Consider the following 267,889-nt stretch of genomic DNA (forward strand, 5'->3'; position numbering starts at 1 on the left):
TCTTTCTCCCTCTGCCCCTCTCACAATAACTCCTTGCCTGCATCTTCCTCTGATGCTCCCCTCCACCTTTCTTTCTCCCTTGGCCTCCCGTCCCATGACTCTCTCCCTTCTCCAGCCTTGTATCCCTTTTGTCAATCACCTGTCCAGCTCTTGGCTCCATCCCTCCCCCTCCTGTCTTCTCCTATCATTTCGGATCTCCTCCTCCCCCTCCCACTTTCAAATCTCTTACTAACTCTTCTTTCAGTTAGTCCTGACGAAGGGTCTCGGCCCGAAACGTCGACTGTACCTCTTCCTATAGATGCTGCCTGGCCTGCTGTGTTCCACCAGCATTTTGTGTGTGTTGCTTGAATTTCCAGCATCTGTAGATTTCCTCGTGTTTGTGATTTATTGTTAAATGTTTTATTTTATGGTCTGCCATACATACAGAACCCTGGGCCAATGAAATCCTTTTTACACCCTTTTTTCTGAGTAGTCTAGACTCTTTCTAGAGTACAAATACTTTCTTCCTCTCTGAGGGAGGTTAGGATATGGATGACCAACACAACTTCATCACTGCGATCTGGCTTGGAAGCAGTCAGCTGATCTGCTGCAGTGCTGAAAGAGTCTGTGAAATCACTTTGGGATTTTCTTAAACAAATGCTTGTGATTGGAACACACGTAGCTCAAAGACATCTCCAATTCAGCTTTGGCACTAAATTGCAATCCCAGACAGGATGATCAGAGAGGACACGGCTGAGGTTTATCAAGTAACGAGAGCAGCTGATATGGCAGATGAAGGAATTCATTAGGGATAGTTGGTTGGATAATTATAAAGGACCTCTAGTGAAGTTGGAACAGATTGCCCAAAATTCTGAAAAAAAAATATTTATTTCTCTGTGCAATGTAGTGATTTTTCCTGCCTGGTCAAATGGGCAGGGAATCAGAAATGGCTGCCAGCAGCTCAGAGTCCAGCTCCCCTCTCAGTTCAAACAACTAAACAAACATCACTTTTTCTCATTTTCTATCCAATACTGGCTTCTGATATTTTTAGTTGGGAGCCTGGCTAGAATCATCTCAGTTTAAAGGTGGTTAAAAATGGAGAACTGAAAATCTGTGCTTCAGTGTTTCAAAGCAAGGAGCTACAGATCTTGACAGGCTTATATGTCGACAACCTTGAGCGCAGTTCAAACCTGGTGCTGAGGTAAATGATATTGGGGCCATTTTGCAAGGGTGAGGATCCTCACCAGCACAGGCGTAGTGCGTGCAAATCATTAATGCAAGAGATGCTGCAGATGCTGGAAATCTTGAGCAACAAATATCTTTCAAATATTGAAGGGTCTAGATAGAGTGGATGTGGAGAGGATGTTTCAAAAAGTGAGAGAGTCTAGGACCAGGGGCATGGCCTCAGAGTACATGGACATCCCTTTAGTACAGAGATGAGGAGGAATATCTTTAGCCAGCGGTTGGTGAATCTGTGAATTCATTGCCACAGACAGCTATGGAAGCCAAGCCATTGGGTATATTTGAAGTGCAGGTTAAAGAGTTCTTGATTAGTCAGGGCATCAAAGGTTACAGGGAGAAGGCAGGAGTAAGGGGTTGAAAGGAATAATAAATCAGCCATGATTGAATAGCAGAGCAGACTGGATGGGCTGAATGGCCTAATTCTGTTTTAATGTATTAAGGGCTTAAGGTCTTAAATGCTTGATGAACTTAGCTAGTCAGGCAGCATCTCTGCAGGGAAATAACCAATCCATGTTTTGGGTCGAGCTCCTTCATCAGGACTGGAAAGGAATGGGGCAGAAGATGGGGGAGGGGAGGGTGATGAAGTAAGAAGTTGGGAGGAACTAGGTGGGGAAGGTAAGGGGCTACAGAAGAAGGAATCTGATAGGAGAGGACAATGGACCACAGGAGACAGGGTAGGATGAGAGGAACCAGATGGAGGTGATGGGTAGGTGAGGAGAAGGGAAGGGGTGAGGGAGGAACCAGCAAAAATCAGTTCTATATTTAAGAAGCTAGTTAAGGGACCAAACCTTAGAATATGCCTACAAGAGGAGAGGCTGTACTTGATCTGGTATTGGGAAATGAACCTGGTCAGTTGTCAGGTCTCTCAGTGGGAGAGTATTTTGGAGATAGAGAACATAATTCTATCTCCTTTACCATAGCATTGGAGGGGGATAGGAAGAGACAAGTTAGGGAAATGTTTAATTGGAGTAAGGGGAAATATGAGGCTATCAGGCAGGAACTTGGAAGCATAAATCAGGAACAGATATTCTCAGGGAAATGTACAGCAGAAATGTGGCAAATATTCAGGGGATATTTGTGTGATGTTCTGCATAGGTACGATCCAATGAGACAGGGAAAGAATGGAAGGGTACCAGAACTGTAGTGTACAAAGGCTGTTGGAAATCTAGTCACAAAGAGAAGAAAAGCTTATGAAAGGTTCAAAAAACCGGGTAATGATAGAGACCTAGAAGATTATAAAGCTAGGAGGAAGGAACAAGAATGAAATTGGGAAAGCCAGAAGGGGCCATTAGGAGAGGCATAATATGATTAGGAATTTGGAGAGGCATAATATGATTAGGAATTTGGAGAGGCATAATATGATTAAGAATAGTCAGTATGGCTTTGTCAAAGGCAGGTCGTGCCTTACAAGCCTGATTGAATTTTTTGAGGCTGTGACTAAACACATTGATGAAGGTAGAGCAGTAGATGTAGTGTATATGGATTTCATCAAGGCACTTGATAAGGTACCCCATGAAAGGCTTATTGAGACAGTAAGGCGGCATGAGATCCAAGGAGACATTGTTTTGTGGATCCAGAACTGGCTTGCCCACAGAAGGCAAAGAGTGGTTGTAGACTGGTCATATTCTGCATAGAGGTGGGCGACCAGTGGAGTGCCTCAGGGATCTGTTCTGGGACCCCTCCTCTTCACGATTTTTATAAGTGACCTGGATGAGGAGGTGGAGGGATGGGTTAGTAAATTTGCAGATAACACAAAGGTTGGAGGTGTTGTGGATAGTGTGGAGGGCTGTCAGAGGTTACAACGGGACTTTGATAGGATGCAAAACTGGTCTGAGAAGTGGCAAATGGAGTTCAACCCAGATAAGTGTGAGGTGGTTCATTCTGGTAGGTCAAATATGATGGCAGAATGTTGTATTAATGGTAATATTCCTGGCAGTGTGGAGGATCAGAGGGATCTTGGGGTCTAAGTCCATAGGACATCCAAAGCTGCTACGCAGCTTGACTCTGTGGTTAAGAAGGCACACGGTGTATTGGCCTTCATCAATCGTGGGATTGAGTTTAAGAGCTGAGAGGTAATGTTGCAGCTATATAGGACCCTGGTCAGACCCCACTTGGAGTACTGTGCTCAATTCTGGTCGCCTCACTGTTGGAAGGATATGGAAACTATAGAAAGGGTGCAGAGGAGATTTACAAGGATGTTGCCTGGATTGGGGAGCATGCCTTATGAAAATAGGTTGAGTGAACTCGGCCTTTTCTCCTTGGAGAGATGGAGGATGAGAGGTGACCTGATAGAGGTGTATAAGATGATGAGAGGCATTGATCATGTGGATAGTCAGAGCTTTTCCCCAGGGCTGAAATGGTGAGCATGAGAGGGCACAGTTTTAAGGTGCTTGGAAGTAGGTATAGAGGAGATGTCAGGGGTACGTTTTTTACTCAGAGAGTGGTGAGTGCGTGGAATGGGCTGCCGGAAATGGTGGTGGAGGTGGATACGATAGGGTCTTTTAAGAGACTCCTGGATAGGTATATGGAGCTGAGAAAAATACAGGGCTATGGGTAACTCCAGGTAAGTACATGTTCAGCAAAACATTGTGGGCTGAAGGGCCTGTATTGTGCTGTAGGTTCTCCATGTTTCTAATATGGTTTAATGAAGAATAGCAGAGATTAAAACAAAGCGGTAATCCTAATCAACCCTCAGTTTCAAATATTTATTTATTGCCTCTATAAATACATCAATGACTCACACTCCACAACCCTCCAGTGTAGAGATTCCCAGTGACAACCCTCACACTCCACAACACTCAGGGTAGAAAATCCCAGTGACAATCCCAATATTCCACAATCCTGGAGAGTGGAGAATCCCAGTGACAACCCTCACACTCCACAACACTCAGGGTAGAGAATCTCAGAGACACTCCTCACACTCCACACACCCCTCCAGGGGTGAAAATTCCAGAGAGAACCCTTTCTGCGAAGCAACATTTCACAACCCAATAAGTATGGCCCCTTGTTCAAGACTCCTGATGGAAACTTCTCATCACCTACCATGTCGTGCTGCTTGAGGATCTGATTCAGATGGCAAACACTACCTACTGTATGCACAGACTAGACGGGCTGAGGGGTCTGCTTCTGTGCAGTAGTTTTCTATGACTGAGTACTGGCTGAAATTTATATTGAAGTATTAAAATAACAGCATGGCCTTGGATGATGCTTAAGGCAGGTAGTTTGGATAAAATAATCATCAAGACAAAGTGAATTCTTTTGGTTTTCAGCACAAGATTCAATGATCTAGTTGAGAATCATGGTTTAAAGCTCAGCTCTCCATAAATGAACAGCTGATGAATATTGATAGAACATTATTTAGGGGTCTCTCTGAATGACTAATATCTTTAGTCCGTCCATACATCTTATAGGATTCACACAAATATTTTCAACTGACAGCTATTTGTTAATTTAACAAGTTATTTAACTCATTTTGTTACGAAAATTCTTTGAAGGTAATTCAAAGAATTACCTGAACCCGAAGGGGACCAATATCCTGGTGGGAAGGTTTAATAGAGCTGTTAGGGAGGGTCTAAACTAATTTGGCAGGGGGATGGGAACCGGAATGATAGAGCGGAGGAATGGAAAAACAGAAATAAATCTAAGATAGTGAGCAGTAAAGATGTCAGGAAAGACAGGCAGGTGATGGGGCAAATTTGTAGCCATTGGGATGAGTTTCAGTGCAATAAAGTTGCAGTGAAATCAAAGCGGAAAGTATCAAATACTGGTCTTAAGGTGTTGTACTTAAATGCACGCAGCATAAGGAATAAAGTGGATGATCTTGTTGTACAGCTACAGATTGGCAGGTTTGATATTGTGGCCATCACTGAGACGTGGCTAAAGGATGCATGTCTCTGGGAACTGAACGTCCAAGGATACACGGTGTATAGGAAGGATAGGAAGGTAGGCAGAGGGGAGGCGTGGCTTTATTGGTAAGAAATGATATTAAATCATTAGATAGAGGTGACATAGGATCGGAAGGTGCAGAATCTTTATGGGTTGAGCTAAGAAATCACAGGGGTAAAAGGACCCTGATGGCAGTTATATACAGGCCTCCAAACAGCTGCAGCAATGTGGACTACAAGTTACAACAGGAAATACAAAAGGCTTGTTAGAAGGGCAGTGTTATGATAATTGTGGGGGATTTTAACATGCGAGTGGATTGGGAAAATCAGGTCGGCACTGGATCTCAAGAGAGAGAATTTGTAGAATGTCTGCGAGATGGCTTTTTAGAACAGCTTGTTGTTGAGCCCACTAGGGGATCGGCTGTACTGGATTGGGTATTGTGTAATGAACCGGAGGTGATTAGAGAGATTGAGGTGAAGGAACCCTTAGGAGACAGTGATCATAACATGATTGAGTTCACTGTGAAATTTGAAAAAGAGAAGCCGAAATCCGATGTGTCGGTATTTCAGTGGGGTAAAGGAAATTATAGTGGCATGAAAGAGAAACCGGCCAAAGTTGTCTGGAAAAGGACACTGGCGGGAAAGACAGCAGAGCAGCAGTGGCTGGAGTTTATGTGAGAAATGAGGAAGGTGCAAGACAGGTATATTCCAAAAAAGAAGAAATTTTTGAGTGGAAAAAGGATGCAACCGTGGCTGACAAGAGAAGTCAAAGCCAAAGTTAAAGCAAAGGAGAGGGCATACAAGGAAGCAAAAACTAGTGGGAAGTCAGAGGATTGGGAAGTTTTTAAAACCTTACAAAAGGAAACCAAGAAGGTCATTAAGAGGGAAAAGATTAACTATGAAAGGAAGCTAGCAAATAATATCATAGAGGATACTAAAAGCTTTTTCAAGTATATAAAGAGTAAAAGACAGGTGAGAGTAGATATAGGACCGATTGAAAATGATGCTGGAGAAATTATAATGGGAGATAAGGAGATGGCAGAGGAACTGAACGAGTATTTTGCATCAGTCTTCACTGAGGAAGACATCAGCAGTATACTGGACACTCAAGGGTGGCAGGGAAGAGAAGTGTGCGCAGTCACAATTACGACAGAGAAAGTACTCAGGAAGCTGAATAGTCTAAAGGTAGATAAATCTCCCGGACCAGATGGAATGCACCCGCGTGTTCTGAAGGAAGTAGCTGTGGAGATTGTGGAGGCATTAGCGATGATCTTTCAAAAGTCGATAGATTCTGGCATGGTTCCGGAGGACTGGAAGATTGCAAATGTCACTCCGCTATTTAAGAAGGGAGCAAGAAAGCAAAAAGGAAATTATAGACCTGTTAGCTTGACATCGGTGGTTGGGAAATTGTTGGAGTCGATTGTCAAGGATGAGGTTACAGAGTACCTGGAGGCATATGACAAGATAGGCACAACTCAGCATCGATTCCTTAAAGGAAAATCCTGCCTGACAAACCTATTACAATTTTTTGAGGAAATTACCAGTAGGCTATACAAGGGAGATGCAGTGGATGTTGTATATTTGGATTTTCAGAAGGCCTTTGACAAGGTGCCACACATGAGGCTACTTAACAAGATAAGAGCCCATGGAATTACAGGAAAGTTACATACGTGGATAGAGCATTGGCTGATTGGCAGGAAACAGAGAGTGGGAATAAAGGGATCCTATTCTGGTTGGCTGCCAGTTACCAGTGGTGTTCCACAGGAATCAGTGTTGGGGCCGCTTCTTTTTACATTGTACATCAACGATTTGGATAATGGAATAGATGGCTTTGTGGCTAAGTTTGCTGACGATACGAAGATAGGTGGAGGGGCCGGGAGTGCTGAGGAAACAGAGTCTGCAGAGAGACTTGGATAGATTGGAAGAATGGGCAGAGAAGTGGCAAATGAAGTACAATGTTGGAAAGTGTATGGTTATGCACTTTGGCAGAATAAATAAATGGGCAGACTATTATTTAAATTGGGAAAGAATTCAAAGTTCTGAGATGCAACGGGACTTGGGAGTCCTCGTACAGGATACCCTTAAAGTTAACCTCCAGGTTGAGTCAGTAGTGAAGAAGGCAAATGCAATGTTGGCATTCATTTCTAGAGTATAGGAACAGGTATGTGATGTTGAGGCTCTATAAGGCGCTGGTGAGACCTCACTTGGAGTACTATGGGCAGTTTTGGTCTCCTTATTTAAGAAAGGATGTGCTGACATTGGAGAGGGTACAGAGAAGATTCACGAGAATGATTCCGGGAATGAGAAAGTTGACATATGAGGAACGTTTGTCTGCTCTTGGACTGTATTCCTTGGAGTTTAGAAGAATGAGGGGAGACCTCATAGAAACATTTCGAATGTTGAAAGGCATGGACAGAGTGGATGTAGCAAAGTTGTTTCCCATGATGGGGGAGTCTAGTACGAGAGGGCATGACTTAAGGATTGAAGGGCACCCATTCAGAACAGAAATGCAAAGAAATTTTTTTAGTCAGAGGGTGGTGAATCTATGGAATTTGTTGCCACAGGCAGCAGTGGAGGCCAAGTCATTGGGTGTATTTAAGGCAGAGATTGATAGGTATCTGAGTAGCCAGGGCATCAAAGGTTATAGTGAGAAGGCGGGGGAGTGGGACTAAATGGGAGAATGGATCAGCTCATGATAAAATGGCGGAGCAGACTCGATGGGCCAATGGCCAACTTCTGCTCCTTTGTCTTATGGTCTTATGGTAATTCTTCCTTTTTCAATTCACTGAATATTTTTTGTTCACAAGAAGCGGGGCTGGAGAGCTTTATTAAGTTGAAAAGAAAGACAAACAACTATTAACCTCATGTCAGGTTAACTTGGCAGCTGCAGGCTAACATACTTTCCACTAGGTCAAGAGCTAACTTGTTTAACGAATATTATAAAATATGTTCTGACTGCTGATAATTCATTAATTGATAAATGTTTGTCTGGCAGCTAAATCTTGAAATAAATTCTCCAGTTCATCTCATCTGATTCCTTTTGAAAACCTGAAGAATATGTATTAGTAGAACAAAGCAGAATTATGGAGGGTAATTAAAATTAGGGAACAGGGAGAGTTGATTGAGATCAGGAAACAGGGAGAGTTGATTGAGATCAGTGAACAGGGAGAGTTGATTGAGATCAGTGAACGGAGAGTTGATTGAGATCAAGGAACTTGGGAGAGTTGATTGAGATCAGTGAACGGAGAGTTGATTGAGATCAAGGAACTTGGGAGAGTTGATTGAGATCAGGGAACTTGAGAGAGCTGATTGAGAACAGGGAACAGGGAGAGTTGATTGAGTTCAGGGAACAGGGAGAGTTGATTAAGATCAGGCAACAGGAAGAGTTAATTGAGGTCAGACAACAGGGAGAGTTGATTGAGATCAGACAACAGGGAGAGTTGATTGAGATCAGGGAACTTGGGAGAGCTGATGGAAATCAGGCAAGAGGGAGAGTTGATTGGGATCAGGCAACTTTGGAGAACTGACTGGGATCAGGGAACAAGGAGCTTTGATTGACATCAAGCAACAGGGAGAGTTGATTGAGATCATGAAACGGAGAGTTGACTGAGATCAGGGAACTTTGGAGAGCTGATTGAGATCAGGGAACAGGCTGCGTTGATTGACATTAGGCAACAGGGAGAGTTGATTGATATCAAGCAACAGGTAGAGTTGATTGAGACCAGAGAACAGGGAGAGTTGATTGACTTCAGGCAACATAGTGAGTTGATTGACATCAGGGAACTTTGGAGAGCTGATTGACATTAGGGAACTGGGAGAGTTGATTGAGATCAGGCAACAGGGTGAATTGATTGACATCCGGCAACAGGGAGAGCTTATTGTGATCAGGGAACTTTGGAGAGTTGATTGAGATCAGGCAACATTGAGAGTTGATTGAGATCAGGGAACAGGGGCAGTTGATTGGGATCGGATAACAGGGAGAATTTTTTGAGATCAGTCTGCTGGGAGAGTTGATTAAGATTATGATTATGAGTATGAGGACACGCAGTTCCCTTTTATTGTCATTTAGTAATGCATGCATTAAGAAATGATAAAATGTTTATCCAGAACGATATCATGAAAACACATGATACACCGACTTAAGAGCTAACACAAACCACATAATTATAACATATAGTTACAACAGTGCAAAGCAATACCGTAATTTGACAGGAACAGACCATGGCACAGTAAAAGTCTCAAAGTCTCTCGAAAGTCCCATCATCTCACGCAAACGGTGAACCTCCAGCGCTGCCAACTTGCCGATGCAGCATACTGGAAGCATCCGACCACAGTCTGACTCCGAGTCCATCCGAAAAACTCCGAGCCTCCGACCCACCTCTTCGACACCGAGCACCAAGCACCATCTCTGCCAAGCGCTTCGACACCGGCCCCGGCAACATGCGATACGCAAAGTCGAAGACTTCGGGCCTTCATCCCCGAAGATTCTGGATTGCACAGTAGCAGCGGCAGCCAAGCAGGCATTTCAGAAGTTACTCCAGATGTTCCTCTGCGCTTCTCATGGCTGCCCCCATCAAAGCCAGATTGTGCACGGCCCCCTAGTTAACACATATCAATATCAATTCGGAATGGACGCACGCGCTGCGTCGCGCTGCCATTTCCTCCTCCCTCCTTTTCAGGCAACAGGGAGAGTTGATTGAGATCAGGCAACAGGGAGAGTTGATTGAGATCCGGGAACAGGGTTAGTTGATTGAAATCAGGCAACTGGGAGAGTGTATTGAGATCAAGGAACTTTGGAGCATTGATTGAGTTCAGGCAACAGGGAGATTTGATTGAGATCAGGCAACAGGGAGTGTTGATTGAAGTCAGGGTACTTGGGAGAGCTGATTGAAATCAGGGAACAGGCTGAGTTGACTGAGATCAGGCAACAGGGAGAATTGATGGACATCAGTGAAAAGGGAGAGTTGATTTAGATCAGGCAACAGGGAGATTGACTGAGATCAGGGAACGGGGAGAGTTGATTGAGATCAGCAAACTTTGGAGAGCTGATTGAGATCAGGTAGCTTTGGAGGGTCAATTCAGATCGGGGAACAGGGAGAGTTGATGGAGATCAGGCAACTGGGAGAGTTGATTGACATCAGTCAGCTGGGAGAATTGATTGAGATCAGACAACAAGGAGAGTTGATTGAGATCAGGCAACAGGGAGAGTTGGTTGAGATCAAGGAACTTTGGAGAATTGATTGAAATCAGGGATCAGGGAGAGTTGATTGATATCAAGCAACAAGGAGAGTTGACTGAGACCAGGGAACAGGGAGAGTTGATTGAGATCAGGGAACAGGGTGAGTCGATTGAGATTAGTCAACAGGGAGAATTGATTGAGGACAGGGAACTTTGGAGAGTTGATTGAGATCAGGGAACTTGGAAGGATAATTGGAGGGAGTACAGGGAGTGTTCATTGGAATTATGGAATTAAAAAGGTTAATTCGGAACAGGGAGGATGAATTGGGATTTGGGAACAGGGAAGGTCAATTGGGATTTGGGATACGGAGGTCTAATTGGGATTTGGGAACTATGGAGGTCTAATTAGGATCGGCTGTTTTTGGGCCAGTCCACATCTGATGTGTGTCGGGTGTTTCATGACCAACTGCACAGAGTATGAGACAAGAAGGATGGACAAGGTAAGGAAGGGAACCTTGGATGTTTAGAGAGGTATTGACTGAGAGGATATGTCTTTGAGGCCGGTGTTGTGCACTGGATGTCAAATGTGGGAAGTCCGGGAGACTCCCAGCCTCCTGGACAGCCACATCAGCACCAGTTGCATCGACCTGCAGTTCCTTCAGGACCGCATTAGGAAACTGGAGATGCAGCTCGATGACCTTTGTCTGGTCAGGGAGAGTGAGGAGGTGATAGAGAAGAGCTATAAGCAAGTAGTCACACCAGGGCCTCAGGAGACAGATAAGTGGGTAACAGACAGGAGAGGGAAGTGCAAGATTCAGATACAGAGAGTACCCTGTGACTGTACCCCTTAACAATAAATACTCCTGTTTGAGTACTGTTGGGGCGACGACCTTCCTGGGGGAAGCAACAGTGGCCGTGTCTCTGGCACAGAGTCTGGCCCTCTGAATCATAAAGGCATGGAAAGGAAGAAAGTATCAATAATCGGGGACTCTGTGGATGCAGGAAAGAAACACGGATGGTAGTTTGCCTCCCAGATGCCAGGGTCCAGGATGTTTCTGATCGCGTCCAAGATATCCTGAAGTGGGAAGGTGAACAGCCAGAGGTCGTGGTACATATTAGTACCAACAACATAGGTAGGAAAAGGGAGGAGGTCCTGAAAACAGACTACAGGGAGTTAGGAAAGAAGTTGAGAAGCAGGACCTCAAAGGTAGTAATTTCGGGATTACTGCCTGTGCCACGTGACAGTGAGTATAGGAATAGAGTGAGCTGGAGGATAAATGCATGGCTGAGCAGTTGGAGCAGTGGACAGGGATTTAGGGATTCAGATTTCTGGATCATTGGGACCTCTTTTGGGGCAGGTATGACCTTTTCAAAAAGGATGGGTTGCACTTGAATCTGAGGGGGACCAATACCCTGGCGGGGAGATTTGCTAAGGCTATTGGGGAGAGTTTAAACTAGAATTCCTGGTGGTGGGAACTGAAATGAAGAGACAGAGGAAGGAGCAGTTTGCTCACAAATAGAGAAAGCTTGGAGACAGTACGAGAGTGAGGATAGGCAGATGATAGACAAGGGATAAGCTCATGTTGATGTTTTGAGATATGTCTATTTTAATGCAAGGAATATCATGGATCAGCACTTGGAGCTATGATGTTGTGGCTATTACAGAGACTTGGATTGCTCAGGAGCAGGAATGGCTACTTCGAATGCCCGGCTTTAGATGTTTCAGAAAGGACAGGGAGGGGGGCAAAAGAGGTGGGGGCATGGTACTGTTGATCAGAGATAGTGTCACGGCTGCAGAAAAGGAGGAAGTCATGGAGGGATTGTCTACTGAGTTTCTGTGGGTGGAAGTTAAAAACAGGAAGGGGTCAATAACTCTATTGGGTGTTTTTTTATAGACCACCCAACAGGGACATCGAGAAGCAGATAGGGAGATAGATTCTGGAAAAGTGTAATAATAACAGGGTTGTCGTGGTGGGAGATTTTAATTTCCCAAATACTGATTGGCATCTCCCTAGACCAAGAGGTTTAGATAGGGTGGAGTTTGTCAGGTGTGTTCAGGAAGGTTTCCTGACACAACATGTAGAATAAGCCTACAAGAGGAGAGGCTGTACTTGATCTGGTATTGGGAAATGAACCTGGTCAGGTGTTAGGTCTCTCAGTGGGAGAGCATTTTGGGGACAGTGATCACAATTCTATCTTCTTTACCATAGCATTGGAAAGGGATAGGAACAGACAAGTTAGGAAAGTGTTTAATTGGGGTAAGGGGAACTATGAGGCTATTAGACAGGAACTTGGAAGCGTAAATTGGGAACAGATGTTCTCAGGGATATGTATAGCAGAAACGTGGCAAATGTTCAGGGGATATTTGCATGGCGTTCTGCATAGGTACGTTCCAATGAGACAGGGAAAGGATGACAGGGTACAAGAACTGTGGTGTACAAAGGCTGTTGAAAATCTAGTCAAGAAGAAAAGGAAAGCTTACCAAAGGTTCAAAAAACTACGTAGTGATGAAGATCTAAAAGATCATAAGGCTAGCAGGAAGGAGCTTAAGAATTATATTAGGAGAGCCAAAAGGGGCCATGAGAAGGAATGGCAAGCAGGATTAAAGAAAACCCCAAGGCATTCTACCAGTATGTGAAGAGCAAGAGGATAAGATGTGAGAGAATAGGACCAATCAAGTGTGACAGTGGAAAAGTGTGTATGGAACCGGAGGAGATAGCAGAGGTACTTAATGAATACTTTGCTTCAGTGTTCACTACGAAAAAGGATCTTGGCAATTGTAGGGATGATTTACAGTGGATTGAAAAGCTTGAGCATATAGACATTAAGAAAGAGGATGTGCTGGAGCTTTTGGAAAGCATCAAGTTGGATAGGTCTCCAGGACCAGATGAGATGTACCCTAGGCTACTGTAGGTGGCAAGAGAGGAGATTGCTGAGCCTCTGGCGATGATCTTTGCATCATCAATGGGGATGGGAGAGGTTCCAGAGGATTGGAGGGTTGCAGATGTTGTTTCCTTATTCAAGAAAGGGAGTAGAGATAGCCCAAGAAATTATAGACCAGTGAGTCTTACTTCAATGGTTGGTAAGTTGATGGAGAAGATCCTGAGAGGCAGGATTTATGAACATTTGGAGAGGCATAATACGATTAGGAATAGTCAGCATGGCTTTGTCAAAGGTAGGTCATGCCTTACGAGCCTGATTGAATTTTTTGAGGATGTGACTAAACACATCGATGAAGGTTGAGCAGTAAATGTAGTGTATATGAATTTCAGCAAGGCATTTGATAAGGTACCCCATGCAAGGCTTATTGAGAAAGTAAAGAGGCGTGGGATCCAAAGGGACATTGCTTTGTGGATCCAGAATTGGCTTGCTCATAGAAGGCAAGGAGTGGTTGTAGACAGGTCATATTCTGCATAGAGATCGGTGACCTGTGGTGTGCCTCAGGGTTCTGTTCTGGGACCCCTTTCCTTTGTGATTTTTATAAATAATCTGGATGAGGAAGTGGAGGGATGAGTTAGGAAGTTTGCTGATGACACAAAGGTTGGAGGTGTTGTGGATAGTGTGGAGGGCTGTCAGAAATTACAGCAGTACATTGATAGGATGCAAAACTGGGCTGAGAAGTGGCAGGTGGAGTTCAACCCAGATAAGTGTGAGGTGGTTCATTTTGGTAGGTCAAAATGATGGCAGAATATAGTATTGATGGTAAGACTCTTGGCAGTGTGGAGGATCAGAGGGATCTTGGGGTCCAAATCTAGGACACTCAAAGCTGCTGTGCAGGTTGACTCTGTGGTTAAGAAGGCGTACGGTGTATTGGCCTTCATCAATCGTGGGATTGAGTTTAGGAGCCAAGAGGTAATGTTGCAGCTATATAGGACCCTGGTCAGACCCCACTTGGAGTACTGTGCTCAGTTGTGGTCGCCTCACTACAGGAAGGATGTCGAAACTATAGAAAGGGTGCAGAAGAGATTTACGAGGATGTTGCCTGGATTGGGGAGCATGCCTTATGAGAATAATTTGAGTGAACTCAGCCTTTTTTCCTTGGAACAACGGAGTATGGGAAGTGACCTGATAGAGGTGTATAAGATGATGAGAGACATTGATTGTGTGGATAGTCAGAGGCTTTTTCCTGGGGCTGAAATGGCTAGCACGCTAGGGCACAGTTTTAAGGTGCTTGGAAGCAAGTACAGAGGAGATGTCAGGGGTAAGTTTTTTACGCAGAGAGTGGTGAGTGCGTGGAATGGACTGCCGGTGATGGTGGAGGCGGATATGAGGTACATGGAGCTCAGAAAAATAGAGGGCTACGGGTAACCCTAGGTAATTTCTGAAGTAAATACTTGTTCAACACAGCATTGTTGGCTGAAGATCCTGTATTGTGTTGTAGGTTTTCTGTGTTTCTTTCGTCAGGGAGAGAACAAAACTGTCCAATATAGTGTTGGTTCTTATGACGGACATTAAAGTGAGCTGATCAGGTCTGCCAGTCACTGAGAGAGGCAGGAGATCAGATTGCTGGGACCAAGAGCTCTGCATCCTCACTCGCCACTGTCAAGGTCCTGAAAGTCTGAGTACAAATTTTAAAAGTAAGTTTATTACCAAAGTACATGTTTGTCACCATATACAACCCTGAGATTCATTTTCTTGCAGGCATGCACAGTAAATCCAAACCATAATAGAATCCATGAAAGACCGTACCCAATTGGATGACAAAAACCTGTGTGCAAAAGACAGCAAACTGTACAGATACAAAAAGAAAAAGTAAGAAATGATTGAGAACGTGAGTTGTAGAGTCCTTCGAAGTGAGTCCATGGGCTGTGGAATCAGGTCAGTGTTGGGTGGTAGCTAATGTTGTTCCATTATTTAAGGAGGGAAACGGGGATCATGGGCAACTTAGGAATGGTCAGCACAGCTTGGTGTCAAATAAGTCATGTCTTATTAACCTGGCTCAACTTTATGAGGAGGAGACAGGTGATCGATGAAGGTAGACCTGTGGATTTCAGTAAGGTGTTTAAAAAAGATTCTCCTGGTAGGCTCATCCAGAAGGTTAAGAGGTTCATGCCGATCTGGCCATTTCGACTGAGACCTTTGCTGTTTATGATATATATATATAAATAGTTTGACTGAGTGAGTTCACAGATGATATTAATATTGGTGGTGTTGTCACCAATGTTGATGAATACCAAAGGATACAGCAGGATATAGATCAGTCGCAGTTTTTGGATAGAAATCTGATAGAGTTTAGGCTTATATACAACATTTTGGACCAGTGGAAATGGTCCAGAAGGGTTATATGGAAACTATTATTACCATTTTTCTTAACAACTAATTCCATTACTTAGCCTAATAGGTTAGATTTACCACAGTACATAATTATCTATTTACATGTTTATTTTCCTTTTATATCATCTCAATGTGTACTTAAGAATGTATAAATAATTGTAGTTTTATACATATAAAAAAATGGAAAAGGTCGTATGTGTGAAAAAAGTACATGATATTTGCGAATTCCTTATCCAAATAAAAATAAAATTTAAAAAAAAAGAAATCTGATAGAGTTTAGCCTGACCAAGAGTGAGAACAAGACAGTTCTGTACATTAACAGTGCTGATGTACAGAGGAATCTCAGGCTCCAGGTCAATAGTCCTTTGAAAGTGAATGCACAGATTGACAGGATGATAAAGGTGTATGGAGTGCTTGCCTTTATTGGTTGAGGCACTGAGTTCAAGAGGAGGGAAGTTACGTTGCAGCTGTATAAAGATCTGGTTAGGCAGCGTCCAGAGTACTGCATTCAGTTTTGTTTGCCCAGTTTAGGAAGGGTGCCAAGGCTTTGAAGAGGGTGCAGAAGAGGTTTACCAGGATGCTGCCCGGATTAGAGGGTATGTGCTATAAGGAGAGGTTGGACAAAATTGGTTTGTTTTCTCTGGGGTGGGAGAGGCTGAAGGGGGACCTGGTAGAAGTGTGTAAGGTTACGAAAGGCAGAGTATATCTGATATCTTTCTTCCCAGAGTTGAAATGTCTAATACCAGAGAGCATACATTTAAGGTGAGAGGGGGTTATTTCAAAGGAGATGTACAGGGCAAAATCTCTTTTCAGTACTTCTAGTAGGATTATGGCGTGCTTGGATGTAGTGGTTTCCATGGGGCCAACCAAAGGTGTATTGTGTTTTTAAACATACTTTTTTTACAATCAAAGGACCCTGCTGTACGTTTAAAAACTTGGAGCACTGCAGGTCTGTCCCATCAATGAGTTGCTCATTGGCGAAGAACTTAAAGGAGCTGGACTTGGTGCTGTTCGTCTTGCTGCCTGCGTCAGACAGACATCGGAGTTGGTATGTGAAGCATCTTCAATAACTCCAAAAGACTGAGGTTTGGTAAAATACTGAAAGGCTTTTATTCGCTGTACAATACGACTTCCACAGTGAGTGTCTGCCCCCGGACTGAGGGGGAGGGGCAAGGCGAACACCTTTATACAGGACTCTGTGGGAGGAGCCACAGGGGCAGTCAGCAGAGGGGCGTGTCCAGTTAACCCAGTTACAACATATATACATGGTTTACCACATTATGTGAAGGAGGTACGCAGTCTAACTGTGAGTGATCATCTTAGTTGCATTTCTTGTCATTGCAAGACCTTATTGGACATTGTTAATGTGAAATGCTGCAAGCTTGATTCACTGACTTATTAGCGAATGGTGTGGAAGGATGGCGGGAGGTATGTGTGGCCTTCATTGTAGCAAGGACTAGGCCTCAAGCCGTGGTGTTGCCTGTTTCAAGCTGCCCAGGAGAGAGGGATCGGAATCGGTGCACTCCACTGGAGCGCCAGAGGTGGTGTGGTGTGACATCTCAGCTGGAGTCAGCGCCCTCCGGTGTTCACTTGGCAGAAGACAAGATATATTGTGTTTGACTGCAGACAGCTGCGACATTTGTGGACTTGGGGACTTGGACTATATTTTTTTTTGTGTGACCGCATTGTGCTATGTGTGACTGTTGGTCCTGCGTTTTTCCCCTTGGTCCTGGAGTAACGCAGTTTCATTTGGCTGTAGTCATGGGTTTTCATGTATGGTTGAATGACAATTAATCTTGGGCTTGAAGTATATACAGTGTGTGTGCCTGTAATGCACTGCTAGAGGTGTTAGTGGAGGCAAATATAATAGAGGATTTCAGAAAGGCACATGAATCTGCAGAAAATGGAGGGATGGATGTCTGATACTAGAGGGCGTGCATTTTAAGGTGAGGGGTAATTTCAAAGGAGATGTGAGGGCAAGTTTTTTTTACACAGAGTGGTGGGTGTCTGGAATGCACTGCCTGGGGTGGTGGTAGAGGCAGAAACATTTGGGACTCTTAAGAGCACATTTATATAGGCACATGAATGTGAGGAAAATGGAGGGTTATTGATATTGTGTAGGAAAACAGGGTTAGTTGAATTATCCATTTGGTTACTAATTTAATTGGTTTGGCAGATCATTGTGGACTGAAGGGCCTGTTCTGTGCTGTACTCTTCTATGTTATGGTAGAGCAGTTGTTAGCCCACTGATCAGGGTTCAATTCCTGCCACTGTCTGCAAGGAGTTTGTATGTTCTCCCCATGATTATGTGGGTTTCCTCTGGGTGCTCTGGTTTCCTCCCACATTTCAAAGCCGTACCAGTTGTAGGTTAATTCATTATTGTAAATTGTCCTGTGACTAAATTAGGATGAAATGGTGGGATTGCTGGGCGGCGTGGCTCGAAGGGCTGGAGTCAGTGCCCCCTGGTGTTCGCTCAGCTATTCTGTGCTGCATCTCAATAAAATAAAAATAAAATGTTGACTTTGTGTAGGCAGGAGAGATTAACTTAATTTGATCCAAGAGAAAGAAAGCCCAGTCTGTCCAGTCACCCTCATAAACTTGGACATGATATCTGTGAATCTCCTCTGCACCCTTCCAAAGCAATCATGTCCTTTCTACTGTGGGGTCCAAAGCTACAAAATTCCAGGTATCATCTCCCTGCTCTTATACTTAAAGCCCCAGCTAATGAAGGCCCAGGGCATCTCATAAATTTTTCCTCCCCAGATGCTGCCTGACCTGCTGAATTCCTCCAGCAGGTTGTTTACTTGGTCCAGATTCCAGTATCTGCCATCTCGAGTCTTGTGCCTTCTTCATCATATATACTTGTGCTACCACCTACAGGAAACCATGGACTTGTACACCCAGGTTTCCCTATTCCTCAGTATTCCCTACTGTTCATTGTGTACATCCTGTGCATACAAGTCCAATATTCCCTGGAGACTTTATTAAAACAGCTGTAGATGAGTGTATCCCCTTGAAATCATTCTGGGTCTTCCCTAATCAGAAGCCCAAGATTAACTGTGAAATCTGGAATTCGCTGAGGGCCAAATCAGCGGCATTCAAGTCTGGAGACCAAGAATGCTACAAGAGGTGCACGTATGATGTCTGGAAAACCATCTCATGGATGAAGTGGAGATTCCGGACTGGACTGGAATCAACGAGGGATGCTTGACAGCCATAACCTCCTACAAAGTTAAATCTAGTGACATAGGGGACGGCAGAGCTTTGCTTCCAGATGAGCTGAATGCCTTCTGTGCTCGCTTTGACCACCAGAACATGGAGGAACAATCGCACACCCCCATGTCTCCCGATGACCCTTTGGTCTCAGTAGCTGAAGATGACATGTGGGCTGCCTTTAGAGAGTGAATCCAAGGAAAGCATCCAGTCTGAATAGAGTACCTGGCCGAGTACTGAGGACCTGTGCTGACCAACTGGCTGGTGTGTTCACAGATATCTTCAACATCTTGCTTCAGCAGACTGAGGTACCCACCTGCTTCAACCAGACTTCAATTACACCAGTGCCTAAGAAGAACATGGTAACCTGCCTCAATGACTATCGTCCAGTAACACTTAGGTCCACTGCGATGAAGCACTTTGAGAGGTTGGTGATGAAACATATCAACTCCTGCCTGAGAGTGACTTAGATCAATTGCCTACCAGCAGAACAGGTCCATAATAGATGCCATCTAATTAGCTCTTCACTCGACCCCGGCACATCTGGACAGTGAAGGTACATGTATCAGGATGCTCTTTATCGACTACAGCTCGGCATTCAATGCCATCAAAACTAATAGTCATAGTCATAGTCATACTTTATTGATCCCCGGGGGAACTGGTTTTCGTTACAGTTGCACCATAAATAATAAATAGTAATAGAACCATAAATAGTTAAATAGTAATATGTAAATTATGCCAGTAAATTATGAAATAAGTTCAGGACCAGCCTATTGGCTCAGGGTGTCTGACCCTCCAAGGGAGGAGTTGTAAAGTTTGATGGCCACAGGCAGGAATGACTTCCTATGACGCTCTGTGCTGCATCTCGGTGGAATGAGTCTCTGGCTGAATGTACTCCTGTGCCCACCCAGTACATTATGTAGTGGATGGGAGACATTGACCAAGATGGCATGCAACTTAGACAGCATCCTCTTTTCAGACACCACCGTGAGAGAGTCCAGTTCCATCCCCACAACATCACTGGCTTTAGGAATGAGTTTGTTGATTCTGTTGGTGTCTGTTACCCTCAGCCTGCTGCCCCAGCAGACAACAGCAAACATGATAGCACTGGCCACCACAGACTCGTAGAACATCCTCAGCATCGTCCGGCAGATGTTAAAGGACCTCAGTCTCCTCAGGAAATAGAGACGGCTCTGTCCCTTCTTGTAGACAGCCTCAGTGTTCTTCAACCAGTCCAGTTTATTGTCAGTTCATATCCCCAGGTATTTGTAATCCTCCACCATGTCCACACTGACCCCCTGGATGGAAACAGGGGTCACCAGTACCCTAGTTCTCCTCAGGTCTACCACCAGCTCCTTAGTCTTTTTCACATTAAGCTGCAGATAATTCTGCTCACACCATGTGACAAAGTTTCCTACCGTAGACCTGTACTCAACCTCAACTCCCTTGCTGATGCTTCCAATTATGGCAGAGTCATCAGAAAACTTCTGAAGATGACAAGACTCTGTGCAGTAGTTGAAGTCCGAGGTGTAAATGGTGAAGAGAAAGGGAGACAAGACAGTCCCCTGTGGAGCCCCAGTGCTGCTGATCACTCTGTCAGACACACAGTGTTGCAAGCACATGTACTGTGGTTTGCCAGTCAGGTAATCAAGAATCCATGATACCAGGGAAGCATCCACCTGCATCGCTGTCAGCTTCTCCCCCAGCACAGCAGAGTGGATGGTGTTGAACGCACTGGAGAAGTCAAAAAACATGACCCTCACAGTGCTCGCTGGCTTGTCCAGGTGGGCGTAGACACGGTTCAGCAGGTAGACGATGGCATCCTCAACTCCTAGTCGGGGCTGGTAGACGAACTGGAGGGGATCTAAGTGTGGCCTGACCATAGGCCGGAGCAGCTCCAGAACAAGTCTCTCCAGGGTCTTCATGATGTGGGAGGTCAATGCCACCGGTCTGTAGTCATTGAGGCCGCTGGGGCGTGGCATCTTCGGCACAGGTGATTCGGCTTTGAATATGGCTTTGGAGCTGTACTCTCCTTGCTTTACCCTTCGGACTGTGTGGCTAAGCACAGCTCCAAAGCCATATTCAAGTTTGCTTTGTTGAGGGCCGAATCAAAGGTGGTGATGAATCAGCCTGTAGGAGGGAGATTGCTGGTGCCACAACAATAACCTCTCACTCAATGTCAGCAAAGCCAATGTCAGCAGAGCTGATCATTGATTTCAGGAAGACGGAACTGGAGGTCTATGAGGCAGTGCTCATCGGGGAATCAGAGCCAGCAACTTTAAATTACTTGGTGTTCTCGTTTTGGAGGATCTGTCCTGGGCCCAGCAGGTTAGTGCAATTACCAAGAAAGCACAACCGTGCTTCTACTTCCTTAGGAATCTGCGAGAATTCAGCATGACACCTAAAACTCTCACAAACTTCTATAGATGTGTGGTACAGAGTATACTAACTGGCTGCATCACAGCCTGGTATCGAAACACTAAAGCTCTTGATTGGAAAATTCTACAAAAAGTACAGATACAGCTCAGTCCATGATGAGTAATGCCCTCCCCACTACCGAGCATATCCACAGGGTACACTGTCACAGGAAAGCAGCATTCATCAACTGGGACACCCATCACCCAGCCCATGCTCTCTTCTCGCTGCTGCCATCAGGCAGGAGGTAAAGGAGCCTCAGGTCCCACACCACCAGGTTCAGGAACAGTTATTACCCTCAACCATCAGGGAGGAGGTACAGGAGCCCCAGGACCCACACCACCAGGGTCAGGAACAGTTATTACCCCTCAACCATCAGGGTCTTGAACCAAAGGGGATAACTTCACTCACCACATCACTGAACTGTTCCCGCAACCAATGGACTCACTTTCAAGGACTTTTCATCTCATGTTCTCGATATTTATTGCTTACTTATTTATTTTTCTCATTTGTATTTACCCAGTTTGTTATCTTTTGCACATTGGATTTTGTTGTCTGATTGGGTGTGGTCTTTCATTGATTCTATTATGGTTCTTGGAATTACTGAGTATGCCTGCAAGAAAATGAATCTCAGGGTTGTAGATGGTGACATTTATGTACTTTGATAATAAATTTACTTTGAACTTGTAGAGCCGATATGGGGGTAGAGCAATAAGAATTGGAGATGCTGATTTATAAAGGAAAAACTTTCTTTAATAGTTATTCATTGTCCAGTGGGACATCATTTATTTTTCCATCCTTAATTGTGCTGAACAAGACAGTGGATTTCTGCCCCGGACCAGATAGACATTTACATTCTGATAGTTTTATTGTCATCAATTTTAAATTACACACGTGTTGCACTCGGGTCTTTCAGGGCTTTTGGAATGTGGCAAAATGAGTAAACTTGAGTACAGCAGGCAGACAGGCGTTAACCTGCACCCTGAAACTCCACACACAGCGATATGATAATGACTACTGATTAAATGCAACTCCGACCCTCTTCACCAGAATCAGATTTGTTATCACAGTCGTGAAATGTGTTGCTTTGCAGCAGCAACCAAGTGCAGTGACTACAGATTCCTGAAATTTATAAACAGTGCAAAGAAACGGAACAATGGACCACGAGGAATTCTGTGGATGCTGGAAATTCAAGCAACACACATCAAAGTTGCTGGTGAACGCAGCAGGCCAGGCAGCATCTCTTGGAAGAGGTACAGTCGACGTTTCGGACCGAGACCCTTCGTCAGGACTAACTGAAGGAAGAGTGAGTAAGGGATTTGAAAGTGGGAGGGGGAGGGGGAGATCCAAAATTATAGGAGAAGACAGGAGGGGGAGGGATGGAACCAAGAGCTGGACAAGTGATTGGCAAAAGGGATATGAGAGGATCATGGAACAGGAGGCCCAGGGAGAAAGAAAAGGGGGAGGGGGGCAAAACCGAGGATGGGCAAGGAGTATAGTCAGAGGGACAGAGGGAGAAAAAGGAGAGAGAGAAAAAGAATGTGTGTATATAAATAAATAATGGCTGGGGTACGAGGGAGAAGTGGGGCATTAGCGGAAGTTAGAGAAGTCGATGTTCATGCCATCAGGTTGGAGGCTACCCAGATGGAATATAAGGTGTTGTTCCTCCAACCTGAGTGTGGCTTCATCTTTACAGTAGAGGAGGCCGTGGACCATTCAGATTTCTGATGGTGGACAGGAAAAAGCTGTTTCTGAATCATCGAGTGTGTGTCTTCAAGGCTCCTGTACCTCCTCTCTGATGGCAGTAATATGAGGGGAGGATGTCTGAGGTGGCGAGGGTCCTGAGTGATGGATGCTGCCTCCCAGGTGAACTGTCTCCTGAAGATGTCCTCAGTCGTGGGGAGGGACGTGCATGTGACAGAGCTGACTGACTTGGCGACCCTCCGCGACCTCTTGCAATGCAGTGACGTTGCAGCCGGTCTGAACTCTCTCTGCAAAATCTGTAAGTGACTTTTGTGACATAACCAAAAGACGTTGAGATGCTAGTGTACCGTCTTTGTGACCGCATCAATGTGTTGGGCCCAGGATAGATTAGAACTAACAGCTTGGGATCGTTCCCACGCTCTTGTGGAGGACCCCAGTTCAGCTTGGGATCGTTCCCATACTCCCGTGGAGGACCCCAGTTTAATGTCTGATCTGAGAGATCATGTTTTCCTCAGTATGCCACGGGAAACGAGTTTTATTTTATTATTTATCGTTTGTACTTAGAGATACAGCATGCAACAGGCCCTTCTGGCCCAAAGGGCTGTACCAGCAACCCACCTATTTCATCCCAGCCTGCTCACAGGACCATTTACAATGACCAACCTACCAACCAGTACGTCTTTGGTCTGTGGGAGGAAACTGGAGCTCAAGCACATCTTGAATCCACCATGCTAGAACTAGTGAAAGTGCCATCCACTGCAGAATTACTGATTTTTTTCCCCTAAAGAGGAGTCTGAATCAGAATCGGGTTTATTATCACCGGCTTATGTTGTGAAATTTGTTAACTTGGCAGCAGCTGTTCGATGCTGTACGTGATAATACTGGGGGAAAAAAGTAAATCAATTACAGTAAGTATATATGTATATTAAATAGTTAAATTAAAAATAGAGCAAAAAACAGAAACAATAAAAGTGAGGTAGTGTTCATGGGCTCAATGTCCATTTAGGAATCGGGTGGCAGAGGGGAAGAAGCTGTTCCTGAATAGGTGACTGGGTGCCCTGAGGCTTCTGTACCTCCTCCCTGAGGGCACATCCTGGGTGATGGGGTCCTTAATGATGGACGCCGCCTTTCTGAGGCACTGCTCCTTGAGGATGTCTTGGACACTACGGAGGCCTGTACCCAAGATAGAGCTGACTAATTTTACAACTTTCTTTCGGTCCTGTGCAGTAGCCCCTCCATACCAGCCAGTGATGCAGCCTGTCAGAATGATCTCCACTTTACATCTGTAGAAGTTTTCAAGTATTTTAGGTTACAAACCAAATCTCCTCAAACTCCTAATGAAATTTAGCTGCTGTCTTGCCTTCTTTATAACTGTATCAATGTATAGTGTCCAGGTTAGATCCTCAGAGATATTGACACTCAGGAGCTTCAAATTGCATTCGTTTACCCCAGGCCAATTACTGCCAAAACCATTCTCATCATAGGTACCATGTCGCCACCATGAGGCTATGTGTGGTTATAACACAACCATATCCAGACATCTAAAAATATTCTGTATTGTCATCTCATTAAGAAAGGGTATTTCAGATCTAAATGATTTTTTTTTCTTGTAACTCTATTTGGCACATTGGCCTTCATAAATCAAAAGTATTGGGTACCATGGTTTGAATGTTATCTTGAGTTGTATGAGACATTGGTGAGGCCTAATTTGGAGTATTGTGTGTAGTTCTGGTCATCTACCGGCAGGAAAGATATAAAAAATGTAGTGAAAATTTAGAAGGATGTTGCTGGGACTTGAGGACCAGAGTTATAGGGAAAGGTTGAATAGGTTTAGACTTCATTGAACTGAGCATTGAAGAGTAAGTGGAGATTTGATCAAGTTATACAAAATTATGAAGGGCATAATTTACAAGTAGTAAATACAAGTAGGCTTTTACCTCTGAGGTTAGGTGAGACGACAACCAGAGGTCATGGATTAATGATGAAATGTTTAAGAACATGAGGGGGAACTCCATTCAGAGGGTGGTGAGAATGTGGAACGAGCTGCCTGCATTTGCATTAATGGTGGATGTGGGGTTGATTTCAACATGTAAGAGATATTTGGATGGGTACATGGACGGGAAGGTTATAAGGGGCTATGGTCTGGGTGCAGGACGATGGGACTAGGCAGATTGATAGTTTGGCATGGACTAGATGGGTTGAAGGGCCTGTTTCTGTGCTGCAGTGTTCTATGATTCTACGTGAACCTTAAATGTATGAAGAGATGCCCATGTCCTGCTTTTGTGTATCTGGTCGGTTAAAGAATCTGCTCAGCATAATTTGCCACTGTCTCGGTAAAGTGGCCAACATCATCAAAGACTCCACCTGCTCCGGACCGTCCTTCATCTTCCATCATCTTCCACCACCATCACAGGCAGCGTGCAGTGAAACTGGGAGTGACTCTTGGGTTTCTCCCGCCATCACAAGACCCTGTTAGACACTGAATTTAAAAGCAGAGAGGTTATGATGCAACTGTACAGAGTCCTGTTGAGGCTGCACCTGGAGTACGTGTGTAGTTCTGGTCTCCCTACTTGAGGAAGGATTTACTGGCTTTGGAGGTGGTGCAGGGGAGGTTCACCAGGTTGATTCCAGAGATGTGGGGTTTAGACTATGAGGAGAGATTGAGTCGCCTGGGACTGTACTTGCTGGAATTCAGAAGAATGAGAGGAGATCTTATGGAAACATATAAAATTATGAAAGGGATAGATAAGATAGAGGCAGGAAAGTTGTTTCCATTGGTAGATGAGACTAGAACTAGGGGACATAGCCTCAAGATTTGGGGGAGTAGATTTAGGACGGAGATGAGGAGGAACTGCTTTTCCCAGGGAGTGGTGAATCTGTGGAATTCTCTGCCCAACGAAGCAGAGGAGGCTACCTCAGTAAATATATTTCAGAGACGTTTGGATGGATTTTTGCATAGTCGGGGAATTAAGGGTTATGGGGAAAAGTCAGGTAGGTGGAGATGAGTCCATGGCCAGATCAGCCATGATCTTATTGAATGGCGGAGCAGGCTCAACAGGCCAGATGGCCGACTCCTGCTCCTATTTCTTGAATTCTTGATTGCCGCAGGCCCATTTCCCTTGATTGGTGGTGAGATAGGCAGCAGAGTAGCCTTGGTTGTAGCGAGAGCTGGGCCCCAAGCTGCTGCAGTCCAGGTGAGGAAATGCCGGAGGCCGGAGTAGTGCGGCATCCGTGCTCGGTTGGGGTGGCTCTCCTGCTGGTGCTGCCCTCCAGTGTTCGAATGATGGAATGACAGGCTGGATCGCCCGGAACCATCAATTTGCAGGATGTCGCTCAGGGTCTCCGACTAAAAAAATGTGTTTTCTTGCATGACGATCTTTTCTTTCTCGCTATTTTGAATGCACGTGTATGTTTTTGTACCTTAGCCCAGAGGAATGCTGTTTTGTTTGGTTGTATCCCTGTCAGGTTTGAATGACAATTAAACTTGATTTGATTTTGATTTGGTATGCCTTCATTATCACCCTACCTGCAATGCTACCTTTTGGGAGAAGGCCATAGACATGTCAACTTCCCATTCTGACATGTCCATGGTCTATGGTCTATCGATGGCCTCCTTTATTGCTATGTTAACATCAAAGATGTACTTTATATCGAAAGGACGGGCAGGAAGGCAAAGGCAGTGATGTGGCTCTGTTGGTAAGAGGTGGAATTACATCTTTAGAAAGAGGTGACATCGGGTAGGAGAATGTTGAATCTTTGTGGGCGGAGTTAAGAAATTGCAAAGGTGAAAAAAAATATTATGGCCTCCAAATAGTAAGATGTGGGGTTGAGATTGCAAAAGGAGCTGGAGAAGGCATGTAATAAGGGTAATGACACAACGGTAATGGGGTCTCCAATATTCAAGGGGATTGGGGAAAATCAGGTTGGCGAAGGATTGCAAGAGAGGGAATTTGTTGAATGCCTACAAGATGGCTTTTTAGAGCAGCTTGTGCTTGAGCCTACTTGAAGAAATGCTTTTTAGATTGGGTATTGTATAATAACCTATACAGTATCTCATTAGGGAGCTTAATGTAAAGGAACCCTTAGGAGGCAGTGATCATGATAATGATGGAATTCGTACTGCAATTTGAGAGGGAGAAGCATAGCTCACATGTATTGTATTGCAATGGAATAAAGGGAATTACAGAGGCATGAGAGAGGAGCTTGCCCAGGGGTGGATTGAAGAATGATACTGGCAGGGATGACAGCAGAGCAGAGATGGCTGAAGTTTCTGGGAAGAGTTCACAATGTGCAGGGTAGATATGTCCCACAGAGGAAAATGTTCTCAAATGGCAGGGGGAGGCCACCGTGGCTGACAAAGGAATTTAAGGACTGCTTAAAAGCCAAGGCAAGGGTATACAAGGTAGAAAAAAAAATGAGTGAGAAGTTGGATTGAGAAGCTTTTAAAATCCAACAAAAGGCAACTTTTAAAAAAAACTATAAGAAGGGAAAAGATGAAATATCAGGGCAGGCTAACCAATAATATAAAGCAGGGAGACACTAGCACTGTGCCAGAGGTCCAAGAGTTTCTGGGAGCAGGAGTGAGTACAATTGGTATTACAAAGGAAAATGTGCAAGGCAAACTGAAAGGTCTTAAGGTGGATAAGTCACTGAAGAAATAACAGATTTATTGGTCATGATCTTCCAAGAATCACTTGATTCTGGCATAGTCCCTGAGGACTAGAAGATTGCAAATGTCCTCCACGAAGGAAAAAGAAAGGAAATTATAGGCCAGTTAGCCTAACCTCAGTGGTTGGGAAAGTGTTGGAGTTGATTATTAAGGATGAGGTTTTGGGTACTTGGAGACTAAAGATAAAATAAGTAAAAGTCAGCATGGTTTCTGTGAAGGGAAATCTTGCCTGACAAATCTGTTAGAGTTCTTCAAAGAAGTAACAAGCAGGGTGAACAAAGGAGAGGCAGTGGATGAAACTTTCTTGGATGTTCAGAAGGTGTTTGATAAGGTGCCATACATGACGTTGCTTAACAAGATAAAATCCTATGGTATTACAAGAAAGATACTGGCATGGATAGAGGAATAGCTGACAGACAGGAGGCAGCCAGTGGGAGTAAAAGGGGCCTTTTCTGCTCCTATGTTTTAATGTATGTACGACAAAAAAATCTAATCTCTATCCTCCCAAAATTACAAAACTCTGGAAAAACTGAAGAGTTGCTTCCCCCTTAATTCATTTTCGAGATATATTTTAGTGTAAATTTAAAGAGACGTTGATAAACCACATCGATACAGAAATTGTGCATCAGAAATTGAGGAGAAAAAAAACACCTTTTAATTACCTGGATTTGGGACGCTGCCCCACTTGTCATCCTGTACTTGGACACGGAGATGGGACACTGCCCCACCTGTCATCCCGTACTTGGACACGGAGATGGGACACTGCCCCACCTGTCATCCCGTACTTGGAGACAGAGATGGGACACTGCCCCACCTGTCATCCCATCCTGGACACAGACTCCACATTGTTATGTTTTGTAACTCCTGAAATTAATCACAAGTAAAGGTTGGGAACCCGGGGATATTCGTGCACTTGGCTTTACTTTAGTGAGGTTCTCACAGATGACGTGGTCGAGTAATGATGTATGCCATTCACATATTTCTTACACATAACTCGTAATGAACTGGGTAAACAAAGCATGTTTAATCAATGATATATTTACAATATTACTCAAGTATTACTGAGTATTAAAAACACTGCATCGGTGTTGATATGGGGTCACAGAAATGGCTGTGACCACAGACACTCAGCATGATGTCCCAGACACCACTGGTCTGATTTGGAGGGGTCACTGCACAGGATCAGAAAAGGCTGCAGAAGGTTGTAAACTCAGCCGGCTCCATCGTGGGCACCAGCCTCCCCACCATCGAGGACATCTTCAAAAGGCAGCATCCATCATGAAGGACCCCAGCACCCTGGACATGCCCTCTTCTCATTACTACCATCAGGGAGAGGTACAGGAGTCACACACTCAATGTTTCAGGAACCTCTTCTTACCCTCCAACGTCAGATTTCAGAATGGACATTGAACCCATGAACACTGACTATCTCGCCATTTTTTTTTGCTCTTTCTGCCCTACTTAGTTGATTTAAATATTTATATGTATGGTCCTTCTTGTAATTTATAGTTTTTAATGTATTGCACTGCACTGATGCTATTAAACAACAAATTTTACGACAAGAGTGTGAAACCATAGCTCTTAGTCCTAGATGCAGACTTCCTTAGTAAATTAGAAACAGTGCTTTAATTAGACAGTCTTAGAAAAAAATTACATAATTACTACATTTAAATATATTGGCACTTGTTGGTTTGACCGAGAATGGTCAGTATAGATGTGGCCAACAGCTTTTGAATGGAAAGAGAGTTGTTTTATGCAGAATTGTTGAGGAACATATTGAAGTTTACTCAAATGAGAGGTGACCTTGAAGTATACAACGTTCTGACGGGGTTGAAGAGGTAGGTGCTGAGGAGATGTTCTACCTACAGAGGAAACTCACAAGGATGATGCCAGGGATGGAGGACCTGAGTTATAAAGAGATTGAATAGGTTGGGACTTTATTACTGGGAACTTAGAAAGAAGATTGAGGGGAGATTTGATAGAGGTATATAAAATTATGAGGGGTGTTTGTAGGGTAAATGCAAGCGGGCTTTTTTCCCACTGAGGTTAGGTGGGACTACAACCAGAGGTCATGGGTTAAGGGTGAAAGGTGAAAAGTTTAAGGGGAACATGAGGGGAAACTTCTTCACTCAGAGGGTAGTGAGAGTGAGGAATGAGCTGCCAACGCAAGTGGTGGATGCAGTCTCGATTTCAATGTTTAAGAGAAGTTTGGATAGGTACATGGATGGGAGGGGTATGGAGGGCTATGGTCCCGGTGCAAGATGATGGGAGTAGGCAGCTTAAGTGGTTCAGCACAGACTAGATGGGCCAAAGGGCCTGTTTCGGTGCTGTACTTTTCTATGACTCTATGTGTCAGTGATATTAAACCTGATTGTGAGCTGGACATGGAGACAGGGACAATGTCACCATGGGGTCAGAGAAGTGAACACAGTGACTCTGTCCTTTGTGTCAGAGAGCCACAGGGACAAGGATGGACGGACTCTCCGCTTGATGTCCTAGGGTCACAGGTCTGGAGGTAATCATGGGGTCCCAGATCTCCACAAGACCTCAGGGACATGGATATGGAACATATAGTAACTTGTGGTGAAGGTCATGGTAATCTAGTGACTACGATTCATTGGTTAAATACAGGTGTTCATCTCCCCTTTTGTTCAATTGCTTTCCCATGACTAGAGAGATCAGGCATATTGCCACAATTCCATGGGAACGTATTATATCATATAATGAGTTGGTAGTGCTCATCACTAGTTGCAGCTGAAAGGAATAAATCCCAAAAGATGGGCAGTAAGGCAGTAACATCTCCACCCACTGACCCACCCATCCACCGCTACCTTATCATTTCCTGTCAAAGTCACCTCATGTACAGACACTCCTGTGGCTGGTGTCACTCTATAGACATAGAATCAATCTGTGTATATAACTATCTTAAGTATTTATATTTATAGTGTTTTTGTTATTATTGTGTTATTTATCTCATTGTGCTTTTTTGAGCTCCATCAGATCTGGAGTAACAATTATTTAATCCTCCTTTGCACTTGTGAATGACATTAACCTTTCTTGAAACTTGACCGAAATCCAGCCAGAGGTATTTATCAATGGTTATAAGCTAATACAACAGCATAGTGAGTCCACATACAGACTGATTTGTGATCAGTAGTATCTGTACCCACTTCCCTGGTACAGTGTCAACAGCAGTTTCTCCTGACGAGCTGGAGGAGAGATGAGATCCTGGATCTAACTCCATTCCTCATTACGGTCCAGCTGTCCCTCACAGAACTCACAGTATCCCAAGTTCCAGAAGAATCCATTCGATGCCCTCTAGAAATCCATCCAGCGTCTCTGCCTCGGAGTCCTGTGCCTAATGAAATAAATAACCAGACTGGAGAACAGAGTTGACTGTACTCTTTTGCATAGATGCTGCCTGGCCTGACCTGCTGAGCTCCTCCAGCATTTTGTGTGTGTTGATCAGACTGGAGGAAGCTGTGAGCTCACACTCAGTGATAACGCATCCCAAGTCACATCATGCTACATCTAACAGGCCTTCTCAACACCCAAGTACACAATCGACTGGTTCACCATTATCTTTTCCACAATTCAGATCTACATCGAAATACACAGTGAAATATGTTGTTTGTGTTCAGGCTGGAGCCAACATAGCATACTGACAATGTTCAACACAAACAACAACTGTAACAAAATAACAGCAAAACAAATCCCTTTCCACTCTCGCTCACACACAAACAGCCTCCGGCCACAGTACAGATCACATCCAGCCTCCAGTCCTTGGCCTTGTACTCTCAGAGTCAGGCCTCCAAGTTCCTGACACAATGACCCAGGGGCTTCGACCTTCCTGACATGCAAGACTAATTTGTGCGCGTTCACAGTAAGTACAAAGAAACACAACAGAATCAGTGAAAAACTGCACAGACGGACAAACAACCACTGTACAAAAGACAATAAACTTGGCAAACACAAAAAAAAAGATGATAATAATAAATAAATAAACAAGCAATAAATATTGAGAACATGAGATGAAGAGTCCTTCAAAGTGAGTCCTTTGGCTGTGGGGATAGGTCAGCGATGGGGTGAGAGTCTCTTTAATGTCCCTAATTACTGAATCTGCCTCCACCTCCATCCTTGGCAACACATTCCACGTGCCCACCACTCTGAAAAAAACCCTACCTCTAACACCCACACCTCCCCAATGCTTCCCTTCCTTACTTAAAATTATAAGACCATAACAGCAGAATTTGGCCATTTGGCCCATCAGGTCTACGTCATCATTCCATCATGGCTGATCCAATTTTCCCCTCAGACCCAGTCTCCTGCCTTCTCCCCGTATCCCTCATGCCCTGGCCAATCAAGAATCAATCAACAGCATTAACTAGACCATAAGACCATAGATATAGAAGCAGAAGTAGGCCATTCAGCCCATCGAGTCCGCTCCGCCATTCAATCATGGGCTGATCCAATTCTTCCAGTCTTCCCCACTCCCCTGCTTTCTCCCCATACCCTTTGATGCCCTGGCTAATCAAGAACCTATCTATCTTTGTCTTAAATACACCCAATAACTTGGCCTCCACAGCTGCTCGTGGCAACAAATTCCACAGATTTACCACCCACTGACTAAAGTAATTTCTCCACATCTCAGTTCTAAATGGACATCCTTCAATCCAGAAGTCATGCCCTCTTGTCCTGGATTCCCCTACCATAGGAAATAACTTTGCCATATTTAATCTGTTCAGGCCTTTTAACATTTGGAATGTTTCTATGCGATCTCCCCTCATTCTTCTGAACTCCAGGGAATACAGCCCAAGAGCTGCCAGGTGTTCCTCATACGGTAACCCTTTCATTCCTGGAATCATTCTTGTGAATCTTCTCTGAACCCTCTCCAATGTCAGTATATCCTTTCTAAAATAAGGAGCCCAAGACTGCACACAATCCAAGCGTGGTCTCACGAGTGCCTTATAGAACCTCAACATCACATCCCTGCTCTTATATTCTATACCTCTAGAAATGAATGCCAACATTGCATTTGCCTTCTTCACCCTCAACTCAACCTGGAGGTTAACCTATAGGTATCTTGCACAAGGACTCCCAAATCCCGTCACATCTCTGCATTTTGAATTCTCTCCCCATCTAAATAATTGTCTCCCCGTTTATTTCTTCCACCAAAGTGCATGACCATACACTTCCCAACATTGTATTTCATTTGCCCCTTCTTTGCCCATTCCCCTAAACTATCGTCAGGGACACATCCTGCAAGAGGAGGATTTCACTCTCCTAGCTGAGCAGATATAAAGAAGGGAAGGGAAAAGACTTAACCGTGAGCTTGTCTTTTCTTTGCTTTCTCTTCACTGAAGCCTCTCGATCACCACTGACGGTGCACTCAGACCACGGCCGCTGCGCTTGCCCCTGCCTTCCTTTAACTTGCTCTGTTGATCAATCACTAGTGCAGATTGGTCGCAGGTCAGAGCTCAATTACATTCCCAACATCCACTTGCTGCTGCCTTTTCCTACTCGGGCAAAGGACCTGAGTGAAATCCCCTCCTCTCAAACTTCCAATGTCCGGATTGGTCACTGCTCAAATCTCTTTTACACCCTCTTGCATTAGCCATTGCCACCCTGGGGAAAACATCCCTGACTATCCATTCAATGTCCCTTACCTTGTACACCTCGATCAAATCATCTCTCCTCCTCCTTCGTTCCAAAGAGAAAAGTCTGAGCTCACTCAACCTATCCTCATAAGATAATTGAATGTCTCTAGCTTCTCCCCTATGAAACTTCACCTTGTCAGTGTCTGGATCATCATTTGTTGAATTCTGAAATTTCCCAATCCTTAGACATACTGTGTTATTGAAACATTCAGTAATCTAATATTATCCTTAGCTTCTCTTGATAGGCCTGGACCCCAATTCCTGTTAGTTTTTGCCTTAAAGGGATATAAAGTAGATTTTAGTTCATGACTCCTTTGAAAGGAGACCATTGTTTTTCACTGTTATACAGTACATCTTCATGTAGATTTCCCAACTCACAGCGTTCTTACTTCCCTTTCCTCATATTTACGACCTGGCTTGAGTTGAACTAAATCACTTTAAATCTTTATATCAAATTCTGTCTTTCTACGATCACTGTTCCCTACAGGCCTATTTTCTTGGCCAGATAAACGCCTGGCCCAAAGAACTTTTTCTCATGACTACCTGCCCTTTCCGTTCATTGATTAGACACTGGCACCAGTATTGGAGGAAAATATTATCTCTCTCTCTCTCACACACTCTCTCAGTCTCCTTCTCTCTCTCTCACGCACACACATAAACTGTCTGTCCCAGTTTCCCTCTATCCATCCCTCTCCCTCACTCTCTCTCTCACACAGTCTCAGTCCCCCTCTCTCTACCCATCTCACTCTCTCTCACACATACACACAGTCTGTGTCAGTCCCCCTCTCTATCCATCTCTCTCTCTCACATGCTCACAAACTGTCTGTCCCAGCCTCCCTGTCTATCCATTTCCCTCTCACACACACATACTGTCTACACCCCTCTCTCTCACACACACAGAAATTGTCTGTCTGTCTCGTTTGCTCTTTTTTTGCTGTTGCCATCTTGTAAAAGGTACAAGAGCCTCAGGACTTGCCCACCAGGTTCAAGAACAGTTACAATCCTCAACCATCAGGCTCTTGTACAAAAGGGGATAACTGCACTCATTCTTTTTCTGGTGTTCCTACAACCAATAGTTTCACCTTAAGGATTCTTTATCTCATTATTTCATGTTCTCGTTATTTATTGCTATTTATTTATATTTGCATTTGCACAGTTTGTTGTCTTCTGCACTCTGATCTTTCATTGATCCTGTTTACAGTTACTATTCTATAGATTTGTTGAGTATACCCGCAGGAGAAAGAATTTCCGGGTTGTACATGATGGCGTACAGTATATGTACTCTGATAATAAATTTACTTTGGACTTTGAACTCTCCGTCTCTGATTGACAGTTTTAAAAGCAATTACTACTGTTGCAAGGCTTCCATCCTCTCCATGACAGATTCTCTTAGTCGTGGAGCTCATAGACAGACTGAGATGGTGTGTGCGTGAAGAAGAAGGTGCTTGGGAATCTGAAAGGTCTGAAGGTGGATAAGTCACCAGGACCAGACGGTCTACACCCCAGGATTCTGAAAGAGGTAGCTAAAGAGATCGTGCAGGCATTACTAATGATCTTTCAAGAATCACCAGATTCAGAGGACCAGAAAATTGCAGGTGTCACTCCACTCTTTAACAAAGGAAGGAGCAGAAAAAAAGGAAAGTTAGCCTGACTTTAAGGTTGGGAAGATGTTGGAATCCATTATTAAAAACGAGGTTTCAGGGTAGTTGGAAGCACATGATGAAGTAGTCTGAAGTCTGTGTGGTTTTCTGAAGGAGAAATCTTGCCTGATAAATCTGCTGGAATTCTTTGAGGAGATAACAGGCAAGATAGAGAACAGACTCAGTGGACATTATTTACTTGGGTTTTCAGAAGGCCTTTGACAAGGTGCCACACATGAGGCTGCTCAACAAGATAAGAGCCCATGGAATTACAGGAAAGCTACTAGCAAGGGTGGAAATTCGGCTGACTGGCAAGAGACAAAGGGACCGTTTTCTGGTTGGCAGCTGGAAACTAGTTGTGTTCTGCAGGGGTTGGTGTTGGGACCACTTCTTTTCACATTGTATGTCAATGATTTGGACGATGGGATTAACGGCTTCGTGGCCCAGCTTGACGATACAAGGACAGACAGAGGGGCAAGTACTGTTGAGAAAGCAGGGAGTCGGCAGAAGGACTGAGGCAGATTGGGCAAATGAGCAAAGAAGTGGCAGATGGAATATAATGTCAGAAAGTGTATGATCATACACTTAAAAATAAAAATCTGCACTTACCAGCCAAGGCACTTCAAGTTGGGATAACCGTAACTGGTGAGATACGTAGACACAGGGTATCCGTTGGACGTCAGGTCGCGAAACACAGCACAATACAAGGAGTGGGCGGCTTGGGGGACCAAGAGCTGGATTGATCATTGCCTGGAGCTGGAGGATTTCCTCTCCACGATTGTGCTCTGAGGAAAAGAAGACATGTTAAATTTCAGAACATTATGCCTTTTACATTCTTACACAAAGGAAGCTCAGGGAAAATCGGCAGGCCCAGACATATTCTAATTCCATCAGAGTGCCAAACTAATCTGCTCTCTGCCATCTTCAGCCACAATAGAGGGCTTTAACACTGCTGGGACCTCAGAATCACGTTCACTGTCACTGGCAAGAGAAAATCCACAGATGCTGGAAATCAAAGTAATGCACACAAAATGCTGGAGGAACTCAGCAGGACAGGCAGCAACTATGGAAGAGAGTAAACAGTCAATGTCTTGGGCCAAGACACTTCATCAGGACTCATTAGTCATTAGTCCTGATGAAGGGTCTTGGATGAAATGTCGACTGTTTAATCATTTCCACAGATGCTGCCTGGCCTGCAGAATGTCTCCAGCATTTTGTGTGCATTACTTTTTCACTGACCTAGGATGATGTGAAATTTATTGATTTCTACAGCAGCACAGTGCCAAGACATAATATTACCATAAAATACAAAAATATATCTTTTAACATTGTTTTTTTAGAGAGTCGTGGGTGCGTGGAATACATTGCCAGGAGAGGTGGTAGAGGCAGATGTGTTGGGGACATTGAAGAAACTCTGAAATAGGCAGATGGGTGATGGAAAGTGAAGGGCTCTGTGGGAGAGAAGGGTTAGATTGAAAGTTCAGCACAACATTGTGGGCCGAAGGGCCTGTACCCTGCTCTAATGTTCTATGCAATCCAGCATCTACAGAATCTCTTGTGTTTACGTAATGTTTGATATTCTATGTTAAGTAAATAGTGTAAAAAAAAAGCTGGATTCACAAGGTGGTGTTCATGGGCCGCTCAGAAATCTGAAGGTGAGGAGGAAGAAGCTGTTTCCCAATGTACATCTTCTAGGTTTCTGTACCTCCTCCCTGGTGGAAGAGGCCATGTCCTGGATAGTGAGGGTTGAGAGTGATGGATGTCACCTCCATGAGGCACTGCTTCTTGACGATGTCCTCAGTGGTGGGAGGGTGATGCCCGTGATGGAGCTACGAGTAACAGGGAGACTCTCCAGTGTGGCGTGTCATTGATACAAGGCTCAGAGTGGTGTGTGTGGCTTTCTGCAAAGTTCTGCTTGGAGCCACGACGTTGAAGGACTGACGAAATTGGCACAACTCCCCCTGATGTTTTGAAAATAAAGTCCAACAACGTTAACTGACTCAGATGGGCAATACCGTGCAAAGGTCTTAGGCACGTATACGTACCTAGGGTGCCGAAGACTTTTGTACAGAACTGTAATAATTTTATATATTGCATTGTCCTGCCACAAAAAAACCTAATTTCTGAACATATGTGAGTGACGATAAATCTGATTTTGATATGGGTCTCCATCATGGATTGAGAGTGGGAAGGGGGAGGGAGAGGGGAATCATGGTTGGGAAGGAGGAGGGAGAGAAGAGAGGGAGTGGAAAACACCAGAGAAACACTCTGCAATGATCAATAAACCAATTGTTTGGAATCAAATGACCTCGCCTGGTGTCTCAGGGCTGGGTGTGTCTGCAGCCCCTGCCCCGGAACTCCTTCTCTGCCACCTGTCCCACACCCCTCCCACAGAGCTCCACCCTCACCTGTCCAACACCCCTCCCAGAGCTCCACCTTCACCTGTCCGATACCCCTCCCACAGAGCTCCACCCTCACCTGTCTCACAGAGCTCCACCCTCACCTATCCGACACCCCTCCCACAGCACTCCACCCTCACCTGTCTCACAGAGCTCCACCCTCACCTGTCCAACACCCCTCCCAGAGCTCCACCCTCACCTGTCCGATACCCCTCCCACAGAGCTCCACCCTCACCTGTCTCACAGAGCTCCACCCTCACCTGTCCGATACCCCTCCCACAGCACTCCATCCTCACCATTCCAAACGGTCTTTGCTTCTGCCAGATTTACACACTCGCTCTCCACTCCACTTTGACAAATCCAGTACAGTGCACAAGCCTGAGGCACCCTCGCTATATCTATGTGCCTAAGACTTTTGCACAGGGCTGTAATTGTCCAAGAGATTGGGCAAAACTTACACCAGAAAGTATCTGGCAAAAAACCAATGATGGTTTTGCCTTAAAGTAACAAGATTTGCACTGGAGCGCAACTCTGTGCCTAACCCATTATGCATTTGGTTTGAGAGCATCTGATGAGAGATTGTGGAGGGAGGTACACTTGTCGAAGTTATCCCGCTCTGGGAGTCCTTGAAGACCAGAGTTGGTGAGTCCAGAGGCAGAGGCCTTAAGGTCAAGTCTGCAAGTGCAAGCCAAGGACTGGATCCTTGGGGTTGGAGGCCTCTGTGTGTGTGTGAAAGGGGTCAGGTGGGTGGGGGGTGGCAATTGGGCTTGCCTTGTTCTGTTGAACATTATCGGCATGCTACATTGGTGCCACAATGTGCGGTGACTTGTGGGCTGCCCTCAGCGTGTCCTTGGGTGTGTTGGTTGTTAATGCAGATGGTGCATTTCACTGTACATGTACCCAACGTACGAGATAAATGATAAATCTGAATCGGAATCCTGGTGGGCCACGGGATAATACAGGGGAAGGGTCCTTGCCTGAAACATCGTCTCTCTATTCCACTCCATAGATGCTGCCTGACCTGCTGAGATTCTCCATTTTGTGTGTGTTGCTCTGGATTGCCAGCATCTGCAGAATCTCTTGTGTCTATAATTTTCCACACAGCTCCCCGCCCACTGACAGATTTTATTGGAACAGTGCTTTACTTTGCATTAAACATGCACCTCACCTTCCTGCATTAAACTACCAGGTATTAAATTCATATAAATGCAGAACTATCCATAAAATTGGTTATGTCTTGTTACTACTACAAGGTATGAGAAATATTCACATCTTTTTCTGAGACTAAGAATTCCATCGCCTTCAGTAACAGGCTGAAAGGATGAGATGCACTAACCTCTCTGCGCTTCAGCGTTTGCCACGTAGACGAAGCCATCCACTATCCTGCACACCTGCTGCACCTGAGGGATGGTGCTGTAAAAAGTCCCCCTCTGCCGGGCGCTCTCCCCATCACCTTGGTCCGCATCGGCAAGCTCTTGTTGCACAAACAGTTTATTGACAGCCGTGTTTTCCGCTCTTCGCGCGCTTTCTCTTTCCTTCCTGAAAAAGGGATGGTGATCCTGCAGATACTAGTACTGTATTACGGAAACAGCTCTTGGAAAAAGCAGGTCTCTGTCCATATTGATGGTCTCACCTCATCTACCATCGAAACTATCACACCTTGCTCAATGGTATTGGTCCATGGCAAAAGAGAGGCTGTGAACCCTTGCCTTAGATAATCCCATAATAAAGATCATTCTATCAAATCTAGAGTCACCATGCTTGTTTGGTTTAAATTAAACACTCTACTGGGGAGACACGGTAGCATAGCAGTTAACAGAACACTTTTCCGCACCGGGGCCCAGGATCACTTCCCAGCATTGTCGGTAAGGATTTTGCTCACTCTCCCATGACCATGTGGGTTTCCTCCGGGTGCTCTGGTTTCCTCCCACATTACAAAGATTTACCGGTTAGTCAGTTAATTAGGAGTTGCAGGCTTGTTGGGCCAGAGGGGCCTGTTACCGTGCTGTACCTCAATAAATCAATAAATAATAATACTCTGCAGTGAAGAGATTCTGAGTGTTGGCTCTTGGCTGCTTGCTAGCAAGTCACTGGGAATATGTGAACTAAGGAACATCTTTAAAAGGCGAAGCCTCAGGAAGCAGTATCTCTCATTAAAGACCCTCACCATCTACGACATGCCCTCTTCACACTACTACCATCGGAGACGACACACACTCAACAGCTTCTTCCTCTCCGCCATCAAAGTTCTGAATGGACAATGAACCCAAGAACGCTACCTCACTATCGGCCTCTTTTTGCGCTATTTATTTGTTCTTAAAATATTTTTATTGTACAGTATTTGATTCTACCGCAGCAACATATTTCATGAAATATGTCAGGGAAAGCAAACCCGATTCTGAATCAGAATGGGGCTTTCAGTACAATCATGGCTTATCTGAATGTAACGTTGACTCCACACTCCTGACTACCCCTGGCCACTTTCCAGCTCCCCCCTAAAAGAATATTTTTGTAATTCTACTTTTAAAATACTCACTGTCTGCTTCTACCACTCTTTGATGAAGAGCAATGCAACAACTCACAGTCTTCTGAAAGAAAACTAACACCTAATCTCTCTCCGGTGGACAACTGCTTATTTTTAATGAGTAGCTCCTAATTCTTGATTTCCTGGAAGAGGAATCATCTTCTCCACGTGCATACTCAGGAGACCCTTGCAGTTACATATTTCATCCAAGTTGCTCCTCAAGCTTCTGAATGCCACCAGATGCAATCTAGACTGTGCAACTCTCGTCTTCAGGAAACCTGCTCATTCTGAATTACTTTCAATGCGATAACTTTTCCCAGTGGAGCACAGGCCATCGGTGACCTCCCCTCTCTGTTGTCCTCTGTTCTGAGCCAGTTTCTCAAGGGTGGACCAGGAGTGTTCCCATTGTATAATTTCGGCCTGAACATCTCTCCTCCATGTGTTCTTTAGACATCTGTTTTTCCTCTTTCTTTGGGGATTCCATATTAATCCCCGCCTGGTAATGTTGTCGATCGGCTTTCTGAAGGTGTGGCCAATCCACCTCCATTTTCATTTGCGTGTTTATATTTCCTGGTTGGTGTTTCCCCCACAGTGTTTGGTTGGTTACTTTGTCAGTCTAGCTGATGTTTAGGATCCTTCCTAGGGCACTGGTCGATGAAAGCCTGCAATTTTTGTTGTGTCTCAATGCATTAACATTCTTCCTTCAATACGAGGCCAAACCTGTACAGAGTGCTCCTGACATGGTAACTAAACTATAACCTACCTCCCTACTTTTGTATTTTAGCAATAAACCTGATCTCCAACACAACCAACGTTTGGAATCAGAATCTGCATCCATAATGTCCAAAAGTCGTTAAACAGTTCCCAGTCACAGGCGATTTCAGAGAGACAATCTCCTCTGTCAAACACCAACTAGGATATGCACTGTGTATCTGATACACTTTATATACTGGAATAAAGTGACACTAAGCTCAATCTAGCACAAAACATGTTAAAAGATTAGCTTTGTCATATTTATCCGAAACACAAAGTGAAATGTGTTGTTTGCATCAACGATCAACACAGTCTGAGCATGTGCTGGGGGCAGCCCGCCAGGGTCACTACAATTCCAACACCAACATAGCGTGTCCACAACTCACTAACCGTAACCCGTATGTCTTTGGATCATGGGAGGAAACTCACGTGGTCACGGGGAGAACTTACAGACAGTGGTGGGGACCCAAAGAGGAATCACCCAAGTGAATCGTGTTCCTGAGTCCTGAGCCCACGGCAGTGAACAGCTTCTCACAACAAGTTATTACTCACCAAGTTGTTGAATATAAAGTCAGGATGTTGAACTTGAGTTCTTTGTTGAAAAAGAAGCTGATTCCCGAGCCAATTCCTGCAATAGGAAACATCACAGCTAGGAGAGCGATTCTGCCCAGCGGAGTTGGTCACGGGTTCCGATGGTGCAGGCATGAAGTGAACAGAAAACCCCTTCCTACTCTCTCCTTCATCCCTGCATCTTCCTCTAATGAATGAACGGCCTTCTTGGTTAAGATTCAGCAGTCACAGCGCGTATCGTGATGTTGTCAGTAATGGCATGATATCATACTGAAGGAGAGTTGTACAATGCCCAAGCATTCCACGGCAGAGACGGATTGATCTAGATGCAGAGAAAAATCCCTCTACGATGTCCCGTTAAATACACCCAGCATCCCGGGAATGAAAGGGTTAAAGTGTGAGGAGTGTTTGACAGCTCAGGGGTGTGCTGGGGGCAGCCAGCAAGTGTCGACACACCTTCCAGTACCAACACAGAAAGCTCACCATGATCAGCGGAGCCACGAAACAGACAGCGCCAGCAGGCTCGAGCGACTTACCGTCAATCTGCCTCTGTGGTAAGCCTGCCACAGGCAGCAGCCTTGGTGAATTCATCATCTTCGTCACCAGTGAGGTATCTAGCTGCTCCAGACCAGGCCCGAACATGGCAAAGCGAGGCTCTGCCTGGGACACCAGGGAGTAGAGGAAGGAACTGACAGAGCTGTAGACTGGGTTTCTCACTTTCCAGTGCTTTCTGCCCTCAGGACAGCTCCTCACGTACCTACACAGAGAAACCCTTCTTGTTAACTGTTGCTGCCATCTCTCACTGTATCAGCACTTCAGGTGAAAAGGGCAGACAAGAGGACTGGCACATTGAAAAGCAGAAGGGGTGATGGATGGATTTTTGTAGCTGATGTTTTGTGGAGGACAGGATCAGGAGGAATAATTCAGTCCACTGAGCTCCATAACATATTCAAGGACCAATGTCCTCAAATCTATTAATTACCTGTCTATCTGCTTATTTAGTAGGTGGTTCCTCTTTTGCACTTTGTGTGCATTTTTTCATTGATTCCAATGCACTTCTTTGTATCTACTGTGAACATCAGCAAGAAAATGAAACACAGGAGAGGATATGGTGACAATTACATATTTTGTGAACAAATTTACTTTAAATTCTATCAAACATGAACACAGAGGCTGATCTCTATCCTAGCTTCAATAAGATTTCACAAGAAAAAAATAAACTCATACAGTGGCAAGCAAAAGTTTGGGCACCCCTGGTCAAAATTTCTGTTACTGTGAATAGCTAAGTGAGTAAAATATGAACTGATTTCCAAAAGGCCCAAAGTTAAAAATGACACATTTCTCTAATATTTTAAGCAAGAAGACTTTTTATTTCCATCTTTTACAGTTTCAAACTAACAAAAAAGGAAAAGGGCCCGAAGCAAAAGTTTGGGCACCCTGCATGGTCAGTACTTAGTAACACCCCCTTTGGCAAGTATTGCAGCTTGTAAACGCTTTCTGTAGCCAGCTGAGAGTCTTTCAATTCTTGTTTGGGGGATTTTCCCCCATTCTTCCTTGCAAAAGGCTTCTAGTTCTGTGAGATTCTTGGGCCGTCTTGCATGCGCTGCTCTTTTGAGGTCTATCCACAGATTCTCAATGATGTTTAGGTCAGGGGACTGTGAGGGCCACGGCAAAACCTTCAGCTTGAGGTAGTCCATTGTGGATTGTGAGGTGTGTTTAGGTTCATTATCCTGTTGTAGAAGCCATCCTCTTTTCATCTTGCGCTTTTTTCAGACAGTGTGATGTTTGCTTCCAGAATTTGCTGGTATTTAATTGAATTCATTCTTCCCTCTACCAGTTAATGTTCCCCGTGCCACTGGCTGCAACACAAGCCCAAAGCATGATCGATCCACCCCCATGCTTTACAATTTGAGAGGTGTTCCTTTCATGAAATTCTGCACCCTTTTTTCTCCAAACATACCTTTCCTCATTGCGGCCAAAAAGTTCTATTCAAAAGGTTCAAAGGAACATCTAAACAAGCCTGATGCATTTTTGAAACAAGTCCTGTGGACTGATGAATTTAAAATTGAAACTGTAAAAGATGGAAATAAAAAAGTTTTCCTGCTTAAAATAATAAAGAAATGTGTCATCTTTAACTTTTGGAAATCAGTTCATCTTTTACTCGCTTAGCTATTCACAGTAACAGAAATTTTGACCGGGGTGCCCAAACTTTTGCATGCCACTATATATGAGCCATATCTGAGGCTTTTGAGGGACGATGTTTCACAATTCCACACTCTGCTTGAGCATCTGCTTCAAGACATCCCTGCTCCAGGCTTCACAATAAGGAAAGGTTTTTGCCCCCCTAAATATGATCCAAAATACCTTTCAAGATCCTAAAAATAAAAAACACTTGGCCCTTAAATGTTTGCGAGACAACAAGCCCAGAATGTATAATTATATAAACATCGGGTACACCGACAGCACAACCAGACATCAGGAAACCTACAGCACACCCAGACATCAGGTATACTGACATCACACCCAGAACATCAGGTATACTGACAGCACACCCAGACATCAGGTATACTGACAGCACACCCAGACATCAGGAAACCAACAGTACGCCCAGACATCAGGTATACAGACAGCACACGTAGAACATCAGGTACACTGACAGCACACATGGAACATCAGGTACACTGACATCACGCCCAGAACATCAGGTATACAGACAGCACACCCAGAACATCAGGTATACTGACAGCACACCCAGAACATCAGGTATACTGACAGCACACCCAGAACATCAGGAAACCAACAGTACGCCCAGACATCAGGTATACAGACAGCACACGTAGAACATCAGGTACACTGACAGCACACGTGGAACATCAGGTATACAGACAGCACACCCAGAACATCAGGTATACAGACAGCACACCTAGAACATCAGGAAACCTACAGCACACCCAGACATCAGGTATACAGACAGCACACCTAGAACATCAGGTATCCTACAGCATGCCAAGAACATCAGGTGGCGCCTAGAGCATACTCCTTCCCTAAGCTAATGTATCCATTCCAATGAGTAAATCACAGAATGATAGTTGCCAGCAATGGAGTGAGCAGGGCTTTTCACAATTCTAGCAAAACACCTTTCCCTTTTTATCTGGCCCTCTTGGTATAAATAGCAACACAGAGAATCAGCAGTTGTTTGCCATTTTGTCCTTCAGGCCCGGTCAGCCATTCAATACAGCAGCACCTCCCATCAAAGTGTTCTGCTACTGCGATGCCTCTGAGCTGTCGGGATGCTGCTGGATGGGAGAGTATTCACTGTAAGGACAGGTTGGACAATTGGGGATTGTTTTCTCTGCAGCATCAGAGACTGATGGGTGACCAGGTAGAAGTATAAAGTTGTGAGAGGCAAATAGCGTAAATTGCCATGATCAAGATTATTCTTGGCAAATGTTTCTACAGAAGTGGTTTGCCATTGCCATCTTCTGGGCAGTGTCTTTACAAGATGGGTGATCCCAGCCATTATGAATACCTTCAGATATTGTCTGCCTGGCGTCAATAGTCACATAACCAGGACTTGTGATCTGCACCGGCTGCTCATACGACCACCCACCACCTGCTCCCATGGCAGGATAGGTCCAAGTCAGCATGGATTTACGAAGGGGAAATCATGCTTTGAGACATTGGTAGGTTGCAGAAGTGGGCTAAGAAGTGGCAGATGGAGTTCAACCTGGAGAAGTGTGAGGTGGTACATTTTGAAAGGACAAACTCCAAGGCAGAGTACAGAGTAAATGGCAGGATACTTGGTAGTGTGGAGGAGCAGAGCGATCTGGGGGTACATGTCCACAGTAGTTAAGAAAGCTTATGGGGTGTTAGATTTCATAAGTCGAGGGATAGAGTTTAAGAGTCGCGATGTAATGATGCAGCTCTATAAAACTCTGGTTAGGCCACACTTGGAGTACTGTGTCCAGTTCTGGTCGCCTCACTATAGGAAGGATGTGGAAGCATTGGAAAGGGTACAGAGGAGATTTACCAGGATGCTGCCTGGTTTAGAAAGTATGCATTATGATCAGAGATTAAGGGAGCTAGGGCTTTACTCTTTGGAGAGAAGGAGGATGAGAGGAGACATGATAGAGGTGTACAAGATAATAAGAGGAATAGATAGAGTGGATAGCCAGCGCCTCTTCCCCAGGGCACCACTGCTCAATACAAGAGGACATGGCTTTAAGGTAAGGAGTGGGAAGTTCAAGGGGGATATTAGAGGAAGGTTTTTTACTCAGAGAGTGGTTGGTGCGTGGAATGCACTGCCTGAGTCAGTGGTGGAGACAGATATACTGGTGAAGTTTAAGAGACTACTAGACAAGTATATGGAGGAATTTAAGGTGGGGGCTTATATGGGAGGTAGGGTTTGAGGATCGGCACAACATTGTGGGCCGAAGGACCTGCACTGTGCTGTACTATTCTATGTTCTATGTTCTATGTAATCTTCCGGAATTTTTTGAGAACGTAACTATGAAAATGGATAAGGGAAAGCCAATGAATGTAGTGTACCTGGACTTTCAGAAAGCCTTTGATAAGGTCCCACATAGGAGGTTAGTGTGCAAAATTAGAGCAAATGGTATTGGGGGTAGGGTACTGACATGGATAGAAAATTGGTTGGCAGACAGGAAACAAAGAGTAGGGATTAATGGGTCCTTTTCAGAATGGCAGGCAGTGACTAGTGGGGTACCGCAAGGCTTGGTGCTGGGACCACAGCTATTTACAATATACATGAATGATTTAGATGAAGGGATTAAAAGTAACATTAGCAAATTTGCAGATGACACAAAACTGAGTGGCAGTGTGAAATGTGAGGAGGATGTTATGAGAATGCAGGGTGACTTGGACAGGTTGGGTGAGTGGGCAGATACATGGCAGATGCAGTTTAATGTGGATAAATGTGAGGTTATCCACTTTGATGGCAAGAACAGGAAGGCAGATTACTATCTGAATGGTGTCAAGTTAGGAAAAGAGAAAGTACAACAAGATCTAGGTGTCCTTGTTCATCAGTCACTGAAAGTAAACATGCAGGTACAGCAGGCCGTGAAGAAAGCTAATGGCATGCTGGCCTTCATAACAAGGAGAATTGAGTATAGGAGCAAAGAGGTCCTTCTGCAGTTGTACAGGGCCCTGGTGAGACCACACCTGGAATATTGTGTGCAGTTTTGGTCTCCAAATTTGAGGAGGGACATTCTAGTTATTGAGGGAGTGCAGCGTAGGTTCACGAGGTTAATTCCCGGGATGGCGGGAATGTCATATGTTGAAAGATTGGAGCGACTGGGCTTGTATACACTGGAATTTAGAAGGATGAGAGGGGAACTGATTGAAACATATAAGATTATTAAGGGATTGGACACGCTAGTGGCAGGAAACACGTTCCCGATGTTGGGGGAGTCCACAACCAGAGGCCACAGTTTAAGAATAAGGGGTAGACAATTTAGAACAGAGTTGAGGAAAAACTTTTTCACACAGAGGGTTGTGGTTCTGTGGAATGCTCTGCCTCAGAAGGCACTGGAGGCCAATTCTCCGGATTCTTTCAAAAAAGAGTTAGATAGAGCTGTTAAAGATAAGTGAAGGGATATGGGGATAAGGCAGGAACGGGGTACTGATTGTGGATGATCAGCCATGATCACAGTGAATAGTGGTGCTGGCTTGAAGGGCTGAATGGCCTACTCCTGCACCTATTGTCTACTGTCTCCCATGGTTTCACGTGACCCTGATCGGGGTGGGGGTGACCTGCAGGCTAGCGGAGGAAGGAGCAGCTTACACCTCCTTTGGTAGAGACACACCTCCACACCACCGCCTCTCCTTTGGGTCGAAGTATCAAATAAAAGAGGGCATAGCTTCAAGAGGGGGAGGATTTGAAGGGAATGTGTGGGGCAGGTCTTTATCACGAGTGGGTGGAGCCTGTAACAGCACTGCTTAAGGGACATTTGGTTTATTATTGTCACATGTACTGAGCCAGAGTGAAAACTTGCCCTGCGTCGTACAGATCAACAAGATAGACAGGCACGAGCTGGCAGGAATAGACCATGTGCAGACGGATATACAGCGTAAATTGGCATCATACTTGGCACAAACATCGTAGACTGAAGGGTCAAGTCCTGTGCTGTACTCTGTTGTACTGAGGTTTAATTCTTACAGACCTCTGTGCCAGTTCCACGATCTCCATTGTACTGGATAATGAGATTGTCATAACTGCACATCTTATTGTGTCTAACTTCCATCAAATTGACGTTTTATATTTCTCTTTTACTTTGGAATTACTTTCACGAATTTTAAAATCAGTTCTTCCTCTAGCTCCTTCTTGTTACTCAGGGGTAGAGTGCTTCAGATGGAGAGGGTGCAGAGAAAATTCCCATCGGGCTGGAGGGCTTGAGCTTGGAGAGAAGTGGGGAGGCTGGGACTGTTCTCCCTGGAGAGTGAGAGGCTGAGGGTTGACATGATAGAGGTATGGATGGTCACAGGCTTTTTTCCAGCACAGCAGAGTTTAAAACAAGAGGACAGTGGTTTACAGTGAGAGGGGAAAGGTTTAAAGGGGACCCGAGGGACAGAGTTTTCACCTGAGGATCATGAGCTCCTGAAACAACTTGTCAGAGAAGTGGGTGCGGTGGCTGCAGGGACAATTACCACGATAGGCACATACACGGATAGGACATGTAGAGGGATCTGGCAGATGGGACTGGCTCAGCAGACACCATGGTGGGCCGTGCTGTCTAACTGTTGTTGGTTGTTGGAGGAGGTGAAAGGAAACCAGATTGGACAGATGTCGTGCATTCAGGCTATGCTAAGTTACTCGATTATAGAACGCTTTTCCATCAGCAGTGTTGGGAGACATACACCACTACATGTTCGAAATGAAGAACTGATGAACACTTGGTGCAGTAATCTTGAAAGAGAGTTGCCAAAGTGGTGGTTTTGAATATTTCTAAAGAGCCAATGACTAATTGGTAAAATGACCAGTTTTATAAATTTCCAGTTTTAAGAATGAGAGAATCACTTCAGCCCACTTCAAACCACTTCTTGTCTGCTGGCTTCACAGATCTTCATATTCCTGTTCATTGCTTCTCCTGCTGCAGAGGCTGCCTGACCTGCTGTGTGTTTCCAGCATTTACATAAGAACATAAGAAATAGGAGCAGGAGTAGGCCATCCAGCCCATCAAGCCTGCCCCGCCATTCAATAAGATCATGGCTGATCTGTCTGTAAACTCAGGTCCATCTACCCGTCTTTGCCCCATAACTCTTAATTCCCCTACTATGTAAAAACCTATCTAACTGTATCTTAAATATATTTAGTGAAGAAGCCTCAAATGCTTCCCTGGGCAGAGAATTCCACAGATTCACCACTCTCTGGGAAAAACAGTTTCTCCTCATCTCCATCCTAAATCTTCTCCCCTGAATCTTGAGGCAATATCCCCTAGTTCTAGTCTCACCTACCAATAGAAACAACTTTCCTACTTCTATCTTATCTATCCCTTTCAAAATTTTGTATGCTTCTATAAGATTCCTTCTCCTGAATTCCAAACAGTATAGTCCCAGGAAACTCAATCTCTCCTCATAGGTTAACCCCTTCATCCCTGGAATCAACCTGGTGAACTTCCTCTGCACTGCCTCCAAAGCCAGTATATCCTTCCTCAAGTAAGGAGACCAGAACTGCATGCAGTACTCCAGGTGCGGCCTCACCAGTACCCTGTACAGTTGCAGCATGACCTCCCTGCTCTTGAATTCAACCCCTCTAGTAATAAAGGCCAACATTCCGTTCGCCTTCTTAATAACCTGCTGTACCTGCAAGCCAATTTATTGCGATTCATGCACAAGCACTCCCAAGTCCCTCTGCACAACAGCATGCTGCAATCTTTCACCATTTAAATAATAATCTGCTCGTCTATTATTCCTTCCAAAGTGGATGACTTCACATTTACCAATGTTGTATTCCATCTGCCAGACCTTGGCCCACTCACTTAACCTATCTGTATCCCTCTGCAGACTCTCCATATCCTCTGTACAATTTGCTTTTCCAGTCAGTTTGGTGTCATCAGCAGATTTTGCTCCACTACACTCAGTCCCCTCTTCCAAATCATCAGTGTAAATGGTAAACAGCTGCGGGCCCAGCACCGACCCCTGCAGCACCCCACTCACCACTGACTGCCAACCGGAGAAACACCCATTTATACCAACTCTCTGCCTTCTATTGGTTAACCACTCCACTATCCATGCCAATACACTTCCTCTGACTCCATGCATCCAAATCTTATTTGTAAGTCTCTCGTGCGGCACCTTATCTCCAAGTACGTAGATAGTACTGCATCTCCAAGTACAGATAGACAGACAGACAGGTAGATAGATAAATAAGAAACTCGGGAAATTACTAAAACAGGAACAGCAAATGCTGGAAACTCAGTGGGTCAGGCTGTATATGTGGCAAGTGAAACAACAGTGAACATGGAGACAGAGTGATAGTTATAGTAAGGTACAGTACAGAGACAGGCCATTTGGCCCATCTAGTCTGTGCCAAACCTTTTAAACAGCCTACTCCCATTGACCCGCACCGAGACCATCACCTTCCATACCCCTACCATCCATGTACCTATCAAACTTCACTGAAACGTTGAACTCAAGCTTGCATGCACCACTTGTGCTGGCAGTTTGTTCCACACTCTCACACCTTTGTTTGAGATGTAGGATCAGACGGTCTCCTGACCTCACTGTCAACCTTGCACATTATTATCTGTCTGTCCTGCATGCTGTCGATGATTGTAACACTGTTATCAGTACTGTTGTATTGATCTGATCTGTATCAACAGTGTGCAAGACAATGTTCTGAATGTATCTCAGTATATGTGACAGTATTAAATCAATTTAAATTTACATTGGTGCAAAAACTAACCAGTAAGGAGAATGTGAGCCTATGCCTCTCTCAGAATGTGAAAGGAAGGAAGTTTTGCAACATAAGACCACAGGAAATTGATGAAATTGCACATGGAGAACAGTGTTCAGATCTGTCTCTCAACATGAAGAAACACCCTGGAGTCAGAGTTGGTGCAGCAAGATGAATCCCTGAGGTGAGTGAACCATGGTCTCTGAAATCAAAAAGCAAACTCATCTGTCCAGAGTAAATCCAGCACAGCGAGCATGGTAAACAGCAGTGAGGGACAGGGACGGAGATTCTCAGCCCCGCGTCTACAGGGCCAATACAGGGCAATGAGGAACAGGGACGGAGATTCTCAACCCCGCGTCTACAGGGACAATACAGGGCAGTGAGGGGTAGAGACTGAGATTTTCAACCCTGCGTCTACAGGGACAATACAGGGCAGTGAGGGACAGGGACTGAGATTCTCAACCCTGCATCTACAGGGACAGTACAGGGCAGTGAGGGACAGGGACGGAGATTCTCAACCCTGCGTCTACAGGGACAATACAGGACAGTGAGGAACAGGGACTGAGATTTTCAACCCTGCGTCTACAGGGACAATACAGGGCAGTGAGGGACAGGGACGGAGATTCTCAACCCTGCGTCTACAGGGACAATACAGGGCAGTGAGGGACAGGGACGGAGATTTTCAATCCTGCGTCTACAGGGACAATACAGGGCAGTGAGGGACAGGGACGGAGATTCTCAACCCTGCGTCTACAGGGACAATACAGGGCAGTGAGGGACAGGGACGGAGATTTTCAATCCTGCGTCTACAGGGACAATACAGGGCAGTGAGGGACAGGGACGGAGATTCTCAACCCTGCGTCTACAGGGACAATACAGGGCAGTGAGGGACAGGGATGGAGATTCTCAACCCTGTGTCTACAGGGACAATACAGGGCAGTGAGGGACAGGGACTGAGATTTTCAACCCTGCGTCTACAGGGACAATACAGGGCAGTGAGGGACAGGGACTGAGGTTGTGAAGCATACATCTACGAACGCAATATAGGACACTGAGGGGTTAGGAACTGAGGTTCTCAATCCCACGTCTACAAGCTCGATAGGGGCAGACAGGGACAGAGATTGTGGTTCTGAATCCTCCATCTACAAGCACGATGGAGGCATTGAGGGGTAGGGATTGAGATACAGGGCAGTGAGGGGTAGGGATTGAGATACAGGGCAGTGAGGGGTAGGGACTGAGATACAGGGCAGTGAAGGGTAGGGACTGAGGCTCTCAATTAATAGGTTCCCCATTATTTTTTTTACAAAATATTTTTATTACAAGTTCAGTGCTCCAATATATACAAATTGGTGACTAATACAATTACTACACAACTGTGACAAACGATATTAAACTGAAATGTTCCCATTTCTGTCAATGATGGCACTAATCCCCCATGGAGCCCAATAGTCCTGGAACGCCTCTATGGTCACCGTGGACAACACGTGTTACCCCTCAGTGGTTACCCAGGCATGGACATACCCCCTAAACGTTACCAGGCAGTCTGCCTGGGCAGATCCTCCCGCCACCCATTTCCAGGAGCCACGGATATCTGTTTTCGCCAGTCCCAGGAGCAAGTTGACAAGGACATCCTCATCCCTCTGTGCCCCCCTCCTTACTGGATGACCATATATGAATAGGGTGGGGCTGAAATGCAACCAGCAGGTGAGAAGCAGCCCACGCAAATACGCAAAAAGGGGCTGCAGCCTCGCACACTCCACGTACATATGATACACGGCCTCCTCCAGCCCGCAGAAGTGACATGCGGCTGGGAGATCCGTGTACAGACTAAAGAATTTATTACAAGGCACCGCTCTATGCAGCACCCTCCAGCCGAGATCCCCAAGGTGCATGGGAAGAACCCCCTCGTAAAGGGACTTCCACTGGGGACCCCCCTCACCTCCAGGTGGAAAGACCGACTGCCATGGCTTGTCGGGACGGTGGACAAGGGCAAGGAAGCAGAGGGTGTGGAGCAGCAGCCCATACAGATACCTCCTACCTGCATCCCTGAACGGGATTGTGGGTGTCGAGGAGAGACGGCTCGGCTCTTGGATAAGATTGCGGGGCCTAGACCTGACAAGCAGCTCAGCCTGAGTCGCTCCACACAACTGAGCCGCACCCACGTCCGTTGAGGCAGGGCAAGGGTCATCCAGGACTTCATCCTCTACCCGAGGAGGAGATTCCTGGCCTGAGGCAACCATGTTCCAGACTCTCAGTAGGTCCTGATAGAAGCCGGACAGACTCCGCAAAGCAGCACAGCTGATGCCCGCCCGTCCTGAGGCGCAGAGCTATTAGCCGCATCTGGACACACACCAGTGACTGTCCGCCCTCCCTCACTGGGAGACTCAAGACCCCTATGTCTACAAGCCTGATACAGGGCAGTGAGGGGTAGGGACTGAGATTCCAAAATCTAACTCCACAAGGGCAGTGAGTGGCAGGGACTGAGGTCTGAATCCTATCTCTACAAGCCTGATACAGGGCAGTGAGGGATCGGGACCAGGGTTCTCAATCTGTGTCTACGAGCACGATACAGGGAGTGAGTGGTAGCAACTGGGATTGTCAATCCTCCATCTACAAGCTCGATAGGGGCAGTGAGGGACAGGGACTGGGGTTCTCAATCCCATGTCTACAAGCACGATACAGGTCAGAGAGGATTCGAGACTGAGGTTGTGAATCCTGCATCTAGAAGCTTGATCAAGGCAGTGAGGGACAGGGAATGGGGTTCTCAATCCTGCATGTAGAAGCACCATAGCAGACCGTGAGGGGTAGGGACTGAGGGTCTCAATCCCATGTCTACAAGCACAATATGGGGCAGTCAGGGATTGAGGTTCTGAATCCAACGTTTATGAGCCCGATACGGGGCAGTGAGGGACGGGACTGACAACCTTAATCCTGCGTCAACAAGGATCATACAGAACAGTGAGGGGTAGGGACTGGGAATCTGAATCCTGTGTCTAGAAGCACGATACAGGTCATTGAGGGGTGGGGACTGAGGACTGAGATTCTGAATCCTATAGTTTCAAGCACGACATGGCAGTGAGGGTTAGAGGCTGAGATTCTGAATCCTATGTCAGCAAGCACAATACAGGAACATGAGGGTTAGGCACTGAGGTTGCGAACCCAACAGTTACAGGCAGGACACAGGGCAGTGAGGGGGTAGGGACTGAGAATCTCAATCTTACATCACCAAGAATGATAAAGGTCAGTGAGGGTTAGGGACTGAGGTTCTGAGTCATATATCTACAAGCAAGATGCAGGGCAGTGAAGAGAAGTGACTGAGGTTCCCAATCCTACATCTACAAGCTCGATACCGGGGAGTGAAGAGTAGGAACTGAAAATCTCAATCCTACGTCAACAAGAATGATACAGGGTGTGAGGGGTCAGGACTGAGTTCTCACCCCTCAATCTACAAGCAGAACTGAACAGTGAGGTTAGGTACTGAGGTTCTCAATCCTATGTCCATGAGCACGAGAAAGGGCAGGAGGCGTAGGCATGGGTATTCTCAATCCTCCATCTACAAGCAAGAAGCAGGGCAGCGAGGGCAAAGGACAGGCTCTGAATCCTCCGTCTACAAGCAAGAAGCAGGGCAGCGAGGGGTAGGGACAGGCTCTGAATCCGCCGTCTACAAGCACGAGAAAGGGCAGGAGGCGTAGGAACTGATGTTCTCAATCCTCCATCTACAAGCAAGATGCAGGGCAGTGAGGGGTAGGGACTGATGTTCTCAATCCTACATCTACAATTCCAATACAGGGCAGTGAGGGCAAGTGACTGATATTCTGACTCATCTTGTCTAAAAGCACGATACAGGGCCGTGAGGGGTAGGGACTGAGGTTCTCAAGCCTACATCTACGAGCACGACACAGGGCAGAGAGGGACAGGGTCTGAGGTTGTGAATCCTGCATCTACGAGCACGACACAGGGCAGAGAGGGACAGGGTCTGAGGTTGTGAATCCTGAATCTACGAGCACGACACAGGGCAGAGAGGGACAGGGTCTGAGGTTGTGAATCCTGCATCTACGAGCACGACACAGGGTAGAGAGGGACAGGGACTGAGGTTGTGAATCCTGCAATTGCACTGTAAAGATGCCACAAAACAACAAACTTCATGACAAATGTTAAAGAGAAAGAGAAAATTCACAAGGATGTTGCTGAAACTTCTTTTGACCCATTGACCTTCTTAAATCAAAGTTGGGATGTTATGTTGAAATTGTATAAGAGTTTGGTTAGGCCTAATTTGGAGTATTATGTGCAGATTTTGCTCTCCTACCTACAGGAAAGATTGAAAGAGTACAAAGAAAATTTCCATGGATTTGCCAGAACTTGAGGACCTGAGTCACAGGGAAAGGCTGAATAGGTTAGGATCTTATTCTCCGGAACACAGAAGACTGAGGGGAGATTAGATCGAGATGTACTAAATTATGGGGGGCATAGGGTAAATATAAGCAGGCTTTTTCCACTGAGGTTGGATGAAATGACAAGTAGAGGTCATGGGTTACTGCACAGAAACATGTCATTCGGCCCAATTAGTCTGTGCTGAACTATTACTTTGCCTAGTCTCATTGACCCACACCTGGACCATAACCGTCCATACCCCTCCAATCCATGAACCTAAACAAATTTCTCTTAAATATTGAACTGGGGTATGGACGGTGGTTGTGGTCCAGGTGCAGGTCAGTGGGACTAGGTACAATAACAGTTCAGCATGGACTAGATGGGCTGAAGGGCCTGTAATAGTGTTCTGTGATACTGTTTGAGATAATGAGCCTGATTCTGATACACTGATCACAGGTAATATGTATTACTTGGGATGACAAGCCAGATCTGGTCTGTTGGAAGAGGCTTTAGGACTACCATTCGCCATGGAGCAGATGGTGAGCATTCAGCGGGTTTTGGAGAAAAAATTTCACTCACGTTGCCATATAATCCTGCTGCGTTGTATCTGTGAGTGGTTTGGTGAGCAGGGCCGCATTGGGTAGAGACAGGTAGTCGACAGATTTCCAGTGAGGGAGATCTCGCAGTAAGAAGTAGCGCCACAGCAGTGGGTCGCGGACCATGGTGTTCCAGTAGTGACTGACACTCCCCAGCTGACACAGGTCTCTGGGGGACAGCAAAGCCACGATGTAAAGTTGTAACTCTTCCTGAAACCAAACACACACAGATCTCAGCCTGGACTGCCAACAGTGGGGAAAGAGGACAACACAAATGATCAGTCGTCCGGTTGGAATATCAGTAACGATACACGGCAGATGCATTGCAGGCAATGGACAAAGGATTCTCTTTTAAAAACCTGACATTTAAAGTCCTTGCCTTTTACCCTCTGGGATCTATTTTGAACGTACTCTCCACTCGACTGCAGAGGTTCGGGGTAAAATGGCTCACTCACTTTGACTGTCTTTTTGCGAATGTTGGATCCTCAGCACAGATGATCACTGATGTACAGACGGATCTTGCTGTGCACGTGGATGGGGTGGTAAAGGAGGCGGGTGGAATGTGTGTGTTGGCAGCACCATGTGGGACAACATTAAAGGCTGCCCCGGCATATCCTGCTGTTGTGTTGGTTGTGAATACAAACAATACGTTGCACGGTATGCTCGGATGCAGACGTAATAATTCATGGATCTGCATTGGTCAAGGCATTGAGTATAAAAGTTAGGAAGTCATGCCGTTGGGCTGGACCTGAAGCACTGTATCTAGTTCTGGTTTCTACAGTGCAGAGCAACACACACACACAATGCTGGAGGAACTCAGCAGGTCAGGCAGCATCAACGGAGACAGACAACGTTTCAGGCGGAGACCCTTCATCAGGACTAGAAAGGGTCATGGAAAAGACCAGAATTTAAAAAGTGGATCTGGGGGGTGGGGGAGGAGGGGAGGATAGGTGAAACCAGGTGGGAAAGCTAAAGGGCTGCAGAGGAAGGAATCTGATAGGAGAGGGGAGTGCACCATGGGAGAAAGGGAAGTAGGAGGGCATGAGGGTGATGTGATAGGCAGGTGAAGAGAAGAGGCAAGAGGCCAGAGTTGGGAATAGGGAGTTGTGGAGGGAGCTTCACTCTGTCTCTGACCTTGGGAGTGTGTGATGGGACAGTGAAGAGGGCGCTTCACTCTGTGTCTGACCCTTTTTTTAATACAAAATATCTTTATTACAAATTCAGTGTTATATATACAAACCACTGACTAACACAATTACAGTACTTCACTACAAATAGACAATACACATTAAACTAAAATGTTTCCATCTCTGTCAATGATGGCAATAACCCCCCGCGGAGCCCAACGGTCTCAGAATCCTTCTAAGGTCGCCGTGAACAGCATGTGTTCCTTTTCAATATTCGCCCAAGCACGAACATACCCCCTAAACATTGCCAGGCAGTCTGCCCAGGGAGATCCTCCCGCCAGCCGTTTCCAAGACCCACAGAAGGCTGTTTTCGCCAGCCCCGGGAGCAAGTTGACAAGGACATCCTCGTCCCTCCATGACCCCTCCTTACTGGATGACCATATATAAATAGGGTGGGGCTAAAATGCAACCAGAAGGCAAGAAGCCGCCCACGCAGATGACCCTGGGAGTGTGTGTGGGACAGTGTAGAGGGAGTTTCACTCTCTGTCTGACCCTGGGAGTGTGTGATGGGACAGTGCAGAGGGAGCTTCACTCTGTGTCTGACCCCGGGAGTGTGTGATGGGACAGTGCAGAGGGAGCTTCACTCTGTGTCTGACCCCGGGAGTGTGTGTGGGACAGTGTAGAGGGAGTTTCACTGTGTGTCAGTAAATCTGCTGATGACACAAAGGTTGGGGGTGTTGTGGATAGTGTGGAGGGCTGTCAGAGGTTACAACGGGACATTGATAGGATGCAAAACTGGTCTGAGAAGTGGTAGATGGAGTTCAACCCAGATAAGTGTGAGGTGGTTCATTTTGGTAGGTCAAATATGACGGCAGAATATAGTATTAATGGTAAGACTCTTGGCAGTGTGGAGGATCAGAGGGATCTTGGGGTCCGAGTCCACAGGACACTCAAAGTTGCTACGCAGGTTGACTCTGTGGTTAAGAAGGCGTACGGTGCATTGGCCTTCATCAACCGTGGGATTGAATTTAAGAGCCAAGAGGTAATGTTGCAGCTATATAGGACCCTGGTCAAACCCCACTTGGAGTACTGTGCTCAGTTCTGGTCACCTCATCACAGGAAGGATATGGAAACTATAGAAAGGGTGCAGAGGAGATTTACAAGGATGTTGCCTGGATTGGGGAGCATGCCTTATGAGAATAGGTTGAGTGAACTCGGCCTTTTTTCCTTGGAGCGACGGAGGATGAGAGGTGACCTGATAGAGGTGTATAAGATGATGAGAGGCATTGACCATGTGGATAGTCAGAGGATTTTTCCCAGGGCTGAAATGGCTGCCACAAGAGGGCACAGTTTTAAGGTGCTTGGAAGTAGGTACAGAGGAGATGTCAGGGGTAAGTTTTTTTACACAGGAGTGGGAGGGTGAGTACGTGGAATGGGCTGCTGGTGACGGTGGTGGAGGCAGATACATTAGGGTATTTTAAGAGACTCTTGGATAGGTACATGGAGCTCAGAAAAATAGAGGGCTATGGGTAACCCTAGGTAATTTCTAAGGTAGGGACATGTTCGGCACAGTTTTGTGGGCCGAAGGGCCTGTATTGTGCTGTAGGTTCTCTATGTTCCTATGTTTATATATAAGCAAGGATGTACTGCTGGGGCTTTATAAGGCATTAGTCAGACCGCACTTAAGAGTATTGTGAGCAGTTTTGGGCCCCTTATCTCAGAAAAGTGGTTAAGGTGTTTGTCTAATTATCTGAAGGTCGCTAGTTCGAGCCTCAGCTGTGGCAGCGTGTTTGTATCCTTGAGCAAGGCACTTAATCACACATTGCTCCAGTCTGCGAGGAGTGGCGCCCCACACAGACTTCCAATCTGTGCCTTGTAAGGCATGAAAATGCCCGATGCAGTCCTCTCATGGTCTGAGTCGACGTTCCCCCCATCTAAGAAAAGATGTACTGGCATTGTAGAGGAGGTTCATGAGAATGATTCTGGGAATGAAAGGGTTAATATATGAGGAGCATTTGATGGCCCTGGGCCTGTACTCACTGGAGTTTAGAAGAACGAGGGGGTATCTCATTGAAAGGCCTAGATAAAGTGAATGTGGAGAGGATGTTTCCAATAGTGGGGGAGTCTTGGACCAAAGGGCACAGCCTCGGAATAGAAGGATGGCCCTTTAGAATAGAGATGAGGAGGAATTTCTTTAGCCAGAGGGTGGTGAATCCATGGAATTCATTGACACAGACGGCAGAGGAGCCAAATCATTTGGTTTATATTAAAGTGAAAGTTGACAGATTCTTAGGGGAATAAAGGTTACAGGAAGAAGGCCAGAGAATGGGGTTGGGGTTGAGAAATGATGAATGGAAAGGCAGACGATAGCCCAAATGGCCTCATTCTGCTCCCATGTCTTATACTCTTAAGCACTAGAGATTCTGCAGATGCTGGAAGTCTGGATCAACCTACGAAATGCTGGAGGATCTCAGCAGGTCAGGAAGCATCTTTGGAGAGGAGTACCCAGTCAACTGTACTGTGCAAAAGTCTCAGGCACATATATATAAAACTAGGGAGCCCAAGTCTTGCTCAGTACTGTGGTTATTTTATGCATTCCACAGTTCTGCTGTTACAAAAAAAAACAATTTTCATGCTGTAAGTGAGTGATGATAAACCTGATTCTGGCAACACTCACAACACGCTGGAGGAATTCAGCAGGTCGGGCAGCATCCGTGGGAAAGGATCGGTCGACGTTTCGGGCCGGGACCCTTCGTCAGGGCTGTAGGGGGAGGATGCAGAGGCCCTATAAAGAAGGTGGGGAGGAGGGTGGGAAGGAGAAGGCTGGTAGGTTCCAGGTGAAAAACCAGTAAGGGGAAAGATAAAGGGGTGGGGGAGGGGATAGGCAGGAAAGGTGAAGGGGGAATAGGGGAAAACACAATGGGTAGTAGAAGGAGGTGGAATCATGAGGGAGGTGATAGGCAGCCGGGGGAGGGGGCAGAGTAACATTGGGGTAGGGAAAGGGAGAGAGGGAGGGGAGAGGGAGAGGGAGGGGAGAGGGAGAGGGAGGGGGAGGAGGGAGAGGGAGAGGAGAGGGAGAGGGAGAGGGAGGAGGGAGAGGGAGAGGGAGAGGGAGAGGGAAGGGGAGGGGGAGAGGGAGAGGGAGGGGGAGGGGGAGGGGGAGGGGGAGGGGGAGGGGGAGGGGGAGGGGGAGGGGGAGGGGGAGGGGGAGGGGAGGGGGAGAGGGAGGGGGAGGGGGAGAGGGAGGGGGAGGGGGAGAGGGAGGGGGAGGGGGAGAGGGAGGGGGAGGGGGGAGGGGGAGGGGATTACCAGACCCTATCCCTATGTCACTCTGCCCCCTCCCCCAGCTGCCTATCACCTCCCTCATGGTTCCACCTCCTTCTACTACCCATTGTGTTTTCCCCTATTCCCCCTTCACCTTTCCTGCCTATCCCCTCCCCCACCCCTTTATCCTTCCCCTTCCTGGTTTTTCACCTGGAACCTACCAGCCTTTATAGAGCCTCTGCCCCTTCCCCCTACAGTCCTGACGAAGGGTCCCGGCCCGAAACGTCGACCGACCTTTCCCACGGATGCTGCCTGACCTGCTGAGTTCCTCCAGCGTGTTGTGAGTGTTGCTTTGACCCCAGCATCTGCAGATTATTTTGTGTTTACGGTAAACCTGACTCTGATGTGCGTCTCTATTGTGGACTGAAAGTGGGAAAGGGGCAGGGAGAGGGGAATCATGGATGGGAAAAGGGGAAGGGAGAGGGGAGGGAGCGGGAAGCACCGGAGAGACATTCTGTAATGGTCAATAAGCTAGTTGTTTGGAATCAGATGACCTTGCCTGGTGTCTCAAGGCTGGGTGTGTCTGCACCCGCACCACTGTCCCACCTCTGGCTCTCCTTCTCTACCATCTGTCCCACCCCCCATGGCACTCTACCCTCGCCATTCCCAACATCCCAGCAGAGTTACAAACTCGCTTTCAGCTCCACGTTGACAAATACATTACTGAGCTTAGATAGATTGTATGTCCATGAAGTGACACTAGAGACGGGAGTGTCTGTACATTAGGGGACTGACAGGAAATGATAGAGTAGCGGTGGTTGGGGGTGTGGAGGGGTCGGTGTTGATCAATCTGCTCAGCAGGTCGAGCAGCCTCTGGGGTGGCGGGGGTAGAGTCCCCTCCAGCAGGCTTCCCGACCGTGTCCCACCGTGAAGGTCGCTATCCCACGGCCGGGGGGAGCCGGCGACTTGTCCTCCGCGGCCGCGGCGGGAGCCCGGGCCTCGCCGGCTCGGCGAGACGGCGGGAGGGGCGCTGCTTACCGGCAGGCTGTTCAGCGACGCCGCGCCACTCCTCCGGCCCTCCTCCGGCGGGGGGCTCTCCTCCGGCCGGCCTCCGGCGCTGCGCAGGTAGCGGTCCCGGAGGCGGCCCAGGCCCGCCCGGATCGCCCGCTCGATCCTGCTCCACTCGTCGCTCGCCATCGGCGGCGCTCGGCCGGTCCCGGGACCTCCTCCGCCGGCTCCCGGGCAGAGCTCGCACGCTGGAGCGGGGAGTAGCGGCCCTGCCCGTCACTTTCAGCAAGTCCCTCGCCTCGCTGATACTCAACCCCTCACTCCGGCCGGCCGGCCGGCCGCTCTCCTCCTGCCCCAAGCCGCGCCCTTACAGCCGGAGGTGTGCACTTCAGGAGCTTTCCAGTTTGACAGGTCCCGCTTCCCAGCGAGGAGAGAGAAAATTGGCAGCATCCTGGGAGTGACAGATCTATCATCACTGACCAAGTTATCACCACTTTATTGTCACCCACTGTTGAAAGGACTAGATAAAGTAGATGTTTCCTCTGGTGGGCATATCCAGAACTAGAGGGCACAGCCTCAAAATTGAGGGGTGATCTTTTAGAACAGAGGTAAGGAGGAATTTTTTTTTAGCCGGAGTATAGTGAATCTGTGAAATGCTCTGACACAAACTGCAGTGGATGCAGCCAAGGGTACATTTATAGTCATAGTCATACTTTATTGATCCCCGGGGAAATTGGTTTTCGTTACAGTTGCACCATAAATAATCAAATAGTAATAAAACCATCAATAGTTAAATAGTAATATGTAAATTATGCCAGTAAATAAGTCTAGGACCAGCCTATTGGCTCAGGGTGTCTGACCCTCCAAGGGAGGAGTTGTAAAGTTTGATGGTCACAGGCAGGAATGACTTCCTATGACACTCTGTGTTAAGGTGGAAGTTGATCATTTCCTGTTTGGTCAGGGCCTCCTAGGATATGGCGAGAAAGCAGGTGTATGGGATTGAGTGGGATCCGTGATGGAATGGCAGAGCAGGCTCGATGGGCTGAATGGCCTAATTCTGCTCGTATGGACTTAACGTTAATTTGTGCTGAGTTCCTCCAGCACTTTGTGTGTGTGAGTTCAAGATTCAAGATAGTTTACTGTAGTGTACAGATCTATTTCTTTTAGCACATTGACTCACCTTAGCACTCATTATTCTCTCTCTCTCTCTCTCTCTCCCCCTCCCCCCTTTCCCCCCCAAAACAAGTGAATATAGAAGTTAACGTCACCTCTAGCTGTCTGCTTTTATTTATTTGAAGAACAGTAGTACAGACACAAACACAACAATTTGACAATGATTACGACCCTGAATGTCAGCAAATAACTGCACTGGCAGTTATGAGGTGACAGAACTCAGAGGAAGGGAGCGAGATAGCGAGAGGAAAGTGTGACCCAGTACAGAGAAGGCAGACAGGAATGCGTGAATGACAGTGCACAGTATACAGAGAGAGTCACACAGCTAGCAAAGCTAAAGTGAAACGTCACAATGGCCTTAGTCGGAAAGTTGATGAATTAATGAGGACTGGGAATCGTACCGCATGGACTGAACAGTATTGTAATGCTAACAATGTGGAAGAGGAAAAGAAGGTCTACACACTTCTTAGCTTAATGGGTGCTAAGATATAGAGTCTCTTACACAACTTTGTAGCTCCTGAAATGCCAGCAAGCAAGACATTCAATGAAATTGTTGAAATTTTACAAAATCACTTGAGCCCAAAACCACTAGTAATAGCTAAGAGATTTAGGTTTCACAAAAGCAACCAGTCAAAGATGAAAGCATCACACATAAAAATTGCTGGTGAACGCAACAGGCCAGGCAGCATTTATAGGAAGAGGTACAATCAACGTTTCGGGCCGAGACCCTTCGTCAGGTCTCGGCCCGAAATGTCAACTGTACCTCTTCCTGTAGATGCTGCCTGGCCTGCTGCATTCACCAGCAATTTTTCTGTGTGTTGCTTGAAATTCCAGCATCTGCAGATTTCCTCGTGTTTGCGTTTTTACAGATGAAAGCATTCCTGAATACATTGCAGAACTGTGCAAACTTTCCCAGTCCTGTGACTTTGGAGATGGACTTTCTGATGCATTAAGGAATAGGCCTGTATGTGGCATGCATAGTCAAAGCACTCAAAAAAGGCTACTGTCAGAAAGAATCCTAACTTTAGAACAGGCATTGACCATTGAAATATCAATGGAGACAACAGCTTGAATCACGAAGGCAAAATGAGTATAAAGTGCTAGTAAACAACAAGAATACTGCAGATGCTGGAAATTCAAGCAACACACATCAAAGTTGCTGGTGAACGCAGCAGGCCAGGCAGCATCTCTAGGAAGAGGTACAGTCGACGTTTCAGGCCGAGACCCTTAGTCAGGACTACCTGAAGGAAGAGTTAGTAAGAGATTTGAAAAGGTGCTAGCAAACAGCATTAGTACAGAGGCTCAGCATAGGCACAATGGGCCAGTTTCTATGATGTAGACTAACGTTCCTCTCTAGGAAATGCAGCAGCATAATGTACTTTGATTTTTGTTCATAACATCTAAGGTTGAATTTTTTTAACCTTTGTGCATTCTCTGTATGTACTCCCATCTCTTCTCCTAAACTCAGAATGAGTTCTAGGGATTTGACCAGTCTGTGGCCTCTCAGACCTTGCACAGAGTGGACAACTTCCTTCTTGTGTATCAGAACTCTGTTCATGCGATGACACATAAACACCTGCAATGCTGCTCATGAACAGGGATCTGGGATCTGGCGTGGACCTGCTGAAACCAGATCTGTGCAGGGAAGTGCAGAATAAACAGCTCAGCCAGTTGCCAAGTGAATCAACAACTTTCTTCAAAGTTGGACAGGAAGTCCTAGCGCGCGATTACTGAGAAGACGAGTGGCCACCTGGTAGAATAGCTACAAGAAGTGAATGTACTGTACAAGTCGTACAGAGTGGATGTTGGAGACCATACACGGAGACGCTTGTGGACCGGATTCTGGATACTCAGCTGAAGACCATGCTGCATCCAACAAGGCGGACACATTGCAGCCAACGGACTGACCTCTCAGTGATGATCACGTCACTGACAGCAAGGTGACACCGGCAACAGAGAAAGTTGTCTTTGACACGACACCTACCCAACCTGACGCCACTCCGCAGCTCCAGAGGCGTTATCCTGAAAGAAACCGAGTGCCACCCGGGAGACTGAATCTTTAGTGTAGCGAAGTTAGTTATGGGCCGTTATTCTGAAAAATCACTGTTATTGTGCAAGCATGTTTATTTGAACACGGTCTGTTAAAGGAAAATTGAAGCTTGTTACATATACAGTTTTATGTTACATTAATTTAAAGGGGAGGAAGTGTAGTTACGAATCTACTTCTTTTAGCACAATGACTCCCCTTAGCACTGATAACCTACCCAGACACGTTGATGTGTTGTTTTCTCCGCAAAGTGAATATACACATTAACTTCACCTCCAAGTGTGAGCATTTATTTATTTGAGATGTAGTTTTACAGACCCAAAATTTAATGTCATTTCCAGTACCTGTATAAAGGAGAAGGAAATAATTGTTACCCGGATCTGATGAAGCACAAAAAAACCGCAATAAGATAAAGAACTCAAAAGTAAAAAAAACACGATCAATGTTGTTAGGGTGGCTAAGAAGGCATGTGACACGCTTGACTTTGTTACCCAAAGCACTGAGTTCAAAAGTCAGGAAGTTATGTTGCAGCTTTATAAAACTCTATTTAGGTTGTAACAGTTCTGCCTGCTCCATTATAGGAGGGATGTTAAGGCTTTGGAGAGGGTGCAGAAGAGGTTTACCAGGATTCTGCCTGGATTACTAGGCTTGTGCTCTAACTAGAGGTTGGACAAACTTCGATTGTTTTCTCTGGAATAGCAGAGGCTGAGGTTTATAAGTTTATGAAAGGCACAGATAGAGCAGACAGACAGACAATATCTTTTTCCAGCACCAGAGGGCATACATCTAAGGTGATACAGTAGTGGGTCATTTCAAAGGAGATGTGAGAGCAGGTTCTTTTACACAGAGGGGTGGGTGTCTGGGGTGGGGATAGGGGCAGACACATCAGAGACTTTTATTTAGATAGGCACATGAATGTGAGGAAAATGGAGGGATATGGACACTGTAGGCAGAAGAGATAAGTTGTCCATTCGATTACTCATTCAGTTGGTTCAGCTCAATAATGTGCTGTATTGTTCTCTGTTTTATATTATATACCTATATAACCATATAACAATTAAAGCACGGAAACAGGCCATCTTGGCCCTTCTAGTCTGTGCCGAACTCTTACCCTATCCTATTCCTACCGACCTGCACTCAGCCCATAACCCTCCATTCCTCTCCTGTCCATATATCTATCCAATTTAACTTTAAATGACAAAGTTTACGTCCTCACTCTGTGTAACAGCAGTCCCGTTGCTACTGTTGTGTGCTGGGGCAGCAGGCTGAGGGTAGCAGACACCAACAGAATCAACAAACTCATTCGTAAGGCCAGTGATGTTGTGGGGATGGAACTGGACTCTCTCACGGTGGTGTCTGAAAAGAGGATGCTGTCTAAGTTGCATGCCATCTTGGACAATGTCTCCCATCCACTACATAATGTACTGGTTGGGCACAGGAGTACATTCAGCCAAAGACTCATTCCACCGAGATGCAACACTGAGTGTCATGGGAAGTCATTCCTGCCTGTGGCCATCAAACTTTACAACTCCTCCCTTGGAGGGTCAGACACCCTGAGCCAATAGGCTGGTCCTGGACTTATTTCATAATTTACTGGCATAACTTACATGTTACTATTTAACTATTTATCGTTTTATTACTATTTAGTTACTTATGGTGCAATTGTAATGAAAACCAATTTCCCCCAGGATCAATAAAGTATGGCTATGACTATGACTATGAGTCCCTGCTCCCTCACCATGGGTTCAGAGTGAACTAGCAATACAGATCCAACTCTGGCCCTGTGAGATGAGACAGGGGCTGGTGGTAGCAGGGGTGGCGCTAAGGTGGTGCTAGCTGGTGCTATAGCCCCAACAGAAATTGCAATAGCACCAGCGTAGCACCACCAAGAAATTAACTGAAATTTCACATACAAATTGCAGTTGCTTTGCTTTCTCTGTACAGTTTTGAATACAGGTTGTTTTTCCAGTTGATCTAGTGAAACAGCGCCCCCAATTACCACAGCACCCACGCAGCAATAAAGTTATAAACTCTGTCAGATCCACTCTACACTTCTGCTTATTCGTTCGTTGGCAATGTCTTGCCATTGCTGTCCTCAGATCTGTTAAGCTGATCTAAGATCACTTAAGGTGGTGATGTCACTCACTCTCACTCACACGGGAGATTGATAGTATACATCCAGGCGCAGATCCATGGTCTCGCGAGACTAACGGATGCCATACACACACATTGTGCTTTTACAAGCAAGCGTCAGCCTGGCACATGCATTATTTTGGCGGCGTGAAAAATGGATCGATTTTTAGTGAGGAAATGACCTCATCCAGAGGAATCAGTGGTGTCTCAGTCTGAGCCTGTCTTAATTGAAAGTGACATGCAGAAAGGAGTAAGTGGGGATGAGGACGACAGCAGTTCATTGAAGGAGTGTGAGGGCGAAGTAGAGGAACAAGAAATGGAGCGGGATTCGGAAGAGAAAGTGGATGAAGCTGCTCTTGTGCTAGTGGGAATACTGTTAGCAATGTTAGCCAGCAGCCTGAGGAAGGACTCCATCGGCCAGCTTTGAAAAAGTACCCTTCGCAACAGTTTGGCAATCAGCAAAGGAGTATTCGTGGCTGGTTTGACTGACTGGTATATTCGATCACGAAAGATATTACATTCTGCTTTGCATGCAGGCATTTCCTGTGTGGTGGACATGGGTTCCATTCTGAATCTACCTTCACGGTCACCGGTTACCGCAACTGGTGGAAAGCTACAACAGCTTTCAAAACCCACCATGTAAGTGCAGCTCATAAGTTTGCGATGGAGGCATGGGCCGAATTCAGATTGAGAAAACAAGATGGTTCAAGATTGGAAAATATGCTTGACAAAAGACATGCAAAGATTGTCCAAGAAAATCATGAGTATATGAGAGCTGTGGTTGAGTCTCTAGCAAGGACAGACAGTGAATGACACAGTGGAATTTCTAGCTCCAATGAGACCCTACCGCGATGCATTTATAGATTTATACAAACTAATCTGCATATCACTGACTCTACCTGTGACATCTGCCTCATGCAAACGGTGTTTCTCTTGCCTCAGACGCGTCAAAAACTACTTAAGGAACAGCAGCAGCGATGCTTGGAACAGCAACTTGGCCCTGTTTGCCATAAACAGCCGAAGGACCAAAGCACTTGACATCCAGAAAACCATTGATGCTTTCACCACCAATAACAACAACAGATGGATTGTGCTTCTCTGAAAACATCAATGGTGAGTGCAGTTGATTTTTTTTTAAATTTGGGCCAAGACTAATGCTGATTATTATTATTATTTTGTGGTGGATACCCCATAGTCCTTATGTTTCCTGCAAATCCTAAACTATTACATTTACTGCTATTAAGCCTACTGGTTTTGCTTAGACTTCCAAGCAGTGATTCTGTTGATTTTTGTTTTAAATTCAGTAGCCGAATTAATTGAGGTATTGCATGGTCAGAGTATGATTTGTCCAACTCCTGGTAAAGCCTTGCATCTGTTGTTTGCCTTATTTGACTTTAATAATGGTGTATCTTTTGGCATTGTCTGTCTATGTAATGTGAATAGCAGTGGACATTATGGGTTAGTGTTGTGTTTTTCAGTTGAAAAGCACGCATTTGACGCTGATTGCGGGATTGGTGTGTGATTCACGTTGTGCGCTGTGAGTCGGATGCTCTGTTGGTTTGTTTGTTTATGCTCTGTGTAGCCCGGGTTGTCTCCGATGCCGTTGACACTGTAACAGTTCACTTCTATATTATATTTATCAATTGCTGTTGACTGTGAATCAACAGAGGCATTTATAGTAGGCACATAGTGCTTGAAAATGACTTTTAAATGCCACGCGTCTGGCCTTGCGAATACATATTACCATAGGGTACATCGCTCAGCACCATCACTGAATAATTCAGCCCCACTGTAGCACCAGCAAGAAACAATCTCTGGTGCTGCCACTGGGTGGTAGATGTTTGTATGTCTACAGGGATCAGTGTTTGTTCCTCTTTGAGATACATTTTATTGATTTAAGGATTAGCTTTTATTTGTTCAATAGGTACATTTATTATCAAGAGAAATGTATACAATATACATCCTGAAATTTTTTGTCACATGTACATCAAAATATTGAAGCATACAGTGAAATGCATTGTTAGCATTAACGACCAACACAGTCAGAGGATGTGCGGGGGGCATCCCGCAAGCGTCACCACAGCAACCACAGCTTACGAGCTCTAACCCGTACATCGATGGACTGTGGGAGGAGACCGGAGCACCCGGAGGAAACCCACGCGGTCACGGGGAGAAGGTACAAACTCCGGGAATGGAACGCTGATCTCTGGTGCCGTGAAGCGTTCTGCTAACCACAATGCTACTGTGCCACCTTGAGCTGCGTGCAGACGTAGCGGGCGTGATTAATAGGGATGTAGATGGTGGTGTTGTGGATAGTGAGGACGTTTTGCTGAGGCTGAAGTGTGATGTGGATCAGATGGAAAGCTGGGCAGGTGGACTTTAATCCTGACAACAGTGAGGTGATGGATTTTCAGAAGTCAAGTACAGGAGTGACTGGACAAAAACAGTAAGTGGTAAGGAATGGTGATGGACAGAGAGAGCTCACAAGAGAAAATCTGCAGATGCAGGAAATCCGAGCAGCACACACAAAATGCTGGAGGAACTCAGCAGACTAGGCAGCATCTATGGAAAAGAGTACAGTCAGCGTTTCGGGCCATAAAGAGTTCAGGTCACCTCTTTACAGAGCTGTAGGAGAGAGTGTAGAGGGAGTTATGAGGACATTCATTTTCCTTTTATCCGAGAGTTTCTTAAATGTGTCTTATGCATCCACCTCTATCACCACATACCCATCACTCTCTGTGTCAAAATCTTGCCTCTGACATCCCCCCATTCTTTCCTCCAATTCACCTTAAAATTATACCACCTTGTATTAGCCATTTCTTCTCTGGAAAATGCCTCTGGCTGTCCACTCTGTCAATGCCTCTTATCATCTTGTACACCTCTATCAAGTCACCTCTCATCCTTCTTCACTCCAAAGAGAAAAACCCAAGCTCACTCAGCCTATTCTCATAAGACACGTTCTCCAACCCAGGAAGCATTCGGGTAAATCTCTGCACCCTCTCTAAAGCTTCCACATCCTCCCTATAATGAGGCGACCAGAACTGAACTCAGTACTGTACGATCTATCCTTGCATGCGGATAGATGGTGAAGCAGTTAGCAAGTCTATTACAGACCCAGCTAAAGGATCAGGGTTTAATTCCTGGCACCGTCTGTAAGGAATACGTTCTCCCCGTGACTGCATGTGTCTCCTCCGGGTGCTGTGGTTTCTTCCCACTGTCCAAAAATATGCTGTTAGGTTTAGTGAGTTGTGGCCATGCCATGTTAGCACCGTAAGCATGTCTACACTTGCAGGCTGCCCAGCACAATCCTCGCTGATTTCATTTGGCACAAATGACACATTCAAATTTAATTGTCACTCAACCACACCTTGGGTACAGCCAAGCAAAACAGCGTTACTCCAGGTGCAAGGGTCAAAATAACACGAACAATCACACACAGCACAAGGCACATGTAGCACATAGAAGATATAAATAAAATACAGTCACACAATAATCAATATAGTCCAAAACCTTGAATGTTGCATCAGTCTGCAGTTGACCGCAATATGGCTTGCCTTCTGCTGAGCAAACACTAGGGGGCAGCACCACTTCTGGCTGGACTTGGTGCAATACCACCTCCGGATTTTCTCGTGTTTGAACCGATTGCAATGCCTCTCTCCTACGGGGCTGTAAACAGGGCGACACTGTTTGATCTGATTGCAATGCCTCTCTCCTACGGGGCTGTAAACAGGTGACACTGTTTGAACTGATTCCAATGCCTCTCTCCTACGGGGCTGTAAACAGGTGACACTGCGGCCTGAGGCCAACCCCTCACTACAACAGAGCTCACCCGCTGTTCACCAGAAATCAGTGATTCGGAATTGCAGCATTCCACCTATACAATGTCCAGCAGGGTTTTGTGATCAGAAGAAAAGCGACTAAGACGATCAGTCGCCGTTAGGCTGCACACCACATTCACACATCGACTCCTCCAACACCTCTCTGACAACTCACTGATGGGCTAGACCTGTGGTACTTTAAGTTCTTCATGCCCAGCAGGGTGATGCAATTGTAAAAAATATGTTTATAAAGGACAATAACACCTTTGGTTCATCACGTAAAAGGCACTGCGACCAAGCACACCGCCATCTTACCGGAAGCCATTTTGTTGCATGTTTCGATGTACATCTGACAAATAAAGCTAATCTTTATCATTCCTCAGTACCCATGGAGACTTGTTTTTCTTCAATATTTGCCTGTTCTTTCTCAGCTGCTGTAGTTTACTCTTTGTCCCTCAGCTCCCTCCAAACAAACCCCCCATACAAGGAGGTTGAACTTATTCCCGTTCAGTTACAGCTGCAGCCTTCTCAGAAGTGGTTCCAGAAATCTAAAGCCTTCCCTCCTATGTCATTGTATTGGTCACAAGGACAACAGCTTCTGGAGCCTACAGAGAGTTAAATCCAGGAGCTCAAGTTTTGCTGCCTAGCAACCCTTTGCTTCACTGGGGTCACTGGACCATGACCCTCTCCAGGGTGATCAATGAACAGACAAGAATTTCAGATCTTAGTGTGTTAAACCTCTCTAAATTACCACAACAATGATAGCTTTTGTAGCATGTGATATTTTAATTGCATATTAAATCACAATTAGCAAGCTGACTGACCTTCACTACTATGGGATTGCTTAAACTCCCCGCAGTTATTTAAATCTTCACTGGACACAAGCGAGTTGTCAGATGACTGGAGAAAAGCAAATGTGCTTCTTTTATTCAGAGACTTTCCCAGGGCAGGAATAGCTAATGCAAGAGAGTAGATTGGAGGAATGTACTGGGGGCAGGTGTCAGAGGTGGATTTTTACACAGAGGGTGGTGGGTGTGTGGGACGTGGTGGTGTGGGCAGATACTTTATGGACATTTACAAGATTCTTAGCTAAACGCATGGATGAAAGAAAAATGGGAGGGAAGGAATTGATTGCTTTTAGAGTAGTTTAAAGGTTTGGCACAACATTGTGGACCGAAGGGCCTGTATTGTGTGGTACTGTTCCATGTTATTTTCAAGAAGGATAGCAGCGATAAATACAGAATGAAAATTCTGGAAATGAATAGAAACATTTGGAAAGACAGGGTGAACCTATGCTTGGATGGGCAGGGACTGCTTTTGTTCAGGTGAGGACCAGTCTGATAGATAGATAGATATACTTTATTGATCCCCCGGGAAATTGGTTTTCGTTACAGCCGCACCAACCAAGAATAGAGCATAAATATAGCAATACAAAAACCACAAACAATCAAACAACAAATGCAAACTATGCCAGATGGAAAATAAGTCCAGGACCAGTCTATTGGTTCAGGGTGTCTGACCCTCCACGAGAGGAGCTGCAAGTTCGATGGTCACAGGCAGGAACGACCTCCCGTGCCGCCCAGTGTTGTATCTCGGTGGAACGTGGCCGGAGTCCAACAGCAAAAAGTTCAATATCCCGTCTACAAACAAGTTCCTCGATCGTAATATGCCCCGGATTGCACCATCTGTTGTTAACCAGAACAGTGACTAATCTGATTAGCCTTTCCAATAGTTTGGATGGAGCATCTTGGTCAGAAAGGCCCCGTTTCTGTGTGTATGACTCTACAAAAGAGTTAACAAGAGGTATTGGTAAGGACAGGACAGTTTGTGTAGTCTACATGGACAAGTAAAATCCTTGACAAGGTCCCATGCGGGAACACACAAGAGACCAAAGGATCCAAAATAAGCCACATTTGGCCTGGCAATAGGGCTATCCTGGTGGTGAAAATGTTTTGTGATTGGAAGCCTGTGACCAGTGGTGGGCCACTGTGTCGGGGTTCTGACTGTTTGCTGTACACGTTAACGGTTTAGGTGTGACTACAGGAGGTGAGATTGCAGATGAGATGAAGTTTGGTGGAGTAGTTGATGGTGAGGACGGTGGTAGGAGGCTACAGGGCAATATTGATCAGATGGAGAGAGCTGATTCGTCTGGGTAATGCTCTTTATGTCCAGTACAGACTGTACACAGTGAATGATAGAGCCCCAGGGAGTATGGAGGAACAGAGGAACCTTCATGTGGAAGTCACAGGATTCCAATGCTGTTCCTATGTCTTATGGTCTGTGGAACCACTGCCACCCGACTCCAGAAATCAGGGTTCAATCCCAATCACAGGTGCTGTCTGTGGGGAGTTTGCACGCTCTCTCTGTGACCCCATAGGTTTCCCCAGGTGCTCTGATTTCCTCCCACAGCCTAAAGGCGTGCGAGTTGCTGATAGTCATAGTCATACTTTATTGATCCTGGGGGAAATTGATTTTTGTTACAGTTGCACCATAAATAATAAATAGTAATAAAACCATAAATAGTTAAATAGTAATATGTAAATTATGCCAGGAAATAAGTCCAGGTTATAAGCTCAGTTAACTGACCTCTATAAATTGTCCCTACTATGTGAGTGAGGAGTAGCATTTGTGGGGATCCGACAGAAATGTGGGCTAGAAGCAAAATAAAGAGATTTGTGTAAGGTGGTTGATGGTCATTACAGACTCAATGGACTGAAAGGCCTGATTCATTACTGTATTTCTCTCTGACCTTAAGAAGTTTTGAAGCCAGCAGAGGGCACCCCAGCACTGGTCAACACACCAGCCTGACCACCGTGTCTGTCTAGAGTGACCTCAGTATTGTGATCGCCCAGCTTACAGCAGTGACATCCTCAAAGTTCAAAGTAAATTTATTATCAAAGTACATATATACATACCATATACCCTGAGATTTATTTTCTTGCAGGCATTTACAGGAAAAATAAAGAAATTCATAAACAACAATGTGCAGATGATAAATAATACTGAAAACACGAGTTGTAAAGAGTCCTTGAAGGTGAGCCTATAGGTCACAGAATCATTTCAGTGTTGTGGTGATACACACCGATTCAGGAGCCTGATGGTTGTAGGGTAATAACTGTTCCTGATCCTGGTGGTGCTGGGCCTAAGGCTTCTGTACCTCCTGACCAATGGTAGAAGCAAGGAGAGGGCATGACTTGGATTGTGGGGGTGCTTTCCCTGTGATGGACTGGGCTTATATCCACCACTTTCTATCAACTTTTCCTTTCCTAAGGATTGGTGTTTCCAAGCTGGCCATGAGGCATCGGAATCAATCGGGTTTACTATCACCGGCCTGTGTCGTGAAAATTGCTAACTTAGCAGCAGAACTCCATGAGAATATATATATATAGAAAGAAAAAAATTAACTAAATCAATTACAGTAAGTATACAGTGCCTATAAAAAGCATTCACCTCCCCCCCCCAAAAGTTTTCATGTTTTATTGTTATACAACATTGAATCACAGTGAATTTAATTTGGCTTTTTTGACACTGATCAACAGAAAAAGACTCTCTTGTCAAAGTAAAAACAGATCTCTGCAAAGTGATCTAAATTACAAATATAAAACACAAAATAATTGATTGCACAAGTATTCACCCCCTTTTATATGACACACCAAATCATCACTCTCTCTCTCCATCTTGTTTTACGGCGGTTGGCACCCAGCTTAATGGTGCATTACCGCCACCTTCTGCTCCGGAGTGTGCAATAGACTTGCATTTCAAATCCCTTCACCCACTCTCACACACACACACACACACACACACACACACACACACACACACACACACCCAACCTACACTTTATCCTCCCATCTTTGGCCATCTTAGTACCCTATTCCTGCTTATCCATCGTATCCTATTAAAAACCCCTGTACCCCTTAAGAAAGCTAAAATACCCTAACCTGTGCTCTCTCACCCATGCCCAGCAACCCTTTTAATGTGAATTCCTGCACCCCCAGTTCCCTTAGATTAATTCTCATCATCTCTCTCTGTATCCCATACTTCCTGCAACTCAGAACTACACGTTCTACTGACTCCTCTTCCTGACGCTCCTCACACAATCCTGTCTGGTGTTTCCCTATCATTTTCAATGTTTTGTTTAATGCACAGTGCCCCAGCCTTAACCTAGTCCACACAGTCTCCTCTCCTCTGTATCCACTACCGACCCGAGTATCTGCAACATTTTTTTGTATTTGATATAAGTGCCTCCCTTTCCCCTCCCTGTCCCATCTTACTTGCCACATTTGGTTGATTTTTCCCCAGATTACACACTTAATCTCTGCTTTACTGATACTAATGTGCATTTCTACATTTTCTTTCTTTAACACCCTCTTTGCCAACTCATCCACCCTCTCATTCTCCTTCACCCTACATGTGCTGGAACCCATAGAAATTTTACCTGACTTCCTTGATTTGCAATTCTTGTGACTGACTGAAGGACTTCATAAAGTACATCTTGCCGACTGTTTGTGTGAAAAGACCTTAAACTTGCTAGAACTGAGGATGAATCTGAACATATCAATGCTTTGACTTGTCTGGCTTTCTGCACCCATTGCAACGCAACCAACATTGCCAGCATCTCCACTGTAAACACCCCTAACTTACTAAATGTTCTTCTGCTGATTCCAATTACTTTTGCTGGTATAGTCACCCCAAACCCCGTCACTCCTGTTTCAGGTTCCTCAGCACCATCCGTATAAATGTGAGTATAATCACTATGTTTTTCCATCACATGACAGTTAAATGCACTTACCAAGTCAGTTTTATATTTTCCTTTCCTTTTTACCTCTAACAAATGCCAGCCTATGTCAGGCCATACAAGCTTCCATGGAGCTACAGCCGGATAAACTACTGAAGGGCTTATCCTTAGATCAAACACTCCACATTCTTTAGCAATATCATTCCCTACTCGACTAAAGGTATCCCTCTGAAACCTCCCATTTTCCCAGCACTCCTGCAACACCCCTTTAGCAGGGTGAGAATTATTGTGCCCCTGCAAATTAGCCCAGTAGTTTGCCATCAATTGCTTCCTTCTTAGTTCCAAAGGCATTACTTCCATTTCTACCTGTAGGGCTGACACTGGTGATGTTTTAAAAGCCCCGCTGCACACTGTCAAGGCCTGAGCCTGAATCACATCCAGTTTCCTTATAAGAGACCTAGCTGCTGATCCATATACTATATTTCCATAATCCAATACAGATCTCACTAAAGCCACATACATTCTCTTCAACGCTGAACAACTTGCTCCCCATTCCCTACCAGTCAAACATCTCAACACATTTATTACTTTTTTACATTTCTCCTCAACTTTCCTGATATGGTCTGCCCATTTTAATCGTGAATCAAATATAACTCCCAGAAATTTAAATGATCCAACCCTTTCTAATTCAATCCCATACATCCTTAACTTCTTCCCTACGTCAATTCTTTTCCTGGTGAAAAATACAGTTTGAATTTTATCTACTGAAAATCTACATCCCCAATCATTACCTCACCCCACCACTTCATCAATTGTTCCTTGTAGTTTCCTGATTATATGGTCCATGTTCCTGCCTCTTTTCCACAAGGCCCCATCATCCGCAAACAGTGACCTACCTATATCCACTGGTACCTTTGTGAAGACATCATTGATCATAGTGATGAAAAGTAACGGGCTAATCACACTACCTTGAGGTGTGCCATTTCCCACTATGTACTGTTTTCATAATTCTGATCCAATCCGAACTTGAATTTTTCTACTAAACAAAAAATCTTTAATCCAATTAAAAACTCTCCCACCAACCCCCATCTTGTGCAGTTTAATTCATAATCCTTCCTTCCACATCATATCATAGGCTTTTTCAATGTCAAAAAACCACTGTAACTACTGACTCTTTATTTGCTTGGGCCTTTCTTATTTCCCAATCTCTAACCTTATCACTGAGTCCATGGAATTCCTTCCCTTCCTAAAACCACTCTGATAACTTGCCAGCATTCCCCTCTTCTCAAGCTCATATGATAACCTTTCTGTTATCATCCTTTCCATTATCTTACATATAATTGATGTTAATGCAATTGGTCTGTAGCTAGTGGGTTTTGACGGATCCTTGCCAGGTTTCCTTATTGGAATTACTACTGCTTCTTTCCATGCACTTGGTAATCTTCCCTCCTCCCACACTCTGTTATAAAAATGCAGCAACTTCAAGAGCGCTCCTTCTCCTAGATTTTTTAACATCACCGAGCATATCAGATCTTTCCCTGGGGAGGTTGGTCTCCATCTCTTTATTGCTCTCACCATTTCTGCTCATGTAAATGGATCATCAATTATATCATCTGTTCCTTCCCTCCTGTTTAACACACCTGGGTGTTGACTCATTGTTCTTTCCCTTCTCCTTCTCCCTTCCTCAGACAAATTTTCTGAACTGTATATCAGTACAAATGACTTGGCCATGACCTCAGCCACTGCCTGTGCCTTCTTATATTGAATGAAATGCAGCGTATTATGGGTTCTTTTAACTAGCCTGAATGCTGTATTTTTTTTTACAGCCTGACAACATTCCTCTGTCCACCATGGTACCAGTTTCCTATTCATCCTATTTTTACTCCTGGGTATAGATCCTTCTGCTGCCATAATTGCTGAAGTCACCTGACTGTTTAATTCATCTATATTTCTAGAAATGTCAATCTTTATCAATGCTTCTTCACTCAACTTCTGGAACTTATCCCCGTCTGCTTTTCCAAACACCCACCTGGTCTTACTTCAACTCTTTCACCCACTGAGCATAAAACTGGGTAGTGATCACTGCCTACTGCTGAAGCAGTCCAAACTCCCCAGTTACTAACTCCAGACCAGGTATTAGACACTAACGTAATATCTAATACTGACTCAGTTCCTCTGCCATCATTCATACACACCAAATCCCTTTCTTCCATCAAATCTTCAATTACCTTTCCATTTGGATCTGTAATCCGATCCCCCCATATTGTGCTATGAGCATTGAAATCTGCACACCACACTACTTTATGTCTGTTTTGTCCTTGTATCCTTAATAGGCTGTCCAAATCCAACCTTTTACATGGATTGTAGTAGTTAATTATAACCACTCCCTCCCCTCTCTCCCACACTTCCACCACTATGTATTCCTGATCACCTCCTTTTTCCAGTACCCTATATGGTATACCCTGCTTGATTAACATAGCACAACCCCCTCCTCCCCCTAGATTTCTATCTTATCATTGTATACAAAGTGTAAAGTTGGTTTCAACCAAGTTTCCTGAATACACACTACATCTGGTTTTACAACTATTTATTTAATAAAGTGCTTGAATTCCTGGCTATTGGCCAGTAAGCTCCTTGCATTCCATTGTAAAAGAATCACCATAATTAGTATTAACCAACCAACCCATGACACTTCCTGGCTTGACTGATTAGTGAGGTTCTCCCTCACTTCCTCCCATGTCAGTCCTGCTAACCCTAAATGGTTTACTGCTGCTTTTACCACCAGCTGAATTTTGTCACTTTTTGACTTTACCTCAGCCATACTATTAAACACTCCTGCAGTGAACGTTACTAGAGCTTTTTTGTCTACATAAATCCTGTCATTTGTTCTTTGTTGCATCTCTCGCATCCCTATTGCTCCCCGTTCATTAGGAGCATTATTCTGTTCTCTTGACATTCTTACAGCTTCTGCATAAGTGATCTTTCTTTTCACTCTTATTTCTTGAATTTTAGTCTCCCGTCTCACAACCTCACACCCACTATATGCAACATTATGAGCTCCTCCACAATTGCAGCATTTTGGTTGAACTCCTGTTCCGCACTTTCCATATTCATGATCACCCCCACATCTAGCACATCTCCTCTGCCTTTTACAGTTTTTAGCTATGTGTCCAAACCTTTGACAATTATAGCACCTCAGTGGTTTTGGCACATACACCCTTACTGGGTAACTCATGAAACCCGGGAACACCTTTCCTGGCACTCTTTCTTCAAATTCAGTCAATACTGATTCACTTTCCTTTTTCACTCCCTCCTTTGTTGTTTTCAGTCTTTGAACATTCATTACTTTCCCTCCTTTGATATTCCTCTTTAACTCCTCCATATTTATACTCATTGGTATCCCCATGATCACTCCTTTACAACCACTATTTCGTGCTCCCACCCTCCCAGTGTATTCCACCTTGCATTTTCCTATCTCTTTTAGCTTGAGTGCTTTCTCAAGTTGTTCCTCATTCGCACATCTTACTAATAGGTTGCCATCATTAAGGACTTTTGCAAATACTATTTCCCCTATCTTATTTGCCAGAGTTGTTGTTAGCACAAACCGGTTAATTTTCTTCATGAGTCCCTGAGCCTTCTCATTAAACCTAATTATGACAACACCTCCTCTCTGAGCTTGTTCATCTTCCTCACTTTCAGAACTTTCTCCACTGTCATTTCTTATTCTTTTATTCCCTTTGTCTTGGTTTTCATTCATCCGACCCCTCACTATCTCCTCATTCCCTTTATTTCTCCCTTCACAATAATCCATCTCTCCCCAGCTGTCTACTTCTGATCCCGAATCCCTATCCCGCTCCTTCCCCACTCTCTTTCCCTCAAACCCCCCTCACCTTGTCCGCCATTACCGGACCCACACAACCCCCTCCCAGCAATTCCTGCTCCTTCCCCACTCTCTTTCCCTCAACCCCCGTCACCTTGTCCGCCATTACCAGACCCGCACGACCCCCTCCCAGCAATTCCCGCTCCTTCCCCACTCTCTTTCCCTCAACAAGTTCCAAACCACATTCATGCAAGTGCCCACTCCAAAATCAGCCTGATCCAATCAACCATCCTCCAGCCATGTGCCCGCGATTTCACCAAATCATCACTGGTTCAGCCAATTGCTTTTAGAAGACACACAATTAGTTAAATGGAGATCATTGTGTGCAGTCAAGGTGTTTCAATTGATTGTAGTAAAAATACACCTGTATCGGGAAGGTCCAACTGCTGGTGAGTCAGTATCCCGGCAAAAACTACACCATGAAGACAAAGGAACACTCCGAGCAACTCTGTGAAAAGCTTGTTCAAAAGCACAAGTCAGGAGATGGATACAAGAAGATTTCCAAGTCACTGACTATCCCTTGGAATATAGCTTAATCAATCATCAAGAAATGGAAAGAATGTGACACAGAAGTAAGTCTGCTTAGAGCAGGTCATCCTCAAAACCTGAGTGACCGTGCAAGAAGGGGACTAGTGAGGGAGGCCACTAAGACACCTATGACAACTCTGGAGGAGATACAAGCTTGAGAGGCTGAGCTGGGAGAGACTACGCATACAACAAGTGTTGCCCGGGTGCTTCACCAGTCACAGCTTTATGGGAGAGTGGCAAAGAGAAAACCACTGTTGAAAAAAACTCACATGAAATCTCAGCTAGAGTTTGCCAGGAGGCATGTGGGAGACTCTGAAGTCAGCTGGAAGAAGGTTCTATGGTCTGATGAAACCAAATTTGAGCTTTTGGCCAATAGACTAAATGTTCTGTTTGGCAAAAACCAAACATTGCACATCATCAAAAACACACCATCCCAACTGTGAAAAATGGTGGTGGCTGCATCATGCTGTGGGGATGTTTCTCTGCAGCAGGCCCTGGAAGGCTTGTGAAGGTACAGGCTAAAATGAATGCAGTAAAATACAGGGAAATTCCGGAGGAAAAGCTTACGCAGTCTGCAAGAGAACTGCGACTTGAGAGAAGAGTTGTTTTCCAGCAAGACAATGATCCCAAGCATAAAACCTAAGCTACACAGGAATAGCTTAAAAACAACAAAGTTAACGTCCTCACACATGAGGAAATCTGCAGATGCTGGGATTTCAAGCAACACACATAACAAGTGCTGGTGAACGCAGCAGGCCAGGCAGCATCTCTAGGAAGAGGTACAGTCGATGTTTCGGGCCAAGACCCTTCATCAGGACTAACTGAAAGAATCTCTTCTTTGATTTAGTTCTGACGAAGGGTCTCGGCCTGAAACGTGGACTGTACCTCTTCCTAGAGATGCTGCCTGGCCTGCTGCGTTCACCAGCACTTTTTTATGAAAGTTAAGGTCCTGGAGTGGCCAGGTCAGAGTCCAGACCTCAATCCAATTGAGAATTTGTGGCTGGACATGGAAAGGACTGTTCACTCATGATCCCCATACAATCTGACAGAGCTTGAGTAGTTTTGTAAAGAATGGGGAAAAATTGCAGTGTCCAGATGTGCAAAGCTGATAGAGACCTATCCACACAGACTCAAGGCTGTAATTGCTGCCAAAGGTGCATCTATTAAATACTGACTTGAAGGGGGTGAATACTTATGCAATCAATTATTTTGTGTTTTATATTTGTAATTAATTTAGATCACTTTGCAAAGATCTGTTTTCACTTTGACACGGAAGTGTTTCTGTCAATCAGTGTTAAAAAAAGCTGAATTAAATCACCGTGATTCAATGTTGTAAAACAATAAAACGTGAAAACTTCCAAGGAGGGTGAATGCATTTTATAGGCACTGTATGTGTATATTAAATAGTTAGATTGAAAATAGTGCAAAACAGAAATAATATATATAAAAAAGTGAGGTTTATTGTCCATTTAGGAATCGCATGGCAGAGAGGAAGAATCTGCTCCTTCAGGCTCCTGTACCTCCCACCTGATAGTAACAATGAGACGAGGTTTTGTCCTGAGTGATAGGGGCCCTTAATGATTGAGACTGCCTTTCTGAGGCACCAATCAGACAGAATGCTCTCCTCTGTGCCTCCATAGAAGATTGTCAAAGTCTTTCAAAGTTCAAAGTAAATTTTATTATCAAAGTAAATATGTCACCATAGATTTATTTTCCTGTGGGCATACTCAGCAAATCTATAGAATAATAACTATAACAGGATCAATGAAAGATCAACCAGAGTGCAGAAGACAATAAACTGTGCAAATGCAAATGTTTAATAAATAGCAATAAAGAGATCATTGGTTGTGGGAACATCTCAATGGATGGGCAGGTGAGTGTAGTTATCCCCTTTTGTTTAAGAGCCTGATGGTTGTGGGGTAGTAACTGTTCTTGAACCTGGTGGTATGAGTCCTGAGGCTCCTGTACCTTCTACCTGATGGTAGCAGTGAGGAAAGAGCATGGTCTGCATGGTGGCAACCTTTGATAATCGATGCTGCTTCCCTACGACAGTGTTTCATGTAGATGTGCTCAACGACTGGGAGGGTTTTACTCGTGATCTACTGGGCTGAATCCACTACTGTTTGTAAGGTTTTCCATTCAAGGCTATTGGTGTTTCCAAACCAGGCTGTGATGCAGCCGGTTAATACATTGTCCACTGCACGTCTATAGAAGTTTGTCAAAGTTTCAGGTGTCCTACCGGACCTCTGCGGACTCGTAAGGAAGTAGAGGCACTGCTGTGCTTTCTTCACAATTGCAGTTACGTGCTGGATCTATTTTGCTTTCTCTGAAATAGTAAAACCCAGGAATTTAAAGTTACTAACCCTCTCCACCTCTGCTTCTGATTACTGATTACTGATTCTGATTACTGGCTCACGGATCTCTGGTTTCCCTCCCCTAAAGTCTACAATCAGTTCCTTGGTCTTGCTGACTTTGAGTGAGAGGTTGTTGTTATGGCACCACTCAGACAGATTTTCAGTCTCCCTCCAATATGTTGATTCATCACCACCTTTGATTCTACCCACAACACACACCAGCAAACTTGAATATTGTATAAGAGTTGTGCTTAACCACACAGTCATAGGTGTAAAGTGAGTAGAGCAGGAGGCGAAGCACACAGCTCTGTGTGCAACTGTGCTGATGGAGATTGCAGAGGAGATGATGTTGCTAATCCAAACTGACTGGGGTCTCCAAGGGAGGAAATTGAGGATCCAGTTGTACAAGGAGGTATTGAAGCAAACGTCATGGAGCTTATTGGTTGGTTTTGAGAGGATGATAGTATTGAATGCCGAGCCGTGGTCAATAAAGAGCACCCTTAGCTAGGCATCTCTGCTGTCCAGATGTGAAGAGCCAATGAGATGGCATCTGCTGTGGACCTGTTGCTCCAGTAGGCAATTAGAGTGGATCGAAGTCACCTCTCAGGCAGGAACTGGTATGTTTTGCTGGCATGCTGAATGTATGCAAACTTTGAAGAAAGTGCAGGTACTGTTCCACCTTCTTGGTGATGATGCTAAAGTGACAAACCCTCAGATATCTCCAAATCTCAAAGTTCAAAGTAAATTTTATTATCAAGGTATATATGTTACCATATACAAACCTGAGATTCATTTTCTTGTGGGCATACTCAGTAATTCTGTATCGTAGTGACTGTAACAGGATCAGTGAAAGATTAACCAGAGTGCAGAAGACGACAACGGTGCAAATGCAATTATAAATAAGTAGCAATAAATAATGAGAACCTGAGAAGGAACATAGAAACATAGAAAACCTACAGCACAATACTGGCCCTTTGGCTCACTGAGTTGTGCCGAACATGACCCTACCTTAGAAATTATTAGGCTTACCTATAGCCCTCTACTTTTCTAAGCTCCATGTACCTGTCCAAAAGTCTCTTAAAAGACCCTATCGTGTCCGCCTCCACCACCATCGCCGGCAGCCCATTCCACGCTCTCACCACTCTCTGAGTAAAAAACTTACCCCTGACATCTCCCCTGTACCTGCTCCCCAGCACCTTAAACCTGTGTCCTCTTGTGTTAGCCATTTCAGCCCCGGGAAAAAGCCTCTGACTATCCACATGATCAATGCCTCTCGTCATCTTGTACACCTCTATCAGGTCACCTCTCATCCTCCATTGCTCCAACCTATTCTCATAAGGCATGCTCCCCAATCCAGGCAACATCCTTATGAATCTCCTCTGCACCCTTTCTATGGCTTCCACATCCTTTCTGTAGTGAGGCGACCAGAACTGAGCGCAGTACTCCAAGTGGGATCTGACCAGGGTCCTATATAGCTGCAACATCACCTCTCGGCTCCTAAGTTCAATTCCACAATTGATGAAGACCAGTGCACCGTATGCCTTCTTAACCACAGAGTCAACCCGCGTAGCAGCTTTGAGTGACCTATGGACTTCGACCCCAAGATCCCTCTGATCCTCCACACTGCCAAGAGTCTTACCATTAATACTATATTCCTCATCCAGGTCATTTATAAAAATCACAAAGTGTAAGGGTCCCAGAACAGATCCCTGAGGCACTCCACTAGTGACCGACCTCCATGCAGAATATGACCTGCCTACAACCACCCTTTACCTTCTGTGGGCAAGCCAGTTCTGGATCCACAAAGCAATGTCCCCTTGGATCCCATGCCTCCTTACTTTCTCAATAAGCCTGGCATGGGGTATCTTATCAAATGCCTTGCTGAAATCCATATACACTACATCTACTGCTCTTCCTTCATCAACGTGTTTAGTCACATCCTCAAAAAATTCAATCAGGCTCGTAAGGCACGACCTGCCTTTGACAAAGCCATGCTGACTATTCCTAATCATATTATGCCTCTCCAAATGTTCATAAATCCTGCCTCTCAGGATCTTCTCCATCAACTTACCAACCACTCAAGTAAGACTCACTGGTCTATAATTTCCTGGGCTATCTCAACTCACTTTCTTGAATAAGGGAACAACATCCGCAACCCTCCAATCCTCCAGAACCTCTCCCGTCCCCATTGATGATGCAAAGATCATCGCCAGAGGCTCAGCAATCTCCTCCCTCGCCTCCCACAGTAGCCTGAGGTATATCTCATCCCGTCCTGGCGACTTACCCAACTTCATGCTTTCCAAAAGCTCCAGCACATCCTCTTTCTTAATATCTACATGCTCAAGCTTTTCAGTCTGCTGCAAGTCATCACTACAATCACCAAGATCCTTTTCCATAGTGAATACTGAAGTAAAGTATTTATTAAGTACCTCTCCTTTTTCCTCCGGTTCCATACACACTTTCCCACTGTCACACTTGATAGGTCCTATTCTTTCACATCTTATCCTCTTGCTCTTCACATACTTGTAGAATGCCTTGGGGTTTTCCTTAATCCTGCCCGTCAAGGCCTTCTCATGGCCCCTTCTGGCTCTCCTAATTTCCTTCTTAAGCTCCTTCCTGCTAGCCTTATAATCTTCCAGATCTCTAACATTACCTAGCTCTCTGAACCTTTTGTAAGCTTTTCTTTTCTTCTTGACTAGATTTATTACAGCCTTTGTACGCCACAGTTCCTGTACCCTACCATAACTTCCCTATCTCATTGGAATGTACCTATGCAGAACTCCACACAAATATCCCCTGAACTTTTGCCACATTTCTTCCGTACTTTTCCCTGAGAACATCTGTTTCCAATTTAAGCTTCCAATTTCCTGCCTGATAGCCTCATAATTTCCCTAACTTCACTTAAAAGCTTTTCTAACTTGTCTGTTCCTATCTCTCTCCAATACTATTGTAAAGGAGATAGAATTATGATCACTATCTCCAAAATGCTCTCCCACTGAGAGATCTGACACCTGACCAGGTTCATTTCCCAATACCAAATCTCATGCAGCCTCTCTTCTTGTAGGCTTATCTACATATTGTGTCAAGAAACCTTCCTGAACACACCTAACAAACTCCACCCCATCTAAACACCTTGCTCTAGTGCTCTACTGGGCCGCGGACCGGTACTGGGCCGCAAAGGATGCGCTACCGGGCCGCGAGGAAACAATATGATTTGGCGATATGAGTCAGCTGCACATTTCCTCATTCCCTGTCATGGTCACTGTTGAACTTGAACGCACGTGAAGTCATTACCCACGCGTTATCCATGTCAGCGCGGGAAGAAGATCAACTCCTCGAGCTTGCAAATGACGGCGGGCTGAAAAGTATGTTTGACATAACATCTCTGCCGGCATTCTGGATCAAAGTCAAGGCTAAATATCCTGAGATAGCCACGAAAGCACTGAAAAAGTTGCTTCCATTTCCAACATATCTCTGCAATGAATGCAACGAAAACTAAATTACAGAATAGTCTGGACATAAGGAACCCCATTCGAGTATCGCTGTCTCCCATCACCCCTCGATAGGACCCTCTTTTTGCAGGGAAACAAGCCCAGGGCTCCCACTGATTCAGCGATATTGGTGTGTTGCAATGGTTTTATATGTTCATACGGGGAAAATACGTGCTGTGTGTTTAATATCCAAACGTTACTTAAAATGTTATGATGCTATCGACTTATAAGTGACTTATAAAACCATATAACAATTACAGCATGGAAACAGACGATCTCTGCCCTTCTAGTCCGTGCCGAACGCTACTCTCACCTAATCCCGCCGACCTGCACTCAGCCGGTAACCCTCCATTCCTTTCCTGTCCATATACCTATCCAATTTAACTTTAAATGACAACATCGAACCTACCTCTACCACTTCTACTGGAAGTTTGTTCAACACTTACTTCAAGCTCCCCCGTCCTCCCCTGATAATTGACTTATCACTATATTCATGCGAGGAAAATATGCGCTGTGTGTTTAACATTAAATTCGTTAGATAAACCCCTTTAGAAACAAAATTGAGTGTCTTCGCCACTTATCACCTACACAGTACTGTATTCCGGTCGTGATTAACACCCCACCCCCCGGAACAGAATTGCCATAAACGATTTGTAGAAAAAAGCGGCATGTACACGCATGTGCACACAGGTGGCCGTGCAAGGCTTCATGGTCATTGTAGTCTTTCTCGGGGTAAACTCAACGTATTTGACTGCTACTCTTGTCCGTTGGCAACCCTACCCACCCCCCGGTCAGTCAGTCTGCAAGAATATTGTCAATAATAAACCGATCCGTGGTGCAAAAAAGGTTGGGGACCCCTGCTCTAGGGAGATGCCAATCGATATTTGAGAAATTAAAATATCTCATCATGACAACTCTGTTATTATTACACCTTTGAAGGATCTGTTTCCCTATCTGATCATCGATATCCCTGTTACTATTGGGCGGCCTATAAAAAAACACCCAGTAAAGTTATTGACCCTTTCCTATTCCCAACCTCCACCCACAGAGACTCCGTAGACAACCCCTCCATAGCGTCCACCTTTTCTGCAGGTAATGAGATAAACATTCCTTCAAGTGAGATCTTTGGTGTTAGGAACACTTTAGTTATCCCCTTTTTGTTCAAGAGCCTGACGGGTGAGGGGTAGTAACTGTTCTTGAACCTGGTGGTATGAGTCCTGGGGCTCTTGTACCTTTGACCTGATGGCAGCAGCGAGAAGAGAGCATGGCCTGGGAGGTGGGAATCTCTGATGATGGATGCTGCTTTCCGACAACAGCATTTCATGTACTGTAGATGTGCTCAGTGGTAGGGAGCGCTTTACTCACGATGTACTGGAGATGCCAAGGAATTTAATGGACCCTCTCCACCTCTGTTCCCCCAATGAGGACTGGCTCATGGGCTTCCGGTTTCTTCCTCCTATAGTCGATAATCAGCTTTTAAGTTTTTCTCAGGCTAAGTAAGAGGTTGTAGTTGTGGCACCCCTCAGCCAGAATTTCAATCTTTCTCCTATATGTCTTAACTTGGAGCTTCCTGAAGTACGTGTTGCCATTGTGGAGCCTAACTGGAACATGCTGACATTGCACAACGGGTGAGGAGGAGAGGCAGAACCCTCACCGATAAAAGAACTGGCCACTCACCAGATCATGGGGCAAACGGTCAGGACACTTCCAACAGTACATCCGTTCAAGCTTGTTGGAGTGTTTGGTGACAAGTGAAGTACTTAACCTCCTAAGAAAATAAAGGCACTGAATATGCCTTCCCTGTGATCGCATCTACAAGCTGGGTCCAGGACCCCAGCGATGACATGCCAAACTGCTGATGACACAAGTCAGGTTGCTAAAGTCGTGAAGGAGACATAAAGTGTCTACAGAGAGATATAGATAGGTTCAGTGAGAGGTCAAAAGGTGTTTAATGTGGGAAAATCATCGTATCTTTCTCATCTTTATGAACCATTTTGCATAATGGTGAGAGACTGCAGAACTCTGAGATCAGGGTGTCCTGGTTCATGATTTAAAAGGCTAATGGGTGACCTGATAGACTTCCAATGAGATGGTGGTGCGCTTGGTCATAGCAGCCTCTCTACATCCAAGCAAAGGTGTAATTGTTTATTTTTTATGCCTTTTCCACAATGACAAGACACTACTAGAAGATTAGATTATGAGAACACCCAGTCCTCTTTTTATTGTCATTTAGAAATGCATACATGCATTAAGAAATGATACAATGTTTCTCTGGAGTGATATCACAGAAAACAGGACAAACCAAAGACTAACACTGATAGAACCATATAGTTACAGCAGTGCAAAGCAATACCTTAATTTGATGAAGAACAGACCATAGGCACAGTAAAAAAAAAAATCTCAAAGTCCCCAAGTCGATCGACTCCCGAGTCCCCGATAGCAGGCGGCAAAGGGAGAAATTCCCTGCCATAAACCTCCAGGCACCATCAACTTGCCGATGCCTTGGAAGCAGCCGACCACAGCGACACTGAGTCCATCCGTCTGAAAACTCCGAGCCTCCGCCCAGCCTCTCCGATACAGCCTCCCGAGCGCCATCCTCTGCCGAGCGCCTTCGACCTCATCCCGGCCGCCGAAACAAGCAAAGCCGAGGATTTGGGGCCTTCTGCTCCGGAGATTCCGGTTACCACACAGTAGCAGTGGCAGCGAAGCGGGCATTTCAGAAGTTTTCCAGATGTTCCTCCATACTCTCACGTCTGTCTCCATCAAATCAGAATTGTGCACGGTAGCTACTTGACAAATGGCAGACATCACCAGTGAAGTGGCCGCGCGTGCTGCGTCGCGCCGCCATCTTCTCCAATAAAAGCTGAGATCATCAAGTTGTGCAGATCTACCCCACTGGTGAGTTGCTTGATTGTGATGGAGCTGGAGCTGGGCATTGCAGTCTGTGTTGCCACCTGCTACTGGAAGGTGTCGGAGACAGGGCACAGTCCAACCAAGTGATTGTCTTTGACATGCTTCTGGTGATCGCAAGACCAGTTGGCTCATTGGCGAGACCAGGGGCAGAGTCGCTGGCTGGCCTCAGGGATGCGCAGACCAGGACCTCATGCCAGGGAGTTGCGTGTTGCAGCTGCCCAGAGGAGGAGACAGCGGTGCGATGAGCTGTGCTGGTGGCTGGCCCCCTCCCAGTGGTGCTGCTCTCCAGTGTTTGCTCAGTAGACGTCAAGCTGCATTGCATTCCTCTGCAGCTGCACTAGCAAGCGATGGTCAGACTGCTGTGAGCTTGTTCATGGGGACCATTGACAAGGTGAAGGCAAGGGTCAAGGTTTCAGATCAGAGAAGATTGAGAAGGGGCATCAGGGGCAGCTCCTTCATGCAAAGGCTGGTGTGCACGTGGAATGAGCTGCCAGAAATAGTGGTTGAGGTGAGCACCTTTTCAACATTGAAAAGCCATTTAGAAAAGTCATGGATTGGAGAAGTTTCGAGGGCTGTTAGCCAAATGCAGGCAGATGGGACTGGCTCGCTGGACAACACAGTCAGCATGGACGAGTTAGAATGAAGGCTCTGTTTCCATGCAGTCAGACTCTATGACACAAGCTAGGTGAGAAAATTCTGAGGGGGACAGAGGGATATAGATAGGTTCAATGCGAGGACAAAATGAGTATAACATGGGAAAAGCATATTATATGGTTATGTATGTTATATACTGTAAGTTACCAGGAAAGTTAATGAAGGCAAGGCAGTGGATGTTGTCTACCTGGACTTTAGCAAGACCCTAGACAACCTACATGGGAGGTTGGTCATGAAGGCTCAGTCGTTTGGCATTCAAGATGAGGTAAACTGGGGTGAAACGAGATAAAAACTCCCACCTTAAGATGGTGCTACTGAAGCTGGGTGACAGCTTACTGGCAGTTTTCAAAGCAGGAAATACAACTAAATACTCTGTTAGTAAAACTTTCTATGTGGAAGATTGTGGAAAATGATCACCACAAACAATGAAGAGGCAAGTGAAGAAGAGGCTGATCCGAGGATTGAGGCGCGCAGGCGCAAGACCGAGTTGGAGTGAGGTTGAGGCACGTTCGAGCAGCTGAAGCAAGGTGGAGGCTTGTTCAAGATGGAGTTGGGGAGAGCGGTGCGAAGAAAAGTTGGAGCAGAGTTTTGGAGCCCATCCACCTAAACTGAGAGCGAGGTTGGATCCAATTTGGAAAGGTTGAGAATGTGGGGCCTGGCTGAGCCGGAGCATAGTGCTGTGGCGGGCACCGGGTCTGAGTGCAGGGGACGTCAATTTCAACGCTGGACTGCAAGCCAGGCTGTCAGGATTGGAGGGCCAGGGCAAGGGCCAGCTGTGCTCCGTGACATTTCACTCCGCTCCCCTCAGCACCGAGGCTGAAGCTGTGTCGTGCTCTGAGCTTAATGTCTGCGAGCCCCGCGGATCCTGGCTTGGCGTCTGTGAGCCCCCGGCTCTGGGCTTAGCGCCTGTGAGTCCCCCGGCTCTGGGCTTACTGTCTGCGAGCCCCCCCCCCCCGGCTCTGGGCTGGGCGTCTGCGAGCCCCGCGGATCTGGGCTTGGCGTCTGCGAGTCCCCGGCTCTGGGCTTGGCGTCTGTGAGCCCCCCCGGCTCTGGGCTTGGCGTCTGCGAGCCCCGCGGATCTGGGCTTAGCGTCTGCGAGCCCCGCGGATCTAGGCTTGGCGTCTGTGAGTCCCCGGCTCTGGGCTTAGCGTCTCGAGCCCCCCGGCTCTGGGCTTGGTGTCTGCGAGCCCTCCGGCAATTTGCCCTGCTGTGTGATGAACTGCGGCTGAGGCTTCGGGTTTACGGGTTGACTCAATTTTATTCTGATGTCTGCATGATTTGTTTTTTTCTCTCTCTCTGCACATTGGGTGCTGGTCTTTTTTAAAATTGGGTTCTTTTGGCTTTTTTGTTTTGTGACTGCCTGGAGGCGGATGAATCTCAGGGTAGTATAATTTATACATCCCTAGATAGTAAATGTACTTTGAACTAGACATGGAAAAACCCAGAGAGGGATGGTAGATGGTTGCCTCTGTGACTGGAGGCCTGTGACTAGTGGAGTGTTGCAGGGATCAGTGCTGGGTCCATTGTTGTTTGTCATCTCTATCAATGATCTGGATGATAAGGTAGTTAACAGGACCAGCAAATTTGTGGATGACACCAAGGTTGTGGGTGTAGTGAGCAGCAAGGGACCTGAACCAGCTGGAGAAATGCGCTGAAAAATGGCAGATGGAATTTAACACAGACAAGCGTTGCATTTTGGGAGGACCAACCATTGGCGAGGTGTAACTGCCCACCTACCTACAGGAAGGTGTAAATAAGATTGAAAGAGTACAAGGATGTTGCCAGGACTTGAGGACGCGAGTTACAGGGAAAGAGTGAATAAATTTGGACTTCATTTTTTTTAGACTAGATTATGAGGACACGCAGTCCTCTTTTATTGTCGTTTAGTAATGCATGCATTAAGAGATGATACAATGTTCCTCCAGTATGATATCACAGAAACACAAGACAAACCAAGACTGGAAAAACTGACAAAAACCACATAATTATAACATATAGTTACAACAGTGCATAGCAATACCGTAATTTGATAAGGAACAGACCATGGGCATGGTAAAAAAAAAATTCTCAAAGTCTTTCAGAAGTCCCATCATCTCACGCAGATGGTAGAAGGAAGAGAAACTCTCCTGCCATGAGCCTCCAGCGCTGCAAACTTGCCGACGCAGCATCCTGGAAGCACCCGACCACAGCCGACTCTTGAGTCCATCTGAAAACTCCGAGCCTCCGACCAGCTCTCTGACACCAAGCACCGAGCACCATCTCTGCCGAGCGCTTCAATCCCGGCCCCGGCAACAGGCAATAGGCAAAGCCGAGGATTTGGGGTCTTCCCCTCCGGAGATTCGCGATCGCACAGTAGCAACGGCAGCGAAGCGGGCATTTCAGAAGTTTCTCCAGATGTTCCTCAGTGCTTCTCACGTCTGTCTCCATCAAATCAGGATTGTGCACGGTACCTACTTAACAAATATGATATCATTTCGGAGCAGCCGCACGTTCTACGTCGTGCCACCATCTTCTCCTCCCCACACTCCCTGGAATGTAGAAGATTGAGTGGAGATTTGTGAGAGATATACAAAATTTTGAGGGGTTTAGATAGGGTAAATAAAAGCATGGCTTTTCCACTGATAGTCGGTAAGACTAGAACTAGAGGCATGGGTTAAGGGTGAAAGGTGAAATGTTTAAGGGGAACTTGCTCACTCAGAGGGTGGTGAGAGTGTGCAATGAGCTGCCCATGCAAGTGTTGCATACAAGCTCAATTTTGATCTTTAGATTGCTGCGTGGATGGGAGGGGTATGGAAGCCTCTGGTCCAGGTGCAAATCAATGGAACGAGGCAGAGTAATAGTTGGGCATGGACTAGATGGGTCGAATGGCTTTTCCCTGTGCTGTCGTGTCTATGACTCTTTGACTGGAAATGACATTCAACAATATTGAAGCTAGAATCTTGAGATCTTCTTGCAATACAAACCAATGTACTATTTGCCTGCTCAATCTGCAGACGTGTTCTTTCTGACCCAGGCTCTCTGATCGCCTTTCCTTTCCATACCATTTAAAACAAAATGCTGCTTCTTGGAGAGTAACAGCAGGTCAAAAAGTTTGAAGGACAAAAAGCTATCTCAGACTGAGAGATTGAATTGGCAACCGATTGGTTATTGGCACATATACACCGTGTTGAATGATTTCCCACAACATTCCACAGTTCAGCAGCTTATTGGGGCCATGTCCTGAAAATCAAAGCAAAGCCAAAGTGGGGAGCTTTCTGAAGAGCACAACGCTTATTGATCTCTTTCCAACATCACGTGCAACAGCAGCGATTTTCTTTTCTTAACTTTACGATATGGGACACCATTTGCCTCTTTCTCTCAGTATAAGTTATTTTTCTTAGTTTTTCTCACCCTTTCTCTATTTCTATCTCTCTCACAAACTCTGTCTCTCTTTCTCGCTCTCTCTTTCTCTGGTCTCTGTGTCTTTTTTCTTGCTCTCTCTCACTCTATCTCTCACACTCTCTATTCCTCTCTCCCTCTTTCTTTCCCTCTCACTCTCCCCTCCCTCCCTACCCCTCTCTGTCGCTTTCTTCCTCACTCTCTCCCTCTGTCCCTCCCTACCTCTACCACCCTCTCCCTCCCGCTCTCTTCCTCCCTGACATTCCTATCTCTCACTCTGTCTCTCCCTCCCTCTCTCCCATCCCCCTCCCCACTCCCCTACTCCTCCCTACTCTCCACTCCTCCCCACCCTGTCCATCCTCCCCTCCCTCCTCCTCCCCTCTCCCCTCCCCTCCCCTTTCCCCTCTCCCCTCCCCTCCTCCCCTCTCACCCTCCCCTCCCTTCCTCCCCTCCCTTCTTCCCCCCTCCTCCCCTCGTCCTCCATCCTCCTCCCCCTCCCTCCTCCCTTCCTCCCTCCTCCTCCCTCCCCTCTTTCTCCCCTCCCCCTCCCTCCTCCCTCCTCCCTCTCCCCTCCTCCCTCTCCCCTCCTCCCTCTCCCCTCACCCCTCCCCCTCTCCTCCCCTCCTCTCCTCCCCTCCTCTCCTCCCCTCCTCTCCTCCCCTCCTCTCCTCCCCTCCTCTCCTCCCTCCCCCTCCCCCCTCCCTTCCCCCTCCCCATTCTCCTGTGTATCTGGTTCCATTCTCACTGAGCTGTGAGTCTGTTCCAGTCCAGTCAGCTGCTCTGTGTCACAGGGTTTGCACGTGTTAGCTGTCTCATTGAGGGTGAGGAAGGTCATGGATGTCATTTTCAGGAGCGTGAAGTATTTGTGTGAACTATTTGTCTGTATTCTCAGCGGCTGACTTTCGAGCTTGCCTGTGGATTGTTGCCAGAGAGACTCAGAGTTTCCATGGTCCTTTGGCTTTGTTCCTGGTGAATCTGTGCGGAATCTGAGAGTAGCAGGTGGATACAGAAAGCCAGAGGCCAGTGGGGTGTACTCAAAGTGATCACCCGTTACCGTCCCCACATTTTGTTATGTTCACCTTCACACATACTGCGTGTAGTTTTCATTTATTTGTGTGTGTGACCACTCAGCCCATCGAGTCTGCTCTGCTATTCCACCATGGCTGATTTAGTATCCTCCCCAACCCCATGTTACTGCCTTCTTGCCATTATTTTTGACACCCTGACTAATCAAGAAATTATCAGCCTCTGCTTTATAAATATACCCAATGACTTGGCCTCCACAGATGTCTGTGGCAATGAATTCCACAGATTCACCACCCTCTGGCTAAAGAAATCCCTTGTCATCTCTGTCCTAAATGGACGTCTCTCTATTCTGAGGCTGTGCCCTCCTGTCCTCGACCTTCCCACGATAGGAAGCATCCTCTCCACATCCACTCTGTCAATATGCACAAAGACAGCCACTCCCTTTGAAAACACTGAATCTCTATTTTCAGATTTCCCCACCACTACATACAGAGCACCTCCGACAATCAACTACACCCCACCACTACACACACACAACACCGACCATTAACCCCCTCCACACCTCCGACAATCAACCACACCACCGACCATTAACCCCCTCCACAACCCACCACTACACACACACACACACACACACACACACACACACACACACACACACACACACACACACACACACACACCAACCATTAACCCCCTCCACACCCCACCATTACACACACACCAACCATTAACCCCCTCCACCTCACCACCACTGCACACACACAACACCGACCATTAACCCCCTCCACACCTCCGACAATCAATCACACCACCGACCATTAACCCCCTCCACACCCCACCACTACACACACAACACCAACCACTAACCCCCTCCACAACCCACCACTACACACACACACACACACACACACACCAACCATTAACCCCCTCCACACCCCACCACTACACACACACCAACCATTAACCCCCTCCACACCCCACCACTACACACACACACCAACCATTAACCCCCTCCACACCCCACCACTACACACACACCAACCAGTAACCCCCTCCACACCCCACCACTACACACACAACACCAACCACTAACCCCCTCCACAACCCACCACTACACACACACACACACACACACACACACACACACACACACACACACCAACCATTAACCCCCTCCACACCCCACCACAACACACACACCAACCAGTAACCCCCTCCACACCCCACCACTACACACACAACACCAACCACTAACCCCCTCCACAACCCACCACTACACACCACTACACACACACACACACACACCAACCATTAACCCTCTCCACAACCCACCACTACACACACACACACACACACACACACACACACACACACACCAACCATTAACCCCCTCCACACCCCACCACTACACACACACACCAACCATTAACCCCCTCCACACCCCACCACTACACACACACCAACCAGTAACCCCCTCCACACCCCACCACTACACACACACCAACCACTAACCCCCTCCACAACCCACCACTACACACACAACACCAACCACTAACCCCCTCCACAACCCACCACTACACACACACACACCAACCATTAACCCCCTCCACACCCCACCACTACACACACACCAACCATTAACCCCCTCCACACCCCACCACTACACACACACACCAACCATTAACCCCCTCCACACCCCACCACTACACACACACCAACCAGTAACCCCCTCCACAACCCACCACTACACACACACACACACACACACACACACACACACACACACACCAACCATTAACCCCCTCCACACCCCACCACTACACACACACACCAACCATTAACCCCCCTCCACACCCCACCACTACACACACACCAACCAGTAACCCCCTCCACACCCCACCACTACACACACAACACACACACACACACACACACACACACACACCAACCATTAACCCCCTCCACACCCCACCACTACACACACACCACCGACCATTAACCCCCTCCACACCCCACCACTACACACACACCGACCATTAACCCCCTCCACCCCACCACTACACACACAACACTGACCATTAACCCCCTCCACACCACCACCATTACACACACACCACAGACCATTAATCCCTCCACCCTACTACCATTACACACACACCACCGACCATTAACCCCCTGCACCCCACCACCATTACACACACACCACCGACCATTAACCCCCTCAACACCTCCAACAATCAACCCCACCCCACCACTACACACACAACACAGACCATTAACCGCCTCCACTCCACCACCATTACACACACACCATGGACCATTAGCCCTCTCCACCCCACCACCATTACACACACACACCACCGAGCATTAACCACCTCCACCCCACCACCATTACACACACACCACCGACCATTAACCCCCTCCACACCTCCGACAATCAACCCCCACCACTACACACACACCATGGACCACTAACCTTCTCTACACCACCACCACTACACACACACCACGGACCATTAACCCCCTCCACCCCACCACCAATACACACACAACGCCGACCATTAACCCCATCCAGACCTCCGACAATCAACCCCACCCCACCACTACACACACAACACCGACCATTAACCCCGTCCACACCACCACTACACACACACACCACGGACCATTAACCCCCTCCACCCCACTACCATTACACACACACACACCACGGACCATTAACCCCCTCCACCCCACTACCATTACACACACACACACCACGGACCATTAACCCCCTCCACTCCACCACCATTACACACACACACCACCGACCATTAACCCCCTCCACCCCACCGCCATTACACACAGAACACCGACCATTAACCCCCTCCACACCTCCGACAATCAACCTCACCCCACCACTACACACACACACAACACCGACCATTAACCCCCTCCACACCTCCGACAATCAACCACACCCCACACACACACACACACACACACACACACACACACACACACACACACACACACACACACATAAAACACACACACACACCGACCATTAACCCCCTCCACCCCACCACCATTATACACACACACACACCATGGACCATTAACCCCCTCCACCCCACCACCATTACACACACACACACACCACCGACCATTAGCCCCCTCCACACCTCCGACAATCAACCACACCCCACCACCATTACACGCACACCGCCGACCATTAACCCCTTCCACACCTCCGACAATCAACCCCACCCGACCACTACACACACACCACGGACCATTAACCCCCTCCACCCCACTACCATTATACACACACACACACACACACACACACACACACACACACACACCACCACCACCACAGACCGTTAACCCCCTCCACCCCACCACCATTACACACACACACCACCGACCATTAACCCCCTCCACCCCACCACCATTACACACACACCACCGACCATTAACCCCCTCCACCCCACCACCATTACACACAGAACACCGACCATTAACCCCCTCCACACCTCCGACAATCAACCCCACCCCACCACTACACACACACACACACACACACACAAAACACCGACCATTAACCCCCTCCACCCCACCATTACACACACACCATGGACCATTAACCCTCTCCACCCCACTACCATTACACACACACCACCGACCATTAATTCCCTCCACACCTCCCCACACCCCACCATTATTACACACAACACCGACCATTAACCCCCTCCACCCCACCACCATTACACACACACCTCCAACCATTAACCCCCTCCACCCCACCACCATTACACACACGCCACCGACCATTAGCCCCCTCCACACCACCACTACACACACAACACCCCCGACCATTAACCCCCTCTACACCACCACTACACACGCAACACCCCCGACCATTCTGGAAGCAATAACTAAATACTAAATGAAAACTGCTCCTTCACAGCGTCAGTCAAAGCGGTAGCCCTTTTACCCAGACAAGAATGAGGGTAGGCAGGGAGGCTAATTGTTGCTGTGCTTTTGGTCAAGTCTTGACAAGACTGGAATGAAGAGAAGGGAGTTAAATACCAGCACAATAAAGCAGTAATGAACTGGAACGTGCATACTCGTGAGCACAATTGTCGAATCTGTTGTGACAGGGCCCCCCCTCCCTTGGTACAACTTCTGAGGCACCACAGACCTGTGCACACAAGTTCTGGATGGGAAATTTTGCTAGGATGTCATCAGCCATCACTCCAAATGTTGCTCAGGACCGTACCCCTCCCAATCCACAAGGTGCTGGACCTTGCCCCACACCCGGCGAGGTGCCGTGCAGTATAGAGCAGGGAAGCATCCACCAAGTGGGGAGCAGGGGGAGGAGTGACTGGAGCCAGGGGAGGAGTGACTGGAGCCGGGGGGGGGGGGGGGGGGGCGGGGGAGCAAGTGGTAACTGGCTGGAGCTGGGAAATATGGAACACTGGGTGGATCTTCATTCATGCTGGTGGACACAATCTATACAAGACCTTGTTGATAGCCCTTTCCACTACAAATGGTCCCACATAGCATGGGGCCAGCTTGTGGCTGTCTGCCTTCAGGGGAAGATCCCTCGATGACAGCCAGACCTTCTCTCCCGGCTGGAAAGGCCTCACCTGTCGGTGGAGCTGACCAGCCGCCGGGCATGTTGTTTCAGAAAGCACACAGCAGCAGAAACTCCACATCAGTCTCCTGGTCAGGCAAGAGCAGCGGCTGGAATCCCTTCTGGCTTTCAAAGGGGGACTTACCCCGTGGAGGACAACTGGAGGTTACTGTGGGCGGCCTCTGCCCAAACCAATTAGAAACTCCAGGACGTGGAATCAGAGGCAAGGCAGAGCAGGGTTGTCTCCAGCTCCTGATCCACTCTCTGTCTGGCTGTTAGATGGGGGTGGAAACCAGATGAGAAGCTGGCCACAGCTCCCACAAGAGAACAGAAAGCCTTCCAAAAGCAGAATGTGAACTGTGGTTCTTGATCAGACACTATGTCCTGGGGGAAGCCGTGAAACCTGAACACGTGTTGAACCATGAGGATGGCAGTCTCACGAGCTGACGGGAGCTTAGGGAGGGCAATGAAGTGGACAGCCTTGGAGAATTGATCCACAACGGCCAGAATTGTAGTGTTTCCATAAGAGAGGGGCAACCTAGTGATGAAATCCACCAAGATAGGGGACCATGGAGGTGAGGAACAGGCAGCGGACAATGCAGACATGTGGGGCACTGGCGTGACGTCTTGTTCCAAGCGCATGGGAGAGCCAGAGATGAAGTTGTGGACATACTGGAACATTGATGGCCACCAAAATTGTTTCTTGATAAACTCCTGGGTCCGTTGAATTCCCAGCTGGCCAACCAGACCCAATTCCAACACTCTGGAGTGCTCCGTAGTAGGTACAAAGAGCCATTTGGGAGGTCCCCCACTTGGGCTTGTGCCCGACTGTTGAGTGACCCTCATCTTCACCTCTACTTCCCAAATTACTGGAGTCGAAAAGCCCGAGCAAGGAAGAAGCCCTGGATCAGCATTGTCCTCAGGTCTGTCGAGCTGCCGGGAGGGGGCGTCGGCCCTGGTATTCTTGCTGCCAGGACGATAGGTGAGGATGAAATTAAATCGAGTGTGGAAGAGAGCCCAACTGGGCTTAATGGGAGTTGAGTCTCTTAGTGTCATGAATGTAGGAGAGATTCTTGTGATCTGTCCAAACCAAAATGGGATGCTCTGCCCCCTCCAGTCTGTTGCTTTTCTTCCAGGGCCTCCTTGAGAGCAAGAAGTTCTCATCCCCGACATCTCAGCCGGAGTCAAGCTAGGGAAAGGAAAGGCACAAAGGTGTAGCCGGCTACCCAGAGAAGAGTGCAGCTCCCATGCTGACCTCTGAAGCATCCTCCTCGATGATGAACGGCCAGGATGGGTTTGGGTGTTGCATCACCGGGACAGTGCTGGAGCGTCGCTTTCGTTCCAACAACGCTTGGTCTGCTTCGTGTGAGACCCCCCCATGACAGGGAAGCTGGGAGCATTGCACAATTAGGGAAAGCTGATTGCAGGAGAACTGACCCATCAGGACTTCGCTTGCTGCTGGCGGGTATCCTCTTTTACTGGACGCCTGGAAGTGTTCTGGATCGCCACAATGGAGGCGGGAATCTGCTCTCCTGCACTGATCTCATTCCTTGCCGTAGGTCAACGAGTCCGTTGGCAGCTTCCTGGTGCCATACTGGAAGGTCAAACACTCTCCTTAACTTGGCAACAAAATGTCAAAACGACTGGGCTGAGGGGATCCTTGCTCCAACTGAGCGTCAAACAGGCTGAATGGAGACCCACCTTCCTTCTGGGACCCCTCATCAGTCTCAGCCTGAAACGTCAACTCTTTATTTATTTCCATAGATGCTGCCTGGCCTGCTCAGTTGCTTAAGCACTTTGTGAGGGTTGCTCTCTGCTGGATTTCCTTTCGTGCTCGACACTTACTGTCTGATACGGCCCAAGAGAGGCTCTGAAGCGGTCGACAGCTCATCACTAGACCGCTAGACCATCAGGGCCGTTGACGAAAACTCCCAGACTGAAAGTTAAGCACTGGCGCGGCGGCTGGAAGCAATAATGAATACCACTCCTTTACAGCGTCAGTCAAAACGGTAGCCCTTTTACCCAGGCAAGAACAAGGCTAAATGTTGCTGTGCTTTTGGTCAAGTCTCAACAAGACTAGTACGGAAAAAGGGAGTTAAATACCACCATAATGAAATAGTAATTAGCTGGAACGTGCATCCTCACCAGCCCCCTTGCCAAACCTGTTGTGCAGCCTGCCCTGTGCCAAAGCCTACAAGGCAGCAGAGCCTGTGGTTGTGACACAATGACCCCATGACACTTCCTCAGTTTTTATTTTGCTCTTTTTGCACTACTCATTTAATTTATTTTATATAAACTGTACACTTCTTTTTGTAAATTATAATCTATTTATTATTGTGTATTGCCCTGTACTGCTGGGGCAAAACAACATATGCCAGCGATTTTAAATCTGATTCTGATAATTCAGTGATTCATTAATAGTATTGCATTGTACTGCTGCCGCCAAGTTAAGGTGTTGGTGATGTTAAACCTGAGGCTGGTTCTGACTTTGATAATTCAGTGATTCATTCTACTGAGAATTAGTGCAAAGTGAACGACATTCTTTATGCTTTTATGTGAAGGTGTTATGATGGGTCATAAATACCTACCTCCAGCTGAAATATTGAAGAATCTAATCCCTCCTCTCAACTCAGTGACCCTGCACTTTGTCCATGTTTAGTGACACGAGGCACCCAGTGTCCATTGGTGCTGTATTTTTGTTTATTTAGAGATACAGCACAGACAGACTCTTCCAGACATTTGTGCCACCCCTCCTGCAATCCCCCATTTTAACCCCAGCCTAACGGCTGAACAAATTACAACGACCCTATTAACTCACCAACTGGTACGCCTTTGGACTGTGTGAGCACCCAGAGGAAACCCGCACATTTCTTGGTATACAAACTGCTCACAGAGATGCTGGTTTTGAGCACCGAACGCCGATGCCCGAGCCGTTATAACGTTGTGCAACCCCCTTACGACACTGTGGCTCCCTGCAAGTTCAATTGCATCAGGCTCTTGCGTCAGAGTGGATAACTTCCCTGTCCCGACACTGAACTGATCCCACAGCCTATAGACTCACTTGTAAGGACTCTACAGTGTCTTCTCAATATTTATTGCTTATTTTATAATAATTATTACATCCTTTTCTTTTTGCATTTCTACAGTTTGTTATCTTTTGCACTGTTTCTCTGTCTTAAGTGTGGTTTTTAACTTGTCCTGTTGTGAACAGTTACAGTAAAGAAAAAGAAGCAGAAGAAAGCAAACCTCAAGACTGTATATGGTGATAGATATGTACTTTGATAATAAGTTTACTTTGGACTTTGGATTCAGTGTTACTGCAGAACTTTCTGTTCTCTCCTTATCTCTTCTAATTTTTGCTGCACAAGGAGCTGGTGTTCACCTCTTATGGTGAAAAGCCACTGACCTCAGGTGGTTCCTCTTGCCGTGACTCCTCCCAGGTGGGGAGGCAGGTAGTGTCATGGAGGCAGGACGTCTGCGGAAGGACTTGGACAAGTCGTAGAATAAGCAAAGAAGTGACAGATGGAGTACTCTACAGTGAAGGGTATGGTCATGCACTTTGGCAGAAGGAACAAAAGAACAGGCTATTTTCTAAATGGGGAGTAAACTCGGAAATCAGAGATGCAAGTGGACTTGGGAGTCCTTGGGCAGGATTCCCTGAAGGTTTACTGGCAGGTTAGTCAGTAGTCAGGAAGCTAAATGCAATGTTAGCATTCATTTCAAGAGGACCAGAGCATAAAAGCAAGGATGTAACGCTAAGGCTTTATCAGTCGTTGGTCAGACCACGAGAACGATTTTGGGCCTCTTTTCCAAGGAAGGTGACGGCCCAGAGCAGTACTTGAGAATGATCCCAGGAATGAAAGGGTTAAAATGCCAGCAGCAGCATTTGATGGCTCGGGGCCTGTATTCACTGGAGTTTAGAAGAATGATGGGGGGGGGGGGGCGCGATCTAAAAGATTCAAAGTACGTTTATGGTCAAAGTATGTATAAATTATACAACCTTGAGATTTGCCTGCTTACAGGCAGCCATAAAACAACAGATCTTTTACACACTGGCTGTTTGTCTGTCATTGTCATGTGTAGTTTTCCACTGATTCCTCTGTATTTACTGTGAATGCCCAGAAGTAAATGAATCTCAGGGTTGCTAATAAATTTACTTTCAGCTTTTCCTAGAAGAGTTATGGGGCAAATGTGGCAAAATAGGGTTGAAAATAAAAACAGTCAGAGCAGACTGGATGGTCCGAGTGGCCTAATTCTGCTCCCTTATCTCGTCTTACTGGTATTTCCGGAACAGATTTTATCCCTATTTCCAGCATCCACTTTGCTGTTGGAATTCTATTCCATCTGCTGCGCTATTGCTCGTCTGTCAAGTCAAAGCGAGGCTAGGTTGGACTCAATGACTGTTACTATATTTAACCATCTACGTGCAGCAACCATGCAGAGGGAAGTTAGAGATCTCTGTTAGCATGGTACAAGGTAGCATAACGTTAGCATGTAGAATCGGTGATCACTCTGTGAGGAGTCCGTACATTCTCCCCATGACCACGTGGGTTTCCTCCAGATTCCCCCACGTTCCAAAGACGTACTGTTTGGCGTTAGTGAGCTGTCAGCACGCTATGTTGGCGGTGGAAGCATGGTGACACTTGTGGGCTGCCCCCATAACATCCTCAGACCGTGTTGCTTGTTGACACAAACAATGTATCTCACAGTATGATCTGATGTATATGTGACAAATAAAACAAATCTCTCATCAATTAAACAATCACATTGCATTGTTCCTGCAATCTAGACTCAATTCTGAGGAAGGGCCTCATGCACCTGTTCCCCTTCGCCATAGTGATTTCGAATCAGAGTCCGAATCAGGTTTAACATCACCGGCATATGTTGTGAAATTCATTGTTATGCAGCAGTGGTACATTGCAAGACATAAAAAACATAAATTATATTAGGAAAGAGAAAGGAAATACAATACAAGAGAAAGGGATACATAAACACAAGATATTCTGCAGATACGTGGGAATCTGCAGATGCTGGAAATTCAAGCAACACACATAAAAATGCTGGTGAATGCAGGAGGCCAGGCAGCATCTATAGGAAGAGGTACAGTCAATGTTTCGGGCCGGGACCCTTCGTCAGGTTTCGGCCCGAAACGTCGACTGTACCTCTTCCTGGAGATGCTGCCTGACCTGCTGCGTTCCACCAGCAACTTTTATATTCTGCAGATGCTGGAAATCCAGAGCAACACACAGAAAACACGGGGGGAGCTCAGCAGGTCAGGCAGTGTCTGTTTATTCCTCTCTGTAGACGATGTTTCAGGCTGAGACCCTTCATCAGGACTGGAAAGCAAGGGGGAAGATCCCAGAATAAAAAGGTGAGGGAGGGGAGGAGGCTAGCTGGAAGGTGATAGGTGAGGCCAGGTGGGTAGGAAAGGTAAAAGGCTGGAGAGGAAGGAATCTGATAGGAGAGGAGGGTGGACTCCCGCAGGAGAAAGGGAATATCATTATACAATAAGTAGTGCGAAAAGAGAATAAAAATCGTGAGGTCGTGTTCATGGGCTCTTTCTCCATTCAGAGATATGATGGTGGAGGGAAGAATCTCATCCATCTTGCTTGTTTTTTGTGCAGAGGGAAGGACTTGGGGGTTGGTATGCCTGATCTGTTTTGCTTGGTTTTTTATGTGGGGGAGGGGTTGGGGGGGGTCAATGTACCTGATCTGTTTTGCTCAGTTTTTGTGTGGGGGGAGGGATTTCAGTGCTGACCTGCCTGATCCGTTTTGCTCATTTTTTAAGTGGGAGGAGGGATTTGGGGGTGGATGTGCCTGTTCCATTTTGCTCAGTTTTTGTTGGGGGGGGGAAATTTGGGGGTTGATGTACCTGTTCCATCTTTGTTCATTTTATTTGGTGGAGGAGGGGTGGATTTGGGAGCTGACATGCCTGATCTGTTTTTGTTTGTAATTTTTTAGCGGGGAGGTGGGATATTGGGGTTGGTGATTGTGCTGCCTTTCTTTTCTTGCTTGGTTTCATGGCTACCCCGCCCCCCCCCCCGGAGAATTGAGTTTCGGTGTCTCCTGCCCTGTCTCAAAGTATAGAGTAGCCAGCCCCTTCCTGTAATCGACAAAAAAACCACCAGCTTGCCAGCAACTCAGCCTCGACTGTGCTTCAGCTTACTGTCTGTCTATTATCCAGTACTCTCTGATCCAGCAACACCTTCACGTTAGGATCATCTCCTGTCTTCAAATCCTTCTGCAGTGTTAAGGGCTGCCTTATAGGAGAGTTTAAAATTGTGAGAAGCATAGATTATTCATTCCCAGGAGGGAAGATTTGATACAGGGATCCAAAATGATGAGGGGTATAGGTAGTGTAAATGCAAGCTGGCTTCTTCCACTGAGCTTGGGTGAGATTAGAGCTCAGGGTCATGGGTTAAGGGTGAAAGTGAAATGTTTAAGGGGAACCTGAGGGGAATATCTTCACTCAGAGGATGGTGAGAGTGTGGAACAAAATGCCAGCACAAGTGGTGGGTGTGATTTTGAATTCAACATTTAAGGGAAGTTTGGACAGGTATGTGGATGGGAAGGGTATGGAGAGCAATGGTCCAAGTACAAATCGATGGGATTAGGCAGATTATCTGGTTTGACATGGACTAGATGGGCCGAATGGCCTACTTCTGTGCTGTAGTTTCCTATGACTGCAATATTTGAGAGGTTTGGACAGGTACATGGATGGGAGTGGTACAGAAGGCCGGGTGCAGGTTGATGGGAGTAGGCAGAGTAACAGATAGCATAGACTAGATAGGCCAAAGGGCCTGTTGCTGAGATGCAATGTTCTATGACTATAAGGTGTTGATAGGAGTCCTTTCCCTGGGGTAGGGGAGTCCAAAACTAGGGGTGTAGATTTAGGGTTAGAGAGGAAAGATTTAAAATTGACCTGAGGGGTGACTTTTCCACACAAGGGGTGGTGAATATATGGAATGAACTGCCCGAGGAGGTGGTGGGGGCAGGTACAATATTTAAGAAGCACTTGGCATGGACTAGGTGGGTATACAAAGGGGTGGCGCTTGGAGTGATATGAGCCAAATTCAAGAAATTGGGACTGGGGGTGGGCACTGTGGTCAGCTTGGACTAGATGGGCCGAAGGGCCTGTATCTGTGCTGTATTGCTCCATGAAAACTGTGGTTGTATCACCATCCGGTATAGTGGAGAGGGGCCACTGTGCAGGATCGGAAAACGCTGCAGAGAGCTGTAAACTCAGTCAGCTCCATCACGGGCATTAGCCTCCCCAGTATCCAGGACATCTTCAAAGGCAATACCTCAAAAAGACGGCATCCATCATTCAGGACCCCCATCACCCAGGACTTGCCCTCCTCTCATTGCTACCGTCAGGAAGAGGTACAGGAGCCTGAAGACACCCACTCAGTGTTTCAGGAGCAGCTTCCTCCCCTCTGCCATCAGATTTCTGAACGGACAATGAGCCCATGAACGCAAACTCAGTATTAATTTTTCCTCTCTTTCTGTACTAACTTAATTAAATTTTTTATAGATACTTCTCATTGTAATTTACAGTTTTTGTTATTGTGCATTGCAACGTACTGCTGCCGCTAAACAACAAATTTCACCACATATGCGGGTGATATTGAGCCTGATTCTGATTACAATAATTCAGAACAGATTAGTCACAGGATATAACTTTCTCCGGTTCCTCACATCAAACGCCGCTCGAAGTCACTCCGGTGACCTGTTGTCTCTTATCCAACGCTGCGGTTTCGCGGCTGACCCGACCGATGTGATCTGAGGAGAAGGGGGAAGAAGCGCGTAATGCTGCCAACAGCGATGTCATGACACAACAGGAAATGCAGATCAGCAATTTAGAGTGTACAGTCCAAGTAAGCAAACAATAAGGAGAAAATAGAAATGAGGTAATAAGAGGAGGCACCAGGAGACGACAGCTGGAATCAGACAGCTGAGGAGCTGCTGAGAAATAGTTGTTCGTCATATACACCCGGGTGCAATTAAATCCCTCGCTCACATGAAGCTCACAGAGTAAACAGTGGCCACGGTAATACACGCAGACCGGGGCAAGGACTGCTGTCCATCGTTGCGAGGGAGAAACGAGCTCCTGTACAGACATTTTGTGGGATCGCTCTTGTTCACACCGTACTGGAGGGCATAAGCTAGAAGAAGCTGAGTCTCCCTCCCTGGGCAGGAGGAGGCTGAGGAGGGACCTTATAAAATCAAGATGGTCACACCCTTCTGAGGAAATCACCCATTAGAGCACATAGGTTTCATGTGACAGGGAGGAGAATTAATTGGAAGTTGAGAGGCAATATTTTTGATACAAGTTGCCAGAGGAAATTGTTGAGGCAGCTATAATTACGATACTTAAAAGGCAGGTAATTAGTAAACTGGTTTATTTTTATCACTTTCCTTTATTTCATTTGGACTGAGATGCAGCACGCTAAACAGCCTATCAAGACTATGCCACCCAATTACACCCACAGCTGACTCAATCATGAGTCTTTGGGGAATGTGGGAGGAAACCAGAGCACTTGGGGGAAACCTACTCGGTCATGGGGAGACCATACAAACTCCTTACAGAGAGCAGTAGGAATTGAACCCCTTTTGCTGACGCTGTAAAGCAGCATGACCCTACCATTCTGCCCCAGCCACATTTACAGTACGGTGAAAAACTTTGCTTTGTGTGCCGATCAGTTCATTACAACAGTGCAGTGAGGTAGTACAAGGGGAAACAATAACAGAATGCAGAATGAAGTGTTACAATTACAGGGAAAGTGTAGTGCAGCCAGACGGTGAGGTGAAAGTCATGACAAGGTAAATTGTGAGGTCGAGTCCATTTAGCATACTGGAGCACCTTTCAATTGTCCTATGAATACATGGATAGGAAAGGTTCAGAGGGATGTGGGCCAAGTACAGGCGAATGGGATTAGCATGCATTGGCAATTGGTCGGCATTCATGATCTATAGAATTCTGTTAGAATTCTTTGAGGAAGTAACAAGCAGGGTGGACAAAGGAGAGGTAGTGGATGTCATTCACTTGGATTTTCAGAAGGCATTTGATAAGGTGCAACACATGGGGCTGCTTAACAAGATAAAGTCCTATGGTGTTACAAGAAAGATACTGGCATGGATAGAGGAATGGCTGACAGGCAGGAGGCAGCAAGTGGGAATAAAAGGGGCCTTTTTGGGTTGACTGTCAGTGACTAGTGGTGTTCCTCAGGGGTCAGTATTGGGACCACTACTTTTCACATTGTTTGTCAATGATTTGGATAATGGAATTGATGGCTTTGTGGCAAAGTTTGTGGATGATACGAAGATAGATGGAGGGGTAGGTAGTGCTGAGGAAGCGATGCGATTCCAGCAGAACTTACATAAATTGGAAAAATGGACAAAAAAGTGGCAGGTGGAATACAGTGTTGGGAAATGTATGATAATGTATTTTGGTAAAAGGAACAATAGTGCGGACTATTATCTAAATGGGGAGAAGGTTCAAACATCAGAGGTGCAGAGGGACTTGGGAGTCCTTGTGCAAGACTCCCAGAAGGTTAAATTACAGGTTGACTCTGTGGTAAAGAAGGCAAATGCAATGTTGGCATTTATTACAAGGGGAATAGAATATAAAAGCAAGAAGGTAATGCTGAGCCTTTATAAGCAACTAGTCAGGCTGCAATTGGAGTATTGTCAACAGTTTTGGGCCCCAAATCTCAGAATGGATGTGTTGTCATTGGAGAGAGTTCAGAGGAGGTTCACGAGGATGATTCTGGGAGTGAAGGGGTTAACATACGAGGAGTGTTTGCCAGCTTTGGGTCTGTACTCTCTGGAATTTAGAAGAATGCAGATGGATCTCATTGAAATCTACTGAATGTTGAAAGGACTAGGTAGGGTGGGTTTGAAGAGGATGTTTCCTCTGGTGGGGGGATCCAGAACTGGAGGGCACAGCCTCAAAATTGAGGGCCTTTTAGAACATGGGTAAGGAGGATTTCTTTTTTATCCAGAGAGTAGTAAATCTGTGGAATACTCTGCCACAGGCCGCAGTGGAGGCCAAGTCTGTGGGTATATTTAAGGCAGAAGTTGATCGTTTCCTGATTGGTCAGGACATCAAAGGTTATGGTGAGAAGGCAGCTGTATGGGGTTGAGTGGGATCTAGGATCAGCCATGTGGAATGTAGAAGAAGACTCGATGGGCTGAATGGCCTAATTCTGCTCCTATGTCTTATGGTGTTATGGAGTTATTTCTGGCAATTTCTACAGATGTACCATGGAGAGCATTCTAACTGATTACATTATCGTCTGGTATGGAGGGGCCACTGAGCAGGATCGGAAAAAGCTGCAGAGGGCTGTAAACTTAGCCAGTTCCATCATGGGCACCAGCCTCCCAGCATCAAAGACACCTACAAAAGGCGATACTGTACCTCAAAAAGACGGCATCCATCATTAAGGAACCCCATCATCCAGGACATGCCCTCGTCTCATTGCTACCATCAGGGAGGAGGTACAGGAGCCTGAAGAAGTACACTCAGTAACTCAGGAACAGCTTCTTCCCCTCTGCCATCCAACTTCTGAATAGACAATGAGCCCATGAACACTACCTCAGTAATTTTCCCTCTGTTTTTGCACTATATTTAATTTTTTGCGTGACTATGTGTGTGCTTGCTATCTTGAATGTGCTGTGTATGTTTTGCACCTTGGCCCCAGAGGTACACTGTCTTGTTCGGCTGTATCCATGCATGCTTGAATGAAAATTGCATTTGACATTGATTTGATTTGATTAACTTTTTAAAAATTTACAATGGTAGTTGTAAATTAAAATCTTCTTATTGCAAAGTACTTTTACTGCTGCCGCAAAATGACAAATTTCACAAGATAGGCCAGTGAATTTAAACCTGAGTCTGATAAGAGCAAGCAATGAAGAGAAACCGATGAGCTGAGAGAAGAAAAGATTCAGGAAAAAGCAGTCCTGGTTGTCTCATACCCAGACTGGAGATAACAATTCACCTGTAAAACAGCCAGGCTGAAATAGCGTGACATCTGAGACTGAAAACTATGAGGTTTCTGCAGAAATACAGAAGTGACTGCACCTATTTGCTGGAAAGTTTACTGAACAGTTACACATATTATCCATGAATATATAAAAATGCAAGCAAGAATAGGAAAGTTAAATGACAAGAGGGAGGCATGGTAGTGTAGTGACAAGTATAACATTATTACAGCACCAACAACTCAGGATCAATTCCCACCGCTGTCAGTGAGGAGTTTGTACATTCTCCATGTGATCCATGTGGTTTTCCTCCAGTTTCTTCCCACATTTCAAAGACGTTCGGGTTGGCAGCTGAATTGGTCAGATGAGTGTACTTGGGTGCGAGGGCCAGTCACTGTGGCTGGAGAGGAGGAGGAACTGCTTTTCCCACAGTGCTGAATCTGTGAATTTTCTGCCCAATGAAGCTGTGGAGGCTACCTCAGTAAATATATTTAAGATAAGGTTGGATAGATTTTTGTGTAATAGAGGAATTAAGGGTAATGGGTAAAAGGCAAGCAGGTGGAAATGAGTCCATGGGCTTAAAGTGATTGATGCAGTTCCTACCACCCAGATCAAATTCACCATCACTGTACAGTGACTGACAGAGTTCCTACCGACCCAGGGCAAACCCACCATCACTGTACAGTGACTGACAGAGTTCATACCGACCCAGAGCAAACCCACCATCACTGTACAGTGACTGACAGAGTTCCTACCAACCCAGAGCAAACCCACCATCACTGTACAGTGACTGACAGATCGTACCAACCCAGGGCAAACCCACCATTACTGTACAGTGACTGACAGAGTTCATACCAACCCAGGGCAAACCCACCATCACTGTACAGTGACTGACAGATCGTACCGACCCAGGGCAAACCCACCATCACTGTACAGTGACTGACAGAGTTCATACCGACCCAGAGCAAACCCACCATCACTGTACAGTGACTGACAGAGTTCCTACCAACCCAGAGCAAACCCACCATCACTGTACAGTGACTGACAGATCGTACCAACCCAGGGCAAACCCACCATTACTGTACAGTGACTGACAGAGTTCATACCAACCCAGGGCAAACCCACCATCACTGTACAGTGACTGACAGAGTTCCTACCAACCCAGAGCAAACCCACCATCACTGTACAGTGACTGACAGATCGTACCAACCCAGGGCAAACCCACCATTACTGTACAGTGACTGACAGAGTTCATACCGACCCAGGGCAAACCCACCATCACTGTACAGTGACTGACAGAGTTCCTACCGACCCAGAGCAAACCCACCATCACTGTACAGTGACTGACAGATCGTACCGACCCAGGGAAAACCCACCATCACTGTACAGTGACTGACAGAGTTCCTACCGACCCAGGGCAAACCCACCATCACTGTACAGTGGCTGACAGAGTTCCTACCGACCCAGGGCAAACCCACCATCACTGTACAGTGACTGACAGAGTTCCTACCGACCCAGAGCAAACCCACCATCACTGTACAGTGACTGACAGATCGTACCGACCCAGGGAAAACCCACCATCACTGTACAGTGACTGACAGAGTTCATACCGACCCAGGGCAAACCCACCATCACTGTACAGTGACTGACAGAGTTCCTACCGACCCAGGGCAAACCCACCATCACTGTACAGTGGCTGACAGAGTTCGTACCGACCCAGAGCAAACCCACCATCACTGTACAGTGACTGACAGAGTTCCTACCGACCCAGGGCAAACCCACCATCACTGTACAGTGACTGACAGAGTTCCTACCGACCCAGGGCAAACCCACCATCACTGTACAGTGACTGACAGATCGTACCGACCCAGGGAAAACCCACCATCACTGTACAGTGACTGACAGAGTTCATACCGACCCAGGGCAAACCCACCATCACTGTACAGTGGCTGACAGAGTTCGTACCGACCCAGAGCAAACCCACCATCACTGTACAGTGACTGACAGAGTTCCTACTGACCCAGAGCAAACCCACCATCACTGTACAGTGACTGACAGAGTTCCTACCGACCCAGGGCAAACCCACCATCACTGTACAGTGACTGACAGAGTTCCTACCGACCCAGGGCAAACCCACCATCACTGTACAGTGACTGACAGAGTTCCTACTGACCCAGGGCAAACCCACCATCACTGTACAGTGACTGACAGAGTTCATACCGACCCAGGGCAAACCCACCATCACTGTACAGTGACTGACAGAGTTCCTACTGACCCAGGGCAAACCCACCATCACTGTACAGTGACTGACAGAGTTCGTACTGACCCAGAGCAAACCCACCATCACTGTACAGTGACGGACAGAGTTCCTACCGACCCAGGGCAAACCCACCATCACTGTACAGTGACTGACAGAGTTCCTACCAACCCAGAGCAAACCGACCATCACTGTACAGTGACTGACAGAGTCCCTACCAACCCAGAGCAAACCCACCATCACTGTACAGTGACTGACAGAGTTCGTGCTGTCCTACAACAAGGACATTTCTAATAGTTCTCAGTAAACACACGTGACACAGCACCTGGCACCATGTGGGCTTGTAATTACCAGATTCTTGCACTAGACACACGCAGAGTTCACCTTCAAAAACATTTTCTACACCCATGGGATTCTTTCACAGTCCCTGCAGCTGGCTGCTGCAGCTAAAACTGTCCGCCTTTCATCCTCAGTAGAGGCTGCTGTTAAACAGTGACTGAAGCAGGAAAAACAAGGTCAGTCAACACACAAAATACCATAAGACTTAGGAGTGGAATTAGGCTATTCCGCCCATCGAGTCTGCCCTGTCATTCCATCATGGCTGATTTATTGTCCCTCTCAACCCCATTCACCTGCCTTCTCCCATAACCTTTTACACCCTGACTAATCAAGAACCTATCACCCTCTGCTTTTAATGTACCCAATAACATCACCTCCACAGCGTCTGTGGCACTGAATTCCACAGATCACCACCCTCTGGCTAAAGAAATTCCTCTTCATCTCTGTTCCAAATGGACGTCCTTCTAGTCTGAGTCTGTGCCTCTGGTCCTATAGGAAACGTTCTCTCCACATCCACTCTATCTTGGCTTTTCAACATTCAATATGTTTTAATTAGATGACCCCCTGACGCCCTCCCCCATCCTTCACAACTCCAGTAAGTACAGGCCCAGAGGAAGCTGTGTTTCAATCAAAGTCAAGCAGAAGGAGACATTGTAGGTTGAAGTGATGACCACAACAGTGAACCAGGCTTTCAGCTGCACAGAGGGGAATCAGATACAGGATTCTTCAGGTTTAAGATGGCGCTACCGAAGATGTGCGACAACTTACCGGTTGTTCAAATGCAAAGGAATTTGATTTAAAACATTACTAATAACATTCTTTTTGAGGTGAATTGTGCTGAGCTATCTCCTCAAGCAATGAAACGGCGAGTGAGGGCAAGGTGAATTGGTGAGTTGTGCCCCGCTGGCGCGCTGCAGAATCGACGCACTTGCAGTTGGAGCCGTGCTGTTGGAGTGAAGGATTCGAAGAGGACAGAGGAGTTCCGATGTCCGTCCAGCTGGCCTGGAAGCAAGGGTGGGTCACTCTAGGCGCCAAGCTGATTTGGAGAGGTCGAGAACATATTCTTCGACAGCGAAATCCAGGTCTGAAACGAATCCCTGGGCGATGTGTTCTAGACCTGGAGAGATTCGCTGCAATGAGCCCCAGAACCTAATGTGAGGCACAATACACTGTTGGGGCAATCTCATCAGTGGCCCAGATAGACTGGAAGGGCAGGGTGTCGAGTGTAGGGCGAGGCTGGATTGTTCTGGATGTCAAGCCCATTTGGAGAGGTCGAGCACAGCTTCTTCAGCAGTGAAATATAGGACTGGAGTGATTCGCTACGGCAGGGTCTGGGTCCCAGTATGAGGTACGATCAGCCTTTCGGACAATTTAAATGCCGGCCCAGGTAGACTGGGAGCTCCTCTCTCTGCAGTCTAAGGCTGTGAGGCTACCCCTGACGGCTGTGCTTCGTGTCTGCGAACTTTGCCTTGCTCATATGATGAACTGAATACCGAGGCTTTGGGCCTACTCTGGCTGCCCCGGGGATTTGGATAGAAGAACGCAATTTGGTTCGGAATGCTGTTGATATTGCTTCCTTCTCTTAGTGACATGATTTGTTTTTTTCTCACTTCCTCTGTGCGCATTGGGGGTTGGTCCTTATTTTTTTCTAATTGGATTCTTTCAGGTTTCTTGCTTTGCGACTGTCTGTAAGAAAAGAGATCTTCTACGTCCTCTGATAGTAATAACTTTGAACACATGATAGTTTCTGCAGATGCTGGAAATCCTGAGCAACACACACAACATGCAAGAGGAACTCAGATGCTAGGGAGGATAAACAGTTGAGAATTTGGGCCAAGGCCCTTCATCAAGGGTTGAAAGGAAGGGGGGGAGAGCCAGAATGCGAAGGTGGTGCAGGAGTAGGAGTATGATCTAGAAGTGATAGCGGAAAGAAGGTGAGGGGGAGGGATGAGGTTAGAAGCTGGGAGGCCATAGCTGGAGAAGTTAAAGTTCTGAAGAAGCAGGAATCCGACAGGAGAAGAGAGTGGACCATGAGAGAAAGGGAAAGAGGAGGGGAACCAGGGGAAGGTGATGGGCAGCTGAGGAGAAGAGAAGGCGTAAGAGGGCAACCAGAATGGGGAATGGAATTAGAGAGAATGGGTAAGGTGGGAGAATTTACTGGAAATTATAGCGATCCCATCGGGATGACAGTACAGGAGTCCATGGGATGACATGTGAGGGTGGGAGTGGGAAGTAGAGAAGTGGCTGGGAAAACAGAGCAGGAAACAAAGATGGTGATAGGAGGCCTAAATGATGCAAATAGGAAGTGTGAAAGATTGGCCATAGATTTGGTTTTGGGACAAGTGGGCAGGAGATTGGCTGTAGATTTGGTTTTGGGACAAGTGGGCAGAAGATGGCCATAGATTTCGTTTTGGGACAAGTGGACTAATGATTGGCCATAGATTTGGTTTTGGGACAAGTGGGCAGGAGATTGGCTGTAGGTTTCTACCTGTTGTAAAAGCCTATAAAAGCAAATGTTTGGCTGGTGGAGTACTCAGTGGAAATTAGCATTACTTCAATTAATGGACTCGGTTTATTTATGTATATATATTTATTTAATGATACAGCACGAAACAGGCTCTTCTGGCCCACTGAACCACACCGCCCAACAACCCACCGATTTGACCCCAGCCTAATCACAGGACAATTTACAAATGACCAATTAACCTGCTAACTAGTATGTCTTTGGACTGTGGGAGGAAACTGGAGCACCTGGAGGGAACCCCAAGCACACACGGGAAGAATGTACAAACTTTCTTACAGAGGGCACCGGAATTGAACTCTGAACTCTGAACTCTGACACCCTGAGCTGTAGTAGCGTTACACTTACCGCTGTGGCACCCCAGTAGGCTCGAGGGCCTGTTTCTGTGCTCTGTGACTTCATGACTCTAACGTTAAGCAGCAAACCGGCACTTTGTAGATAGAACTGAGTAAACTCATAACCACTGCCCTATCTGTTTGTGATGCAGCTGAACAGTTCAACAGCTAACGGTAGGAGGAGGCTTTAAGAACATCCCTGTCCTCACCAGTCAGTCTGGTTGGTTGTCCATCATGTCCAAGAATGACAGGACACTTGTGCTGGAGAGCTTTTAAAGTGGAAAAGTATTTCACTTTCTCGACCTCACAAGTCTGGGTGCAGAGCTATGAGTGGTCTTCACAAACTGGGGGCTTCCTTGATCACAGTGGGTGTTGGCTTTCATAAGTCGAGGGATAGAGTTTAAGAGTCGCGATGTAATGATGCAGCTCTATAAAACTCTGGTTAGGCCACACTTGGAGTACTGTGTCCAGTTCTGGTCGCCTCACTATAGGAAGGATGTGGAAGCATTGGAAAGGGTACAGAGGAGATTTCCCAGGATGCTGCCTGGTTTAGAGAGTATGCATTATGATCAGAGATTAAGGGAGCTAGGGCTTTACTCTTTGGAGAGAAGGAGGATGAGAGGAGACATGATAGAGGTGTACAAGATAATAAGAGGAATAGATAGAGTGGATAGCCAGCGCCTCTTCCCCAGGACACCACTGCTCAATACAAGAGGACATGGCTTTAAGGTAAGGGGTGGGAAGTTCAAGGGGGATATTAGAGGAAGGTTTTTCACTCAGAGAGTGGTTGGTGCGTGGAATGCACTGCCTGAGTCAGTGGTGGAGGTAGATACACTAGTGAAGTTTGAGAGATTAGTAGACAGGTATATGGAGGAATCTAAGGTGGGGGGTTATATGGGAGGCAGGGTTTGATGGTCAGCACAACATTGTGGGCCGAAGGGCCTGTACTGTGCTGTACTACTCTATGTTCTAAGACATCTTCTGTGCCACGTCATGCCCTTTGCGTTGTAGAACCACCTTCCTGGCCGTTGAATCTCACTGTAGATCTCAGCCACCCAGTCCGTCAGAGCTGACTTCACGTCCCTATCTCACGGGTATGTAGCCTGCTGGCTCCCTCACCTGGTTTAGCCCACCTGCTGAAGTGGTGTACCAGCGTGTGGCCATAGGTGAGAACTGAGTGTCTGGTGAAGCCCGGGGGTGAATGAGGTGCCCCAGAAGGGACATGGCAAGCCCTTTCACCAGAGGCACTACCCCTCCCAACCCAGCAATCAGACTAACTACTGCTCTCCAATCCATGACACAATGTTCATCCATAGTGCTGTTAGGAAACACATACTCACTGATTGCCGAGTTTGACCTTGCCTGGCTCACCGCTGGCCTGGAGATAGCTCTGCAGGCTTGGTCTAAACGTGGATCAAAGTGGTCAACATTCAAGATTTAAGACTTGAGATTGTTTAATGTCACCTCCAGTGCAGAGGTGTAAAGGAGAATGAAATAATTGTGAATCCCCGGATCCAAATGAAACACCAAAAAATCACAATAGGATAAATAACACAATAAATATGTACATAGATTAATTGTATGTCCATAAAGTGACACAAGGCACAGGAGTGTCTGTACATATGATTACTGACAGGAAATAGATTATGAAGACACGTAGTTCCCTTTTATTGTCATTTAGTAATACATGCATTAAGAAATGATACAATGTTTTTCCAGAATGATATCACGGAAACACAAGACCAACCGACTTAAAAACTAACAAAAACCACATAATTATAACATATAGTTACAACAGTGCAAAACAATACCGTAATTTGATAAGAACAGACCATGGCACGGTAAAAGTCTCAGTCTCTCGAAAGTCCCAGCATCTCACGCAGACGGTAAACCTCCAGCGCCGCTAACTTGCCGATGCAGCATCCTAGAAGAATCCGACCACAGTCCGACTCCAAGTCCGTCCAAAAACTCCGAGCCTCCGACCTACCTGTTCGACACCGAGCACCAAGCACCATCCCTGCCGAGCGTTTCGATCCCGGCCCCGGCAACAGGCGATACGCAAAGCCGAGGATTTGGGGCCTTCGTCTCCGAAGATTCTCGATCGCACAGTAGCAGCGGCAGCGAAGCAGGCATTTCAGAAGTTTCTCCAGATGTTCCTCCGTGCTTCTCACGGCTGTCTCCATCAAATCTGGATTGTGCACGGCCCCCTAGTTAACACATAATCGATATCATTCGGAATGGCCGCGCGCGCTGTGTCGCGCTGCCAATGATAAAGTAGTGGTGGTTGGGGGTGTGGAGGGGTGGGTTAGTTGGGTGGAGGTGTTGATCAGCCTTACTGCTTGGGGAAAGTGACTGTTTTTGAGTCTGGTGGTCCTGGAGTGGATGCTACATAGCTTCCTCCCTGATGGGAGTGGGACAGACTGTCCATGAGTAGGGTGGGTGGGATCTTTCATGATGTCCTGACGCTTGTCCAGCACCTTTCTGTTTATATATTCTTGATGGTGGGTAGGCTGATGCCAGTGATGCGTTGGGTGGTTTTGACCACCCGTTTTAGAGCCTTCCTGTCCGCCACAGTGCAGTTTCCGTACCAAGCAGAGATGCAGCTTGTTAGGATGCTCTTTACTGTGTGTCTGTAGAATGACAAGAGTTCAGCTGTGCACGGTCTAGCTCTCTTCAGCTTCCTTAGAAAGTAGAGGTGTTGGTGAGCTTTCCTGACTGTGTAGAATGTGTTCTGGGACCATGAGAGGTCGTGTGTGATGCGCACACCCAGGAGTTTGAGACTGCTCGCAGTTTCCACTGCTGAGCCGCCGACGTAAAGAGGGGTGAGAGTGGTTTTGGTATCAGGGCAGCATTTGACCAAGTGTTACATTGAGGATCTGTGGTAACACTGAAGTCAGTGGGCATCAAAGGTGGCTGGAGGCAAAGGAAAATTGTTGTTCTATGTCAATCCTCTAGTCACAAAGACATCACTGCAGTGTCTCTGCCAACCGACTTGAGCTGCCTCATCATAAGAAAAAAAAGAGTTTTCCCTCTGGATTTACTCCTGAAGCCTTCTCCATGAGTGGGAATAACCTCAAGACAACAGAGGTTTGAAATCAGAGTTTTCCTTCTCCATCAAGCTCCATGAGGGTTATTACCCCTCAACCATCAGGTCCCACACCACCAGGTTTAGCAATGGTTATTACCCCTCAACCATCAGGTCCCACACCACCAGGTTTAGCAATGGTTATTACCCCTCAACCATCAGGTCCCACACACCACCAGGTTTAGCAGTGGTTATTACCCCTCAACCATCAGGTCCCACACCACCAGGTTTAGCAGTGGTTATTACCCCTCAACCATCAGGTCCCACACCACCAGGTTTAGCAGTGGTTATTACCCCTCAACCATCAGGTCCCACACCACCAGGTTTAGCAATGGTTATTACTCCTCAACCATCAGGTCCCACACCACCAGGTTTAGCAATGGTTATTACCCCTCAACCATCAAGTCCCACACCACTAGTGTAGTAACCTCTACTTTGAAAAAGGCACACTTGACAACTTCATGCCCAAGAAACAACTTTATCTCGAACTTCTAAACCATTATGTATATACAGAGGCCTTTTACAACCATACAGCATGGCAGGCACACTAGAATTGAATTGAAAATACACTTGGACCTCAATGTTAACTGCCCTGTGCTATCACCAGTGGGATCATCAGTTGATCTGCCACCTGCCTTCAGGAGTTTCGGCCCGCTTATGATCAAGACTCCCTCGAGGTGGTGGGCCAGCAGTGCTAAAGCACCACCTCCCACTGGTGAGCTTAAAAACTTGGCATCTGCCTCTATCAGAGTTGTTGGTCACTTCCATCCAACAGATAGTCTGCTCTTCAGGTGTCTATGCAACTACTGAAGAGTTTGCAAGACATGTATACACTGTCTGACTATCTGCCCCTCTGGACATACTTGGTCCACACCCATGCTGATCCTTTCTCTGCTGCCTCAGCTACAGCCCTGCTGGTTGACTTGATCTCTCTTCCAGTGAAGCCAAGGTCATGCAACCACTCCTGGAGAGTGAACGCAATAAACCCACGGCAGCCTACTTCGAATAGATAGCATGAGACCTTCCACCCTCTGTCTCTGCACTCTGATCTTAACTCTGCATACTTGGTTAACTTGCACTCATGGGCTATACAGAGCACACTGGAGGCAAGAAGAACGGAAGTAAAACCCCCCATTATCCTAATTAGAATTAACTTCACATTCACATAATATTCACATTACAACACTTCTCCCCCTTTAAAATCCAACATCCCCAAATGTAAAAGACTAGGAAATAAAAACAATTAACTTGCGTACCCCTGAAAACTTATACTAGTATCTCAGCAACAGTTTATCAATACAAAACATCTGGAAAATGTGACAGATTCAACATTCAATCTAACAACAACAAAAAAAGAACTGTCCCGTCAAAGATTCAGTCTGTCAGGAGGTTTACGAGTGCGCTGTGATCTGCGCACTACCCCCGGTGACCCAGCAGGCACCACTGGTGAGGGTGTTTTGGGTGGATCTGGTGTTGGGGGCATGAGAGGGGTCTGTGTGTCTGCGTGAAAATGTCCATCCTCCTCAGGGGACCCCGACCCCTCTGCCAGCGTCTCGCCCTCTGGTGAAGTCACTGGTGGACATGCTTCCACCGTCGTCTGACTCACAAATGGAAACTCCATGGAACTGTCTGCCTCTGAGCCGGTATCATGACGCAGGCGCACATGATCCTGATGTCTGCAGAAAACACCTTCATCAGTCAGCTTAACAACATAGGAGACGGGACTACTCTGCTTAAGAATGACCCCAGGCAGCCATTGCTGTTTGTTTCTCACATACACTTTATAAAGACCAATGCTGCCTCCTGGTACTAGGCCTAAAGTTTGAGAGTTGCACTGTAAGTGTTCAGGTATTGGACGAACACTGCGACAGCAGAAGTGCATGGCTAGTGTCACATACATGCACAGGTCTTGGAGAGGAAGGAAGAGGCAGCTCATTATCAGAGCAGGTATTGCACAGGGTTTCCCCACAGTTTCTGCAGTGATGCTTCCTTGTACTGATGGAGAACTCCTTTCCACACAGTTTACAGCAGGCAGCATCTCTGTCTTTCAGCCATGCCAAACCCGGCAAGGCCTTGTTAGCTTCTTTAATGGTCTCGATTTTGAGCTGTGACTCGCTGAGTTTGTAGCCCAGCTACTGGAGTGCCTGCTCCTGTTCACTGCAAACCCTCTGAAGCTGCCCCTTCTCTTCTTGCAATCCGAGGAATTCCTCCTTCGGGGCGCTGAGTTGTGGGTTTCTGCTCTCAGTTCCGAGATGGTGATCCTCTCTCGTTTAAGGTCATTCTGTAACGCTCTTTTCCACTCCTTCTCAATCTTCAAATCAGTTTCCAGTTGGATCAATTGTGGCTCCTCCTGGTCACCTTCTCGTTCCACTGTCTCCACCTTGCTGCCCAGTTCACGCCGGCACTCGTAATGTCCCTACTCTGCCATCTCCTGATCTCGTTCCACTTGTTGCAATCTTTGCTCCATTACAACAGCTAGGTTTAGCAATGGTTATTACCCCTCAACCATCAGGTCCCACACCACCAGGTTTAGCAATGATTATTACCCCTCAACCATCAGGTCCCACACCACCAGGTTCAGGAACAGTTATTACCCCTCAACCATCAGGCCCCACACCACCAGGTTTAGCAATGGTTATTACCCCTCAACCATCAGGCCCCACACCACCAGGTTTAACAATGGTTATTACCCCTCAACCATCAGATTCTTGAACCAGAGGGAATAACTTCACTCGCCCCAACACTGAACTGTTCCTACAACCTATGGAACCCATACAAAATGCTAGAGGATCTCAGCAGGTGAGGCAGCTTTTATGAAAATGATAAGCAGTCTATGTTTCGGGCCGAGACCCTTCGTCTGAAATGGAGAGAAAGGATGAGAAATCGGAGTCACCTTGTATTTCTTCCTCCCCTCCCCCCACCTTCTCGCACTGACTTCTCATCTTTTTTCCCTATTTCTGAAGAAGGGTCTCAGCTACTTATTCATTTCCACCGACGCTGCCTGACCTGCTGAGTTCCTCCTGCACTTTGCGTGGGTTTCTCTGGATTTCCAGCACTTGCCGGCTTTCGCTTGTTTGTGATTGGACTGACTTTCGAGGACTCTTCATCTTACATTCTCGATACTTGTTGCTTTATTTATTTACTGTTACTTTTAAACATTTTGTATTTGCACAATTTATTGACTTTTGCACGTTGGTTGTTTGACAGTCCTGTAGGATGTGGTCTTTCTTTGGTTCTATTGTGTTTCTTGTATTTACTGAGTACGCCTGCAAGAAAATGAATTCCAGGGTTGTATATGGTGACACAAATGTACTTTGATATTAAATTTACTTTGAACTTTAAACTTTGATTGCTCTGATAATACTTTCCAAAACCACAACCTCTCCCAGCAGGACGTAAGAAAGCAGGGAACGCTACATGTTCCGACATCCTGACTTGGAGAGTGCCGGATGAGATATTCCACATTCTTGTGATCTTTATCTCATTGTGCTGTGAACAGATTACTCGCCTAGAGGAATCCATTTTGTAAGTAAGTGGTTTACTTAAGCGCTTCATTATAACATTCCAGGATTTTGCAGACACGCCAGAGGTCTCAAAAGAGATTAGACAAGAGGACAATAGTAACAGAGTTAGGCCATTCAGCCCATTGATTCTACTCCACTGGTTGACTTTATCTTTCCTCTCAACCCATTCTCCTGCCTTTTCCCTGTAACCTTTGACACCCTAAATAATCAAGAACCTATCAACGTCCACTTTGAACATACACAGTGACTTGGCCTCCTCAGACGTCTGTGGCGATGAATGACTGACCATGTATTTAAATTTCCTGAACTGTTGAAATAATTAACTTCCATTTCTACAGGAAGAGGCACATTCCTTGCTTAATTTAACCCCCAGTAGGCCCGGTTGCATCCTGGGTCAGAGTTTACAGGGCTTAGATGTAGACCTGTTGCAAGGTCCTTGAAGTTGAAATGTGACAAGAAACATAAGGGCAAGATGAAGGCTATGGATGTTACCCTGGACTGCCTGAGGGTGAGCAAGTTCTGGGGGTCAATACCTCCCTCTCAGCCTGTCGTCCTTCCACAGTTCACTTACCATTGCAGTGGTCAGACAGCGGCAGGCTGGATCCACACCACAAGCCCACTACTGCACGTCAATAAGACTGAAAGAGCTGAGAGAAAATTTACAAGAATGTTGCCAGGGCTTGACGTCCTGAGTTATAGAGACAGGTTGAATAGGTTCGGTCTAGAACGTAGAATAGAGAATTACACATTGAGAGGTTTGATAGAGGTATGAGACGATGGGGGGGGGGGGGTATAGAGTTAATGCAACTACGCTTTTCCCACTGAGGTTGGGTGAGACTACAACTAGAGGCTCATGGGTTAAGGGTTAAGAGTGAAAGGTGAAATGTTTAAGGGGAACATGAGGGGAACTTCTTCCCTCAGAGGGTTGTGTGAGATTGTGGAATGAGCCACCAGCACAAGTGGTGGATGCAGGGTTTACTTCAACATTTAAGAGGAATTTGGATCGGTGCAATGATGGGAAGGGTGTTGGGGACGATGGTCCGGGTGCAGGACGATGGCACTTGGCATATTGGTAGTTCAGCACAGACTAGATGGGCTGAAGGGCATGTTTATGTGCTGTCGTGTTCTATGATTGTATGGCTCTACTAAGTACAAAGTAGAAAAGTTCAATGTCTGTTTATTATCAAAATACAGATATGTACAACCCTGAGATTCATTTTCTTGCAGGCATCCAAGGGGCACAATACCGTCAATGAAAGATCACCCTCAATGGGGCACACAATGTGTACAAAAACAACAAACCACAAATACAAAAAGAAAAACATAATAACATATAAATAAGAAATAAATATTGAGAACATGAGATGAACAGTCCTTCAAAGTGAGTACATAGGTTTAGGGAACAGTTCAGTAATGGGGCAAGTGGAGTGAAGTTTCCCCTCTACTTCAGGAACCCGATGGCTGAGGGGTAATAACTGTTCCTGAACCTGGTGGTATGGGTCCTGAAGCTCCTGTACCTTCTCCCTGAAGGCAACAGCGAGGAGAGAGCGTGGTGGGGGACCTGATGTTGGATGCAGCTTTCCTGCAATAGTATTTCATGTACTGCAGATGCACTCAGTGCTAGGGACTGTGATGGACGGGGCTGTATCCACGGCTTTTTGTCGGCTTTTCTGTTCAAGGGCAGTTGTGTTTATATACCAGGCTGTGACGCAGCCGTCAATATACCTTCCATCACCATTCTACAGAGGTTTGTCAAAGTTTTAGATATCATGCTGAATCTTTATGTACTCCTAAGAAAGTAGAGGTGCTGCTGTGCTTTGTCAAATGGCACTCAAATAAGGTGCAGACCCATCCCCACCGCTACCGTACCCCGGTATTATACAATGACAGATCCGTCCCCACCGCTACCGTACCCCGGTATTATACAATGACAGATCCGTCCCCACCGCTACCGTACCCCGGTATTATACAATGACAGATCCGTCCCCACCGCTACCGTACCCCGGTATTATACAGTGACGGACCCATCCCCACCGGTACCGTACCCCGGTGTCGCACAGTGACGGACCCATCCCCACCGGTACCGTACCCCGGTATTATACAGTGACGGACCCATCTCCACCGGTACCGTACCCCGGTATTATACAGTGACGGACCCATCCCCACCGGTACCGTACCCCGGTGTCGCACAGTGACGGACCCGTCCCCACCAGTACCGTACCCCGGTGTCGCACAGTGACGGACCCATCCCCACCGGTACCGTACCCCGGTATTATACAGTGACGGACCCATCTCCACCGGTACCGTACCCCGGTATTATACAGTGACGGACCCATCCCCACCGGTACCGTACCCCGGTGTCGCACAGTGACGGACCCGTCCCCACCAGTACCGTACCCCGGTGTCGCACAGTGACAGACCTGTCCCCACCACTACTGTACCCTGGTGTCACCCAGTGACAGACCCGTCCCCACCGGTACCGTACCCTGGCGTCACACAGCGACGGACCCGTCCCCACCAGTACTGTACCCTGGTGTCATACAGTGACAGACCCGTCCCCACCGGTACCGTACCCCGGCGTCACACAGTGACAGACCCGTCCCCACCGGTACCGTACCCCGGTGTCGCACAGTGACGGACCCATCCCCACCGGTACCGTACCCCGGTATTATACAGTGACGGACCCATCTCCACCGGTACCGTACCCCGGTATTATACAGTGACGGACCCATCCCCACCGGTACCGTACCCTGGTGTCGCACAGTGACGGACCCGTCCCCACCAGTACCGTACCCCGGTGTCGCACAGTGACAGACCTGTCCCCACCACTACTGTACCCTGGTGTCACCCAGTGACAGACCCGTCCCCACCGGTACCGTACCCTGGCGTCACACAGCGACGGACCCGTCCCCACCGGTACCATACCCCGGCGTTACACAGTGACAGACCCGTCCCCACCAGTACTGTACCCTGGTGTCATACAGTGACAGACCCGTCCCCACCGGTACCGTACCCCGGCGTCACACAGTGACAGACCCGTCCCCACCGGTACCGTACCCCGGCATCACACAGTGACAGACCCGTCCCCACCGGTACCGTACCCCGGCATCACACAGTGACAGACCCGTCCCCACCAGTACCGTACCCCAGTATTATACAGTGACGGACCCATCCCCACTGGTACTGTACCCCGGTATTATACAGTGGCAGACCTGTCCCCACCGGTACCGTACCCCGGTGTCGCACAGTGACAGACCCGTCCCCACCGGTACCGTACCCCGGTGTCGCACAGTGACAGACCTGTCCCCACCGCTACCGTACCCCGGTGTCGCACAGTGACAGACCTGTCCCCACCGCTACCGTACCCCGGTGTTATACAGCGACGGACCCGTCCCCATCGGTACCGTACCCCGGTGTCGCACAGTGACAGACCCGTCCCCACCGGTACCGTACCCCGGCGTCACACAGTGACGGACCCGTCCCCACCGGTACCGTACCCCGGCGTCACACAGTGACGGACCCATTCCCCACCGGTACCGTACCCCGGTGTCATACAGTGACGGACCCATCCCCACCGGTACCGTACCCCGGTGTCACACAGTGACAGACCAGTCCCCACCGGTACCGTACCCCGGCGTCACACAGTGACAGACCCATCCCCACCGGTACCTTACCCCGGTGTCGCACAGTGACGGACCTGTCCCCACCGGTACCGTACCCCGGTGTTATACAGTGACAGACCCATCCCCACCGGTACCTTACCCCGGTGTTGTACAGTGACAGACCCGTCCCCACCGGTACCGTACCCCGGTGTTATACAGTGACAGACCCATCCCCACCGGTACCTTACCCCGTTGTCACCCAGTGACGGACCCGTCCCCACCGGTACCGTACCCCGGCGTCACCCAGTGACGGACCCATCCCCACCGGTACCGTACCCCGGCGTCACACAACGACGGACCCGTCCCCACCGCTACTGTACCCCGGTGTTATACAGCGACGGACCCATCCCCACCGGTACCGTACCCCGGCGTCACACAGTGACAGACCCGTCCCCACCAGTGTTCTACAGGTCTGATCAAGGGTCTCTGTAGAAAACATTAACTGTTGATTGCCGTCCACAGGATCAGCATTTTGTGTGCTTGTTGCTTATTCTGCATTCTGTTAACTGTTTCCTTTTGTACCACAGCATTGTATTTATATTAGAAATTATCTGCTCCGCAGACATTCAGCTTTTATCAGAATATGTGACAATGATAGAGTGATTTCACGAAGGCCCTAAGGGCCAGGCTGTATCATTCTCTGATTTATGACCTTTCACCCTCATAGGAGCACATTGGCCCACTAGCACTATTCCACTTGGAAACATTTGCCTTCCTAAATGTAGATTCACCTGCAACTAAAAGACACACAAAATGTCAGGGGTCATGAAGTGCATGACTAGAGAGAAGATTCTGGGGAAACTGAAAGGTCTGAAGGTGGATAAGTCACCTGGACCAGATGGTGTACATACCAGAGTTCTGAAAGAGGTGGTTGAAGAGATTGTGGAGGCATTAGTAATGATCTTTCAAAAATCACTAGATTCTAGAATGGTTCCAGAAGACTGGAAAATAGCTAATGTCACTCCAAGAAGAGAGAGAGGCAGAAGAAAATAAATTATAGGCCAGTTAGTCTCTCCTCCGTGGTTGGGAAGATGTTGGAGTCAATTGTTAAGGGTGAGGTTCCGAGGTACTTGGAGGCACCTGATAAAACAGGCCGTAGTCAGCATGGTTTCCTCAAGGGAAAATATTGCCTGACACAATCTGTTGGAATTCCTTGAAGAAATAACAAACAGGATAGACACAAGAGAACTGGTTGACATTGTGTTCTTGGATATTCATAAGGCCTGAGGCTGCTTAACAAACTATGAGCCTATAGTATTACAGGAAATATTCTAGCATGGATAAAGCAGTGACTGAATTCAGGAGGAAAAGAGTGGGAATAGAGGGAGCCTTTTCTGCTTGGCTGCCAGTGGATAGTGGTGTTCCACAGGGGTCTGTGTCAGGACCGACTCTTTTTACATTATATGTCAATGATTTGGATGATGGAATTGATGGCTTTGTTGCAAAGTTTGCAGATGATATGAAGCTAGGTGGAGGGAAGGTAGTTTTGAGGAAGTAGAGAGGCTACAGAAGGACTTAGACAGATCAGAAGAATGGACAAAGAAGGGGGAGATGAAGAAGTGGGGAAGTGTCGGGAAATGTATAGCCATACTCTTTGGTAGAAAAAATGAAAGGGTTGGCTATTTTCTATAAAAAATCTGCGGTGCAAAGGAACGGGAGTCCTTGAGCAGGATTTCCGAAAGGTTAATTTGCAGGTTCGAGTCTGTGGTGAGGATGGCAAGTGCAATGTTGGCATTAATTTCAAGAGGACTAGATTATAGACCTCTTGAAATTAATGCCAACATTGAAATTATAGAACATCCCTCCCTCTGCCAACCCGACGTCAGCGTGTAACATCATTTGCACCGTCATAGGCAGATTACAAACCCAGCACCCGAGTGCCCTCATTACCATCTCGGGTGACTTCAACCAGGTTACCATGGCTAGAACACTGCCCAACTTCACGCAGTATGTGAGCTGTACAAGCAGAGGGGAGAGGACTCTGGATTTGATGTAGGCTAACGTTAAGGATGCATACAGCTCCTCTCCCCTCCCCCCACTGGGAAGGTCAGATCACAACCCGGTGCATCTAAAACCCTGCTACGTGCCTCTGGTGAAGAGTAAACCTGCAACCTCGAGGACAGTGAGGAAATGGTCAGAGGAGGCTTATGAGGCGCTCCAGGGTTGTTTTGAGGTGACAGACTGGCAGGCACTCTGTGAGCCACATGGAGAGGATATTGATGGGCTCACAGAATGCATCACTGATTACATTAACTTCTGTGTGGACTGCAATGTTCCGACAATAACTGTCCTTTGTTATTCAAATAACAAGCCATGGGTGACAAAGGACATTAAGGACATCCTGAACGCTAAAAAGAGGGCATTTAGAGATGGAAATAGGGAGGAGCTGAGGGCAATACAGAGGGACCTGAAAGCCAGGATCAGGGAGGCTAAAGACAGGTACAGGAGGAAGCTTGAGTGGAAACTCCAGCAGAACAACATGAGAGAGGTCTGGAGGGGGATGAGGACCATCACTGGGTTCCGGCAAACTAGCAACAGAGGAGCTAGTTGCTCCTCAGGCAGTGTGGATGGACAGGGCCAATGAACTTAACCTGTTCTTTAACAGATTTGACATTGTGGCCCCTGCCCATCCCCCGCATGAGCTATCTGTTGTCGGCCCCCAACCAACACATATTCCACTCTCCCCTCCTACCCTTCCTCACAGTCCCCCACCCTGCTCTCATGACTATACCCCACGAAACCACCACGGTGGACTTCACGGCTGAACGGGTGAGAAGACAGCTGAAATGTCTCAACCCAAGCAAGGCTGCAGGACTGGATGGTGTCAGTACCAGGGTGCTCAAAGCCTGTGCCCCTCAGCTATGTGAAGTACTTCGCCATGTATTCAACCTGAGCCTGAGGCTCTGGAGGGTTCCTGTACTGTGGAAGACGTCCTGCCTCGTCCCTGTGCCGAAGACACCGCGCCCCAGCGGCCTCAATGACTACAGACCGCTGGCATTGACCTCCCACATCATGAAGACCCTGGAGAGACTTGTTCTGGAGCTGCTCCGGCCTATGGTCAGGCCACACTTAGATCCCCTCCAGTTCACCTACCAGCCCTGACTAGGAATTGAGGATGCCATCGTCTACCTGCTGAACCGTGTCTACGCCCACCTGGACAAGCCAGCGAGCACTGTGAGGTCATGTTTTTTGACTTCTCCAGTGTGTTCAACACCATTCACTCTGCTCTGCTGGGGGAGAAGCTGACAGCGATGCAGGTGGATGCTTTCCTGGTATCATGGATTCTTGATTACCTGACTGGCAGACCACAGTACGTGTGCTTGCAACACTGTGTGTCCGACAGAGTGATCAGCAGCACTGGGGCTCCACAGGGGACTGTCTTGTCTCCCTTTCTCTTTACCATTTACACCTCGGACTTCAACTACTGCACAGAGTCTTGTCATCTTCAGAAGTTTTCTGATGACTCTGCCATAGTTGGATGCATCAGCAAGGGAGATGAGGCTGAGTACAGGGCTACGGTAGGAAACTTTGTCACATGGTGTGAGCAGAATTATCTGCAGCTTAATGTGAAAAAGATTAAGGAGCTGGTGGTAGACCTGAGGAGAGCTAAGGTACTGGTGACCCCTGTTTCCATCCAGGGGGTCAATGTGGACATGGTGGAGGATTTCAAATACCTGGGGATACGAATTGACAATAAACTGGACTGGTCAAAGAACACTGAGGCTGTCTACAAGAAGGGTCAGAGCCCTCTCTATTTCCTGAGGAGACTGAGGTCCTTTAACATCTGCCGGACGATGCTGAGGATGTTCTACGAGTCTGTGGTGGCCAGTGCGATCATGTTTGCTGTTGTGTGCTGGGGCAGCAGGCTGAGGGTAGCAGACACCAACAGAATCAACAAACTCATTCGTAAGGCTAGTGATGTTGTGGGGATGGAACTGGACTCTCTAACGGTGGTGTCTGAAAAGAGGATGCTGTCCAAGTTGCATGCCATCTTGGTCAATGTCTCCCATCCACTACATAATGTACTGGGTGGGCACAGGAGTACTTTCAGCCAGAGACTCATTCCACCGAGATGCAACGCAGAGCGTCATAGGAAGTTATTCCTGCCTGTGGCCATCAAACTTTACAACTCCTCCCTTGGAGGGTCAGACCCTGAGCCAATAGGCTGGTCCTGGACTTATTTCATAATTTACTGGCATAATTTACATGTTACTATTTAACTATTTATGGTTTTATTACTATTTATTATTTATGGTGCAACTGTAATGAAAACCAATTTCCCCCGGGATCAATAAAGTATGACTATGACTATAAAAGCAAGGATGTAATGTTGAGACTTTATAAAGCACTAGTGAGGCCTCACTTGGCGTTTTCTGAGCAAGTATGGGCCCCTTATAGATAGATAGATACTTTATTGATCCCAGAGGAAATTACAGTGTCACAGTAGCATTACAAGTGCACAGATATAAATATTAGAAAAGAAGTAGAAAGAATAAAAAAAAGTTACCATGAACAGTCTAACAGGAGGGGGTCATCACTTCCCTGACTTTCGCTTGACTCATTATAGAGCCTAATGGCTGAGGGTAAGAATCTTAGAAAGGATGTTCACGAAGATGATTCCAGGATTGAATCGCTTGTTATAGGAAAGAGTGTTTGATGGCTCTGGGCCTGTATTCTCTGGAATTCAGAAGACCTAATTGAAACCTATCAAACAGTGAAGGGCCTTGACAGCGTGGATGTGGAGAGGCTGTGTCCTATGATGGGAAAGCCTGAGACCAGAGAACTCGGCCTCAGAAGAGAGGGGCAGCCTTTTAGACCAGAGGTGAGGAGGAATTTCTTTAGCTTGTGTTGTGAACCTGTGAATTCTTTGCCACAGGCAGCTGTGGAGGACAAGTCTTTATGTATGTTTAAGGCAGAGGTTGATAGATTCTTGACTGGTCAGGGCATAAAGGGATACGAGAGAAGGCAGGAGACTGGGACCGAGAAGGGAAATGCATCAGCCAGGACAAAATGGTGGAGCAGTCTAGATGGGACAATTCTGCTCATATGTCTTATAGTCTTACTAAACCTTACATCCTTTCACAGCATGAGGGAGTAAAACTCTTTGCGTTATGATTCAGTCACAATGTACAGATGTGAATCTATAAGTCTAATGGGCTGTAGAAAGAAGCTGTCCCATAGCCTGTGGGTCCTGGCTTTGATGCTGTGGTGCCATTTGCCAGATGGAAGCAGCTGAAACAGTTTATGGTTGGGGTGACTGATGTCCCCGATGACCTTCCAGGCCTTCTCTACACACCTGCTGTAAATGTCCTCAATGGAGGGAAGTTCACATCCACGGATGTGCTGGGCTGTCCATACCACTCTCTGCAGTGCCCAGCGATCAAGGTTGGTGCAGTCCTCATACCAGGCAGTGATACAGCCAGTCAGGATGCTCTCAATGGTGCTCCTGTAGAAGCTGATGCAGAACTTCTTCGATCGCCTGAGGTGGAAGAAATGCTCTGGTGCTTTTCTTGCCACATAGCTGGTGAGTACAGTCCAGGTGTGATCTTTGGTGACGGGTATACTGAGGAACTTGAAACTACTCGCCCTCTCAACTGTGGACCCACTGATGTTAAACGGGGCGAGCCTGTCTCCATGCCTCCTGTAATCCACAATCAGCTCTTTTGTTTTTTGGACATTGAGGGAGAGGTTGTTACCTTGGCAACACTGTGTCAGGGTGTTAACCTCTCCTCTGTCGGCTGTCTCGTCACCACTAGAAATAAGGCCGATCAGTGTTGTGTCATCTGCAAATTTGATCAGCATATTGGAGCTGTGTGTGGCAGCACAGTCGTGGGTGTAAAAGGAGTAGAGGGGGGGACTCAGGACACAACTCTGGGAGGGCACCTGTATTGAGAGGCAGCGGTGAGGGAGCCCATCCTTACCACTTGTCGGCAATCCGATAGGAAGTCCAGGATCCGGCTACACAAGGCAGGATGCAGGGCAAGTCCTCTGAGCTTCCTGTCAAGTCTGGGGGGAATGTTGGTGTTGAATGCCGAACTGTAGTCCAGGAACAGCACACTAATGTATGCATCCCTCTTCTCCAGGTGAGTGAGGATGGTGTGTAGTGTTGTGGCTTTGGCGTCATCTGTAGACCAGTTTCATCGGGAGACGAATTGTAGAGGGTCCAGCGTGGGTGGTAGCGTGCTGCAGATGTAGTCCTTAATCAGCTTCTCAATGAATTTGCTTATAATTGAGGAGGGTGCTACAGGGTGCCGACCATCCAGGCATGCTACCTTGGTTTTCTTAAGTACAGGGACCATGATGGACAATTTGTAACAGGAGGGCACTACACACTGGGAGAGGGAGAGATTAAAAATGTCTGGAAACACACCAGCCAGTTGCTCTGCACACACATTTTGAGGACCTGTCCTGGGAAGCCATTCGGCCCCTCTGCCTTGTGGTTGTTGACAAATTGCAGTGTTCTATGTACTTCAGCCTCAGAGATACGGAGTCCGAATCAGGTTTAATATCACTGGTATATGTCATGCAATTTGTTGTTTTGCGATAGCATTACATCCCAACACAAAATAATTAAAAAGCATGAATTACAATAAGAAAGATATATTAAAAATAAATTAAATAAGTAGTGAAATAAGAGAAATATGTGAGGTGGTGTCCATGGATTCATTGTCCTTCAGAAATTTGATGGCAGAGGGGAAGAAGCCGTACCTGAATCATTAAGTGTGTGTCTTCAGGCTTCTTGATGGTAGCAATGAGAAGAGGGCATGTCCTGGGTGATGGGGGTCCTTAATGATGGATACCGTCTTTTTGAGGCATCTATCATCTTTCAAGAAGTCCTCGACACTGGAGAGGTCAGAACCCCTGATGAAGCTGGCTGAGTTTACTGTGGCCCCTCCATACCAGATGGGCTGGGATTCTGCAGATGTTGGAAATCTTAAACGACACCCTCAAAATCAAGACCCTTCTCAGCCCAAAACATCAACTGTTTTTTCCCCTCCATAAAAGCTGCCTGACTTCCCGAGTTCCTCCAGCATTTTCTGTGTGTTTACCTGCAAGTATTTGCATTTGGGGGACAATGAATTCATCCAGGATGCTAAACCAGCCTTTCTACAGTTGCACTAGAGATTCTGCAGATGCTGGAAATCCAAAGCAACACACACCAAATGCTGGAGGAACTCAGCAGGTCAGGCAGCAGCTGTGGAGAGGAATAAACAGTCAATGTTTTGGACTGAGAATCTTCTTTAGGACTAGGAATATAACAGGAGATTGAGCAAACTTGGGTTGTTTTCTCTCGAGCAACCGAGACTGAGGGAAGATCTGATAGAAGTTTATAAAATTTGAGAGACACAGATAGAGTAGACAGACAATATCATTCCCCGGGGTTGAAATATCTAAAGCCAGAGGGAATGCATTTAAGGTGAGGGGGGTAATTGCAAAGGAGAGGTGAGAGGCAGGTTTTTTACACACAGAGTGGTGGATGCCTGCAATCTGCTTAGAGACTTCTAAAAGACATTTAGATAGGCACAGGAATGTGAGGAAAATGGAAGGAAATGGACATGGTGTAGGCAGAGAGATTAGTTTAGTTGACCATTTGATTACTAATGAATTTGTTTCGGCACAACACTGTGGGCCAAAGGGCCTGTTCCTGTACAGTAGGTTCCTGGTCTATGTTCTATGTGCGTGGTCCTCTACAATTACTTACAGTTACAGTTATTTACAAGCTCTGACATGTAGGCACAATAAATCCCTACTAACTACACATCCTGTCGGTGTGGTGGCCTTCGTTGTTGCTCTAAGTCCTCCTGTGCAACCTTCTGCGGTGACAGTTTGGTTTTCCACGGCTCCTTCCCCGAGCAGCCTCTCCGTGACCCAAATTTGCTCAAAATAGTCTCGTTTTGCTTCTTTGGCTTCCTGCCTAGTTCTTGCCACCTCCTCTCCACTGTAGACGTCAGGCAGCCGCCTCGCACACACCTCCCCACGCAGGCTGTCTTAAAGCTGGACTGCAACGGCAGCGCTTCAAGTTCAAGTCTATTACCATCTGACTGTACATGTGTACAATCGAACGAAACTACGTTCCTCCGGGCCACAGTCAAGTCTATTACCATCTGACTGTACACGTGTACAATTGAACTAAACTACGTTCCTCCGGGCCACAGTCAAGTCTATTACCATCTGACTGTACATGTGTACAATCGAACGAAACTACGTTCCTCCGGGCCACAGTCAAGTCTATTACCATCTGACTGTACATGTGTACAATCGAACGAAACTACGTTCCTCCGGGCCACAGTCAAGTCTATTACCATCTGACTGTACATGTGTACAATCGAACGAAACTACGTTCCTCCGGGCCACAGTCAAGTCTATTACCATCTGACTGTACACGTGTACAATTGAACTAAACTACGTTCCTCCGGGCCACAGTCAAGTCTATTACCATATGACTGTATGCGTGTACAATTGAACGAAACTACGTTCCTCCGGGCCACAGTCAAGTCTATTACCATCTGACTGTACGCGTGTACAATCGAACGAAACTACGTTCCTCCGGGCCACAGTCAAGTCTATTACCATCTGACTGTACGCGTGTACAATCGAACGAAACTACGTTCCTCCGGGCCACAGTCAAGTCTATTACCATCTGACTGTACGCGTGTACAATCGAACGAAACTACGTTCCTCCAGGCCACAGTCAAGTCTATTACCATCTGACTGTACACGTGTACAATCGAACTAAACTACGTTCCTCCGGGCCACAGTCAAGTTTATTGCCATCTGACTGTACACGTGTACAATTGAACTAAACTACGTTCCTCCGGATTATGGTGCACCCACAATACATATATTCCACACAGTACATAAAACAAAATATTACCACAAATAAATTAATAAAATATAATTCAAAATGCATGTGAAGTGTACAGTAAACAGCTCACAGTCCTAGTGACGAGATCTGGGTGGTGGCAGTGTATTCATTAGTCTCCCAGCCTGAGGGAACAATCTGTTACCCAGTCTGTCAGCCCCAGTCCTGATGCTCCTGTACCTCCTTCCTGACCTGGTGTGTCAAGGAGATTGTGGGATGGTGGTCGGGATCCTCAGGTACTTGGGGCAACATGTGGCCTGGGACTAGGAGATGAGGCTGCTCTTCACCCCGCCTCCCCAGCCCACACTCCATACACCTCCAGAATCACGCGGAGTGACTTACTGTAAGAGGAAAGACGGAACAAGCTAAAGCTGTTTATTCGGCTAGGTTGAACAAGCGTATGAGGGCAGGTTGAGTGAGTTAGGGTTTTTCTCGTTGGAGTGACGGAGGATGAGAGGCGACTCGATAGAGGTGTACAGGATGATAAGAGGCATTGATAGAGTGGACAGCCAGAGACATTTTCTCAAGGCTGATATGATGGGGCATAATTTTGAAATGATTGGGGGAAAGTGTAGTGGGAACTTCAGACAGCAGTAGAGAGTGGTGAGTGCTCCCAGGGGTGGGGTGGTGGTAGAGGCAGGGACATGAAAGACATTTAGGAGACTCCTAGGAAGACAGTGGATGATAGAAAGATGGGCTATGTGGGAGGGAAGGGTTGGGTTGGTCTCACAGTAGTCGGCTCAACAATCTGTACTGTCCAATGTCCTATGTAAAAATATTCGAGACTTCCTTGCTGGTAACTGAGATTGTTAAGGTTAACAATGAGTGATCCATTGAACAGATTGCTCCTTCACACAGGACTGTGGAAATCTCACAGCCTGCGCTAAAGAATAGCTGACGCGGTGAATGAAATGAAACACTAAACCCTGGACCAGTGGAGTTTCCGTGGGTGAGAGGGCATCAAGGGAAATGGAGCAGAGATGGGTAAATGTCACACTGACACACGGTCTCGTTGAACACCAGAGCAGCTCCAGGGACTGAATGACCCAAGGTAGGCACATAACAACACTCAAAAGGCATTTGGAGAATGTGATGAGTCAAAAAGCTGTTTCAGGAAGAGCTTCTTCCCCTCTGCCATCAGATTTCAGAATGGACATTGAACCCATGAACACTCCCTCAGTATTTTTTTTATTTTTTGCCTCTCTTTGCATTATTTAATGTAATTTTATATATGTTTATTTATTGTTATTTATAGTTATTTTAATTATTATATATTGCAAAGTACTTGCTGCAAAACAAATTTCACAACATATGCCAGTGATGTTAAACATGATTCAGACGTGAGTAACAATGGGCAAATGGGAATAGCAGGTGGTCAACATGGACTAGATGGACCATGTTGTGTTACTCTATGACACACAATGTTTTAGGGACAGCTTCTCGCCTTCCACCTTCGATTTATGAGCAGCCCATGAACACCACCTCACCATTTGCTCCCTTTTTGTGTGACTTGTTTTTTGTTAATTTCTGATTGGAACCTATAATAATTTTAATGTTCTGCACAGTACTGCTGCCACAAAACAACAACTTTCACAAGAACACCGGGGATAAGAAACCTGATTGTGATGCAAAGGCCTCTTCCCCATTCTACGCTCTAGGCCGGGCAGGGAACTGGACAGTATTTTTTAACTGCGTAACAGACCTGAAGGAGCGAATGCTGAACACAGGAGATCCTGCAGATGCTGGAAATGCAGAGCAACACGTACTAAACGCTGGAGGAACTCAGCAGGTGGGGCAGCATCTATGGAGGGGAATCAACAGTCATTGTTTCGGGCGGAGGCCCTCGACCCAAAGCATCGACTGTTCATTCATTTCCACAGATGCTGCCTGACCTGCCGAGTTCCTCCAGTATGTTATGTGTGCTGCTGAAAGACTGCAGTGTGGCCATTTGTAAAGGACTAGCTTGCCGGGTCACACAGCCTTCCTGCCTTCTCCCCATAACCTTTGATTTCACTATCTTTAAGAGCTCTATCCATCTCTTTCTTGAAAGCATCCAGAGACTTGGCCTCCACAGCCTTCTGGGGCAGAGCATTCCACATATCCACCACTCTCTGGGTGAAAAAGTTTTTCCTCAACTCCGTTCTAAATGGCCTACCCCTTATTCTTAAACTGTGGCCTCTGGTTCTGGACTCACCCATCAGCGGGAACATGCTTCCTGCCTCCAGCGTGTCCAATCCCTTAATAATCTTATATGTTTCAATAAGATCCCCTCTCAGCCTTCTAAATTCCAGCGTATACAAGCCCAGTCGCTCCAATCTTTGATTCCAAAGGCCCTGTTTCCCTGTTGTATGTCACCACTGGTGTAGTGGATCGATTCCAAGTCAACATATAAACCATCAAATTTCAGCAAGCAGTGCCTTTGCTTGGGAGCAAAGACACACATTTATTGAGCAGGACTGGAAGGACAGAAAATGCTGGGAACCCTGAGCGAGTTAGGCAGTGTGTGTGAGGACAGGTGCAGCGCTCAGCAGGCCGAAGGGCCTGTTTTTGGGCCGTTTCATCTTCTGATGCAAGGCTCTGACCCAAAATTCCCTCCTCAGACACCGCCCCACCGGCTGAGATCTCCAGCCAGTCCGGAGTTACTGCAGATACCAGCACCTGCAGTCTTTTCAAGATTCAACATTGTTCAACATCATTTCCAGAACACAAGTGTAAAAGGAAATAAAGTAACTATTACTGCCGCACATAAAGCACAATAAGGTAAAGAACACAATAATTAAAAACACAATAAATACATAATATTATATAGGAAGGATGTGGAAGCATTGCAAAGGGTACAGAGGAGATTTACCAGGATGCTGCCTGGTTTAGAGAGTATGGATTATGATCAGAGATTAAGGGAGTTAGGGTTTACTCTTTGGAGAGAAGGAGGATGAGAGGAGACATGATAGAGGTGTACAAGATAATAAGAGGAATAGATAGAGTGGATAGCCAGCGCCTCTTCCCCAGGGCACCACTGCTCAATACAAGAGGACATGGCTTTAAGGTAAGGAGTGGGAAGTTCAAGGGGGATATTAGAGGAAGGTTTTTTACTCAGAGAGTGGTTGGTGCGTGGAATACACTGCCTGAGTCAGTGGTGGAGACAGATATACTAGTGAAGTTTAAGAGACTACTAGACAGATATATTGAGGAATTTAAGGTGGAGGGTTATATGAGAGGCAGGGTTTGAGGGTCAGCACAACATTGTGGGCCGAAGGGCCTGTACTGTGCTGTACTATTCTATGCTCTATAAGATAGCTTTGATCCTATGTGCATAAATTGACACCAGTGTCTGTCTATATAAGGTGACGGAGGGGAAATGATAAAGTTGAGGTGGTATGTCTTCATGTGGTGCCCCTTGCGGGCTGCCCCCTGCCGTTGATGTCAACCGGGATTCGGCGCACATGCGGTGGAAATCGAAAGCCCGCGCTCCCCGCACAGGCTTTTTATAAATAATTTCACATTTCCTGTCGTCTGCAGGTTTCGATGTTGGATTTTGTGAAAATCTGCTGCTGGTCAGGAGAAGGCGTGGGGCGCTCGGGGAACCTGCTGAGACCTTCTGCGCCAGAGCTGCGATCCGCCGCTTGATTGACAATTTAAGAGTGCGCACCATTAAATGCGTCGGGAGCCCTCGCCCCGAACCGAAGGGCGGGGGTTGTGTTTTTTTTGGGAGGGGGGAGGGATAGGCGGCTGCAAAGTGTTGACTGCACTGGGGCAGGACCGCAGCGCTGCGCCCCGGGCTGCGAGGCTTTAAGGCTTGCGCCCGGCTGTTGCTTTTTATAAACGGCCTCTCTGGCTTCGCAAGTTGTCGCCGTCTCGGGTTTCCTCGGCGGAAGATGGCGGCTCTGTGCGGCAGGCTGCTGAGGGGCAGCCGGGGCGTCTTTAGCCCCTGGAGGCAGGTAAGGAGGGTGGCAGCCGTTACCTGCGGCGAGGGCGGTGCGGATGCCGGCTGCCCCGCGTCCCGCTCCCCGCTCCCCGCTCCCCGCTCCCGAAACTACCCGCAACTGCCTTCACCGGGGTCCGGGGACAGGGGCAGCTGGAAGGGCTGCCAGAGCCACAGAGGCTCCTGTTTCCATTCGGCCGAGCCCCTCTGTCAAACCTGCTCGGGGCGCTTCCTTTCCATTCCCCTCCCCACCTGTCAGTCTGGGTGCTCTCGGCGGGGTCGCCTGCAAACTTTTGCCCGTCTGCCTTTGCCTCACTTCCCCCCCGGTAGCGACAGGTCTGCCCTTCGGCTCACCATGTGGTGCCCCACGAAACAAACCCCCTCCCTGCTCACACGGTGCCCGTCTCCCCGCACACCCACGGCTCTTGGAGCCGCAGAGAGGCACTCTGGCGCACAGGAAGGCTCTGCAACACGGAGTCAAAACTGCCCAGCGCATCGCCCGCCAGCAAGGGCATCTGTACTGAAAGGTGCTGCACCATCAGGAGGGATCGCCCCACCGTGATCATAGACTCTGTGCCCCGCTCTCAAGGGAGGAGGCTACATGCTGTTACCCCCAGCAGCAAGGGTGATCACCACCCCCCCTCCCCCCCCACCACTACTTTATCATTTCCTGCCAGACACTCCTGTGACTGGTGTCACTTCGTGGACATACAATGACTCTATGTATATAAGCTATCAGATTTTTTAATATCGCAAACACGAGGAATTCTGCAGATGCTGGAAATTCAAGCAACACACACACACAATGCTGGTGAACGCAGCAGGCCAGGCAGCATCTCTTGGAAGAGGTACAGTCGACGTTTCGGGCTGAGACCCTTCATCAGGACTAACTGAAGGAAGAGCTAGTAAGAAATTTGAAAGTGGGAGAGGGAGATCCAAAATGGTTTTTATTTTTTAATATGTATTTTTTATTTTTAGTGTTTATTTTGCACTGCTTTGGATCCCCAGTAACAATTATTTTGCTCTCCCTTACACTTGCATACAGTGTGGGTGGCAGCTGAGGGCTGTTCTGCCTGTGTTCTGTGAAGGTGTTTTGGTTGTGACTGGGGGTTGTCCTCTGCCTGTGCTAGCCCACTGTCGCCGGCTCACCTTCCAGCCAAGGTCTCTGCCAGTGGTTCCTCCAGCAGCTGGTTTGTTGCCCTTGTTTCCGCAAACCATTGTGTCATCATCTCCCCCCCCCCTTTTCCACTGACCATCTCCCCCTCACCTCTCAGACCTGAAGCGTCAACCATTCCTCTGCTTCCACAGAAGTTTCTCAGCCTGCATTACTCCAGCAGTTAGGTTGTTGCTCTGAACTCCGATTCCTTCAGACTATCATCCTCACCTCACCCCTTCCCCTCACCTTTCATACTGACTACCTCCCCCTTCTATAGTGCCCTTACATTATAAATGCAGGCTTTATTCCTTTTCCTCCATATGAGAATAATTCTGGGAATGAAAGGGTTAATGTACAAGGAGCTTTTGGCTCTGGGTCTGTGCTCACTGGAGTTTAGAGAATGAAGTGAAATCTTATTAACTATTGAAAAATCTAGACAGTGGATTCAGAGAGAATGTTTCCTATAGTGAGAGAGTCTAAGACCAGAGGGCACAGCCTCAGAATAGAGGAAGAACAGAGATGAGGAAGTAGGTTCGTTTAGATGTCTGAGTACCAAGGTCAGAGGTCAATGCATGAAGGTCAAAATCCTGAGGAGCCCTGTTCCTCTAGAACAGAGATGAGGAAGAATCTCTTCAGCTACAGGGTGGTGAATCTGTGGAATTCGTTGCCACAGATGGCCGTGGAAGCCAAGTCATTGGGTACATTTAAAGCAGCGAGGATTGTAGGTTCTCGATTGGTCAGGGTGTCAAAGGTTATGGAGAGATTCAGATTTTATCACCTTTACATCGAAGCACACAGTGAGATGTGTCATTTGCGTTAATAACCAACACAGCATGAAGACGTGCCGGGGGCAGCCCGCAAGTGTCCCCATACATTATCGCACGCCCACGATGTTCAGCCGAACAACACAAACAGCTTAACAAGCCCCTTTTCCCCCGAGACACATCACCAATCCAGGACAGACCATGTCCACCACCAGTCCTTGGTCTTGGACTCTTAAATCCGCAGACATGGGGCCTCCCAGGACTCCCTCAGGATTTCGACCTTCATGCATTGACTTCTGACCGTGGTACACAGATGTCTGACCCTGGTACTCATGGACCTGAGGGCTTGTGGAGCGGAAACAAAGAGAAACTGCAGCTTTGTGAGTTATGGGGTTGTCTTGAGTGGCAGAGCACACTCCAGCACAGGAAGAGGCCGTCCAGCTGGAAATGCAGAGCAACACATACAGAATGCCGCAGCAACTCAGCAAGTCAGGCAGCTTCTACGGAAATAAACAGCTGACGTTTCAGGCTGAGGCCCTTCTTCAGGACTGGGAGGGAAGGGGGAAGAAACCAGAATGTGGGGGAGGGGAAGGAGTACAAGATTTTGGGTGATAGGTCGGGAGGTTTGTGGTGGGGCGGGTTAGAAGCTGGGACATGATAGGGGGAAGAGGTGAAGGTCGGAAAAGAAGAAATCGCTTCTCTACCTTATCTACGTTTATAACTTTTTATAAACTTCTAGGACGTCTCTCCTCAGCCTCTGACACTCCAGCGAAAACATACCTTTTGTCCAACCTCTCTTTGTAGCACAGGGCCTCTCCAATTAGCATCCTGATAAAGCTCTTCTGCAGAGTCTGTTACTGAGTAACTGCCTGCCCTGTGTCTTTTCTCTTTCTGCGTCACCGAAAGTTACTCCAGGGAGTTGAGTGAGGTCAAACTGTTTACCTGAGGCAGTGAATCTATTCCCCTATCTTGGATTTCAGTCAGCAGTTGTCTTGAGTGTCTCTGTGAGCACACTTTATTCAGAGACTCTGATTCCTAAATCCAAGTTCTTGTCTTTCTCCCACAGAAGTTGACTGCTGGTGCAGTACCCCCTGCTTGGTGGTGAATTGGTTAATTATTGTTCCATCTACCGAGGGACAGTGGAAAAACTGCTTGCATGCCATCCATATATATCTTTTCATTGCACGGGCATTGAGGCTGTACAAGGGCACATCAATAACAGAGTACAGACTCAAGTGTCGTACTTACAGAGAGTGCAATGCAGCCCGCCAGCCAGACAAGGCCATGCTGAGGTAGGCTGTGAGGTCAAGGGTCCATCTTATTCTGCCAGGGAATGTCTGATAACAGTGGGATAGAAGCTGTCCTTGAGCCCGGTGGTACAGGCTTGCAGGCTTTGTATCTTCTGCCCAATGTGGGTGGGGAGAAGAGGGAGTGCCTGGGGCGGGTGGGGTCTTTGGTTCGTTGGCTGCTTTACTGAGGCAACGAGAGGTATCGATAATTGATAAAGGGGAGCCTGGTTTCCCTGATGTGACCATAAGACATAGGAGCAGAATTAGGCCACTTGGCCCATGGAGTCTGCTCTGCCATTCCATCATAGCTAATATATTTTCCTTCTCAACTCCATTCTCCTGCCTTCTCCCCATTAGCCATTTTAGCCAGAGGGTGGTGAATCTATGGAACTTGTTGCCACGGGCGGCAGTGGAGGCCAAGTCATTGGGTGTATTTAAGGCAGAGATTGATAGGTATCTGAGTAGCCAGGGCATCAAAGGTTATGGTGAGAAGGCGGGGGAGTGGGACTAAATGGGAGAATGGATCAGCTCATGATAAAATGGCCCAGCAGACTCGATGGGCCGAATGGCCGACTTCTCCTTTGTCTTATGGTCTTATATTACCTTTGATACCCTGACTAATCAAGAACCTATCAACTGCTGCCTTAAATGTACCCAATGACTTGGCCTCCACAGTTGTCTGTGGCGATGAATTCCACAGATTCACCACTTTCTGGCTGAAGAAATTCTTCCTCCTCTCTGTTCCAAACGGATATCCTTCTATTCTGAGACTGTGCTCTCTGGTTCTAGACTCTCTCTCTATAGGAAGCATGCACTCTATCTCGAGCTTTCAATATGCAATATTTCAGTGTGCTGTAACCTCTCACCAATTTGTTGCAGTCTCTTCAGCTAGAGAGTTGCCACAGAACCTTCCAAGTCGAGCTCCCATCCCCACAGCTCTTGGGATAGTCGGCCCTGCCGAGGAGTGGGTAGGGTGCCCTACTCATCTGAGAGGCATCTGCTCCTTGTACAGGGAAATTTGTATCGGGTGTCCTGTCTCCTGAGCTGAGGGATTGTGTGTTCAAGTCTGAATTAACCAGTTGATGACTAAAAACACATGTTGACATTTTTCAAGAGATAAGCTGATCCACGTGTGTGTGTGTGTGTGTGTGTGTGTGTGTGTGTGTGTGTGCGCGCACACCTATGGGGCGTGTTTCTGAGTAACCTAGCCAGAAATTTGCATGACAACCACTCTGTAAACAGAAGATAATCCTAGGCTAAAGGTCTCTGACACAAAATGGTATGATGAGGCTAAACTCCGGTTGGAGGAGCAACACCTCATTTACAATCTAGGTAGTCTCCAGCCCCTTGGTATGAAGATAGAATTCTCCAACTTCTGGTAATTCCCTCCCCCTCCCTTCCTCTATCCCTTTTTCACATCACCTCCCTCATAGTTCCGCCTCCTTCTACTACTGTGCATTGTTCTCCTGCCAATCACCTCCCTGCTTCCCCTCCCCGACCCCTTTGTCTTTCAAATTACTGTTTTTTTTCAACTACCAGCATTCTTCAAACCCTCCCCAAAGTTCTTCCTTCAGTCCTGACAAAGGGTTCCGGCCCGAAATGACTAATCTTTTCAACTGATGCTGACTGACCTGCTGAGTTCCTCCAGCGCATTGTGAGTGTTCCTAAAGGTCTCCGAGCTGCCAGTCTCGTTCAACAGCTCAGGACTTGTCTCACCTTGCTGTTGCTTTTCCAGTAATGTGTGAACAGGCAGTGATCACATATTACAGATCTGAGCTGTGTTAAACAGGATCTCACCTGAAACCACCTTGACACTGACTGATTGTTGCCTGTGATAACACCATAAGTCATAGGAGCAGAATTAGGCCACTTGGCCCATCGAGTCTGTTCCACCATTCAATCATGGCTGATCCTTTTTTTTTATCCCCCCTTCCTCAGCCGCAGTTCCCAGCCTTCTCCCCATGACCTTTGATGCAGTGTCCTGTCAGGCTCTGCCTTAAATATATCCAACAGTCTGGACTCCACAGCTGCCTGTGGTATTAAATACAAATTCACCACCCTCTGGCTAAAGAAATTTCTCTGCATCTCTGTTTGAAATGGATGCTCCTCTATCCTGAGGCTGTGCCCTCTTGTCCTAGACCCCCCCCCCCGCCCCAGTTTGGGAGGTATCCTTTCCACAGCTACTGCTTAGGCCTTTCAACATTCAAAAGGTTTCAATGAGACCTCCCTCCAATCCTCCTAAATTCCAGTGAGTACAGACCCAGAGCCATCAAACATTCCTGGTTTCATCCTTGTGAACCTCCTCTGGACCCTCTCCAACGCCAGCACATCTTTTCTAAGATGAGGAGCCCAAAAACTGTTCACAATACTCTAGGTGAGGCCTCACCAGTGCCTTATAAAGCCTCAGCATCACATCCCTGCTCTTGTATTCTAGACCTCCTGAAATGAATGCTAACATTGCATTTGTCTTCCTCACCACTGACTCAACCTGCAAGTTAACCTTTAGGGTGTTCTGCACAAGGACTCCCAAGTCCCCTTGCAGCTCAGATTTTTGGATTTTTCTCCCCATTGAGAAAATAGTCCACACATTTATTTCTACTACCAAAGTGCATGACCATGCATTTTCTAACATTGTATTTCATTTGCCACTCTCTTGCCCATTCTCCTAATCTGTCTAAGTGCTTCTGTATCCTACCTGTTTCCTCAACACGACCTGCCCTTCCACCAATTTTCATATCATCTGCAAGCTTGGCAACAAAGGGTCTATTCCATCACCTAAATCATTGAAATACAGCATTAAAAAAAAGCAGTCCCAACACAGACCCCTGCAGAACACCACTAGTCACTGGCAGCCAATCATAAAAGGATCCTTTTATTCCCACCTACTGCCTCCTACCCATCAGTCAATGCTCTAACCATGTTAGTAACTTTCCTGTGATACCATAGTCTCTTAATTTGGTAAGGAGCCTCATGTGTGGCACCTTGTCAAAGGCCTTCTGAAAGACCAAATATACAACATCCACTGCATCCCCTTTATCTATCCCACTTGTAATCTCGTCAAGGAATTCCAACTGACTTGTTGGGCAGGATTTCCTCTTAAGGAGACCATGCTGACTTGGTCGAACTTGTCACGTGTCACCAAGTACTGCATAACCTTGTTGTAACATGGATGAAATTACCGGAGAGACAGTCACTGGTACATACAAAGCAGCTTCTTTATTCGACACAACAAAGTACAGCAGGCATCTTACGGATGGAGACGCTTTCCGCAGAAAGGTCTGCTAGCTAAATGTGGGCTCTATTTATATGCTAAACACAAAGGCAATCACTATTTAAAAAGTTACAGACAATGCTTCACACCTTCGGATTTCATCCTTTCCTCTTGACGCCAACATGTCTGTGTTGGTATCCACAGCCTTTAGGAATGTAAGTTAAGTCTACGATACATTTATTTGGCATTTCCCATGCTAACATAGAAGACAATTAATACAATTAATATTTATAATGTATAGGTGATACTGCCTTCGAAACTACAGGATCAGGTCAAACTACTAGAAGCATCTGGTATTCACACCTTTTAGGAAGCCCATTGTGGTGGACTCAATCCACAGTCCTTTGTCAAACAGTTAAAATAGAAATCTGGTGGCCAAAGTCATTTAACTGTAAACAAATCATCTACCCAAAAAGAAATCCACTCGAACAACCTCATCCTTAACAATTGACTTCAACATCTTCCCAACCACTGAGGTCAGGCTAACTGGTTTAATTTCTTTTCCGCTGCCTTCCTCCTTTTCTTAAAGAGTGGAGTTACATTTGCAATTTTCCAGTCCTCTGGCACCATGCCAGGGTCCAGTGATTCTTGGAAGATCATTACTAATGCCTCCACGCTGTCTATTGCTACCTTTTCAAACCCAAGGGTGTAGGGTCTAGGTGGTTTATCTACCCTTGGGTCTTTCAGCTTTTTGAGCATCTTCTCCCTTGTAATAGTAACTGCACCCACTTCTCTTCCTTCACAAACTACAACATCTGGCACACTGCTCATGTCTTCCGCAGTGAAGACTGATGCAAAATACTCATCTGCTGTATCCTTGGCCCGTTATTATTTCACCTGCCTCATTTTCTAGTGGTCCTATATCCACTCTCATCTCTCTTTTATGTTTTATATACTTGAAAAAGCTTTTATTATCCACTTTGATATTGTTTGCTAGTTTGCTTTCATATTTCATCTTTTCCCTCCTAATGACTCTATGTAGTTGCTCTCTAGGTTTTTAAAACCTTCCCAGTCCTCTATCTTTCTGCTAATTTTTACTTTGTTGTATGCCCTCTCTTTTGCTTTTACATTTGCTTTGACTTCCCTTGTCAGCCACAGTTGTATTATTTTGCCATTTGAGTATTTCTTTGTTTTTTGGAATACATCTATCCTACACCTTTCTCATTTTTCCCAGAATTGCACACCATTGTTGCTCTGCTGTCATCCCTGCCAGCATCTCCTTCCAATTTGCTTTGGCCATCTCCTCTCTCATACCACTGTAATTTCCCTTAGTCCACTGAAATACTGCTAACATCAGACTTTACTTTCTCCCTGTGAAATTTCAAGTTCTGCTCAATCATATTGTGATCACTGTCTCCTAAGGGTTCCTTGACTTTAAGCTCCCTAATCGTCTCTGGTTCGTTACATTACACCCAATCCAGTGTAGCTACACCTCGTTAAAGCAAATATCTTGTTGTATCGTGGATGAAATTACCGGAGAGTCAGAGTCACTGTTAGATACAAAGCAGCTTCTTTATTCGACACGACAAGCAGGCATCTTACGGACGGAGATGCTTTCCACAGAAAGGTCTGCTAGCTAAAATGTGGGCTCGATATTTATATACTAAACACAAAGGCAATCACTACTTAAAAAGTTACAGACAATGCATAGACAATGCTTCCTATTGAAGCTACATACAAAATCTCACACCATCCTTTCCTCCTGATGGCAACATGTCTGGGTTGGTATCTACAGCCTTTAGGAATGTAAATTAAGTCTACAGTACATTTATTTGGCATTTCCCGTGCTAACATAGAAAACAATTCATACAATTAATATTTATAATGTATAGATAATACTGCCTTCAAAACTATAGCATCAGGCACCAGAAGCATCTGGTACTTACACCTTCTAGGAAGCCCATTGTGGTGGACTCAATCCACAGTCCTTTGTCAAACAGTTAAAATAGAAGTCTGGTGGCCAAAGTCATTTAAGTGTTAACAAATCATCTACCCAAAAAGAATCCACTCTAACATATCTAACCAGCCAGTCCTGTGGCAGCAACACCATGCACAAAAGCATGCAGACATGGTCACGAGGTTCATTTGGGAAGTTCCTCCAGCAGTGTGTTGACCTCTTTCCTGTTTCTGTGCTGTGTGACTGGCTCTCTTTCCAGCACCTGCAGTACTTTGGTTTTTGAATCTTTTTACAACCCCACATAACACAGGCGACCACAGTTGTGTAGCGGTTAGCACAACGCTTTGCAGTGCCTGTTATCCCCAGCTGAGTTCAATTCCCTCCGCTGTCTGTAAGGAACGCACACAAAATGCTGGAGGAGCTCAGCAGGTTAGGCAGCATCTGTGGAAGAGAGTAAACAGTGGACCTTTAGGGCTGAGACCCATCTTCAGGACTGGAAAGGAAAGGGAGAATTCAGAGTAAGAAGGTAGGGGGAAAGGAAGAAGCAGTACAGGGTGGTAGGTGAATCTGGGAGGGGAGAGAGGGGTGAAGTAAAGAGCCGGGAAGTCGATTGGTGAAAGAGATGAAGGGCTGGAGAAGGGGGAATCAGGTGGGAGAGGATCGAAGACCATGGAAGAAAAAGAAGAGGAGCACCAGAGGGAGATGAGGGGCAGATTCTTGCTTTCTGTAAGGAGTTTGTACGTTTTCCCAAGACTGCAAGCGTTCCCTCCATTTCCCTCCCACATTCCAAAGATGTATGGATCAGGGTTGGCCTTGGAACCGTGGTGACTCTCGCGGCTGCTTCTCAGCACGTTCTCAGCCCGTGTTGGTTGTTCATGCATTTTTCTGTCTGTTTCAATATACTTGTGACAGATAAAATTAATCTAATCTCTGAAGTGAGGGTCAGTGCCTCCTCTTTTGTTCCTGTGGAATATTTGCTAAGTGTTGTGACTCAGTACTCAAGTGTAGTTGGGATGCAGAGAGAGTTAGATTACATTATCTGTAGTTTAACCTGGGTTATCAGGGACAATTGTTTGCTGACTTGTTCCTTCACTCATTGATTTACAATCGACTCGGCAGTTACACAGTGATCAGTCGCTCTCTTTGCTGGTACCTCCCTTCCCCTCCCTCTGCGCACACGCCTATATTTTAAATGCTCGAGTCACACCGTGCTGTTTAGTGTTTAACCTGTGGCTTGATGGACGTTCTTGTCGGGGGAGACGGGAAGTTTCTGGGTCCATCTCGGAAGACTATGTACACATTGTCGATCTGGCCACCGACGTTAGCGAATCCCGGGGGGGGGGGGTGAGGCAGTCTGTCACGCGGAGCCTGACGGGGCCTGCGAGCCTCCCCCCACTCGCTGCCGTTCAGTGGATTTTGCAGGGTTGCCCCCCTCCGTTTCCTCTGCTGCGTGTTCCTCACAATCCCTGACCCATTACTGTCGTGATGCATCAGGATTGGGGTGGGCAGACTGGGAAGCAGCTGCTTCGTGCAAGGGTGTGTATTAAATGTGTCAAAAATCAGCAAAACCTGCCAAAATTTACAAAAAGAGATCTACACCCTCTCTTACCACAGTATATAGCTTCATAGTATTTTGTCCGGTGTGAAGATAGAAAAAGATATAAAATCTTTCAATCTTTCTCTCTTCCCCCTCCTCACCATCTTTAATTACCCACAAAGTTAACTTAAGACAGCGCATGATTTGGAATATAGTGTACCCCACAATGAATGTAATTATACACAGAACGTGCTGGAGGAACTCAGCAGGCCAGGCAGCAGCTAGGGAAAAGAGTACAGTTGACGTTTCGAGCTGAGACCCTTTGGCACGACTGGAGAATCAGTGTTGAGTAGATTTAAAAGGTGGTGGAGGAGGGAGAGAAACACAAGGTGATGGGTGAAACGTGGAGGGGCAGGGTTGATGTAGAGCTGGGAAGTTGATTAGTGAAAGAGATACAGGGCTGGGTAAGGTGGGGGGGGGGGTAGTCTGATAAGAAGACAGTGTTTTAACATGGATGAAATTACCGGAAAGACAGTCACTGGTAGATACAGAGCAGCTTCTTTATTCGACACAACAAAGTACAGCAGGCATCTTACGGACGGAGACGCTTTCCACAGAAAGGTCTGCTAGCTAAATGTGGGCTCTATTTATATGCTAAACACAAAGGCAATCACTATTTAAAAGTTACAGACAATGCTTCACACCTTCGGATTTCATCCTTTCCTCTTGACGCCAACATGTCTGTGTTGGTATCCACAGCCTTTAGGAACGTAAGTTAAGTCTACGATACGTTTATTTGGCATTTCCCATGCTAACGTAGAAGACAATTAATACAATTAATATTTATAATGCAGTCATAGTCATACTTTAATAATCCCGGGGGAGATTGGTTTTTGTTAGTTGCTCCATAAATGATAAATAGTAATAGAACCATAAATAGTTAAATAGTAATATGTAAATTATGCCAGTAAATTATGAAATAAGTCCAGGACCAGCCTCACACACCAAAGTTGCTGGTGAACGCAGCAGGCCAGGCGGCGCCTCTAGGAAGAGGTACAGTCGACGTTTCAGGCCGAGACCCTTCGTCAGGACAACAGGGTGTCGGACCTTCCCCCGTTGAAACTACAGCATCAGGTCAAACTACCAGAAGTATCTGGTATTCACACCTTTTAGGAAGCCCATTGTGGTGGACTCAATCCACAGTCCTTTGTCAAACAGTTAAATAGAAGTCTGGTGGCCAAAGTCATGTAAATGTTAACAAATCATCTACCCAAAAAGAAATCCTCTCTAACAGACACAGAAGGCCTGGGAAGAAAGAAAAGGGGTGGGGGGGGGGGGGAAGGAGCACCAGAGAGACGATGGACCGGCAAGGAGATAACATGAGAGGGGAAAGGTGAAGGAGGTGATGGTGGGGAGGGGCGGGGGTCATTACCAGAAATTCAAGAAGTCGATGTTCATGCCATCAGGTTGGAGGCTACCCAGTTGAATACAAGGTGGTGTTCCTCCAATCTGAGTGTGGCCTCATCACGACAGTAGAGGAGGCCATGGATAGACATATCGGAATGGGAAATGGAGTTATTTGGGTGGCCATCGAGAGATCCTGCTTGTTCTGGCAGAGGGAGAGTAGGTGTATCCCTTTTTTATTCTGACCTCTCCCACTCCCCCTCCACTCACCCCACCTTTTAAATCTACTTCTCAACTTTTTTCCTCCAGTCCTGATGAAGAGTCTCGGCCCGAAATGTTAACTATGCTTTTTAACTTGGATGCTGCCTGGCCTGCTGAGTTCCTCCAGCAATTTGTGTGTGTTGCTCGGATTTCCAGCATCTACAGAATCTCCTCTTGTTTATGAATGTGGTTATAATCATAAATGAAGTATCTTCCTTAAATATCATATGCAAACAACGTGTACACAGTTACACTTCCCCATTGTGGAATATCCCACCGTCTATGTCGGGAAAGCACCGTAAAGCCAACCCATTGTCAACATGTGCTTGGGGGAAGACATTGAACTGTGTGCACTCAGCGCAGAATTACAAGGCTGTGTGTGTGTGTGTGTGTTGTGTACAGACTGCATTTACCAAGCACTCTGTCACAATGATACACAAGCCAGCGCAGTACAATATGGAGAGCAAGTTGTTGCCCGTGTAGCAGGTTCCCCCTCTCCACACAGCTGATGAACCCCAAGGATTGGCAGAGACTGATACAGTTTGGCACCGGCAGCATCGCAGGAGTTCTCGGTCAGCGTTGAACTCAGCGTAGGACTCCAGCTGCGGATTTTTCCCTCGGAATTTACAACCAAAGCCTTCCCCGTGACTGGGTATAGCTGCAAAGCAGCAGAGGTTTGAGATCAGAGTTTTCCTTGAGCTGAGCTGCTGGCCATGGCTGTCAAGCCCCCTCTGCCCGAAACGGCTGATTTTTAAAGTGCCAGTGACCTGTCTTTGCCCCTTCTCCCGTCAGTAGAAATGGTTCTATCTCCTGTGCACTTCATGCATTTTGAATTATATTTTATTTGGTGATATTTTCTTTTGTGCTGTGTGTGATATAAGTTTTGTGGGTGCACTGTGGTCCAGAGGAACGTTGTTTCATTTGGTTGTACAATAAACTTGAACTTGCTTATTTATTGGCTGGATCCAGACCAGCCCCCAGAGTTTCAATCCCACTCGTTCCACTGATTAATTATCCCCATCCACCAGTTCTAAGGTGATATACAGGAACCTTTTGACACGTCTTTGGGATGTGGGATGAGACTGGAACACCCAGAGAAGAGACGACGAGCGGTTACCATAACTGTCACGGTGCCAGCAATCAGAGTTTAGTTCTGCTGCTGTCTTAGGATTTTGTATGTTTTCCCCTCTCAGTCTTCACTATCTGTGTACTTGTCCTGCCTACACCACTTCCTCAGGTTCCTATTAAATCTCTCCCCTCTCCCCTTAAACCTGTGCCCTCTTGTTCTGAATTCCACAATCCGAGCGGAAGACTGTACACATTCACCCAATGGACATCTGACAAACTTTGATGCACCTGCTGGTGTGCTGCTGTCTAAGGAGTAAAGATCTGCCCAGCCTTTCTCTCTAACTCAGTCGTGCCAACATCTAGTAAAGATGTTAATACTGATGCAAGTGAGTCTTTAATTACACCTGTGGTGCACGTGGCTATGAACTCTCTCGTCCATTTCTTCCTCCCCACTGATCTTCCTATCTCCCTCCTGCCATTTATTTGAGACAAGCGGTACACCAGCCCATTCACCTTCTCGCTCATCACCATTCAGGCCTACAAACAATCCTCCTAGGTGAAGCAGCACTTCACCTGAAAGTCATTCAGGGCTGTCTGTTTTATCTGGTGTTGCCTCCTCTATGTCAAGGACACCCAGCGTAGATTGGGAGACTGCTTTGTCCATGCACCTTCGCCCCGTTCACTGAAAAAAGTGGTATTTCCCGGTGGGCACCCATTTCAATTCCCATTCCCATTCTGACCTGTTGGTCCGTAGCCTTCTGTACTGACATGATGAGGCCACGCTCAGGTTGGAGGTGTAACACCTCATCTTCTGTCTGGGTAGCCTCCAACCAGATGGCATGAACGTTGATTTCTCTGACTTTGGGTTTTTTTACCCCCTTTCCCCTTCTCCCTTCCATTTCCCACTCTGGCTCCCCTCTTACCTTTCCCAGCTGCCCTTTATCTCCCCCGGTTTCACTCTTTCCCTTTCTCCCATGGTTCACTCTCCTCTCCTATCAGATTCCCACTTCTTCAGCCCTTTACCTTTAACACCTATCACCTGCCGGCTTCTCTCTCATTTCATCCCGTCACCCACCCACCTTTCCCCTCACCTGGTCCACCTATCACCTGCCAGCTTGTACTCCTTCCCCTCCCCCCACCTTATTGTTTTGTTGTCTTTCGCTTCCTTTTAAAAGTCCTGATGAAAGGTCTCAGCCTGAAATAAGACCATAAGACAAAGGAGCAGAAGTCAGCCATTCGGCCCATCGAGTCTGCTCCACCATTTTATCATGAGCTGATCCATTCTCCTATTTAGTCCCACTCCCCTGCCTTCTCACCATAACCTTTGATGCCCTGGCTACTCAGACACCTATCAATCTCTGCCTTAAATACACCCAATGACTTGGTCTCCACTGCTGCCTGTGGCAACAAATTCCACAGATTCACCACCCTCTGGCTAAAAAAATTTCTTCGCATTTCTGTTCTGAATGGGCGCCCTTCAATCCTTAAGTCATGCCCTCTCGTACTAGACTCCCCCATCATGGGAAACAACTTTGCCACATCCACTCTGTCCATGCCTTTCAACATTCAAAATGTTTCTATGAGGTCTCCCCTCACAAACGTTCCTCATATGTTAACCCTCTCATTCCCGGAATCATTCTAGTGAATCTTCTCTGTACCCTCTCCAACGTCAGCACATCCTTTCTTAAATAAGGAGACCAAAACTGCCCACAGTACTCCAAGTGAGGTCTCACTAGTGCCTTATAGAGCCTCAACATCACATCCCTGCTCCTTTACTCTATTCCTGTAGAAATGAATGCCAACATTGCATTCGTCTTCTTCACCACCAACTCAACCTGGAGGTTAACTTTAAGGGTATCCTGTACAAGGACTCCCAAGTCCCGTTGCATCTCAGAACTTTGAATTCTCTCCCCATTTAAATAATAGTCTGCCCGTTTATTGATTGTTTATTCCTCTCCATTGATGCTGCCTGATCTGCCGAGTTCCTCCACTACTTTGTGTGTGGTTCTTGATTTCCAGTTCCTACAGAATGTGTGAGTGTGAGATTGTGTGTGTGTGTCTGTCAAACCTCGCTTGCCTGTGAGTGTGGGCCAGTATATTGGCCGGGGATGTGGAGGGTTTTTTAGCCATCACTCACCCCGGCCCATCTGTTTCCTGTTCTCAGAACTGCAGCTGTTTGCTCTCCACTAGCGCTCAACGGTACACCAAGTTCTACGATGACGCCGAGGCTGCTGTGAAAGACATTCCAGATGGTTCTACACTACTGGTTGGAGGTGAGGTCACCCTGTCCTGCCACTCTGGTGTGTGTGCTCCGTGCTTGGAACCCAGCCGGCTGTGCCGTAACGGCACAATAGCGCGGGGGCTCACGTAACGCTTTACGGCACCTATGATGAGCAGTTGGGTTCAGTTCTTGTCACTGTCCATAAGGAGACTGTGTGACCACGTGGGCTTCCTCTGGGTGCTCTGGTTTCCCCCACGTTCCGGAGGTGATGTAGGTTCGTGTTGGTGAGTCGTGAGCATGCTATGGTGGCTGGCAGTTGCGGGCTGTCCTCAGCGCATCCTTGTTGAGCATTGATGCAAGCAACGTGTCTTTTGATATTCACGTGAGAGATAAAGCTAATCTTAAACTGTTGGAGAAACTAGGCAGGTCAGGCAGCATAGAACACTACAGCACAGAAAACAGGCCATTCGGCCTTTCTAGTCTGTGCTAAAACTTTATTCCGCTAGTCCATTGACCTGCACCCGGTCCATAACCCTCCAGACCTCTCCCATCTACGTATCTATCCAACTTATTCTTAAAACTTAAGAGTGAGCCTGCATTTACCATGTCAGATGGCAGCTGGTTCCACACTCCCACCACTCTCTGAGTGAAGTTCCCCCTAAACCTTTCCCCTTTCACCCTAAAGCCATGTCCTCTCGTATTTATCTCTCCTAATCTAAGTGGTAAGAGCCTACTTGCATTAACTCTGTCTATACCCCTCATAATTTTGTAAACCTCTATCAAATCCCCCCTCATTCTCCTACGCTCCATCTGTGGAAGGAAGCGGGCAATTGCAGTTTGGGTCATGATCCTTCTGGACTGAGAGGGGAGATGGCTAGTGGGATCTGATGAAGGGGAGGAGTTTAGTAAGAGCTGGGAGGTGATGGGTGGATCCAGGTGAGGGGGGGTGATGGACAGATGGAGGAGGGGAGAGTGGGATATTGACAGGCTGGGAGGTGATGGGTGGATCCAGGTGAGGGGGGTGATGGACAGATGGAGGAGAGGAGAGTGGGATAGTGACAGGCTGGGAGGTGATGGGTGGATCCAGGTGAGGAAGGAGGGTAAGAATAGTGACAGGGACTGGGAGGTGATGAGCCAAGGTTACAGAAGGGTGGGTATAGTGGAATTGGATAGGAGGGGGAGGTGGTGTATGGAATAAAGGGAGAAAGTGGGATGGGAGTGTGGTGAGAGGTGAAGGAACAGTGCTGGGGGTGGGTGTAGCAAAGACTGGGTAGATTAATAGGAAGAGAAGAGGGTGCGGAGGGAAGAAACGGTGATGGCGGTGGGTGGGTGTAGGAGGAACTGGGTAGATCAGGAGGACATGGGGAAGGAGGTTACCAGGAGTTGGAGTGTGAGGTGTTTGTGCTGTCGGGTTGTAGGAGTCCAGGTGGGATGTGAGGCCCTCGTCTTCTGGTGTTTTGTATTGCTACCTATGGTGAATGTCGCACTAGCACACAATCTGTATAATGTTCTGCCTCCAGTTCAAGTCTGAGAACTGTATAGTAGCAAAATTAGCTTTGTCTCCTGTACATCAAACCGTACACTGAAATGCCTCATTTGTGCTAACGACCAGAATGTGCTTGGGGCTGCCTGCAAGTATCACCTGTCGCGTGTCCAGCAACAATGGATATGAAATTGCGTCAGGTTTTATAAACAAACAACTATATTTATTAACCTCTTCTCAAAAACATAGAAAAGTAAACTAGCTTAACTGGAAGTTAACCGTTATGCGACTATATCGAACAAACAGTCGAACTTAGAAATTGGTCTTAAAGTGGTAAATTCGAACACAGTCTTAAATTAGTCAGTTGAAAAGTCCTAGTGATCTTTACAGTCTTTAAGGAGAGACTTTACTGCAGCAACGATTCCTCCGAAGAAAATGACGAATCTGTTGATCACAGTGGAGCGATGCCTTGTTGAAGCAATTATGAAGGAATAAAGTAATTGACCTTTTCTGTCGGGAGGGTGGATACTGCACAAACAGTCTGACCTTGCAGGGGTTTAACTCAGACGTGCATGCCATAATTTCCCGGACGATTCCAATTCCAAACAGTCGATCACTTCCAGAACACCGAACGTCGTTAACTTTACCCAATCCCTCGGGTTCCTGTACATTAGTAAGGTCTTCACTCGCCAGTACTAGACTGTAAAAGTAAAACAACTGTGCAACAAACAAAACCTGGCAGCGATTGGCGAAACTGCAGGCAACAACGTGTTTGCACCTTAAAATAGAAAGTGAAAACTGGGTCACACTTTGGCGGGCTTCCTTGTATACCGTAGGGAACATGCCATTCATGTGACATAACATCACCCCACAGTCACGAGACCATTACATCATCCCACTGTCCCATGATCAAACTGTGGGCATGTAACACACCACACTTCTGGCACCAACATAGCATGCCCAAAACTCACTAACCCTAACTGTACATCTTTGTCCTGTGGGACGAAACTAGAGGAAACCCACGTGGTAATGGGGAGAGCGTACAAACTCCTTGCAGACAACAGCGGGACGGAATTCAGCTTGCTGGCACTGTAAAGTATTACACAAGGGATCCGCGTACACTGTCCCTTAACACTTAACAGTTTTTCAGGATTACATTCCATCTGCCATTTCTCCCATCTAACCAATCTTGTACCTTGGCCTGCTCCACGTGAGAGCTGGATAAACCCTTAGGAGCAAAGAGGTCCTTCTGCAGCTGTACAGGGCCCTGGTGAGACCCCACCTGGAGTATTGTGTACAGTTTTGGTCTCCAAATTTGAGGAAGGACATTCTTGCTATTGAGGAAGTGCAGCGGAGATTCACTGGGTTAACTCCAGGGATGGTGGGAATATCATATGTTGAAAGATTGGAGCGACTGAGTTTGTATACACTGGAATTTAGAAGGATGAGAGGGGACCTTATTGAAACATATAAGATTATTAAGGGATTGGACACGCTAGTGGCAGGAAGCATGTTCCGGATGTTGGGGGAGTCCAGAACCAGAGACCACAGTTTAAGAATAAGGGGTAGACCATTTAGAACGGAGTTGAGGAAAAACTTTTTCACACAGAGGGTTGTGGTTCTGTGGAATGCTCTGCCTCAGAAGGCATTGGAGACCAATTCTCCAGATTCTTTCAAAAAAGAGTTAGATAGAGCTCTTAAAGATAGCGGAGTGAAGGGACATGCGGAGAAGGCAGGAACGAGGTACTGATTGTGGATGATCAGCCATGATCACAGTGAATGGCAGTTCTGGCTCGAAGGGCTGAATGGCCTACTCCTGCATCTATTGTTTGTTGTCTACTGTCCGTGGGGAAACGTGAACGGACTCCATTCTGACCTGCTCTCTGTACTAGGCTTTGGGCTGTGCGGCATCCCAGAGAACCTCATCAAGGCTCTGCTGAAGACTGGTGTCAAGGGGATCACAGCCGTCAGCAACAATGCAGGGTGAGTCTGCCGCAGTGCTCCGGCTGGGAGGGTGTGAATGAGTGAGGGGGTCTCGAGGACAATAACTGAATGGGTCTGGTGGGGTGAGGGGTGCTGGTCCAAGCTGAGGCTGAACAGTGAGGGGCAACAGGAGACCTTCTGCACACAAGGCACTGATAGACAGCCCGGGCAAACCTGGGCAGTGTGTGTGAACTTCTCCCAGATGGTGGTGAATCTCGGGGAATTCTTTGCCCTGGGTGGTTGCAGAGGCTACATCACCACAGTACGTGGGAGCAAAATTGGGCATTTGGCTCATCGAGTCTGCACTATCATTCCATTATGGCTAATTTATTATCCCTTTTTAATCCCAATCTCCTGCATTCTTCCTGTAACCTTTGATCCCCTGACTAAACAAGAACCTATCAAGCTGTACTTTAAATGTACCCATTGACTTGGCCTCCACGGCTGTCTGTGGCAATGAATTGCACAGTTTCACCACCCTCTGGAATCCACGGCTGACTATGGGACCTCTGACCCTCTTTCCCCAAATGTCTCTGCAGAGTGGATAACTTTGGCCTGGGGCTTATGCTGCAGACCAAGCAGATCAAGAGGATGGTGGCGTCCTACGTGGGTGAGAACGCGGAGTTTGAGCGCCAGTACCTCAGCGGGGAGCTCGAGGTTGAGCTGACGCCACAGGTGAGAAGTGTTTGAGTGATTCCAACGTTGTCTGGCTCTGCCCCTCGGGCCTGGGGCACATTCTCGACACTCATCCCTTGTTACCCATGTCTTTCACTTGCAGCCATTTTAATTTAATTAATTAGGAACATAGAAAACCTACAGCACTATGCTGTGTGGAACATTCACTTACTTTAGAAATTACCGAGGGGTAATTAATTAATTAGTTTAGAGATACAACATGGAGTGCGCCCTTCTGGCCCTTTCAGCCACACCACCCAGCAGCCACTGATTTAACCCTAGTTTAATCACAGGACAATTTACAATGGTCAGTTAACCTACTAACCGCTATGTCTTTGGGCTGTGCGAGGAAACCGGAGCGCCCGGAGGAAACCCACACGGTCACGGGGAGAACGTACAAACTCCTTACAGGCAGTGTTGGAATTGAACCTAGGTTGTCGGTACCAAAAAGCGTTTTGCTAACCACTACACTACTGTGTTCTCCACACTCATCCCATACTTCCTGATTCCCTCATCATCCACATCTAGAATATAGATAGATAGATATTTAGACATACTTTATTGATCCCGAGGGAAATTGGGTTTCGTTACAGCCGCACCAACCAAGAGCAGAGTACAAACATGGCAATACAAAAACCACAATCAAATAATAATATGTAAACCATGCCAGACGGAAATAAGTCCGGGACCAGCCCATTGGCTCAGGGTGTCTGACCCTCCAAGAGAGGAGTTGTAAAGTTTGATGGCCACAGGCAGGAATGACTTCCTATGACGCTCTGTGTTGCATCTCGGTGGAATGAGTCTCTAGCTGAATGTACCCCTGTGCCCAGCGGTGTAAATGATGTTACACACCGATGTGTAACTCAAGAATATTCTGAGTGAGTGACTGACTCTTGGATAGAGAGTGCAAACTAGTCACCATCCTCTGTATGAGCATTTTATTCTCCTTGTCCTCTGTGGCCAGCTCCCATCGCTGAAGAACCAAACTGATAAATTTGGGTAGACTGTTTTATTACTATCAGATGTCAATTGATAAACTTTGTTTCACATGCCGTCCGTTGAAATAATTTCATCACAACAGTGCACTGGGGGGGGGGCTCTATGGAGCCACGAACCAAGGAGGCAGCATAACGTGGAGGCTCCGTACAACCTTGCACTAAACAACTTTGAAACCCGAAGTTAACAATACCAACTGAACTCGCACTATGTCAGAAAATATCACAGTCAAGGTCTGTGATATTTTCACCCGACGACGCGGCTCCAAAAAATCAGAAATCAGCACTCCATCGACGAAGCAAGATGAGGAAGTTTCCGGCAACAAGGCGGAGCTAATGGCGGCGCTAGCTGAATTAAAGCTCCTTCACTCTGAGTTTGGATCCAAACTGGATGGTATAGATAACCGCCTGGGTAAGATGGCCGGCTCTGTCGTTGTCTTGGAAAACACTGTGTCAGAGGTGAAGTGAAATGTTGCTTCTAATACCACACGGATGGTAGAGGCGGAAAACCGAATAATGACAGCAGAGGAGCACGTGGAAAAGAACAAGGCTGAACTAACCAACGCCACGAAACGAATCGCCTACCTGGAATCCAAGACTGAAGACCTGGAGAATCGGAGATGAAGGAAAAACTTGCGGTTGTTCGGCCTCTGGGAGGGCGCTGAGGGAAACCAACCTCTGCTGGAGTTAACGCCGCGCTGGCTGGAGCTGTACACCGATAGTTCCTTCATTCTAGAAAGAGTTCACCGAACTCTAGCACCGTTGAAACCAAACCAGAACAGAGCGGTTCTCATTTGGTTCCTGAGATTTCGGGATCGGGAGTTTGTTTCCCGCTTCACTAAACAGCGTAATATCACGTATGAGGGAAACAAGCTTTTCTTCGCTCAGGACCTCTCAGCTGAGACCATGCGACAGCAAAATGAGTTCAACACGGTCAGAAGAGTGTTCGTGCTATTCTGCAAGGTAATCTCCTCGTTTTCACATTAAACCCAGTCAGTATATATGGCCCAAGTAAGGACAATCCTAAATTTTTTGAAGACTTCTTCCTTACCTTGTCCACTTTACGAGGCTTTTATATCATTGGAGGAGACTTTAATTGCACTTTAAACCCAGCAATCGATCGGTCTATAGGCTGTGATACCTATAAGGCACAAACTAGAAAATTACTAAAACAATACATTGTGGATATAAATTTGCTAGAAGTATGGAGAGAACAAACCCCTGGCAAAATAGAATACTATTGTCACTCAAGTATATGTAAATCTCGCTCTCGTATTATTTTCTTGTCTCAAGAGAGCTCTTATCAAAGATTAAAAGTTGCTGGTATGATAGCACAGTAATAAGTGACCGTATTGCTATTTCATTAAGTATTCATAGAGAGAAATTTACTCACGATCCCCCTAACTGGCAATTTCCGGTGAGATGGCTACAAAACCCAGACTTTGTTAAACTTGTGGGAACTAAAATAGGTAGTTATTTTGAGTTAAATACAGATCAAACTAGTGCCAGCACGAGATGGGAGGCATTCAAGGCATATATTACAGGAGAAATCATCAGTTATACAAGCTCCAAGGCCAAACAACAAAAAATAGAGATGGAAACTTCGGAAAAACAGATTAAATCTTTAGAGATAAAACTAAATGAAAGGGATGATCTAACAAAACAAAGAGATCTGCTACTTTTGAGAGCCAAATATAATAAATTATCTGCCGATTAAGCTGCAAAAAGTTTAATGTGGCTGAAGCAATCTTATTACAATCGAGGAGAAGAAGCGGGGAAACGTTTGGCATGGAGAATTTAATAAAAAAAAAAAGAAAATTCATTCTGATAGAGCAATTAACAGTATAATAACCTCTTCAGGAAGCTAACAGTAGGTCCATTGGAAATTAATAACAGTTTTAGAGAATTTTGTGAACATTTATATAGATCAAAATGCCCCCAAGCCTCAGAAGAACGGGATATATTTCTTGATCAGTTTCAATTCCAGACACTGACAGAAGATGCAAAAAGGAATTAGACAGAGGTTTAACAATTGAAGGGTTATCATAAGACCATAAGACAAAGGAGCAGAAGTCGGCCATTCGGCCCATCGAGTCTAACTGGTCTATAATTTCCTTCAACACACATCAAAGTTCCTTTTTGCTTCCTTGTCCCCTTCTTAAATAGCGGATTGACATTTGCAATCTTCCAGTCCTCTGGAACCATGCCAGAATCTATTGACTTTTGAAAAATCATTGCTAATGCCTCCGCAATCTCCACAGCTACTTCCTTCAGAACACGAGGGTGCATTCCATCTGGTCCGGGAGATTTATCCACCCTTCGACTATTCAGCTTCCTGAGTACTTTCTCTGTCGTAATTGTGACTGCGCACACTTCTCTTCCCAGACGCCCTTGAGTGTCCGGTGTACTGCTGATGTCTTCCTCAGTGAAGAATAATTCAAAATACTGGTTCAGTTCCTCTGCCATCTCCTTATCTCCCATTACAATTTCTCCAGCATCATTTTCTATCGGTCCTATATCTACTCTCACCTGTCTTTTACTCTTTATATACTTGAAAGAGCTTTTAGTATTCTCTTTGATATTATTTGCTAGCTTCCTTTCATAGTTCATCTTTTCCCTCTTAATGACCTTCTTAGTTTCCTTTTGTCAGCTTTTAAAAACTTCCCAATCCTCTGTCTTTCCACTAATTTTTGTTTCCTTGTATGCCCTCTCCTTTGCTTTAACTTTGACTTTTCTTGTCAGCCAGGGTTGCATCCTTTTTCCATTGGAAAATTTCTTCTTTTTTGGAATATACCTGTCTTGCACCTTCCTCACTTCTCGCATAAACTCCAACCACTGCTGCTCTGCTGTCTTTCCCGCCAGTGTCCCTTTCTAGTCAACTTTGGCCAGTTCCTCTGTCATGCCACTGTAATTTCCTTTACTCCACTGAAATACCGACACATCGGATTTCGGCTTCTCTTTTTCTAATTTCACAGTGAACTCAATCATGTTATGATCACTGCCTCCTAAGGGTTCCTTCACCTCAATCTCTCTAATCACCTCCGGTTCATTACACAATACCCAATCCAGTACAGCCGATCCCCTAGTGGGCTCAACAACAAGCTGTTCTAAAAAGCCATCTCGCAGACATTCTACAAGTTCTCTCTCTTGAGATCCAGTGCTGACCTGATTTTCCCAATCCACTCGCATGTTAAAATCCCCTACAATTATCATAACATTGCCCTTCTGACAAGCCTTTTCTATTTCCAGTTGTAATTTGTAGTCCACGTCACTGCAGCTGTTTGGAGGCCTATATATAACTGCCATCAGGGTGGCAATTTCTTAGCTCAACCCATAAAGATTCTGCACCTTCCGATCCTATATCACCTTTTTCTAATGATTTGTTACCATTTCTTACCAATAAAGCCACGCCTCCCCTCTGCCTACCTGCCTATCCTTACGATACACCGTGTATCCTTGGACGTTCAGCTCCCAGAGACATGCATCCTTTAGTCACGTCTCCATGATGACCACAATATCATACCTGCCAATCTGTAGCTGTACGACAAGATCATCCACCTTATTCCTTATGCTGCGTGCATTTAAGTACAACACCTTAAGACCAGTATTTGGTACTTTTTTGCTTTGATTGCACTGCAACTCATCCCAATGGCTACAAATTTGCCCTATCACCTGCCTGTCCTTCCTGACGTCTTTACTGCTCACTATCTTAGATTTATTTCTGTTTTCCCCCTCCTCTGCTCTATCATTCTGGTTCCCATCCCCCTGCCAAAATAGTTTAAACCCTCCCTAACAGCTCTATTAAACCTTCCCGCCAGGATATTGATCCCCTTTGCAGGCTATCCAAAATGTTAACAGTGGTAAAGCGTCAGGGCCTGCCGGCCTACCAATTGAATTCTACAAAACATTTCAAGAAAAATTACTAGTTGCACTCATAAATATGTATGACGAATCTTATCAGAATGGAACTCTCCCACCCTCTTTAAGGCTGGCAGTGATAACGCTGATCTTGAAACCAGGCAAACCTCCTACAGAATGTTCCTCATTTAGACCAATAAGTCTAATTGGATCCGACACAAAAATATCTTGTAAAGCCTTAGCAAGAAGATTGGATCCTTGTATCCCACATTTAGCTCATAATGATCAGAATGGTTTTGTGCAAAAACGCCAAGGATTCCATAATATTAGAAGAGCTCTTAACATAATTCATGAAAAATTTGACGCTAAAGATACAGCAGTATTATCACTGGTTGCTCGGCAGCCCTTCGATAGAATAAAATGGCCATATTTATTTAATGTATTGGCTAGATTTGGATTCGGAAAGAACTTCCTTAAATGGATTCAGATTTTATATACAAATCCAATAGCCAGTGACTTAACAAATAGTATAGTTTCTAAACCAGTCATCTTGGAGTGATCTACTCGCCAGGGATGGCCTTTGTCACCGATGTTGTTTATACCGGCCATAGAACCCCTGGCTAACGCAATAAGAACGCAGACAGGCTTGTCGGGCATCCAGCGAGGAGAACAGGAACACAGAATATCCGTATATGCTGACGACGTGATTGCTTTTTAACAAATTTATCCATCAGTATTCCAAACTTAATGCAACAGATTGAATTGTTTGAGCAGTTCTCTGGTTATAACATTAACAACTCGAAACAAGCAGAAAGACTGAAACCAGTCATAAAAAACCCATTTATAAATGCAAAGGGAGGATTTACCCACCTTGGCGTCAAAATTACCCCTGAAATTAAAACGATCGTCCCAACAAACTATAACCCACTAGTGGATGAAGTGAAAGAGACGTTGGATTGATGGATAACAATGCCCATATCAATGACTGGCCGTATAAACATGATCAAAATGAATATTTTACCAAAATTTCTATACCTTTTTCAATCACTTCCTCTCCCACTACCAAAATCATTTTTTGATAAGCTTAATAGTATTTTTAGTAAATTGATTTGGAATAATAAAAAACCTAGACTGAGACTTAGTCTGCTATACCTGCCTTATGAAAGGGGAGGGCTATGGCTCCCGAACGTGAAATAGTATTATTGGTCTGCTCAGTTACATTCTGCAATGTTTTGTTTCTCAATGGAGGCTCTTCCAGCCTGGGTGAATATTGAACAGACATCAGTACCAAACCTCCCATTAAAGCTCGATCTATACTCTGCAGACCCGAGAAATCTGAAAAGAATAACCGAGAACCCTTTCCTCAAAAACACTATTGATATCTGGTATAAAGCACATCAGCATATTAAAGATACTCCTCTCATTTCTCGCGTCTCCCCAATATGGGGCAACACATACTTCAGGGCAGGAAGAGCAGATGGTGGTTTCAGAATCTGAGCAGACAAAGGTGTGCAGAAAATAGAGGACCTATGCATAAATGGTAAGCTTATTTGATCAATTGTGTCAGACATACCATATTCCTAAAAAAGCTTTTTTAAATATTTGCAACTGAAACATTTCATACTATCAAAATATAAGCATTTAATATCTGAACCACCACTATCACATCTTGAAAATCTCACACTTCTAAGCCTAAAAGGGAGAAGTCAGATTTCTTTGTTCTATACATCTTTGGTGTCCTATGATAAGGAGTCCACCATTGACAGGCTGGAGGCATGGAGACTGGATGTTCAAGAGGACATAGAAGAAACTGAGTGGGAAATGGCATGTTTAAAAACCCCAAAACAATCAATTAATAAGAGTGATGCTATTACAATATAAATGGTTAACAAGAACTTATATTACCCTGGTCAAACTGAACCGTTGGTCCCCTGACATCCTGGACACTTGTGTTAAATGTTAGAAGAAAAGGGTACTCTGTTTCACTGTGTATGGGACTGTCCAAAATTTAAAAAATACTGGAAAACAGTTGTTCAGACTATATCTGAGATTGTTGGAGTAAAGGTGCCTCACCAAGCAAAAATGTGTGTACTAGGTATATATACAAAGAGCTTTACTGTTACTCCAAAGCAGTCAACTTTAATTGACTTTGGACTCCTACAGGCCAGGAGGATTTATCTTGGAGAAAAGTGGAAATACCTTCGATACATGTATGGGTAAAGGAGATGGCATCTTGTATTGGAGAGACTGACTTGAATAACCAAGGGAAGGGCAGGAGAATTTGAATAAGTGTAGAAACCTTTATTGGAGTTTCTTGGACATCAAGGTGCAGTCATTTTGAAATAATTGTGTTGTTGAGAGCTTCTGGGGTTTTTTTCTGATGTGTTTTTATTTTATTTCTTTATTAAATATGTGAAGTATGTGAAATGTTATATCTCTTTTCCTTTGATTGTGAAAAACATGAGGACATGTTTCACTAGTTTAAGTGTAATTACACCTCGGACTTCAACTACTGTACAGAGTCTTGTCATGTTCAGACGTTTTCGGATGACTCTGCCATAGTTGGATGCATCAGCAAGGGAGTTGAGGCTGAGTACAGGACTACGGTAGGAAACTTTGTCACATGGTGTGAGCAGAATTATCTGCAGCTTAATGTGAAAAAGGCTAAGGAGCTGGTGGTAGACCCGAGGAGAGCTAAGGTACCGGTGACCCCTGTTTCCATCCAGGGGGTCAGTGTGGACATGGTGGAGGATTACAAATACCTGGGGATACGAATTGATAATAAACTGGACTGGTCAAAGAACACTGAGGCTGTCTACAAGAAGGGTCAGAGCCGTCTCTATTTCCTGAGGAGACTGAGGTCCTTTAACATCTGCTGGACGATGCTGAGGATGTTCTACGAGTCTGTGGTGGCCAGTGCTACCATGTTTGCTGTTGTGTGCTGGGGCAGCAGGCTGAGGGTAGCAGACACTAACAGAATCAACAAACTCATTCGTAAGGCCAGTGATGTTGTGGGGATGGGACTGGGCTCTCTCACAGTGGTGTCTGAAAAGAGGATGCTGTCTAAGTTGCATGCCATCTTGGACAATGTCTCCCATCCACTACATAATGTACTGGTTTGGCACAGGAGTACATTCAGCCAGAGACTCATTCCACCGAGATGCAGCACAGAGCGTCATAGGAAGTCATTCCTGCCTGTGGCCATCAAACTTTACAACTCCTCCCTTGGAGGGTCAGACACCCTGAGCCAATAGGCTGGTCCTGGACTTATTTCATAATTTACTGGCATAATTTACATATTACTATTTAACTATTAATTGTTCTATTACTATTTATTATTTATGGTGCAACTGTAATGAAAACCAATTTCCCCCGGGATCAATAAAGTATGACTATGACTATTATTATTGTTTACTTGTATATGTGAAATATATGTAAAATTCAATAAAAAATATTGTTCAAAAAAATAACAGTGCCTTGAGGGGAAACAATAATGGAATGCAGAGTAAAGGGATACAGAGAGAGTGCAGTGCAGGCAGACAATAAGGTGCAAGATCCTGAGGTAGATTGTGAGGTTGAACATTTCATTGTACAAGAATTCTGCTCATTAGTCTCAGCAGCGTAGAAGCTCTCCTTGAGCCTGGTGCTCTGTGCTTCCAGGCTTTTGTATCTTCTCCCTAATGGGAAGGGGAAAAACAGAATGTCTGGGGTGGCTAAGGTTTTGATTCTGTTGGCTGCTTTACTGGGGCAGAAGTGCAGACAAGGTCCATGGGACAACTGACCTCGGTGGAAAGGCTTCCCTTTCTACCAGTCCTGCACTGTACATTGAAATGTATAGTGAAGTGTGTTGCTTGTATCAAAGACCAATTCAGTCTGAGGATGTGCTGGGACAGCCCGTAAGTGTCACCACGACAGCTCCCTTGCCTCCTTACCTGAACTTTCAGCCTCTAGCTGATGTCTTCAAGCCTCTCAGTCCCTCCCTTCCGAGGATTGCGAGGTTTGATTACTCAGCTGAAGTTAATGAAATAATCCATAGCAACAGGTCTGACCTTATTTATTCCACTAATTACAACCTCAAAAACAGCAGTGCCAACAATCTTGTCGAACCTGATTTCCAAATGGTGAAGCGATCTGTAGGGGTGACACTCTACCTTGGTAACCCCATTTGCCCTTTCGTCAGTTCGTGCTGACCCTGCCCGGTCTCTGAGCACTTCATTAAGAATCGTTCCCTGCTACTGATGTTGTGAACAGCTCTGTCGTTCCCTGGTTTTCTCCCTCACAACTTCCTTGAATGGTTTGGTAACATTTGCCTCCCTTCAGTGTGCGAGAAAACGTTCCAGAATCGATGGCAGTTTCGAAGGTGACCGTGCATCCACTTTGTTTGGCCTCGTCTGTGTTCAGGTGACCCCTCCTGACCGACCGCCTGTTCATCCACTTCATCCCCGCAGGGAACTTTGGCCGAGAGAATCCGGGCTGGAGGTGCAGGTATCCCTGCGTTCTTTACTCCGACAGCGTACGGCACGCTTATTGAAGAAGGTGGCGCCCCCATTAAGTACAACAAGGATGGCAGCGTCTGCATAGCGAGTGAGCCCAGAGAGGTAAGGGTCTTTTCATTTGAATGAACCTCCTCCAAACCCTTTCCAACAACACCATACCCTTTCTTCGATAAGGGGCCCAAAACTGATCACAATACTCCAAATGCGGGCTGACCGATTTACTTCCCAAGCCTTGGCGTTACATCCTTGCTTTTCTGGTTTGACGGTGTTTGTTCCTAGGTGCGGGAGTTTAATGGCCGACACTGCATCATGGAGAAGGGAATCACTGGCGATTTTGCCCTCATTAAGGCTTGGAAGGCGGATCGAGCTGGGAATGTCGTTTTCAGGTAATCTTGCCCTCAGCTGCAGTCTGATTTGTGGTGAAGCGGCAGGCCAGACACGGTATGTGCAGAAAATAAAATGTGGATGTGAAAAATCTTATTTTAAACAAAGCGAGTGCTTTGACTGATTCATTAACTTTGATTCTTAGCACAGAAACAGGCCCTTCAGCCCATCGAGTCTGCATCAACTCTGTTACTCTAACCCACACTAAACTGGTTTTATTCTCCCCGTTGGTGTGCCACAGTGGAGTAGCAGTTAGTGTGACCCTATTACATCGCAGGGTTTCCAAGTTCATTTCCAGTGCTGCCTGTGAGGAGTCTGTACGCTCTCCCCGTCTGTGCTCTGGTTCCTCCCTCAGTCGGACGATGTACCGGTTAGTAGGTCAATGGTCATTGTAAATCATCCTGTGATTAGGCTGGGTTTAAATCATTGGGTTTCTGGGCAGTGTGGCTTAGTGGGCCGGATGGGCACTCTATATCTTAAATAAATGTGCCTATCAGTTGTTGCTATATTCTCACCCCGTCACATAAACGGCCAATTAACTCACTGACTTGTTTGTCTTTGAGATTGTGGAGCAAACGAGAGCACTGGGGGAAGCCCACAGGAGCTTGGCGAGAATACAGACAGTGCCGGGGTTCGGGGTTGAACCCAGGTCTCTGGTGTTGGGGGAGGACCCAGGGAGCGGGGCAGTGGCTCTCTGAGCTCTCCAGAAATGCAGCCTGTGTTTCCCAATTTTCCGGTTTTGATTGAACTCCGTGGCCATTGCCGCGATGGAGTACGGATCGTTCCTCTGCCTTGGGCAGGTATTATCGCAGGAGTGTAGACTTCAGAATTGGGCTTCATATCACCGGCATGTGTTGTGAAATTTGTTGTTTTGCCTCAGCAGTACATTGCAATACTTAATATTAAAAACTATAAGTTACAGTAAAAGATTACAGTAGGAGTTTGTACGTTCTCCCTGCCTGTGAGGAGTGTGTACAGTAAAAGACAGTGTAAAAGAAAGCAAAAAAACTAAATAGTGAGGTAGTGTTTATGGACTCATCCATTCAGAAATCTGATGGTGGATGGGAAGAAGCTGTTCCTGAATCATTGAGTGTGTGTCTTCAGGCTCCTGTACCTCCTCCCTGATGGCAGCAATGAGAAGAGGGCATGTCCTGTGTGATGGGGGTCCCGATCCTGTTTGAGGCATTGCCTTCCGAAGATGGCCTCACTGCTGGGGAGATCCGTTTATGAAATGGCAGGCAGTGTACAGTGGCAATGCTTGGGAGATCAGAGAACGTACAGTGGCAATGCTGGGGAGATCAGAGAACGTACAGTGGCAATGCTGGGGAGATCAGAGAACGTACAGTGGCAATGCTTGGGAGATCAGAGAACGTACAGTGGCAATGCTGGGGAGATGCTCATGGCAGGATGGCCATTGCTGTGTTTCACTCCCATTTCCTGAGTGCTGGAGCTTGTTGTGCTGGTCTAACACTGATCTTTCAACCTATTCCAGGAAGACAGCACGCAACTTCAATCAGACCATGTGTAAAGCTGCCAAAGTGACAGTGGTGGAGGTAAGTCAGTGTTTGTTTGTTGAGGAGTAGGCCCTTCCTGTCCTTCGAGCCACACCGCCCAGCAATTCAACCCCTCTTTGACCTGAGCATAATTTATATAGCCCAATTAACCTACAGATTGGCAACGCAAAATACCGGAGGAACTCAGCAGGCCAGGTAGCATCTATGGAAAAGAGTACAGTTGGCCATTGAGTATACTCTCTTTTTTTCCCATTGATGCTGCCTGTCCTGCTGAGCTCCTCCAGCATTTTGTGTGTGTAGCTCGAATTTCCAGCATCTGCAGATTTTCTCTTGTTTGTGAACCTGCTAACTGGTGCGCCTTTGGACTGTGGCAGAAACCGGAGCACCCGGACAAAACATGCACATTCCGCGAGGAGGGCTTACAGACTCGTTACAGGTGACTTTCGGAGTTGAACTCTGACCTCCGGCTCCCTGAGCGGCAATTGCGTTGTGCTAAGCACGTGTGCTTGTGGCTACCGTGACGAGTGGCCTCGAGGGCTTGAGTCGTAACGAGTGACTGGGATTGTTTTGCCTGGAGGGTATGAGGCTGAGGGGGTAGGCAATAGTTTAAAAGACATTTTGACGGGTACATGGATGGGAAGGGCCAGTCTGGAGTATCCTGACAGGCATGTGGTGTTTCCCATCGTGTCCAATGATGGCAGGAAGCCCTTGCGAGAGAATTTCATGATGTCTGTGCCTTGTCGTACCCTTCGCTGTTCGCAGGGTGTTACAGCACTGCCTTCCTGGCCATTGGATCTCACTGTAGGTCTCAGCCACCCACTCCCTCGGAGCTGACTTCATGGCCCTATCTCACCGGGGTATGAGGCCACCGGCTACCCTCACCTGCTTTACCCCACCTGTCGGACAGGCATGTCCCTATCTCACTGGAGTGTGAGGTCACCGGCTACCCTCACCTGTTGGACAGGTGTGTCCCTATCTCACTGGGGTGTGAGGTCACCGGTTACCCTCACCTGTCGGACAGGTGTGTCCCTATCTCACTGGGGTGTGAGGTCATCGGCTACCCTCACCTGTCGAAGCGGTGTACTGGGTATGAGGTCACCAGCTACCCTCACCTGTCGGACAGGTGTGTCCCTATCTCACTGGGGTGTGAGGTCACCGGCTACCCTCACCTGTCAGACAGGTGTGTCCCAATCTCACTGGGGTGTGAGGTCACCGGCTACCCTCACCTGTCAGACAGGTGTGTCCCTATCTCACTGGGATGTGAGGTCACTGGCTACCCTCACCTGTCAGACAGGTGTGTCCCTATCTCACTGGGGTGTGAGGTCACCGGCTACGGGTGGGAGCCGAGTGTCCAGTGGGGACCTCAGGTGAGAGAGCTGCCCTGGAATGGACACGACAAGCTCCTTCACCAGATGTGCGACCCCTCCCTGGACACCTGTTCATCCTTGGGCAGACATTGAGTCTGAGAATAATACAACACAGATCAGGCCCTTTGGCCCGTTCAGTCAATGCCAGCCAGGATTCCTGTCGAAAGTTAATGGTGTTTGCCTGCACCTTGGTCAGCGTCACTAAGCACAGCCAAAGGGTCTGTCTCCATACTGGGTAATGATAACGAGCTAATGAATGACGATCTGGCTGGGTGTCTGGTGGGTTTCCTCAGAATACCCCAGCAATCCCTTGGGTTGTGTTGGTTTGTTAACGTAAATGATGCATTTCACCGTGTGTTTCAATAAATAAGAGTCTCATTGTGAGGGCCATCTCTGTGAGTACTACTAACCGGGGCACCTCGCCTGTGTCTCCCCAGGTGGAGGAGATCGTCGACACGGGAACCTTTGCCCCTGAGGATGTGCATATACCCAGCATTTACGTTCAGAGGGTCGTGAAGGGGCAGCAGTACGAGAAGCGTATCGAGGTGAGTGGTTCGGGTGTGCAGTGAGCGCCGAGGGAGAGACACCGCCTCTTCTTCCACAGCACAGTGCTTCCCTGAGGGGAACGTAGCTTCTCTGCACAAAGCACGTGCTGGCCCCGTCCGTCCAGGCATTGAGCTTAGAGTAAGGGTTGTGTTGCAGTTCTACAACTTGATCACCTTCGGCCCATGGAGGTGGAGGGTGTGATAGGCAGGGGGAGCTACAGGGAGGAACTCCGCCCCAGGCTGCAGGAGGCAGGTAACTGTCAGGAGAGGGAATGGGCAGCCAGTACAGAGAGAACCCCTGTGGCTGTTCCCCTCAGTAATGGCTATAGTGCTTTGGATACTGTTGAGGGGCGACCTACCAGGTGGAGCCACAGTGACTGGGTCTTTGGCACTGCATCTGGAGTTGAGGCTCAGGAGGGAACGGGGGTGAAAAGAACAACAGTAGGAATTGGGGATTCCATAGTTCCTGAAGGGAGAAGTTAGGGAGTTGGGTGGAAAACTGGAAGGCAGGACCTCCTGGTTAGTTATCTCTGGATTGCTGCCTGTGCTTCCCACCAGTGAGGGTAAGAACAGGATGTTTGGACAGGTGGATGCATGGCTGACAAACTGGTGCAGGGGACAATTTCTGGATCAATGGGGAAGGATTGACGTGTACAAAAGAGACGGGTTACATCTGAACCAGAGGGGGACCAGTATCCTTGAGGGCAACTTTACTAAAACTGTTGGGGAGGGTTTAAACTAATTTGGGAGGGGGATGGGAACCGGAGCGGTCAGGCTGAGGATGAGGCAGGTGGTGTACAAGCAGAGGTGATGTGTAAGCAGAGGTGGTGTGTAGTGAGACTGTCAGGAAGGGTGGTCTGCTGATAGGGCAACACTGCAGTTAACCGGGCCGAGTTGCAGTGTGGGGTGGCATTGCTCTCTTGGTAAAAAATGAAATCGAGTCCTTAGAAAGAGATGACATAGAATCAGAAGATGTACAATCGTTGTAGGTAGAGTTGAAGAAACTGCAAAGGCAAAGAGACCCTGATGGGATTTGCATTCAGGCCTCTGAACAGTATCCAAGATGTGATGTACAAATTACAATGGGAAATAGAAAAGGTATGTCAAAAGAACAATGTTAATATGTCAGTCGTCTGGTGTAATCAGTTCGGTGCTGGATCCCAAGAGAGAGAATTTGTAGAATGCCTACAGGACTTTTTTTCAGAGCAGCTTCTGGTTGAGCTCACTAGGGGGTCAGCTATTCCAGATTGGGTGTTGTGTAAGGAACCAGATTTGAACAGGGAGCTTAAGGTAAAGGAAACCTTAGGAGGCAGTGATGATAATACGAAAGAATTCACCCTGCAGTTTGAGAGGGAGAAGCTAAAACCAGGTGTGTCAGATCAGTGGAGTAAAGAGAATTACAGAGGCATGAGAGAGGAGCTGGCCAAAGTTGATTAGAAGGCTGCACTATGAGGGGTGACAGTGGAACTGCAATGGCTGGAGTTTCAGGGAGCCATTTGGAGGTGCAAGATGGATCTCAAAGAAGAAATATTCTAAAGGCAGGATGGTACAACTGAAGTAAGAAGCTGGGAGATGATTGGTGAGAGCAGATGCATGGGGGAGGAGGGAGTGGGGATGAGGTAAGAAGCTGAGAGGTGATTGGTGAGAGCATGTGGATGGGAGAGGAGGGAGTGGGGATGAGGTAAGAAGCTGGGAGGTGATTGGTAGAAAAGGGCTGAAGAAGAAGGAATTTGATAGAGGATAGGGACCATGGAAGAAAGGGAAGGGGTGATGGGCAGCTGAGTAGAACAGAAGGGGTGAGGTGGAAACCAGAATGTGCAATGGAAAGGGGTGGAAAGAAATGAGCAGAAGTTAGAGAAATCAATGTTCATCTCCTTGTTCCAAACGCACACAGTCCTGGGAAGGTTATCTGTAGATGTTGGGTGGGCATCCTTATCTCTCGAACACACCTGTGAGTTGTTCTGGCCAAAGGCAAGGGTGCCTGGTTGCTTGGGAGCAAGGTAGGAACCTCTCTGCGTGGAGAGTGTAGAGTTCCCTCTGTGCTCTGTCCGTTGGTATGTCCGAGACTGAATTCCACTGAGCCGGTGTTCTGGCGGAGCAAAGGCTGGAGGTGGTGGAACAGGCTCGGAGAGGCATCCCGGTTCTCCTGATAGGAAAAGTGGAAGCTGTAGACTGGGTGCTATTGAAGTGACAAGGGCGCCGGGAGGAGCTGGTCTTTGAAGGCGGGAGGAGGGGTACCGCGGTAGGGAGACACTGGAACTCGGTAAAGCTAGTGTGCCCGTGACTGGATTACTGCAGCTTCTCATGTTCAGGAGGGGCCCGATCACGGAACGGGGTTATTATCGGGTTTCGAGTCACCGTTTTATACCACGTGAATTTTGTTTTTTATTTGTTACAGCAGTACAGTGCAAAAACATGAAGTTATTATTAACTCCAAAAGTAAATGGTGTGACAGAAAGAGGGGTGGCATGGTAACGCGGTGGTAGGTGTAACACTAAACACCAGCCACCTGGGTTTGTCCTGCCACTGTCTGTAAGGGGTTTGTGAGCGTGTGGGTTTCCTCCGGGTGCTCTGGTTTCCTCCCACATTCCAAAGACACACGAGTTGTGGGCTTGCTGTGTTGGCACTGGAAGCGTGGCGACACTTGAGGATTGTCCCCAGCGTGTCCTCGGTCTGTGTTGGTTGTTGACACTGGCAATGCATTTCACTGCATGTTTTGATGTACATGGGACAAAGGAAGTTTTATCTTTCATCTGCCACTTCACTGGAGAGGTGGATGGTTTCCCTTCTCTCACTCAGCCTGGTGGGGTAACCCAAAGCCGTTTGTCCCGACCCCCCCCCCCCACCTCCAGGTACAGCTACAATTCCCCCAGAGTGCCAGCCCTGGTTTGTGAGCTGTCTGCAGTCCCCTCCCAGTTCCCATGATCTTCCATTTCTGAGGCCTTGTTCCTGTTCAGAGACTCACGCTCCGGAAGCCCGGCGACACCAAGCCCAAAGCCAAGACGGAAGCCGACATCGTGAGGGAGCGCATCATCCGCAGAGCGGCGCTGGAGTTCAAGGACGGCATGTATGGTATCCTTCGACCTGTTACCCTGACTCTGGCCGTGCTCCTCGTCTCTGGCACCTGGTCAGAACCAGGTTTGTCCTCACTGACGTACAGCGTAGTTTTGCAGCACAGTACAGAGCAAAACATTTAACAATTACTATAAATTACAAACTAGAACAGATTAAGAGCATAGTGATGTTGATGGCTGAATGGGAATAAAGCTGAGCTGAGGGTGTGTCTTTGGGCTGCTGTACCTCTCCCTGATGGTGGAAGTGAGAAGAGAGTGGTGATGGATCCTTGGGGCATCTGCTTCTTGACAATGTCCCCGGTGGGGAGCGTTGTGCCTGCGATGGATCTGGCTGACCGTGCAGACCCCTGCAATCCTGTGCCGTGGACCCTCCCCTCCACACCAGACGGTGATGCAGTGACCTCCATGGTACAGCGTAGACGGTTTGGAATAGTACAGTGAGGGATAGAGGGCAGACCCTCCCCACCCAGGACATGTCCTCTTCTCATTACTACATCAGGGAGGAGGTACAGGAGCCTGAAGGTGTTCACGCTGTGCTCGAGGGACTGAGAGCTGGGTGAAACCGAGTGCCAGGCACCTCTGTTACCGAGTACCTAAGGATACACTTATCAGGGAGTCGAGGATAAATTTGTGTGCATTTTGCTGATGATATCTTGCTTTGCAAATCTTGAATCTGTTCATGACGCAGTTCGTGTTTCACTGGGAGCTATAGGGAAGGTGGTGGCCTTGACTTGGTTGCTCTTAGACAGGGAGATGCCCTGGTCGCCCTGTTGATTTCAGGGTGCCAAAGACAAGAGTGTAAGGCAGATGGTGAGATCCCTGCGGTTGTTGTGGTGGGGAGCGGTCTCCCTCAACTGAGGTGTCATGCTGGAGTCGGAGAGAATAACCAGGCTGAAGTGGAGGTAAAGAGGGTAGGAAAGATGGCGGCAGGGTGAGGTATTTGGCCTCGAGCAGGTTGTTAGACCACAGGGCGGACTGGAACAGTTATTAGGATAAGGGGGTGACCTTGAGAGGTGAGGACGGGAGTTAACCCCTCCATTACCCTCTTCATTAGTCAAGGATTGATGTCAAGAGCCGCAGGGTAATACTGCAGTTGTATAAAACTTCGGTGTATTGTGTTCAGTTCTGGTCAGCTCGTTGTAGGCAGGATGTGGAAACTTTAGAGAGGGTGCAGAGAAGATTTTCCAGGATGCTGCCTGGATTGGAGAGCATCTCCTGTGAGGATAGGTTGAGTGAGCTAGGGATTTTCTCTTTGGAGTGACGGAGGATGAGAGGTGTACAAGATAAGAGGATGGATCGAGTGGACAGTCAGAGACTTTTTCTCCAGGTGGAAACGTCTAATTCGAGAGGGCGTAATTTCAGAGTGACTGAAAGAAGGTATGGGGGGGGGATGTTGGAGGTAACTTGTTTCCCCAGAGAGTAGTGGGTGCGTGGAATGTGCTACTAAGGGTGATGCTTGGGTCAGATACATTAGGGACATTTGAGAGGCACGTGGATGACAGAAAAATGGAGGAGTATGTGGGGAGGGAAGGGTTAGAATGATTTTGGAGTAGGTTAAAAGGTCGACGCAACTTTGTGGGTTGACTGACCTGTAGTGTGTTCTGTTACTGGTGAGCTTTTGGAGGCAAATGGCCTACCGTCCTAGAACCCCTGGCCCTGGAGTAGTGGTCAGTCCCAGCAGGACCCTGTTGCAGTATCATTCCCCTGTAACTGTTGTGTGTGTGTAAATGTAATGTTCGGTGTTCTGTTACTAATGGGTTTTTGGAGGCAAACATCCCTGGTGCTGGGGTACTGGTGACTTCTCTGTAACTGTTGTGTGAATGTTTTGAGTTTCCTTTTGACCTTAACCAGATTGCGACAGCGAACCTGGGCATTGGGATGCCAATGTTGGCCAGTAACTTCATCCAAAAGGACACCACGGTGCACCTGCAGAGCGAGAACGGTGTCCTGGGGCTGGTAAGAGCGGTGTACTGAGCGGGTGATATACCGGTCTCATCCCTGCGTGTTTCCTGTTCAAGTGAGAGGCGGGAGTTCAGTTTCAGTTCCACGTCACGTTGACCAGTGTTATGATATACTTGTACATGCACTCGTGAGCAGACGATTAAAGTTGGTGCGCATGCGCCATTGTTTTTATCTGAAATATCTGTCTCGAAACATGGTGGCAGCGGGGGGGCTCGGAAAATTGCTGTTTTCAACCGCAGCGCCCGATTTCTTTTCCAGTTTGCAGTTGGCAGCGTAATAATAGCGCAACTCTGAAACACTGGAGGGTGAGTGTAAGAGCAGAACAATGTTGACCGAGACGAGCAACCAGCCACAAATAGAGACGGGTGTAGTAGCAATGCCTGGAGGTGAGGCAGCAGAATCTCAGTGGCACCCAGCACCCGCGGGTGACCCCGTGCCATGGAACCATGGTCAGGACGGAAGTCCTCCCTTAGCGTCATCTGCCCGCCACTGGCCGTAACGGTCAACCGCGGAGTGATAGACGGATGGAAGACATGGCGGCAGATGTGGACTAACTACAGCGTCGTACACAACTGCACAAACAGGTTCCAGCAAACCAGACGGCATTATTACTGCGTACAATTGCACCGTCAGGACTTGAGGTGTACAGCAGTTTTGTGTTCGCAGACGAGGCTGAAGACCAAGACCTCACAAAGATCTTAGCTGCATTTGACAGATATGCTATCGCTGAGAAAAATGAGACATATGAACGGTACTTGTTCAACAAGCCACAACAAGAACAAGGTGAGACTTTTGAATCGTTTCTTGCCAGCCTTAGATCTCTTGCAAAGACTTGTAATTTTTGCTTGAGTATGTCAGACAGTCTGCTGAGAGACAAGATCGTACTGGGCATTAACGACTCCCAAACCGGAAAGCATCTGTTACAAGAGAGAAAGCTATCGCTCAATGATTGCATTGACATCTGTAAAAGAACAGAAATGGCTGAATCACACCTACAAGCATTCAGTACAGCTAGCAGGTCCGCTACTGTCCATGGGATTGAACCTCGCACTAACAAGAAAGGCTCAAAGCATCCTCGACAGAGGCTAGTGCTAGTGGTGGAGCCAGAGCAAAAGGCACCTTGAACAGCCACAGAGCAAAGTGAACCCTTGCGATTACTGTGGCACGGAACATGCGAGAGACAAGGAACTACGCCCAGCATACGGACAGGTGTGCCAGGTGTTTGGCATTCAAAATCCCTTTGCAAAGGTACGCAAGCAGAAGCCCATGCATGGGGTGGAAGCACAAAGCAATAACCAAACCGACAGTGACAGCAGCACCGAGTTTATCGACAATGTCACACTGGTGGTCAACTGTCTGAAGACAAAGGATGACGTATTCGCACAGACGCTCACCAATGGAAAGCCAATAGACTTCCAAGTCGACAGCAGGGCGAGTGTTAACATTTTACCCCGCAAATACTTGGAGGGAGTAGACCAGACACTAAGACAATGCACAAAAAAGCTGATGATGTGGAACAAGACCACCATGAATGCAGAAGGGATGTGCAGAGTGAAATTGCGTAACTCCATGACGAACCACAAGTATTCTGTCGAATTTGTCGTGGTCACTGATGACTTGACAGCATTGCTGGGAAGCAGGGCCAGCCAGCAAATGAAGCTGATTGCGGTCAACGATGACAACTTTCGCAGGGTGCATGCATCTACACTTAAAGAAAAACAATGCACACCAGAAGAACGCTATGCAGAGGTGTTAGATGATGCGCCCGGGGAGCTTCCGGGTGTAGTCCGCCTGCAGATTGATGAGGAAGTTCAACCCACAGAGTTACCCCCACGACGTCTACCTCACGCTATGAAGTGGAAAGTGAAAGCTGAGCTTGATCAACTGGTAGACCGCAAGGTGATGGCTCCAGTCCATGAACCTACAAGGTGGGGTTGCCAGTTAGTGGTCGCAGAGAAGGACGGCGACCTTTGTATATGCACTGACCCTCAACCATTGACCAAAGCGCTGAGGAGAGAACGCTACCGCCTTCTGGTGACAGAGGACATTTTGCCAGATCTTGACCAGGCTAAGGTTTTCAGCAAACTTGATATGAGTTCTGCATTCTGGCAAGTGAAATTGGACCGTGCGTGCTCACCACTTTCAACACACCTTTCGGGTGGTACAGATGGCTCAGACTCCCGTTTGGAACCAGCGTTTCATCAGAGATCTTTCAGCGCAGGCTGCATCAGGCACTGGAAGGACTACCGGAAGTGATCTGCATTGCAGACGACATTCTGGTGTACGCAGTCATTTTCGCACTTGAGCGTTTTCATCGGTACACTTTTGGCCGCTTCACAAGAGTACTCGGCGATCTAAGCCGCTCAAAATGATAGTTAAGAAGCCGTTGGTGAAGGCACCAAAGCGCCTACAGGGAGTGCTTCTTCACCTGCAGAGCCATGACTTCGACATCACCTACTGTCAAGGAAAGCTCGTGCACCTTGCGGATACGCTATCGCGAGCAGTTAGCGGTACTCCAGGCCAGGAGAGCAGCTTCGACGAAGTCAACATGCTATCACACCTGCCGATCCGCGATGAGCGTCCAGAGCAGATTCGTATAGAAACAGCGAAAGATGATACACTACAGATGTTGAAAGGCGTAGTCATCAGTGGATGGCTGAGTGAACGTGACACGCTACCAGAGCAACTCACACCTTACTATAGCTGTAGGGATGAGCTCGCAGTCCAAAACAGCTTAATCTTCAAAGGTGAACGTGTCATTATACCGCAAAGTGAGCAAAAGCAAATGAAGGAAAGAATTTACTCATCACACTTGGGCGTAGAAGGATGCCTCAGACACGCACACACGAACGTCTTGTTTGGCCAGGCACGAGCAGCGACATCAAGCAATATATTGCTACATGTGATGTTTGTCGCACATATGAAATGAGTCAGCAGAAAGAATCGCTTTTGAGTCATGAGGTACCTGCTCGGCCATGGGAAAAGATAGGTACCGACCTGTTTACATTCGAAGGAAAAGAGTACCTCGTCACCGTTGATTACTACAGCAATTTCTTTGAGGTAGATCTTCTTTGCAATACGACCAGCGCAGCCGTTATTTGCAAATTGAAGGCTCATTTTGCGAGATATGGTAGCCCAACACAAGTAGTTAGTGATAATGGGCCACAATACACGTCAGTGGAGTTTCACAGATTTGCACGAGAATGGGATTTTGAGCACTTGTGTGGCAGCCCCGGAAATAGCAGAGTGAATGGAAAAGCTAAGTTAGAACAGCAAAGCAGATCCTCACAAAGAGTAACAAATCGTGAGCAGATCCCTACCTCGCACTTCTAGACCAGCGCAACACCCCTTCGCAAGGGCTCAGCACCAGTTCTGCCCAATGTATGATGAATCACCACACGCGCACGCTCCTGCCTACAGCAGCGAGTTTACTGGAACCCAGAGTTGTACCCGAGCGTATGAAACAAAGCGTCCAGCAGCATACAACAAATACAACAAATCAGCCAAAGATCTTGCCGCACTCGACGAAGGGGATACCGTGTGCATGCAACCCCTCGTGCAAGGTAAGAAGAATTGGGAGGAAGCAGTTGTGTGTCGGCCCCTTGATGAGTGTTCATATGTAGTTCAAACCCTTTCTGGGATCTACCGAAGTAATCGCACACATCTACAAAAGATGGCTGAGGAACCGCCTGAAAAAACCAATCACATATGAACAGGCAAAACCAGGTCAAACAACTGAGATCAGTCACCACAGTGTGCCCACCGCATCAAATGCCCACAGCCAAACACTAGCAGAGGCTAATGACACAACACAGACACTAACACAAACGCTGAAACATGCAAATAACAAACAACAGGACTCGGACAAAACAGTAAAAGCTGACTCTGGCCGCACAGTGAAAAGGCCACAATATCTAGAAGACTTTGTCCCACATTGAATAATTGCATGAACAATTGAACAATAAGTCTGTGACACTATTTGGCATTTTAATGTCATGTTTATACTCAAAGGAGGACCGTGTCCTCTTTGTGGTTGTGTACTTTGTAGTTTGAAGTCAAAATCTAATGTAACATACTGTTTTATATTTTGTACATATGCTCATACAAACGGAAATAATGAGTGGTATGTATTTGTGACAGGCATAAGAGACATAAGGCATGATTAATGAATGCTTTGAAAGTTAATTCCATGAAAGTACACTGGAAAGCAGACCAGAGAAATTGAGTTTAATTGTTAATACAGTTGTTCCTTTGTTTTGATAAAATGGAGGCTGTTATGATATACTTGTACATGCACTCTGAGCAGACGATTAAAGTTGGTGCGCTGTGCCGTTGGTTCTATCTGAAATGTCTGTCTCGAAACAACCAGAGCACCTGGGCCATTGTAAATCATACAGGCCCTTCAGTCCAGAAACTTCTGCTAGCCAAGATGCCTGACGCAGCCCATGACCCTGTGCATCCTCTTGTTGCCAGAGCTGTTGGGAGTGACTTAAACTAATATGGCAGGAGGATGGGAACCGGTATGATAGAGCTGAGGAGCCCATGACCCTGTGCATCCTCTTGTCCAATTAACTCCCGGGTGACCGATGGGTGCCAACAGGCTGCAGCTCCTGCGAGTGTGAAGTCTGCCCGTCTTGGAGCAGGATGGGACAGAGCTCGGGGAGATGGGGCTGGCTGGAGGCACCCCTGACCTGTTGAAAGGCTGGGGGGGTGTGCACTCTCAGAACGAGGGAGGGATTCTCAAAATGAGGCAGGTCAGGCAGCATCTACGGAGAGGAATAAACTGTTGGTATTTTATTTATTTCGAGACGCAACGTGGAACGGGCTCCCCCTGCCACGCTGCAGCCCATCTATTTAACCCTAGCCTAATCACAGGACAGTTTACAATGACCAGTTAACCTACCTACTGTTAGGTCTTTGGAGCACTGGGAGGAAACCAGAGCCCCCAGAGGAAACCCACATGGTCACGGGAAGGAACGAACATGCTTGCTCACGGGGCGCCGGAATTGAACTCTGAGCTCCGATACCCTGAGCTGTAAAGGTCGTGCCACTGTGGTGCCTCAGCCTCAACGCAAGTGTACTGGTTAGTGTAACGCTTTAGCGCACCGCTGATCAGGGTTCAGTTCCTGCCACTGTCTATAAGGAGTTTGTACGTTCTGCCTGAGGCCGTGTGGGTTTCCTCTGGGTGCCCTGGTTTCCTCCCAGAGGTGTATGAGATAGTGTCAGTAAGTTGTGGGAATGCCCTGTTGGTGCCCCGGCATGGAGTCTCTTGTGGGCTGCCCCCAGCACATCGTCGATCTGAGTTGGTCATTGAGGCAAACAGCACATTTCACTGTGTGTTTCGATGTACATGTGACAAGCAGAGCTAATATTATCTGGTCAGGGCCGGAGAGGAAGGGGCCATCTCGTTCTGGCTTCATGAAGGGTTTTGGACCGAAACATCAGTTCTTTATTCCCCTCCGCAGTTGCTGCCTGTCCTGCTGAGCTCCCCCCCCCCCCCCTTTGTGATTTTGATCAAGATTTGCAGCATCTGCAGAACCTCCTACGTGCAGGGAGAGATTTTCACTGGTTAGTTAGTGATGCCTGTACAATAGATGGGTTGTTGTTGCAGTTGTGTGTCACACCTTGTGCACCTCCACTTCTGCACTGCCAAAAGAGCCCCACCCTACTGTTTTAATAGATGTGCAGGAAGGGTTCTGTTCCCCAGCCTGTGAACACCACCCCGCCACCCGCTCACACGTCTGCTGTGCATGTGGTGCTTTGGAACCAGTTCCCTTTGACGGCCACTGGATTTGGGTGATGGAGGTTAGGAGAGGGGCAGCTAGTGAAGACTCCTGCCTCTCTACCTCGTCTCTCTGTGCAGTGAAGCAGCTTCCACTATCAATTCTGAGAAATCCCTACAGCCTTGTTGACCGTGAGGACCCTGTCCCCTGTCCCAGGAGCCCAGCACCTTTTCCCCTGCTTTATTTCTTATCTCCCCCCCCCCATACCCCACACCCCCGGTTCCCAAATGAGCAGACTTGCTTCTACCCCTCCTGGGCCATGCCGTATGAAACAATTTCTTTCCCACACCCCCTCACTGGCCCATCCCTCTCACCTGTCTCCTGGACCGTCGGTCTGTTCCTCTGTTCCGCCCCCCTCACCAATCAGTCTCAGAATGATCTCTGTCTCTGTCTCTCCCCCGCTCTCTCTGATTAAACATTTCTGCACTGGAGCAGCTTCCCCTGTTCAGATCTGATCTGGGAAATCTCCCTCATACCCTCCTCGCAGTGAGGACCCTGTCCCCTGTCCACCGCGTTATCCCACCCCACCCTCCCCGGGCTGATGACTGGTGCTGGGAGGATGTCGGTGGGGATTTGAGCAAAGCTGCTGTGGTTTCACTCTTGCTGTCTACTGGATTAACCTCTGTTCCCTTTCCAGGGTCCATATCCGCTGGAGGGAGAGCAGGACGCAGACCTGATTAACGCAGGTGAGACTCGCTGAGGACCGGAGGAGATCTCTTTCCCTCCCCTCAGCCAGGCCAGTGGGGAGTTTCCCATGTGAACTGGACACCACCCCGCACACTGCAGAGGGAGGAGATGAGGTGGATTATGTCTGAGGCCTCTGGTTGGGTTCTGCTGGGGAGGCTAATCCAGTCCCAGTGTCCCTGGGGTGCTTGGCTGTGCTAGTTGTCAGCCTGGTGATGGCACTGAACTATGTTGCCCCCCTGTAGCTACGATCTGGCTTCACTCTGTCCATGGCCCCACCCCTGTAGGCTGACCAGGGTGGACTCTCACAGCACATGGCTGATCGGTTCTCCATGTCTGCTGAACACGCTGCCCGGGCTAATCCCATCACCTGTTTTCGCTGAATTCATAAGAATAAATGCCCCCTCTCCCTGTAAGGTCCAACAGTGTAGTAGATTTTCAACAGACCAAACCAAAATGAAGACAAAAGAACATTCCATAAGATATAGGAGCAGAAGTAGGCCATTTGGCCTATCGAGTCTGCTCCACCATTCAATCATGGGCTGATCCAATTCTTCCAGTTATCCCCACTCCCCTGCCTTCTCCCCATACCCTTTGATGCCCTGGCTAATCAAGAACCGAAGTTTCAAGAGAAGTCAGGGAAATGATAATAGAGAAGCACAAATCTGGGGAAGGGTACAAGACCATCTCAAGGCATCGAATATGCTGTTCCTTGGAGCTCAGTGCAGTCCTTTGTGAAAAAGTGGAAAAGGTATGAAACCACAGTCACACTGCCTAGGTCAGGCCACCCCTTACTCACCAGAGAAGGATGAATGGCACTTGTACAATGACACCACCAGTCACTCTGAGTGAGCCGCTGAAGTCAGTGGTTGTAACTGGAGATGAGGTTCCTGCTCCACAGGCTCTGAGACCTTGTACAAAAAGGGTATTTATGGAGGAGTGGTAAGGAAGAAGGCCTGGCTTTAAAAAAAACATATCCTTGTCTGTAAGGACTTTCCAAAGCATCACTGAGAAGATACTGTGTTGATGTGGAAGAACCTCTTGTGGTCAAATGAGACTGAAGTGGAACTTTTTGGCCTCAGCACTAAGCAGTTTGTGTGGTGTAAATTTAATATTGTGCATCAGTCAGGTAACACCATCCCTACTGTAGAGTATGGTGGAGGTAGCATCTTGATGTAAGGAAGCAGCAGGGACTGGAAATCTAGTCAGGATTGATAGGAAGATGAATGCTGCTAAATACAGAGATCCTGAATAAAAACCAGCTAGCCTCTGCCAGAAAGCTTAAACTGAGGAGGAAGTCTGTCTTTCAGCTGGACAACGGCCCAAAGCACAGTGCCAGAGGAACCATGGAGTGGCTTCAAATGAGGGAAATTGATGTCCTTGAGTGGCCCAGTCAGAGTCCTGACCTTAACCCGATCGAACAACCCCGGCAAGACCTCAACATTGCTGCCTACCTCCACCTCCCAACTGACGTGGCACACTTGAGCAAACTTACAAGGTGGAATGGGCAAATCTTGTTCCATCACATTGTGCAAAGCTAGTAAAGACTTGTCCTAAAAGACTACTGGCTTTAGTAGCTATGAGAGGTGGTTCAGCTAAGTACTGACCAAAGGGAAATGAATACTTCTGAACTGCTGACATTCCTGTTTTTGAATGTTCAGTTTTTCATGCTTTGAAGTTTTCCTTGTTTTTGGGCTCTACTGTTGGGGGTTGGGAGGGAGACATGTGATATGCAAAAAAAAAAAATCTGTTAAATTGATCAAAATCCCTGGTTGTAATACTGATTTTTCTGAGCAAAGGGTTGGGGGTGGAATATTTTTACAAGGCAGTGTAGATGTCACTGTATTAAACCACTGCAGAACACTGCTGCCCCTTCAGCCCACAATGGATTCTCTGACTACTCTTCCTCATTATCAACTCCATCAATTCTTGTGTCATCGCCAAGCAAATCCAGCCCTCCTGTGTTTCTGCCCAAATCACTTGGACTGGATAGGAATGTTGCAGGAAGATTTGTGAACGTCTGTTTCCTACTCTCAGGTAAAGAAACGGTGACGGTGTTGCCTGGGGCGTCCTTCTTCTCCAGTGACGAGTCATTCGCCATGATCCGTGGGTAGGTACTGCTAGGTGTGATCTTGGGGAGGAGGGTAGGGTGGGGTGGGGTGTTGGGGTGTGAGGAGATGGCTGTCGCCAGGGGAACACCCATTGCAGTGAGAAGACCAGGCACTGTTCAGTCTGGAGGTCAGTGGGGTCCAAGGGTGGAGCTGGCCTGGCCAATCAGTGAGGAACCAGTGTCTTCACTGTAGGTCCACTCGTCCAGCTTCGGGGCCTGAACCCTCAATGCAAGGTTTCTGGGTCAGGTGATCCGAATCTGACGTGTAGTGAAATTTTGTTCTCTTGTGTAATACATAAAGTTCCTACTATAAGTAGTGCAGAAAGAGAAGGAAATAGTGAGATAGTGTTCAGGGATTCATTGTCCATTCAGAAATCTGATGGTGGAGGGAAAGAAACTTTTCCTAAAATGCTGACTGTATGTCTTCAGGCTGCTGTACATCCCTGAAGAGGCCGTGTCCTCAGTCATAACTGTCCTTCATGATAAATGCTGCTACCTTAACACACCACATTTTGAAGATGCCCATGATTCCAGGTTAGGCTAGTGCATAACAATTTACTTTTTCACCCAAAGAGTGGTCCATATGTGGAACAAGCTGGCTGAGGCAGGTACATTAAATATTTAAAAGATGCATGGAAAGGTGCATGGATAGGAAAGGTTTCGGGAGATGTGGGCCAAGTGCAGGCAAATGGGCCTGGCCCAGGTGGGAATCTTGGTCAGTATGCATCATTTGGGCTAACACAAAATAATCTGCAGATGCTGGGGTCAAAGCAACACTCACAACACGCTGGAGGAACCCAGCAGGTCGGGCAGCATCTGTGGAAAAGATCGGTCGATGTTTCGGGCCGGAACCCTTCGTCAGGACTGTAGGGGGAAGAGGCAGAGGCCCTATAAAGAAGGTGGGGGGAGGGTGGGAAGGAGAAGGCTGGTAGGTTCCGGGTGAAAAACCAGGAAGGGGAAGGATAAAGGGGTGGGGGAGGGGATAGGCAGGAAAGGTGAAGAAGGAATAGGGGAAAGCACAATGGGTAGTAGAAGGAGGCGGAACCATGAGGGAGGTGATAGGCCGCTTTGGGAGGGGGCAGGGTGAAATAGGGATAGGGGAAGGGAGGGGGAGGGAATTACCAGAAGTTGGAGAATTCTATGTTCATACCAAGGGGCTGGAGACTACCTAGATGGTATATGAGGTGTTGCTCCTCCAACCTGAGTTTAGCCTCATCATGGCAGTGGAGGTCATGTATGGACATATCTGAATGGGCTCCAACCTGAGTTTAGCCTACCAGCCTTCTCCTTCCCACCCTCCCCCCACCTTCTTTATAGGGCCTCTGCCCCTTCCCTCTTCAGTCCTGACGAAGGATTCGGAACTGAAACTTCGACTGATCGTTTCCACGGATGCTGCCTGACCTGCTGAGTTCCTCCAGCGTGTTGTGAGCATCTTTTGGGCTGAAGGGCCTGTTTCTGTGCCCTGCGTCTCAGTGACAGGGCCATTGCGTCTGGGGGTGTGTAACAGGGCAGTGAAGAGGGCTCCCACTGACCCTTCTCTGGGAGAGTATGAGTGATTCCCCGGCTGTGAGGGCTGCTTTGACGCAGACAGTCCTTGTGTGTAGTTTTTCATTGACTCTGTTGTATTTCTGTGTTTTACTGTGAAAGTCTGCAGGCAAATGGGGCTGTATATGGTGACACGTATGTACTTTGATCTTTGACTGCTCTTGTTTTGTTGTTGCAGGGGTCATGTGAATATGACAATGCTTGGCGGGATGCAGGTATCCAAGTACGGTGATCTGGCCAACTGGATGATTCCAGTAAGTCTTCCCTCTCTCCTGCTGGGGACTGGGGTGTGAAACCCCTCTGAGCCTGTTGGAATCAGACACTGGGCAGAGTGTGGGTCGTGGCAGTGGCTGCGCTGACGTTTGCATGGGCCCCATTTTATGTTGGTGTTCAGACAAGAGGTGTGTAGTGGCCTGGCACACTGACCGTCAGTGTGGGAGGCTGTGGTGAATTGTGAAGAGATGCCAGCTGGTATTCCTGAGGTACAGTCACCCCAGAGTGGAGAACAATCGGAATCAGATTTTATTGTCACTGATGTCCAATATGTCGGAAAATTTGCTGTCTTGCAGCAGTAGAGTGCAATACATTTTTTAAAAAACACATAAATTACAATAAATAACACATAGTTGATTCCGGTTAATTGGACCATTGATTAATCAGCGCAGCCACTTAACCGTGACAACTCTTAAAGAGCGAAAAAAAAACTAATCGAAAAAATAGCTGGGATTCCCTTTGTTTATTTGGGACAGTAGTCCTCTTAATTGGGACAGGAGCCTGTTGCTGAACAGTTTCTAGCTCTCCTTGGTCATGCGCACTTGTGTGGCTGTTAGACGCTACACTGTGCTTAGAGCAAACTGTTTGTAAATAATATCGGTTGTGTGTGTTTGAGTTCAGAAAGCAGTGATTTTTGTCACTGATGGCAGAAAGACAATTCACAACTGTTGCTTACTGAGGCTTCAAGCAATCAGGCTTGGAGATGCCAGAAACGTCTGGGAGTGAAAATGAAACAGTTTAACTACTTCAAGTTAGGAACCTTGAAGAATTTGAAGGTATCAACAATCATTTTGAATGTTACAATGAAAATGAAGATTTGGAGGATGCAAATGTCAAAGACGTATGAAAGCAGGTCATTATCTGCACTAGGTGTTTGTGCTGATTTTGTTAATTTACAGTCAATTAAAAGAACAGGGCAGCATACAGTGGATTAATTTCCCTGTTGCTAACTATCAGCAATCAAAACAGTTTTATAGAAATGTATTAGTAGTGTTCTATTTTTTCTGTATTTCATTTACTTGGTTAAATAGTAGTTTGTCTTTTTATACTTTAACTATTTCCTTGAAACTTCAGCTAACTCTTAATTGGGCTAAGAGCTACTGGTCCTGATGACTCAGTTAACCAGAATCCACTGTACATGAGGTATACAGTAAGTTACAATGAGGAATATATACTTCAAAAGCAACCTGGGCTGTGGATCTAATGCTGAACCCCTCAGTAAACTGGAGTTTATCGCCCAGTACGGTGAGGTAGAGGTACGACGAAAAGCTTGCAGCAGTGTCACAGGGACATTGGCACAGATAACGCGCAGAATATAAATTGCACAAACCCTGTCCATACGGTGGCAAAGGACAGACCGTGCAACACAATGACACGATCAAAGTGCATCTCAGTGCAAGAGGTGTTCCATTGTGTTCAGAATCAGAATTAAATTTATTATCACTGATGTATGATGGATAATTTGTGGCAGCAGTACAGTGCAGTTGATAACATTCCTATACATTATAAAAATAAATGAATAGTGTTGATAACAAGGAGTAACAAGGTTGGTTCAATGGCTGTTCTGGAACCTGATGGTGCGGGTAGGATCAGAACCATTCAGGAAACTTCTGGAGCTTGATTGTTATAGGGACTGTACCTGAAACTGGCCAGACAGGGGAGAGGTGAATTGCACCTGAAACTGGCCAGACTGGGGAGAGGTGAATTGTACCTGAAATTGGCCAGACAGGTGAGACAGGGGAGAGGTGACCTGTACCTGAAACTGGCCAGACAGGTAAGAGGTGAATTGTACCTGAAACTGGCCAGACAGGGGAGAGGTGAATTGTACCTGAAATTGGCCAGACAGGTGAGACAGGGGAGAGGTGAATTGTACCTGAAACTGGCCAGACAGGGGAGAGGTGAATTGTACCTGAAACTGGCCAGACAGGGGAGAGGTGAATTGTACCTGAAATTGGCCAGACAGGTGAGACAGGGGAGAGGTGAACTGTACCTGAAACTGGCCAGACAGGGGAGAGGTGAATTGTACCTGAAACTGGCCAGACAGGTAAGAGGTGAATTGTACCTGAAACTGGCCAGACAGGGGAGAGGTGAATTGTACCTGAAACTGGCCAGATGGGTGAGACAGGGGAGAGGTGAACTGTACCTGAAACTGGCCAGACAGGGGAGAGGTGAATTGTACCTGAAACTGGCCAGACAGGTAAGAGGTGAATTGTACCTGAAACTGGCTAGACAGGGGAGAGGTGAATTGTACCTGAAACTGGCCAGATGGGTGAGACGGGGAGAGGTGAACTGTACCTGAAACTGGCCAGACAGAGGAAAGCAGAGGTTGTTTGGCACAGCGACGGTGAGGCTGCGTTAGTGATAGGTTTTTGGACTCTGGTTTGCATTAAGAGTGTCGGATATGGGCCAATGCTTCAGACAAACAGTTCCGGCTGGATCTGTGCATTCGACCTGGCAGGCAATCCAAATTAGTTACAGAGAGACGCAGACCAAGAAGAAATACTCCAAGGGAACACTTTGTCCGCAAGCAATGCACTGTGGCGGGAACTGGATCCAGGAAGGTTGGCGGATTAATCCCGTTGGAAGCGGTACAGACTGTGGAAGGATCCCCAGTTTCTGGCTGGCCTGTGACCCAGCTCCCCTCCCTGCTCACACAGACTGGCACCAACAGGGCACGGGCACCGTGACCCAGCTCCCCTCCCTGCAAACACAGACTGGCACCAACAGGGCACGGGCACCGTGACCCAGCTCCCCTCCCTGCAAACACAGACTGGCACCAACAGAGCATGGGCACCGTGACCCAGCTTCCCTCCCTGCTCACACACACTGGCACCAACAGGGCACGGGCACCGTGACCCAGCTCCCCTCTCTGCTCGCACAGACTGGCACCAACAGGGCATGGGCACAGTGACTCAGCTCCCCTCTCTGCTCACACAGACTGGCACCAACAGGGCACAGGCACCGTGACCCAGCTCCCCTTTCTGCTCACACAGACTGGCACCAACAGGGCATGGGCACCGTGACACAGCTCCCCTCCCTGCTCACACAGACTGGCACCAACAGGGCACGGGCACAGTGACTCAGCTCCCCTCTCTGCTCACACAGACTGGCACCAACAGGGCACAGGCACCGTGACCCAGCTCCCCTTTCTGCTCACACAGACTGGCACCAACAGGGCATGGGCACCGTGACACAGCTCCCCTCCCTGCTCACACAGACTGGCATCAACAGGGCACGGGCACCGTGACCCAGCTCCCCTCCCTGCTCACACAGACTGGCACCAACAGGGCACGGGGATCGTGACCCAGCTCCCCACCCTGCTCTCTCACACACTGGCACCAATAGGGCACGGGCACCGTGACCCAGCTCCCCTCCCTGCTCACACACACTGGCACCAACAGGGCACGGGCACCGTGACCCAGCTCCCCTCCCTGCTCACACAGACTGGCACCAACAGGGCACGGACACCGTGACCCAGCTCCCCTCCCTGCTCACACAGACTGGCACCAACAGGGCATGGGCACCGTGACCCAGCTCCCCTCCCTGCTCACACACACTGGCACCAACAGGGCACTGGCACCGTGACCCAGCTCCCCTCCCTGCTCACACACACTGGCACCAACAGGGCACGGGCACCATGACCCAGCTCCCCTCCCTGCTCTCACACACTGGCACCAACAGGGTATGGGCACCGTGACACAGCTCCCCTCCCTGCTCACACAGACTGGCACCAACAGGGCACGGGGATCGTGACCCAGCTCCCCACCCTGCTCTCTCACACACTGGCACCAACAGAACACGGTCATCGTGACCCAGCTCCCCTCCCTGCTCACACAGACTGGCACCAACAGGGCACGGGCACCGTGACCCAGCTCCCCTCCCTGCTCACACACACTGGCACCAACAGGGCACGGGCACCGTGACCCAGCTCCCCTCCCTGCTCACACACACTGGCACCAACAGGGCACGGGCACCGTGACCCAGCTCCCCTCCCTGCTCACACAGACTGGCATCAACAGGGCATGGGCACCGTGACCCAGCTCCCCTCCCTGCTCACACAGACTGGCACCAACAGGGCATGGGCACCGTGACCCAGCACCCCTCCCTGCTCACACACACTGGCACCAACAGGGCACGGGCACCGTGACCCAGCTCCCCTCCCTGCTCACACAGACTGGCATCAACAGGGCATGGGCACCGTGACCCAGCTCCCCTCCCTGCTCACACAGACTGGCACCAACAGGGCACGGGCACCGTGACCCAGCTCCCCTCCCTGCTCACACACACTGGCACCAACAGGGCACGGGCACCGTGACCCAGCTCCCCTCCCTGCTCTCACACACTGGCACCAACAGGGCACGGGCACCGTGACCCAGCTCCCCTCCCTGCTCTCACACACTGGCACCGTGACCCAGCTCCCCTCCCTGCTCACACAGACCGGCACCAACAGGGCACGGGCATCGTGACCCAACTTCCCTCTCTGCTGACACAGACTGGCACCAACAGAGCACGGGCACTGTGACCCAGCTCCCCTCCCTGCTCTCTCACACACTGGCACCAACAGGGGATGGGCACCGTGACCCAGCTCCCCTCTCTGCTCACACAGACTGGCACCAACAGAGCATGGGCACCGTGACCCAGCTCCCCTCCCTGCTGACACAGACTGGCACCAACAGAGCACGGGCACCGTGACCCAGCTCCCCTCCCTGCTGACACAGACTGGCACCAACAGAGCACGGGCACCGTGACCCAGCTCCCCTCCCTGCTCACACACACTGGCACCAACAGGGCATGGGCACCGTGACCCAGCTCCCCTCCCTGCTCACACAGACTGGCACCAACAGGGCACGGGCACCGTGACCCAGCTCCCCTCCCTGCTCACACAGACTGGCACCAACAAGGCATGGGCACCGTGACCCAGCTCCCCTCCCTGCTCACACAGACTGGCACCAACAAGGCATGGGCACCGTGACCCAGCTCCCCTCCCTGCTGACACAGACTGGCACCAACAGGGCACGGGCACCGTGACCCAGCTCCCCTCCCTGCTCACACAGACTGGCACCAACAGAGCACGGGCACCGTGACCCAGCTTCCCTCTCTGCTCACACACACTGGCACCAACAGAGCACGGGCACCGTGACCCAGCTCCCCTCCCTGCTCACACACACTGGCACCAACAGGGCACGGGCACTGTGACCCAGCTCCCCTCCCTGCTCACACACACTGGCACCAACAGGGCACGGGCACCGTGACCCAGCTCCCCTCTCTGCTCTCACAGACTGGCACCAACAGAGCACGGGCACCATGACCCAGCTCCTCTCCCTGCTCTCACACACTGGCACCAACAGGGCACGGGCACCGTGACCCAGCTCCCCTCCCTGCTGACACAGACTGGCACCAACAGGGCACGGGCACTGTGACCCAGCTCCCCTCCCTGCTCACACAGACTGGCACCAACAGGGCACGGGCACCGTGACCCAGCTCCTCTCCCTGCTCACACACACTGGCACCAACAGGGCACGGGCACCATGACCCAGCTCCCCTCCCTGCTCACACAGACTGGCACCAACAGGGCACGGGCACCGTGACCCAGCTCCTCTCCCTGCTCACACACACTGGCACCAACAGGGCACGGGCACCATGACCCAGCTCCCCTCCCTGCTCACACAGACTGGCACCAACAGGGCACGGGCACCATGACCCAGCTCCCCTCCCTGCTCTCACACACTGGCACCAACAGGGTATGGGCACCGTGACCCAGCTCCCCTCCCTGCTCACACACACTGGCACCAACAGGGCACGGGCACCGTGACCCAGCTCCCCTCCCTGCTCTCACACACTGGCACCAACAGGGCACGGGCACTGTGACCCAGCTCCCCTCTCTGCTCTCACAGACTGGCACCAACAGAGCACGGGCACCGTGACCCAGCTCCCCTCCCTGCTCTCACACACTGGCACCAACAGGGCACGGGCACCGTGACCCAGCTCCCCTCCCTGCTGACACAGACTGGCACCAACAGGGCACGGGCACTGTGACCCAGCTCCCCTCCCTGCTCACACAGACTGGCACCAACAGGGCATGGGCACCGTGACCCAGCTCCCCTCTCTGCTCACACAGACTGGCACCAACAGAGCACGGGCACCGTGACCCAGCTCCTCTCCCTGCTCACACACACTGGCACCAACAGGGCACGGGCACCATGACCCAGCTCCCCTCCCTGCTCACACAGACTGGCACCAACAGGGCACGGGCACCATGACCCAGCTCCCCTCCCTGCTCTCACACACTGGCACCAACAGGGTATGGGCACCGTGACCCAGCTCCCCTCCCTGCTCACACACACTGGCACCAACAGGGCTCAGACACCGTGACCCAGCTCCCCTCTCTGCTCTCTCACACACTGGCACCAACAGGGCACGGGCACCGTGACCCAGCTCCTCTCCCTGCTCACACACACTGGCACCAACAGGGCACGGGCACCATGACCCAGCTCCCCTCCCTGCTCACACAGACTGGCATCAACAGGGCACGGGCACTGTGACCCAGCTCCCCTCCCTGCTCACACAGACTGGCACCAACAGGGCACGGGCACCGTGACCCAGCTCCTCTCCCTGCTCACACACACTGGCACCAACAGGGCACGGGCAACCATGACCCAGCTCCCCTCCCTGCTGACACACACTGGCACCAACAGGGCACGGGCACCATGACCCAGCTCCCCTCCCTGCTCTCACAGACTGGCACCAACAGGGCATGGGCACCGTGACCCAACTCCCCTCCCTGCTGACACAGACTGGCACCAACAGAGCACGGGCACCGTGACCCAGCTTCCCTCCCTGCTCACACAGACTGGCACCAACAGGGCACGGGCACCGTGACCCAGCTCCCCTCCCTGCTCACACAGACTGGCACCAACAGAGTATGGGCACCATGACCCAGCTCCCCTCCCTGCTCGCACACACTGGCACCACCAGGGCACGGGCATCGTGACCCAGCTCCCCTCCCTGCTCTCTCACACACTGGCACCACCAGGGCACGGGCACCAGCCTGCCCACCATCAAGGGTCTATATACAGAAAGGTGCTGGAAAAGAGCCGGTAACATCATGAAGGATCTCACCCACCCTGCTCATGGACTGCTTGTCCCACTCCCATCAGGGAGGAGGCTGTGTGGCATCCACACCAGGAACACCAGACTGAAAAACAGTTACTTTCCCCAAGCAGCAAGGCTGATCAACACCTCCACCCACTAACCCACCCCCCACACCCCCATCCACCACTACTTTATCATTTCCTGTCAGTCACCTTATGTACAGACACTCCGTGTCTAGTGTCACTTCACTTTATACTCTCAATCTGTGTGCAACGCTCTCACTGGGGCTCGTACACCAACTTGGCTCGTTAGCTAAGTCTGTTAATGGCCGCGTGACTGGGCAGTGAGAAGGTCACCTTTCCTAAGCAATACACGTCTAGGGTCGGTATGATTTGGGGCTCAACCGAACAGGAACATTGGGATGTCCTGATTAAAGGAACCTTGCTTTGAGTGAATGCTGTGTAAATACTGGCCGTACACAGTCATCGGTAGTCCAGAAATGACAGGTCATACACCAGCATAAAATTATAAAGGAAGTGTACTTACCAATTTTCAATTTTATCAAACAGTTAACAGAAAGAAAAAAGGGCTAATTACAGTTCAATCAGTGGAAATGTGCACTTAAACGTTGGAGCTCATTTCTGTAGTCTCTGTGTGTATCACTTCACTCATAATGCTGAGTTCTCATTACCAACCGCAAGGAGAACTTCCCTCCTTAGAAACCTCTGACTCACAAGTACTCCTTGGATTAGGGTTGCCCCTTCAGATGGGACCCTCCAGGTGTCTTCTGTCTGCATCTCCCACCAAAAGACCGCGGATCAGACCACTGTTCTCTAGAAATCTGTCCTGCCCAGCACTCTCAGATGTAACACTGGGCAGAGAGTTACGGCACGTACCAAGGCAACCCCGACGGGCTGACACCACGTTCCTAAGTTGGACAACGTGGCTCCTAATCTTTAGCCGAAGCCAAAACACTCTTACTAGCAGGACACAGTGCTTATGCAGAAAACTGCTAAAATGAAAATACGTCACAGTTTAGCAATAGAAATCTTAAACCAGGGCATTACATTTGTAAATAAACTATCTGATGTGTTTTTTTTTGTGTGCTGCATCAGATCTGGAATAACAATTATTTCAATCATAAGCAACAGAAGATCTGCAAATGCTGGCAATCTGAGCAACACACCCAAAATGCTGGAGGAACTCAGCAGGCCAGCCAGCACCCATGGAAAAGATTGCGGTCCACATTTCGGGCAGAGACCCTCTGCAGGACTGGAGAAAAGGGAAAATGAACCAGAGTGAGTAGGTTGGTGAGGGAAGGAGGAAACACAAGGTGATAGGTGAAATTCGGAGGGAGGAAGGGTGAAGGAAAGAGCTGGAAATTTGATGGGTGGAAGAGATAGAGGGCTGGAGTTGGGGGAGAGGGCAGAAGGCCAAGGAAGAAAAAGTGGGAGGAACACCAGAGGGAGGTGATGGGCAGGCAAGGAGACAAGTTGAGAGGGGGAGAAAGGGAATGGGGAGTGATGAAAGGGGGGAGGGCATTTGCAGAAGTTTGGGAAGTCTGTATTCATGCCATCAGGTTGGAGGCTACCCAAACAGAATATAAGGTGTTGTGGCCTCACCACAACAGTAAAGATCACCATGGATTGACAGACCGGAATGGGAATGGGAAGTGGAATTAAAATGGGTGGCCACTGGGAGATCCCGCTTTTCCTGGTAGGCAGAGCATAAGGGTCTGACAGGAGGCCACACTGGGAGCACGGGACACAGTATATGACCCCGACAGACTCTCAGGTGAAGTGTTACCTCACTGGAGTGACTGTTTAGTAGTGAAGGAGGAGGTGTAGCACTTGTTCCACTTGCAAGGATAGGTGCCAGGAGGGAGATCAGTGGGGAGGGATGAACGGACAAGGGAGTCGCGTAGGGAGCAATTCCCTGCAGAAAGTTTTGTGGGGGGAGGAACATGTGATGGGATCCAGTTGGAGGTGGTGGGAGTTCCAGAGAGTTATGTGCTGGATGCGGAGGCTGGTGGGGTGGTAGGTGAGGACAGGAAGAAACTTGTCCCTGGTAAGGTGGCGGGAGGATGGGGTAAGAGCAGACATGCGTGAAATGGAGGAGATGCGGTTGAGGGCAGTGTTGATGACGGAGGAAGGGAAGCCCCTTTCTTTGAAAAAAGGAGGATATCCTTCGTTCTGGAATGAAAAGCCTCATCCTGAGAGCAGGTGCAGTGGAAATGGAGGAATTTTGAGAAGGGGATGATGTTTTTACAAGTAACAGGGTGGGGAGAGTTATAGTCCGGGTAGCTGTGAGAGTCACTGCAGGAAGGATGTGGAAGGCATAGAAAGGGTGCAGAGGAGATTTACAAGGATGTTGCCTGGATTGGGGAGCATGCCTTATGAGAATAGGTTGAGTGAACTCGGCCTTTTCTCCTTGGAGCGATGGAGGATCAGAGGTGACCTGATAGAGGTATATAAGGTGATGAGAGGCATTGATCATGAGGATAGTCAGAGGCTTTTTCCCAGGGCTGAAATGGTTGCCACAAGAGGACATAGGTTTAAGGTGCTGGAGAGTAGGTACAGAGGAGATGTCAGGGGTAAGTTTTTTACTCAGAGAGTGGTGAGAGCGTGGAATGGGCTGCCGGCGATGGTGGTGGAGGCGGATACAATAGGGTCTTTTAAGAGACTTCTGGATAGGTACATGGAGCTTCGTAAAATAGAGGGCTATAGCTGAGCCTAATAATTTCTAAGGTAGGGACATGTTCGGCACAACTTTGTGGGCCGAAGGGCCTGCACTGTGCTGTAGGTTTTGTATGTTTCTATCAGTGGATAAGCTGTCTCCAGAGATAGAGACGGTGAGATTGAGAAAGGGGAGGGAGGTGTCGCAGGTGGATCAGCTAAAGTTGAGGACAGGGTGGAAGTTGGAGGCAAAGTTGGTGAAATCGAGGAGTTCCGCATGGGTTCAAGAAACAGCACCCGTACAGTTGTTGATGTAGCGTAAGAAAAGTTGGGGTGTGATAGCAGTGTAGGCTTGGAGCATGGACTGTTCCATGTAGCGGACAAAAAGGCAGGCATAGCTGGCCCATGTGCCTTTATATTCTGTCTGGGTAGCCTCCAGCCTGATGGTATGCACATCAATTTCTCAAACTTCCGGTAATGCCCACCCCTACCATCCCCTCTTCCCCTCTCTCACCTTATCTCCTTACCTGCCCATCTCCTCCCTCTTGTGTTCCTCCCCCCTTTTCTTTCTTCCAAGGCCTTCTGTCCTCTCCTATCAGACTCCCCCTTCTCCACTCTGTCTCTCTTTCGCCAATTAACTCCCCAGCTCTTTTCTTCACCCGTACCCCAGTTTCACCTATCACCTTGTGTTTCTTCCTCCACTCCCCCATCTTCTCCCTCCGACTCCTCACCTTTCCTTTTCCTCCAGTCCTGCTGCAGGGTCTCGGCCTGAAACGTCAGCTGTTTGCTCTTTCCTGGCCTGCTGAGTTCCTCCAGCAAACAATTATTTCATCTGCTTTACACCTGTGTATTGGAAGTGACATTAAACACCCTTGAATCTTGAACTTGGAGTTGGTGTGGGGCTGTCACCCTGCGGGAGGCACAGAGCCACCCCGCCCCCCCAGGTCAGTGTGCTCCGTCCTGCCCAGTGGGTGTGTGTGATCTGGCTGATGTTCCCTTTCTCCTGCAGTACAGTCTCTGCGGCTCACACTGTCCCTCCTGCCGTGATATTGGCATCCCTTCCAGCTATTGTTCCATTGTTCCACGAGAAAAGGTTTATTTTTAGTTCCTGTCGCGCTCCTGTATCGAGAACGTAGAGAAAAGGTTTATTTTTAGTTCCTGTCGCGCTCCTGTATCGAGAACGTAGAGAAAAGGTTTATTTTTAGTTCCTGTCGCGCTCCTGTATCGAGAACGTAGAGAAAAGGTTTATTTTTAGTTCGTCGCGCTCCTGTATCGAGAACGTAGAGAAAAGGTTTATTTTTAGTTCCTGTCGCGCTCCTGTATCGAGAACGTAGAGAAAAGGTTTATTTTTAGTTCGTCGCGCTCCTGTATCGAGAACGTAGAGAAAAGGTTTATTTTCGAGAAAAAGTTTATTTTTAGTTCCTGTCGCGCTCCTGTATCGAGAACGTAGAGAAAAGGTTTATTTTTAGTTCGCGCTCCTGTATCGAGAACGTAGAGAAAAGGTTTATTTTTAGTTCCTGTCGCGCTCCTGTATCGAGAACGTAGAGAAAAGGTTTATTTTCGAGAAAAGGTTTATTTTTAGTTCCTGTCACGCTCCTGTATCGAGAACGTAGGGAAAAGGTTTATTTATAGTTCCTGTCACACTCCTGTATCGAGAACGTAGAGAAAAGGTTTATTTTTAGTTCGCGCTCCTGTATCGAGAACGTAGAGAAAAGGTTTATTTTCGAGAAAAGGTTTATTTTTAGTTCCTGTCACGCTCCTGTATCGAGAACGTAGAGAAAAGGTTTATTTTTAGTTCGCGCTCCTGTATCGAGAACGTAGAGAAAAGGTTTATTTTCGAGAAAAGGTTTATTTTTAGTTCCTGTCACGCTCCTGTATCGAGAACGTAGAGAAAAGGTTTATTTTTAGTTCGCACTCCTGTATCGAGAACGTAGAGAAAAGGTTTATTTTCGAGAAAAGGTTTATTTTTAGTTCCTGTCACGCTCCTGTATCGAGAACGTAGAGAAAAGGTTTATTTATAGTTCCTGTCACACTCCTGTATCGAGAACGCAGGAGCAGCTTCCACCCCCTGCATCTGATCTCTGAAAGGACTCTCGACCCATCTGCCCTTCTTCAGTATTCTCTTTTTGCACGGCTTTATTTTTAATTCAGTAATTGATAGTTTTTATTAATGTGTGCTGCAATGTTCTGCTGCCTCAAAACAACGAATTTCACAGCGTATGCTGGTGAAATTGAACCACATTCTGATGCAGAGAACATCATAGCTCAATGCAGGGCCCATTGGCCCTCAACCTTCTAACCTGCTCTAAGATCCATCTAACCCGTCCCTCCGTTTTTCTATCATCCCAGTGTCCTTAATCTCCCTCTACAACCACCCCTGGCTCTGGGTTCCTGTCCTTAATCTCCCTCTCCCAACACCCCTGGTTCTGGGTTCCTGTGCTTAATCTCCCTCTCCCAACACCCCTGGTACTGGGTTCCTGTCCTTAATCTCCCTCTCCCAACACCCCTAGTACTGGGTTCCTGTCCTTAAATCTCCCTCTCCCAACACCCCTGGCTCTGGGTTCCTGTCCTTAATCTCCCTCTCCCAACACCCCTGGTACTGGGTTCCTGTCCTTAATCTCCCTCTACAACCACCCCTGGCTCTGGGTTCCTGTCCTTAATCTCCCTCTCCCAACACCCCTGGTACTGGGTTCCTGTCCTTAATCTCCCTCTCCCAACACCCCTGGTACTGGGTTCCTGTCCTTAAATCTCCCTCTCCCAACACCCCTGGCTCTGGGTTCCCATCCTTAATCTCCTTCTCCCAACAGCCCCGGCTCCCCTTCCATGCACCCACTGCTCTCAGTGCTAATAAAAAGAAAATTTGCCTTTGACATCCTGCACCCTGTTTCTGTTACAGGGGAAGATGGTGAAGGGAATGGGTGGACAGGGCTAACATCTCCCGTTTCTGTTTCAGGGGAAGATGGTGAAGGGAATGGGTGGACAGGGCTAACATCTCCCGTTTCTGTTTCAGGGGAAGATGGTGAAGGGAATGGGTGGGGCGATGGATCTGGTGGCCAGCGCTGACACCAAGGTGGTGGTTACCATGGAGCACACTGCAAAGGTAAGGGCAGGGAGTCCATCGAGCCCATGCCCCACTGCGCCTGGAGGCAGCTCGGTCACCTGTAGAACACTGCAGCACAGAAACAGCCCTTTGGCCTATCCAGTCCATGCTGAACTGTTATTCTGCCTCGTCCCTTTGACCCGCATCTGGGCCACAGCCCTCCCACCTGATCCAGTTGACTGCGTTAAAGCAGATGATTATATTTTATATTGGGCGGTCTCTGCCATGCTATTACTGCTTCGGACTTTGGGTTCCGCACGGACGCCCCTCCCGTGAGCGTGTATGCGTTTCCTCCCACATTCCAAAGACATGCCAGTTGGTAGGTTAATTGGTTGTTGTAAATGGTGCGATCATTAGGATGGGGTTGAAGGGGTGGATTGCTGGATAGCACAGTTCAAAGAGCCTGAAGGGCCTGTTCTGCACTGTACCTCGAAATAAATGTCTGAAGAGCCACTTAATGTGACGGGTGGGGGAGAGGGGGCGGGTGATGTCAGAACTGTATCCACCAGGAATCTGTGGTGCTGTCGTAGACTGCAGACTAGATCAAGATATACCTGTGGAGACAGGCCCTTCGGCCCGTCTCATCCATGCTGACCAGTATGGCCCATTCACGGTGTATCATTTGCCAGCCTTTGACCCTTAACCTTCAAACCCTTCGCGGTCCACGGTCCTGTCCGGGCACCTTTGAAGACGTTTTTGTATCTACCTCAATCACTTCCTTCGGCAGCTCGGTCCACAGAGATATTGCCTATTGTGGGTGGAGAGGGTGCGTGCCAGACGGGATGGGGGGAGATTTAAAAAATAATCAGTTACCCCTCAGATTCCTGTTTAAATCTCTCCCTTTTCCCCTCTAATTTCTGCTTTGTGCCCCCTAGTTCTCTGCCCCCGTAGATTTGTTCGCCTGCCTTTGGCAGTGACCCAGGCCGGCTGCTCTCTCCCTCAGGGCTTGGCCAGCTTGCGCTGTGGTGGTGCTGAGAACCCATTGGTGCCGGACAGTGAAGTCCCCTCCCCTCTTGGCTCTGTGCTGTAGAACAGGATTCCCAGCGACTGTCAACTAACAGCACGGTCTGTCTCACAGGGTGGAGTGCACAAGATCCTGGACAAGTGTACGTTACCCCTCACCGGCAACCGCTGCGTCAACCGCATCATCACAGAGAAGGTGAGGTCTTGAGGATGCGTCAGGCTCCACAGTGGGTGTGGACAGCAGTGCTTTCTGCACCAGAAGATCCATCAGATAGCTGTGGTTCTGTCAGATAGCTGGGGACGCGTCAGACTACACTGGGGGTGTGGACGGCAGTGCTTTCTGCACTGGAGGACGAGAAGGCCTGCAACTGGGGAAGGTGCTGTCCAAACACCTGGACCCAGTGATAGTGAAGGGCTGGGGATAGATTGATTTGGAAATCCAGTACGCAACATGGTAGTGTGGTACCTCACGTAACGCTTTATAGCGGTAGTGATCACGGTTCAATTCTGGAAGGAGTTCATGTGTTCTCCCCACAACCATGTGGGTTTCCTCTGAGTGCTCTGGTTTCCTCCCACATTCCAAAGACGTAGAGGTTAGGATTAGTAAGTTCTGGGCATGCTCTGTTGGTGCTGGTAGCATGGAGACTTGTGGGCTGTCCGTGGATTTTGTTGGCCATTAATGCAAAGCTACTCTTCAGCTTGTAGAATGCACAATAGTACAGCACAGGGACAGGCCGTTCTGCCCATCGTATCCATACTGGCCATGTTGCCAATGTAATCTAAACACCTGCCTGCACACGATCCATATCCCTCCATTTCATGCCTGTTCATGTCTCTGTCTGGTTCCTTAAGGCTCTTATAGCCTGGAGAGGTCGTGGGGACAACAATCTTAATGGCGCGAGGCTCAAATAGTCTCGGGCTACCAAGACCAAATTCGTGTCTGGCTTAGCTACTAAACATCGAGGGACCTTTTCTGCTGATAGGACAAAGGACAAGGCAGGTTAATGGCGCCTTAACACCAGTCACTTTGGGCAGATGGGGCATGTCAGTTATGCTTGGCAGCTGATCTAGGAGAAGGAAGTACCTCCCAGGGTATAGACACAAGACATGGTCGTAAGGGCTGAGGATGTACCAAGTGGAGTATAGACACGAGATTCTGCAGGTGCTGGAAATCCAGAGCAACACACACAAAATAGACAATAGGTGCAGGAGTAGGCTAATCAGCCCTTCGAGCCAGCACCGCCATTCACTGTGATCATGGCTGATCATCCACAATCAGTACCCTGTTCCTGCCTTATCCCCATATCCCTTCACTCTGCTATCTTTAAGAGCTCTAACTAACTCTTTTTTGAAAGAATCCAGAGACTTGGCCTCCACAGCCTTCTGGGGCAGAGCATTCCATATATCCACCACTCTCTGGGTGAAAAAGTTTTTCCTCAACTCCATTCTAAATGGCCTACCCCTTATTCTTAAACTGTGGCCTCTGGTTCTGGACTCACCCATCAGCGGGAACATGCTTCCTGCCTTTAGCTTGTCCAATCCCTTAATAATCTTATATGTTTCAATCACATCCCCTCTCATCCTTCTAAATTCCAGTGTATACAAGCCCAGTCGCTCCAATCTTTCGGCATATGACAGTCCCGCCATCCCAGGAATTAACCTTGTGAACCTACGCTGCACTCCCTCAATAGCAGGAATGTCCTTCCTCAAATTTGGAGACCAAAACTGCACACAGTACTCCAGGTGTGGTCTCACCAGGGCCCTGTACAGCTGCAGAAGGACCTCCTTGTTCCTATAAAATGCGGGATGAACTCAGCAGGTTGAGCAGCGTCAATGGAGATGAATAAATTGTTGATATTTCGGCCTGAGAAGGAAGAGAGCAGATCAAGAGAGTGGGGGAGGAGGAGGAGTACAAGCAGACACATGATAAGTGAGACCAATATGAGGGGCAGAGGGGAGAGGTGAGGAGCTGGGAGGGGAATGAGACTCGAGTATAGGTAGGAGAATGGCTGTATGATTGTGAGGAGCCCGGAGGAGAAGCTTTGGCAGTGAACATGTACTGTGAAAGGGCTTTCTGAGATGGAGGGGGCTTCTGTGACTTTATAGTGGTGTGTGACTGGGTCTGAGATGTTTGTATTGTGCTCCAATGCTGTGTGGTTTAGGAGATGAAGGAGTAGGAGTCATCACCCCCTCGTCTTCCCCCCCATCCACAGGTTACCGGGGTGTTACATGGCGAGGCTCTGTCCCTTTAAGAATTGCGTGGGTGGGGCAGGCCGGCAACTTTGCAGCATCTGACAAAGCCGTTTCAGTGTAACATGACCGGCAGTGCAGTGTTTAAACCCAGTGAGCCTGTGCACGGCAGAAACGAACCCCGTCCCCTCCTTCACATATGCCTGCATCCCCTCCTTTCACCCCCCCCCACGTACCCCATCCCCTCCTTCCCCCCCATGTACCCCATCCCCTCCCCGTCCCCTCCTTCCCCCCACGTACCCCCGTCCCCTCCTTCCCCCCACGTACCCCATCCCCTCCCCGTCCCCTCCTTCCCCCCACGTACCCCGTCCCCTCCTTCCCCCCACGTACCCCGTCCCCTCCTTCCCCCCACGTACCCCGTCCCCTCCTTCCCCCCGCGTACCCCGTCCCCTCCTTCCCCCCGCGTACCCCGTCCCCTCCTTCCCCCCGCGTACCCCCGTCCCCTCCTTCCCCCCGCGTACCCCCGTCCCCTCCTTCCCCCCGCGTACCCCCGTCCCCTCCTTCCCCCCGCGTACCCCGTCCCCTCCTTCCCCCCGCGTGCCCCCGTCCCCCTCCTTTCCCCCGCGTGCCCCGTCCCCCTCCTTCCCCCCGCGTGCCCCGTCCCCCTCCTTCCCCCCGCGTGCCCCGTCCCCCTCCTTCCCCCCGCGTGCCCCGTCCCCCTCCTTCCCCCCGCGTGCCCCGTCCCCCTCCTTCCCCCCGCGTGCCCCGTCCCCCTCCTTCCCCCCGCGTGCCCCGTCCCCCTCCTTCCCCCCGCGTGCCCCGTCCCCCTCCTTCCCCCCGCGTGCCCCGTCCCCCTCCTTCCCCCCGCGTGCCCCGTCCCCCTCCTTCCCCCCGCGTGCCCCGTCCCCCTCCTTCCCCCCGCGTGCCCCGTCCCCCTCCTTCCCCCCGCGTACCCCGTCTCCTCCCTCCCCCGCGTACCCTGTCCCCTCCTCCCCCCCCACCCATGCAATTCTTAAAGGGACAGAGCCTCAGCCTCACCATGTTACACTCCGGTAACCTCATCTGTAGATCTCCATCATTACCTAGTTTTTTGAAACTTTCGTCAGCTTTTCTTCTTGACTAGTTTTTGTACACAACGGTTCCTGTACCCTACCATCCTTATAATCTTCTAGATCCCTATCATTACCTGTTTTTTTGACCTTTCGTAAGCTCTTTTTTTCTTGACTAGATTTACAACAGCCTTAGTACACCATGGTTCCTGTACCCTACCATCCTTTCCCTGTCTCATTGGAATGTACCTATGCAGAACTCCATGCAAATATCCCCTGAACATTTGCCACATTTCTGCCCTACATTTCACTGAGAACAAATTTTCCCAAGTTACGCTCCTAGTTTCCTGCCTGATAACCTGATATTTCCCCTTTCTCCAATTCAACACTTTCCTAACTTGTCTGTTTCTATCCCTCTCCAATGCTATGGTAAAGGAGATAGAATTGTGATCACTATCTTTAACATGCTCTCCCACTGAGAGATCTGACACCTGACCAGGTTCATTTCCCAACACCAGATCAAGTACAGCCTCTCCTCTTGTAGGCTTATCTACATATTGTTCAGGAAACCTTCCAGAACACACCTAACAAACTCCACCCCATCTAAACCCCTCGCTCTAGGGAGATGCCAACAACCCACCACAACAACCCTGTTATTATTACACCTTTCCAGAATCTGTCTCCCTATCTGCTCCTCGATGTCCCTGTTACTATTGGGTGGTCTATAAAAAAACACCCAGCAGAGTTATTGACCCCTTCCTGTTTCGAACGGAGTTCCTGTAGACAATCCCTCCATGACTTCCTCCTTTTCTGCAGCCGTGACACTATCTCTGATCAACAGTGCCATGCCCCCACCTCTTTTGCCTCCCTCCTTGTCCTTTCTGAAACATCTAAAACCCGGCACTTGAAGTAAACATTCCTGCCCCTGAGCTATCCAAGCCTCTGTAATGGCCACTACATCATAGCTCCAAGTGCTGATCCATGCTCTAAGCTCATCCGCTTTGTTCATAATACTCTTTGTGTTAAAATAGACACATCTCAAACTGTCCGTCTGAGTGTGTCCCTTCTCTATCACCTGCCTATCCTCCCTCACACACTGTCTCCAAGCTTCCTCTATTTGTGAGCCAACTGCCTCTTCCTCCATCTCTTCAGTTCAGTTTCCATCCCCCAGTAATTCTAGTTTAAACTCTCCCCGATAGCCTTAGCAAACCTCTCCGCCAGGATATTGGTCCCGCTGGGATTCAAGTGCAACCCGTCCTTTTTGTACCTGCCCCAAAATAGGTCCCAATGATCCAGAAATCTGAATCCCTGCCCCCTGCTCCAATCCCTCAGCCACGCATTTATCCTCCAGCTCACTCTATTCCTATACTCACTGTCACGTGGCACAGGCAGTAATCTCGAGATTACTACCTTTGTGGTCCTGCTTCTCAACTTCCTTCCTAACTCCATGTAGTCTGTTTTCAAGACCTCCTCCCTTTTCCTGCCTATGTCATTGGTACCAATATGTACCACGACCTCTGGCTGTTTACCTTCCCACTTCAGGATATCTTGGACACGATCAGAAACATTCTGGACCCTGGCACTTGGGAAGCAAACTACCATCCGTGTTTCTTTCCTGCATCCACAGAATTGCCTGTCTGACCCCCTAACTATAGAGTCCCCTATCACTGCTGCCATCCTCTTCCTTTCCCTACCCTTCTGAGCCACAGGGCCAGACTCTGTGACAGAGGTGCGGACACTGTTGCTTCCCCCAGGTAGGCTGTCCCTCCCCAACAGTACTCAAACAGGAGTACTTGTTGTTAAGGGGTACAGCCACAGGGGTACTCGCTAGCATCTGACTCTTGTCCCTCCCTCTCCTGACTGTTACCCACTTACTGTCTCCCGAGGCCCTGGTGTGACTACCTGCCTATTGCTCCTCTCTATCACCTCCTCACTTTCCCTGACCGGAAGAAGGTCATCGAGCTGCATCTTCAGTTCCCTAACGTGGTCCCTGAGGAGCTGCAGCTTGACGCATCTGGCGCAGATGTGGTTGTCCAGGAGGCTGAAAGTCTCCAGTACTTCCCACAGCTGACACCGAGCACAGAACACCGGCCTCACACACATACTTCCTGTCTGTCTGTATTCTACTCGGGTAACCTACCTCACCTCGACCCGTTATCGCCGAAGCCCTGTTGAGCCAAAGCCCTCCTAATCTGTCTCCCTCCACTCTGTCCAGTGCCTGCTGTATAAAACTGTCTCCTTTTAAACTCCTCTTGCTGTTCTAACTGACTGACGTCCATGAGCTTGCACAGTCATGCCTCGACCAAACTGCTGAAGAAATTCTTGTTCTGGTTTCTTCCCCCTTCCCTCCCAGTCCTGAAGAAGGGCCTCAGCCTGAAACGTCAGCTGTTTATTTCCGTAGAAGCTGCCTGACTTGCTGAGTTGCTGCGGCATTCTGTATGTGTCGTTCTGCATTTCCAGCTGGACGGCCTCTTCCTGTGCTGGAGTGTGCTCTGCCACTCAAGACAACCCCATAACTCACAAAGCTGCAGTTTCTCTTTGTTTCCGCTCCACAAGCCCTCAGGTCCATGAGTACCAGGGTCAGACATCTGTGTACCACGGTCAGAGGTCAATGCATGAAGGTCACAATCCTGAGAGAGTCCTGGGAGGCCCCATGTCTGCGGGTTTCAGAGTCCAAGACCAAGGACTGGTGGTGGACATGGTCTGTCCTGGATTGGCAGTGTGTCTCGGGGGAAAAGGGGCTTGTTAAGCTGTTTGTGTTGTTCGGCTGAACATCGTGGGCGTGCGATGTTGGCGCCAGAATGTATGGGGACACTTACGGGCTGCCTCCGGCATATCCTCATGTTGTGTTGGTTGTTAACACAAATGACACGTCTCACTGTGTGTTTTGATGTAAACGTGATAAAATCTGAATCTCTCTGTAACCTTTGACACCCTGACCAATCAAGAACCTACGAACCTCGCTGCTTTAAATGTACCCAATGACTCGGCCTCCACAGCCATCTGTGGCAACGAATTCCCCAGATTCCTTAGGACAAGAGGGCACAGCTCAGGATAGAGGGGCGTCCATTTAAAACAGAGATGTGGAGAAATTTCTTTACCCAGAGTGTGGTGAATTTGTGGAATTTGTTAGCACAGGCAGCAGTGGAGACCAGGTCATTGGTGTATTTAAGGCAGAGCTGGACGGCTTCTTGATTGGACACAGCATTAAAGGTTACGGTGAGAAAGCTGGGGAGTGGGGCTGAGGAGGAGAAAATTGGATCAGCCATGATTGAATGGTGGAGCAGACTTGATGAGTCAAATGGCCTAGTTCTGCTCCATTGTCTATGTACCGAGGCAGAGTGATAAACTTTGCTTTGCGTGTGGTCCATGGAGATCAGTTCCTCACATCAGTACACTGAGGCAGTAGCAGGGAAAATGGTAACGGAATGCAGATTAAAGTGAGGAGTTACAGAGCAGGTGGACCATAAGATATAGGAGCAGAAGTAGGCCATTTGGCCCATCGTAGACAGTAATGTACGAAGGTCACAATGACAATGGAAGGATAGCTTTATTTGTCACACGTCCATTAAAGCACAGTGAAATGTGTATTTCTGTCAATGAGCAACACAGTCCGAGGATGTGATGGGGGCAGGCAGCTTGCTCGTTGTCCCAACACCATCCAGTGCCAACAATACACGTCCACGACCTGCTAACCCTAACCCATGTGCCTTTGGACTGTGGCAGGATAGTGGGGAACCCACAGAAAACCAGGTGGTCACTGGGAGAACGTACAAACTCCTTACAGACAGCATTGGGAATTGAACACATCACTAGTGCTGTAAAGTGTTTCACTGACGCTAGACTAAGGAGTTCCCCAGGTGAGCTGCAAAGCCGAGAGTCTATCTTGTCAGAATAGGGAACTGTTCAGTCGTCTCACAAATGAGAGAACCTGCAGGTGCTGGAAATCCGAGCAGCACACACACACACACAATGCTGGAGGAACTCAGCAGGCCAGGCGGCATCTATGGAAAAGAGTACAGTCGACGTTTTGGGCCGAGAGCATTTGGCAGGATAGGAGGAAAGGAAAAGAGTGCGGAGTGGATTTAAAAGCTGATGGGGGAGAGGGAGAGAAACACCGGGTGATGGGTGGAACGTGGAGGGGGAGAGGATGAAGTAAGGAGCTGGGAAGTTGATTGGTGAAAGAGACAGAAGGCGATGGAAGAAAGAAAAGGGGGGAGGAGCACCAGAGGGAGATGATGGGCAGTCAATGAGGTAAGGTGAGAGAGGGAACGGGGATGGGGAAATAGGGGAGGGTCATTACTGGAAGTTTGAGAAATCAATGTTCATGCCATCAGGTTGGGGGCTATCCAAATGGAATATAAGGTGTTGTTCCTCCAACCTAATTGTGGCCTTATCCCGACAGTGGAGGAGGCCATGGATGGACATAACGGAATGGGAAGTGGAATTAAAATGGGTGGCCACTGGGAGGTCCTGCTTGTTCTGGCGGGCGGAGCGTAGACGCTCATCGAAGCAGTCTCCCAATCTACCTCAGGTCTCACCGATATACAGGAGGCCACACCAGACCCCAACAGCCTCACAGGTGAAGTGCTGCCTCTCCTGGAAGGACTGTTTGAGGCCCTGAATGGTAGCGAGGGAGGAGGTGTAGGGGTAGGTGTAGCACTTGTTCCGCTTGCAAGGATAAGTGCCAGGAGGGAGATCAGTGGGGAGGGACATACGGACAAGGGAGTTGCGTAGAGAGTGATCGCCATGGAAAGCAGGAAGTGGGGGGAGGGAAAGATGTGTTTAGTGGTGGTATCCCGTTGGAGGTAGCAGAAGTTTCAGAGAATTATCTGCTGGACGCAGTGTAAAGATGTGCTTTACACATCACACACTCTGGACCTTTTCAATGATTTCAAGTTCACTAGCCACCATCATCTTATTTTCACTATGGATGACCAGTCCCTATACACCTCCATCCCCTACCGGGAAGGCCTCAAAGCTCTCCGTTTCTTGCTGGACACCAGGCCCAACAAGATCCCCTCCACCACCACTCTCCTCCGCCTAGCGGGACTCATTCTCACTCTCAATAACTTCTCCTTTGGCTTCTCCCACCTCTTTCAAACAAAAGGGATGGCCGTGGGCACTCGCATGGGTGCCAGCTGTGCCAGCCTGTCAGTTGGCAAGCTGCCCATGGAAGCACACCACGGAGGAAACCACAGCTCTCCAAAAAAATAAAAATTAGTGCACATTTCAAATTTGCAAAAGGCAACCTGGATATTCTACAATACCTCTGGGACAATGTTCGGTGGACGGATGAGACAAAAGTTGAACGTTGGCAGAAATGCACATTGCTATGTTTGGAGGGAAAAGGGCACTGCATACCAACACCAAAACCTCATCCCAACTGTGAAACGTGGTGGAAGGTGCAGTGTAGGCATGTTCCAAGCCTACACCGGTGACCGTCCTGCACTTTTCCTACGCTACATCAATGACTGCATTGGTGTTGCTTCCTGCACCCATGCTGAATTCATGGACTACATCCACTTTGCCTCCAACTTCAACCCTGCCCTCAAATTTACCTGGTCCATTTCCGACACCACCCTCCCCCTTCTTGATCTCTCTGTCTCCATCTCTGGAGACAGCTTATCCACAGACGTCTATTATAAACCCACTGACTCTCACAGCTCTGCAGACTATACCTCTTCCCACCGTTACTTGTAAAAATGCCACTCCCTCTCTCAATTCCACTGTCTCCACTGCATCTGCTCTCAGGATGAGGCTTTTCATTCTATAACTAAGGAGATGTCCCCCTCCTTCAAAGAAAGGGGCTTCCTTTCCTCCATCAACGCTGCCCTCAGCTGCGTGTCTTCCATTTCAAGCACGTCTGCTCTTACCCCATCCTCCCGCCACACTACCAGGGATAGGGTTCATCTTGTCCTCACCTACCAGCCTCGGCATCGAGCACATAATTCTCCAAAACATCCGCCACCTCCAACTGGATCCCACCACCAAACACATCTTTCCCTCACTCCCTCACTTTGTGCTTTCCGCAGGGATCACTCCCTGCACGACTCCCTTGTCCTTATGTCCCTCCCCACTGATCTCCCTGCTGGCATTTATCCTTGCAAGAGGAACAAGTGCTACACCTGCCCCTACACCTCCTCCCTCACTACCTTTCTGGGCCCCAAACAGTCCTTCCAGGTGAAACAAAAACACAGAAAACCTACAGCACAATACAGGCCCTTCAGCCCACAAAGCTGTGCCGAACATGCCCTTACCTTAGAAATTACCTGGGGTTACCCATAGCCCTCTATTTTTCTAAGCTCCATGTACCTATCCAGGAGTCTCTTACAGGACCCTATTGTATCCGCCTCCACTACTGTCGCTGGCCGCCCATTCCATGCACTCACTACTCTCTGCATTTAAAAAAAAACTTACCCTTGACATATCCTCTGTACCTACTTCAAAGCACCTTAAACCTGTGCCCTCTCGTTAGCCATTTCAGCCCTGGGAAAAAGCCTCTGACTATCCACATGATCAGTGCCTCTCATCATCTTGTACACCTCTATCAGGTCACCTCTCATCCTCCACTGCTCCAAGGAGAAAAGGCCGAGTTCACTCAACCTATTCTCATAAGGCATGCTCCCCAATCCAGGCAACATCCTTGTGAATCTCCTCTGCACCCTTTCTATGGTTTCCATGTCCTTCCTGTAGTGAGGTGACCAGAGCATTGTTACTATTACACCTTTGCAGAATCTGTCCCTATCTGGGTTGTCGTCGTGGGAGATTTTAATTTCCCAAATATTGATTGAAAAGGGCCCATTCTCATGAAACAGTCTAATGCACAATGTTGGAGCTCACTGATAAGCCGTTCGTCCACCATCGACCTCCTCCGATCGTCGCTGACCTTCGGACCCTCGCTCCAAGTCCACTCCGTCCGAGGTCTACCAACTCTCTCCATTCGTGTCCGCTCTTCTCATCTCTCCTCTCCCCCCCCCCCCACCGCCCCCAGCAAAAGACCATGAAATCGCTGCTCCCAGACACACAAGAAAGAACAGCATCCCCCCCCCGCATTGACTAACATGCCCTGATATCTCTAGACATAACCCAAACATTGCTGCTACGGAGGAACCATTACCTCAGCAGTGGCACATTACAGAGAAGCCAATATGTTAGCCTTAGCAGTGAAACATTACAGAGAGGCCATTACATTAGCAGTGAAACCTTACAGAATGTTACATATGGATTTCAGCAGGGCATTTGACGAGGTACCCCATGCAAGGCTTATTGAGAAAGTAAGGAGCCATGGGATCCAAGGGGATATTGCTTTGTGGATCCAGAACTGGCTTGCCCACGGAAGGCAAAGAGTGGTTGTAGATGGGTCATATTCTGCATGGAGGTCAGTGACCAGTGGAGTGCCTCAGGAATCTGTTCTGGGACCCTTACTCTTTGTAATTTTTATGAATGACCTGGATGAAGAAGTGAAGGAATGGGTTAGTAAATTTGCTGATGACACAAAGGTTGGAGGTGTTGTGGATAGTGTGGAGGGCTATCAGAGGTTACAGCGGGACATCGATAGGAAAGAAAACTGGGCTGAGAAGTGGCAGATGGAGTTCAACCCAGATAAGTGTGAAGTGGTTCATTTTGGTAGGTCAAATATGATGGCAGAATATAGCATTAATGGTAAGACTCTTGGCAGTGTGGAGGATCAGAGGGATCTTGGGATCCGAGTCCATAGGACACTCAAATCTGCTGCGCAGGTTGACTCTGTGGTTAAGAAGGCGTACGGTGCATTGGCCTTCATCAACCATGGGATTGAGTTTAGGAGCCGAGAGATAATGTTGCAGCTGTATAGGACCCTGGTCAGACCCCACTTGGAGTACTGTGCTCAGTTCTGATCGCCTCACTACAGGAAGGATATGGAAACCATAGAAAGGGTGCAGAGGAGATTTACGAGGATGTTGTCTGAATTGGGGAGCATGCCTTATGAGAATAGGTTGAGTGAACTTGGCCTTTGCTCCTTGGAGCAACGGAGGATGAGAGGTGACCTGATAGAGGTGTATAAGATGATGAGAGGTATTGATCATGTGGATAGTCGGAGGCTTTTTCCCAGGGCTGAAGTGGCTAGCACGAGAGGGCGCAGTTTTAAGGTGCTTGGAAGCAGGTACAGAGGAGATGTCAGGGATAAGTTTTTTTTACACAGAGAGTGGTGAGTGCGTGGAATGGGCTGCCAGAGATGGTGGTGGAGGTGGATACGATAGGGTCTTTTAAGAGACTCGTGGATAGGTACATGGAGCTTAGAAAAGTAGAGGGCTATGGGTAACCCTACGAAATTTCTGAAGTAAGTACATGTTCAGCACAGCTTTGTGGGCCGAAGGGCCTGTATTGTGTGTAGGTTCTCTATGTTTTTATGACACTTCACCTGTGAATCTGTTGGGGTCATTTACTGTGTTCAGTGATCCCGGTGTGGCCTCCTGTATATCGGTGAGACCTGATGTAGATTGGAAGACTGCTTCACTGAGCATCTACGCTTGTCTGCCAGAAAAATCAGGATCTCTAAGTGGCTACCCATTTTAATTCCACTTCCTGTTCCTGTTCCGGTATGTCAATCCACGGCCTCCTCCACTGTCGTGATGAGGCCACACTCATGGTTAAGGTGTTGGTCTAGTGATCTGAAGGTCGCTAGTTCAAGCCTCAGCTGTGGCAGCGTGTTTGTGCCCTTGAGCAAGGCACTTAATCACACATTGCTCCAGTCTGTGTGAGGAGTGGCGCCCCACACAGACTTCCAATCTGCACCTTGTAAGGCATGAAAATGCCTGATGCAGGCCTCTCATGGTCTGAGTCGACGTTCCCCTCCCCTCCTACCCCGTACACGGACTCTCCTCCTCCTCCCTGCCCTCCTACCCCGTACACGGACTCTCCTCTGCCCCCCCTCCCCCCCCAACTCCGGCACAGGTCCCTGAGCCTCCAGGCTTCAGCCATTGGGCTTCCACCCTCCCAGTTGCCTTACTGAGGCAGTGGGCAGTGTCGGCTGGTTGGTATCCTGGGGAGTCACTGCACCCAGCAGCTCTGTCAATGTGTGGATATGTTTTAAATGTTTCAGGCTGTCTTCGATGTTTGCAAGGAGACGGGATTGACGCTGATTGAAATGTTTGAGGGTATGACAGTGGACGAAATCCGGAAGTGCACTGGGTGTGATTTCAGTGTGAGTATTGATGACAGGGGCAGCTCTCTGCCGGGTGGTCTCAAGTTCTTTCCCTGGAAGAGGAAACAGAATTCCATCCCCCCCTCTCTCTCCCACCCCCCCCCCCCCAACTAACATCTCCACACTGGAAACATCACTGCACTGGCACCTCTGTCCTGCAAGCCCCAGGAGCGGGCGAGGGATGGGCAATGTTGCAGAGGGAGGTTGTGGGCTGGGTAAGTGATGACACTGCTGGGCGGGGTGGCTGGTTGGGCTGTTTTACACCACGTCTCTAAATGAATGAATGGGGGCCGGGCGGGGTGAAGATTAACTTCACTGGTCACCTACATTGAAACGGTGAAAAGTGTGGTTCGTACCAATGACCGACACCGAGGTTGTTCTGCTGCGGGCAGCCCACAAGGGGTCACCAGGCTTCCAGTGGCAGCGTAACAGACCCACAGCTCACTGACCCTTACCTGTGCGGATCTGGAAGGCGGGAGCGCCCACAGGCTCCTGCGTGGTCACGGAGAGAACGTATGCTTATCTCCCACATCTGCGCCAGATACACCGAGCTGCAGCTCGGGAGAATGAGGGGTTGATAGATAGGAGCTACAGGGAGGTAGTCACCCCTAGGTTGCAGGAGGCAGGTAGCCGGGTGACTGTCAGGAGAAGGAAGGGGAACGCACAGCCAGTGCAGATACCCCTGTGGCCATTCCTCTCGATAGTGAGTATACAACTTTAGTTGCTGTTCAGGGGTGAACCTGCCAAGGGGAAGCCACAGTGACCGGGTCTCTGGCACACTGAGTCTGGTGCTGTGACTCAGGAGAGCGGAGGGAGGAAGAGGACCACAGTAGTGATAAGAGACTCTGTGGTCAGAGGAATAGAGACGAGATTCTGTGAGCGCGATAGAGACACTTGGACAGTGTGTTGCCAGGGTCAGGGATGTAACAGGTTGGGTCCATGGCATTGTCAAGTGGGAGAGTGAGCAGCCCGAAGTCCTGGTACATGTTGGCACCAATGACATGGATAGACAAGGTGAGGAGCTGCTGATGAGAGACTTTAGGGAGTTAGGTAGAAAGCTGAGAAAGAGGTTCACCAGGGTAGTAATCCTGGATTGCTGCCTGTGCCACATGGCAGTGAGGGTAAGAGTAGAATGATTTGACAGGTAAATGTGTGGCTGACGAACTGGTACACGGGGCAGGGGTTCAGACTTGTGGATCATTGGGATCTCTTCCGGGGAAGGCACGATCTATGCAAAAGGAACGGGTTAACATCTGAACCCGAGGGGGTCTAATATCCTTGTGGACAGGTTTGCTAGAGCTGTTCAGGGGGGTTTAAACTAATTTGGCAGGGGGATGGGAACTGGAGTGATAGGGCTGAGGATGGGGTAGTTGGTTTATAAACAAAGGCAGTGTTTAGTGAGACTCCTGGCAAGGAGAGGCTGATGATAGGGCAAAATTGCAGTCAACAGGATGAATTGCAATGTAAAGGCTGATAAAATCAAGAAGAGTGAATACAGGACTGAAGGTGTAATATATGAATGCGCGCAGTAAACGGGAAAAGGTAGATGAACTTGTAACAGAGTTACAGGTTGGCATGTATGACATCGTTTGCCTCACTAAATCGTGGCTGAAAGGAGATAATAGTTGGGAGCCTAATGTCCAAGAATACACATTGTATCGAGAGGACAGGCGGCAGGTAGAGGGATGGGGTGATTTAAAAAGAAATCAAATCATTAGAAAGAGGTACATAGGGTCGGAAGGTGCTGAGTTGTAGTAGGTAGAGCTAAGGAACTGCAAAGGTAAAAGTACTCTGATGGGAGTTGTATACAGACCCCAAGAAGTAGTAAGGATGTGGTCTACAAATGATTGAAGATAGAAAATGCATGCCAAAAGGGCAACATTACAGTAGTCATGGGGGAGTTCAATATGCAGGTAGATTTGGGGAAAATCAGATTGGTGCTGGATTCCAACAGGCAGCTTTTCTGGAATGCCTATAAGATGGCTTTTTAGAGCACTCGTGTGGAGCCCACTAGGGGATGAGCTATTCTGGATTGGATGTTGTGCAATGAACGGGAATTGATTATAGAGTTTAAGGCTAAAGAACCCTTAGGAGAAAGTGATCATAATGTGATCATATTCATCCTGAAATTTGAGAAGCTGAAGTGAGATGTATCGCTATTATTGTAGAGTAAGGGAAATTACAGAGGCCAGAGAGAGGATTTGGTCAACGTGGGTTGGAAAAGAACTCTGGCAGGGGTGACAGAGAGCAACAATGGTGGAGTTTCTGGAAGCATAGGGTATATGCATCCCAAAGGGGAAGAAGTATTCTAAAGGCAAAATGAGCCAACCATAGTTAACAAAAGAAGTCAAAGCCAACATAAAAGTCAAAGAGAGGGTATACAGTGGTGCTAGAAGGTTTGTGAGCCCTGAAGAATTTCTCTATTTCTGCATAAATACGACCTAAAATATGATCAGATCTTCACATGTCCTATAACTAGATAGAGAACCCCATTAAATAAATAACACAAGAACATTATATTTGTTCATTTATTAATTGAGAAAAATGATCCAATATTACATGTATCTAATTTGTTGGAAAAAGTATGTGAACCTCTGGGGTAATGGCTTCTACGAAAACTATTTGGAGTCGGGTGTACCAATCAATGAGATGAGATTAGAGGTATGGGTTGTAGAGGTGCCCTGCCCTATAAAAAAAGATACAGTTAAGTTACTGACACAGCCTGCTCTCCTCAAGAAAGATCTGTTTATGTGCACCATGCCTCGATCAAAACAACTTTCAGAGGACCTCAGAATTATAGAGATGCATGAAGCTAAAAAAGGCTACAAAAGCATTTCTAAAGACCTGAATATTCGTCAGTCCACAGTAAGAGAAATGTTCTACAAATGGAGGAAACTCAGTACTGTGGCTACTCTTCCTAGGAGTGGGCATCCTGCAAAGGTCACACCAAGAGCACAACATGCATTGCTGAAGGAGGTGAAAAAGAACCCAAGGGTAACAGCAAAAGACTGCAGAAATCTCTAGAGCTTGCTGAAGTCTCTGTTCATGTGTCCACTATAAGAAAAACACTGAACTAGAATAGTGTTCATGGAAGGACACTGCAGAGGAAACGACTGCTCTCCAAAAAAAAAAAAAATTTGCCACACATGTCAAGTTTGCAAAACATCACCTGGATGTTCTACAGTGCTCCTGGGTGTGATTGCAAAACATCACCTGGATGTTCTACAGTGCTCCTGGGACAATGTTCTATGGACAGATGAGACAAAAGTTGAACTTTTTGGCAAAAATGGACTTTGCTATGTTTATAGGAAAAAGGGCACTGCACACCAACACCAAAACCTCAACTCAAATGTGAAGCATGGTGGAAGGAGCATCATGGTTTGGGGCTGTTTTGCTGCATCAGGGCCTGATCAGCTTACATTCGTTGCGGGAACAATGAATTCAAAATTGTATCAAGACATTTTACTGGAGAATGTTAGGGTAGCAGGCAATCACCTGAAGCTTAATAGAAGATGAATAATGCAACAAGACAGTGATCCGAAAAACAAGAGTAAGTCAACAGAATGGTTTAAAAAGGACGAAAATTTGTGTTTTGGCATGGCCGAGTCAAAGTTCTGACCTTAATCCTATAGGAAAGTTGTGGAAGGACCTGAAGGAAACAGTTCATGCAAGGAAGCCCACCAACGTCCCAGAGTTGAAGCAGTTTTGTAAGGAGGAATGGACTAAACTTCCTGCAAGTCGATGTGCAGGACTGATCAACAGTTACCGGAAACGTCTGGTTGAAGTTACTGCCGTACGAGAGGGTCACACCAGCTACTGAGAGCAAAGGTTCACATACTTTTTCCAACAAGTACATGTAATATTGGATCGTTTCTCGCAATGAATGATTGAACAAGTGTAATCTTTTTAGTGTTGTTTGTTTGATTGGGTTCTCTTTATCTAGTTTTAGGACGTGTGATGATCTGATCACATTTTAGGTCCTATTTATGTAGAAATAGAGAAATTCTACAGGGATCACAAACTTTCTAGTGCCACTGTATAATAGAGCAAAAATCAGTGGGAAGTTAGAGGATTGAAAAGCTTTTAAAAACCAACAGGAGCCAACTTAAAAGAGTCTTTAAGAAGGTAAAGATGCAATATGAAAGTGAACTAGCCAATAATATTAAAGAGGATACCTAAGGTTTCTTCAGATACATCAAGTGTAATAGAGAGGCAAGAAGGGATATTAGAGAGCTGGAAAATGATGCTGGAGTGGTGGTAATGAGAGACAAGGAAATGGTGGGCAAACTGATTATGTATTTTGCAACAGTCTTCATTGTGGAAGACGCTAGCAGTATGCTGGAAGTTCCAGAGTGTCAGGAGACAGATGTGTGTGAAGTTGCCATTACCGGGGAGAAGATTCTTGGGAAACTGAAAGATCTGAAGATAGACAAGTCACCTGGACTAGATGGGTTCTGAAAGGGATGGCTGAAGAGATTGTGGAAGCATTAGTAATGATTTTTCAAGGATCACTAGATTCTGGAATGGTTCCAGAAGACTGGAAAATTGCAAATATCATTGCACTCCACTCTAAGAAGGGAGAGAGGCAGAAGAAAGGAAACTATAGGCCAGTTAGTCTGGCTTCTGTGGTTGGGAAAGTGTAGGAGTTGATTATTAAGGATATAATTTCAGGGTTCATGGAGGCACTTGATAAAATTGGCTGTAGTCAGCATGGTTTCCTCAAGGGAAAATCTTGTCTGACAAATCGATTGGGATTCTTTGAAGAAATAACAAGCAGGATAACAAACGAGAGTTGGTTGACGTGTATTTGGATTTTCAGAAGGCCTTTGACAAGGTGCCATACGTGAGGCTGCTTAACAAGCTACAAGCCCATGGTATTACAGGAAAGATTCTAGCATGGATAAAAGCAGTGGCTGAATTCAGGAGGCAAAGAGTGGGAATAAAGGGAGCCTTTTCTGGTTGGGTGCCAGTGACTAATGTTGGGACGGCTTCTTTTTACGTTATATGTCAATGACTTGAATGACTGAATTGATGGTCTTTTTTGCAAAGTTCGCAGATCACACAATAGGGTCTTTTAAGAAACTCTCAGATAGGCACATGGAGCTTAGGAAAACGGAGGGCTATGGGGTAGGGAAATTCTAGGCAGTTTCTAGAGTAGGTTACGTGGTCGGCACAACATTGTGAGCTGTAGGGCCTGGAATGTGCTGTAGATTTCTACGTTCTATGTTATGAAGATAGGTGCAGGGGCAAGTGGTTTTGAGGAAGTCCAGAGGCTACAGAAAGACTTATTCAGATTAGGAGAATGGGCGAAGAAGTGGCAGATGGAATACAGTGGCAGGAAGTGTATGGTCATGCACTTTGGTAGAAGAAATAAAAGGGTTGACTTTTCTAAATGGAGAAGGAAATTCAAAACTGGGGCACAAAGGGATTTGGGAGTCCTTGTGCAGGATTCCCTAAAGGTTAACTTGCAGGTTGAGTCTGTGGTGAGGAAGGCAAATGGGATGTTAGCATTCATTTCAAGAGGACTAGATTATAAAAGCAAGGATGTAATAAGACTTTATAAAGCTCAGGTGAGGCCTCTCATGGAGTACCGTGAGCTGTTTTGGCCCCTTAGAAAGGATGTGCTGAAGCAGGAGAGGGTTCAGAGGAGGTTCACGAAAACGATTCCAGGATTGAATGGCTTCTCACATGACTAGTGTTTGGTGGCTCTGGGCCTGTATTCACTAGAATGTAGAAAAATGAGGGGTGACCTCATTGAAACCGATTAAATGGTGAAAGGCTTTGATAGAGTGGATGGGCAGAGGATGTTTCCTCTGGGGGGGGGGAAGAGTCTAGGACCAGAGGACACGGCCTCAGAACAGAGGGGTGTTCTTTTAAAACAGAGATGAGGAGGAATTTCTTTAACCATAGAGTGGTGAATCTGTGGAATTTGTTGTCTCAGGTGGCTGTGGGGACCAAGTCATTGGCAGTGGTGATAGATTCTTGATTGGTCAGGGCATGGGGAGAAGGCAGGAGATTGGGGCTGAGAGAGAAATTGGATCAGCCATGATGAAATGGCAAAGCAGGCTTGATGGGCCAAATGGCCTTATTCTGTTCCATCTCTTATACATTCCCTCACCTCCCCCAGATTCCACTGGGAGCCATTTACGGTGGCTAATTAACTCATTCTGTGATGTGGGGGGGACCGGAGCCTCCTGGAAAGTGGGGCAGTTACTCCTGGTCTCTGCCGAGGAGGAGCGGGGGGGTGAGGAACACAAAAGGCAGGGTCGTTCGGTGTGGCAGTAACTTGTGTTGTCTCCCGTGTAGGTCTCGCCAAACCTCCAGCCTATGCCCCAGGTGGCAGTGTGACAGGCCCCTGGCTGATGGGGACAAGGCTTCACCCAGGATGACGGGGAATCGTTCGGATCCCTGCGGAATGACGGCTTTACATTTAATAAGTTTTATTTTGATATTAGTGTTCATCCCTTAGTTGCGGATAATTGCCGTGTTCTCTGCTGTCTGGGGGGGTGGGAGTGAGGGGTGGGGATGGTCTGTGCTGGTGGGAGGGGGCAGTCCTCGCTGCCTGGGGTGAGGGTGTGTTTGTGTTGGATCTTGCGCTCTGCTCTGTGCCCAGCGGTACAGCGCGGAACAGGCCCTGCGCTGCCCGGCGACCCACCCGTTTAACCCTGGCCTCATCACAGGACAGCTTGCAGTGACCGATTAACCGGCTAACCCGCGAGTCTCTGGAATGTGGGAGGATGCCCTAACTCCTTGCCGGAATTGAACCCTTGACGCCCTCTTCTGTAATAGCATCGCGCAAGCGGCCAGCTAAGCTAGACTCTGCATTCTCTGGTACCGTACCCCGCCATGGGCAGGAGTTGCACTCTGCGAGGCCAGCCGGTGCCCCCACAGCGCAGGTTTGACCCGGTGCCGCCCTCTCCACGGTAACGATACACTCCTGCGTCCCAATGACGGGTCCCTCTCGGCCGGAGAAGTGTACTGTTCGTTCCTGGCCATGGATGCTGCCTGACCTGCTGAGTCCCTGCGGTATTTTGGATGTGTTGCTCCGGATTTCCAACATCTGTAGGATCTCTGGTGGCTGTGAGTCGCAGTGATCTCCCTGTGAGTATGGAGCTGCCGTAACCTTAACCCGGGCCCTGACAGAGACATTTTAAAATCAGCCCTTTGAAGGGGACACAGCCCTTGATCTGTGATGGGATGGGCAGGCACCTGTGTCGCATCCCTTTGTCTGCAGGCCGGCCGAGGAGGCTGGCGGGTCATTCTTTTCCGAAAGAACAGTGGCCCATGGGCGCTTCGTGGGCTTGTACCCCATGCTGGCTGTTGTCTGGGGTTTTGTGGTGAGCGGCCGGAAAGAGAAGGCGGGGGGGACTCCCAAGTCAGCAGGAGGTGGCGCAGAAACAGTGGTAATGCCCAGTCCACAGCAGCGACCGTGGCAGGTCCCGCCTCAGAGACCCTACAGGAAGCGGCAAGTGTGTGTGAATGTGCTTGCTTGTACATGTGTGTGTTCGCACAGGGTGAAGCTGCCTTCAGATCGGATCAGAGGCCTCAACAAGCAGATAGACTGTTGCCGTTTTCCGGATGACAAGACTTTCGTTTTTCTGAGTGCCAGCTCCCAGGAGCCCGAGTTTGCCCGTGATTTGTTTCACACAAACTGGCGTCATCCTTTAAATGGAATTGCAGACTCCAGCGGGGTCCCAGCCGCTTCCGTGCTCGGAGAGCGAAACTGCAAATGATCCCACGTCGGGTGGGTTGAGCGCGCGCACACGCGGAGCCTGAGCGGGGGCCCACTCTCCACTTTGCGATCGTTCTTAATAAATTGTCAGAAATTATTTTTATTTATTTTTGGCTGCTGATTAATCTTTATTAAGACTTGGAACCAACCGGCAGGGGCGATGTGCCTACTTCTGCCGCCAGTTCCTTTCCTGCTCCTGCACGGGAGGGGTAAGCCACCTTTGGGTGCCTGCTTTCTCCCGGTCTGAAGTGGTCTCGCTGCGGGTGGCTGGTGGGGAGCGAGGGGCCGTGTGGGGGGTGGGGTGAGTCAGCTGCGGTCCCCGGTTACATTCTGTTGTTCGGTGACGGCCGGTTTATCCCCAATTGTTAAAGTAATGGCTTCTCTCTGGTGCTCCCTCCCCACACGCTCTCTTCCATGGCCTTCTGTCCTCTCCTGTTAGATTTTGTCTTCTCCAGCCCTGTATCTCTTCAACCAATCAACTTCCCAGCTCTTCATCTCTCCCCCTCCCAGTTTCTCCCCACCTTTCAAATCTGCTCATCTTTCCTTCCAGTCCTGCCAGAGGGTCTTGGCCAGAAACGTCGACTGTGCTCTTTTCCACAGGTGCTGCCTGGCCTGCTGAGTTCCTCCAGCGTTGTGTTGTGTTGTTTGGATTTCCAGCACCTGCAGATTTTCTCTGTTAGTTAAAGTAATGGAACTCTGTCAGACCCTGTGCAAAATATCCTCAATTCAAACAGGCCCTCCATTTGTCGACTTGGATGATGCGTACACAACCCAGGGCAGTATCTACCACCCGACCAGCCTCCGCGCCCACCACATAATTCACCGAAACTTCTGCCACCTCCAACTGGATCCCACCACCAAGCACATCCTTCCCCCACTTGATGCTTCCCACAAGGATCGCTTCCTACCAGACTCACTTGTCCATTCGTCCCTCCTCACTGATCTCCCACCTGGCACTTACCTTTGCAAGCTGACAGCGCTACACCTGCCCCGACACCTCCTCCCTCACAGTCACAGGCAATGCTTCACCTGTGATTCTGCTGGGATCATCTACTGAATCTCGTGCTCTCAGTGTGGTCTGTATATCGCTGGGACCCGGCGTAGATTGGAAGACCGTATCACAGGCCACCTACATTCCGTCCGCCAGAAAAAGCAGGATCTCGCAGTTGCTACTCATTTTAATTCACTTTCCATTCCCATTCTGATATGTTTATCCATGGCCGACTCCCATTGTCATGATGAGGCCACACTCAGGTTGGAGGAACAACACCTTATGTTCGTCTGGGTAGCCTCCAACCTGATGGCATGAACATTGACTTCTCTAACTTGCAGTACTGCCCCCCCACCCCCTCTCCTTCACGATTCCCCACCCCCCTTTCCCTCTCTCACCTCCCTCTGGTGCTCTCTTCCCCCCCCCCCCTTTTCTATCATGGCCTTCTCTCTCTTTCACCAATCAACTTCCCAGCTCTTTACATCATCCTCCCCCTCCAGGTTTCACCTATCACCAGGCGTTTCTCTCTCCCCTCCCTCACCTTTTAAATCTTCTCATTTTTTTTATCCAGTCCTGCTGAAGGGTTTCGGCCCGAAACGTCGACTGTACTTAGATAGATTCTACCTGGCCTGCTGAGTCCCTCTAGCATTTTGTGTGTGTGTGTGTTGTTTGGATTTCCAGCATCTGCAGATTTTGTCTTGTTTGCGAGCTGTTGCCCATGTCCCGCTCTTTACGCAGCTGATAAATCCAAAGGAACGATAGGTACAGGTACAGGTTGGCACCGGCGGCGGCGAGTCGTTGCCAGTCAGCGTTGAACTCAACATAGGATCGCCGTACGGGAATTCAGCTCCGGATTTATCTTCGGGCTTTACTCCTGAACCCCTTCCCCATGAGTGGGGATAGCCGCAAGGTAGTGGAGGTTTGAGATCAGAGTTTTCCTTCTGGATGAACTGCCAACCACGGCAGACGAGCCCCGTCTTCCTGAAGTGGTCGGTGTTAAGGCATCAGTAACCCTTCTTTGCCCGTTCTGCCAGTAGAAACGGTTCTGCTGGGCTTGGTTGTCAGAGGCTATTTGAGACTCTCGCCACTGGGAGCATTTAACAGGTAGCGGGACGTACTACCACACTCCCACCCCCAGCTATAACACCCTTAAGAAACAGCCATTAACTCATCAATTAAACAAATTTAAGGAAGAAAAATCTCGGCCTGAAACGTCGACTGTTTCTTCCTCTCGTAGATGGTGCCTGATCTGCTGAGTTCCTCCAGCATTATGTGTGTGAATTCAAGGAGTCTGTGTTTGTTAACTCCAGGCAGAAGTGGAGTAGTTGTTGGGGACATATTTCATTGGGACATCCACTCCATTAATGGGGTCAAGGTTCGGGAAATTGTCTTTCGTGTGGAGCGTTGTGGCACGCAGTCCTGATAATCAAACGTAGGCCTGACCGGCCGAGGAATGGCCCTGACCGATGCCAGACTAGGGACCGACACAATTCAGGTGGCTGGCTGGACGCCCACCTGTTAGGTGACCGACCACCAGGGCACGGGTTATGTTTCTGCAGCTAGGACGGCTCCGAAGACCACTCCCCGTCGACTTTCCTTCCCGGAGAGCCGGTTATTGATTTATTTAGAATGCGAAGAGGGGCTGAACTTCACTGACAGAACACGGAACTGATTCCGAACCCTACAGCCTCGCCCCCAAGTCTCGGTATAAGCAATACAGACTACTTTTACACATTAGTCTTTGGTTATGGATAGTTTTTAATAAATCTATTGAATTTATCTTCCTGTAAATCCCTGCAAGAAAATAAATCTCAAAGTAGTGTGTGGTGACAGATAGGTACTTTGGTTATAAAATTGACTTTGATTGAGACACGGGAGGCTGAAGACGCTGTGTGAGTATTCAGTGCTGTGTAGTGAGGCGTATGTGTATCTGAGCCCTGAGCCGCTAACCCACTGCTGGCCGCTCGGGGGCTCACTCCCACTCCGATCGGGTTTAATATCACCGGCTTATGTCGCGATTGGGTTGTTGTGCAGCAGCAGGACAATGCGATACATAATAATTACAATAGGAAATATACATATAATTGAGTAAATATTTCAAAAAGAGAACAAAAATACTGAGGAAGTATTCATAGGTTCAACGACCACTTAAGAATCGGATGGCAGAGGGGAAGAAGCTGTTCCTGAATCACTGAGTGTGTGCCTTCAGGCTTGTGTACCTCCTACCTGATGGTAATAATCAGAAGAGGGCGTGACCTGGGCGATGGAGGCCGCCTTTGTGACACATTCCCTTCTGAAGATGTCCTCGATGCTGGAGAGCCGAGGGCCCATGTTGGAGCTGGATGAGTTTGCAACTTTCTACATTCGCCCCTCAATATCAGACGGAGATACAACGAGTGAGAACCAGCGTGAAATCAGTTCACGTCGTCTCTCCCGATCACCTGTGTCCCCGGATTACTGCTCTGTCCTCTCCTGGCCAAAACCTTACATCAGGGTTGCGTTGTTCCTCCCAACGCACCCACCTCTGTCGGAATCTCAATCTATCTCTCTCTCTTCCCCCTTCCCTCTCTCTTCCCCCTTCCCTCTCTCTTCCCCCTTCTCTCTCTCTCTCTCTCTCTATCCCCTCTCCCCCTCTCCCCTCTTCCCCCTCTCCTCTCTCTTCCCCCCTCCTCTCTCCTCTGTCCCTCTCTCCCCTCTCCCCCTCCCTCTCTCACCAACAGCATCGCCTCACTGACGGTCTCCGGCCAACATGGTGACAGGGCGAGATATCACACGGATTTAAACAATGATGTGGGTCTCTTAAACACCTCCCCTGTACCGAGACTAGTAGACAGAATCAGTACAGTAGAGAGTACAGAGCAGGTTTACTAAAATGTTGCCTGGGTTTCATCTCCTAAGTTACAGAGGAAGGTTGAGGGGGGACTTGATAGAGGTGTTTAAAATTATGAGGGGGAATAGATAGAGTTGATGTGGATAGGCTTTTTCCACTGAGAGTGGGGGAGATTCAAACAAGAGGACATGAGTTGAGAGTTAAAGGACAAAAGTTTAGGGGTAACATGAGGGGTAACTTCTTTACTCAGAGAGTGGTAGCCCACAATGTTGTGCTGAACTGATTAAATTAGCAACCAAATGGCCGACCTACAGAATGTCCATTTCCCTCACACCCCTGTGCCGATCTAAATGCCCCTTAGAAGTCCCCAATGTATCTGCCTCTACCCCCACCCCAGGCAGAGCACCCACCACCCTCTGTGTAAAAACCTTCCCCTCACTTCTCCTCTGAAAATACCCCCTCTCTCCTTCAATGCATGTCCCTGTGGTATGAGACATTTCAACCCTGGGAAAAAGATACCGCTGAACGACGGGTCCTGATGCAGACCGAAACTACAGATGCTGCCTGACCTGCTGAGTTCCTCCCAACTTCGTGAGTGCTGCTCTGGATTTCCGGCATCTCGGTATTTACGGAAATGATACGGTTGTGTACTCCAGCTACAACTCTCATAATTTTATAAAGCACAACCGCACCAGAAAGAGGAAGATGTTTTAATGGTCGCTGGCCTGACGGGCTCCATCAGACCCATTTGGTGTTGCAGGACAACACTTCTTACCCACCTCATCCTTGGAGAACCCCCCCCCCCAAACCCCATTCTGGAATTAACCACGGGATCCTGTCCTGCATAGGCTTCAAAGGAAAAATAACCCTGGAATGCTCTCACTAACAACCTGTATCGGAAGAGAGAGAACAGGAGCAGGGAGTCTTCAAATCTCCTCACCTCGGGTCCATGAGAGTCAGCCCGATGTGATTGCAGGTCTAGTGATTATGACTGATTATGGTCCATAAGACCATAAGATGTAGGAGCAGAATGCGGGCCGTCTGGCCCATCGAATCTGCTCCACCATTCAATCATGGCTGATCCGTTTTTTTCTATCTCCTCCTCAACCCCAGTTCCAGGCCTTCTCCCCATTACCTTTGATGCCATGTCCAATCAAGAACCTATCAATCTCTGCCTTAAATACACCCAACGACCTGGCCTCCACATTGCTTGTGGCAACAAATTCCACAAATTCACCACCCTTTGCCTAAAGAAATTTCTCCGCATCTCTGTTTTGAAAAGGCGCCCCTCTATCCTGAGGTTATATCCTCTTGTCCTAGACTCTCCCACCATTGGAAACATCCTTTCCACATCTACTCTGTTTCAATGAGATCCCCCCTCGTCCTTTTGAATTCCAGCAAGTACAGACCCAGAGACATCAAATGTTCCTTGTATGATAATCCTTTCATTCATGGAATAATCCTAGTGAACCTCCTCTGGACCCTCTCCACTGCAACACATTTCTTCTAAGATGAAAGGCCCAAAACTGTTCAGGATACTCAAGGTGAAGCCTCACCAGTGCCTTATAAAGCCTCAGCATCACATCCTTGTTCTTGTATTCTAGACCTCTTGAGATGAATGCTAACATTGCATTTGCCTTCCTCACCACCAACTTAATCTTCAGGGTGTTCTGCACAAGGACTCCCAAGTCCCTCTGCATCTCAGATTCCTGGATTTTCTCTCCGTTCAGAAAATAGTCCGCACATTTATTTCTACTACCAAAGTGCATGACCATGCATTTTCCAACATTGTATTTCATTTGCCACTTTCTTGCCCATTTTCCTAATCTGTCTAAGTCCTTCTGCATCCTACCTGTTTCCTCAACACTACCTGCCCCTCCACAATCTTCGTATCATCTGCTAACCTGGCAACAAACCCTTCTATTCCATCATCTAAATCATTTATATACAGCATAAAAAGAAGTGGTCTCAACACCGACCCCTGTGGTCAGACACAGAGTGAAGCTCCCTCTACACCGTCCCATCACACACTCCCGGGGTCAGACGCAAAATGAAACTCCCTCTCCACTGTCCCATCACACACTCCCGGGGTCAGACACAGAGTGATGCTCCCTCTACACTGTCCCATCACACACTCCCAGGGTCAGAAACAGAGTGATGCTCCCTCTACACTGGCCCATCACACACTGCCAGGGTCAGAAACAGAGTGAAGCTCCCTCTACACTGTCCCATCACACACTCCCGGGGTCAGACACAAAATGAAACTCCCTCTACACTGTCCCATCACACCCCCCGGGGGTCAGAAACAGAGTGATGCTCCCTCTACACTGTCCCATCACACACTCCCGGGTTCAGACAGAGTGAAGCTGCTCTGATTGAGCTGGGAAAAATCGAGGAAAAACTGCTCTATAAAGTTCGTGAGATACTTTGGAGGTGGTTTGAAATGTCTTTTGGACACCTGAGTGAGTGGCTGTTTTAGAGTGGAGGGTTCATTTGGAGTTTTTCTGCCAGTTTGGACTGGGTTTGTTGGCGGCTGCTAGCTGCGTAGCTCCCAGTTGCGGCCGCTGGCAACTCGCCAGGAAGCCGTTCCGCTCCAAAACCGGGAGACAAACTCCCAACATGAAGCTCACCGTAGCTAGTCTAAATGTTAGTGATAGTAGGGGTTCTCTCCGCAGATATACAATCTCTCAGTTATGAAGGATGGGAGATATGCGGTGAGTTTCCTGCAGGGACTAGTCTGCTTGGTTCCTAGAGTGGTAGGGAGGGGTCTACATGAACCGCCTCAGCTCTAGCTCTAGTGCGGTGGCGATCCTGCTGAAGCTTTCCAACCTTCCAGCCAGAAATCGTTAGAGTCCAAGATGTCGTGCCTGCCGTCTGCTCTACCTCGCCGTATGCCTGGGTGATGTACCTCTGCAGGAAGGAACTTGGAAGCATAAATTGGAAACAGGTGTTCTCAGGGAAACGTACGGAAGAAATGTGGCAAATGTTCAGGGGATATTTGTGTGGAGTTCTGCATAGATACGTTCCAGTGAGAATGGGAAAGGATGGTAGGGTACAGGAACCGTGGTGTACAAAGGGTGTTGTAAATCTAGTCAAGAAGAAAAAGAAGAGCTTACGAAAGGTCAAAAAAACTAGGTAGTGATAGAGATGTAGAAGATTATAAGGCAAGCAGGAAGCAGTTTAAGAAGGAAATTAGGAGAGCCAGAAGGGGCCATGAGAAGGCCTTGGCGGGCAGGATTAAGGAAAACCCCAAGGCATTCTACAAGTATGTGAAGAGCAAGAGGATAAGATGTGAGAGAATAGGACCAATCAAGTGTGACAATGGAAGAGTGTGTATGGAACCGGAGGAGATGGAAGAAGGTACTTGATGAATACTTTGCTTCAGTATTCACTACGGGAAAGGATCTTGGCGATTGAGGGATGACTTACAGTGGACAGAAAAGCTTGAGCATGTAGATATTAAGGAAGAGGATGTGCTGGAGCTTTTGGAAAGCATCAAGTTGGATAAGTCACCGGGACTGGATGGGATGTACCCCAGGCTACTGTGGGAAGCGAAGGAGGAGATTGCTGAGCCTCTGGCAATGATCTTTGCATCATCAATGGGGATGAGAGAGGTTCTGGAAGATTGGAGGGTTGCAGATGTTGTTCCCTTATTCAAGAAAGGGAGTGGAGATAGCCCAGGAAATTATAGTGAGTCTTACTTCAGTGGTTGATAAATTGATGGAGAAGATCCTGAGAGGCAGGATTTATGAACATTTGGAGAGGCATAATATGATTAGAAATAGTCAGCATGGCTTTGTCAAAGGCAGGTCGTGTCTTACGAGCCTGATTGAGTTTTTTGAGGATGCGACTAAACACATTGATGAGGATAGAGCCGTTGGTGTACTGTATATGGATTTTAGCAAGGCATTTGATAAGGTACTCCATATAAGGCTTATTGAGAAAGTAAGGAGGCATGGGATCCAAGGGGACATTGCTTTGTGTATCCAGAACTGGCTTGCCCACAGAAGGCAAAGAGTGGTTGTAGACGGGTCATATTCTATATGGAGGTCGGTGACCAGTGGTGTGCCTCAGGAATCTGTTCTGGGACCCCTTCTCTTTGTGATTTTCATAAATGACCTGGATGAGGAAGTGGGGGGATGGGTTAGTAAATTTGTTGATGACACAAAGGTTGGGGGTGTTGTGGATAGTGTGGAGGGCTGTCAGAGGTTACAGCGGGACATTGATAGGATGCAAAACTGGGCTGAGAAGTGGCGGATGGAGTTTGACCCAGATAAGTATGAGGTGGTTCATTTTGGTAGGTCAATTATGATGGCAGAATATAGCAATAATGGCAAGACTCTTGGCAGTGTGGAGGATCAGAAGGATCTTGGGAGTCCGAATCCATAGGGCGCTCAAAGCAGCTGCGCAGGTTGACTCTGTGGCTAAGAAGGCGTACGGTGTATTAGCCTTCATCAATCGTGGGATTGAGTTTAAGAGCTGAGAAGTAATGTTGCAGCTATATAGGACCCTGGTCAGACCCCACTTGGAGTACTGTGCTCAGTTCTGGTCACCGCACTACAGGAAGGACATGGAAACCACAGAAAGGGTGCAGAGGAGATTTACAAGGATGTTGCCTGGATTGAGGAGCATGCCTTATGAGAATAGGTTGAGTGAACTCGGCCTTTTCTCCTTGGAGCGACGGAGGATGAGAGGTGACCTGATAGAGTTGTACAAGATAATGAGAGGCATTGATCGTGTGGATAGTCTGAGGCTTTTCCCCAGGGCTGAAATGGCTAGCACGGGAGGGCATAGTTTTAAGGTACTGGGGAGTAGGTACAGAGGAAATGTCAGGGGTAAGTTTTTTTACGCAGGGAGTGGTGAGTGCGTAGAAGTTGCTTCCGGTGGCGGTGGTGGAGGCGGAAAAGATAGCTTCTTTTAAGAGACTCCTGGATGACTACATGGAGCTTAGAAAAATAGAGGAGTATGGGTAAAGCCTAGGTAGTTCTAAGGTAAGGACATGTTGGGCACAGCTTTGTGGGCCGAAGGTTTTCTATGTTTCTATTTTATCAATGTGTATGCTCCGAGGCACGGTGTGATGCAGACGAGCCTATTCTGCCAGCTGTCCACTCTGCTGAGTTCCATCGATCCTGGGGACTGCGTCATCCTCGGGAGAGACTTCAACTGTACCCTCGAGGTAGAGGACCGCTCGGGCCTCCAACGCGACCCAGCATCGGCAAAAAAGTTAAAGGAGCTAGTTGGCTCCTTTGACTTGGTGGACAGCTGGCGAAATCTTCACCCCAACTCTAGCGCCTTCTCGAGAATATCCAGAGAGGGAGGTTCCCAGATAGACCGCATGTATATCTCTCGGGCTTTCGTCTCCCGTGTGTCGGCGTCCTCCATGCGGCCAGTGTCGTGCTCGGATCATCACCTCGTCTGGATGGAATTTACTCGGGTGGGATCCGGGTATTGGCAGTTTAACATCCAGCTGCTGGAAGACAGCCGATTCCGGGATTCGTTCCGAGCTTTCTGGGTCACCTGGAGGGAGAGGCGGAGAGAGTTCTGCTCCCTACGGCTGTGGTGGGACGTGGGCAAAGCCCACATCTGGTTTTTATGTCAGGAGTACACTAGGGGGTCGACAAAGCGGCAGGGCTCTGAGATTGAGCGGCTTGAGAGAGCGTTGCTTGACCTGAGTCCGGTCTTGGTCCGACCGCTGGAGACAACAGCTACGGCAGGAATACCAGGAGAAGAAGGACGCACTAAGGAATCTGCAGCTCCAGCAGTCCCGAGGTGCGTACGTGAGGTCACGGATCCAAATGCTGCAGGATTTGGACAGTGGCTCAGCTACCCTTGGGTCTTGGACACGGGTGGCGGGAGGATCTGCCCGTGCAGACTGCCTGGCCATGTTTAGGCGATATGTTCGTATGTTCCTGCCCGGGTGAATATTGAAAAGGAACACGCGCTGTTCACGGCGACCATAGAGACGTTCCGGGACCATTGGGCTCTGCGAGGGGCTATTGCCATCACTGACAGAGATGGGAACATTTTAGTTTAATGTGTATTATCTATCTGTAGTGCAGTAATAGTGTTAGTCACTATATATAGCACTGAATTTGTAATAAAGATATTTTCTATTAAAAAAAAGTGGGTCAGACATCGCGTGAAGCTCCCTCTGCAAGATATTCCCTAGGACCTTGAGGGAATCTAGTGTAGAAATAGCAGGGGCTCTGACAGAAATATTTCAAATGTCATTAGAAACGGAGATGGTGCCGGAGGATTGGCGTATTGGTCGTGTGGTTCCATTGTCTTAGGGTTCTAAGAGTAAACCTAGCAATTATCGGCCTGTGAGTTTGACGTCAGTGATGGGTAAATTGATGGAAAGTATTCTTAGAGATGGTATATATAATTATCTGGATAGACAGGGTCTGATTAGTCAACATGGATTTGTGCGTGGAAGGTCATGTTTGACAAATCTTATTGAGTTTTTTGATGAGGTTACTAGGAAAGTTGACGAGGGTAAAGCGGTGGATGTTGTCTATATGGACTTCAGTAAGGCCCTTAACAAGGTTCCACACGGAAGGTTAGTTAGGAAGGTTCAATCATTAGGCAGTAATATCGAAGTAGTAAAATGGATTCAGCAGTGGCTGGATGGGAGACGCCAGAGAGTAGTGGTGGATAACTGTGTGTCAGATTGGAGGACGGTGTCTAGTGGTGTGCCTCAGGGATCTGTACTGGGTCCAATGTTGTTTAGAAACCATAGAAACTACAGCACAGAAACAGGCCTTTTGGCCCTTCTTGGCTGTGCCGAACCATTTCCTGCCTCGTCCCAGTGACCTGCACACGGAACATATCCCTCCATACACCTCCCATCCATGTATCTATCCAATTTATTCTTAAATTTTAAAAAAGAACCCGCATTTACCACCTCATCTGGTAGCTCATTCCATACTCCCACCACTCTCTGTATGAAGAAGCCCCCCTAATGTTCCCTCTAAACTTTCCCCCCCTCACCCTTAACCCATGTCCTCTGGTTTTTTTTCTCCCCTTGTCTCAGTGGAAAAAGCCTGCTTGCATTCACTCTATCTATACCCATCGTAATTTTATATACCTCTATCAATTCTCCCCTCATTCTTCTATGCTCCAGGGAATAAAGTCCTAACCTATTCAACCTTTCTCTGTAACTGAGTTTCTCAAGTCCCGGCAACATCCTTGTAAACCTTCTCTGCATTCTTTCAACCTTATTTATATCCTTCCTGTAATTTGGTGACCAAAACTGAACACAATACTCCAGATTCGGCCTCACCAATGCCTTATACAACCTCAACCTGTTTGTCATATATATTAATGATCTGGATGATGGGGTGGTAAATTGGATTAGTAAGTATGCAGATGATACTAAGATAGGTGGCGTTGTGGATAATGAAAAAGGTTTTCAAAGCTTGCAGAGAGATTTAGGCCAGTTAGAAGAGTGGGCTGAAAGATGGCAAATGGAGTTTAATGCTAAAAAATGTGAGGTGCTACATTTTGGTAGGACTGATCAATATAGGACATACATGGTAAATGGTAGGGCATTGAGGAATGCTGTAGAACAGAGGGATCTAGGAATAATGGTGCATAGTTCCCTGAAGGTGGAATCTCATGTGGATAGGGTGGTGAAGAAAGCTTTTGGTATGCTGACCTTTATTAATCAGAGCATTGAGTATAAGAGTTGGGATGTAATGTTGAAATTGTAGAAGGCATTGGTGAGGCCAAATTTGGAGTATTGTGTACAATTCTGGTCACCGAATTATAGGAAAGATGTCAATAAAATTGAGAGAGTACAGAGGAAATTTACTAAAATGTTGCCTGGGTTTCATCTCCTAAATTACAGAGAAAGATCGAACAAGTTAGGTCTTTATTCTTTGGAGCGTAGAAGGTTTAGGGGGTACTTGATAGAGGTGTTTAAAATTATGAGGGGTATAGACAGAGTTGACATGGATAGGCTTTTTCCATTGAGAGTAGGGGAGAATCAAACAAGAGGACATGAGTTGAGAATTAAAGGGCAAAAGTTTAGGGGTAACATGAGGGGGAACTTCTTTACTCAGAGAATGGTAGCTGTGTGGAACGAGCTTCCAGCAGAAGTGGTTGAGGCAGGTTCGATGTTGTCATTTAAAGTTAAATTGGATAGATATATGGACAGGAAAGGAATGGAGGGTTATCAGCCGAGTGCAGGTCGGTGAGAGTAAGAGTTCGGCACGGACCAGGAGTGCCGAGATGGACTGTTTCCGTGCTGTAATTGTTGTATGGTTATATGGTTATACACTGTCCCATCGCACACTCTGAGGGTCAGACACTAGGTGGCGCTCCCCCTACACACTCCCGGGGTCAGACACAGAATGAAGCTCCTTCTACACTGTCCCATCACACACTCCCGGGGTCAGACACAGAGTGAAACTCCCTCCACACCGTCCCATCACACACTCCCGGGGTCAGACACAGTAAAACTCCCTCTACACTGTCCCATCACACACTCTCGGGGCCAGACACCGAGTGAATCTCCCTCTACACTGTCCCATCACACACTCCCAGGGTCAGACACAGAGTGAAACTCCCTCCACACCGTCCCATCACACACTCCCGGGATCAGACACAGAATGAAGCTCCCTCTACACTGTCCCATCACACACTTCCGGGGTCAGACACAGAGTGAATCTCCCTCTACACTGTCCCCTCACACACTCCCAGGGTCATGCACAGAGTGTAGCTCCCTCTACACTGTCCCATCACACACTCCCAGGGTCAGACACAGAATGAAGCTCCCTCTACACTGTCCCATCACACACTCCTGGGGTCAGACACAGAGTGAAACTCCCTCCACACCGTCCCATCACACACTCCCGGGGTCAGACACAGTAAAACTCCCTCTACACTGTCCCATCACACACTCCCGGGGCCAGACACCGAGTGAATCTCCCTCTACACTGTCCCATCACACACTCCCGGGGTCAGACACAGAGTGAAGCCCCCTCTACACTGTCCCATCACACACTCCCGGGGTCAGACACAGAGTGAAGCTCCCTCTACACTGTCCCATCACACACTCCCGGGGTCAGACACAGAGAGGAGCTGTGCTGACTGAGCTGGGAGAAATCGAGGCAAAACTACTGGATAAAGTTCGTGGAATACTTTGGAGGTGGCTCTAAAAGTCTCTTGGACAACTGAGTGAGTGACGGCGCTGGTGTGGAAACTCGGTGTGGAGTTTTACTGCCGGTTTGGGCTGGGTTTTTTTGGCGGCTGCTAACTGCATAGCTCCCAGCTGCGGCCGCTGGCAACTCGCCAGGAAGCCGGTTCGCTCCAAAACCGGAGGGAAACGCCGTCGTCCCCCCCCCCCGCCCCATTGACATCGGGGCAAAGTTCCTCCTCCATTGTTTTCCTGATTTTCGTCCGGTGTTGGTGCCGGAGCATCTGGAAGGACGTTTCGGCCTCTCCCGGCCTGGGTCTCTGCAAGTCCGACGGAGCCTTTCCTGGCGTCGAGCCAGCGAGGAACTGTCGACTGCAAACTTTCCCGGCCAGTTATTCGACTCGTTCCAGGACTTCTAACCGGCACCGCTGTAGGATTCTCGGACTGGAAAGAGCGCCAGCATGCCGGACCGGTCTCCAGGGAGTCGCGGGCCTTCGGGGAGTTACGCAAGGGCGGCTGCCTCCCCGGCCTCGGACAACGCCCTGTTTCGGTCGGTGAAGGTGGAACGTGGGGTGCAATGTATTTTGCGCCCTGGAATGACACTAGAAAAGTGTACGGAGGCAATGGAGGACCTTGTTGGGAAAGGTGGTATTCTGGCCACCGAGAAGGAGTTCGGAAAGGCGGTGTTTTATCTGGCGAATGAAGAGCTAGTGCACCGGGCCCTAAGCAGGGGAGTCACGGTAGACAACATCTTTTTACCTATGGAGCTGGTGACGGCCCCCACGCAACGTATCGTGCTTGGGCATGTTAAGCCTTTCATTCCAAATGAGGACTTGCTACCCCCACTGGCCCGTTTAGGGCAAGTAAGGTCGGAGATCACTGCCATCCGACCCAAATTTAAGAGACGCACCCTCCGCACCGTAATCTCTTTCCGGCGTCAGGTATTCATGCAGCTGGAAAGGGAGGACGATGTTGAGGGCCGGTTTACTGTCCGGCACGGGGGAGTAGATTATCAGGTGTACTGGAGCTCCGAGCGCCCGCGGTGCCATGCGTGCAGGGGGGTGGGGCACTTTCGGAGGGACTGTCCTGCCGCCCGGAACCCGAGGGAGCCCATTTCGGGCACCAGTGCCCCAGCTATCTCTGCCCCTGATCCTACTCCTGCGCGTGCGTCTGCGCCTGCATCTGACCCTGCCCCCGCCCGTGATCCTGCCCCAGCCCCTCACCCTGCCCCTACCCCTACCCCTGTCCCTACTCCTACGGTTGGGTCGGTCCCTGCTCCTCTCCCTGTGGTTCAGGTGGGGGACGGGGTGGAGTCTGTGCGGAGTAAGAAGGCAAAGGGGAAATCCGAACACAGTAAGAAGCGGGCCTTTGAGGCCGCAGAGCTCACGCCCATTTCGCTTGAAGTGGAGCGTGGGGCTCGGGGAGGTGCGCAAGCAGACGGGGCGATGGAAACAGAAAGCGCCGCCCCATCGGTGAAGCCTGCACCTGTGTGCTCCTCCGGCGTGAAGAGGAGAAGGGAACGTTCCCGCAAGAAGGCAGGGGATGTAGATGCGGGGGAGTCCCAGGAAGGGGTGGGAATCCGGGTAGGGGTTGGTTCTAAACCTGAGTCCCCAGACGTAGCCACCAGTCCTGGGGAAGATGGTGTGGTTGTGCAAAAAGCTTGTGATAGCCCTGTTTGCACAAATGAGGCAGCCCTGGAGGCCTCCACCCAGAACCTACAAGTCAGCGCCTCTCTGGAGGTCAGTGTACCGAATAATGTAAGAGGAGACGAGACAAAGCTCTCTCATTCTCAGCACCAGGCTGCTTGTGAATCCCTTGGACCAAAGGTGCCGGATTCCCCTCTATGCCTGCCCCCTGGGGAGGGCGATATTCTGTGCACGTCGACCCCAGCAATTAATGACTTGCAGGGAGTCCCTGGGGATTGTCCCTCCACTGTCGCAAATGTGGATGAGGCTGATGCGACGGTGGAGCGGGCAGGTAAAAGCGAGGTGCCCGCTGCGCGGTATGGGTCACAAGCGCAGCCATCTATTGGAACATGCGAGGAGGCCGATGGGGATTCTGTCTGCAGTGACGGGTTGGAGGGGGACTCTTTCGATAGTGAAATAATGGACATCCTCACCCCTCCTGAGAAGTCCCCATTGATACCTGTAGAGGAAATTAAGCATTTTATTCTCACCTCTGAGGGTGCCAAGCACCGGCCTCAACTAGCCTCGCTTCGCTGGCCCAGCATACCGAGGCTGGTGAGGTCCCTGCGAGTTATCCTCGGATGATAGGGAAAGAGGAATGTGGTGGCGGGGAACGACAGACGGCAACTAAAATCTTTCCTAGATGACCTAGTAAGGGACATCAGAGGGAGAAGCAGCCTCGCTCCTACGGGGGATGGTGGGTCACAGGGTGTCGCCGGTACCGCTCGAGCCCGGAAGGCAAAAAGTAACCTTGCTTTCTTTCCGCACAGTGTGGTGGAGGGCGCCTCCGCTCTCACCGAAATGGGCACAGCTGCTGAGACCTAGTGTGCACCCGCCATGAAGCTTACCATAGCTAGTCTCAATGTAAACGGCAGCAGGGGTCCTCTTCGCAGGCATAACAATCTCTCAGCCCTCAGGGATGGGCGGTATACGGTGAGTTTCCTGCAGGAAACCCATACCATCCCTGGGGACGAGTCTGCTTGGCTCCTGGAGTGGGGGTGCGGGGTCTACATGAGCCACCTCAGCTCCATTTCTAGCGGGGTGGCGATCCTGTTGGCCCCGACCTTCCAGCCAGTAATTGAAAGAGTCCAGGACGTTCTGCCCGGCCGTCTGCTCCACCTGGTTGTGCGCCTGGATGGCGTACCATTGCATTTTATCAACGTGTATGCTCCCAGGCGCGGTGTGATGCAGACGCGCCTATTCTGCCAGCTGTCCACCTTGCTGAACTCCATCGATCCTGGGGATTGCGTCATCCTCGGGGGAGATTTCAATTGTATCCTCGAGGCGGAGGACCGTTCGGGCCTCCAACGCGACCCAGCATCGGCAAAAAAGTTAAAGGAGCTAGTCGGCTCCTTTGACTTGGTGGACAGCTGGCGGAATCTTCACCCCAACTCTAGCGCCTTCTCGACAAGGTCTAGAGAAGGAGGTTCCAGGATAGACCGCATTTACATCTCTCGGGCCTAAGTCTCCCGCGTGTCGGTGTCCTCCATGCGGCCGGTGTCGTGCTCGGATCATCACCTTGTGTGGATGGAATTTATTCCACTACACCCTCGGGTGGGATCCGGGTATTGGCACTTTAACAACCGGCTGCTGGAGGACAGCCGATTCCGGGATTCGTTCCGAGCTTTCTGGGTCTCCTGGAAGGAGAGGCGGAGAGAGTTCTGCTCCCTACAGCTATGGTGGGATGTGGGCATCCGGTTTTTATGTCGGGAGTACACTAGGGGGTCGACAAAGAGGCGGAGCTCTGAGGTTGAGCGGCTTGAGAGAGCGTTGCTTGACCTGGAGTCCCGCCTCGGTCCGACCGCTGGAGACCAGCAGCTGTGGCAGGAATACCAGGAGAAGAAGGACGCACTAAGGAACCTGCAGCTTCAGCAGTCCCGAGGTGCGTACATGAGGTCACGGATCCAAATGCTGCAGGATTTGGACCGTGGCTCACCCTTCTTCTACTCGTTGGAAAGGTGGCGGGGAGTTCAAAAGCAGCTAGTGGAGCTGCTGGCTGCCGATGGCTCCTCCATCACGGACCCTGATGGAATTAACAACGAGGTCCGTTTATTCTATCGGTCCTTATTCTCGCCTGATCCGTCAGATGCGGAGGCGTGTAATGAGGTCTGGAGGGATTTGCCTAAGGTCATCCCAGAGGACGCAGTGCGTCTGAATGCCCCCCTGACTCGGGAGGAGCTGTCCACTGCCCTTCGGCAACTCCGGAGGGGCAAGTCCCCTGGTTTGGATGGACTGAGTGTTGAGTTTTATCAGGCTTTTTGGGATGTCCTGGGGGATGATTACAGCCTTGTCCTAGGGGAGAGCCTAGCCACCAGAGAAATGCCCCTCTCATGGCGAAGAGCTGTTGTGGTCCTACTGCCCAAGAAGGGAGACCTCCGCCTGCTAAAGAACTGGCGGCCGGTCTCCCTCTTGTGCGCGGACAACAAGATCTTCGCCCGGGCAATGGCCAACCGTCTGGGTTCGGTAATTGGACAGGTGGTCCATCCTGACCAATCTTACACAGTCCCGCTCCATCCAGGACAATGTCCACCTAGTACGGGACCTGATCCACCTACTCCAGGAGACTGGGACCCCGGCAGCGTTTCTTTCTCTTGACCAGGAGAAGGCTTTTGACCGGGTGGACCACAGTTTCCTGGTGGGCACCCTGCAGGCTTTTGGGCTCGGACCACACTTTGTGGCCCGAGTTCGGCTCTTGTACTCTGCCGCAGAGTGCCTAGTTAAGATTAACGGGTCATTGACAGGACCTATCCACTTCCGAAGAGGAGTGCGTCAAGGGTGCCCCATGTCCGGTCAACTGTATGCGATCTGTGTCGAGCCATTCCTCAGCCTTCTTTGGCGAAGGCTGACAGGTCTGGTTCTGCGCGAACCGGACATGGGGGTCGTCCTCTCGGCCTACGCCGATGACGTACTCCTCATGATGACAGACCCCTGTGACCTGCGGAGGATGCGCGAGTGCCAAGATGTTTTCTCGGCGGCATCCTCCGCCAGGATCAACTGGGCGAAATGTTCTGGACTCTTAGTAGGCCAGTGGCAGGTGGACTCCTTGCCGGAGGAGATAAGAGCTTTTGAGTGGAGCACCAGACGTCTTCTCTATCTGGGAGTCCACCTGAGTCCTTCTGGGGAGACCTGGCTGGCGAACTGGCAGGACCTGGAGACAAAGGTCATGGACCGGCTAGGGCGCTGGTCAGGCCTTCTCAGGGTGCTTTCCTATCGAGGCAGGGTGGTGGTCATAAACCAGCTGGTGGCCTCCATGTTGTGGTACCGGATGGTCACCTTGGCCCCTCCCTGCCCCTTTTGTCGCAAGAATGCAGAGGAAGCTAGTGGACTTCTTCTGGGGAAACAGGAAGCACTGGGTCTCTGCAGCGGTTCTGAGTCTCCCAGAAGGAGAGGGCGGACAGTCGCTGGTGTGTGTACGCACACGACTGGCGGCTCTCCGCCTCAGGACGCTGCAGAGATTCCTGTACGCCGAGCACCCTCCCAGGTGGCACGTGTTGGCGACTTTCTTCCTCCAGAGGGGCTGCTGTCTTGCCGAAGATATGCAGCTACCACCGGCGGGCGTCAGCCGTGCTGGTTGCAGAGGCTGTCCAGCTTCTATCAGGACCTACTGAGAGTCTGGAACATGGTTGCCTCAGGCCGGGAATCCCCTCCTCTGGCAGAGGGCGGGGTCCTGGCCGACCCTTGCCCTGTCTCAACGGATGTCAGTGCGGGTCAGGGGTGTGGAACGACTCGGGCTGAGCTGCTCGTCGGGCCCAGGCCCCGCAGCCTTACCCGAGAGACGAGTCCACACAACTTGAGCCGTCTTTCATCGACACCCACAATCCCATTCAGGGATGCAGGCAGGAGGTACCTTTATGGGCTGCTGCTCCACACCCTCCACTTCCTAGCATTTGTCCACCATCCCGACACGCCATGGCGGTCGGTCTTTCCACCTGGAGGTGAGGGGGGTCCCCAATGGAAGTCCCTTTACAAGGGAGTCCTTCCCATGCACCTTGGGGATCTCGGCTGGAGGGTGCTGCATAAAGCGGTGCCCTGCAATAAGTTCTTTAGTTTGTACACGGATCTCCCAGCCGCATGTCACTTCTGCGGGCTGGAGGAGACCGTGTACCATATGTACGTGGAGTGTGTGAGGCTGCAGCCCCTTTTCGCGTATTTGCGTGGGCTGCTTCTCGCCTTCTGGTTGCATTTCAGTCCCACCCTATTCATATATGGTCATCCAGTAAGGAGGGGGGCACAGAGGGATGAGGATGTCCTTGTCAACTTGCTCCTGGGGCTGGCGAAAATTGCCATCCGTGGCTCCTGGAAAAGGGTGGCAGGAGGTTCTCCCCGGGCGGACTGCCTGGCTATGTTTAGGGGGTATGTTCGAGCCCGGGTGAACATTGAAAAGGAATACGCACAGTCCACGGCGACCGTCGAGATGTTCCGGGACCGTTGGGCTCCGCGGGGTGTAAATGCCATCATTGATGAGGATGGCAATATATTGGTTTAACATGTATTGTCTGTTTGTAGTGTAGTGAATGTGTTAGTCACTGGTTTTGTAAATATTGTATAGCACCGACATTTGTAATAAAGAATTTTGTATTAAAAAAAAAGGGGTCAGACTCAGAGTGAAGCTCTGTCGACACTCTACTAGACTGATAAAGTCACCATAGCCAAAGAACTGGGTGTAGACTTGGTTATTTTGCCAGGGTTGAACAGTTCAGTCTGCTCAAGGACACGGGTGGACACTGAACACTGGATCAAACAACAACACAAAATAGATCAATATCTGTAAATGTATCCCAGTAGGACATTGTAGAGCTTCAATCTGTGTCTGACCCCGGGAGTGTGTGATGGGACTGTGTAGACGGAGTTTCACTCTGTGTCTGGCTCTGGGAGTGTGTGATGGGACAGTGTAGAGGGAGTTTCACTCTGTGTCTGACTCTGGGAGTGTGTGATGGGACAGTGGAGAGGGAGCTTCACCCTGTGTCTGACTCTGGGAGTGTGTGATTGGACAGTGGAGAGGGAGCTTCACCCTGTGTCTGACCCCGGGAGTGTGTGATGTGATAGTGTAGAGGGAGCTTCACTCTGTGTTTGACTCCGGGAGTGTGTGATGGGACAGTGTAGAGGGAGTTTCACTCTGTGTCTGACTCCGGGAGTGTGTGATGGGACAGTGTAGAGGGAGTTTCACTCTGTGTCTGACTCTGGGAGTGTGTGATGGGACAATGGAGAGGGAGCTTCACCCTATGTCTGACCCCGGGAGTGTGTGATGTGATAGTGTAGAGGGAGCTTCACTCTGTGTCTGACTCCGGGAGTGTGTGATGGGACGGTGTAGAGGGAGTTTCACTCTGTGTCTGACCCCGGGAGTGTGTGATGGGACAGTGTAGAGGGAGTTTCACTCTGTGTCTGACCCCGGGAGTGTGTGATGTGACAGTGTAGAGGGAGCTTCATTCTGTGTCTGACTCTGGGAGTGTGTGATGGGACAGTGGAGAGGGAGCTTCACCCTGTGTCTGACCCCGGGAGTGTGTGATGGGACAGTGTAGCGGGAGTTTCACTCTGTGTCTGACCCCGGGAGTGTGTGATGGGACAGTGTAAAAGGGAGCTTCACTCTGTGTCTGACCCCGGGAGTGTGTGATGTGACAGTGTAGAGGGAGTTTCACCCTTTGTCTGACCCCGAGAGTGTGTGATGGGACACACTAGAGTCTAGGTGGGATGCTATATATACAAAACAGTGACTAACACAAGTAAACATGTGGAATTCTGCAGATGCTGGAAATTCAAGCAACACACATCAAAGTTGCTGGTGAACGCAGCAGGCCAGGCAGCATCTCTAGGAAGAGGTACAGTCGACATTTCAGGCTGAGTGCTGCCTGGCCTGCTGTGTTCACCAGCAACTTTGATGTGTGTTACTAACACAAGTACTTTACTACAAATAGACAAGTCAGATTAAACTAAAATGTTCCCATCTCTGTCAGTGATGGCAATAGCCCCCCGCGGAGCCCAATGGTCCCGGAACGCCTCTATGGTCGCCGTGAACAGCGCGTGTTCCTTTTCAATATTCACCCGGGCAGGAACATACGAACATATCGCCTAAACATGGCCAGGCAGTCTGCACGGGCAGATCCTCCCGCCACCCATTTCCAAGACCCAAGGGTAGCTGAGCCACTGTCCAAATCCTGCAGCATTTGGATCCGTGACCTCACGTACGCACCTCGGGACTGCTGGAGCTGCAGATTCCTTAGTGCGTCCTTCTTCTCCTGGTATTCCTGCCGTAGCTGTTGTCTCCAGCGGTCAGACCAAGACCGGACTCCAGGTCAAGCAACGCTCTCTCAAGCCGCTCAATCTCAGAGCCCTGCCGCTTTGTCGACTCCCTAGTGTACTCCTGACATAAAAACCAGATGTGGGCTTTGCCCACGTCCCACCACAGCCGTAGGGAGCAGAACTCTCTCCGCCTCTCCCTCTAGGTGACCCAGAACGCTCGGAACGAATGCCGGAATCGGCTGTCTTCCAGCAGCTGGATGTTAAAATGCCAATACCCAGATCCCACCCGAGGGTGCAGAGGAGTAAATTCCATCCACACAAGGTGATGATCCGAGCACGACACTGGTCGCATGGAGGACGCCGACACGCGGGAGACGTAAGCCCGAGAGATATACAGGCGGTCTAACCGGGAACCTTCTGGAGAATAGTCATAGTCATACTTTATTGATCCCAGGGGGAAATTGGTTTTCGTTACAGTTGCACCATAAATAATAAATAGTAATAGAACCATAAATAGTTAAATAGTAATATGAAAATTATGCCAGTAAATTATGAAATAAGTCCAGGACCAGCCTATTGGCTCAGGGTGTCTGACCCTCCAAGGGAGGAGTTGTAAAGTTTGATGGTCACAGGCAGGATGATTTCCTATGACGCTCTGTGCTGCATCTCGGTGGAATGAGTCTCTGGCTGAATGTACTCCTGTGCCCACCCAGAAACATTATGTAGTGGATGGGAGACATTGACCAAGATGGCATGCAACTTAGACAGCATCCTCTTTTCAGACACCACCGTCAGAGAGTCCAGTTCCATCCCCACAACATTACCGGCCTTACGAATAAGTTTGTTGATTCTGTTGTGCCTGCTACCCTTAGCCTGCTGCCCCAGCACACAACAGCAAACATGATAGCACTGGCCACCACAGACTCATAGAACATCCTCAGCATCGTCCGACAGATGTTAAAGGACCTCAGTCTCCTCAGGAAATAGAGACGGCTCTGACCCTTTTTGTAGACAGCCTCAGTGTTCTTTGACCAGTCCAGTTTATTGTCAATTCGTATCCCCAGGTATTTGTAATCCTCCAGCATGTCCACACTGACCCCCTGGATGGAAACAGGGGTCCCCGGTGCCTTAGCTCTCCTCAGGTCTACCACCAGCTCCTTAGTCTTTTTCATATTAAGCTGCAGATAATTCTGCTCACACCATGTGACAAAGTTTCCTACAGTAGCCTGCTAGAGTCGGGGTGAAGATTTCGCCAGCTCTCCACCAAGTCAAAGGAGCCGACTAGCTCCTTTAATTTTTTTGTAGATGCCGGTTTGCGTTGGAGGCCCGAGCGGTCCTCCGCCTCGAGGGTACAGTTGAAGTCTCCCCCGAGGATGACGCAGTCCCCAGGATCGATGGAGCTCGGCAGGGTGGACAGCTGACAGGATAGGCGCGTCTGCATCACATCGCGCCTCCGAGCATACACATTGACAAAATGCACAGGTACACCATCCAGGCGCACAACCAGGTGGAGCAGACTGCCGGGCACAGCATCTTGAACTCTTACGATTTCTGGCTGGAAGGTCGGGGCCAACAGGATCGCCACCCCGCTAGAGTTGGAGCCGAGGTGGCTCATGTAGACCCCGCCCCGCCACTCCAGGAGCCAAGCGGACTCGTCCCCCGGGATGGTATGGGTTTCCTGCAGGAAACTCACCGCATACCGCCCATCCTGGAGGACTGAGAGATTGTTATATCTGTGGAGAGGACCCCTGCTTCCGTTTACGTTTAGACTCGCTGTGGTAAGCTTCATGTCGGGAGCACACTAGGCCTCGGCACCAGCACCCTTCCCGCTGAGAGCGGCAGCGCCCTCAACCACACTATCCCAAAGAAAACTAAGAATAGTTTTTGCTTTCCGGGCCTGAGCGGTACCATCGTTACCCTGTGACCCACCATCTCCCGAAGGAGCGAGGCTGCTTCTCGCTCGGTTGTCCCATACCAGGTCATCCAGGAAAGATTTCAGTTGTCGCCTGTCATGCCCCAACACCGCATTCCTCTTCCCCTTTCCCTTCTGTCTGAGGATGACTCGCAGGGACTTCACCAGCATCAGCGTGCTAGCCCAGCGAAGCAAGGCTAGTTTAGGCCGATGCCTTGCACCCTCGGCGGTCAGGATGAAATCTCTGATTTCCTCAACTGGTATCAACGGGGATTTCTCAGGAGGGGTGAGGATGTCCAATGTCTCACTATCAAAGGAGTCTCCCTCCACCCCCTCACTGCAAATAGATCTCCCATCTTCCTCCCCATGTGTTCTAATAGACGGCTGCACTTGTAACCCACACTGCGCAGTGGGTACCTCACTCATACCTGCCCACTCCACCGTCGCATCAGTCTCATCCACAGTTACGACAATGGAGGGATAATCCCCAGGGACTCCCTGCAGGCCATTTGTTGATGGGGTCGGCATGCAGAGTATATCACCCTCCCCAGGAGACTGGTATGAGATGGACCCCAGCAACTCCGGTCCTAGGGATCCACCGGCAGTCTGATGCTGAGAGTGAGAGAGCTTTGTCTCCTCTCCGCTTGCGTTATTGGATTCCTGGAGGCGCTAACTACTGAGTCCTGGGTGGAGGGCTCAGTTGCTCAGACAGGGCTAATACTAGCTTTCTGCACAAACACACCACCAACCACAGGACTGGTGGCTACATCTAGAGACAGAGTTAGAACCAGCCTTCAGCCGGATTCCCACCCCTTCCTGGGACTTCTCCGCATCGACATTCCCTGTCCTCTTGGGGGAACATTCCCTTCTCCTCTTCACGCCGGAGGAGCACACAGGTGCAGGATTCACCGATGGGGCGGTACTCTTCGCTTCCACCGCCTCGTCCACCTGCGCACCTCTCCGAGCCTCCCGCTCCACTTTAGAGCAAATGGTCTCGGGAGCCGACTTCTTAGGGTGTTTAGATTTCTTCTTCGCTTCCTTGTCCCGCACAAGCTCCATCTCATCCCCCGTCTGAACCTCCTTGCATGTAGTCTCCCACCTGAACCACAGGGGCAAGAGCAGGGACAGAGGTAGGTGCAGGGTGAGGGGCCGGGGCAGGGGAAGGGGCAGGGGCAGGGGCACGCACAGGAGTCGGATCGGGCAGACGTAGCTGGGGCACTGGTGCCCGAAGTGGGCTCCCCAGGGTTTCAGGTGGTAGGGACAGTCCCTCCGAAAATGCCCCACCTCCCTGCACGCATGGCACCGTGGGCGCTCTGAGCTCCAGTACACCTGATAGTCCACCCCCCTGTGCCGGACAGTAAACCGGCCCTCAACATCTTCCTCCCGTGCCAGCTGCATGAACACCTGACGCCGGAAAAAAGATTACGTTGTGGAGGGTGCGTCTCTTAAATTTGTGTCTGATGTCAGTTATCTCTGACCTTACTTGTCCCAAGCGGGCCAGTGGGGGAAGCAGGACCTCATTGGGGATGAAAGGCTTGACGGGGGAGACTGCGCCTGTCTGGAAATGGAGTAGCAGCAGGTTTGTGCTGATCTTAGCTTTGTTCCTCTCCCCCTAGTTTAAACTTAGAATTTAAAACTTTTATTTGCTGATTCTTGAGGGGAACAATATGCCTATGTCTACAAGAAGTGGGAAGAACTTGTCTGAACCTAGTGACAAAGGTAATGGGAAAGGAAAGGTGCAAAAGGAAAGATCTGATGAAATGTCATCATGGGCTGAAGATATGGTACAGACACTGAATTCAATTAAAGATCAGAATGGGTCAATTAAAGACTAACTGGAAAGGAATAGTAATGAAATGAAGTCATTTCTGGGAAAACTTAAAGACTTGGAAACTCAAGTTATTACACACGAAGAGGAATTGAAGGTAACTAAGCAAAAATTGTTTGAAGCTACAACTCATTTGGAAAGATATCAAAATAAGATTATAGACCTGGAAACTAGGTCTCGCCAAAGGAATATATGAATTGTTGGGCTGCAAGAAGGAGCTGAAGATGAAGATTTAACTGCTTACTTTGGTAAGCTTTTTCATACTCTATTTCCTACCATATTATCACAGCCGCCTGCTTTAGAAAGAGCAAACAGAGCTCTTACTTTGAAATTTAAAGATCCAAATAAACCAAGATCTGTTTTGGTTTGTTTTCATCACTTTAAAATTAAAGATCAAATAATGTGACAGGCAAGAAAACAGAGTTTTTAGATTTAAGGAATCTGAGCTCCGTTTTTATGAGAATTATCCGAAGGAGGTAATGGAACAAAGATCAAGATTTGCTCTGGTAATGAAACAGGCATATGATAAAAACTGTTTCCTTCTTTACATTACCCGACAAGAATTAAAGTTAATTTTTTATATTAATTTCAGAATATCCCTTTTTTGACTAAGAAGTATCTTGATCGGATTGATTCTATTATTTTATCTTTTATTTGGAATAATAAAAGACCAGGAATTAGTAAACGTCACTTACAAAAGTTGAAAAAGAATGGCGGTCTCACTTTGCCTAATTTAAGAATGTATTACTAGGCTGTTAATGTGCGATACATGTCCTTTTGGTTATACTGGGTTGATAAGAATGATCGGCCAATTTGGGTAGACCTGGAATTGAAAGCTGTGAAATAGTTTTATTTAACCTCGTTATTGGAAGTTGCTTTACCTATACAATTAGCTAAAGTCGCTAATTTAAACCTATGCCCTGTGATCAAGCTTTCATTACAAATTTGGCTCCAGTTCTGCAATTTTTTTAATGTTAAAAAATTTAAACTTTGTAGCTTAATTTATCAGAATGACTTTTTTAAGCCTTCTTTGAGTGATCCAATTTTTTTATTGGGAAAATAAAGGTATTAATTCTTTTTTGGATTTTTAAAGAAGATAGATTGATGTCTTTTGAAAAATTAGTTGATAAATATCCTCTTTCATACTCACACTTTTTACAATACCTTCAAGTTAGACATTTCTTACAAAAATATTTAAGTAATTTTCCTTACATATTGGATGCCGACCTGTTAGATACTATTATGAGTATGAACCCTTCGATGAAGGGTTCTATGGGAAGAATTTATAATTTACTATTACAATGGGATAACCGTCCTTTATTTAAGATTAAATAAGATTGGGAAAAGGAACTCAATTTGACTTTTATGATGGAGAATTGGATGCGGATTCTGAAGCTGGTTAACTCTGATTTGTGCAAGTCATTCACTGATTCAATTTAAAATTGTACATCGTTACCATTTGACGAAGAAGAGATTGTCTAAAATATTCCCTAATGTTGATAGTTATTGTGATTGTAAAACTGCGACAGCTACACTGACACACATGCTTTGGTCTTGTTCTATACTGGAACAGTTCTGGAAGTCAGTTTTTTCAACAATTTCTAAAGCATTTAAAATTAATTTACAACCTAACAAATTAACTGTGCTTTTCAGAATAATTCCTCAAAATATCCGTGGTATCTCTGTGTCTGACCAACATGTTATTGCATTTGTTACATTGATAGCTAGGAGGGCCATTTTGTTGAAGTGGAAGGATACATCAGCTCCCACTTTGTCACAATGGTTCTCTCAAGTGATGCTATGTCTTAGTTTGGAGAAAATTAGAGTTAATTGATAGATTTCCTCCACGATCTAATTGTAAATTTTTGGTACTTTTTTTCTTGCTGGCGGTTTGATGTTTATCTTTTGAAGCTTTTTCTATGACGCATGGCTCTGGGATTGAACACCTAATGGGGATCCCCCCCACTTTTTCTTGCTTAGTAGGATTTTTTTTTTTCACTCTGTGTCTGACCCCGGGAGCGTGTGATGGGACAGTGTAGAGGGAGCTTCATTCTGTGTCTGACCCCAGGAGTGTGTGATTGGACAGTGTGGAGGGAGCTTCACTCTGTGTCTGACCCTGGGAGTGTGTGATGGGACAGTGTAGAGGGAGCTTCACTCTGTGTCTGGCCCCGGGAGTGTGTGATCACACAGTGTAGAGGGAGCTTCACTCTGTGTCTGACCCCAGGAGTGTGTGATGGGACAGTGTAGAGGGAGCTTCATTCTGTGTCTGACCCCCAGGAGTGTGTGATTGGACAGTGTAGAGGGAGCTTCACTCTGTGTCTGACCCCAGGAGTGTGTGATGGGACAGTGTAGAGGGAGCTTCATTCTGTGTCTGACCCCCAGGAGTGTGTGATTGGACAGTGTAGAGGGAGCTTCACTCTGTGTCTGACCCTGGGAGTGTGTGATGGGACAGTGTAGAGGGAGCTTCATTCTGTGTCTGACCCCAGGAGTGTGTGATGAGACAGTGTAGAGGGAGCATCATTCTGTGTCTGACCCCGGGAGTGTGTGATTGGACAGTGTAGAGGGAGCTTCACTCTGTGTCTGACCCCGGGAGTGTGTGATGAGACAGTGTAGAGGGAGCGTCACTCTGTGTCTGACTCTGGGAGTGTGTGATGGGACAGTGTGGAGGGAGCTTCACTCTGTGTCTGACCCTGGGAGTGTGTGATGGGGCAATGTAGAGGGAGCTTCACTCTGTGTCTGGCCCCGGGAGTGTGTGATGTGACAGTGTAGAGGGAGCTTCACTCTGTGTCTGACCCCGGGAGTGTGTGATGGGACAGTGTAGAGGGAGTTTCACTCTGTGTCTGACCCCGGGAGTGTGTGATGGGACAGTGTAGAGGGAGTTTCACTCTGTGTCTGACCCCGGGAGTGTGTGATGGGACAGTGTAGAGGGAGCTTCACTCTGTGTCTGACCCCAGGAGTGTGTGATGGGACAGTGTAGAGGGAGCTTCATTCTGTGTCTGACCGCCAGGAGTGACAGTGTAGAGGGAGCTTCACTCTGTGTCTGACCCCGGGAGTGTGTGATGGGACAGTGTAGAGGGAACTTCACTCTGTGTCTGACCCAGATAGTGTGTGATGGGACAGTGTGGAGGGAGCTTCACTCTGTGTCTGACCCTGGGAGTGTGTGATGGGGCAGTGTAGAGGGAGCTTCACTCTGTGTCTGGCCCCGGGAGTGTGTGATGGGACAGTGCAGAGGGAGCTTCACTCTGTGTCTGATCCTGGGAGTGTGTGATGGGACAGTGTAGAGGGAGCTTCACTCTGTGTCTGACCCTGGGAGTGTGTGATGGGACAGTGTAGATGGAGCTTCACTCTGTGTCTGACCCCGGGAGTGTGTGATGGGACAGTGTAGAGGGAGCTTCACTCTGTGTCTGACCCTGGGAGTGTGTGATGGGACAGTGTAGAGGGAGTTTCACTCTGTGTCTGACCCCGGGAGTGTGTGATGGGACAGTGTAGAGGGAGTTTCACTCTCTGTCTGACCCCGGGAGTGTGTGATGGGACAGTGTAGAGGGAGTTTCAGTCTGTGTCTGGCCCCGGGAGTGTGTGATGGGACAGTGTAGAGGGAGCTTCACTCTGTGTCTGACCCTGGGAGTGTGTGATGGGACAGTGTAGAGGGAGCTTCACTCTGTGTCTGGCCCCGGGAGTGTGTGATGGGACAGTGTAGAGGGAGCTTCACTCTGTGATTGGCGGTGGGGTGGGAGCTTCATCCTGTATCGTATAAATGATGAGATTATTGTTTATTCTATTTTCGGGACATGGGCTTCACAAGCTGAACCGGTATTTAGTCGTTGAGCAGCTTCACTCCATCTTCAGAAAGTGATATTTCCTGGCGGCCACCATTCCAATTCCTATCCCATTTGGTTCATGGCTTCTCTTCTGCCACGACGAGGTTGGAGGAGGAACACGTATTCCAACCTGATGGCAAGGATATCGATTTCTCCAACTTCTGGTTATTTCCCCCTCCCCGTCCCCCTCACTTCCCCATTCTGGTATCTTACATCTCCTCACCTGCCCCTGGTGACTCTCCTCCTTTCGGTTCTGCTGTGCTCCTCTCTCCTCTCTCCTCTCCTGACAGAACCCTTCTTCTTTAGCCCCTTACCTTTTCCACCTGTCACGTCTCAGATTCTCACTTCATCCCCCCTCCCCTTCCCCCACCCACCTGCCTTCACCTATCACCTTCTACCCTGTCCTCCTTCCCCTTCCCCCTTCACTTGTCCTGATGAAGAGACTCAGCTCGCTGTTTATTCCTCTCCACAGACGCTGCCTGACCTGCTGAGTTCCTCCGGCATTCTGTGCGTGTTGCTCTGGATTTCCAGCACCTGTGGACTATGAGTGTGTGAGGTCCTCGTGTGTCCCCTCTGCTGGCCAGGCCAAGGTTAGTGGAGTGACCTGTGCCTCCAATCTAGTGAATTGACCCTCCCACGTGTCCGTGTCCGTGTTCACCGAGACCACCTTCCGTTCCGTGTCATGTCTGTTCGAAGCACTGGTGAACGTTTGCTGAGATTCCTGGCAGCTTGTAACCGTGTACCCGCAAACTGCCAGCAAAACCCTGTAACTCCGGGACTGAGGCTGAGGGGCCAGGTCTCTCTCTAACACACACACTCTCTCTCACACAGTCTCTCTCTGTCCTACACACAGACTCTATCAAACAGTCTTTCTCTCACAGACACACTCTCTTTCTATCTCACACGTACAGTCTTTCTCACAGTTTCTCTCTGTCACACACACTCTCTCTTTCACACCTTCTGTCTCACACATACACACACAAGTCTCTCTCTTTCACATAGTCTCTCTCTCTCTCACACAAAGACTCCTCTCAAACACACACACAATCTCCCTCTGTCTTACCCACCGTCTCTCTCCTTCACATAGTCTCTCTCTTTCCCTCTCTCTCTCATGCAGTCTATTTCTCTCTCACACTGACTCCCTGTTTCTCAGTCTCTCCCTCTGTCTCTCACACACACAGTCTCTCTCTCTCAGTCTCTCACACAGTCTCTCCGTCTCTCACACACACACACACACACAATCAGTCTCTCTCTCACACAAACATGCACAAAATCTCTCTGACACACAGTCTCTCCCTCCCCACTCTCTCTTCCCCGTCCCCCTACTCTCCCCGCTCTCTCCTCCCTCCCCCCTGCCCTCTGTCCCTCTCGATCCATCCACTCTCCCCTCCCTCTCCCTGCTCTCCTCTCCTTCTCCCTCCTGCTGTTCTCTCCTCCCTTGCTTTTCCCTCCCTCTCCCTCCCCTCCTCTGTCCATGAAGGGGTCTCTGGTCTGTGCTGACCATCAGTGCAAACTCGCTACGGTGTCTGAACGTTTATTGTGATGAAAGGAGTCAGTGAGTACAGTGACAGTGGGAAGAGTGGACTGGACTTTCGCTAAGAGCCACAGTGGCCTCTCGGGGGCCAACCAAAGGAGCTTTTTACTCCCTTGTCCATTCGTCCCCCCCATTCCTCCCCACTGATCTCCCTCCTGGCACTTATCCTTGTAAGCGGAACAAGTGCTACACATGCCCTTACACTTCCTCCCTTACCACCATTCAGGGCTCCAGACAGTCCTTCCAGGTGAGGCAACACTTCACCTGTGAGTCGACTGGGGTGATATACTGCGTCCGGTGCTCACGATGTGGCCTTCTATATATTGGTGAGACCCGACGCAGACTGGGAGACCGCTTTGCTGAACATCTACGCTCTGTCCGCCAGAGAAAGCAGGATCTCCCAGTGGCCACACATATTAATTCCACATCACATTCCCATTCTGACATGTCTATCCACGGCCTCCTCTACTGTAAAGATGAAGCCACACTCAGGTTGGAGGAACAACACCTTATATTCCGTCTGGGTAGCCTCCAACCTGATGGCATGAACAGCAACTTCTCTAACTTCCGCTAATGCCCCACCTCCCCCTCGTACCCCATCTGTTACTTATTTTTATATACACATTCTTTCTCTCTCTCTCCTTTTTCTCCCTCTGTCCCTCTGACTATACCTCTTGCCCACCCTCTGGGTTTCCCCCCCTCCCCCTTTTCTTTCTCCCTGGGCCTCCTGTCCCATGATCCTCTCGTATCCCTTTTGCCAATCACCTGTCCAGCTCTTGGCTCCATCCCTCCCCCTCCTGTCTTCTCCTATCATTTTGGATCTCCCCCTCCCCCTCCAACTTCCAAATCCCTTACTAACTCTTCCTTCAGTTAGTCCTGACGAAGGGTCTCGGCCTGAAACGTCGACCGTACCTCTTCCTAGAGATGCTGCCTGGCCTGCTTCGTTCACCAGCAACTTTGAGGTGTGTTGCTTTTTACTTGGTGAGATTTGTTTTTTACGATCCAGAGACAATTCGACTCCAAGAACATCAGGTACTGCAGGGCTCCCTCAGTGAGCTGCTCGTTGATCGAAGTAGGTGGACTGGTGTCAGCGGCGGGTCCGGCCAGCATGTCGGAGAGGGAGCCGGTCAGGATATCGGAGGAGGAGTCGGTTTGGGTTTGGAAAAACCGGTCAGGATATCGGGGAAGGAGTCGGTTTGGGTTTGGAGTTGGCCAGGATATCAGAGGAGACTGTATGGAAAGTGCTGGGCAAACTGAACGGTCTGATGGTGGATAAGTCACCTGGACCAGCTGGACTACATCCCAGAGTCCTGAGAGAGGTTGCTGAAAAGATAACAGATGCATTGGTCATTATCTTTAAAGATTCTCTTGATTCTGGATTGTCCCAGAGAACTGGAAGGTTGTAAATGTTGCTCTACTCTTTTAAAAGGGAGGAAGGCAAAAGAAAGGTAACTATAGGCCAGTTAGCTTAACCTCAGTGGTTGGGAAAGTGTTGGAGTCCATTATTAAGGATGAGGTTTTGAGGTACTTGGAGACTAAAGATAAAGTAAGTCAAATCAGCATGGTTTCTGTCACGGGAAATCTTACCTGACAAATCTGTTAGAGTTCTTCAAGGAAGTAACAAGCAGGGTGGACAAAGGAGAGGCTGTGGATGTTATTTACATGGATTTTCAGAAGGCGCTTAATAAAGTGCCACACGTGAGGCTGCTTAACAAGATAAAATTCTGTGGAATTACATGGATAGAGGAATGGCTGACAGGCAGGAGGCAGCGAGAGAGAATAAAAAGGGCCTTTTCTGGTTGGCTGTTGGTGACTAGTGATGTTCCTCAGGGGTCAGTATTGGGACTGCTGCTTTTCACATTGTTTGTCAATGATTTGGATAATGGAATTGGTGGCTTTATGGCAAAGATTGCGGATGATACGAAGATAGGTGGGGGGGCAGGTAGTGTTGAGGAAGCAATGCAATTGCAGCAGGACTTAGACAAATTGGAAGAATGGGAAAAAACATGGCAGATGGAATAAAGTGTTGGGAAATGTACGATAATGCATTTTGGTAAATGGAACAATAGTGTAATACCATGGTCCACATTTACTACTCTTATGCTGTATGTATCTCATTTTGTACTGCTTGTTTTCAGCTTATGTTTGGGTTATTAATGATGACATCAACAAAATCACAAACTCATTCGTAAGGCCAGTGATGTTGTGGGGATGGAACTGGACTCTCTCACGGTGGTGTCTGAAGAGAGGATGCTGTCTAAGTTGCATGCCATCCTGGACAATGTCTCCCATCCACTACATAATGTACAGGGTGGGCACAGGAGTACATTCAGCCAGAGACTCATTCCACCGAGATGCAACACAGAGCGTCATAGGAAGTCATTCCTGCCTGTGGCCATCAAACTTTACAACTCCTCCCTTGGAGGGTCAGACACCCTGAGCTGATAGGCTGGTCCTGGACTTATTTCCATCTGGCATATTTTACATATCACTATTTAACTGTTTATGGTTTTATTACTATTTATTATTTATGGTGCAACTGTAACGAAAACCAATTTCCCCCGGGATCAATAAAGTATGACTATGACTATGACTAAGATAAGAGAGAGAAGAATGTGTGCTATCCAATTAGAATAGTCGGATTAAGGGGAGGTTTCTCTGGTGAGGGACACTGAGGTTGGGCTTGGAGTTTATGTTCGAGAGGAGATGACGAGAGAAGATGCTGGGGAGAACCGGTCGTAGCATACGATGCAGTGGGAGACCCGTTTGTTCCAGATGGATTGTGAGCGACGTTCAGAAGGTGGTGTGTGTTTTCACGTTGACCGAGGGCCCAGTGCGCGAGTGACAGAGACGTTCAAGATGAACTCCGACTTGTGCACGTTTGACTGAATGGGCCCTTTTCTTTTTGTAAACAACAGGAATTCTGCAGATGCTGGAAATTCAAGCAACACACATCAAAGTTGCTGGTGAACACAGCATCTCTAGGAAGAGGTTCTGTCTGGGTAGCCTCCAACCTGATGGCATGAACAATGACTTCTCTAACTTCCGGCTAATGCCCCACCTCCCCCTCTCACCCCATCCGTTATTTATTTTTATACACACATTCTTTCTCTCTCTCTCCTTTTTCTCCCTCTGTCCCTCTGAATATACCCCTTGCCCATCCTCTGGGTTCCCCCCCCCCCTTGTTCTTCTCCCTGGACCTCCTGTCCCATGATCCTCTCGTATCCCTTTTGCCAATCACCTGTCCAGCTCTTGGCTCCATCCCTCCCCCTTCTGTCTTCTATCATTTTGGATCTCCCCCTCCCCCTCCCCCTTTCAAATCTCTTACTATCTCTTCCTTCAGTTAGTCCTGACGAAGGGTCTCGGCCTGAAACGTCGACTGTACCTCTTCCTACAGATGCTGCCTGGCCTGCTGCGTTCACCAGCAACTTTGATGTGTGTTGCTTTTCTTTTTGTTATTCTTTACTAACCCTTCAGTTAAGATCCATAAATATACGTTTGTAATTCCTTTAATCATATGCAGTGTAACATCAGTTATTTCATGGTATTAGTTTGCAACAGGGTTGCAAATGACACAGCATCCACACAAACCAGGGTTTGGGGTGGGATCCAGCGTGCCTCAGTCTCACGAGTTTGGAGATTGTCTTCCCTAGGCTTACGCAGCCAAGGAAACCAGGGTGTTTCAATGGTGCGGACTATTATCTAAATGGGGAGAAGGTTCAAACATCAGGTGCAGAGCGACTTAGGAGTACCCGTGCAAGACTCCCAGAAGGTTAATTTACAAGTTAAGTTTGTGGTGAAGAAGGCAATTGCTATGTTGGCATTTATTTCAAGGGGAACAGAATATAAAAGCAAGAAGATAATACTGAGTCCTTATAAGACACCAGTCAGGGTGCACTTGGCGTATTGACAACAGTTTTAGGACCCATACCTCAGAAAGGATGTGTTGTCATTGGAGATAGTCCAGGGGAGGTGCACAATGATGATTCCAGGAATGAAGGGGTTAACATAAGAGGAACGTTTGGCAGCTTTGGGCCTGTACTCACTGGAATTTACAAGAATGCGGGGGGATCTGATTGAACTCTACTGAATGTTGAAAGGACTAGATCAGGTGGACGTGGAGAGGACATTTCCTATGGTAGGGGTATCCAGAACAAGAGGGCACAGCCACAAAATTGAGGGGCAATCATTTAAAACAGGGGTAAAGAGGAACTTTTTAAGCCAGAGAGTAGTGAATCTGTGGAATGCTCTGCCACAGACTGCGGTGGAGGCCAAGTCCGTGGGTATATTTAAGGTGGAAGTTGATCGTTTATAGATTGGCCAGGGCATGAAAGATATGGCGCGAAGGCAGGTGTTTGGGGTTGACTGGGATCCAGGATCAGCCATGATGGAATGGTGGAGCAGACTTGATGGGCGAAATGGCCTAATTCTGCTTCTATGTCTGATGGTCTTACAACCGGAAAGGAGATGGCTGGGATATCGGAGGATCCAGTTTGGGTCCAGAGGAACTGACCTGGCCGCGGTCTGTGTTGCAGCCCGCTACTCAGAAACATTGGAGTTGGTGCAGTAAAACTGTGGGAAATTGCCTCAGACATTTCACTTGATATCGCAGGACCCCGTTGGACAGTGATAATGTAAGTTGCCACAGACCCGTTACCTTTGTCTGGTGGTGGGACAGGCAACATGGGAGCTGTGTAGTCTGAGCTGTAGCGAGAACTAGGCCTCAAGGCTTGGGCTAGCCTGCTGCTGCAGACCAGGTGGGAGATGTGGTGTCTGCACTGGGCTGTGGGCCCGGCCTCACCTGACAGTGCTGCCCCGTGTTTGAGTGGTGGAATGGCAGGCTGGGATGCGTACGTCTGTCCATTGCCGGGAGACTCCACCATCGATCGCTGGACATTGTCTCTCAGGGTCTTGGACTATTTATGTTGTTTTAGAGTGAATTTGCATCTTTGCTCGATATTTTGAATGTGCTATTCTACCTGCTTTGCACCTTGGCCCAGAACACCGTTTTGTTTGCTGTGCCCATATCTGGGTAAATGATAATTACACTTGATTTGACGGAGGGTGAGGCTTGGAGGCAGAAGGAACGAAGGTTTGAGGGGGGCAGGGAAGGTAGGATGTGGAGGTTTGTGGAGGGAGTTGTTGGGCTGTGAGTAAGATGTGGATATCGGGCAGTGGGGAAGTGGATGGCGTGTCAGCCTAGAGCAGTGGAGCGGTGTGTTGTGGACTGTGCCAGGGAGAGGGTATATGGGCTGTGGACTGTGCCAGGGGCACAAATGGTGGGCAGTGTACGGGAGGGAGAGTGTATATGGGCTGTGGACTGTGCCAAGGGCACGAACGGTGGGCAGTGTAGCGAGAGGGGCAGTGTAGGGGGAGGGACTGGGAAAGGGTATATGGGCAGTGTAGGGGCAGAAGGTGCCCGGTGGTCAGGGACAGGGATGCGAGGCGGTGAGTTTGAAGGCTTGACCCCAACACTGCAGGACAGCGGCCTGGCACTCGCTAAGGGTTTGCTCCCCCTCGCTGCCCTCCAGCTCGGCACAGAACTCAATCCCGGGCTGAATACACTCTGCCGCCTCTGAGCACACACAGCGGTCACTCTGGGCTGTGGAGAGAGTGAGAGAGAGAGAGCTGTCGTCAAATACCAGCCTTGACCCTCAGCACACCACTGTCCCAGGACACAGGGAGACCCTCCTCAGCCCACCCACCCTCCCACAATGAGACTCTCTTCACTGCATCCACCCTCCCACAGTGAGATCAGCTCCCTCCTAACATCCCCTGCATTCTTACTACCCCTCCCTCCTTACCATTTCTCTCACTCAATGACATCAGATGTTTCCACTCCACCCCTCCCAATGCTTGTGTCTTGGAGGGGCTGCCCCTCACCAATGAGTGGAGGATCCCTACCGTCACACGTCTCCCAGGGCGCGCAGGCCCCGCAGCGTCTGTCCGTGAGGCTTGGGGCCGGGCAATCGGCATCCTCAGCCAAGGCGAAGGCTCGGCCCAGGCACTGCAGCGACTGTAGTTTACACCAGGTTAACAGCATGTTACGGTCACTCCCTGCGTCTCTCACGCAGACTGGCAGAGAGGCGCTGAGGAGAGACAGGCCGATCAGGTTTAATATCACTGGCACGTGTAAGGAAATTTGTTGTTTTGCGGCAGGAGGTTGCAATACGTAATAATTAAAAATGCTCAGAGTTTGGAGTTCAACTCCGACATCTTCTGTAAGCAAGTTTGTACGTTCTTCTGGCGAGCCCGTGGATTTCAATTTGAGGCTCCAGTTTCTTTCCACGGTCCAAAGATGTTCTGGACTGTAGGTTAATTGGTCATTGTAAATTGTCCTGTGATTGGTTTGTTCGTCCATTATGTGTTGCTTCGTATGACATGGGCGATCATAGTCTTCATGACCAGGATTTTCTTTGGCAAATCTTTCTACAGAAGTGGTTTGCCATTGCTGTTCTCTGGGCGGTGTCTTTACAAGATGGGTGACCCCAGCCATTATCAATACTCTTCAGAGATTGTCTGCCTGGCGTCAGTGGTCGCATCACCAGGACCATAAGATAAAGGAGCAGAAGTCGGCCATTCGGCCCATCGAGTCTGCTCCACCACTCGATGTGCACCAGTTACTCATATGGCCATCTACCACCAGTTCCCGTGGTTTCACGTGACCCTGATCGGGGAGGGAGGAGTGGGGTGGGGGGCTAAGCAGGTGCTACACCTCGCCCAAGGGTGACCTGCAGGCTCGTGGAGAGAAGGAGCGCCTTACACCTCCTTTGGTAGAGACGCATCTCCACCCAGTCATCTGTTTCTAACCTGTGAATAGGCCAGTGGGCTGCTGGGCGACGTAGCTCGTTCTGAACTGTAAATCTAACTAAGTTCTCCCCTCCCTCGTTCTCTGCCTTCTCACGTGTCTAACAGCATCTATTGTATCTGCCTCCCCCACTCTTCCCGGTGGCAGTCGGCACTATTTGTTTATTTAGAGACGCAGGTCCTTCTGGTCCACCGATCTACACAGTCCATCAGCCCTCAACTTACCAGCATCCTAATCACAGGACAATTTACAATCAACAACTAACTTCCTAGTTGGACTGCGGGAGGAAGCTCACGCAGTCACAGCGAGAATGTACAAACAGTGCTGGAATTGGACTCCAAACCCCAGAGCGGCCCGAGCTGTAATCGCGCCGCGCTAACGCGGCCTACATCATGAAACGGTTTTGTGGCAGCGGTACAGTGCAAGGTAGAAAATTGCTACGAAATCCAATAAAATAGTGCAAGAAAAAGCAATAATGTGGGAAGTTGTGTCCGCAATGGAGCTGCTGAGTTTACAAACCACTGTAACGGCTGTGCATTGGGGCCCCTGCACCAGGCTGCCATTCTCCTGGCCGAATCATCGATTTACCTAATTCATCCGTTGTGCTCAGTTCTGGTCGCCTCATTGTGGGAGATGTGTGGAGGCTTTAGAGAGAGTGCAGAGGAGATTTACCAGGATGCTGCCTGGATTAGAGAGCATGTCTTATGAGCAAAGATTGAGCGAATGAGGGCTTTTTTCCCCTATGGATGAAGGGGGATGAGAGGTGACTTGATAGATAGATACTTTATTGATCCCAACGGAAATTACAGTCCCACAGTAGCATTACAACAGCACAGATATACCGATATTAGAAGAGAAACAAGGAAGATTAATAAACAAGTTACCTCGAGCAGTCTAACAGGAAGGGGTCATCATTCCCCGGCTATAGGTTGACTTGTTATTGAGCCTAATGGCCGAGGGTAAGAATGACCTCATTTGAACCCTTTGGAGCAGTGCAGTAGTCTTGGTCTATTACTAAACGTGCTCCTCTATTCGGCCAATGTGGCATGCAGAGGGTGAGAAACATTGTCCAGAATGGCCAGGATTTTCCGTAGGGTCCTTTGTTCCACCACAGCCCCCAGTGTGTCCAGTTTGACTCTTATAACAGAGCCAGTCTTTCTAATCAGTTTATTGAGCCTGTTGGCATCACCCGTGATGATGCCATTGCCCCAGCGTACTACCACATAGAAGATTATACTGGTGACAGCAGACTGGTAGAACATGTGAGGGAGAGGCCTGCAGACTCCAAAGGACCTCAGTCTCCTCAGGAAGTAGGGGTGACTCTGGCCCTTCTTGTACACAGCCTCTGAGTTGGTGCTCCACTCAAATCTGTCATCCAGGTGCACCCCCAGGTACTTGTAGGTCCTCACCACATCCACGTCCTCACATCAACAGTAACAGGGAGCAGTGCAGGCTCAGTCTTCCTGAAGTCCATCACCATCTCCTTTGTCTTACTGATGCTGAGCTGCAGATGATTCAGCTTGTACCATTTGACAAAGTCCTCCACTAGGGCCCTCCCGTCCTCCTTTTATACACCCAACTATTGCTGAGTCATCAGAGAATTTCTGCAGATGATATTACTTAGTGTTGCATCTAAAGGCCTAGGTATACAGGGTAACAGGAAGGGAGCCAGTACAGTCCTGTGGGGTCCCAGTGCGATTTATAGCCAGTCTGACACACAGCTCTGAAGCCACACAAACTGTAGTCTTCCAGTCAGGTAGTTCATTACCCAGGATACAATGGAAGTGCCAAGCTGCACTCAGTGGAGCTTTTCCCCCGGCAATGATGGCTGTATGTTATTGAAGAATAAAAAAACATGATCCTCATGGTGCTGCCCTGCTTATCCACATGGGAGTAGGCTCTGTTCAGCAGGTAGATGACAGCATCATCGACTCCTGTGTGCTCCCGATAGGCAAAATGCAGGGAATCGAGGGCTGATCTGACCAGGGGTTGGAGATGAGCCAGGACCAGCCTCTCTAGGGTTGAAACATGAGGTCAGGGCCACTGGGTGGTAGTCATTGAAGAATTCTGCTTGGCCCAGTTGGGTACTAGGACCACATATGGTGTTTTCCACACAGTCAGGACCCGTTCCAGGCTGAGATTCAGATTGAAAATACGCTGGAGAGCTCCACACAACTGCTCAGCACGCTCATTCAGGACCCTGGGGTTCACACCAATGCTTTGCCGTGACCCAGTTTCCCCAGAGCCCTTCTCACCTGCTCAGCAGTGAAGGTGAGTCCATGGTGACTGGGGAGTTGGTGGAAGGTGGGGACCGGGGGAAGTGAAGATCGGGACGATAGCTGTTGGTGTGTGGAGGTGTGGATGGTAGGTGCAGGGCAAGGAGGGGATGCAGACAGTGGGAGCCTGTGTTGTTCATCCATACGTCGAACTGGAGTGAGGAGGAGGGTGCTGAGAGAACATTGGGTGCCTTTGCACCTGGACCGGTGTGCTGAGGGCTGTATGAACAGGAGGGCAATTGTCAAACCTGTTGAAGAATTGGTTTAACTCATCAGCCCATTCACGGCTGCAATCCGAGGCTCTACAGCTAGGCTGATTGAAGCTGGTGATGTTCTTCATGCCTCTCCACGCCTCCCGTGTGCTACCCTGCCCAAGTTCGTTCTCCAGCTCTCTCCTGTATTCCTCTCTAGTTACCCTGATCTTCTCCTTTAGCTCCCTCTGCATGTTTCAACCCTCCCCGTCTCCTGATCTAAAGGCTCCCTTTCTGCGGTTCCAAGTGGGGGGAGAGCCGTGGATCTGTATTCATCTTTAACATTTGCTTACAGGAGATCCCGTGTTTTATTTTCTCTTGTATGATAATTGAGAAACTGATTGAAGAGGGTCGGCTTGTCGAGAGAGAATGTGGTTGAAGTCTCCCAGTACTGCAATGAGACTGGAGTCTCACGGTGGGAGTGTGTACGATGTCACACGTAGCATTGGGACTGCGTCGGGAAGGCAGACTGCAGACAATGAGCAATATGGCGTGGCTGAAGTCACGGACACAAACTCACAGCAGGCAATTCGATGACCGCACTGCAGATTTGTCCTTTCACAGAAATGTGACCAGGATTATACCATCTGTTATTCACAAGCACAGCAAGCCCACGTTCCTTCCTTTTACCGCACTGTAGATGAACTCTTTCTGCTCGTATCATTGACAGAGGTGTGCGAGGTGATAAGAGGCAAAGATTGTTCCCAGGGCGGAAATGGCCATACCAGGAGGCGTAACTTTAAAGTAGTTGGAGTAATGTTTAGGGGGAATGTCAGAGGTAAGTGTGTGTTTTACACAGAGGGTGGTGGGTGTGTGGAACACCCCGCCGGGGGTGGTGGTTGAGGCAGATACATTGGGGACATTTAAGAGTCTCTTGGACAGGCACATGGATGATAGAAAAATGACGGGTTATGTGAGAGACTGATCTCGGAATAGGTTAAAAAGTTGGCACAACATTGTGGGCCAAAGTGTACTGTAGTGTTCTGTGTTTATCCTATCCGTGCCCCTTGGAATTTTATAACGTCTATCATTTTGTAGACTCTATGTTTTTATAACCATAATCATTTCATGAACTTCTCTCACCCTTCCTGGTGAATCTGTTGGGATTTTTAGAGTCCACTGAGATCCAGAAGGAAAACTCTGATCAGAAACCCCCGCTGCATGGGCATCAGCCCGCTCTCCATTTCGCACTGCCCTAGGTTGTGTATCACACAGACAGCTAGGACACAGCACCCGCGCTCGACCCGGACTGATGGAGAGCCTAGTCTGCATCCATTTGAAATCAGGAAAAGACTGAAGTCTGGTTAATCTCCCGGTCTGTCCTGGGAGAGCTGGTGTATGTCAGTGAATGTTGGCTCGCAGAAAGGCAAAAACCAAATGCAGGAACATGAACGGATATCCTTCTCCAGTCGTGAACCATGCCTGGGAGACTTGCGCTGGAATATTGTGTTGGGCCTGGTCTCTCGGACAGAGAGGGACACGTGGTGGAGGAATGGCGTGAAGGCCACCAGGCTGAGATCCCGTCTGGAGCTGGGTGTGTTGTGTGAGGAGAGATCATTCAGAGGGCAGTGTGAGGGTGAGCAGGGGAGACTGAGGGAAGGGGGAGAGAGGTGGTTGAGGGAGGGTGTGGAGAGAAGGGAAAATACGGAGGCAGAGTGGAAGGAGTCTGGAACAAGGTGCCAATGGAAGCAGTAGATGCAGGTTTGAATGCTCTCCCACCCTTTTGCTTCGCTTCCCCTTCTCCCCTCACCCATCACCCTTCTCCCACTCCCCACTCCCCTTTGTCCCTTCTGTCTCCCACCTCCCCTCTCAACTCTGCCCCTTTAATCCCTCCCCCTCCAGTCTCTTCCTTTCCCCCCTCCCCCTTCCCTCTGCCCCTCCTGTCTTCTCTTCCTCTCTCTCCTATCTCCCCTTCCCCTCCTCTCTTACCTCTCCCCCTCCCCTCCCTCCCTCCTCCCCTCTTCCTTCCTCCTCCCCACCTCCCCTCCCCTCTGCTACTTCCCTTCTCCCCCTCGTCCTCAGCTTCACCCTCACCCCTCTCCCCCTCCCCACCCCAGTTCTCTCCCCTCATCCCCCTCCTCTCCTTCCTGTGCCTCTCCCCGCATGTGGCGAGCTGCCATACCTGCACTCATAGGGCATTTTACAGACACACTCCATTTCCACGAGCTTCTTCCCTGGGGGACATTGAGGTTGTGGACTGACCTCCTCCGGCTCGGGGGCTGAAATGAAACAGGAGGGAGTCCTGAGCAAGAGGTCAGTGAGGTTCCAAGCGTCCTGGCTGCGTCCCAAGCCCTCCAACCTCTCTCAAGCCTCCACTTGTGCAGTGTGAGAGTTGCCCTGCCACTGGTGTTTGTGGGGGCAGCAGGTTGTGTGAAGAATCGTTGTCAGGTTCGGACACCGGCTGTGAACGATCACAAGTGACTACAGAGACCCAGTCGGGCAGCATCTACAGGGGCAGGAGGGTGTTTCAGGTGGAAACCCTCCATCAGGAACTGGGAGGGTAGAGAAGAGGTAGCTGGTGTAAGCGGGGAGGCGGAGAGGAACAACACGGACTGGGAGGTGATGGGTGGATCCAGCTGAGGACTGGATAGATGCTAGCTGGATCCAGGTAAGGTGTGATCAGGTGGTAGGTGAATCCAGGTCAGGAGTAGATAGGTGATAGGTGGATCCAGGTGAGATGTATGTCAGTGATAGATGTATCCAGGTGAGGAGTGGATAGGTGATAGGTGTATCTAGATGAGGTGCAACTAAGTGTCAGGTGGATCCAGGTGAGGTGTATGTAGGTGGTCAGTGGATCCAGGTGAGAGGTTGGTTGGTAAAAGATGGATCCAGTTAGGAGTGGGGAGGTGATAGGTGGATTCTGATGAGGGGAATGTGTGAGTTACAAGGCTCGAAGACTGAAGGAAAAGGTGAGCACAGGGCAAGTGACCCTGTGTGGGTCTGTAGGAGCAGGACAGGTACACGGGGCTCCATTCCCCTCTCTCCCATCTCATACTTCGGGGTGTCCTTCAATCGGTCCAAAGATGAAGGAATCCCTGGAGGGTTGGGAAGGGATGTAACGATGGTGACTCACCTGACTCACACCTGGTTTCGTGTGGATCAGGGTCCCACCGCAGACTGGGGCTGCATGTGATTCTGGTGGCACCGTGCAAAGTCAGGGACGCAGAACAGGACAGGGAGATCCTCTGCCCAATTTTGTGGCTGGGTTTGGAAGGAGAGACCACCACTCCAGGGCCCACCACTGGTGGGGGGCATTCTGTCCCTGCAATATAAGAAACCACCTCAGCACAATGTATCTCCCAGGAGAAACCCACCAACACCAACCCCACCTCAATCCAATTCTGTCCCTCCCCCACAAACACACCCCACACCTCAATCCAATTCCATCCCTCACCCATAAACACCTCCCCCACCTCAATCCAATTCCGTCCCTCACCCCACCTCAATCCAATTCCATCCCTCACCCACCAACACCTCCACCCACCTAAATCCAATTCCATCCCTCACCCACCAACACCTCCCCCCACCTCAATCCAATTCCATCCCTCACCCACCAACACCTCCCCCCACCTCAATCCAATTCCATCCCTCACCCACCAACACCTCCCACACCTCAATCCAATTCCATCCCTCACCCACAAACACCTCCCCACACTTCAATCCAATTCCATCCCTCCCCCACCAACACCTCCCCCCACCTCAATCCAATTCCATCCCTCGCCCATCAACACCTCCCACACCTCAATCCAATTCCATCCCTCACCCACCAACCCCTCCCCCACCTCAATCCAATTCCATCCCTCACCCACCTTCACCTCCCCCCCACCTCAATCCAATTCCGTCCCTCACCCACCTCAATCCAATTCCATCCCTCACCCACCAACACCTTCCCCACCTCAATCTAATTCCATCCCTCCCCCACCTCAATCCAATTCCGTCCCTCCCCCACCTCAGTCCAATTCTGTCCCTCACCCACCAACACCACCAACACCTCAATCCAATTCCATCCCTCACCCACAAACACCTCCCCACACTTCAATCCAATTCCATCCCTCCCCCACCAACACCTCCCCCCACCTCAATCCAATTCCATCCCTCGCCCATCAACACCTCCCACACCTCAATCCAATTCCATCCCTCACCCACCAACCCCTCCCCCCACCTCAATCCAATTCCATCCCTCACCCACCTTCACCTCCCCCCCACCTCAATCCAATTCCATCCCTCCCCCACCTCAATCCAATTCCGTCCCTCACCCACCAACACCACCAACACCTCAATCCAATTCCATCCCTCACCCACCAACACCTCCTCCACCTCAATCCAGTTCCATCCCTCACCCACCAACACCTCCCCCCACCTCAATCCAATTCCATCCCTCCCCCACCTCAATCCAATTCCGTCCCTCCCCCACCTCAGTCCAATTCCATCCCTCACCCAACACCTCCCACCACCTCAATCCAATTCCGTCCCTCACCCACCAACAACTTCCCCACCTCAATCCAATTCCATCCCTCACCCAACACCTCCCCCACCTCAATCCAATTCCATCCCTCACCCACCAACACCACCAACACCTCAATCCAATTCCATCGCTCCCACATCAACACCTCCCCCACCTCAATCCAATTCCGTCCCTCACCCACCAACACCTCCCACACCACAATCCAATTCCATCCCTCCCCCACCAACACCTCCCACCTCAATCCAATTCCGTCCCTCACCCAACACCTCCTCCACCTCAATCCAATTCCATCCCTCCCCCACAAACAACCCCCCACCTCAATCCAATTCCATCCCTCACCCATCAACACCTCCCCCACCTCAATCCAATTCCGTCCCTCACCCACCAACACCTCCCCCACCTCAATCCAATTCCGTCCCTCACCCACCACCACCACCTCAATCCAATTCCGTCCCTCACCCACCAACACCTCCCACCCACCTCAATCCAATTCCATCCCTCACCCACCAACACCACCGACACCTCAATCCAATTCCATCCCTCCCCCACCAACTCCTCCCCTACCTCAATCCAATTCCATCCCTCCCCCAACACCTCCCACCTCAATCCAATTCCGTCCCTCACCCAGCAACACCTCCCCCACCTCAATCCAATTCCATCCCTCCCCCACAAACACCCCCCCCACCTCAATCCAATTCCATCCCTCACCCATAAACACCTCCCCCACCTCAATCCAATTCCGTCCCCTCACCCACCAACACCTGCCCCACCTCAATCTAATTCCATCCCTCCCCCACCACCTCCCACACCTCAATCCAATTCCATCCCTCACCCACCAACAGCTCCCACACCTCAATCCAATTACATCCCTCCCCCACCTTCAACTCCCCACCTCAATCCAATTCCATCCCTCACCCATCAACACCTCCCACACCTCAATTCAATTCCATCCCTCACCCACCTTCACCTCCCCCCCACCTCAATCCAATTCCATCCCTCCCCCACCAACACCTCCCCCACCTCAATCCAATTCCGTCCCTCACCCACCCACACCAGGGTCCAGTGAGATGGAGGAACTGAGCGAAATACTTGTTAGTAGGGAAGTGGTGTTAGGTAAATTGAAAGTATTGAAGGCAGATAAATCCCAGGGCCAGATGGTCTGCATCTTAGAGTGCTTAAGGAAGTAGCCCAAGAAATAGTGGATGCATTAGTGATAATATTTCAAAACTCGTTAGATTCTGGACTAGTTCCTGAGGATTGGAAGGTGGCTAATGTAACCCCACCTTTTAAAAAAGGAGGGAGAGAGAAACCGGGGAATTATAGACCGGTTAGCCTAACGTCGGTGGTGGGGAAACTGCTGGAGTCAGTTATCAAAGATGTGATAACAGCACATTTGGAAAGCGGTGAAATCATTGGACAAAGTCAACATGGATTTGTGAAGGGAAAATCATGTCTGACGAATCTCATTGAATTTTTTGAGGATGTAACTAGTAGAGTGGATAGGGGAGAACCAGTGGATGTGGTATATTTGGATTTTCAAAAGGCTTTTGACAAGGTCCCACACAGGAGATTAGTGTGCAAACTTAAAGCACACGGTATTGGGGGTAAGGTATTGGTGTGGGTGGAGAGTTGGTTAGCAAACAGGAAGCAAAGAGTGGGAATAAACGGAACCTTTTCAGAATGGCAGGCGGTGACTAGTGGGGTACCGCAAGGCTCAGTGCTGGGACCCCAGTTGTTTACAATATATATTAATGACTTGGATGAGGGAATTAAATGCAGCATCTCCAAGTTTGCGGATGACACGAAGCTGGGTGGCAGTGTTAGCTGTGAGGAGGATGCTAAGAGGATGCAGAGTGACTTGGATAGGTTGGGTGAGTGGGCAAATTCATGGCAGATGCAATTTAATGTGGATAAATGTGAAGTTATCCACTTTGGTGGCAAAAATAGGAAAACAGATTATTATCTGAATGGTGGCCGATTAGGAAAAGGGGAGGTGCAACGAGACCTGGGTGTCATTATACACCAGTCATTGAAAGTGGCCCTGCAGGTACAGCAGGCGGTGAAAAAGGCGAATGGTATGCTGGCATTTATAGCGAGAGGATTTGAGTACAGGAGCAGGGAGGTACTACTGCAGTTGTACAAGGCCTTGGTGAGACCACACCTGGAGTATTGTGTGCAGTTTTGGTCCCCTAATCTGAGGAAAGACATCCTTGCCATAGAGGGAGTACAAAGAAGGTTCACCAGATTGATTCCTGGGATGGCAGGACTTTCATATGAAGAAAGACTGGATGAACTGGGCTTGTACTCGTTGGAATTTAGAAGATTGAGGGGGGATCTGATTGAAACGTATAAAATCCTAAAGGGATTGGACAGGCTAGATGCAGGAAGATTGTTCCCGATGTTGGGGAAGTCCAGAACAAGGGGTCACAGTTTGAGGATAAAGGGGAAGCATTTTAGGATCGTGATTAGGAAAAACTTCTTCACACAGAGAGTGGTGAATCTGTGGAATTCTCTGCCACAGGAAACAGTTGAGGCCAGTTCATTGGCTATATTTAAGAGGGAGTTAGATAGGGCCCTTGTGGCTACGGGGATCAGGGGGTATGGAGGGAAGGCTGGGGCAGGGTTCTGAGTTGGATGATCAGCCATGATCATAATAAATGGCGGTGCAGGCTCGAAGGGCCGAATGGCCTACTCCTGCACCTATTTTCTATATTTCTATGTTAACACCTCCCACACCTCAATCCAATTTCATCCCTCGCCCACAAACACCTCCCCACACCTCAATCCAATTCCATTCCTCCCCCACCAACACCTCCCCCCACCTCAATCCAATTCCATCCCTCCCCCATCAACACCTCCCACACCTCAATCCAATTCCGTCCCTCACCCACCAACCCCTCCCTCACCTCAATCCAATTCCATCCCTCCCCCACCAACACCTCCCACACCTCAATCCAATTCCATCCCTCCCCCACCAACACCTCCACCCACCTAAATCCAATTCCATCCCTCACCCACCAACACCTCCCCCCACCTCAATCCAATTCCATCCCTCACCCACCAACACCTCCCCCCACCTCAATCCAATTCCATCCCTCACCCACCAACACCTCCCACACCTCAATCCAATTCCATCCCTCACCCACAAACACCTCCCCACACTTCAATCCAATTCCATCCCTCCCCCACCAACACCTCCCCCCACCTCAATCCAATTCCATCCCTCGCCCATCAACACCTCCCACACCTCAATCCAATTCCATCCCTCACCCACCAACCCCTCCCCCACCTCAATCCAATTCCATCCCTCACCCACCTTCACCTCCCCCCCACCTCAATCCAATTCCGTCCCTCACCCACCTCAATCCAATTCCATCCCTCACCCACCAACACCTTCCCCACCTCAATCTAATTCCATCCCTCCCCCACCTCAATCCAATTCCATCCCTCACCCACCAACACCTCCACCCACCTAAATCCAATTCCATCCCTCACCCACCAACACCTCCCACACCTCAATCCAATTCCATCCCTCACCCACCTCAATCCAATTCCGTCCCTCCCCCACCTCAGTCCAATTCTGTCCCTCACCCACCAACACCACCAACACCTCAATCCAATTCCATCCCTCACCCACAAACACCTCCCCACACTTCAATCCAATTCCATCCCTCCCCCACCAACACCTCCCCCCACCTCAATCCAATTCCATCCCTCGCCCATCAACACCTCCCACACCTCAATCCAATTCCATCCCTCACCCACCAACCCCTCCCCCACCTCAATCCAATTCCATCCCTCACCCACCTTCACCTCCCCCCCACCTCAATCCAATTCCATCCCTCCCCCACCTCAATCCAATTCCGTCCCTCACCCACCAACACCACCAACACCTCAATCCAATTCCATCCCTCCCCCACCTCAATCCAATTCCATCCCTCCCCCACCTCAATCCAATTCCGTCCCTCACCCACCAACAACTTCCCCACCTCAATCCAATTCCATCCCTCACCCAACACCTCCCCCACCTCAATCCAATTCCATCCCTCACCCACCAACACCACCAACACCTCAATCCAATTCCATCGCTCCCACATCAACACCTCCCCCACCTCAATCCAATTCCGTCCCTCACCCACCAACACCTCCCACACCACAATCCAATTCCATCCCTCCCCCACCAACACCTCCCACCTCAATCCAATTCCGTCCCTCACCCAACACCTCCTCCACCTCAATCCAATTCCATCCCTCCCCCACAAACAACCCCCCACCTCAATCCAATTCCATCCCTCACCCATCAACACCTCCCCCACCTCAATCCAATTCCGTCCCTCACCCACCAACACCTCCCCCACCTCAATCCAATTCCGTCCCTCACCCACCACCACCACCTCAATCCAATTCCGTCCCTCACCCACCAACACCTCCCACCCACCTCAATCCAATTCCATCCCTCACCCACCAACACCACCGACACCTCAATCCAATTCCATCCCTCCCCCACCAACTCCTCCCCCTACCTCAATCCAATTCCATCCCTCCCCCAACACCTCCCACCTCAATCCAATTCCGTCCCTCACCCAGCAACACCTCCCCCACCTCAATCCAATTCCATCCCTCCCCCACAAACACCCCCCCACCTCAATCCAATTCCATCCCTCACCCATAAACACCTCCCCCACCTCAATCCAATTCCGTCCCTCACCCACCAACACCTGCCCCACCTCAATCTAATTCCATCCCTCCCCCACCACCTCCCACACCTCAATCCAATTCCATCCCTCACCCACCAACAGCTCCCACACCTCAATCCAATTACATCCCTCCCCCACCTTCAACTCCCCACCTCAATCCAATTCCATCCCTCACCCATCAACACCTCCCACACCTCAATTCAATTCCATCCCTCACCCACCTTCACCTCCCCCCCACCTCAATCCAATTCCATCCCTCCCCCACCAACACCTCCCCCACCTCAATCCAATTCCGTCCCTCACCCACCCACACCAGGGTCCAGTGAGATGGAGGAACTGAGCGAAATACTTGTTAGTAGGGAAGTGGTGTTAGGTAAATTGAAAGTATTGAAGGCAGATAAATCCCCAGGGCCAGATGGTCTGCATCTTAGAGTGCTTAAGGAAGTAGCCCAAGAAATAGTGGATGCATTAGTGATAATATTTCAAAACTCGTTAGATTCTGGACTAGTTCCTGAGGATTGGAAGGTGGCTAATGTAACCCCACCTTTTAAAAAAGGAGGGAGAGAGAAACCGGGGAATTATAGACCGGTTAGCCTAACGTCGGTGGTGGGGAAACTGCTGGAGTCAGTTATCAAAGATGTGATAACAGCACATTTGGAAAGCGGTGAAATCATTGGACAAAGTCAACATGGATTTGTGAAGGGAAAATCATGTCTGACGAATCTCATTGAATTTTTTGAGGATGTAACTAGTAGAGTGGATAGGGGAGAACCAGTGGATGTGGTATATTTGGATTTTCAAAAGGCTTTTGACAAGGTCCCACACAGGAGATTAGTGTGCAAACTTAAAGCACACGGTATTGGGGGTAAGGTATTGGTGTGGGTGGAGAGTTGGTTAGCAAACAGGAAGCAAAGAGTGGGAATAAACGGAACCTTTTCAGAATGGCAGGCGGTGACTAGTGGGGTACCGCAAGGCTCAGTGCTGGGACCCCAGTTGTTTACAATATATATTAATGACTTGGATGAGGGAATTAAATGCAGCATCTCCAAGTTTGCGGATGACACGAAGCTGGGTGGCAGTGTTAGCTGTGAGGAGGATGCTAAGAGGATGCAGAGTGACTTGGATAGGTTGGGTGAGTGGGCAAATTCATGGCAGATGCAATTTAATGTGGATAAATGTGAAGTTATCCACTTTGGTGG

At 48.2% G+C, this 267,889-nt stretch overlaps 3 protein-coding genes and 1 long non-coding RNA gene across 6 annotated transcripts; 2 read left to right on the top strand and 2 right to left on the bottom strand.

Annotated features, from left to right (window-relative positions):
- Positions 1-29,165: 29,165 nt before the first annotated feature.
- fbxo4 (F-box protein 4) lies at positions 29,166-60,985 on the bottom strand. Its single transcript, XM_072257516.1, has 7 exons — positions 60,412-60,985; positions 54,966-55,192; positions 41,638-41,858; positions 41,084-41,159; positions 38,591-38,793; positions 35,465-35,640; positions 29,166-30,916 (listed from the first exon to the last, which is right to left on the bottom strand). Exons 1-7 carry the CDS (start codon positions 60,568-60,570, stop codon positions 30,836-30,838), a joined length of 1,143 nt encoding a protein of 380 aa, XP_072113617.1. The 5' UTR covers positions 60,571-60,985; the 3' UTR covers positions 29,166-30,835.
- Positions 60,986-66,676: 5,691 nt separating this feature from the next.
- oxct1a (3-oxoacid CoA transferase 1a) lies at positions 66,677-218,326 on the top strand. Of its 3 annotated transcripts, none has more exons than XM_072257514.1 (17): positions 66,677-66,847; positions 151,444-151,552; positions 154,876-154,966; positions 155,506-155,641; positions 164,943-165,092; positions 165,270-165,376; positions 166,867-166,927; positions 168,693-168,800; positions 171,758-171,872; positions 173,736-173,830; positions 180,257-180,305; positions 182,341-182,413; positions 184,137-184,212; positions 197,009-197,098; positions 198,177-198,257; positions 210,386-210,487; positions 216,794-218,326. In XM_072257514.1, the coding sequence occupies exons 1-17, from the start codon at positions 66,818-66,820 to the stop codon at positions 216,833-216,835; spliced, it is 1,515 nt and encodes a 504-aa protein (XP_072113615.1). In that variant the 5' UTR covers positions 66,677-66,817; the 3' UTR covers positions 216,836-218,326. The 3 variants fall into 3 exon arrangements, with proteins under 3 accessions (XP_072113615.1, XP_072113616.1, XP_072113614.1); XM_072257513.1 differs by lacking the exon at positions 66,677-66,847 and adding an exon at positions 136,434-136,648; XM_072257515.1 differs by lacking the exons at positions 66,677-66,847; positions 197,009-197,098; positions 198,177-198,257; positions 210,386-210,487; positions 216,794-218,326 and adding exons at positions 136,432-136,648; positions 196,895-196,945.
- A 24,156-nt stretch (positions 218,327-242,482) lies between these two features.
- Positions 242,483-250,795, top strand: LOC140197505 (uncharacterized). Its single transcript, XR_011885957.1, has 3 exons — positions 242,483-243,089; positions 247,132-247,249; positions 249,200-250,795. It is a non-coding gene; the product is annotated as an uncharacterized lncRNA (long non-coding RNA).
- An 891-nt stretch (positions 250,796-251,686) lies between these two features.
- LOC140197506 (complement component C7-like) lies at positions 251,687-260,688 on the bottom strand. The gene is made up of 4 exons (XM_072257518.1): positions 260,602-260,688; positions 259,651-259,747; positions 254,098-254,282; positions 251,687-253,795 (listed from the first exon to the last, which is right to left on the bottom strand). The coding sequence occupies exons 2-4, from the start codon at positions 259,683-259,685 to the stop codon at positions 253,620-253,622; spliced, it is 396 nt and encodes a 131-aa protein (XP_072113619.1). The 5' UTR covers positions 259,686-259,747; positions 260,602-260,688; the 3' UTR covers positions 251,687-253,619.
- Between the last annotated feature and the right edge of the window lie 7,201 nt (positions 260,689-267,889).

The sequence above is a fragment of the Mobula birostris genome, chromosome 5, assembly GCF_030028105.1.
Source record: "Mobula birostris isolate sMobBir1 chromosome 5, sMobBir1.hap1, whole genome shotgun sequence".
Taxonomy (NCBI): Eukaryota; Metazoa; Chordata; class Chondrichthyes; order Myliobatiformes; family Myliobatidae; genus Mobula; species Mobula birostris.

Coding starts and splice junctions, on each gene's coding strand:
- oxct1a (XM_072257513.1), top strand. CDS start 136,586: ATGGCGGCTCTGTGCGGCAGGCTGCTGAGGGGCAGCCGGGGCGTCTTT. Junction 165,377..166,866: donor GCTGGGAATGTCGTTTTCAG/GTAATCTTGCCC, acceptor AACCTATTCCAG/GAAGACAGCACGCAACTTCA. Junction 210,488..216,793: donor GCACTGGGTGTGATTTCAGT/GTGAGTATTGAT, acceptor TCTCCCGTGTAG/GTCTCGCCAAACCTCCAGCC.
- fbxo4 (XM_072257516.1), bottom strand. CDS start 60,570: ATGGCGAGCGACGAGTGGAGCAGGATCGAGCGGGCGATCCGGGCGGGC. Junction 55,193..60,411: donor CGTCGCTGAACAGCCTGCCG/GTAAGCAGCGCC, acceptor GTTTGGTTTCAG/GAAGAGTTACAACTTTACAT. Junction 41,859..54,965: donor CAGCAGGATTATATGGCAAC/GTGAGTGAAATT, acceptor TTCTCTGTGTAG/GTACGTGAGGAGCTGTCCTG.
- LOC140197506 (XM_072257518.1), bottom strand. CDS start 259,685: ATGGAGTGTGTCTGTAAAATGCCCTATGAGTGCAG. Junction 254,283..259,650: donor AAAATGCCCTATGAGTGCAG/GTATGGCAGCTC, acceptor GTCTCTCCTCAG/CGCCTCTCTGCCAGTCTGCG. Junction 253,796..254,097: donor GCCCTGGGAGACGTGTGACG/GTAGGGATCCTC, acceptor CTCTCTCCACAG/CCCAGAGTGACCGCTGTGTG.